The following is a 288,358-nucleotide window of genomic DNA, read 5'->3' on the forward strand; positions in this document are numbered from 1 at the left end:
AAATTAGGACTCAAGATTTTTGAGATCATGTTGCAAAGGAGGATCCCTTCATCACTGACGTTCGCCCTTCTCTCCTGCAGATGACCCAACACAATCAAGAGGAAGACAAACCACAGCTGGGGGAGCAGCTTGCAGATGACCACAAGGAACGTTACTGTTCTGAACTTGGCTGCTTTCTACCCCAGCATAGACCCAGGGCAGACGTCTGCTGGCAACTGCACGCGTCTGTTTTCCTTTGGCCTGATTTTTGCCCAGTAACTTGGATTCCCCATGAGTGATGAGGAAAAGGAAGCATGAGTACAGAGCTAAATGCACCCATCCATCTGGGGCTTGGGTTGGCCTGAAGGGCAGGGAACGGGGGTCTCATCCTTCCTTGGAGGAAATGCCCTGTGTTGAGGAAAGATTAGTCATCAGGAGACCTGTGCTCCAAACCTAGCACTGCCACTTATAAACTTGGTGACATTGGAGAGGGCAGTTAAACTCTTCGTTAAAATTATCTGTAAAATAAATAATTAATAACGACTATGTTATAAATAACATCCATGCCCTCCCTCTCTCCCAGGAATGCTGTATCAAGTGAAAAAAAAATGCAACGTACAAGTGCTAAATATTTCCCTCTTCTCCTAGATCAGCATTTGTAAGAGTCAGGATATGTGATGCTGCACTAACAAACAACCTCAAAACTTCAGCGGCTCAAAAAAACGAAGGCTTATTTTTTTCTCACTCACATCGTGTATCCGTCACAGGTTGGCAGGGGCCTCCGGCCAGCACACTCACTCACTCTGGGACACAGGTCACCGGTGCAGCCTCCCTCTTGAATGTTGCCAATTGCCATGGCGGAGAGGAGAGAGGGAGCTCTGTGAGGTGTCCACTGACAAATATTTGACCTGAAAATGAAATATGAAACTTCTGCTGGCAATTCATTAGCCGAAGCTGTTCATTTAGTCCCACCTGCTCCCAAGGGGCAGGAAATGTAATCCTCCATGTGCCTCAAAGAGTAAGAGCTGGAGATCTTTGGTGAATGGTACTAACGACCGCCACACCACTCTTTTACCGAATTTTGTTCTCCTCCCCTCCCTTTCCTTTTCCCCTTCCCCTCCCCTCTCCTTTCCCTCTCTTCCTCCCTCCCGCCCTCTGTCTCTCTCTCTTTCTTTCTCTTTTTCTGTTTTCAGAGAAATGTAGTACAGTGAAAGCATAATCTTTGAAGCCAAGCAAAATCTCATCTCTATTACTTAAAGCAGTGCGGGTGACGCAGGCGCCTCACTTAGACCTATTCTCAGTCACCTTATCTAAAAAAGGTGTTCGTCATGAAGGTTAAACGAAATAATACATGGAAAATCGCCAGGAATAAAGTAGAAACTTAACAAATGTCCTTTTCCTTCCTTAATTCATCATTTTCTCCTTTCTCTTTCCTCTCCATTTTTCAAAATTCTCCTTGAAGGAAGAGGTGAGGGCTTTGGGGTCAGGTGTGGGGCTGGAGAGAGAAACTGTTTCTGCTTCTACTACACCCTCCACCTTCAGCCATGTCTTCGGATATGCCAGTGGAAGCCAAAGTCAACCTTAATCACTCGAGGTCATCTCAAGGTGTTGAGAGTTGCCAGGAAATGCTTAGCCAAGTGGTTGCTATGAGAGTTCAAGAAAATCATATCTCTAGGAAACTTGTCTGAGTCTCTATTCTCTCCAGGACAGACCCAGCAGGGCCACCGCTTCTCAAACTTCCACTTGCATCTGAATCACCAGAGGACCTCGGAAAATACAGATCCTGACTCTTCAGCTCTAGGGCGGGGCCCAAGATTCTGGACTTCTGAGAAGATTCCAGACAATGCCAAAGCTGTTGGTCCCCGGACTGTACTTTGAGCAGCGAAGTTCCCGGGGAAAGAAATGAAGTTTTAGGGCTGTGGATCTAAGTTAGAATCCCGAAGTACACCTGAAATTTATATAATGTTATAAACCAATGTGACCTCAATAAAATAAATAAATAAAATTTAAAAAAAAAGAATCCTGGATCTGCTACCGGTGAATTTCGAGGCTTGGGCAAAACACTTAGCTATTCCCAAACTCCACTTCCTCAACTGTAAAGCAGGCAACAGTAATCATACCACCTCACAGTGTTGTTGCAAGGCTTTAATGAGAACATACACGTGAAACACTTTGCCAACCAGAAAGCACCGTGAAGTGTAAGCTGTTAGATTCTCTTCAGGCTTAAATACAGCACTGGGCTCTCTCTCAACCTGAAGTGCTTTTGTCCCGTTTCTCGTGCTTTGCATCGCCTTACGCAGCAGATGTTCCAGAATGCCTCTCACCCATATGCTGTGGTAAGCACATCTCAGCTTCCAGAGAGATGTACCTTGTGCAACTGACAAGCGTCAGGAGAATGTGGGAGAGGAGCGCTCAATCTAGACCGCGTACATGTATATGTGGGCAGGTAGCATCACGGGAGGGCTGAGGGTGGCCCCGCAGCTATGGCAAGTTGGTATAAATGGTGGATGCAATGGCATCTTCACGGAATAGAACCTGTTAAACCAGGCCACAAGCAGTGAGACCCTACTGGTTTCTTATGGGATGCGGTGATAAAGAAATTACATAGTTATTTGAGAGGAACATAAATAAAGATTAATAGGTTAATGAGTTATTTTCCTTTCATTACTACACTATTGTACTTTATTATAATTGCTTTGCACTCATTTAATTAAATTTGAACTGGGGCCAACACAAGATAATTTGTTTTCCCTGTACTGAACAATGAGTATGCAGATTGGATGTACTGAAGCAGTAATCAGCCCTCTGTTTGCAACACTTTTCTACTCTGAGTAGACATTATAATTGATAATTTGATTGTTGCAGCACTCTGTGCAATATATTTTAAAGCAACATTAACATAATGGAAATTATGTTGTGAGCTTAATCTCTTTTCACCGAGAGGCTATCTGGCTCCTCTGCAAGCCGTGAGGGTCTGACGGCAGCAGATCTTGCTCTGTCTCGCTCGTTCTCTTTTTCTTTCTCTCTGTCTCTCTTATTCTTTCTTTTTCTCTCTCTGCCTCCCTCCCTTCTTCCTTTCTCCTTTCTGTTCCTTTCCTTCCTGTTCCTCCCTCCTCTTTGCCATAGTTTGTCCACACTTCCCTCCCTCCCTCCCTTTCTTTTGCATCTTCCTTCCCCTCCTTCTCTCTTTCTTTCCTTTCTTCACTCCTTCCATAACCACCTTCACTTTCTTGTATTGCCTAGTTCTCTAGATCCATGGAAGAAGGCAAAAGGATGAAATAGGGGTGTTGACAGCAACCACTCCTCAGTTGCATTTTCTAATTTTGAGACCTGTTCACGTCCGGGACCTTTGGGAAAAGCAAACAAGGGCCTTTCCGGAAAACAACCAAATGAGAAATTATTCAAGGTGGTGAGCACGACAGCCAGCACCACACTTCGTGCCTGTTGATAAACATAAAGGATTGGTGCACAAGGCGGTCGTGGGCTCTTTGAGGGCATGTCTGCAAATTTGGGCAGATGAGGGAAAAGCCTCTGGCATTCCCTTTGTCTCAGGTCCATTCTTCCCTTGGAGCTGCAAACGTTTTCTTAAAAAGATGCAGATTTATCCTTATAAATACATTCTGGGAACTAGTTCTCTTTGGCCCAAGGGTTTCCTGTTCCACAATGGAAACTAGGTGTGACCTTCTGTTTGATAATCCCAGGCCACAGATCTTGAGCACAGGTGGGGAAACCTTGTGCCCAGGTGACTTCTGTTGAATTTTCATAACTCTGTAAATATTTGTTTCTGTGTTTGTTTTGGGAGGAAAACACCTGCAAGTGGTTGGAAATGACCGTGTTTGTTTTGGAAGAGCCTGAGGAGAGGGGAATGAGTGTTCTTTGTCCTCCTTTACACTGTCCAGGCCCTGAATTTGTGGTAAAAATTTAATTTCTTCTAAGAAAAGCCTGCTCTTTAATCTCTGCTCTCTCTGAGGCCTGGGCACCCGCACTCCAGTCTTCTGTTAGGTTTTCAGACTCTCTCTCAGTGTGGAGGGGAGGGTGCCACCACAAAGAGCAACACTCCTCTGGAGCGGGCAAATTCTTAGAGAAGGTAGATTCATCTCTGTAACGTGTCAACTTCTCCACTGACCACTTGAGTGTCAAAGCTGGCTCTGAGTGTCTTTTATTTTCTCTTCTCTTTCTATGTTTTTATTTTTCATAGAAAATTAGCCTAACTTATTCACACACCAATTACCCAGTTCAGAAGCAGCTCTTCTAAGTTTTACTTTTTACCTTACTATCTCCTTACTTGCTTGGGGAACGCATCTTTTAGTCTCTCTCATGTCGTGAGATGGACTTCTCTCAGCCGGGTTTACTGTTCTAATTATTCTTTTTTTTTTTTTACAGGAAAAGGGCCCAGAGGCTTAAGCATTTTTTCATTTTACCACCTGTTAAAATAAGAAAAAAGAAAGAAGAGAAAAATCCAATTTGCTTGGATGGAACACGCCTCCTCTCCTGTCCTTCACAGACGCTGTGTTTAAGTTTAGAAGCCCACAACTGGGATGTGGGCCCAGCCTAGTGACACAATCCCAGCTTCTTACATCAGCCCACCCCTGGCTCTCTGCCTCCAGGGACATTGCTAAGGAAGCCTGCTCCCAAACGAGGACCCGAGGGTGGATTTGTGAGCGTGGGTATCAGGTATTCAGATGTACAGCAGTTTCCCACTGAGGGAAACCACAGCAAAGGGCTCTCTCCAGGTCCCGACTGGGGATTCCTGGCACCTGCAACTTATACACACATCACTGCACTTTGGGATATTCAGCTTGGCTCCTCATCTCTCATAATTTTGTTCCTAAGAAGGATTCAAGTGCAAATAACTTGTTTGGAGACGACTCAGTAAACACCAGGAGGGGAATAAGGGATTGAGACAAGGCAGGAAGACAGCCAATAAATGATGTCATCAAGCCAGTGAGCAACTGGAGCTCAATCTGGTCAGGAATTCCAGGCGCCAACGTAGAGCGTGCAGGTGGAGTTAGCTCACTGAGGCGCGAGGGAGCTGGGGTAGCTATACTGCTGCTCCCGTCAATCATTGGTTGAGGGCTGCTCGTAAGGGGGTGTTAATTCTCCAAAATTTACGCCCTACCGAACCGGTAGGCAGAGCAGACTCTGAACGCCAGAGAAGGATCTCAGGTGACATACAGACACTGGCAACCGGAAGGTGGGCCACTGCAATGTGCACGAGCCACGAGGCTAAGGCCTGAGAGGAAGTGGTGGGGGCGGGGGGCATTGGCAGCCTCTGTCACAGCTTCGCATGAAATATCTCATGTGCGTCTATTCTGTCTCTTCCTAGATGTAAGCTCCATAATGACAAGGGCTGGGCTCACCCATCCATCCGTGTTCCACAGTGTCTGCCTGGATAACAATATGTGTCATCCATTCAGCACTCATGGTGGGTGTAATGCTAAGCACATCAAAGAGTTGCCTCTATCAACCCTCACAACGGCCCCAGGAGGTGGATACCATTATTGTCTCCAACTTGCAGATGAGGAAATGGAAGCACAGAGAGTTAAGTAACTTGCTGAAGATGTAGGGTCAGGATATTCAAACTCTGGCAACCTGGCACCAGGGCCTCTCTTTGGGGTGCTGTGCTTGCCTGCCTCTCACAGCTTGCTGTTTTGAATCTGAGTCTGGAAGCTCTAGAGACCACTGCTCCTCCAGCTATAAGTGCCATTTGTTGACTGTTTCCCATGTGCCTCATCCTGGGGTAAATGCTTTCCATTCATTATTTTGTTTTAATTTTCTCATTGAATCTGGACAGTGTGTATTGTTATCCCCATTTTAGAGCTAAGGACAATGAGGTTCCCAGAGGTTAAATGACACAGCTGGTGAGTGGAAGAGTGGGGGTTCAGACAGAGGCACCCGCACACCAGACACCGAAGCTGTAACTTCAAGGAGCTGCATTTTCTACCTGGGCCTCTGGAGCAGGGAGCAGACAAGTGATGAGAAAAATCAAGGAAGAAAGTTGTATCCCCTGACTTGCTCCAGAGAAAGCTGGTGGGTCAAGGGTCAGGCAAGAAATGAGGGTAAGTAAGGACATCACAGACCCCCCACTTCCTATCATGAACATGGCACAATCAGGTGAGGTGGTTGCTGTTTTTTAATAACCTTTGATAATATCTAGAGTGCTTTACAATCTACTTCCCCTTCACCTGGCGCAGTGGTGGGGCTGCCGGAATGGAGCCAACCCTGCCAGGCTTTCAGAAGCCATCCTCCAACACTTTTTTGAGAAGTCTTCCCTCAGTACCTGAGACTAACAACATAGCACCACAACGTCCCACAGGTTGCAGTTTGGGGGTTGCGTGCATTCTGCTCCACACGTGGGGGCAACAGCCAAACCCTGCTCAGGGTGCACGGTCTTTTTGGGGGTGCTGGATCAGGCAAGAGGAATGGGTACCCACCTATGTTCCTCTGACAGGCATGCTGGGCACTCATTAGGTGGTGCTAGTCAGGGATCTTCCTCTCTCTTCTCTTACCTCCACTTCTTCTTTTGTCTCTTGCTTCTTCCATTTCCTTTCTAGAAAAGGAAGCCCAGTGTGATAGAAGAAGCAGTGCCCAGGAATTCGGGAGACCTGGTTGTAGCTAGCAAAGAATGATGCATCCATCATTCTGTACCCGAACTAGGCGGCCCCAGCTCTGTGCTTCAATTGCTGACCAGCCAAGCAGCCTCCTTCTACTCTAGATTTCAGCACCCAATCTGTAAAATGGGGCAGATGCGCTAGATTCTGGTTTTCAGCTCTTGTGAGAAGATGATAGAATTTTTCCAACACTGTTTACAGTTATTTTTGAGCATGTATTTTTAAAATGTTAGACTTTGCATTTTAAAAAATTCAAGATTGTTGGCATTCCTTGAAAAATCAGATCTGGCCACACTGGACCTACACTCCCTCATGCCGACTGTTGCTGCTTCTACTGGGTGGGGTGTGCCTCCCCTACCCGGAACCCACACTCACTTAGTCTTCCACCCACTCTGCTTCTGGGTCTGTAAGAGGCTGGGGAAAGTTATAACCCCAGAGGGACCTCAGACACTCCTAAAAATGCAAACGGATATGGAATTTACGTATGGGTGCTTTTACCATGTGAGAGAGACTGCAAACAAATCGGAACAAAAGGCCAGCAATAACCTGGGCCTGACCTCAGACAGAGGCAGAAGTGACGTGTCCCACACGCACAATTTTCCACGTGCCTTTACTCGTTGGAGCTCATGGATCCTCCAGCCCAGAGAGGCACAGCCACCAGGTCCTGCTTTGCTCATTGCAAGAAGAGGAACCTGAGGCACAGGAGGTGAAGTGACTTTGCCCAAAGTCACAAAGCTGCTGATTGCCAACGCCAGGATTCAAACTCAGGTTTGCTCACTCCTGGCCCAGCGCTGCTTCTCCTCTACCAGGACATCTCTCTGCCTCAATTTGAACACTGCCTTCTGTTTCCCCATTGCCCTATCCATTTGGCTCCTTGACAACTTGGCAGGTGTGCAGGGCAGCTGTTACTGAACACAAGTCAACAGATGAGGAGACTGAGGCGGCAAGGTCAATTGACATAAAAGCAGAGTAAGCAATTTTCTCTGCGGCAGAATGTGAGGGATAAGGGGATGGGTGTGTCTCATTCTCTCTCTCTGGATGGGGGAGACTCTAATTCACTCCCCACCCCACCCCCCTTCATTTAAGAGAGATCAAAGAGTACCAAACACCAACCTCACTCACTTTGCAAATCTGGAAACATCAGTCCTGGATGCTTTTCTCCCCTCCCTTCCTTCTTCCTTTCTTTTTACTATGAAAACAAAAACTTATCTAACAGTAGTTCAGATTTTCAAAATGCTACATGGGCTTCTCAGTTATTCTAATCAAAATACATAAAAGGCAGTGGGATGATGAGTTCTACTTCCCAAGTTAGGACACTGACTCAGCAATGGAACTAACAAGTCCAGTTTCACTCAGTGGCTTAGAAACGAGGCTGAGAGCAGACCCTAGATCACTTGGGATTTCAGTGTGAGCCAGGCTAAGTCTCCCAGAACTGTTGCTTCGGTTTCAGGAACATCTATATGTTCCAGGTATCTACAAAGATACCCCAGTATCTGCTGGGTACTTTACAGACAGAATCTCATAAATCTGCAAAATATTCCTATGAGGGCATATTGTTACCTCTATTTCACCACTGAGGAAGCCAAGGAAGGCCAAAAATGCCCAGAATGCAGCCCAAGGTCATCCCACAAGCCGGGGTCTGACTCCAAAACCCACATTCCCTCTACCACACTGATTTTGCAATAAAAAAAAAATTGTCCATGATGTCCTTCCACCAATAATCTTGTGAGTCAGAACCTTTCCTTAATCCATTTAACCCCAGTGACCCCTCCTGGGTGTTTGGGGGTTTCCTACGGGTCCTCTGGGGTTGTCTGAAGATTAAGTAATGTTTGGGCCATTTTGCCATCAAAGAAGCTTCAGGAATAGAAAAGGAAAGACAAAATCCTACATAGTAGCCAGTCGTGCACTGGAGTCAGCTCTTGGTTCTCCGTTCATTGTAGGGTTGTCACTTTTAATGTCCCTTTGGAAGAGAGTAAAGCTGGTTTAAACTGAGTAACGAACATTCAGGAAGCGAAAAGCTCATGCCACACCCTTGACATGGTGTACTAAGAAAGGAGTAAACATTAACCAGAAGGCAAACACGGAAACATCAGAGAGGAGATGCGTGGAGCAGAAAGTCAGTAAAGCTGGGTAACAGTAGCTGAGCTCACGGATTTGGAAACCAGCCAAAGTCTGGGTTCAAATCCCTCCTTTGATACTCACTAGCTACATGGTATTAGGCAAATTACTTAACCGTTGTTAGCTTTAATTTTCTCCGTAAATCTGGGACAATAATAATATATTCCTCTGAGTCTTATTATATGGAGTAAATGACACAATGTATAGAACACGTTTAGGAGAGTGCCTAGCAGTGTTATGCGCTCAATCAATGATAGCTCTTATTATATACAATTAAACTGCAATTAACCTATTTTCAGGCTCTCTCCTCTCAAATTTCCTTGCAATGCTCATATTTCAAGAAAAAGGTCACATTGGGGGTTTTTATTACATTATTCTTTTTAAACTTCTACAGCATGTTCTGTGGCCACTACAGATGCAGGGTGAATCATCTGCAGCGTGCCTCTCTCTGCTCTAGCAATAAGAAGGGCTCCTTTATAATGAGCAGGTGAGACCATGCAAGCAGGAGGAAAGAGAGTGACGTGTCCACTGGACTCTACTTATGGAGGAAAGAAGGTAGACAGGAAACCAGCAGGTTTTAGAAATCTATGCAGAACAGACTTTGGGGAGAATGCCAACTGTCCCAGTCCCGAGTCCTAGTCCTGGGTAGGGGCATCCTGGTCAAGCAATGTCATGCAGAAATGGAAACTGGCAGAGATCGGAAGACAGCAGCCATATGACTTAGAGAAAATAAGCTCCTGGCTCATAAGGGGCAGCATGGAAGCTGACACCGGACCTTCCTGAAAAGAAAAAATGGGGGTATCCCATAGAACGGTGCGCGGTATCCACAATGAATGCGGCGATTCTGGCTGGGCACAAAAGTCTACTGTGCCATTTCGGATACCTTATTATGAAAAGGATATTGTGCCATTAGTGAGGCCCAGTGCAACACAGCCGGAGTGATCGGGGGCACAAAGACCCGTGGATATTTTAAAAGGGAAGTGAAACCAGGCTGGTATTCTCCAGGAAAGGGGAGATTGAGGGAAGGGGATTCGTGGAGTGACACAGCATTCTGAAGTGAAAACAGAGAAGAAAAGCTAAAAAGACTATATGAGTTTGTCGGTCTTTCTTTCTTTTTGCCTCTTTTCTGTTTGCCCCCAACCCCAGCAAGGCAGGACAGTGCAAAGAATTGTATATTTACAGAGGCATTTAATGTATGGGCATTTAAAAAATATGAAACATTTACCTGGGAACCAAATAGAGGAAAGAGAAGAAGAGAACGATGCATTACAGAATTAAAGCAAGGAGTGCCTACAGCAACCATTCTGATGATTTTGCAATAGCGTCAAATAATTGGAGAAAAGAAAAAAGGAAACCAAGAAATACTGAGCAACTGATATGCTCCAGAACTGGATTTGAAGTCAGACACCTGGGTTCAACCCTCACCATTAGCCGTGTGACTTTGGGCAAGTCCCTTAACTTCTCTGAGCCTCAGGAACAATGCAAGCCCCTACTTCATTGTGTTTTTTCGAAGATTGAAAATAGTAACGTGTATAAAATACCTAGAATAAGGCCAGCCATGGAATGGGCACTCTTGAAGTGGTGATTATTATTATTGTAGCTGTTATCAGTGTTGATCCACATAGCATTCCTGGCAGAAGTTTTACGTGTGAAGAAACCAAGGCTCAGAGAAGTTAAATATTTTGGCCAAGGTCATACAGGCAGCAAATGTTGGAGCTTGTATTTGATCCCTGGTTTGTCTGACACATTCACTCCCCATCCTGCCTCGTGGCAGGTGATTAAAGGAAAGACAAAAATCTTACAACTAGCTTGCTTAATCGTGCTTCCTTCTTAGATAATTTTTCTAGGAATCTAAATCATTACCCCATATTTATATGATTTGTACACCTGTGAGGGCTCTGCAAGCCTCAGTAAAAACCTGACTTATATTTGGAAATCCTGGGGAAATGAACATCCTCAGAAATCAAAATAAGTGGGGAATGGGGACTGTGTGCATTGCAATCAGATAAAAATAGCATTTAAGACAATGGCTTGGGAAAAGAGAGTTAAGCTAATTAGCAAGGGGCTATGGAGCATCTCTGAAGAGTAATAAAGCTTCCGTGTGCATGGTCATGTTCCTGCCCTCAGCAAGCTTACTGTCTCACAAGGGCATCTATGTAGACAAGCTGCTCTTCTTAGTCACCATAACCACTTCTTTCTTGTTTACAGCTCAGAGCCTGGATTTTGTTCAGGACAGTCTAGCCCCAACAGTGGATCATGCTTGGCCTAAAGCAATCTGGACAACACATTCTCCTTTGCCAGTGATAGGTCAGGGATGGGTGTGTGGCCCAGTCTAGCCAATGAGATGTAAGGAAACGTGTGCAGGAAATGGCTGGTCTCTCTTTCTCTGGCAAGAGAGACGTGTGAGAAGAACTCTTCTCCCATGACTGTTTTGTTTCTGCTTGGTATGCTGGTTTGAGGATGTGATGCTCAGAGCCATAGCATCCGTGTTGCAACCATGAGGAGAGATATTGCTGATGCATTGGTAATGGTAGATCAGAGAGAAATAAAGAGCCTAGGTTCTTGATAACCTCATTAAACTGCCCGTCTTGGAACCACTTGCTTCCGTATACCTTGCTATGTCAGTTTACTAGATGTTTTTATTGCTTGAACCTCTATGATTTGGAGTTTCTGTTACCAGATCAATAATATGAGACTATATTGGGATGGGACCTGCGAATATGTGTTTTAAGTATTCCCAAATCATCCTAATAGGGTTAGGGTTGAGAACCACTTTTTTGCCCCATGAAAATCCTAAGCTCCATGAGAAGTGCTAGGGCTATTCAGAAGAGGAAGAGACTTCTTTTGGGTGGAGTATCAGTGGAGACATCTTGGAGAAGGTAGCATTTGGTTTTCCTGGGTGGGAGGGTAGGATCTGGGCCCATGAGGATAAGAGAGAATGGTATTTGAGTGAGCAAAGCCCTGAGAAGCAGAGGCTGAATATGGGGCAGGGCAAGTAGCTCAATTTGGCTGGACCACAGAGTGTGTAAAAGTAGGAGCTGAGGCTGGAGAGATGTTTTGGGGGCTGGACTGGGTGTTGGGTGGTGGTTTAATGCCATCCTAAGGACTTGCTGCCTGACGCTGAGCTAATGACCGTAGATGATGAAAGAGAAGTTTAAGACCCAGCCCGTATCAGTGAAATGCTTCCAGAACAGTTGGGAAGACAAGAAATACTCATGGGAAACTCCCAAGGCCACAAATAAGCCATATATAATGAAGCTTCCTAGGGGATGGCACAGGGAGAAATAGCCTCAGGATGTCAGAGTTGGGAGAGAAGGATATGAGGTAGAACAGGATCATGGAATTGAAGGATGTTAGAGGGGGGAAGACACCAAATGGCTCAGTGTCTGCTTTCCTAAATGATACTGGAATTCCATTATGGCGCTCTTGGGAAATGAGCCACTGGATTCTGTCTAACCTCTTCTGGGACAAGGATTTCACTCGTGTGCATCTATTATTAGACAGTTTCAATGATCGTTCAGTTTTTTATTACATTATACCAGAATCAATCATCTTATAACTTCAGCCCACTGACCTTAGTTTTGCCCTATTAGTCTGGGGTGGGATAAATTGAATTATTGGTTCTATTTCTCTATAACGCTTATACATCTAGGTCCCTTCCCATAGCCTCATAGTGGATGAAGTATACTTCCCGGACCCTTGACTTTGGGATGGCTTGATTTGGGCAATAGGGGTATTGGTGGATGTGATGTCAGAGACTTTTAATGTGTGTGCCCATTTGGGAATACCCTCTTGTGCTTCTTCCATCACTATGAGAAAAATATTCCCAGGGGCACCTACTGGTTCCCAAAGAAAAAGAAACATATGGAACAAAACTGAACCCAAACCAAGACCTGGAGCCAAGCCCAGCCAAGCCTACATCAGATCAGACAAACTCCAGCTCACCTGCAGATACTAAAGAGGTAAACAGATGTGGTTATAAGCCAACCTAGCATTAATGTGACAATAGCTGACTAAAACATACAGCAACAAGGAATAGGTTTAGTCCCTTTTCCACCTGAATGCTCATCAAATAGATGGAGGTCACTATTATTCCCTGAAAATATTATCATTTTATTCTCATTTATCCCCAGTGCTGATAATGTGACATGCATTCAAAATCCTTCCTGCATATAATTGCTCACCCCTTCATCCAGAACTGAGCACATGATACTCCAGATGTAATATGCCCCTCACAGAAGCTGTTAGGATCATCCCTGCCCTTCAACGGGAAATAATACTTTATTACTGTGGCCTAAAATTGCTGTAAATAAGAAACGGAGTTCCGTTGTTGGATCATATTGAGCTTTGGGTTAATTAAAACTCTCTGATCTTTTCTGAGTCAATTGCTGTCCATCCAGCTCCTCAACTCTGTACTTACACAGTTGACTTTTTTTGATGTTAAATACAGATTCTGTTACTCTTAAATTGTGTAGAGTTGGTTTGACCTAACAACCTGGCCTGTCAATAAAATTTGAATCCTGATTCTGCCATCAAACATACCAGCAACTGCTCCTTCTCTATTTATGCCACCCACAAATTTGGTGAGTATGCCTGCCATGTCTCCATTCAAATGACTGAAGAAAGAATATCGAACACGTAATAGGGGTAAAGAGAAGAACCTTATGGCACATCTCTAGAGACTTCCAGGTTGAATATGAGTATGATTGGCTGAATCAGCAACAAATCCCTTTATAATGGTACGGTCATCCTATCTGTGCTTTGGTATGTTGTCCACAAGAATATTATGAGTGACGTGTCCAGGAGCCTTGCTTAGGTCAATGCTTACCAGTGAAGTAACTTTATCAACAACGGAAATTGGTTGGTACAGTATGAGAACCAGTACTAGGTCTTAGTCATTACTTCTTTTTTTTTATGTGCTTATCAATATTGTTTAATGATCTCTACCATATAACTGTCAGGAAGCAATATTGAAATAATGTCTCTAGTCTTGAGAATCGGTCTTTAAACATTTTTAGGCACTTTCTTATTGATGAAGTAGCGTGATTTGGTACCATGTGCTCTAAGATGATGTGTCTTATCAGGACATCGCCCTGGACTTGGCCCAGTCTCCCTCACTGCTACCTGGACTAGATTCCATCTAGCGCGCCACCCCAGGTGCAGCCTGGCCTTGCTACAGTCGGGCGGCCCCAGCATGGGCATGCACTGCCCCCACAGTTATGACGCCAGGTTACTACAGCCCCTGCCGGGGGTTACCGATGGAGGGACTCACTGCGGCAGCAGCTCCGGACTCCCAGGATTAGCAGGCGACTCCCTTCCTCATTCCTGCATTATGCATGACTCATCTCCTGTCCCAAGACTTCTCTGTTGCCACTGAGGTGCAAGACACCATGACACCCACCTTCACATGTACAACCCAGAAGTGTAGAGGAGCTAAGTCCCTTGGAAATCCTCTTCCTTCCTCTTCACAGAAGGATAATGTGGAGATGAGGCAGTTTCCTATAGTCTCCAAGAAGACATCCAGTGAGACTAAGCAATCAGCGGGTCATAAGTCATGCACATCCCTGTGTGGCTCTCCTTCCCTGAGTCGTGACACATACGCTTTTGCCACGAGCCGTGCTTTCTAAGTGAGCTGATGCTAACAGTGTCCTGCATGTATAGACATTCGCTTCCTCTACTCTTTGACGACTTCCCACCACCAGCACTTTCTCTGACGTCTCAGCCTGCGCTGGGGAGGGTTGGAAGTGCTGGACAATTGATGATCTCAGGAGCAGAGGATAAATACCTCAGATTCCTCTCTCTTTGGGTGGGATGACCCTGAAGCAAGTTCTGCCCTGCCTCTGAGGTCCTCAGTGGGACCGAGCCCCAGATGCCCACAGTGCCAACCATCGACACACCCTTTATGGATCCCTTTCCTTTCTTGTCTCACTTTCCCACTCCTGTTTTGGTGCCTTTGGGGATCACCTCCCAAGTAAGTTACTTCCACCAAAATCCTTGACTCTGGACCTGCTTCTCGGAAAACAGAACTTAAGGCACTAGGGAACCTGAGACCTTATCATGACTTTATCATCTCTTTTCATGAGACCTCGCCCATGATGAGAACCATCCCCACCAATATCTCCCATTCGGATGGAATGAGTGACAAGTGTGTTCATTAGCCAGATGGGTTTTTAATTCTTTCCTCTATTCTTGTACACTATTTCTGAGTAAAATTTAGTCAAAGACCTAAATCATAAAGGTTAATATAACAGTGTGTTAACATAGTGTTGCAGATTGTTATCCGCAACGTTCTGTTAGTAGAGCTCACTTTTTTGTTTTGTTTTTGTCAAAATGTTATTTCTATGATTTGAATAGGTAATAAATGGGAACATAGTAAAAAAAATATGTGCAAAAGAATAGATGGTGAAAGTAAGTTCCTTCCATCCCAAGTCCACCATTCTGTTATTAGTTTCTCAAATATCTTTCCAGAAATATTCTGTGTATTAACGGTCACACACATGCGCACACACACACAGACCATGCTCACACATAGGCACACACGCTTATCTTCCTATAGTACAGGTAGAATCCTGTACGATACTCTAGACTCTTCTGAATGTTGCTTTCTCACATGAGAGTAAATCTTGGTCATCATTTCACATCAGTAAACCTAGACTTGCCTTACTCTTTTAACAGCTGGGCAGTTCTCCATTATATGGATCAATTTTGTATTGATGGCTATTTAGATAATCTCACTTCTTTAACATAATTTAAACTGTAACATAATCTAATTCCTTAAAACAACAACTGTTCTGTTTGCTCACAATTCTGCAATTTGAACTGGGCTGGGCTGGGCAATTCTGCTGGTCTCGCCTATGGTCATTCCTGTAGATGCATTCAGCTGGAAGGCTGCTTTGGGGCTGGGCTCTCTGGGCACATTGGGATGGCTGGATCTCTTGCTCTCATTCCGTGTAGTCTCAGGGCCTCTCTATTGGCCTCCCCAGTGGGGTAACCGGACTTCTCAAGCAGTAGCTCAGGGTTCTGGAAGCCACCAGACCTTCTTAGAGCTTAGTCCAGAAACTAGCTTGTCTTCACTGTCTTCACTTCTGCTGTATTTTATTGGTTGGACCAGGTCATGGGCTCAGCCCAGATACCAGGGGAAGGGACTTCACAAGGGTGCTGATATAGGGAGATGTGGTTCAGTAGGGGTCACCAATCTGATAGACTTCTGCAAAGGACTTCGGGGGAAATTAACTAGTTAGGGGATCAGGGCTCCCAGCAGATGTGCATCCCCTTTTATCAGATTTATGATATTTTGTTTGAAAAGATAATTACAATTTTTAATAATGGCTGAAAATCACTAATTTACACCATGGAGTTATAAGAGGATTTAGAGGGATCATCCAACCCTTTCCCTTCATTTGACCAACAAGAGATCTGAAAATCTGTAAAGTTAATGGTTGAAAGAATTATGGCATTCCCCTGACTCATGGTCATGGGGTCAGCACCCCAATTCTTTATCCCCCTTCTTAGCTTTTCCTGCTTCCCACTGATTTCCCATCTGTGAGCTTCCACCCATTCAGTTCCTGGTTTAACAAACACTTATTGAGCACCTGCTATGCTCTAGGCACTGTTCCAGAAGGTCATAATTTCAGTAACATAGTAAATCTAGCCTCACATACATGAGTGCTGTGCTGGAGAGGCTAATTCCACACTCAGTGATGTCCGTCATGTTGGTAACTTGAAATCGGCCATGGTGGGAATATTTACAGCACAAAATTGGCAAGCACTACAAATCAGGACTTTTTTTCTCCCCAGAGAGTTTGTTGTTAAACATTTACCAGCACACCCTAGATTTAATCTTAAATCACACTCTCTTTCAGGCTGAGAGGGGTTCCTTACACAATCCACACTGACCTATAGGTCTCTGTATTTTCCTTCATTTATTCACTCATTCAGTAAATATTTATTGATCAACTTCCATGTTATAGGCCATGTCTAAAGGAGACAGCCTCTACTCTTTACCAGATAATTGTTTTCAGGCAAGAATGTGGGCCTGGTGTTACTAGATCTAATTTTTTAAGAGAAGCTAACAATCCAGATTTTTGTGTAGAATTGCCCAATTTTTAAATGTGAGCAACAAATTCAAAAATTTCAATTTGGAATTTTCAAATTCAAAAAACTAAACACATCTTTAAGTTATATTTGTCATGGGGGCCACCAGTGTGCAACCTCTGTTCTAATCCTAACAAAACTGTATGGCAGCAAGGCCCTAGCCTCTCCACTTCCCCATTCCCTCCAGTCTTGCTGCAAGTAAGCCACCTGGAAATCCAGGCACACACACAGTACTCCACCCTCTACCCTGTGTCTATCGTGGTAAGTTTTAGATGCATGTTTAAAATAATGTCCTTTGCTTAAAGACCTTTCGGGGCTCCCCAGTAATGCCCACGTCACCAGCTTCACATTCTGTTCTCCACATAGCTGCACTGGGCCTTCTTTTAGTTTCTTGAACAGCCCATGCTGCCTTCTGCCACAGGGCCTTTGTACTTGCTGTTCCCTCTTCCTGGAGCACTGAACTTTCCCCTCATTAACTTAACACAAAGATGATTTGCTCAGGGAATCTCCATTCTTCCAGACCAGATCAAGTTCCTCTAATTTATCCTATGTTTACTGTATTTTGTTCCTTTGTATCATTGTGGTGGTCACGAAAATATACTTCTTAGATATCTTACTGAGGGGAGTATAAATGACTGACACCCTGAGCTGCTATACCCTGAATCCACCATCACCTCTCTGCGGAGGGCACACTTCCCCCGTGACTGAGCACAGCAGGAATACCAAGGCAGGTCCATTCTTGAGAACGTGAGACTCTTCTGATGGGCAACTTCACCTTGCCAGGACTTCCCTAGAACCACACTGCAGTCTAAGACTACCCATCTCAATCCTTCACAGAACCACCTCCCCCTCTGATGGCTCTCCCAGTTTTCTCCAGCCCCCTGCCTATTTTCACTCAGAAACAAATCTCTTGCATGTTTAGTCCTGTCTTAGCATCTGCTTCTTGGAGGCCCTGAACTAACACAAGCGTCTATTACCGTGGTAAATTTATATTTATATGTGTGATTATTTGACAAATGCTTACCTCCCAGACTAGACTATGAGGGCAGGATCGGGTCAGGGATATGTTTATCTTTGGCTTACCATTAGATCCCACACCTCCTGGGGCCTGGCACACAGTGGGAACTCAGTGAACTGCTGATTTAACAGATGAATGAAATGACTGAAAATACAATGTGTTATGAAAATGGAAGGTGTGGTTGAATGTAACATATGCTTGTCCTAACCATAGGCTGCACTAATTGGGAAACTGAAATTGGGGAGTTCCCCTGGAGAAAAGGTAAATAAACGTGAGACAAATTCAGCCAGTCCAAGTAGCCCATGTGGTAATTTCGAGACTCAGAATTGGATTACATTTCGGTGTCCTTGGAGGGACCTCTGGTTTCTCCTTTCCCTAAGCCATGATCGTTTGGTAACGGGGAACACTCTGAACTGGCAAGAAGAGTCAATTCAAATACTGTCTGAGACTGACAACCTCGGAAGTAGCAGGCCAGGAAAGCAGCTGACGCAGGAGTTTGAGAACTGACGAACTTGAGATCTTCAAGGACCCAGCTCAGCATCTTGGGCAACTCACTTTCTCTCTTCATACTTTCATGCTCCCATCTGCACCATGGGAGGGGTGGCCTGGGGACTCTGAGGCACTTTGAGCTTGGACAACCCTGGATTCTACGTGGAGTGGACTGAGGTCAAGGAGGAGCATCCTCTTTCTAGTTCCTTACCGTATTCCCAGTATCTCCCACAGTGCCTGGTGCTAGGCGCTCTCAATAAATCTTGCTTGAATGAATTAATGAAAACATGAATGGAGGAACCTCCTCTTTCCCCTGGGTACACAATGTTTCAGGGCCCCAATCTGTGCAGGCAGGGAAGGCAGCAAGCAGCTGTTTACCTTTGAGGGAGCGGCTGGGTGATGTGCCTGTGTAAACAGCCATTTACCCAGGTGTCAAGAGGAGCAACTGAGAGAAAACACACATATATTCCTTTCCTCATGGTAATGATCCAGAAATCCCGGCTTGTCTCTGCATGTTTCCAGGCACTGCTGGAGGGGAGCCTGGTTTTTTCTGACCTGGCCTGGAGCCAAGCAAGGCTCCCCCCTAACTCCCCAACTCATACCCCAAGTCACTCCCTCTCTAGTGACCCTTCCAGGTAAATATCAGCATCCGAAGTTGTCTTATTATTAATGTTTTTGCCTGCTTGCTGTCTGTATCCTTCCACTAGAATGGAAACGCCTTGAGAGTAGATCATTTGTCTTGTTCACTGCCCTATTCCCACACCTGGAGGAGTGTCTAATAAATTGGGGTTGACTGACTGATGGACGAGTGAGGTTTGCTCCAAGCCTGGTCTAGTGCAATCACCAGCCCAAAGTGGTGCCTGAAATTTCTACCATCAAACTCACCTCTTTTGGGTAAGTCAGCCTTCTTCACTCAATCATGACATAACCACTTTCATAGATTTCTCACATCTCCTACTCTTATTTACTTAATGTATTTCTCTGATTCATCTCTTCTCTTTAATTTAAATACATTTATTTAAAATACACATTGTATGTTATGATTGTAAACGGAAATCAATATCACTTTCCATACATAGAAAGTAACTATAAAAATAAATATAATGGTCACAAACCTTAGTGCCAAGGGGATGGTAGATGGAATCCCATTTTGACAGATTTTTTCCCTTGTAATACTAGGCATTTTATTGTATGTATTAATAAACATTATTTTGATACAGGATCCATAGGCCTCACCAGACTTCCAAAGGAGCTCGTGGCATCTTCCTTAAGAACCCCAGAGAAGAGATACCAAGATACACTCTGCCAACGGTCCAAGCTTGAAGTCTGTTCTTTCTTTATTAAAAAAGAAAATCAAATAGCGTTAGGAAGGTGTGAAAGACGTGTTAGCACCACCCTGAGACCCTCCATGACATAATCAGAAGGACTAAAAGGGAATAGAAAATGTAATTTATTGTCTGTGGGCCACATTAAGTCATCTCAGGGACCTTGGGTTAAGATAGGGTCTTCAGAAATCCCAAATAAATTGCACAAAACATAGTTAGGGTTAAATTAAATTGTACATAAATTATTTAGGGTGAAATTGTAAATCCATTATTTTGGATTAACTTATTAGTTCATATCACTAAACATTCATTGCATGACTATTATGTACAAAGCTCATGTGCTAAGTCCGTGTACTAAATGTCTCTTGAGTAATGGGGGAAGAATGGCTATATAACCAGGATATCAATATATATATGATAAAACCTACTATCTATCATGTTAGGTGAATCCCATACGCTATGAAGGTGGTGAGGAGGTCACTCAGTCTGGGGTTGGAAGGCAGGGCCAGGAAAGGATTCCTGAGGCAGTAATCTTTGAGATAAATCCCAAAGGAGAAGCTTACCTTTTATTTTTCAAAATTGTCTGGTCATGAGAAGTGCCTGTAGGACTCATTAAAATACAGATTCCTGGGCTCTAATTCAGACCCTCTGCACCAGAATCTCCAGTAAAAAGGCCTGGAAATCTTTAAAAAAAAAAGTGCCCCAGGTGATTCTTATGATCAGACAAGTTTGGGTGCCACTGTGTCGCCTAAGGTAGTGGCTTTCAAATGTGGCTGTGCATTGGAATCCCTTAGATAGCTTCTTAATATATAGATATTGGGGCTATCTAATCAGATTCTCCAATTAAAATGGCACGACCCTTTTAAGATACTCTCAAGACAATTTTTGTACTTGCCTTATCTTAAAAATCACAGAGCTAGATTGGAGGTGAGTCGTGTGGAGGTTAGGGTGTGGATAATGAACATTTCAGGCAGAGAGAAGAGAATAAATAAGTACTACATGGTGTGATGTTTGGGAATCCATAGGTACCAGAGCGCTAAGAGGGACCCCAGTAGGAAAAGCCCTGAAGGTGGTGGTAAGGAGCCTGGAATTTCTTCTGCAAGTCAGTGCTTCTTACTGACAAAAGTGTGTATGTCATTAGAGAAGCGGCCAGCAGAACCACCTTTAGAAATTGATGGGATCAAGTGTTAGAAGTGGGAAGTACACAAACTGGGAAGAACACCAGAATATTTTTTCTGGTAACTCCTCCAGCTTTAGAGTTCATTTAAAAAATTATTGAAGTACAGCATACTCATAGAAAAATGCACAAATCTAAGTACAGAAATTGATGTATTAACACAAAGTCAGTAGACCCACCCACCCACCACTCTGATGAAGAAATAAAATACTACCATCATCCCAGAAACTCCCCGCGTCTGCCCTACCGGTCACTTCCCTTGCTTAACCCCAAAGCTAACCACTATCCTGACTTCTAATGCCATGTCTTAGTTTTCGCTATGTTTGGAACTTAATAAAAATGGAATTTTTGTACAGTATATACTCCTTTGAGTCTGGATTCTTTCATTCAACGTTTGTGGAACTCATTTGTGATGTTGCATGTAGAAGTAGTTAATATTTTCATTTTTGTGTAGTATTTCATTCTATGAATATATAATACTTTGTCTATTCTATTATTGTTTCCAAATGTTGGCCATTAAAAATTATAGTACTATAGACATTCTTAGATATATTTTTTGGTGCACATATGTATGCGTTTATGTTGGGCATAGATCTCTGAGTGGAATTTCTGGATCATAGGGCATGTGCATGTTCAATTTTATATATACTGACAAAGAGATTTTAAAGTGGTTTTTACCAGTTTATAATCCCATCAGAAGTATGAGAATTCCAGTTGCTCTCTATCCTCACCTCACTTACTATTAACAGTCTTTTTTATTGCAGCTATGCTGGTGGGCATGCAGTGGTAAATCCTTGTAGTTTTATGTTGCATTTTCCCAGTGACCAATAAGGTTAAACACCTTTCCATGTATTCACTGGCCATTTGGATACCCTTTTGTGGATGCCTGTTTAAATCTTTTGCCCATTTTTCTTATCTATTTATAGAAATTTATATATATTCTAGTTAAGACTCTTTTAGTTTTAATATTTCAAATTTTTTTCTCACTCTGTAATTTTCTTTTCCACTCTCTTCATGATGTCTTTTAAAGAAGAGAAGTTCTTAATTTTAATGAAGCCCAAATTATCAGTCTTTTCCTTTATAGTGTTCATTATGTTCTGCTAAGAAATCTTAGCCTATCCCAAGATCATGAAGATATTCTCCTAGACTGTATTCCGGAAACTCTATTCTTTCACCTTTCACATGTACATCTACAATCCACTTTGGGTATATGAGGTGAGGTGTGAATGAAGATTTTTTTGCTATATGGATTTTTAGAGGCCCAAAATAATTTTCTGAAAAGACTATTCTTTCTCACTGCTTTACAGTGTCATCTTTTTCACAAAACTAGTGTCCATATGTGTGTGAATGTCCTTCTAGACCCTCTATTATTTCCTTTAGTCATTTTTCCTATCCTTCCACCAATACCAATACCACACTGTCTTAATTACTGTAGCTTTATAACAAATCTTGTTCTCTGGTAGTATAACTCCTTCAACTTGTTCTTTTTCAAGATGGTCTTGCTACTTTTGGACATTTTCAGTTTAATATACATTTTGAATCCACTTATCAGTGTTCCAAAAATATCTGCTGAGATTTTGATTGGTATTGCATTTATTCAGCACAGAAATTTGGAGAGAGTTGATGCCTTTACAATACTTATGCCTTTGTTTTTGAAGCTTTCTTTTTTTTTTTTTGTGAGGAAGATCAGCCCTGAGCTAACATCAGTGCTAATCCTCCTCTTTTTGCTTAGGAAGCCCGGCTCTGAGCTAACATCTATTGTCAATCCTCCTCCTTTCTTTTCCCCAAAGCCCCAGTAGATAGTTGTATGTCATAGTTGCACATCCTTCTAGTTGCTGTATGTGGGACGCTGCCTCAGCATGGCCAGAGAAGTGGTGCGTTGGTGCGTGCCCGGGATCCGAACCTAGGCCGCCAGTAGCAGAGCGTGTGCACTTAACCACTAAGCTACGGGCCGGCCCTTGAAGCTTTCTTTTTAAAAGTTTAGGTTGGCAGTTATTTTCTTTCTATGCTTTGAAAATATTATTCCATTGTCTTATGACATCCATCATTTTGTTTAGAAGTCACCTGAAAGTCTAACTGCTACTTCTTTAAAGGAAAGATTTCCCTTGCTTTAAGATTCACCTGTTTGTCCTTGGTTTTTAGTAGTTTTACTATAATGTGCTAAGTATTAATTTCTTTGTATTTATCTTGTTTGAGGTTCAAAGTCCTTCTTTAATTCTTGAAGTCCTTTATTCGTTTTGAAAAATTTTTAGCCATTATTTCTTCATGTATCATTTCTGTCCCATGTGCTCTTTCCTCATCTTTTGAAACTCTAATTAAATATATTTTGAGAAAAATTATGTCCATGTGTCTGCTAGTTTCTCAACTGCATTCATCTTTTTTCCCTCCCTGTCCCTTTGTTTTAGCTCCACTATTTTCTTCTCACATAGCACCCAGTTCACTAATCTTCCCTTCATCTGTGGCTAATCTACCATTGAATTCATCTGATTTATTAATTTCAGTTATTTTATTTTTCAATTATAGAATTTTGATTTCATTTTTTATAGTTTCCAGTTTTCTGCTAAAATTCTCCATACTATAATTTCTTTAAGGTATTAATCATGGCTATTTTAAAATCCATGTCTAATAACTCCAATATCTAGACACTCTATCATTTATTTCTTCAGTCATGTGGTTTCATCTCCTGAAATGACTGGTAGTTTCAAATTAGATGTCAGATGTTGTATATTAAAAAAAATTAAGATAATTTGAGACTCTGGTTAACTTTATTTTCTTACAAAGGAAATGGATTTGCTTTTACTTCTAGCAAACAGAGTAGAGGCAGATCACCTAATCCAATCAGGGACTGAGTTTATTAAAACTGATCTTCACTCTGTGAGAGCTGGTTTATTTCTGGTTAACCCCTACTTCCAGGGTGTATCCTTTTGTGGATGCCAATTGAAAATCTGGGGTGCTTTTCATGGCCACTTTTCCTTATTGGGTTCTGAACTCCCATTTTCCCCCTCAGTATGGTAAGGCTGCCAGAAGCATTGCTCTGCTTCTCTGCTCTCAGCCACTGTTTTAAATCAGATAAAGGTGTTGTGGCAGGGGTGGGGGGGCGGGAGCAGGCTGAGTATTGAGCTCACCTCTTCACACTTAAGGATCCATCCCCTTAAGTCCTTGCAGCCTTGGTAGCTCTCTGATGCCTTCAAACCCAATCAATTAAATATTTTGTCTGGCTTTTCTAGTTGTCCTTGGCTGATGGATTGGTGTGCAGCAAACAAGTCCACCATTACAGGCTCTAGGATATATTGTTACATAGTAAAAGGAAGTTAAAGAGAATATGTGTGTGATCCTATACTCATTAAAATAAAAATATTGATAATTTTTTAGAATATGCATAGAAATATAATCTGAAAAAGGAGTCACCTAACCATTTATGTTGGTTACATATTATTCAGTATTTCGTTTTCTACACTATATGTTTTTGTAATGTTTGGACTTCAGTTTTCAATGAGGATATATTCGTATTGAAGGGGAAAGTAATAAGAATATTTCAAAAAATTAAAGAAGTAAAAATGGCATAATGGACAAAGCAGCTGGAAAGTGAGCTTGTCTTTATCTCTGTTTCCTAATTTGGGAAAGCCAAGTTTACAGAATATCCAGCTATATAGGGAGAGATATGGTACCATGTTTAGACTTATACTGTATATTACAGTAGCTTCCTCTCATTAAGCTGAAATTCTCCATATTATAATCTGTATTCAGGGGCATCTTAGTTCAGGGATTTTCCAGGTTGGTGAGTTACCTATGGGGACCCAAAATTACTTATTGGGTCTTATTATCTACTTGATCTGCAAATAAAAGAGAAACTAAAATTATAGGAATCTTCCAACTCTAAGAAAACATTTACATAGCGAAACTAACGTTAGCATGCAACTAATTAAAAACGACTTCTTTCTTGGAAAGAGAAAATACAGCTCCATAGAGCTCAATTTGAAAACTCCATTCCATCATTTTACAAGTGAATACTAAAATCCAAATTTGGAAGTTAATATTTATCTGAGCTAATTTTCATCTTATTTATTCTACCCAGGTTTCTCATCTTTTATGATCATTTTGCATCTGAATTTTGTCTCCAACTATATAAACTAATGTTTCCATCATTTTGTCGACTGAAAATTCAGTAAGCATGTCTTCTATGTCCTAATCTAAGTTATTTATTAAAATGTTGGGGAAAAAATTCTGAATCAAGGGAAGAATAAAGTGAGACTTCACTAGAGGCTTCTCTGCAGGTTGTCAATAATAAATCAACACACTTTGTGTATGATCATTCAATCTACTTCAAATCTGCCTGACTACAGTATAAACTTATCCACATTTCCCTCATTCCTCTAGAGTTGCTAAATGTTTTATTCTCATTCAAATCTTCTCCTTGGGGACCCAGCCATTAGGTACCTGGCCACAGTAGATTGGACCAAGGGTGAACAAATTGGGCCAATCAGATTTTCTATCTCAAGAGTTTGGTAAAGAGTTGATAAGAGGGCCGGCCCCATGGCTTAGTGGTCAAGTGCGTGCGCTCCGCTACTGGCGGCCCAGGTTCGGATCCCGGGCGCGCACTAACACACCGTTTCTCTGGCCATGCTGAGGCCACGTCCCACATACAGCAACTAGAAGGATGTGCAACTATGACATACAGCTATCTACATAGCTGTATAGCTTCAATAGATGTTAGCTCAGAGCAGGTCTTCCTCAGCAAAAAGACGAGGATTAGCATGGATGTTAGCTCAGGGCTGATCTTCCTCACAAAAAACAAAAAGAAAAAGTTGATAAGAGAGTAGATGTTAAAAGTTCTCATCACAAGAAAAAAATTGTAACTATAAGTGGTGATGGATGTTAACTAAACTTGTGATAATCATTTTGCAGTATATACCTATACCAAATCACTATGTTGTACACCTGAAACCTATTCAATGTTATTTGTCAATTATATCTCAATAAAATTGGACAAAACTTTTTCAAAAAGAGGCACGGAGCCTGAGTCTGTTAGCTGTACAGAGCCAAAGAGGAGGGTCATGTGGCTTAGGGCTGAGGCCACCATTGTGGTACACCCATGGTGGGCCTGGTACAAGCAGAAGAGTGGGGGCTGATCTGTAGGGATAAAGAAAGAACCAGCGCATTCATGCTGAGACAAATAGAAATTTGAGACCAGAAAGAGGGAAAAAGATGAAGAGATTAGCTGCCTTTTGGCTTCCTAGTTCCCAAGAGGTCTAACTTTATAACCTGCACTTTGATTCTGTGAGTTTTTCTGTAGTTTTAAAATAAATTCCTTTTTCAGCTTGAGCAAATGTTATAACTGTGATCCCCCCTAAATTCATACCTTGAAGCCCTAACCCTCAGTACCTCAGAATTTGACTGTACTTGGAGATAGGGCCTTTAAAAAGGTGATTAAGTTAAAATGAGGTCATTAGGGTGGGCTCTAACCCAATGTGAGTGGTGTCCTTATAAGAACAGGAGATGAGAACATACAGAGAGATACCAGGGATGCGTGAGCAAAGAGGGACGAACATGAGAAGAGGCAGCAAGAGAGCAGCCATCTGAAGCCAAGGAGAGAGGCCTTAGGAGAAACCAAACCTGCTAATATCTTGATCTGGGGCTTCCAGCCTCCAGAACTGTGAGAGAATACATTTCTGTTGCTTAAGCACCCAGTCTGCGTATTTTGTATGGCAGCCTTGGCAAACTAACATAACAAGGTTTAAGTGGGTTCAGTGCTTTCAGTTTAAGTCTAACAGAAGACTTAGACTTAATTGGATCAATGGATAAGAAAATGTATTATTTCATATAACTGGAAATCAGGAGGAAAAGAACTCCAGGGCAGGTTAATCCAGTGACTCATGACATCGTCAGGGATCTATGTTCTTTGCATATTTCTGCTTCCCCATTGTCATCTCAGTATGTCAGCTCTGACCTCAGGCTAGATTCCTTCACGTTGACAAGATGGTTGCAACATTTCCAGACATGACATTGTCCAGAAGAAGAAATTATTATATCTTCTTGAGTTTTCCTTTTAAGAGCAAGGAAACTCTTCTTAGAAACCCTCCTGCACTCTTTTGCACATGTCTTATCTATCAGAAATGCATCACACACAATCCATGACTAAACTAGTCACTGGCAGTAAAAATGGGGCCATCATGACAGGATTTACCCTGTATGAGTACGGCCCCATGGAGGAGGGTGAGGCCTACATACAATGGAGGTAGAGTTAAGGAAAAAGAAGGGGGAATGAATTTGGAATAGGTAACCGTGTCTTCCTGGTTCCTTTTACCAATGGTCTCTAGATAGCAATTATATGTACAAGACTATCATGGAAAATTTTGACAGATGTGTTGATGAAATAGAGATATCTTCTTTAACATTACCCTTCTAATCTATTAATCTAGTTAATATATACACACACAAAAAAATACAAAGTAAGTTTGGATTTTTGTATTTTTATAATCCTGCATAATTTAAGAATTTGTATGCATTCTCTCATTTGCTACAGATACATTTTACAAGAATGAGAAACTGCGGCTCACAGTCTTGAAATGACTTGCTCCAGAACACAAGATATTTACTCCTGGAAGAGTGGAAAAGTGACTAGGGGGCACACATGGTGAGTAGGGATAGATTAGATTAGAGAGTCAAGGTAGTAAAATCAAAGGAATCTAGGTCAGATTATGAGGACCTTGAATGTCAGAGGAGGAGTACAAGATTGATTAAATAGATAGTAAGATCTTAATCTGAGGAGTGACATGATGCAATGATATCTCAGGAAGACTGGTCAACCACTGGTTCCCCAAAACAGTTCATAGGCGGCTTAACTAAATAGCATATAGAGACCCGACTCAGTTTTGGATTCATTAATTTTCTTTCAACCAATATTTATTGAGTATATACCACATGGGAAGTCCTGTATTCAGCAGCAAGGATCAGGGAATGAGCAAGACAAATATGGTGACTTTCCTTGTCAGTTAAAGCCAGGGGGATCCATATTGATCAGGATAGGCGACACTATGCTGCAGTAACAAGTAAACTGATATTCATGGCTCAACACCATAAAGATATGTTTTTGCTCATGTAAATTCTGAGGCTTGAATGGACCTCTTTCGTCTCCTACCTGTGGCATCTGGAACACCTGGCCTCCCAGGACACCACAGCAGGGCAAGAGAGACGTGGAGGATGCATCCAGCTCTTAAGTGTCCCAGGCTGGAAGTAACACATGTCTGCTCACAGTCCATTGGCCAGAACTGGTCACGTGACCCCTCTCCTACTGGCAAGAAAGGCTGGGAAATACATGGTGTGGGTTGGGGAGGGGCAGCACATGAACACTGGTAAATAATAACTGTCTCTACAACCAGATTTTATAATAAATACCTTGGGTAAAAACTTGTTTCTTTTTTGTTCACTTACAAAGTTGTACTATGCAAGGAGTGGTTATAGAAACACCATTCTAATGACAACTTGTGCTTGAGGAGAAAAAGTATCATATATATTAACCTTGCATTCAGACTGTGAGTGTAAGAAGAAGACAAAGAATAACAAGTCAATACTAAAGAAAGGTGACATTTTTATTTCTTTGCCCTGCAGTGATGCATTAGAAATACCTCAATTTGCATCACAGCTCTCCTATGTGCTACTTGTGTGTCCTTAAGCAAGTCACTTAACCTCTGTGAGCCCACTTCTTCAACTGAAAAAAAGAGAATAATACTGTCTACCTCATAGAGATGTCACGAGGATTAAAATTAAATAAATATACACATGCAAATGCCTACATTGCACCGCAACTGGCACACAGTATAAACTCATTAAATGTTAAACGAGTCTGCTATACGTGAGTCAAAGCAAATTTTAGATCAGAGCACCCAGCCATGTTTTTCATGTCATCCTCCATGTAGCCTCTTACATCGAATCTAATTCAGCTGCCTAGCCTTCAAAACTCCATTATGTTTCACTTTTTGCCCTGTCTCTTCCCCTCACAACTTTACAGCATCATATCTCACCAAGCTCTTCCTTCAACACTCACTCACTGCTCCACCTCAGCAATTTTACTTGCCGTCTGAGACTTTTGATAAGTCTCTAAAAAAACTCTTCCCGTGTCACTGATTGCATTATTGCGAAATATTGGAGCCCCTCCCTACAGGCCGTTCCCTACAGGAGGATCATACTTTCCGCTCCATTGGCATCAGGCGTGGCCATCTGACTTGCTTTGACCAGTGAAAAGTGAGTGGAAGTGATGTGAGCAGAAGCTTCGAGAGCCATGGCATGCTTCCATTATCTCTTTCCTCTGCCACAGGACCCAGTAGAGGCTTCTGTTTCATCTTTGGTCCTGAAATGAAAATGGGGAGGAGAGAAGCTGCTGGCTGGTGGCAGACAGAAATGTGGGTAAGAAATAGTCCTTGGTGGTGGTAACCCACTAAGATATCAGGGGTTATTTGTTACTGTGGCATAATCGATCCAAGAAATGGCTGATATCACCCCACATCCTCACCATATGTAGGACCTCTTCTCATTAGTAACTGTGTTCAGAACCTTCCTCCCCTAGGACACTTTATTTTTTGTGTGTGTGAGGAAGATCGGCCCTGAGCTAACATCCGTTGCCAATCTTCCTCTCTTTGCTGAGGAAGATTGTCCCTGAGCTGACATCTGTGCCCGTCCTCCTCCACTCTGTATGTGGGACGCCACCACAGCGTGGCTTGATGAGTGGTGAGCAGGTCTGCACCCGGGATCTGAACCTATGAACCCAGGGCCCGGAAGCAGAGCACATGAACTTAATCACTACGCCACAGGGCTGGCCCCCTGGGACACTTTTTTATCCTTCTTGCCTTCCCCAAATGCTTTCTACTTTCAAATGCATTCTCCGTGAAGCTTCCCTTGATTATCCCGATCATAAACAATCTTTCTCTTTTCTAGGCAACACCCTAATATGTTACCTGTAAGAATATCTGTGGGCCAGCCCCATGGCTTAGCGATTGGGTGCCCATGCTCCGCTACTGGTGGCGCGGGTTCGGATCCCAGGCACGCACAGATGCACTGCTTGTCCGGCCATGCTGAGGCCGCGTCCCACATACAGCAACTAGAAGGATATGCAACTATGACATACAACTATCTACTGGGGCTTTGGGGAAAAAAAAAAAAAGGAGGAGGATTGGCAATAGATGTTAGCTCAGAGCCGGTCTTCCTCAGCAAAAAGAGGAAGATTAGCATGGATGTTAGCTCAGGGCTGATCTTCCTCACAAAAAAAAAAAAAAAAGAATATCTGCAAATGAATGTTTGTTGACTACTTCAGGGAGAGAATGCTTCTCCTATGACACTGATGACAGTATTTCATTATTATGCTTTCCTCACATCTTATAATCTTCAGTAGGGACAAAGATCATGCTTTTTTCCATTTCTGGAACCTTGGACCACATACCTAGAAAGGCACAGTAAAAATCCGTTGAACACTTGGCACTTCAAGCCCACAGTAGGAACTCATTTAGTGATGTTTCTAGATTAAGAGAGCTTAGTTTTTCAGTAAAACAACAGGGGACATGTGGCTTTGGACTGCAGAATGGGTTTCTTTAGACCAGTTAAATGCAAAGCTTCCTGAAGTTCCTTTCCCTGGGCCTAAGAATTGGCCAGTCCCACAGACGTTAGCCAGAAAGTTGGACATTCAATGGCTATAATTTTGTTGTTGTTGTCATCGTTGGCACATGAGGGACTAACAAGGTCTGTAGTGATCTCTCCAGAATTATGACTGCTGCACCCCCAGTGAAAGGTGGGGAGAGGCATGTGAAGTACCCCTTGGGATCAGAAGGAAAAGAAAAGCTGAGGAGAGACGGTCTGTAATGCTTGGGGTAGTGTTTGCATGGCAATCTGCATACTTGTGAAACTGACCTCATCTTACAGCGAAAAATATATTTTGAGGAACAGTAGAGCATCCTTCTTAAAAAAAAAAAAAAGTTATTTATTGCTGGGGAAAAATAACACAGTTAAAGACATAGTAGCACGGGACAGATAGGACAATAAATAACTTGAGAAAAAAATCATTTGGACTTTAATTTAAGATCTAGAAGAATCCAAGATACTCATGGAATGTGTCGTGGGTGAATGAGGGAGGGGAACCAAAAGGGGGGAAAGAAGGAAGTGGGTGGTATGGGAGGCCAGCCACACAAGTTAGGAGGGTGTCACTTTTTACTAATGATTTCACCTCAAGGTGTCTCAACCAGGCACCGATTCTGAAGAGCCTTCCACCACGGTGATCTTCATTTCGTGCCTGCCCTGGGTTTCTGGGGTGTGTGGGTTGGGTAAGTGGAGGAAGGGAACAGCTGTGCTATTTCATTGCACAACTCTAGGGGGCACCATCCACAGTGCATTTATATAGCAAAGGAAGTTGTATTCTCCTTTTCCACCAGTAGCCTCCACAAGGAGGGAACATGATGTTTTCCCTGAACCACTTGCCAAGACTACCTTTCTATTTGATTTCTATGACATATTTCACCATCTTTCAATTCCCAGAGCCTTTGTTCGAAATTTTTAATATTTTCCTTTCCTTCGGCATGTTGTTGACACAGGACACACTGAGTAGATAAAACTAAATGATTTTACCTGCTTGCCTTAGAAAGAAAACTCCTTTGCTAACTATCCTCACTTCCCTAAACATGCTTTTAAAAAAGGGCAAATCCTCTAATCTAACTTGTAAAACATTTAATATTTTGGATATACGGCTTTAACGACCATTCAGAAGCCAGGCCGGCTGGACAATGGTTGCTGCCAGACTATTGTTCATTGGCCACAAAGCCACGAGGTGGCTCTTTCTCCCAGGTCAAGAGGTCAAGCTCCACAGCATTAATTTTGCTAAGTTTCTTTGTTATAAATAACAAACAAGGTCATTTATTTTCATTCTCTTGTTTCTCATTGCACGCATCTACTCCCGAGGATGAACTCCACAAACAGGTGGCTGGAATGCTGGGGAGAAAGCTTGAAACTGTTCCAGAAAAGAGGGCATGTCCCACTCTGGTGAAACAGTTCCATGAGTTAGAGATTTTGTCACTGCAGGAGACGCACCTGCGGTATTACTCAAAAAGCAAACACTCACTGCCTGTGTGACACGCACAGATCTATGTAAATTAGGGGAGATTCTTTTGCTGCTAGTCTGGCTGCTCTGTGATCAAATGTAGTTGTTTTGCATTTCTTAAGAAACAGCATCTTTATTAGACTCAGTTCTTTTCTTGGTTATTTTTACAATTTTATTGTTCTACGGTTATTAAAAATAAGATGCCATATAAATTAAGCCTAGAATCACGGTGCTTATGAAAGAAAGGATGTCATCAGAGGCTCCAACCATGAGACGGTTACATGCAATGGTATATAGATCTATCATGAAGGGTTTAATTAATATCTGTCTAATGATTTTCTCTCCTTAATGCCCCTATAGCTGTCCCTTGGTGAAGAATAAAAAATGGACTGACTCCCACTCATCGCTAAGAGAGTACTGGATCCTCAACTTTCATTGTTCAGCCAGTGGTCTTTGTGGGCCACACTGCAGGGACTCCTCAGGCTGGAAACCTTCTGAGCTTCCTGATTTTCACTTCTGTATAAACCTCCTCCCCCAACACTACCTTTGTCTCTTCGGCAAAAAAAAAAAAATCTTTTTCACTTGAGCAAAGTAAAAACTACCCAGTATTTGTTTCTGGAGCGTAATTATAAACTTCATTGTACATTCTTCCTGGCTTTGATGCTTATCTTGAAGAGTTCAGTGAAAATAAATTGTTTTTATGAAAGCAGAGAAACCATTTGATAAACACGCTGTCTCTGAAAATTGTTCCTGCAAAAGAGGTCATCCTTTCACTTTAAAAGAAATAGAATATATTTCAGAAAACGGGCAGGACGACAGTTTAGGATTTCTGTGAATACAGGATTTTTTTTAAGGCAAGGTGTAAACACACTGAAAATTGCACACCTTTTGATTGTGTTGAATGTATTGGTTTTTAAAACAGCTTTATTGAAGAGCTACTAGGTCACAAGCAAATACTTGCTGCATTTCATATTTCTGGGAATGAATTCTCAGCTCAGTACTTTTTTGCTAGCAGGGTTTTGGGGGTTACTGTTCCATGATTACTGTATATCCGTCAGAACACATGGGTGTATCTACTCTTAGTAATGGTCAACTGGAAAAATGATTAGTTTTCTAGAGCTCTTCTTTTCCCTGGTAGTACAGAGATCAATATGGCCAAAACTGGTTGTAGTAATATGAGAAGCAACTTCATGCACATAACTGAATATATATTTATTATCTTGTATGAAAAACTTGCTGATTATTTCCCCATTTGCTCATGCTTCTGTATTTTTTGACCTAAGTAAAAACATCAGAATAGTTCCTATTTCCAGACCTGAAAAGTTTGGATTCAATGAAAACTGAAACTAACAATGACAATACTTGGGTTTTTTTTTCACATTCTAATTCCTGTGTGGAAATCTCTTCTGGTGATTAGTTTTCGAGCCTGTGCTGGAGATGTGTAATGATGGCCCCAAGATCAGGATGCTTCCTTTATACCATGTGTATATCCACTATTGTGAGAGCCTTGGGAGGTCCTGACTGGATCTTATCTGCATGTGATTCAGACTATGAATGTGAAGTGTTGATTCTCTGACATGAAACTCTCTTAAATTTCATAGAGATGAGTTATATACATGCTAAGAATCCATGCTGGATAGAAATGCTATGCTTTATGACATGAAGCCAAATTCAGATATAAAACCAAACATAAGACGTTTTACCAATATAATACACTAGCTGTTACTATGGGAATAGATGAGAAGAAACTTGAGTAGAGCCGGCCTTGTTAATTTCCATTCCGAGCTGCTGTTAATTTGGCTACATTACATATTGCAAACAAGGATCATAATATTTGGATAGGGCTTTTCATCACCAAAACTCAAGAAAATTAAACTGTATATGATGTTTAATAGTATCCTCATCTTATATGGGCAAGCAGAAGACAGAGAGGTCCCTAAAAGAAGGGGTCCCAGTGAGATCTTTGGTTATAAAACTCGGCAGGTTTAATGTAGTCCTCATAGGGACTTTCTTGCTTACTCTAGAGTCAGATAAAGTAAAGAAATAAAGTTTTTGAGTTCTGTCAAGATGTAAAATAGTTTTCCCATTATGAAAAGTTTGTGTATTTTTTCCCCGTTTTTTAGAGATTCTTGGATGATAACTATTCAATTAGACACAGAGTTTTGACTTAAATCAAATAAAAACCCTACAGTTTTCTTATGCCCAGAAGTTGTATTTTGGCTTACCTGATTCTTGTGCTGCCCTTCTAAATCAATAACTGTTGGCACTGTTCAGCATAAATTCAAAGCATGTTTAAGATATGTTCTTGGAGAAGTTTCTTCAAATTCAAGGCTAACCTAGTACAAAGGAAATCTTTGTGGCATTTCAGAAACAAAACTGCTGACAGCCTGAAAACAGTGACATGCTTAAGATGACAAATAGCATGACAGTTACAATTGCATTAAATTTTTAAAAGTATCATTCTAAAGTTTTTAATAGATGGGCTTCAGATCCACTGGAACCCTTAAAATGAAATGGTATTCTGAATGCAATGGAGAGTTTAATCAGATCAGCTCTAAATGAAACAACATACAATTCTAGTTTTAATGTATACAAAGGATCTAAAACAGTGGGGTGCAAAGGTCCCCTCCTCCACTTAGGTAGTTTGTTCTTATCTAGATCAGAGGTCTTGGGTTCACTCTTCTCAAATCTCACCTGAATCAGGTTCCCTGGGAATGAAATTCCACTATGAAAACATCTGTCTTTCTTCCCTCCTCCTCTTTCCTTTTCTCCCTCCCTCCCTTCTTTCCTTTCTTTCTTCCCGAATTCCTTTCTTAAATTAATATTTATTTATTGCAAACCGCCTAAGCATGGTCCAAGGTTCCTGGGATCCAGCAGTGATTCAATTCGGGCTCTTGAGCAGCATGTCTGGCCCCCTCGAGTTTTCTTGTACAAATACCAGGGAGGCGCAGAGCCAGGCATCCCCGAAATACATGTGTGTGAATTTATCAGATTACTTCTCTCAATAGCAGCAGTAGCTGTGGCATGACAGGATCTCCAGGTGACTGGATGGGACAGCACATGTGTACACGTGTGCACGCAAATGTATGTGTGTGTGTATGTGCATGTGTGTGGAGTGTGACGAGTCTAGTTTATAGTTTCCTTTGAGAACTTCTATGTGTGTCACTTTGGGATCCTCTTTCTCATTCACAAGTGCCTAAACCAGTGTCTGGCACAGAGAAGGCATGCAAAAAATAGCTGTTGAGTGCATGGGGACTGACTGTAGGCAAAATCATGAGGTCGGCAGCTTTCCCAAATGACCCCTTTCTGTTCTAGTGATTTTTTCATTCAAGTGCTTCAACATATCTATCTTCAGACGCATCACATGGTTTCCTTTTTCCCCTCTCCTAAATAAAGGTCTACACTCAGAACTTTTGCTTACCTTACCTCCTAAATCATCATCATAATAAAATATTGACCGATGAATACAGTTTCCTTCTCAGAGGCATTTGCATTGTAACAGGGTGCGGGGCTTGAAGAGAGAGGTTTTTCCAAAACAATGGCCAAGAGGTGGTATCGGATATGACCCAGCATTCCTAACTCCTGGGAGAAGGTTCTCACTTGTTTCTAGGCTCCATAGCCCAAAGTTCAGTGCAGCACTTGGGCCCACATGCAATTCCCCTTCTTGCAGCTAGTGGGGTTTCCCCTGCAAATGTGTGTCTTCCTGATCCTCGAGGTCTGATTACGACTTCAGGTTTAGCGTCTCTGTAACTTTGATTATACTTCCCTTCATCCTCTGTAATCAAGCTCAGATTGCTCCAGACACACCACAGACTGAGCAGAAGGTGAGGAATGTGAGCGTGCAAAGTAAAACTCTGCTTCCCAGGCTTTTGGGCTCCTTTTACAACAATCTGGGAAAAAATGATTTCTTTTTTGGTACCTCAGATCAGCAGGCTGCTCCTCTCGTGTGGCCAGATGCTGCACTATACACCATTGTTAAACACTAATAGTGAAACTTAAAAGATGTTCTCTTGCGAGACAACAGGTGGCCACTGCAACCTCCAGCTCTGATTGGTGGAAAGGCCACCGGCGCCCAGTGGCCCAGAGAAAGGGCTTCCACTTCTGCGTTTCAAGAACCTGCTCGATGGGGGTGTTGTCCTGATAATATCTCAGCTCACTGCCAATTTGTGCAACCCGCTGGGCCATTAGGGAGCGCCGCTGGGTTGTCAACGTTAAATGGAGACTCGGGAGAGGCGACCAAAGCTTTTTCGGGAGGGGGGATTGGAGTCAACCCAGGGACAATGTGAACAGTTGTTTCTTTCCTGAATACACACGGCTCTCTCATGCAGTCTCCAACCACACGTTTCTGCTAAGAGAAGAGTAAATACACAAACTTGCACCTAATTGAAGTTTATTTTTCCTGCTTCGTTCCAGAATGATAATATTGGGCGAAGGTACATACACAGATGTCACCAAGTCCGAGTGCCTACTTTGGAGAACAGAAGAAACTCAAAGAAACCCCTGTGACGCTCGTCCGAAAAAGTTCAGGCCCTGGGCCAGCAAAGCGTTAGTCAGTGTCCGATAAAATAGTCTTTGTAAATTTCTCCCTTCGGGTTCCAGTAGCTCCTAGATCAGCAAACTGGGGAGGGGGACAAATCTCACAGCCTCTTCCTAACGTCCTAAACTAGCATAAAGTCCCTTCCTTTCGGCCAAACTCTCAAATTAACTCAAAGCAATAAAGAGGAGAGGAAAAAAAATGATGTAGCTTACAGAAAGAGAAAGAAATAAAGAGGGCGTGGGTGAGGGCAGTGTGAGGAAGTTAATCACCCAGAACCTTTTAGGAAAATAGGGACATTTTCTCTCGGAGAGCAGTGAATGATCCGCCTAGATCCAGTTACTCAAATGCCTTTCGAATACAAACAAGAGCAAGGAAAATACGAAGAGAACGGACACGAGGCTTAACCCGGGAAGCTTCAAGTCTGCCTACCTGTGAAAGGTCAGGCCCCAACACCCCTTCTGGAAAATACCACAGGTGTACAAGGGGTCCCAGCTCCCGGCTAACTCGTGCAGGTTAGCTGCTGGGTTAGGTGCCTCCAAGCAGGGCACACTGGTGGGGGAAGGCGAAGTAGGGTAGAGGGACGGGGCACCGGCACCCACGAGCGAGGCATGGGGGCGCGGGGAGGAAACCGATGGACAGAGGCACGGGAAGGGAGCGGCCGGCGTGGGGATGCGGCGGCAGAAGCTGGGGCCGAGGGAAGCGGCGGTCGGAAACGGGCGGGAGGGCCACACGGGGCGCGGGGCCGGCCGAAGCGGCCGAGACAAGGAAGGGAGCGAGGAGCGCTCCGAGGCAGCGGGGACAAAGAGGACCGGAGCGGGAAGGGGGGCGAGGTGGGAAGAAGAGGGGCCCCGGCGAGGGGGAGGCCGAGGCGCGGGCGACGGGGAAGGCGAGGGCTGCGCGGGGCGCGGGCGAGCGGCGAGGGGCGGCGCGGGGCAGGGGCCGGGGCGGGGCGGGGTCGGCGCGCCCGGAGGCGGTCCGGGCCGAGGAGCGCACCGGCGGGGCGGGCGGCGCGCCAGCTGCCCGCGGTGGGAGGGGCCGAGCGGCGGCGGCGGCGCGGGAGGGGACCGGCGGCGGAGGCAGGAGGGGAGAGAGGAGGGGCCGGGCCCCTTCCCTCCCCGGCCCCTCTCCCCAGCCCGCCCGGGGAGGAGGAGGAGGAGCGGGGCCACCCGCCGCCCCCCCCGCCGCCGCCGTCGTCCCAGCCTCGCCCCGCGCACCTGAACTCGCCGCGCCGCCCCGGCCCCCGCGCCGCGCCCCGCGCCCCGGGCGCCCGGCCCGCGCGCAGCGCTGCCTCGGTGCCCCGGCGGGGCGCGTCGCCCGGGCCGCCTCCCGCTCTCCCGCGGCTCGCGTGGCCGCGCCTTTGTGTGCGGCGGCCGCGGCTCGCGGGCTCCTCCGGCTCCGGCCGCGGCGCCCCTCCGGCCCCGACTCCCGCGCGCCGCCCCCGGGCAACCCCGGCCGGGCGCCCCCGACGGTGGATCTAGCGGCTTCGAGGAGGCGGGCACCGGCCCCGGCGAGCCCCAGTCTCGGCCCCCGGCCCCGGGCCCGGCTCCGGCATGGATGTGAGGTTCTACCCCGCGGCGGCCGGGGACCCCGCCGGCCTGGACTTCGCGCAGTGCCTGGGGTACTACGGCTACAGCAAGGTGACCGGGCCGGGCCGGGGCCGGGGGGCGGCGGGGCGCGGGCCACCTCCCCATCCCGGGCGCGCCCCGCGCCCTGCTCACCGCCTGCTGCACTTTTCTTTTCCGTCTTTCCGCCCCTCTCCACTCCTTTCCCTTTGCGCCTTCGTCTCTGTCCAACTCTCTCCCTCCAATCTTTCTGCCCCCTTCCCACCTCCCCCCCTTTTTGTCCATCTGCCGGCGCTCCCCTCTGCCCCCACCTCTCCTCCCCCTGTCTCCTCCCGCCCCCCCCGCCGCAACCCCGCAGACTCTCCTTTGCTGCCCCAAAGAAGCGAAGAGCAGCCCGAGACTGAAAGGGGGGACTTGCGTGTGATTCTTTGTTGTTGTTAGTAAACACGGTCGCAGTCCCTTGAGTTTGGGGAGGGGGCGACGCCGGAGTCCCTGAGCTCGTGGTCCGATGACCTCGCCGCCCCCCTCCCAGTCCATCTTACATCCCCCACGCACTCGAGAGCTGGTCCCGGGGCCGCTTAGGGAAGGAAAGGAACAAACTTTTGAGCGTGCCCTGGATGGGGGGCGGGGGGAGAAGTGGTGGGAGCCCCGCAGGTGGCCTTTGCTGCCCTCTCGCCAGGGCGCTTTGGACCACAGAACGGAGGTGCCCGCCCCTCCCTGGTTAGCGCAAGTGGCTTCTCATCTTTTCATTTTTGGGGGTGGGGTACGTTTTGCATTTCGGGGAGATCAGAATTGGAGACCTCCACACCACGCCCTGGGTCACCTCACCTCCTCTACCTTCCCCTGCGCCAACTTCGAGGACCGAGCGTTTCAGGTGGCCGAAGGCGGATCTCCGAAGGGCGGCTGGCGCAGCTCCGAGCTGCGAGTCGGTGCCGGAGCCGCAGCCCCTGGGCCGGGGCGGCGCGGGCTCGCGTGCTCCATCCTTCCCGAAGCCCCCGGGGCCGGGCTTTGGAGGAAACATCACCCCGAGGGCGAGATGCAGAGAAAGCGCTGTGCTCTGGACGTGCCTTTTGAATGTGGTTTTTCTTTCTCCTTCCCCCTGCTGCTCCCCCCCCCCTTTTTCTTTCAAATCGTAGTTTGTTTATGATTGCTTGGATAACAGAGGAGGAACTAGGGAGCCTGCTGAAAGAAAGGTGCTATACAAAACTAATGAATAGATAACAGGAAGAGGAGGAATTGTATCTGTAGTGAGGAACAGTTGGCTATGCCCCGTGCGTGATGGAAGCTTGCGTTCCTGTTTGTTGATACTCGGTTCCCAACTCCAGTGCTGGAGTTTGTGAAAGACCATTAGGGTTTCTCTTTCTCACTGGTGTCAGCATCGCCCAGCCCCGCGCCTGGCACGGAGGGGCCTCCCAACAAGTGTAGAACGAAGGGACATTATTCAGTGTGTTTTAACTCTTGGGTGGTGGGGGGCGTCCATGCTCTCAAAATTCCAAGAGTGATACGTTAAGCGTTGAAAGAGAAGCCAGAAAAGGCCTATCCTTGTAGCTGGAGTTAGGGGTTAGTTTCTGTCCTCTGATTTTGGATTTATTTAGGTTATTAAATGCTTTAAAAAGTCCCCCATGTATGCTCAGTGAGGGACTTAGCCTAATTAAGTATGTAGTGTTTCTGAGAGTTCATCTGATTGTTCCAGTGGGGTATTATTTATCTCCTTACAACTTAGCCTGTGTATGCAAGCCTTGTATAACTGGGCATGCTCTTATTTTTGGAAGCCATTACCTTGCCTAATGTAACTACTTCTTTCTCTGAGTTAAGATCAGCAACACTCGAATGACACCAAAATAGAAACCTTTTGTACTAATCCAGTCACTGCAATGCGTGGCAAATCTCTCTGTTCACTAAAATCCCAAGGGTACTTCAAGGGACCAGAGGAAATTGTGGGTGTTTTGTATGTGTCTCTTTTTATTTTTTGAGAAAGGCTATTTTGAGTCAATTTAAACTCAGAACATTTATTTCAGGGAGGGTATAGAAAGCTTGAAAACAGACATTATTTATTGAGGCGCTTGTTCAACTCCAGGAGGGAGGATGCAGTATTACTGTCATATTTCCTTAATGCGGCTATTTGCCTGAAATAACTTGGTTTCTTAGTAAGTCAGCAATTTGGTCGTCATAAGGGCTGTGTGTACCCAACTTATGAAAGTTAGACACAGCACTTAATATTGATAGAAATCAAATTGTACTTATTTTAAGGAATGTTTGCATCCTTAATTCCTTGCAGATAAAAATATAATAATCTTTAAATTGAGCCAAAATACTGTATTTTCCTACTCTTAATTTCAGAAGTGAAACACCCAATTTTATTCCCCGTAATTTTTCTTTATAGGGAGAATATAGTAGAAGAGGAAGTATTAACTTTACGGGTATAAAACAGCAAGTGCTAATTAAAGGTTTATAGCATTTTGTTTCACAGCTAACTTGTGTGTGTGAAGTAGTGCTATTCAGTGCAGATTTATATTGAAAATGTAAAAGCTAGCATACAAAGACATGCATTTATTTTATTTGAAAACACCTGTAATTATTAATCTCTGAAGACTTAACTTTTGATTATATGTATTATCTTTCTGGATGAGAAATGATGGATTTCAAAGAAAGTATGTTTCTGCCCTTTCTTGTTTTAATGACCATCTGGGAAACTTTAGAAGAAATATAGAACCTTCCACTCCAGGCTTAACAAGTGAAAAGTTAGCGCTCATCTTTAAATTTATTTACAAACCGTGGATAATAGGGTTTCATTCATTTCTCTCTTTAACAAATGACCAGGGTCCTTTGTATAAATTATATGCATGTGTATTATCTTTACATTCTGTGAGTATATGGATCCTTTTTAAATGTCAGCGCTCATGAAAGTGTACTCTGTCTATGGAGAATGGATGAAAGAGTTTTGAGGGTTCAAAAGTCATTGCAAGTAGGAGAATAACTTCAAATAAAATATAGCCAGGATCATTAAAATCAGTTAATAATTCATGAACCAGCCACTGATGTATAAACTTAAAGTCATCTCTCTTTTCTAAGGGCTAATTTCCATTTTAATTTCAAGTGGAAAATCTACTGTTTGAACATTTCTTTTTCTGATGTGACTAAAAAATTAAACACCTATATTAAAAAAAAAAAAAGCCTTATGTTATTAAAGTGAATTAGTGACCCATTGTCTGTATACCTTGAATTTTTCTTTCCCTGGGTTCAATTTGTCTTTTCACTGGTAAGAAGATAATATGCGACATATCAATTGGCTTGTAGTGGTTGGAAGTCTTCCCACCCCAAATTAAAGTATTGTATTTCACGTCGGTGTAAGTGAAATGAAATCACACAGTGGGTTAATAATGAACTTGGACTACACTCTAGTTACTAGCTTTTTCTGCATATTCTTAGGGGGTCTTTCCCCCACTTTGAAAATATGGCTATTGACTTCTTTTCCCATGTAGAATAGTCATATGTTGTTTTTACTCCATCAGTTCCAAACCTTGCTTTCTAATTATAATAATATTATAGTGTTATTGATCACTCTGCTTAATTAAGATGTTCTGATGTGACTGCTCTCACACCACCTCATTGGGCCTCGACATTGGTTAGCTTGAAGAGTAAGGGGACCTGGAGGGTAATTTGTCACTTGTCTATCTTATTGGAGACCCTGGTTCAAATTGAGAACAAATTGAGAGGGGGCTTTGATTGAGACTCTTCTTAAATTGATACCTTGCATTAGCTTGAGAACTAGTAGTTTCATTTGTAGGGTCTGGAGTATGGGGGTGTTGAATTTTGAGAGCAGATTGAGAGATTTCCATGTCAGATCTTCAAACTAGATATTGAAGCCACGTTGTGAAAGAGAAATAAGGTTTTTCTAAGGACCTTAGACCAGAGATCATATTCTCAAAATGTCTGTAGGGACAGCCAGTTAACCTACATGAAGATAGAGTTTGTGGTCGAGTGGAGAATACGCCCCATTTAAAGGGAGCATTAGTTCAGCATTAGTAGATTGTTGCCAGGACAACATTAGGGTCCAGCATCTCCACATTTTGCGATTATTTTTTTAAGAGAATGATAAATTGGGTTTTGATGTGAAATATTCTAAATTTTAAATATTGGCAGCAAATTAGTTAATTGAAATCATTATGTGGGACCCTCAAAACATGCTTATATACTGCTTCTTTGCAACTTTTGTCTTAGACAAACTCATATGCAGATGAGGATTCAAAAATCATTTTTAATAAGTCATTTATGGTTTATGTTCAATTATGTGGACTGTTCCACTCTCATGTCCAACTGTATGGTTTGTTAGTTGAGTGAGTGGAGGAAGTAGAATCTAACCACTTTCAATGTAGTTCTAATCTGCTAATTTGGTTTCTGTCATTCACTAATTTTATGGTCTCAAGTCAGTGGAATAGTTCTAGATGAGAGGTTGGCAAACTGCAGCCCACGGGTCACATCTGGCTCGCTGCCTGTTCTTGTATGGTCTGTGAGTTAAGAATGGTTTCTATATTTTTAAATGGTTGAAAGAAATCAAAAGAATAATAATATTTCATGACTGTGAAAGTTACGTGAAATTCACATTTGTGTCCATAAATAAAGTTTTATTGGAACATGGCCCCCCTCATTTGTTTCCGCATTGTCTGTGGCTGTTTTCATCCTACAGTGGCAGAGTTGAGTAGTTGCAAAGCCTAACCATTTACAATTTGCCCCTTTACAGAAAGTTTGCTAACCTTTATTCTAGATAATCAGACCACTTGATGGTACCATGATCTTGCTTTGTTCCAAGCCTCGGCAGTAGAAAGAAAATCTAGTTAACAAGATGGAATAACTGGAAAGATTACTGTCTCAGAGAATGTTTTTCAGAATGCTTCTAGAACAGTGGGTTCTCGGTCCTGGCTATACATTAGCCGTTAGCCATGGTTGGGTGGGAGAAGGCTTGTAAAAGATGAGCCTTAACCCAGACCAGTTCAATAAGAACCTTTGGGGATGACTTCAGGCAGCAATGTTTTTAAAAGCTCCCCTGGTGATTCCAATGTGCAGCTATGGTTGAAAACTCTTTTAGGCTGAGGATCCTGCTTTGGAGTGAGCAACCTCAAGGGGCAGTAAAACTGGACAAAGAAGTTTGTGATTGCTGGAAAGAAGACAAGACTTAGGGCAGAATTATTGGTTCCAGGTTGACACTCAAGGCCTTTTTAGGACCTTGGCAGGTCCTAAGCACCATTGGTCTGGGCTCCCCTCCACATAGTATCAGACATTAAAATGTATCTATATCCTGCATTTAATGTAATATGATATGACACCATATCTGAGTTGATTATCAATCTGATATTGATTAGTTGACTAATATTTGCATTTTGTTGGCATTTAGTTAAGCATCTATTAGTTTTAATTTGTAGTTTCTGTTTTATAGCCAATTAATTTTTTTCTCACATTTTAAACTTTTTTGTAGGCCCTTGAGAAGCTTGTAGTTCTAGGTGTCCAGTCTATAGTGATTAGTGGATAAAATCATCCTGGTGACACTAACTAGAGGTCCATAAACTCCCCATTTTGCCACCCCAAACAGTGGGATCTTGATGAAAACCCTGTGTTCGGTAGAGACTAACATACAGTTAGCCAAAGAAAATTAATTTTAGTCGTTTTAGATGAAGTCAGTGACTATGTGGCAACAACATTCAAAGTATGTGTAGACATTTCAAGAACTATCTGTTTCAGGTCACAAACTGTCAGGGGGATGCTGAATCCACTTCAGGACTTGTTTTGTTTAATTTGCATCAGTATTTAAAAAAATTCAATTAGTTGTCTGTATCTAAAAATCTTTGCATATAAATCAGGGTTTCCAGCTTTTCTGTAGACATAATGATAAATTTGGCAGTACTGGACCTGTACTCTCACATGGCAACATCTGCTCATTGCCCTTCAGATGGCCATGAACTCCACAGGTCATCACGGTCCTCTCTGCTCCCTGTTTCTCATCCTTAGCCCTCTGTGTTCCTCGCAGGTCCTGGGAGGCTTTGAGTTTAAAAATTTTGGTTAAGAAGAGATGAAATTGAGTGACAAATGATGCTCAAACCTAGTGAAATGAGGTCACTGTCATTGGAGAAATACAGACCCAGTGTTCCTTATGGCATCTAGTATCATACCATACTACATATAGAATGGAAATGGAAAAAAGTAGTTTGTGATCATATCATAGAGCGATGTGTCTCAAACTTCAGCATGCACAAGAATCACCTGGAGAGCTTTTTATAACACAGGCTGTTGGACCTTACTCCTAGAGATTCTGATTAGGGCTGGAGTGGGACTTCCAGGTGATGCTGATGTTGTGCTGTGAGTAGCATGGCGCAGAGGGCCTTCAGTGGTTAGGTAGAGTTTGTTCTTTGTATGTTTATCAGTTAGAATGCTTTGGGCTGCAGGTAACAGAACACTCAACAAACAGTGGCATAAACCAGAAGGGCGTTTGTTTACTTACAAAGAAATCTTTAGGTAGGCAGTCTCAGGCGTTTTTGGATGGTTCAATCATGTCTTTAAGGATCCTCTTTCCCTTTTCTTCTGCTCTCCTTGGAGCTTTAGCAGTCTCCTCATGGTCACAAGTTGGTTGCTGTAGCTCTAGGCATCACGTCCTCACATGAAAGCATGGAAAATGGGAAGCAAAGTAGTGGTGGGGGTGGGAGTGATAGCAAGGAGCACCATCTCCTTCTGTACATCTCTTATTAAGAAGGAATAACTTTCTTGGAAACAGCTCCAGGAGACTCTTTTATCTCATTGATTAGAGATGGATCACATGCCCACCCTAGGCCAGTCATTGATAAAGAAGAAGGAGATTGCTATGATCAGTTTAGACTAATCCCATGTCATCCCCTGGGGCTGGACACACTGTCACGTGAGCATAATTGATGTTACACTCTGGTAGCAAGGAAGTAGGCTGTTGGAAAGACAACCATGACTACTACTGAGCACATTTGAAGAATTTTGAGTGGGCCAGTGGTGTGGTTGGAGTTGTACTTTGTGAAGATGGAGCTGACTTTTGATTAGATTAGCATAGGGCCCGACAAGAGATGGGGGGACCGGGGAGGATGCCACTACCCAGTCGAGATAAAGGTGAGAGAAGGAAGGAGGTGTGAAGGATTTGAACTTCCAGTCTGTGAAGGAGAGGAGGGCACTGAACAGAGCATCTCTGTACCTTAGGAAGGGAGAAAGAGGAGCCAGAGACAACTTAGGGTGTTTGAACTTGGGGCCTGGACGAACGGTAGGACCTTGAACAGAAGCAGATAGGTCAGAGGAGAAGCTGGTATTGAAGGAAAGATAAAGCTGATTTTGGATATTTTGGTGGAGTATTCCCAGGGAGATATCAAGTTGGCACCTGCACCAGTGCACTGAAACTCGAGAGAGTGCTCAGGGCTGAAGAACCAAAGGCAGTCTTCCTGTATAAGGTACAGTGATGAAAATGGACGTGACTCCCCCAAGAGTGAGGAGACAGGAGTTGCAAGGACACGTTCTCAGTCTTGATGGTTGGTTGGTGTTTGCTAATTCAGCTTCTCAGTTAATGAGGCAATAATTTAGGAGGTAATGAGTGGAACCGAGAAAATTTGGAAATCTACTGTACCATTACAACAATAGTATAAAAAAGGAGTGTGTACATGTGTGTACATGTGTGTGTGTCTGCATGATGATATATCCTATCTTAATAGTTATTTGGAAAGAAATGTATAATTGTTATTAAGTGGGAATGATGCAAAATTTGCAATAACAATTTCAAACCATATCAGCCATTTATGAATTAAAACACTTCATGTTTTTTTCTTTATATAAGAGGGGCAATTTCAAATTGGGTTTTGTGACATGTTAATGATGTCACAAGTATCTTGGAGAATCTGTTTTGAGTGTGGTTAAATATGGAAGGACAGGATTTTTGCTCAGTATGCTTATAAATTCAATGTATTTTGAAGGTGGATTCAGCTCTTTAAGAAAAAAACCCTGTTTAAAATATAAGGAATAGAGGCTTTTATTCAAGGTCTGCATGAGCTTCTGACAAGTTTTATCTTCTCCCTTTGTAGTAGATCATTTTATTTTCTTTGTTTCCTAGGTTTGTATCCTTAATCCCTTCCTCAGGGAGGCCATGTTCTCTTAAATATGTTCCATGCTTGTGTGAAACACATCAGCCATTGGAAAATGGCTCTTCTTGTAAGACTAGCATTCTGTCTTTAATCTGAATTTAATTTTACTTTGTTTATAAAAGAATAATTTGCATGTCTTGATAATTCAAAAGTTAGACAAATTGGCCAACATCAAGAAGACTTTGGATTTCACTCTAAATACGTATTTGAGTTATGTTGATTCATTCTTTTGGAGGACATGGATTTTAAGCTGGGTCTTTCTATACCAAATGTTCCAAGTTTTGTGGCCTTTTCTACATTGACTAAATTGTTTACATAGAAGAATTATATGAAATATAGTGGTGGGCGTCAGTTTTCTAATATTTTAAATTGATGTAGTGTAAGTAACTATACCATATTGTGAGGTTTTCCAGCAATTTCTGCAGCTAATTTGTAATGAGCAAGGGATTTTTATGTACTGTAGAATAATAAAAGTTTTACACTTTCTTTTAAAAATCTTCTAGGTACAGGAAGTAGAAGTTCCCAAAGCTGACCTGAGTAGAAAACTTATGAAATATGTGTCATTGGTTGGAAGTTGATTTTCTTGAAAAAAAGGATGAGTGAAGTCTAGAAATACTGAGCATTTAAAAAGCATACTAATAGATCTGTTTTGTTACTCCTTTACGCGTATGTCTTTAATGAGAAACTCAACTCTCGTTATTTGGCTTACTTAAAAAATTCTAACAAAAATGTTTAATGGAGAAGTGGTTAAAACTGTTATATTAGTGAAAATTCTTTTTACTAGTGGGAAGAAGTCCTCAAACTGAATTAAATAGAAAAGGGATTGTAAGTTAGGTTTCAGGCATAGCTGGATCCAGAGGTTCAAGGGATGTTATAAAGACTTTCTGTTAGCTCTCCTTTCATTTATTTGGCTTCTTTGTCAGTCAGGTTATACTCAGGTTGGGAAGATGTCCAGCAGATGCTCCACGTCACACCCACAGCTCAGCCTCTCCAAGAGGGAGAGAGTCTCTTTCTCACTTGTTTCAGTATCTTCTCTAGATCAAATCTCATTGGACAGACTTGGGTCACATGCCATGGCCCGAAGTCACATACCCATCTTAGGAGCAGGGGCAGGTACTGTCATCTCCATGGAAACCACCTAGGCTAAGAGTCAGGAGCAGTGGTTCCTCAGAGGAAGAGCAAAATGCTGACGTCACAATGAAGGAAGGTGGGTGTGGGGTAGGAAAAAAAGTCCATTTGAAATGCTAAATGAAGTGAAGCTTGCCGAGTTTGGAGATTTCTGAGGATTTGAGTTGTCTGTGCTTCTTATTTGTGGAAAATAGAAATAACTTGTGCTTATTTAATGCAAATATCATAATTAATATTTATTAAGTACTTATTAGGAATGCTTCTTGTTAGGGGCTGAGATTAGAGGTGTTCTGCCTTCAAGAAACCTCTAGATTGGTAGGGGAGCAGGTGTGTATTTGTGAGTGTTCACGATATACGTGTGTGTGTGTTTGTGTCAATTTGTTTATGTAAGGGAGATGTTCTAGGCTGAAGCCAATGAGTGGTGTAGGTGAAAGTGCTCAAGGAGCAGATTGAATGAGGGAGAAGGTCCCTGAGGGGTGGTGTGGTCAGATAAAAAGCTCAGGGAGGCTGTCAGGCTTGGAGTGGACAAGGAGGAAAAGTGGGATTTTAGAGGAGAAGAGAGAACAGGGCAGAGGATTCCAGGAGAGCGAGGGAGAGGGAATTCCAGGAGGGGCTTTCTGCATGAGCATAACACCCCAGCAAAGGTCCCGTTAGAGGCTTGTGCAGGATGGTCCTATGGGACAGTCTATGGAGATGAGTTTGCGTCTCTGTAGAAGTTTCCTCTGGTGGGAGATGTGGTTGGTTGTGACCAAATTGTGGAGGCACTAGAATGTCTGGTGGAAGATCTGAGGTTTTATTTCGTAGGTCCTAGTAAAGTATGTGTGTATGTATGTGTGTGTAGGTACATTTGTGTGTGTGTGTGTTTACATACATGTATGTGTGTGTGCAAGTTTGTGGGGGTGTGTGTGCGTGTACGTAGAGGATGGCAGTTTGAGTGGGGAGGCTAATGAGAAGATATTTTCAAGATAGTACCTGAGAATGTTTGAGGGAGAGATTAAAGAGGCACAAAGAGAGAGTGATTGAATGATGGATGGGGTGGTTAGTTGGCGTTGCAATGAAGGCTGTAGATAAAGGGGAGTTAGCCTTGAAATGAAAGCTTGGGCATTCTTTCTTTGAGACAATAGGGCAGAAAAAGAAGATGGCTAAAGATTCAGATATACATTGCAGTGGAAAAGATGGTGGAGGAAAGGAGAGGGAGAGAGAGAGAGGGATAGAGAGAGGGGGAAGGAGATAGGGAGGGAGGGAGAGAGAGAGATGAGAATGAGAATGAGAATATGATTGGGTGTGGGCGTTGATTGACAAGTCCAAGATCTACCCTCTCCTACTTCTACCTTTTTTCTTTTCTTTTCTTTTCTTTTTTGTGAGGAAGATTAGCCCTGAGCTCACATCTGATGCCAATCCTTCTCTTTTTGCTGAAGAAGATTGGCCCTGGGCTAACATCTGTGCCCATCTTCCTCTACTTTATATGGGACGCTGCCACAGCATGGCTTGACAAGTGGTGCCTCGGTGCGCGCCCGGGATCCAAACTGGCGAACCCTGGGCCGCTGCTGCGGAGCGCGAGCACTTAACCACTGTACCAGCAGGCCGACCCCTCTACCTTATTTATCACTACTTCCCTCCCCCCTTGCTGTGTGTGTTTTACACACCAGTGTTCATCCCATCTGTTTACACTTGCTGTTCCCTCTCTCTGGAACCTTCTCTCCAAAGATCTTTTCAGCATTCAGGTTGCAGCCCAAATATCACCTTCAAGTGTGTCCTGACCATTAAAAAATATCTAAATATCTGAAATATCCTTTCCCCTATCCCTCCAGTTACTATTTCCGTACCCTCATTATTTTATTTGGAGCACATGTCCCTGTTTGAATTTGTGTTTTCTCCAGTCGTATATTTCTTGTGTTATCTCTTTCCACTAGAATGCAAACTCCACAAGGGTAGGGACTCTGTCTGCTTTGATGATCCCTGTGTGTCTAGCATCTAGAACAGTGCTTGGCACATAAAGGGAAATGTGATAAGGAGTGAACTAGAGATGAATAAAAATACTGTTTAGTAGAAGATCTGGTTGCAGTTTAATCTTTGAATAAACACATTGGCCCTACTGTGTGCAAGACACTTCTAGGCGACGGGAATGCAGTAGTGAAGAGTCGGTTGTCCTGTTCTCAGGGAGCTAGCCTACAGTTGTAATGATGCCTGTTAGAAGCTGTTACGTGTAAATTTTATTTTAAATGTCCTCTCTCAGTATTTCGTGTGTTGGTGGGTGGCAGGATGGAGCAACGGGTGATGAGGATGAGTCGGTGGTGGATCTTGCCCGAGCAGGAACGAGAGAAGGACAGGGGTTGAAAAGAACAAGTGAAGGAGATATTGAAGGGACTGTCCTTAATCCAGCTGTTCAGGCTGGTGAAGAAATGGTCAGGGGAGGCAGGACTTCAATGCAGGCAAAGAGTGTGTTCATTAAGGTTCACGTACAAGTAACAGAAAAAAAATAACTTGAATAGCAATTGCTGAAATGAGGTAGATGTTCATCTCTCTTGTCCCTAAAGAAGTCTAGAGGTAAGTAGTCCAGGGCTGGTATGGGGGCTTTGTAGACATCTGGGGGCCAAGCTACCTCCAGGTTTCATGTGACCCCTGTCCTCATAGTTCAGGGTAGAGTGCCAGTCATCCTCCATGGGCCAACCAGCAGGAAGGAGGAAATGTAGTGAAGGGTAAAGGGAAGTTTCCAGAAGCTGCCACATGACACTTGTTTGTTTCGCATTGGCCAGAACTGAGACACGTGGCCACACCTATGCCTACAAGTTACCCAGGAAATGTCATCTATGTGGTGGCTGACCATGTGCCCAGAGAAACAGTTCCTGTGGAAGACGAGGTGAGTGGTAGACAGGGACACCAAGTAGCTTAGCAGGTGCCTGTGAGTGAGTGATGGGTGAGGCCCAAGAAACCCTTCTTGGGTATCTCCAAGTTTGGGATTTTGTGTGCAAACTATAGTGTTATATTTTGCTAAGCTTCATTCAATATTTCAGTTTTTATTTGCTACTTGGAGGGTCCTCTTTTAGTGAAAGAGACACAGACAGGGTGATAAGCTATCTTTTCAAGTCCTTTCTTCGGTTTGGGGGTTTATTTTGGGCATGCTTAAAATACCCAATGATTTATGTTCTTCTTTGCAGGAACTCCAAATCCTTATGTCCTAACTTTAATTGATTACCTGTATTTTAGGCCCAAATATCTCTTCTTTTCAGAATACCTCTTGAATTTTTATACCACCATTTCTCAAGTTCTAACTGTTGGTAACAAAGTTTGGAGCACTCAATCTTCAGTCACATTTTTAAAACTGGATTGTTTTTCAGTTGATGCTTTTCCTTTTTGATCAAACTCAGCTTACCTCTCACTCCTCACATCCTTACATCCAACAGTGTTTATCCCTTTGTGATTGTTGACTATTCTTGGTTCTTCAGACAGCTCCCATCTTTCCTGTTTAGTTTCTTTATACTTTCAAACGTGCCAACATGTCTCCTGACCTCCACTATGTTCCAGTCTTTCAATCTAGGCTTTCCAATCTTCGGTGTGTTGAGTGCTACCTCGCTTGTCACAACTTTTTTTAGCTCCTCATTCCATCCACATTGTAATACACATCGTATTTTTATTTAACTCACTTTTTTCCCTTAAATAAATTGATGTGAAATTAAGACTACTACACATGGAAAATCCTATCACTTTCCATACATAGAAGAAAATCCTAAAAATAAACACAAGGGAAGTAAACAGTGTTTTTGAAAGCTCACTGGAAACCTTGCTTGCCTAAGGCTCTGCTCTGTGTTTGTTGAAAAGAGAGATTTGCAAATGTTAGGGAGGTGTTGAAGATGTGTTAGCACCAAACTGAGACTTTGTCTTTGATTTTATCTGGGGGCCTGGAAGGGAATTCAAAACAGAATGGCTTTCTCAAGATGTAGTTAAATTCTCTTTTGTCCCTTGTCTCTGTACCTCATAGAGCAGTGCTGGTCAAACTTGAACCGTGCATATCAGTCAGCCAGGGATCTGGATAAAACGCAGATCAGCAGGTCTGGGGTGGGCGTGAGAGTCATCATTGCTGACATCTTCCCAGTGGTGCCAATGCTGCAGTTTCGTGACCATACCTGCAGTTGTTGAGTCCTCGAGAAAGGACCATCCACATTTATACTATATTTTTTTTTGGTGAGAGAGACTGTGCCTGAGCTAACATCTGTGCCCACCTTCCTCTATTTTGTATGTGGGACGCCACCACAGCATGGCTTGATGAGTGGTGCATCGGTCTGTGCCCGGGATTCAAACCTGCGAACCCTGGGCTGATGAAGCAGAGTGTGCGAATTTAACCACTACACCACCAGGCTGGCCCCTCTGTGGACTTTCTTTTTACCGTCACTGAACAATTCCTCAAACAAGAAGTCTTTACCTAGGGTTCCATGTCTTTCCCATCCAGGCCCTCCTAACACCCTGCAGTCTACTGCTATTCCTTGTGACATTACCCAAACTGTCTTCTCCCTCTTCTCCAGTGAGCTCTGCCTTGCCAGATCAGACTTCATTCATTCATGCAGAAATATGGAGTGCCTCCCGTAGGCCAGATACTGCTCTAAGCCTGGGGTTATGCTTTTCTGATGATGCCCTGAAATTTCTTCTCTCTACCCCTATCTCTCTGTCTCCCCGATATCCCTAATGGTGTATGTTTGGACGATGCTGATTGCTTTTGCTCTGTCATCCTGTCTGCTGCTTTCCCTCCTCTTCCCAGGCAGTGGGAATGTCCTCCCGAAGCCTGGCTTCTGGCTCTTTTGCCTCCGTATTTTTTTTCACTCTGAATGTGGATCTTGTTTTCTGCCTTTGGCCGTCCCCTCTCTGATGTTTGTAGCAGTTATGTATTGCTGTGTAACAAATTAAACTTTGTGGCTTAAAGCAAAAAGCATATATTTTGCTCATGACTCTGCAAGTCAGCAATTTAGGCTGGGCTCAGTGGGGCAGTTAGTCTCCTCTTGGCTGGGTTCCCTTGTGTGTTTGCGTTCAACTGCAGGTTGGCTGGGAGGCTTTGCTTCTGGAGGTTGGCTGGCTTCAGCTGGGGCCCCACATTTCTCCTGTGTGTAGTCTCTGCCCTCTAGTGTGCCAGCCTCATGGGGGCAGCATTCTGACAAGTACACAAGAGCCCTTGGGCCCAGGCTCAGAAATGTCGCACTGTTCCTTCTGCCACATTCTACTGCCCAAAGCAAGTCATGAGGCCAGCCCAGATTCAAGGGGAGAGGAAATAGGTTCCATTTCTTGAGAGGAGGAGATGCAAAATCATATTACAAAGGGGCATGAATCCAAGGAGGTAAAAAGAATTGTGGCCATTTTTGAAATCTACCCCAAAGCCTCAAATCTTCATCTCTAGCTTGATCTATGTCCCTCACCTCTTATATGGCAGCTCTCTACAGGATATCACCACTTTGCTGTCTGCCATCAGTTCAAATCCAACATAAGCTGTATGGCAACCTGCATCCCCTTGACCGCCAAAGCCCCTTCTTGAGTTTTCACCATTTCTCTTAGTGCCCCCATCATTTCTAAATACAAAAAATTAATTTTGAGTACTTGGCCTCCTTCATTCCCTTAGGGAATGAGTCTTCACGTCATCTTCATTTTCCCTTCTGGTGATCTCATTCGCTCTGTCTTCTTGCTTTCCACTGCTGATCTCCTAGCCTAGGGCTCTGCTGTAGCCACAGGTTCCTCACTGACTCTCTGTGCTCTGCTTTTCTCGCACCTCCAGTCCAATCTGTGCTGCACTTCTGGTTAAGTCCTCAAAAGGATATCAGTCTAAGCAATCATTCTCCTTCTAAAAACACCTCCAATGGCTTGTCTTTGTCTATAGCAGTGCTTTTTCAGACTTGCTCCATTCATTTTGGTCATATCTACCTACCTCTGGTATTATTTATTTCAATTTTTTTACATTGACACACTTTTTAATTTATATCATTGTTGCACAAGGCAACCTTGTATTGCTTGCAATATATAAAAATTACCCATACAATCAGTGCATAACTTAAAATTTTAAACATGTATTTATATACCACTTAAGTTAATTCAGTATGCATAATAGATATTGAGAGCACTGGCCTACAGCCTAAATTGCTACGTCCTCAACTTAACATTGAAGACCCTCTATATCTAGTATCACAGATACCACGTTAAGCAGAAACAAAATTCCTTAGAAAAACACTGGTGAATTTTCTTAACCATTAGAGTTCTGCTCAGGGTCATTGCCAGGGTTATAGATCAGTCTGCAAAGCAGGATTGCCTATCTTAATATTTTTGCACATTGCCTAGGCATATTAGTTGTTTTGAAAATATTAAATTGAGATAGCTATTTTCCCTGTCTCTCAAAGCCCCGTTGTTCATAATAAATAACTTTCTTGGTGGCATAATAGCCTTGCTCTGTCCGCATTAATAATTTTTCATATGTCCTCTCAGATTCTGGCTTTGGCTTAACAGGTTTCTAATTGCCAGTGGGGTAAATTCATACACGAGGTATTCCCTTTTTTCTTTTTTTTGGTGAGGAAGATTGGCCCTGAGCTAACACCTGCTGCTGATCTTCTTTTTGCTTGAGGAAGAGTGGTCCTGAGCTAACATCTGTGCCTATCTTCCTCTACGTTTTGTGGGACACAGCCATAGCATGGCTTGACAAACGGTACGTCGGTGTGTGCCCGGGATCCGAACGTATGAACCCCGTGCACCGAAGCGGAGCGCGCACACCTAACCGCTATGCCACTGGGCTGGCCCCTCATCTTCCTCTATTTTTGTATGTGGGTCGCTGCCACAGCATGGCTGACGAGTGGTATATGTCCGCACCTGGGATCTGAACCTGCAAACCCGGGCCACCGAAGCGGAGTGCGCCAAACTTAACCACTGCACCACAGGGCCAGCCCCTAGGTATTCCCTTTTTTATGGCTTGTCTCAATCCTAGGTTCCTAGAAAACACTGTAGTTATGATATGTACCCCATTGATCATCTGAGCGTCTCTTCCTAGTAAGACACTGAAAATCCTGGCACTCAAGCGGGTGCGAGATGGCGGGTTGCAGTTAGCATTCCCCTTCCTCCACATGTCTTGAGCTGGCGTGCTTATCATGGTGAAACTTGTAAAAAGTTCAAGGCAGAAAACAAGTGAAGGAAAACCAAACCAGTTAAAGGAATTCTGATAGACTAATAAAAAGAGTAAGAACAGTGATAACAGAAAACGAGAAGAGTGACAGTGGGTGAGAGTGATCTAGAAGATTCTTACATCAGGGAGGGAAACAAAAAACAGCTCTATCCAGTTGCGGAGAGGAAAAAGAGAACGGTATATTTTTAAGGGCCGGCCCCGTGGCTTGGTGGTTAAGTGAGCGCGCTCCAGTGCTGGCGACCCGGGTTCGGATCCCGGGCTCGCACCGACGTGCTGCTTCTCCGGCCATGCTGAGACTGCGTCCCACATACAGCAACTAGAAGGATGTGCAGCTATGACAGACAACTATCTACTGGGGCTTTGGGGGAACAAATAAATAAATAAAATCTTTAAAAAAAAAAAAAAAAAAAAAAAATAAGGCCAATTTAACCCTAAGTTAACAGATACTTTAGACAACAGACAACACCTCATTGCTAACTGAAATTTCTTATTGTAACATAACCATATATTAGAATTCAACTTCCTGGGAAATTTTTTCTGATGATAAATTTTGCTGTCATACTTAATTGTTGACAGTATTTTTGTCCTATAGTTTCTTATCAGAAATTATGGTTTTGAAGTCTCGGCTGCTCAGTCCATGTTAAAAACTCTGTTGTGAGAAATAATATATTTATGGAGAATGGCCTGAAAAAGATGCAGTGCTTCCGTTCATCCAGGTGACCTAATTTCATGCGCGGCTCCTGCCGGACAGAGAGCTGTAAAGCTTAGGACGACACAGTGTTGTGCACCCCACTCCACAGTTGCTTCACTGGGTCTCTCTCATTGAACTGCATACTCTTAGGGTTCACTTTGCATTGAGGGGAATCGTGAATAATAGTTTCGTGGATGTTCTTTTTTCAGGTTCTGTTTGGAATGTAGCCCATTATATAGCATCGTGTCCTTTTTTATGATGATTTACCAGAGAATCTTCTTAGGTTACTGTTATCAGGAAGAGCTGAAAAAAAAAAAATCAGTTAGTTTTATCTTATGAGTACTATTAATCTTGTGATTCTTGTTTCTTTCTTGACATTGGCTGTCGAGAAGCGTGGAGTCCAACTTGAAACCCATGTAGTAACTGTTCAAGACAGTGGGATATTCATTCCTGTGTGCTGGTCATCTTGGCTTTATTATTTTCTTAATTGTATTTTTTCTTTGCCTTGATTCTTGTAAGTAGTACCCCTCTTTTTAGAATCAAATATGTTTTTAAAAGTCACCCCTGATTCTTTTGTGGAGAAAAAGCAGGTTATGAATAAATACTTAAAGTACTTATAAGTACAATGAAGATGTTTGTATAGTGTCAAGGATACTTCGCATGTCTTTCTACAAGAGAAATTTCCCCTTAAAAAATTGAAGTCTACTTGTGTCAATATTGTAAAACTGGAAAACAAACCTATCCCTTCCCCTTTTGGTCTTTTTTTTTAAGGATGAATATAATTTTTAATTTATAGCACTTGCTAGAATTTGTTGTTTGTAGGATATCGCCCCTAGAATTATAGAATTAATTGAAATGATGAAAATAGAGAAATTGGCAGACTCCCTGAGCCTTGAAATTAATGTTTGAACTCTCTTATCATTCAAAAAGTGCTAATTCCTGAAAGTTCACATCATACCATAATCTGCATCTATCTTAAATGAGAAAGATGTGGTTTTAATTTTACCTGAAGACTGTGCTAAGATAACCTGGCATTGGGGGTCCACTGGACCAGTTGTCAAGTGTTGACTGGTCCACACATGGGTCCCCCTGATCCATGAGTTGGCTCCCTGGTGGTTGGAAAGAGTTTCTGCACTCACCCAGGGACTTGGTCCTTTGTGAAAGCACCACTGTCTTGGCTTGGGGAAGCCTGCCTAGTGCCCCATGAGCCCTGCTCAAATTCAGAGAAGCAGTTCAACTCTTGTAAAACCAGCCACCCTCTTAGATTGCTTTAAGTGACTCATGACAGTGCAAATGTACTTGACCATTGTCTTGGGGTCATTGTTTTGTTTAATCAGCTTCCTGAAAAGTGGAGAACTTTATTTTGGTAACTTTGGAAATCAGCCTGATTTATTCCTCCGTAGGTGGTTGTTGGTTCTGTTTATCGAAGGTTAGACCCAAGAGGTCTAATGAGTTTTGATGACTCCAAATACTGAGCATTTGGCAGCCTGGCAGGGTGTGTGGGCAGAGGCCCGATTTGAACCAGTTTCCACCACGTATTGGCTCTGTGATCTCTAGCACATTCCTGAGCCTCCAAGTGTCCTCATCTCTACAACAGGGATTCTACTCTACTGTGTGCTGGTAGACAGTAGTGAAGGAAATAGAAAGTCCTGCCCCATAGCACTTACATTCTAGGGGCTTATAAACCCACCCACTACATAGGATTATTGTGTGTAATAAATAAACTTGCCATGTAGAGAATAATAATAGTATTTACAGTGTAGGGTTGTTGTAAATATTGACTGTAACTCTCTCTATACTAAGCGCTTCATTAATGTTAGCTATTGTCATTGTTATTATTCTAAGATATTATTATTATCTAAGATTGAGTAAATTTCTTAACATGGATAGATTGCTGAACATAGACTTTGGGAGAAGAATCTCGCCTCAGAATACCCTGATATTTTAACAGAACTGTCTGGAGGACTTTACGCCTTGAGCGTTGAGGGATGGCCTCTCTGTTCTTTGCTTAATGTGTAACTTGAGCAGAGTTTCTCAGCCACGACACTATTGATGTATTGGGCTGGATAATTCTTTGTTGTGGGGGGCTGTCCTGTGCATTGTAGGATGTTTAGCAGCATCCCTGGTCTCTACCCACTGGATGCCAGTAGCACCCCCAGTTATGACAACCAAAAATGTCTCTAGACATCGCCAAATATTCCCTGGGGAGCAAAATCACCCCGGTTGAGAACCACTGAACTAGAAGAATATTTTGGAAAACTTTCTGGTTTGTCATTTAGAAAGTGCTGACTGGGATGAGTTACTTCTTTGTTACAAAGGGCATCTATCTAAATATAGGACAGTTATTTCTCTGGGGCCTGATGGAGCTAAAAGGAGCCTCCACCACTGTGTGTTCCTCAGAATAGCTAAGAAGGCCAGCGTCCATTCTGAGGAGTGGATGGTCTCCAGGGGAGGAGGCTCCTGGACCAGGTAAAAGAATCTACACCTGTCTTGGCACCTGCCAACTGTTTTCTTCCTTTTTCCTTTTCCCTCTTTCTGTTTGGGAATCTCTCTGGGTTAGTAAAAATATCTTTAGAATTTGCAACGCTGTATAATATAGGGGACTGAGAAGGGAAGGTCTGTGTTCATTAGAAGGAATAATTGTCCATGAACTGGGGAATTGGCTCAATTAGGGCTTACTATGTTTCTAGGTGCTTGAACTAAGTCAGTCACAAAGCTATTGGGGATGAATTGTTAAAACACCAGCAATGACTGGTTCTGTGCAATGATTGTATTAGAATAACAGATAGGATCTAGATGTGAAGGATTTTGATTTCTCATTCCATTTCTTCTAATTTGGGGGGCACACTCAAGTTGATTATTTCATGTGTTTGGTCATTCCCAGTGTATCTGCTAGTTCTTATTTTTTTTTCAATCTTGAGTCACATGAACCCTAGGCTCAGAAGTCTTTTCTTCATTCATTTCTCAAATATTTATGGAATGGCTACTGTGTAGGGTATGACATGCATACAAGTTTAAGAAGTAGTTTTGGTCATCTAAACTCTGACTTTCAGAGAAAAGTGGCCATGTCTGTTTTGTTCAATGCTCTATCCTCAGTACACAGCACTGTGTCTGGTGTGTAGGAAAATCTCAATACATAACTAGTTAGTTGTAAGATTTTATGCTAATATTCAGTGTCCCTTGCTTAAAGATTTCATAGGCTGATTACTTTACAAGCATTTTGACCAGCTGACACTATGTCTTAACGAACCTGTAGCAATGTGTTTAAAAGAACAAATTCCAAGAACAGGTATTGTGGTGGTGCAGCATTTCCCAAGCAGTAAATCTCAAAGCCTACCTGGTTGATCCTTCCCAAAGCAGTTGTCACTGGGACCCTCCTGTGAGGGTCCCATGCCTGGAATTCCCAAAGGAAAGGGGGTGTGCTGCAGACAACAATGTGCCCTCTCTGGCTCTGATCAGGGTTTTACTGTCAGGAAATCCCCCTTTTCAGGGACTTCATTGTCCGCAGCATCCTCTAACCAGCCCTCACTCACCCCCCCATCCCCTGCCAGTGATTTCAAGGCTTTATGGAAATGAAAAGTTGCTCTTCTTCACAAAAAAGATTGGGGGAGATAAAGTGATTACCACTTATTTTGTTCGAGAATCCATCCGAGCTACCATCCTTGAACACTCATTTGGCTTGTTGGAAGGGTAATCTCTTTCAGAAACATTGGACAGAATTGACCAATTCATTATGCATGTAAGTCTGCTTAAGAATGTTTAATTCAGTGAGCCCTCATCTCCTGGCTTCGTAATCTCCTGCCTTGGCTATTCTGTTCTCTTTGAGTTTCTGCAACTCATTTCTCCCCTGATTATTGAATCTTTCCCTGGACATTCCAGTCTTGGTAAATCTCAATGAATAGATTTATGGGAGAAAAAATTCCATACTCTTTTAGTTGATTGTTGATGACTGCATTGTTCTGAGGTAATTAAACTTGGGGAACTACAAATTCAGGCAGAAGAGTATGAGAATACTTAAGCCAGTGGGAATGTTGGAGAATGTTTTAGAGGCAGTGGGAAATTCTTATAAAAAGTAGCTACTTTGGACAACACGGGCAGTTCCTATAGTCGCAATTCTGGAAGATCTAAATGAAAACATTTAGTTCTTTATAAGCAGAGCAATATTTTTACTATTTAAAAATAGGAAACAATAATTCAATTGTGGGTATCTTTTAATCAGATGTATTGTACACTCTTTCAGTTTCTTTTCCTTTTGGATTTACCTGGCAGGTTTGAATTATAGTATTATTGCCATTACCTGTAACAGGGAAGGGAGGCAGTGGGCAAAATATAAAAATATTGGGAAATGTTGGAAGGGCGTTTGTGTGTGTGTGTGTGTATGTGTGTGTGTGTGTGCATACACACTTGTGTACCTGCTCTCTGTGGGACTCAGATAGACCTCCCAGGATTGGTAAGGAGCAGAGACATAAGAAGAGGCCTCCCTTCAGTTACTGCCTTTGTAGTTCATGCCCCTACCATCTCTGATAGCAAAGAAGCAATGACATAAATTCATAAATGCTTAACGGTAGCTACTGATTTGAAATTAGCGTTTGCTCCTACAGGTATAGCTGGTAAAGTTACTGATGGCAGATGCGTGCTTGCTTCTTAGCAAGTGGCCAGATGCCTGCAGTAGAATTTGATTTATTATTTTGTTTGTATGTGCTATATGGTCTTAGTAATTTAGGTGGGTGCTCTGGACTCCAGATAAGTTTTTTTTCTATTTCCTTTCCAGTAGGAGGGGTTCAGGGAAAAGGACAAAAGAAAAAGAAAAAGAAAAAACAACCCCACACACTTACTCAGGTGGATCATTACATCGTAACAGATACATGGATAGCCCCCCGCCCCAGTCATCGACCTTTGCATTCATCAGAAAGATTCTGCAGTGGTTTATTCAGTGAATCTGACTAGGTGCCGTGGGATCAGCACATACAGTTGCAGTCAGGTCCTGCAATTTTATTTTTAAAAAACCAACCACAAAAACCTCTCTTTTTTCTCAAATATCTTGTCGTTTCAATTTTTGAAACCAGAATAGAACAAAGCAGAAATTTTCTTTTATAATTATCACTCCAGCTGAAGAAACTTTTTTTGGGATTTTACCTTAACAGAAGAACATCAGGGTGGGTGTGCCAGGGGGAGGAAACAGCATCCTGCAAGGCGTGGAGTCAGGAAAAGGCAGAAAATGGGGGTTCTCAGAGAGGAGATCCAGAGAGGAGGGTTGAGGCCAGACTTTGAAAAGTCTTCAGCTTGGGCTTTGTCTTGTAGGCACTTTTAAGCTCACGGTGCTCGGATGTCTGTTTTGGAAGGTGGCTGGCACTGGTGTGAGGGGTGGATGGGAGAGAGGAGGAGGAAGAGGGGTGGCCGCGTACTTGTCACAAGAGTTGGGTCTCGTTTAGCCCTCTGCGGGCAGAGGAAGGGCATGGAAGTGTCCAATTCCTTTATGTCTAGTTCAGTGAACGCCAGAGTCTTCTGAAATCTCGTTAAGAGACTTTGTCATCATGTACACGTACCCGTGGTGATTTGAAATCATTTGCATTTACTGCTCCATACGTGTAAATCATAGTAATTTTAGGAAGAAAGAATTGCAAACATCTAAAAAATTCATTTGAATTCATTTCTCAAATACCACCTTTAACATATCCTCTTCTTTCAGGCAATCTAATGTCTTACCCGAATTTTTTTAAAAAAACTCATATAGACCACTTTTAGGCTCTGTTGGATTCAGTGAGTTATTAAATTTCACGTCTTCCAGGGTTTATTTTTTCTGATGCCATAGTTCAGTATAATGTTTTTTTAATGCTACATGCAGAATTCCAGAGATTCATAATAGCTTATGACATCTTTTGTGTGTGTGTGTGTGTGTGTGTGTGTGTGTGTGTGTGTGAGGAAGATCAGCCCTGAGCTAACATCCGTGCTAATCCTCCTCTTTTTGCTGAGGAAGACCGGCTCTGAGCTAACATCTATTGCCAATCCTCCTCCTTTTTTTCTCTTTTTCTCCCCAAAGCCCCAGTAGATAGTTGCATATCATAGTTGCACATCCTTCTAGTTGCTGTGTGTGGGACGCTGCCTCAGCATGGCCGGACAAGCGGTGCGTCGATGCGCGCCCAGGATCCAAACTCGGGCCGCTAGTAGTGGAGCGCGCGCACTTAACCGCTAAGCCACGGGGCCGGCCCCAGCTTATGACATCTTAATGTCCATAGTGACATCCACTGGTCATATCCAATTGTGATAAACAGCTCTGTACTCTAGAAGGAAGACAGTCACTAAGTAAAATGCAGGAAGATGTGAACAGTCCCTCAATCTTATGAATAATGTTACAGATCCTGAATGTTAATTTTGAAGCAAACACATGCTTAAATTTAAAGTTTATGCCTTCAATTCATAGTCCTTTTATTCTTCCAGGAAAAAAAAAATCAAGCAGCTATACTTTAAATGAATTTAATGAACTGCAAAGACTGACATTTTCACTATAAAAGTCACACTTCATTTAATGAGTAGTTAAATATTGATGCTATATTAAAATACAGGCAGAATAAAAATGGCACAATGGATTTCAAAATAGAAATTGAGGGTTCTTTTATGTTGAAAATTTCATGAACGGAAAAAATGTATCGTTCATCAGAATGTCTTCATAAACACCAATATTCCAGTGAAATAGCACATTAGCCTGCAGTACATAAATCCCAGTAGACGAACTGAGGTAAGTCTTTCTTTTCCCTGTTGGATTCTACGTCAATCTTTGTTGCCAAAGGACCCAATGATGTTAAATGTGGCTCCTGTCTTCAGTGGGAAGGGTGCTAGATTTATAGGAGTAGAATCTAGTTTCCTTGAACTGACTGACTTGGATACGAAGAATAAAAACCGTATGTTGATGACTATTCTAGAAAAATAATTGAACTAGGTCCTATTACTACTATTACTTCTCTGCTCAGACCTCTCCAGTGGCTCTCTGAGTCATTGACAGTAGAAGCCAAAGTCCACATAAAGGCCTGCATAGCCTTAACTTGGCGGTCGCCATGATCTCCTTGACCTCATCTCCTAGGCTTGGCTCCCTCAGCTCCCGCCACATACCTGCTTCCTTGTTACTACTTGGAAGATTCGGGCACACTCCCTCCAGAGCCTTTGGTTTCCTTCTCTCTGCCCAAACCCTGTTTCTTCACATATTTTCATGGCTCGCTTCTTGATCTTCTCAAGGTCTTTTCTCAAATGCCCTTTCTCAGGGAGGCCTTTTATGAGCACCCTATCTAAAATTGAACCCTCATCCCTTTCCCTGACTTTCTCCACCCCCCCTTCCCTGCTTCATTATTCTCCAAGCACTTGGTCTTAAAACATACTCTGTATTTATTTTATTGATTGCCTGTCTCCGCCATTGCCCAGACTGTGCCTGCTATAGAGGAGGCATTCTAGAAGTATTTGCGGAATGCACAAATGAATGGAGTGTTTTTGAGGCAAAAGTGGGATTTGCGAGGGACACGTTCCCCATGATAGTTGGAAATTGGAACCAGCATATCAGGGAGAGACACCTGGGATGTAGATTTGGGAGCCGTCTGCACGGACAGGATGACTAACTCATTCTGGGTTTCCTAGGATTCTCCCAATTTTAGCATAAAAGACCCATGTCCTGGGAGCCCCCTCAGTCTCAGGCACACTGGGATGATTTGACAGAGAACATACCAGAAGCTGTGAGTTTGCAGGAGGACAGGGCTCACAAACCCATGGGTCGTAGACACCAGGAAGATGGTACATAGCTGCAACTACCTGCCTGTGTGAGTGGCTGGGGGCTGTGATGAACAGGAGAACACAGGCCCCTCTGAAGGCAGTGGTTGCAGCTGCACTCTGGCCAACAGTAGCTCTAGAGACTTGTAGGCCAGTGTTGTCTGAGCTCCTGATTTTTCAGAGGGAACCAGAAATTTTGATTCTGTCATATTTTTCAATTTTTAAATGTTGGCAAGTAATTTGAAACTGTCTAAGGATCATATATGGCCTGTGGACTGTCATTTGGCTACCTCTGCTGAAGCAGACGCGGGCTTCCAATTCATTGGGAGACAAGGCCTATGAACCTTAATTTTAAGCGCTGGATGAGAAACACGGTTATTAAATGTTTTTATTGTTTGGAGAAAAGAAATGTCATTGTTAGCTGTAGGTAAAGGTTATAGGTAGCTTACATGGAATAGTACTAATATTTGTGGAATATTTCCAGGAACTATTCTAAGCACTTTACATGTATTAATAAATTTAATCCTCAACAACTGTATAAGGTAAGTACTATTCATGTCACAATTTACAGGTGAGGAAATAGAGGCATGGCTAGATTAAATAACTCATTCAGGGTCGTAGGCTAGGAGGTGATGGATCTGGGGTTAACCTAACAGGCTGGTTTCGGGTCCTGTGCTCCTTCCCCCATGCTTCTCAATTTTTAATGAGCATCAGAATCACCTGGAGAGCTTGTTAAAATCGAGATTGCTGGGTCCCACACCCAGAGTTTCTGATTCAGTTGGTCTGAAGTGGGACCAAAGAATGGGCATTTCTAACAGGTTTCCAGGTGATGCTGCTGTCTTGATATCTCAATTTGAGCACCGCTGCTCTGAACCATCCCAAGGCCTCTGAAGGGACCAGGGACCAACGGAGAGAATGTACTTGCATCCACTGGAGGTGTGTACACACAGTTGATCTCTGTTGTCCTACTTGCATACTCTGTTGCTTACAGCATCTTCCACACAGGCAGCCATTGACAAAGTCAGAACATACTTCACAGGCATAAAATGGGTTTTATGGAAAATTAAGCACTTTGTGGACCCCTGTGGTCTTACAGTAACCAGTTTCTTTTCAGCTCAATACTGCAGACCTCCATGTGTTTTCAAACATCTGGCAGAGAAGGTAGGGCTGGCTAGGGACTTGAGCAAACACAAGGATGAGTTGGTGTAGGATGAGAGGAAGTTAGGTGGTGGTGAGCTTCTACCATTGGTAGGATGTGATTGGATTTTTAGCCACAAGGATGTGTCATTAAACCATACTGAATTACATAGAAAGCATTTCCTTTCTGTTTCCCTCTTTGGTCTCTTATTACATCAATGAGAAATATCTCAGTTTGGTGCCAATATGTCTTTAACAGCTAATGCTTGCTAATCTCTTTTTTCAACAGAGAGATTGAGAGACAGGGAGAGGCAAAGGCAGAGGGAAGGAGGGAGAAAAGAGAAAGAGAGAGAGAGAAAGAGAAGGAGAGAAACAGGACTTTGTTACAAACCCTTCTGCAGCCAGTTGTTTGCTAGAACGAAATAGATTATTTTGCTTTTATTGTATTTCTTTTGATGGTTATGTTGTATTTATGGCAGAGAATACTGGTTTTCTACTTATGATATAAAGTTTCCTTTTGTTAATAAAAAAGCACAATTGTTTGTTCTTGAATTCAGACGGCTGAATTCAAGAGAAATAAAGGCTCACAATACCTTATCCATAACTCCAAAATTCTAAAAGCTGTGAAAAACAAAATAAAAAAGAAATGTTTGTGGCACATTTGCAGCAAAACCTGAACTGAACTCATGCGAGACTGTTTTTGTTCTATATTTATCTCCCCTTGTGTGAATATTCAGACGTTTTGCTGCAGAAATATTTGTGTGCTTGCTTATGGGGTGCTGCCCCAGAGTGCTGGAAGTATTATGTAGTAGATGGAATGTGCACTGTGTTACTTTTCTAAATCTTAAAACCTCTCAACTGTAAAACACATCTGGCCCCAAGATTTTGGATAAGGAAGAATGTGGACCTGCTTTAAATGGCAAAATCCATAAAGGTGGTATAGAAATAACTGAAATTTGACAGACACTGATCTAGGGTGAAGAGCTGTAATCTGAGGTGAGTATATTAAAATGAATAGAACAAAAATAACATCTAATGGAGTTTCTCAGCTTTTGCTTGCTATAAATAATTGAAAGTGGTTGCATCTCTATTTGTTATAACTGTATTTTGCACAAGGTAAGGTGCTAGTCCTGCCGACAGGCCTGATCTTTTAAAATAAAAGCTTCTCGTGAAAGTGATAGCATAATAAAAGACACAACTTTCATTGGAAAACTGAAGGCATTCAACCAAGAGCCGGTTTTTATATGGATTTAGAGATACCATCTCAGGATTTTTTTCATGCACTAATTACTCTTATGAATCTGCTTTTTATGTTTGGATTTTATATATCCCCACTTTGTAAAATTGGGCCCATCTCTCATGCGATAACTGCATCCGTATGCCAGCTTCTGTTGGCCATTGAGGCATTGTATTTGTAGGTCATTTTGCTACTTCTTCCTTGCTAAGAAGTGATGTCTGATATGTAAGCCTGTCTTCTCAGTGTGAAAAATGGCTGATTGCCAACCATCACATCCCTTTCTTATTTTGCTCAGCTAGGATGCACTCCTTTCACCCAACCCAATCCAGCAGAGGGACAGAAGAGACAAATGGTAGAGAAGAAAGACTGATGCTCGCAGAAGATATAGCGAAGGGGCAGCTGGGGGCAGCGTAGCTCCGGGAGCTGGGCACGTTGACGTGAGCTTACTTGATAACCACCTATCTGATAATAAGACCTAATCTTCTGGTGGTGTTGGCTAATGGATCTTGGTTGGCTAATGCCAACTGACAGTGTACTTTATCAGTTTGTGTGATGAATGAACTAGCCCTTACATTTCTGGTTTAAATAAGATGAAAGTGGTTGGAAGTAAGGAGGTGTAGATTTCAACATAACATGCACGAGCTAATGTAGATTTCATGGGCTTTAATTTGTAGCCTCCAAAATATTCGTAGATAATTTAAGATGGTTTAGCCCATCCATCTGCCAAGGACATTTAGTGCTAGACAAGGTTGGTTTTACATGCCTTGAGTGATCCTGTTTCCTTTTGATCTTCTTGCCAATAGTTGTCCCATAAGTCGTCTTCACTGGGAGGAAGGGTTTCCTGATAATTGACATTTTGCCCTCTGTACCTTCTTCCAGCTTCTAAATCCGGGCTCGTTAGTCCTTGTCTTTCGTGTTTACACTCCAGTGTAAATTTTGGTGGAAAAAAATTGAAATGATTTACTCAACCACAGAATATTAATGATCATTGAAATATGATTCAAATCAGAAACATCCTACCATGGAAGACAATGTTTGGAAAAGCAGTTCATTGTCCATCATGCTTGAAATCTCTGAGAAATATATCAAGTAAAGTAGTTCTTTTTATTTACATTATTCAGATGAACATTAAGCTGCCAATTCTAAATTGCTATAAGGTACTCTTCATCTCTGTGCCATGTAGTATTGCTAGAATTGCATTTTATCAACGTAAATGTAGATATTTAAGAAATATGTTGCTGACAATTCTTGTAAATATTAGAATTCTGTGTAGGAATATTGATATTAAAGCTGTATTAGGACTGATACCATTAGCAGCAGTATAGAGAAGATGTTTTATTAAATACTAATTTCATATGTTATTTAACAAGTAGCTGGCTTTGAACACATTAATCTCTCTTTTTAATTCAAGGTTGATGGTCTAGGTCTTACATATTGTATCCCTGAATAGGCCATTCAATAACTATGCAAAATATCTATTTCTCCCATGGGTATTTGTGCTTTGATATATTCTGATCCTTATTAAATTTAAACAGGATCAAATTTATACAGCTCTGGCAGAGATTTATTAAAATACACTGAATGGACAGCTTGTGGGAGCGCAGTGTACTGTAATAACATATGCCTTTTACCAGAGAATAGTAATTATTGAGAATCAAATAAATCTGTGGGAGGTTAAGTATATATGGAAAAGATATCAATTGCAGTTCTTCAAAACTAGCCTGAAATATTTGAAGATGTGTTACTATGCAGAATAATGAACCTCATCCTTTTAGGCTCTAAATATTTAGCAATATTTGAAATAAGGGTTTTTAGAGATGTTTTAAATTCCAAAAGGTGGAGGGGAATTCAGCATTATCAGAGATGTTATGTGTGTTTAGCATACTCCATCTGTAGAGACACCTGTTTTTTACTTTGCCCTACTTTTTATTAAATAAAATGGAAAGCATGTATTATGCAGTTTGCAAAAAATCATTTTTTGGAAGCAGAAGTCTGTGTCTCCTTTGCTTGGGGATTTGTGAAAGGGATCCCAGATGGACTAAATAGAAACTTTTTCCTTACTCTTAATAGTTTATATTTTTTAAATACTGTTATGTTCTTAATTTTGTGTTTTCCTATATATTTTCAAAGTGGTCTTGGTGTATTTAATCTGATTGGAAAGAATGCAGTACTCCCAACTTACTGGTTTTCTTGATGTGATGGTACTGTCAGGACAGTTAGGATTTTAAATAGGACTTGTGGGTAAGACACATGTAGCCTTTCTGTTCTTTTAGAGCTCCTTGGCTCTAATATTTTATCCTTCGTAAATTATTTAATTATGTTACATTTGTCATTATTAGTGCTTTTCTCTTCTCTGTATATATAGACACTCTTGGGGGCTGGCCTGGGTCCCACCAAGGAGAAGGGAGCTATCAGTGTGGCAGGAGGAGGTTTTGCCACAACAAACCATCCTAACTTGCCACTACATTCTTCTCTTTCCAGTACTTGAATTTCTTTCTTCGCCTGATTCTTTCTGGTATAGAAGTGGAGGTGGAGGTGGAGGTGGGCCACTCTTCTTTCCTAGTCAAAATAATTATAAATGTTAAATGAGACTCGACTGAAGTGTCCGGGAACCAAGGGAATCTTTGAGTGGTGGTATCTAGAGGAAGTGAGTTAAGATAACCCCGGGAATTCTCCCAATTCTGCCCTAAATTAGACTCAGCATCGGTAAGGGGTAGTCAGGGCAGGGGATAAGAAGTCCATTTTCTGTTCTGTATTATGGTGTCTAACCTAATTTTGCACGTATTATTTCTTCCCATATAGTGTGTGTGTAGTTTTACAGGAGAACACTATTTAGTTTATGCATTCTTTGTTGTATTATGTTGGGTCATAATTAATATTTGTGTGTACATGATGTCATAGGTAGATACTCCAAAGAAGTTATTCTTAGATGTCATGGTACATCAAGGTTTGGGGTGGGTTTTTTTTTGGTCGGATTTATTGAGGTATAATTTACATACAATAAAATTTGCCAATTTTGAGTGTACAGTTTGATAAGTTTTGATAAATATGATAGTGGTGAACAACCACCACCATGATAATAGAACATTTCCATCACTTCAGAAAGTTTCCTTGTGCCCCTTTGCACATCTTACCCCCAACCACTGATCTGCTCTCTGTCTACGTGATGTTTATGATATGCGTATATGTTTAAGGCAACTAAGTTAAACCAGAAAGTATGTAAATGTTTAGATATATCCATATTGGTAAACCTTTATGGCTAGCATATGTGTTTTATTTTTTTCAATCTTGTGCCAAATTTTGGTAATGTTGAGTCATTATCAGAAAGAGGAAATGTCAGAAATTTGAGTAAAAAGTTATCAATTATAGTGAAAGATTATTAAATGTCCCAAATTATTTGTTAGTCATGCATTGCTTAACCATATTTCGGTCCGTGGTGGACTGCATATATGATGGGATCCCATAAGATTAGTACCATATAGCCTAGGTGTATAGTGGGCTATACTGTCTAGGTTTGTGTAAGTACACGCTGTGATGTTTGCACAATGACAAAACTGCCTAAGGACACATTTCTTCGAACATATCCCTGTTGTTAAGCGACTCATGACTACTTAGAAAGTAAGTTTAATTAGCTCTATTGCCAACTTTTCTCCTTCCTTGTTGCTGATGAATGAGATAGATTTTTCTAAAAGCGTCTAAGTGATACATCCAGATCCCTTTCTCCTGCAATTAATTTTCATTTATATATCTATTTCTATATGGAGAAAGTATTGTAATTTTTCTTTTACAGTGTTAGGTCTATGGGGCTGTATAGACCTAACTTGTGAAATTTGAAAATTGATAAAAAATATTAAATGAGATGATTTTTTAATCTAAATATGTTAATGTTAATCTTTGTTTGGTTGATTTTGTTAAGTATTATATGCATGACCATGTTGGATAGCTGTTTGAAATTTGTAAATTCTTTTCATTTGAGATCATCTGCAGTGTCAGGACTTTGGGCCAGAAGAGCTCAAATTCATTTCTGTTCTGAAATGCATAGTTCTTTGAGTTTTCTTTGTTTGTTTTATTTACAAATATATATGTGTGTGTATTTGATTTATATGTGTGTGTGTACAGATTCACACACATACACACATGATTATAAATGAGAAAGAAAAGAAAATTTAAAGTGATTGTGCTGTTGATATTTTAGAGTTATTGGTCCACAGGATTGATTGTAAAGATAATTAAAATAAAAAAAAACATTCTAGATGTTGATTATACCAATGAGAACAGTGAAGAAAATGGAAAGCTAAGTAACATATTTTCGTATAGGTATCCTTAATACCAAGAAAAATGGCAAAAAGAAAAAAAAAATCAGCTTATACTGTTCTTCTGTTTTACCTTCTTCAAATTTAGAGAGTAACATGATCTCTAGCTTCATAAATGCCAAGCTCTTAAATCCTCTGCAGTAACAAGGGCATGTTTTAGTGTTGTCAGAACTTTTGTTTGCACCTGGTGTTACACTTGATCACTGAATAATTGAGTGATAATGACTGTTATTTTTAAACCAAAGTATAACATCACAGGAGGATGAGAAACACATAACGCCCAACTTCCCAAAGGGAGTAGGGAAAATATTTATAAGTGTCAAGCATGATAGAACTGTTGAAAGTACATGCAGTCAGCTATACAAACTCAGAACAGAATCGCAGAACGATTTGTCCTGCAGCCCAAAAAATCAGACTCTCTTTTTTATTTCATAAAGATGAAAATTCCAACAAAGAAGAAAGAACTAGTAGAATTTGGACACCAGTGAACTCGACTTAGGAAACCATATCTAGCCAAACACAATTATTCAGGACCAAGGACAGGGGCACAGGCATGCCTCTCCCCACTTAAAACATTTTTGGTAAACCCTTCATAGCTATGCTTTTAAGTTATCCATGTGCTTCATTTATTCATTCAGCAATTACCTGTTGAGTATCTACAAAACAAGACAGACCAGAGCTCTGCTCTCATGGGACTTGTATTCTCTTGGGTCCTTTTATGAAGTTAGCTCTTTTATAAAGTTACATGCTCTTTCTCTTCTTCTAGGGCTTGGCTCTTCCTCCAAGGTGATTTCTGTCTCCCATATAAACACCTCTTCTTAGATTCTCAGCCTACTGATCTTCTTCCAATATACTCATCCTCCCACAGTCTTCGCAAGCCTTCTGTCTATTTCTGGTTCTTGCTAGACCTGTTCTTATCTCAGCTTTTACAACCATACCAAGAAAACAAGACCTATTTTCCTTGTTTTTAAATGGCTGTTCCAAAGATGGATGAAGTGTGCTAGGAGTAGTTTAGTGGTGAAGTACCAGTTGGGACCTTGCTCAAAACCAGTCACATGGAGTTAAATTCTAAGCATTGGCTCTTGATTTATGGCTGAAATGACATCCAGAAACACAAGAGAAGGCATACAATGTTTAATAAGCAAGATATCTATTTAGGTCCCAGTAATTTGGAATTTGTTAAACTTGTATAATTGAGGGGCAGTCTGATATAGTGGAAAAACATGGATTTGGAGCCTAATAACTGTCTGTTTGACTGCCTCATTGCCATTTATTAGCTCTGTGCCTTTGTTTACATTATTTAATATTTCTAAACCATGATTTCTTCAGAAAATTATTAGGTCCATTGTAAGGTTTAATGTGTGTAAGGCATGTAGAAAAATATATGTAAATTCCCTGCCCTCCTTTTAAGTGTTTTAATGAGCCAAATAAGTAGTAAACTTCCCCTTATTTTAAAAATTCTCCATTTTAGATTGGCCTTTCCTTCCCAATTCTAGGTCACTCTGCTTTTACTCAGTAGAGTTTTAGTTTTAGAACTAGAGTAGAAGCAACAAGGAAAAATCATGTCAGTTTTATTTTGGAAAGGAGCTAACATTTACTGAGCACTCACAGGGTCCTAGGCACTCGGCTGGGAGCTTTGCATTTACTATCCCATTTTAACTATGAAAGAAACAGTTTTGGGTGTATTTTCAGTTTCTGCCTCATCTAGGCTTCTCTAATTTTTGCTCATGCCTTTACCCTGCAATTGCAGTTCTAGTTGTATGAGCGTTTGGGAAGCATGGGCTTTGGTCCTAGACATTTCTATATATTGAATATACAAGGAGGACATGGTTATTTTATCGTCTTTGTGATGAATAAACCATACATCTCCTGTTATAACACAAAATGTGTCTAGAACACAGGCAACATTGTATTTCTGATTGGAAGATGGTGCCACTGTTGGTGATGGCTCTCAGTGGCCGTGAGTGACAGTGGAGAACCTTTTCTCCAGCCTATGTCCTCACTAGTGTCCTTTAGGAAAGGCTGTGATTTATTCAGCCTTTTGTGTCGGTATCTCCTCCTCTTTTTTCTCAAGCCCCCAGAAGAATCAGTTGCTGCCAGTGTGCATTATAGCCATTCTTTCCTTGTGATCCACTGCTGTAGTACACAATGTGATACTACGTATAGACATAGTTTTTGGAATTGCGGAAAGAAAATTGATCAATTTTTGGATGTTAAGAGTGGTATTATTTATTCTTTTTGCTTACCTTGCTCACTTCATGTTCTCTAGTCCCTTCCTTCCCGTCCAAACTCAAGTCATAATACTCCCAGGCGTTCATTTTGCGTAAGCTATCTTAGCTTTCTTTTTTCCTTTTTCTTTCTTTTCTTTTCTTTTTTTTTTAACATGCCAGGCACATTCCTAACTCAGGGCTTTTCCACGTGTTCTTTCTTCTGCAAAGAATGCTGTCCCCAGCTCATGGTAACGCTGGCTCCTTCTCATCGTTTATGTCTCAGCTCAAAATGTCACCTCCTCCGAGAAGCCTTTCCTGTTCCGCCTCTCAAAAAGTATCCTTCTTCCAAGTCTTTTTAAGCAACATAATATTTTATTTTCTTTATGTGAAGTTCTTATTTATTGTCATCTGTCTCTATCCCCACTTGTCAGGGGCAGGGACTGTGGTCTCTTTTGTTGCTAGCTGCATCTTAAGCACATAGAATAGTACCTGGGATGTAATAATAAAAATGATGTTTGTTGCATAACTGGATGTATTGAGCAGTAACTATCCTCTGGGTAAATAGAAAACAGAGCCTCAAGAAGGTTGGAATATTCCTGGAATAAAGTGCTGGGTTATAGAGCCTTTTGGGTTGGAATCATTTTGAGAGGATTGAACACAGTCCCCTAGCTTTGTGGTTTTCCCTTTAAAAACCTTCTTGCCATTTTGGTAACTATTTCTGAGGCAAATTTTTATCCCTTTGATTCAGTTGAAAGAAAATCAATTGGAGCCAATATTTCTGTGTCTTTTCCAGAATGTGTCCTGATTTCTGGGGTGTGGTAATAAAAAATACCTTATTCTTTTCATGGCCAAACCATCTTAAAGATGAACCAGCAAATACAATCAAATACAAGCCACAGGGATTGTCACTTTACATATATTATCTCGCATTTGATCCTCTTGATTACTCTGGGAGGGAGGTATGAGGGGTAGTAACATTTCTAAAATTGAGAAATAGTTAAAATGTTGCTTGAACCTGGAATATCTAATTCCAAGTTCACTTCTCCACTGTGTCATGCTTCTTCCCTCAGGAGTTCTGAATTTTTCCCGTTAGACATTCGCTATATTGCTTGGGTTTAAGCATTCTTTGAAACTATAAAGTCAAACATGATTTTACACTGAAGAATTTTTTTTTTAAGTACACTGAATTTTCAGGTCATTAGAGCGTGGACTAATAGTTCTCAAACTTCTTGAGACCTTAAGAGTCACGTTGCCAATGGTTGCTGCTATCCTTCATGTTTTCTCGGAATAGTTCTTACTTTTCTGGAACTATTTGGGTTACTCAGAGTTCCCGTATTCGTTCTTTCCTACAAACACACATAATGAAAAATGCAGAGCTGTGCTTTATAAAGAAGCACATGCTTAATAGGAGAAACAGAACATCCAAATCGGTGAATACTTCACCACCTCTTAAAATTTATTTTAAGATATCTTCTCATACTCACTCTTCTTTTGTATTACAAATACCTTTTTTGGTATACTTTACACTAACTTTTCTATTTTAGCGTCCTGAACTCAGGGCTCTTTATTGGATGCACTTGTTCTGATTAATTATGATTCTTATTCTCATGTTGATGCTCGGATGGTCACAGCTTGACCTATAGGAATTTCTTTAAGGTTCTTCCTTGGTCCTCAATGTTACCCCTAGACAATCCTAAAAGCATTTTTCTTTTCTGAGAACCACAAGAAGTCCCACTTGATCTTGATTTTCTCTTGTCCCAATACTTGGAATCAGCTATCCTCAAAGGAGCTCTGATTCCTTTTAGTAGAGAATAATATTAGAGTCTAGAATTTGGATGCTGTTCCATTCAAGTGCCTTTGGAAGAAAGGAATGACTCTACCATTAGGTCATTTTAGGGAGAGAGCTGAAAAGATAATTTTTTGTTAAGGTCATGTGTTCAAGTAGCTACTTCCAATTTAAATCCAGCATTTTTTTGTTAAGGTCATGTGTTCAAGTAGCTACTTCCAATTTAAATCCAGCATTACTGAAAATCCATTTTTATTTTGTTCTGTTCTAAATTTGGGGGGTATATTTCTGCTCAACATACCTACTCTAGATTTTTAAGGCCCGCATCCTAACTTTTATTCCTTTCTCTTCTTTAATCTTTATGTCTTGTCCATCACTTTGTGGTAATCGCTTTATTGACACAAATATTTTGAGATTATCCATGCTTGTCATAAGAGAAAGGGGAAAGATAGGTAATAAAGAACCTTGCATTTTATCTTGTAAATGGCATCATTTTTACTAAGGCTTATATCTTTGTTCTTAAAAATGCAACAGATATTTTTTGAGGTATATGGAGAGGGGGTAGGTTTCCAGGATTGGAGGATTATAGCTGATTTTGTACTTAGAAGCTCCTGCCTTGCCGTTACTGGCAGCAGATATCTCTGGTTTCTGGAAGGGGTGGGACTGGGGGTCCGTTTACATTCATCTTACAAATACCATGACTCTGCATTATAGCTTGAGAGCAACTGCTGTGGATCTTAGACTTTGGACTTGCCAATTCAAATTTAAATGTTAATTATATTAGTAGAACTGCTAATATCAATCATTATGTTCAATGTATAATAAGATGGTATGCTAAAAGTCTGTTTGTTTTAACCAATACCTAGCAGTTAATGTGTTTATATGTATTTAAGCATTATATGTACATACACGTACACATTAGGCCACATTGTATCATCTGGAGGAATTGTGAGTGGGTGTGTGTGATTGGCAAGTGTGAAATTGAATTTAATATGAGATTCTCTGTCTTAGGTAAAATATTTGAAAGAATGTTGATAGTGAAAAGCTGTCTAGCTTAGAAAAAATGGCTTATGTGTTTTGGGAGTAAGAGGTCTGAGTGTTAAAATTTCATTTAAATAGCAAAACACTTTTAGAACTACACTGAAGAATTTGGCTTTAGTGGGAAAACTTTAATTTGCCTATAACATGAGGTACAAGTTTTTAATTGCACCAAAGATAACATACTAATTAAAAGGTTCATGTATAGTTGTGAGAGGTTAACAGTGCACACTGGCAGACTTGGAATAGAAACTAATTATATTATGTTCTCTAAAAGGAGTATTTTTACCCACTAATGTAAAATACCTTATTATAGTACTGGTTTTTCTTAGCTTGGAAAGAAATCTTTTAGACGTTCTTTGTAATAAAACTGCAGTGATAAGCGTTCAAACCAATGATGAGGCTATATAAATAGCTTTATTTGCAAGATTAGCTTCAAGCATAGTTAGAGAGACAATTCCAAGTGAACATTTATTCATATTTGCAGCTTAAAAGAAAGATACACAAAGTGGAACTTTCCTAAACTTTATTATCCTGGGTTGAAAGAACATTGCAACAACCAGGATTTCTGGAACTATTTTAACGCTTCTTTTTGAATTACTTTATCAATAACAATCATCTTTTGATTGTTAATTTGCCAGAGATTTGAGCTTATTTACTCTTTTATTGCATTTTAAACCTCTTGTTATATGTATAATATATACGTATGTATAACTGTACATGTGAATTTAAATTACAAAATATATTTTACATACAAGAGTATAACTAATGAGCATGTTTAAAGAAGAATAATAAAATGATCATCTATGTACCCAACACCCAACTTAAAGTTATCAGTAATTTTGAGGCCCCCTGTGTGTCCTTCTCACTTGCAACTCCCTCCATCTCCAGCCCCAGAGGTAGTGACTTTCCTGAATTTTACATTTATCATTCCCTTGTTTTTCTTTATAGTTTTTCCATACATCTAATCATCCCTCAACAATATATTTAGTTTTGCATATTTATGATCTCTTTAATAAATGGAATTATACTGTACATTTTCTTTTCTGACTTGCTTTTTCCCCTCATTATTTTTGTGATATTCATCTACGTTGATGCATATGGCTGTCCTTTTGTCTTCACTGCTGTATACTATTCCATGGCATGACTATCCCATTTCTGTCACTGGACGTTTGAATTTGTTACCAACGTTCTGCTATTATGAACAGTATCCCTGCGGACATCCTTGCATCTGTACCCCAGTGCGACATGCAAGAGTTCCTCTCCTGTGTTTGCTTAGGAGTGAAACTCATGGGTTTTAGGGTAGGGTATGTGCTTGACTAGGTAATGTTGAACTGTTTTCCAGATTCACACTCCCACCCAGAATGTGTCTATGTTAGACATCTCCTCCAAATCAGTCTTCATAATGTCTCTAGATATTTGTATGATTAATTAATTCCCCAATTAAATCAAAGGGAAACTTCTTATGTAATGGAAACTTATAGGAGTTCTGCTGTGATAGCACATTTCTTTGCTTACAGTGCTTAGTCAAAAGTGCTCAGTATTTTTGATCAAATATTAAACAGATTCAGTAACAAACTTGAAATTCTTTCATAATGTTGTTATAGTTCTGCAAACTCCATAGCTTAGTTGTAATAAAGCCGAGTCATCTGAATTAGTTTTACTCCCTCCTGGGCTTTCTTCTGCCACCCAACATGATTGGAAGTCATTATTTTCAAATAATGTAATTTAGGTCCCAAAAAGGAAAAAAAAAGGATAGTTTTGACCCTAGTAAAATATAATTAAGATCATAGATAAACTGTAAAAATTATCTAATGTATTTCATAATGCATGACTTCTGGACTTTAGTACCAGTTCTGGACTAACTGATATCTTGGGTTATCTATGGCATTCTTTTGCTCCATTAATATGGAAATAATTGAGTATTTTTATATCATTTTCCTTAAAAAATGTTTTTGACATAATATTTTACTAAATATTTCACTAAATATTTCTTCCCTTGTTTGTGGCTTACTTTGCTTTCTAAAATATGTGCAGGCAGTTAAGCATAAATGTTGAAGTGAAGACTCCAGTGGTTCCTTTTGGGTTCACTTTCCTAAACTATCACAGAAGCACCCCTGGTGGCAAAGAAGGTGGAGAACTCATATTCTTCAGAGTCGCTTAGCTTGCAGCAATTATTTAAAGTCTCTTGTTGTATTTTTTTAATGCAGATTTTGCATTCTTTTACGTAGTATCTCCATGTTTGCTGTAATACAAAAGTCACGACTCCCTCTCTCCTCCCATTCTTTGAGTAAAATTGATTATCTGGGAAACTTATCAACTTCATTCTGTAACTTTGAAAAATTTTTATATATATCCTAAGTGTCTGTGTACCCCAGTTAAAAAAGTGGGGTGCCACACATTTTAACATTAAATATGAGCTATATGGGTCTCATCACCTTGAGAATCAACGACCACTTTGTTGGAAGCTTTGAACAGTTCAAGCAGAATTCAGATCTCTGTGGTGACTCTAATCACGGTTTCCAGCTACTTAAATCCATTAGCCTCCATGATAACCTCCTTTGAGAATTTGGCACAAACAATACTGCATTATAAATGATGTGTTTCTTAGAGGAGGTAGATTTAGAGGGACATTCTAAGGAAAGTCAGAGTTCTAAGGAGGAGAACTTTAATATGTGATTAATCTTGTTTTTGAATCTTTAAAATGATTATGAGTGGTGTATCACTGTTGGAGGCCTCCCCAACAATTCCCTCCCCCCACAAAAAAGACTCTTCTTACCTGTACCTTGCCTGAAGCTCTTAAAGGGTCCTAATTACTGTATGAACCTGACCAGTATACTTGTGGTGATGAACATCTTATGGTAGGGGGCTGGCCGCCATGCCCCTGTGGTTATACCACTGTCCAGAAACCCCCCTTCTGTAAAAGAAGGGCCAAGAATCCAGAGGCCCTTGAGTTGTGCACTGCAGCCCTTTTATAAGCAGTCTCTAATCTGTCTACAGTCCAATCGGATACATTGCTTGGTGGGTTGGGTTGAGATGAAGGCACTGGTGACTGTGTTTTGAATTCTTACCTATGAGAGGTTGTTGACCTTTTTGTTTATCCTCTTTCTTCACCTTGGACTTGGCTTCTACCAATTGGGGAAAGGGCTCCTCTTTATCTGTTCTATTTGTCCTTGTCTTTTGGTAGCTAGACTTTGGGTGTATGGGTAATGGACCTTGAGCATTTGTGTGTTTCAGGCATGTGCCTAGTGAGACTTGAAACCAAGAGCTCTTTGTGCATTGTTTTTAGCTTGAGAAGAGTTTTAGTTGCACCACTCCCAAAATTGTTGGATGGAGATAAAATACCCTTAGAGTTTAATATTGAGACCCTTCTACAATGATTGTAACTTTGACTAGGAGTGTCAATTCAGGGCTAAGTTAATAAAACTCATCATGGAGGTTTCAGATAGGTTTAGTTGAAAACTGAGACTTTCCTGGAGATCCTTAATTCTTATGGTGATATAAAATTATTAGCTAGTTAAGTGTGATTTTGACTATTTTGCGTTCTCCAGGAGGAACTTAGGGCTTATCCCTGAGGCCATTCTCTGGACCCCAAAGCTGTGAATGATTTTTGTGGCAAAATCCAGCCATCAGCTTCATGAAAACCCAATCTAGTTATATTGTCTAGCATAATCTGCAGTTATTCCTGTGCTTCCAAATTGTTAATCCATTTCTTTAATGCTTAGTTTGGAGACCCTGGCATTCCAAGTTTATTATAGCTAAAGAAACAAGCAAGCAAAGAATCCCTCTGAAGAAATGGATTAGCCAGATGATTATGATTGTTCAAATGAGAGGTTAATAAAATCAGAATTATTGGTGGCATAAATTTATCCTTATATCTTAACTGCATGAATAACTTAAAGTAGTGGAATGGGAACATTCAGGGATTCCTAGCCAGGCTTTTTCTTTCCCATGTGTTCCTCTCCTTACCTGATCATCACTATCTCGCTTCTTTAAGAGTTTCTCTCCTTGTAATACATCACCAGGCACTGCTGTTCTATTGGATTCTTTCATCTCCATTCTCCATTTCCCTAGATCCAGTCCCTCGTCCTGTCTTTCTGTCTCTCATGTTTGATCCTTTACTTGTCCATCCCAGTAGGTCTTTAAGAGCCTGCTTTAACCCATCAGTGAAACAAACCACATTCTTTGAATCTCACCTGTGCTTTGAAATGTCATGTGAGCAGGAGAGAATGTAGCCATGGCCATGCTCTCCAACTAATGTGTTTATGTGGGGCCCTCACACGCAGACATTTCTTATTCACTTCATTTGAGAACGTGAGTTTCTTCAGGGAATATACTGGGCCTTTTCATCCTTCCCAACAACAAAAATTGTTGCACAACTAGGAATGGTTGGCATATGCTGCCCTCATGTTCAATTTTGCTAAAAGAAACTACTTAACCCCTGGATTTTCATGACCTATTATTTATTAAATATCTCATCTCATGCTGTAGTGAATATGAAAGTAGTGATTCTGTTGGAGAACAAATACCAGAATGTGACTACTTGATTTTAAAAACAACAGTAATGCAGGCTTTGGAGTGATGTGTAATTATCTGACACACTTGTTCTTCGAGTATGGTTTTATCGCATTGAAACTGGTTAATTTACAGTATGTGTGTTGTTCCCATAAACGCATCCTTTGGTTCAAGTAATATTTAAAATAACAGCTCTTTTTACTTCTTATTCTTTGGGAGTTGGAGAAAAACAAATTATATAGAATTTTCTCTAGAAAACCTATCAAGATAGTTTAAATATTAACTATTACTTTCTGTTGCCTTTCTCTTATGTAAAACCTTAGAAGATTCAGGTTATACTTTAATTTGGAAACTAAGGTAAAATTTTGCCGTCTCCCTCCCTCTTTTCATCTCTTTCATTTGCTCATTCATTCAGTATGAGTACCTCCTGATGTGGGCATGGTCCTGGGTGATGAGGCCAGCTAGAAGTAAGTTATAGTGGTGGTTGTGATGGAGTGGGTAGTAGGGTTATGCTTTGTGCATATTCACTTTTTTAAAGATTCACATGAATCTTTAAAAAAACTAAAGTAGATACAAATATTAATTTAAACCAGGGGTCAGCAAACTATGGCCCATGGGCCCATGTTTTTGTAAATAAAGTTTTATTGACACACAGCCACGCTCATTCATTTAGGTACTGCCTATATTCTATGGTTGCAACTTCTATAGCAGAGCTGAGTAATTGCAACAGAGACCGGATGCACACCGAGCCTAAAATATTTACTATCTGGTCCTTTAAGAAAAAGTTTGCTGACCCCTGATTTAAAGTAACATGTGAAAATGCATTGTTATTGTTATTGTTAGTATTATGCCAGCAAGCCAATGTAATACTTAATGCAAGAAGCAGTCTTGTTTGACAATGTTTAAAATTCTCACAAACTGAGTTACTGAAGTTCAGCTTTCATTAGGATATTATGGAATTCTTAGGTTAGTCCCTCAAAAAATATTTTGTAATAATTGTAAAATACTTCCTCTGCTCTTAGTTTTGTTCAAAGTTATATTTGAGGTTTGACCTGCATAACGTTTATTGCTGGAAACTGGCTTTCTGGCTAATATACAGAGGAGATATTTTAGAAATGAGAATTCAACTTGAAGCATGGAAGAAGGTGGCGTTTTCCACCCATGTTAGATTTTCCTCCAGCTTTTTACTTTGGAATCTTGTTCTTGAATGGCTGCAGCTTTGACTTTTTTGTTCCTGGTACTGTACCAGGGCTGGCAAACAGTAGGGACTCAGGAAATGCTTAGCTGTTTGTCTTATTGTAGGGTTGGAAGGAACTTGCAGGAAAAAATGGAGTTGCAGTGTTCCAGAAAACCACACATTGTTAAGCCACTTGGGAAGGTCTGGCCACTTTCTCCCTTATTGACACTGCACAGGTTTTGTTTGGTAGGGGCTCAAATGACGGGAAACTGTGATATATCCTTCTTCCCTTTTCTGTTACTCCCTTCCCTCAAGTAATTACAGCATGATGAGGAGAGTCCTTGCTACTCCAGGAAGGAACTAGAGGGAGCCTTAGTTGGGGGCATGGTTATCACTTAGAGATCACTCTAGATAGGGAGGGTTATCAAAAGGAATGTGTCTAGATTAGTGGCTTAGGGCAGTATTGTCCCCAGTATGGCCCACATGGCTCAGGAAGTGACCTTTAGGATTGGAGAATAAAATATTAGTAAATATGTTTATGTTTTCTATTATTCTTTTTTATCACAATTTTTGACATGTTTTGAAATATGCATAATAAATCAGAATGGTAGTAATAGTGTATATAATTTATAAATAAATAAACCTACATGTATCGGGGGTGGGGATGCCCATGTTTTTAGAGAGATAATACAGTGGCCTAAGAGTGTGGACTCAGGAGCCTGATTGTCTGTATCATCATGTGGCCTTGGCCAAGGTCCTCAATTTGTTTCTCTGTAGAATGGGTATAGTGATAGTACCTGTCTCATAGATTGTTGTGAGGAATTAATGAGTTATTAACATATGGAAAGAGCTTTGAACTATGCTTAGCACCATGGTAAGTAATATGAAAGTATTAACTGTTATTATTTATATGAACACTTTTAGTAGAGGTGTGTAATAAAAAATAATTGAAAACTACTTATTCAGAATTTAAGATTTCAGAATCAAATCATTCTTTGTTTGAGTCCAGGCTTTCTTGCTGTGTGATTGTGGCCAAGTTACTTAACCTCTTTGAGCTGTTTCCTTTGCTATAATGAGGATAGCAATAATAATAATACCATATTTTATTGACTAAGACACATTTTTTCACATGTAACTACAAACATGTTAAATGTGAAAAATGAATGAAATGAAATATGAATGAATACTACCAATGAAATATGGTATTATTATTATTATTATTAACTGTGTCTTACAATCAGTGATGTCTTAGATTTTGTGACAATTTCTACTTTATAAGGTTGTTGTGAAGGATAAGTTAGATAATTAATGGGAAGTGATTTGCATAACGCCAGGCTTACAGAAGGTGCTCAGTAATATTAACTGTTATTATTAAGACACATCGGCATAAGCATTATTCTAAAAAGGAAGTGAGAAAGCAAAATGCAGTGACAGTGGTTGGAGGGTTTTGGAGATCAGCCATTGATATCATCTGGGAGTATAGGTATCAGCCCTCACAGCTCTTGGAAATGCTCCTTTGGTACCTAGCTTGAGAAGCATGGTAGCATTCTAGTGTTCTCCAAAAATATGTGTGAAACATCCCTGTGTGATGTTATTGGTTCATATGATCAATGCTGATGAGGTACTACCAATACTGGTCAATTAGCAGGGATTTGTTGATTATAAGGCCGTGCCAGGAGGTGATGTGCGTGGGATATGCCTGTTTTATTTACAAACTCCTTAGTTTTTGTTAAAGTCACAGTGCCATTTCCTCCAACAACTGAGATGCTTAAACACAAAAAGGAAACGTGCAGATATAGACTAAAATTTGATACAGTCTGGCTTCCTTTGCCAATTAAACATTAGTAAGTTGTTTTTTTTTTTTTAAATCTCTTAAATATAGCATAATCTCTTTCGATTGGAGACGAAAACCACGATCACCAAACCCTTCTCCAGTTCTAGAATGCCGTGTCTTTGCAGAGGTGGAGAAATTCTGGCCTACATAGAAGTATCCCTTCTTACATTGGGTCGGAAGCAGAAATTCGCAGTTGTCACTTTGGAGCCAGTGGCTTTTGTGTTGAGGCCGAAGATTGATGCTTGCCATGGTTTTCTGCTTGTCTCAGACATCTTGTACGCTCTCAGAACCCGACAGAGAACTGGCTTGGGAACAGCTCTTGTGAAGGGTCTTGAATGCCTACCTCGTACTTGGGGTGATGCTGGAGTTGTAGTTCAACACCTTCTCTGCTCACCTTCTACCTGTCCAGGCAGGGGTATGTTTGAAGCCATAGGGAAAGCATATTTTCAGCTCGGTAGACCCACAAGTCCAGGTGTGTACTCTCTGCCAGCTGAGAGAATCCTCAGGTGGGTCTTAGATCCTTCCAGACTGCTAGGGAGGAGATTGGTCTAGAAATAATCACAATGAGGTTTACATCCTTTTATTTGGGGTGGGGGACCAGGATAACAGAGACCCTTGAGGTTTACATCCTTTTATTTGGGGTGGGGGACCAGGATAACAGAGACCCTTTGACCAAAACTCTCAGGCGATTTTAGTTCATCGTTTTGTTTTTGTGGATTTTTAGAATCAGTCTGTTCTTAAAAATCTGATTCCAGAAGTGAAGGATCTTCATACTTTCCCTAGCATTCTCTCATTTCTGTTTTTTTTTTTTTTTTTAAAATCAGAAAGCCTTGCATTAACACTGCACTCGAACACAGCTTTAAGTTAACATTTTGAGTATTTGGAACACATGCCATGAAGAAAAACTAAAGGAATACCTCTCAGGTAATTCACAAGGACTGGGTTTTGTGTGTCGTTTGGAAGTAAATGCCGCCTGGCTTCCTTCAAGCAGCTGTCTGCATCGCTAACACCGGGATGGGAGCACCTAATTCCATTCTTGCCTACTGGCTTTCTAATTTTTCCCCTGTGATCATAGTTATAAAACCTAATTTCCAGGGGGTCTCGTGAATCATATTAGTAGCTTTGTGTTATAATAGCAATTTTATATTGCATTGGTATTCATTTTCATTATTAGAGAATAATCAAATCAGCACCTCTCTTATTATGCTGTTGAAATAGAAAATAATGGGTCTGTGATGTAAAACTGCTAATGTGATGAGACTCGCTCACTGTGTTCGAGTAAGAATGGCCTCCTTTCTTGTTCCAGCTCACTTGAAACTGTGATTGAGGAAGGAAATGGAAAGCATTTCTACATCTGTGATAAGGCCCCGCGTATATCCTTCATTTGAATATGTAATGGTCTTTTTATGGCTCGCCGAGTGCTTGTTCGCACACTCGGAGGCCTTCCCTGCCCCCCCGGGCGAGGCGCTGGCAAGCAGGAGGCTGCATGGACCAGTTTTACACTGAGGTTTCCCTTTTAATCATGAGTAACAGTTGATGTCTCTTTTCTTCCAGAGGAATTGTTTGTACCCTCTTTCATGCACATTGAGGCCTTCTTCTGGCTTTAAAAAAAAAAAAAAAAACACACGAAGAGCACATTTAGACTACATTGTTAGAAAGTACAACAAGCCCCCCAAAGATTCTGAGTTGACAGGGATGTTGGGAGGCAGGTCAGGTGACTGCCTAATGAAGATGAATGAAGAAAATTGCTGGGATCAGGATCATGCAGGGCCTCCCAGCCCAGGTTGTTGAAAGTGTGGTGGAATCTCATCGCTTCATTTATCAATGTCATATTTGGGCTAAAAGTGAGCAGTATTGTTCTCATTTCTCCCAGATGGATAGGTCAACTTTAATATTTATTGCTCTTGTAGAACATTTGTTTGATGTATTTCCATTAGCTAGGCAATAATAGAAATGCAGTGGAGAGAAACATAAAACAGTTCCCTTCCTATTCAGTTGAAATACAGCATACACTAATGTATAACTACGGCTTGAAGTGCCATTGATTCCCCCCTTTTGGTTGATGACATGATTGTATATATTAAAGATTCCCATGAAAATAATGGGGAGGCAGCATGAATATAATATATGTTGAGAGCAGCTGGCGGGGTATAAATTGTGTTGTCTTTTGATTTTCATGATTTGGTCATATAATTGGTGAATTTCTCCAGGCTGTATATTAAATTCTTAGCCCAATATCATATTTTAGAATTGGGAATAATGTGCAATAGATCGCATCATCCTCTGGGTTCTACGGCAAATCTCAATAAAGCTAGAATTTTCTTCATGGTATAGAGCAAATTGTTTTCAGTCGCTGAATAATGTTGATTTTTTCTTTGTATCTTTGCGGGAGAAAAATACCTTGTAATAAAAAAGTATTTTCCCATATGTTTTGAATATATTAAAGGTAAGACCCTAAACATTCGAGAGATTGGCTCTGCAAGGACATCTAGCTCCCAATTTATTAGCTGATGTTCACATTTTGCAAGAATCTGAACCTGGGGATATTATTTTATACTGTGAAACAAACCTAGCTCTTTGTGAGGTAGGTGTTGTCTTAAGTGCAAAGCAAATATCCTAGCCATATGTTTCTATAATTTAAATTAATTTGGTACAGTCATACTGTTAATCTTTAGTGACTTGTTGATTGGCATTTTGCAGACATATTTCTGGAATGCTCCCAATACCATTTTCTGCAGCCTTTCTGGCAGTAGCAAAGAGCAACATTTCCACAAATTGGAATCTTGTACAGCACTGGGAAGCGAGCCAAGATTTAAATTAGACAATAACCTCTGCTCTGTATATAGCTTCTATTCTTCAGTTGTAGGCAGAGTGATTTGTTTAATACAGTCAGCCCTGTAGCATATAATAGACTGATATATGAGTCACTCCTTGGCAATGTGTGTTTCTTAAATTTATATAGATTGAACAACTGGTTGGTAATGTACTTAGTTACAGTTGTACAAACAATAACTATTAGCAGGGCTGAAACAGGCCTGGAAAAGCAGCACTGGGCTTGTATTTGTGAGGATCCTGAAGCATTGCCGAATTTCAGAATAATTCCCCTTTTGAGGCTAAGGGAGACTCTATTTCATAAACATGAGTGTGCTTTTTTAGCAAAGTAGCAATAAAAGTTTTATGTTATAGTTTTCTGTTTCTCATTTTCTATTTGTTTAAAATTGAATTGGGGAACCTAATTTGCTTCAAAAATTAAACTCAACATCAATCTGCATTGGGGGCAGGATAATTTGGTTGCAGGCTTTGTGTGTGTATTTTTTAACATTTGCTATTTCTTTTAAAAAGAATTGGTATAAATACGCATTTTCCATTTTTTTCCTGGTTAGCCTGTCGCCGGCATTAACTGTTCATGGGTTGAAAGAGATCTTTCTGAACAACAAAGATCTTTTCTTAAGGGAAAAGCTTGTGCTCCAAGTTCAGTTCATGTTTATTTAAAAGATTAAAATCATTAGACCAGATCTCCCTTTTTTGTCCAAAAGAAAATTGATTTTGCTCCCCATAAAGGTGGGGTCTGAAAGAGGATATTCAGGAATACGCAAATAGAGGCGATGTAGAAATCTATTTGTGCAGCTGAACAGAGCAATTGTGTTTTTACCGCTGAACATTGACTTCGCCTTGGTGTGAAAATTTCTCAACAGAATTGTCACCTGTCTTTGAAAGTGCTTGTTTTGTAAGGCAAAGGAGATCGTTTTGATCTGAAATGTTTTAATGCCTTTTTTTTTTTACTCATGCCAACTCAAGCATTTATAAAATAACGCACCCTGTAAATATTGAACAATACAAAGACATCTTTCATAACAGTTTATAGTATGTTGCATGTGCTCGGTGAAAGCGAAGTGGTAGTTAGTGGCAAATGATATGCCAATCAAAAATTATTATTGCGAGTATAACCTGGTATAACACAGTATCTTATCTGGAAGTGTCAACTTGATATAAGCCAACTCTTTGTCTTTTAAAGTTAAGCTCTTGTTTGCCCTCAGTTAATTCTGTCTCCCAGAGGCTCATTTGAATTGCATAAAGGATAATCTACTTGACAGTTTTATACATTTAAACAATCTTGATTATATGGTATTTTACATGTTTTTTTAAGCTCCCAGTTACTATTTTATGTAGGCTTTTAAGTCTTCGGTTAGAAAAGAATGAGAGAAACTTATAGGTGGAATTCCATACTCTTTTATGAACAGCGTCTAGTAAGACTGGATATTGTGCCTCCTTGCACTGGCCTGTGGTTCATATTAACATTTGATAATTGTTGATGATGGGGTAGAGGTTGTTTTCAGAATTTCTCTTTCCAAAATTCTAGTGAGAATAAATGGAAGAAAATACAATACTCAAGTTTCACTATAGTGAAGTAGAGATTTATAGATAATCTTTTGCCTTTCCGCCATGATAATTTGGAGAATTTCTAGATGAACTTTGGGGGGAATTCCAGAATCAAGTGCCTTGCTGCAAGAATTTGAAGATCGTCTTTGTGCCAGCTGTGCTCTGGAAGGGCAGGAGTGTGTATAAACACTGCATTGGTCGTTAAGAGCACGCCATCTGCCATCAGACAGATTGGCTTCAAATCCTGTGTCTACCACGTGTGCAGGTACTGTGTGACTTTTGAACAAGATACTGACCTCCTCTGAGAATCAGCTGCATCTGCAACCAGGAGAGACAATAATACTTCCCTCGTAGGGCTATGATCAAGGTGAAATGTACTGACATGCCAATAAATGTTACTATTAACATGGTCTATCTGTTGGATGTTTTAGAGCTGGTAAGATTTGGAAAAGCTGGTCCAGAGTGGTAACTTGAGTACTTACTTTCCTTTCGCTGGCAAATTATTTGATATTTATTAGTGGATAGTCATACGGCTATTCTCCATATCTTCTGAAGAAACGGATTTTGAAGAGAAGTAAGGCGTCTGGCAGTTGCATTTTGAGGAGACAGGAAGATCTTCTTCGTTTCCAAAAGCACCATCTGAACTCTTGACTCCTTTGAAGGCCATATTGTGATGTCTTAAAAGTGGAAGGGGTTTCTTCACGTCTCTTATCAGCTGAGGGACAAGAATCCTGCAAGATCAGCATCAGTATTACCTCCGTCCTGTAGATCAGCAAGTGGCAGCTTAGAGGATTTAAGGAACCTACTTAATCCCAGCTGGTGGGTAGGATTTGAACCCATGTCCCCCAGACTGCAAACCCATGCCCTTTTCAACCACAGCAGGCAGTATGCCTATTTTTAGGAGAATAACTTCTCCGTGGGTGATCTGTTCACCACCCCTCCCTGTATGGTGCTGATGAGGGTGTTGTCACAAATAAGCTAATTAAACCCTATTGGCCATTTGACATAAACTCTTGTACCCACTGGCATATGACACAGGTGGATCGTTTGTCACAGGAAAGCAAGCAAACTGAAAAAAACTCCTTTCTCCTCCAGTATCATATAATCAGGTTGGGAAACTAACTTTACATCTGACATAAGAGTATTGAATAAATATTTATTGATGGAGGGAGTGAAAGATTGATGTAACCAGAGGCAAGTGAATGTAATACAAACAGTAAGTGTTGAGAGGATGATTTTTGGTGGAAGTTTTTATTAGCGAGATGGAATTGATCAGAGATTTGAAGGACACAGAATGATCTAAGTAACGTAGAACCATTGAGATGGCCTCAAAAGATACGAGAAGTAGAAATGAGTAGATAGGAGATGGTGGCCCAGTCAGAATGGCCTAACAGCTGTAACAAATAGACCCAAATGCAGAATGAGGTAAATGTAGAGGTGAGTTTCTCGTTCACCTACAGTTCAAGGCTGGTGGTGAACCTAGGCTGGTGGAGGCTCTGCCATCTTCTTTTTAAGTGCCAACATCCAGCTGGGATAGAAGAGGAAGTAGAAGGTAGAGAAGCCACACTTGCTTCTCAACTGCTTTGGCCCCAAAGTGAGGCACATCGTTTCCGCTCCTGTTGCATTGGCGAGAGCAATGGTGAGGGATGGTTGCATGGCCCCACCAAAATGCAAGGGGTTTAGAGACTGACTGTAGTTCTGTATTATGCAAGAGGAGCCTGGCTTGTAGAGAATAATTAGCTGTAACTGCCACAAATGACAAGCAGATTCCTTCGCCAGTATTAGAGGATTCTTTTGGGAGTTGGAAGAAGCGATTATAAAATTATCCTGAAAATTGTGGGTGGAAGGGTTGTTGGGGAGTTTTGGATTATCAGCAAGCAAATATCTGCTCTCCTAAGATATAAAATTCAAGCCTTTCAATATTGGTGAAGATAAATGTTTAAAGAGCATGTGCCCACAGGGAAAAGCATCTGAAGGATTGACATTGAATGTAAAGAGTGAATGAATGACTGAAGAGCTGTCTGGGTAATTATGTGCTTAGATGGATAGGAGTTTGGGAAATAATTACCACACTTTCTTCCAAATAAAAGGGGGAGGCTTTGTGGGAAAGGTGGAGTTTCAAGAGGTGGGAGCAAAGGTGCTGGGTGTTTGGATGAGAAGACATTCTCTAAACAAGGCACAGTTTTCAAGAAGATTCTGGGATGGACTGGGATGAAAATAAAGACGACACTGAGGGAATTTTCTTGTGAGAAAAAGAGGGGTTGGGAAGGACAAAAGAGAGTATTTAGGGTTGTCAAATATTTATAACCAATGGTCTCTCTTTATTCTCGCCAGTGAGTAATTCTCTTTAGATGATATTCAGTATAAAGGGTGCTTTATTGCTTTTCATCACCCTGTAGTTTATTTATACATTTATTTTTTAACGTCTCCTGGGAACTCACCATTACTACTTTCATTTTATGGTCCAATTTATGGACATGCTGCACTTGAATAAAAATTGTAGGTCTCACTTTTGAAGAGCTGGTTTCTGAGAGGAAGAGGGTGGCTGTGCATGTGGGCGTGTGAGTGTGCCCAAGGTTAAATATTTCTTAACATTACCTTCCATTTTTTCTCCCTTGCACATTATTCTGCATAAGTTGTTTGAAATATTGCTACTGAGATCCTGTTCCCTTTGCCGCAATTAGAAGTCACTGGTTTCAGACTCCCATTCCTTTTGCAGGACAGAAGTCGTCCTTTGCAGGTGTGAGTATCACAGAAGCGGAGGGAAGCTTGGTTTCTGTCCACTTGTTCTGTGTTCAATGAAAGTACAAAGTACGTGTTTGTTTCACTTGTAAGTATAAAGGGGAAAAACCCACCTGCTTTGCCTTCAGAAAAATTCTTTTGATCTGACTGTTCTCAGAACGAAAGCTGGGGTGAACTTTTTTTTTTACAGTTGGGTTGTCTGATCTACCTTGTGCCTCTCATGAAAACAAAATTGGGAGTTGAAATTTCGAGTCTACTCTTGAGGAAAAAATATGAAGATGTTTTTCATCATTCTGCACCTCAGAAGCAAAAATATGGCCTCTTATTTTTCTTGTCATATCCATTAACACCTGGTGACATCTGGACCCTGACTCAGTTGGGAAGGGGAAGGGTGACGTAGTTTTGGTTGGCCATCTGTTTTAGGTCCCAGATACAGTATATGAAAATTCAGTTGCTCACGAATGGTCTACATAAAAGGAAAATTAAGGAATATTTTTTGTAGTTTTAAAAATTACTAACACAAGAGCTCCATTAAAAAGTTTTCAAGGTATTGCCCAAGTAATTTGATACCAAAATTCATTGTACAGATCCATTTTGAGAAATAGGTCTAATTTATAAAACCAGGAACAACTGAAGGAGTAATATTTCAAAGTCAACCTTTGTGGTGTTAAGGGGCCCTATCAGAGCTGTTCAGATTGGAGTCCTTCAAAAGCCAAACTTCCTGTTGCTCCTGGCAACATGGCATATGGCCCTGAGCACAGCATGGCATGTGGCCGTGGGTGCCTTCTTTCATGAGAGACAAGAAACCTTCAGAAAAATTATTATGGGACGTTGAAACATACTGACATGTTATCTTCTGAGTTTTGATGTGAAACCCCAACCAAAGATCTCTAAGGATGGAAATCACACTATTAATGACCTCACAGGGTCATTGATTCATTTATGCAGGAAATATTCATTTAGCACCTACCACATTCTACCCAGTGTGTCCAATACTCAGAACAAAAAGGGATGCAATTCCATTGTGACATTTACGGTCAATGGGCGGGGCAAGTATGTCAGTCACATAATTATCCAAATACGTGTAAAATTGCAACTCTGAAGCTCCAACAACCTCATACATGTTGGCATTCAATAAATTTGAACTCTTATTGTGAGTATTACATAGGAAGTCCTACACTGGTGACACCCAAATGAAAAACCATTGCCCCACTTACTTAATACAAATTTGAGGGGCTGCTATGAGTCTTTAGCTGTGCAGTAAGATGATGTGTCTTCCGGAGGGGCTCACAGCCTGATTAGGGAGAAGGATGAAGAAATAAATCATACTCAGTGTGCAAGTCAGTCTGGGAATCTTGGCAGCAAGGCCCGTCATCATTGGATGGTAAGAGGAAAGGGCCCTTCTAGGACATGGACTGGCAGGAAAAAGAAGTGAGAGATCATGGGAGTAGAGGAGGAAGGTTGACAGCAGGGTGAAGGAAGGGAAGGGAAGGGATGGATAAGATGGTGTCAATTTTTGAATGGCCTTTCTCCCCTACTGAGGAAAGGAGCTTGTAATCTCAGTAAGCTGTGGGCAGCCTCTGATGTATTTTAAGTCCCACAGGGACATGCATGATAAGATTTCCGTTTTGGAAGGCTAACCCTACTGAGAATTGATGAAGTAAATTATGCTGTATCCATGCCTTGGCATACCGTGTAGCTATTAAAAACCACATCTTAGAAAGTAATGGTGAGGAAAATGGTTGCAGAATATCTTTAAATTTGAAAAGTGTATTAAATATACACTTTCATCCCAATTTTGTTTTAAAGATTATATAGGTTGCACAGAGGAAAAACAAAAAAGATGGGAAAGTCTTATGCCAAAACACTGAATGGTCATGCTGGGGTGGAGTGAGAGATGATTTTTCTGTTAGTCATGCTTTTCAGTATTTTCCATTTTTTACGATGTAGTAAAAATGTTATTTAGGAGGTAAATTGAAAGGGAGGTAAGTCCAGACACAGTGTGGAGGATGGATTAGAAGGAGAGAAACTGGAATCTGAGGGTTGGTTAGCATTGGCAGCACTGTTAGAAGAAGCGATGTAAAAGGTGTGTGTGTAGATGGCAGAGCTGAATGCCCTTATGTGGAAGATGAGAGAGGATCAAAGGCGATGTTTTTGGATGTGAAATTTAACAGATGGTGATGGGTTATTTGAGGGGAACATGTCTGAGGACTGGTAAAGATAATCTCTGCCTTGGATTTGTTGAATTTGAGTTGTTAAGACATCCATGGTGATATTCAGAAAGGTGGAAATTGCAACTCAGTGCAATGACAGATACATAGACTGGAGAGTGTTGGCGGTTGATGCATTGGACATGATGAATTACCAGAGCGCGTGTTAAGAAGAAACTGAAAAGTCTTCAGGGGGATAAGAAAACTGGCTGAGAGTAACTGTTTCCAAATGAAAACACTCTTGAAAAGGGGATGGTTGGAAGTGTCAGAGGAGGATAAGTGATCATTTGAGACAGAGATACTACAGGGAAGTGTCCATGGGCTTTGGTAATTAGAAGCCCATGCTAGACTTAACGACAGCAGTTTGTTTAATAGAGGAGGACAGATAGCAGGAGGGTTAGGAGTGGGTGAAAGATCAAGATGTGGAGATGGAAACTGGGTTAGTGGGGACGGGGGAGGGAGGTGAGATTAATTTGAGAGAGACTCAATGGTCTCAGTGGTCTTTACCCTCTGTGCTCCCCACCCCCACTCCTCCCGCCCAAGGATGGACAGGATTTGAACATTCTTATAAGTCGAGGGAGGAAGCGGTGGCATGAGACAAGTTGAGGAATCAAATGAGAGGTAAATTTTGATAGAGGCAAGTCTAGATGGGAGTGGGATTTAGAGTAGAGGTGGAAGGACACGTTTTCGTTGGCTAGAGGAAGGAAAGAGGATTTAAGGTGCTGGTTTTAGGGTGACAGTTGAAGAATTCAACTGATGGCCTCTGTGATTCCTCGGTAAGGAACAAAATTCTTTAGTGGAGGAGTGGGTGAGGATTGGGCAGAGACATTGAGGGGATGGGGAGAGGTTCTGCAGAGCTGCTCTGGGAAATGGGTAGGAAGAGTTACAAGGGATTGCTGAAGGCTCCCAGGGGCTTTGCTGAGATCAGAAACCCAATAATAAAGAGAGCCTGCCTATTGGGAGATGCATATTTTTGGTGCTCATGTCTCCAAGGCTTATTAATCCTGTGTGTATATATATGTGTTTGTATATATCCATAATGAAGGCTCAGTACACATTTGTTGAGTAAACGAGCCAGTCGTTGTAGATTTGCAGACCATTTTCAGGGGGCGTCTATTTCCTGGAACCCAAGTAATGTCAAGATTTGAATCCCTTTTCCTTGTTATGCCTTACTTTTGTGACCTTTGTTTCTTTTCTCTACAGTTGGTATTTCCTCTTCCACTAAAAAAAAGTTAAATCCAAATACTTATTGTGTCCCTTCTATGGATAAAGCACTGTGTGTAGCTAGTCCTACGAAAGAGTCATAGGGGACAAGATGGTTCTTGACTTTAAGGAGCTTCCAATGTGGTGGGGGATGTGGGTAGTGAGATCAAACATGGGAAGAACTCATTATTATCAGCACACGCTGATAATGCCCATAAAAGACATGGGAAGGAAAGGCTTTGAAAATTCTCAAGAAGGAGACAGCAACTCTGGTGGCCTGAGTTGAGAAGAATTCTTGCAGGAGAGGAGGTATTTCAACCCGAGGCCACTAGCTGGGGGCAGGGGTGTGTTGGAATCGGGGTGGGAAGAAGCAGCATTTCAGATGGAGGCGATGGCCTGAAGTTGGGAAAATGTGGGATGAGTTCAAGAAAGAAAATATATACCAGAAGACTACATGTAGAGAAAACAGTCAGTTACTCATTTTCAGGTTTGGGGACCTAGAAGTTTATCTTTTGCTTACTTAATAGAGCTGACAGGACCTCAGATGAAAGGGGAAAGATTCAATGTGGGTGAATTTCATTCTTTACACATACCAGAATGAAGGGGAAAAATTCACTTTTCCCGATTAGTCATTATGTTTTTTATTCCAAAAGTTGCAGACTTGTAGTAATTCACATTGCTCCGTAGAGAAATCTGTCAGTTTAAAAGTGCCCCAACATCAACAATTATCAAAACCAAATTGCTTTGTGAGAAATAGTTTCAAATTTTATTAGAAATTTCCAGTTAAAATTTCATGCATTAACTACAAAATCTAGTCTGATTCTCTTGTTTTTATGTCGATATTGACATAAAGCCGTTTTTATGACAATGGCCGTTTCAGGCTTACAAATTTATTGTCCCAGAGACAGAGGCAATCCTTTTAATCCTGTTTCTTCTAGTAGATGTCATTTTCTTCTAAACACATCTGGATAATTCCTCATACTTAAACGGTGTGGGTGAATAAAATTGGAGACAGGTGATATTTCTTGCTCGATACGTGTATGTTTAATTTTGAACTATCCCTATTTTAGAATTAAGTCTTGAGGTGAAATCAATCTATAATACCTTTTAATAAATGACATTTCCCAGCAGTGAAAGGGTATTGGGAAGGCTCATTTTTCTCCCTTTTGCCACCACTCACAATGAAGAGGATTTCTTTTTCTTCTTCCTTTTTTGTCATCTATGACTCAGCTGCTCCGGTGGCCCCTGAACTAATGGTGATTGGGAGGGACATGTGGTAGAGGAGCAGGCGTGGAACTGCTGCGTGCTTCTCACCACCAGAAACCAATGGTTCCTGGGACACAGAACTCTTACAGTTTATTGGCAAATGAGACCTTTTCACTAATCCCAAAAGATGCATCTTCTGCTTTATTGTAAGAAAATCTTTTTTGTCCATTTGTTCTAAGGAGTTTTCCTTTACAGACATTTTTGGACTCTGTTTATCTATTGAGGGATAATTTATATGCTAAGGATATAACGCTTATTATTTTTTCCTCCTATAATAAATCAAGATCATGTGATGGGTATTCTCCACACTTTATTTGTATATGTAATTCTTCATTGGCCACAGCATTGCCTCTTGCTCATCGACTTTTCTGTTCTCCCACCAAAAGTGGAGTTGAGTATTTGAGTTTCTTCTGGATGTGGTTCTGTGTTGTTGCATGTCTGTCTTGTCTTCATAACTCCTTGAGGGCAGCTGGTACTGTCTCTCCCTCAAATTTCTTTTCTCAATGGCAAAGTGACTTGGTGTCACTAAATCCAACAGATATATTTCAGCTTCATTGTACGTCAAGTTTTTGCAGTATGTAACATGACTGATCCCTCTCTTCTTACTGAAGTCTTCTCTTGACGTCAGGAATGCCACTCTCTCTAGGCTGTCCTTCTACAGCTCTTGCCACTCTTTCTCAGGCTGAACCGACGTCCCCATCATCAAATATTGGAGTTGCTCAAGGTTCTGCTCTAGGCCACTCTCTTCCCAGTCTCATTCATGTTCACTGAACATCTCCACCTATGAGTCTTAAAAAGATTCTCACAAAAAAAGGCTCTCTATTCCAGATCTTTCCCATAAAAGGCATCTCTTGGTGCCTCAATCCCAATACATTTAAAATACATCCATGATTCAGCCACTCCCCATCCCAAGACTGGTCCTGTTCAGCCTCACCTATTTCCATGAATGGCATTGCCACGCATCCAATTATGCAGTCCCCAAACCTAGCCCTCTTCCTTGACAGCCCCTTCTTACTGCTGTACAGTCATCATCAAGTCCAGGGGAAAATTCCTATAATCTGTCCACTTCTCAACGTTTCCCATCTTCACACAGCCATCCCCACCCCCGGCCCCTTACAACTTTTGTTATGGCTGTTGTCATCTCTCATCTGGTCTGTTGCATTATTTTCCTTCTGGTCTACCAGCACCTATTCTAATCCATTCTGCATTCTATAGCCTTCTGCATGGCATACTTGAAGTTTCACCATATATTTCTGTAATCACTTGATTGCTATCTTATTTCCTTGCTCTGGGCTATATGCTCCATGAAGGCAGGAACCATCTTTTTTGGCTTATGTTGTATTCTCAGTACTTTAGCAAACTGCCTGGCACATAGGGATGTAATCAGAATATATTTGTTGTAAGAATAAGTAAATGAATGAACAGTAAAAATGGATTATTGCTGTTTTTTATTTTCAGGATTTTTATTTACTTATGAGCTTTATGCTGATAGAGATTAAGGAAATCCTTCTTAAGCAATTCCATTGTAAATATATTTTTTTCTGATTACAGAACTATTAGGTGCTAATTCTAGAAAGCATAGAAAAATAAAAGAAGAAAAATTGTACCACACTGTATATGGTTTTAAATTATGGTTTTCTATTGTACTATGACCATTTTCCTGTTTCGTTAAAACCACTTCAGAACTGTTTAAAATAAAATCAACCAATTTGAAACCTTCAACCTTCTAGAGTGTTTATATTTGATACAATAAAACTCTTGGAAAGACTTTAGTTAATTAAGTTTCTCTAAACTAATTGGAGTCTATCAGGTTTGATGAACTTTAGGCTCCATTTAAAATCTATTACCTTGTATTTAGTGTCAAAGGTATGTTTTCTGTTTCAGTATTACTGCTGCTTTGTAAAACTCCATGTTATCGTCTGGACCGTCCATCATTCAGATTTCTCAAGACCAGGGTGAGGACTCCTTGGTCAATATTTGCCACAAAGCAACACTTTATATAGTTCCAGATGACCACACGAAGCGTCTTTCAGGTTCTGCCGTTAGAAATTAAATCTTGGGCCCGGCCCAGTGGCGCAAGCGGTTAAGTGCGCGTGCTATGCTGCGGCGGCCCAGGGTTCGCCGGTTCGCATCCCGGGCGCGCACCAACGCACTGCTTGTCAGGCCATGCTGTGGTGGCGTCCCATATAAAGTAGAGGAAGATGGGCACGGATGTTAGCCCAGAGCCAGTCTTCCTCAGCAAAAAAAAGAGAGGATTGGCAGATGTTAGCACAGGGCTCATCGTCCTCACACACACACACACACACACACAAAAAAAAACTGTAAAAAAAGAAATTAAATCTTGTCTCTTTGGTAAAGTGACTTTTCTTGTATTAAAAACTGCCCTGACTGGTGGAGGAAGCAACTTGGAAAAATTTGGGGCAACAGTGGATGGGTGGGCACGTGGGCATGTGAGGGTTTCTTTGTGGCTCTTGTTTTCAAAAGTCACGTGAGAGGTGTTTATAATTGTTCAGTGCTGGAGTGAGGCGAACACTTGGGTGTTTTCTCAGTTCTTCCCTTCTCGTCAACACAAGCGTCAAGAACTTTGACTTGTTATAGCGTATTTCCTGTTATCTCTGGAGGGTTTATTTTCCCACGGAGAAATCTGATCTTTTTTTTTTTTTTTCAGTTGTACATTAGGATAGTCAGCTTCACCTCTTTATAATCTTATTAAAGAAAGAGAAGTGTGGGCGAGAGGCATAGTTTTTGAGGGCGTGGTCTTTCTGTGAGCGCTCACTTTGCATCTGGTGTGTTTAGACAGCACAGTGGAGAAGGGAGCAGCTTATGGCCGGTGCCAGATGGACATCCCTTGTGGAATCTGGTACTTATCCCAGGGGCCCTATTATACGCGGTTTATTTGCAATATTAATCTTGATAGGAAGGCAGCTGCACTTCTTAAAAAAAAAAAATCATACCTCTAACTTATTTTTATTATGGCCAAAGAAATTTATAGATAGGCTTTATGATGGATCTTGCTTTTTCCCTAGTTATTAACCAGCACTGTGGAATGTGCAGTGATTTTTCCTTTGTGCCATATATATTCTTCCACTAGTAGCAATGAGAAAAAAATTCTCTTTCTAGGAATAAATGGAGTCAGTATAGGTTGGTAATATGTGCAGTTTGTTTAAGAGTCACTGTAAATAAGGTGCTAACGGTTTACTTTAAAGCCAAGTAATTTGCGTTTTTTTTTTTTAAGTTTCTAAACAAGTATTTCTTCCCCAAATAGGTTGCATTTTAACCGTGGCATATCAAGAGGGTTAGTAAGTTTTTAGATAGTATTCACATCCTGTCGTGAGCTTAAAATGCAGCCTCACTAATATCCCTTCATGATTGTTTTAAGATTTTTACATCTGTTTTATCTCCTTTTTGGTCACTTTTGCATTTTACAACTTGATATAATTCGCCTTAAATAGTTGTCACTCCCCTAAAATAGAATTTGATTTTTGCTGAAGTGAGTAAAGTTTGATATATGATTTAAGAAGAGCTGCTTACAAATTGCTGTATAATCACATCTTTTTAAATTCATGCAAGGAAATGTTTAAGGTAATCTTGAATGTATTAGTATACAACGACTGTTTGGGATTCCAAGAATAAAATACCCTCCCTTATTTAGGAGTACTTAAATTCATGGTTATTTTATGTAAAATGCTAAAATAAGTTTGAGCTGTACACCAGATTAACATTGACATCTTGACTGAATTCCATTATTTGTCTTCAAGGTGAAAGCCAACAGCCCCTACTTTGAAGAGATCTCATTTTATGGTTGTGTTTAAGAAACCATTAGCCTCATACTCAAACTAATTAAAATATAGGTCTAGGGGGAAAAAAAAACCCTCCTTTTAAAATAAATGTAAGATATAAAATCTTAAGTTCTGGATTTCAGAATAGTTGGTTGGAAAGAATGTAATTTCCCTCCCTCCTGTCCAAGGCCTTATCAGATGTGGGATACAGACTCTCGTGTGAGCCCTTTCATAGTAAAGATTTTAGGTAAATAAACAAACCTAACTGGTAAGATACAGAGAACTAATGAAAGCTATATGATCGCCCATCTGGTAAAACGTTGTCCCTACAGATTTCAAGCAATCATAAAATCACAGAAATATGTATGTAATCAAGATATTCTTGCAATGTGAGCAAAAGCTCCCTCCCACTACCCACTAAAACACTAGCCCTGACATGGTTCGATAGCCAGACCAGTACCAGTGGTTTCGTATAATCTTAGAATTTCTTATCTATCTGAGATGTGGTCTTAAACTTTTGGAAATGATAGATGTGAATTAATAGATCTCATATGTAATCCTCTTTGATTTAAATGATTATATATTATATATGCTTGTGAACTTCTTATCATTGATGACTTTTGAGTTAAGTAGGCTTACAGTATTTGGTTTATCAAATATGATTGAAACTGGAAAACAAACACATTGAGTCACTTATAATTGTTCAGGAAGAATTTATAGGTTTATTGATCTTTTTTAAATGTTAGCCTTAGAATATCATGTTAAACTATTTTTATTTCTTGACGTATTTGCAGCAGGGAAAAAAAAGCAACTGAGTATTTATATAAATGGAAAGCATCATAGCTGACAACCAAATAGCTGATACACATTTGAAACCCATTTTAAATAATCTTTGATTGCAGTCAATAATCTTATAAGTAGATATATCCAAAGTCAGCATAATGCCCACTTGAAGAAAAAACACTGATTATGTTTGGACAGTGTAGAAGCAATGATCCTATAATATTTATTTTAAAATACTTTAAATATTTTTTGTTTACGCTTAATATATAGATTGATCTATATTAGGGTTTCTCAGTCTTGGCACATTTTGGACAGGATAATTCTTTGTTGTGGCAGCTGCTCTGTGCATTGTAGGATATTTAGCAACATCCCTGGCCTTTATCCACCAGATGAGAGAAGCACCCGCTAGTCATGACCATAAAAATTCTCTCTAGACATTATCAAATGTCCTGGGGATAGGGGACCAAAATTGCCCCTGGTTGAGAATCATCAATCTATATACCTAAATATTTATATCTGTATATCTATATCTACAGCTTTATCTGCATCTATATATTAGCATATTTGTTTCAGACACCTGAACATGATATGGTTTAAAAGCATTAAGTTTTAGATTTTAGAGATGAAAGAATAGAAGACAGTCTAGGGAGTCATTGATGTTTTGGTGGAATTCATACTAAATTGTAATTAGAGGGATTGATTGAAATTAGAGAACGTGTGCTGTACCGTTGGTTAGTAGAATTTGGTTACTGAACTAAAGAAATGTTGTAATTAGTTAAAATGTTTTCATTTAAAAATACTGAGGAACATTTTACTTAATTTGTTGTCCCTTTTTTACATTTGAAATTTCATATGGTTATGGAAGAAGTAAGGCCCAGGAGACTTACTAAGGGTATTCAGTGTGAATATGGCACGTCATTGGAGACCTTAAAGTTTGTTTTCAGCAGAAAGTCTCTAAGGTCCTTAGTCATTTGATTGTAGCATGAACTGCAAAGTCTGGCAGTACGAGGAAAATAACCCAGATTTTATCTTATATGACTTTGCATATCTATTTTAGTTTAAGGTTTGGCAAACCATAACAATGGTTCACCTGAATTTGATGTGCATGGAGTCATGTGCACAGGAAAATACGTGGCTTAGTTACACGTCTTTAACCACACTGAAGCTGCCAATTGCAAGTACCCCTGAGGTTGATCCTTAGGCTGTTGCATTATCAGTTGAGTGCCTACTGTGTGCCAGGCCGTGGTGCTGCAATGGCCAATGAGGGACATACAGCCCTTGCCCTCCGGGGAGGCAGACACAGAAATAGATTTTTTTAACATGGTGCACAGGTTGCCTTGGAGCGTGGAGGAGGAGAAGCCAGTCCAGCCAGGGGTGGGCAAGGTGGTGCCAAGGAAGGCTTTTCCAAGGAATTGTTTTTTGAGCATCGTTGAAGATGATACCTACTGTGTGCACTAGTGAATCTACTGACTATAAACGAATTCACATGAAGTACCCATGACAGAGGAGAGCTGAGTTGTTATTTCTTCCAGGGATATTAGAATTTATCACCAGATACAGCCCTTTCTAAATGCAAGTGATGTGCTTGGAATGTACTAGTAATGGAAATTTGCATGTGGGTGTCACATCTTTGGGGGCCAGGGGAAGGGGTCTTTCTGATTCTTATAGTGACTTCAAAGAAAGTAGCCACCTTTTCCATCCAGACTAATGGCTACTCTTGGCTATCATTTCAATGGTTTTTAAGAAACCAAAATTCTTGGCTGTCATTTCAGTGATTTTCAAGAAACCAAAACAGACCAAGCACATCTGTTTTACAAGTTGCCGTCATTATATAAAAGAGGCCCACCATTTGCCAAATACAATAGAAGACACACAGAATAGACATTATTCTTACCTTCTGGAAGTTATACTCCAAATCTTATCTTCTGCTTATTGTTGGCTTATCTTCCTTCTCCTTTGTGCTTAGTTTTGCCTCCACCTACAAACATGTGCAAGTCTCCTTTTATCCATACAGCATTTTTACAGACTAAACCTCTTCAAAGTATAGGCATTACTTGCTGGCTCCCATTTCAACCCTCTCTCTGTCCTCTCCACCGAGAATGTGTGCATCCCCATTTCTTGGTCTGCCAGGCCCACTTTTATGACTTTAGGCCTTAGCCCAAGTGCTCGTTTCTCACAGGCAAGCTCTTAAACATCCTTCAAGACTCCACTCAAATGGATCCTCTTATTTGAAACCTTCTGCTGACTTTGGGGGAGTACTTTGCATATATCCTTAGTGTAGCACCTAGGGATCATACTTAGGGGTCATGTGGGGTCATATCTATCTTTTCCATTAGAGCTCTTCTTGGGTAGAAACTGATTCTTATTCACATATTTTTACTCAATATTAACTGTTGTGTCTTTTGCATTGTCTTTTATGTTGTAGACACTTAACAAATATTACATAAAATGTTTTAACAACCTGTTTATTTTTCCAGATTATCGAATTCCTACTTTTCCAGTCTCCTGGCTCTCAACTTTCTGACATTTATCGAGTGCGCCTTCCGTATGAGATGTTTTGCTGCAGGCTTTGTGTTGTCTTACTTCTTCTTACTCAGCCCAGTCCCACGAAGTTCTATCCTTTCCTCCTTAGGAATGAGGAAACAGAAGGTCAGAGAGGTAACATGAAGCAACTTACCTGACGATACCCAGCCTTTAAGTGGTAGTGCTGGGATTTGAACTTAGATCTCTCTGGCTTATTCATTCACTCATGCATTCAACAGATATATGCTGAGCACCTACTGCCATGGGCCAGCCACTATCCTAGGGCCAGAGGAAACTACATGGAACAGGATGAATTCCTTGTCATCGTGGCCTCTCCACTCTAGTGAGCTGAGAGACAGTAAAGAGACAGACAACTAAATGCAGTGAAGTCAGGTAGTGACAAGTCCCCTGAGGGCTTATAGAGTGGGGGAATAGACAAAACAAAAGACTGAGGATGGGGTGTGCAGGTCATGTTAGCCAAGCTGATCTGGGGAGGCCTCTCTGAGGAGGGGATGTTAAGCAGAAACCTGCATAAAGTAAGGATAGGAGAGAGAGTGGTCCTGGCCAGGCCAGCAGGTGTAACAGCCCAGAGAAGGGACTGAGAACAGCCAGGGCAGTGTGCCTGGAGTTCAGTGGTGAGAGTTGCCCTCTTTGGACGGAGTTGGAGAAGGAACCAGCAGTCAGATCACATGAGAACTTGTAGCCCATGGACAGGAGTTTGGATTTTACTGTAAATATCATTGGGAAGCCATTGGAGTTCTTTAAGTAGCACAACTCTGCTGTGCTGTCATATAACCTACAGCAGTTTGTAAAGCGGATATGCTTGGTCTGTTGTGGTTTCTACGAGGCTCATTGAAATGGTACCTTGGTCATTAGTACAGACAGAAAAGGTGGCTTTATATGTACTAACCCATTTAGTCTTCAAAACCCCCAGGATGAGGCAAATGCTATTCTTATCCCCGTATTATGGATGGGGCAACTGAGCCTCTGTGTGGCTTGTGCACAATTACATGGCTAGCAAGTAGCTCAGGTGGGATTTGAACTTGTCCGTAAGACGAGTTAGGTGACTTGCCTACCATCCCAGAACAGTTTGGCGGGACTGGAGTTCAAAGCCAGTTAGCCTGACTCGTGGGGAAGTGCTCTCTGTAGTTCATGCTTCTTATTGCCTTTGCTGAGTCTAGACACCTGCAACCTCATGCCAACCTTGAAGTGTTCTTGACTGGTCTCCATGCTTCCAGGCTTTCTCAGTACTAATTTTGTACGTCTCAGACTATCGATGTGCTCAAGTGCGGGTTTTACATCACTCTCTACCTCCTCCCTCCAACAAAATCCTTCATAGACCTTCCTCTTTAGTACACTTCAAAATATTTAGATTGGCTTTCGGGGCCCTCTTGAGCCTGGCTGTCTACCATCTCTCCCACTTACCTCCCCTTCTCTCCATACCTGGCACCCCGCCTGCAGCCAAATTGATCTCTGCTTTGTTCCTTGAACAAAGCCCGTACACGTTTAGGTCTGCAGCATCGCCCCCTCCATTCTCTCTGCCTGCGAAGTCCGCTCATCCTGCCTTCTTCCTTGGTTCGAGACTTGTTCCTCTGAAGAGCCATTCCCTTTTGATTCCTTTTCCTAGCCTTGCAGACTATTTGTCAGTGTCCCTTACTGACGTGGCCCTTATGTTGATAAATGTTTATGTCCCTAACTGAGATGTCATCCCTTAAAAGCAACAATCGTATCCTCCACTTCTGGAGAAAGTAGATCTACAGAAAGGTAGATATATTCCCCAAATAATATCCTATTAATTAACGTCTAATAGTTACTCAGTTAAGTGTTGGTATAGCTTTTGGGAGGAAGGAGATAAATCAGAATTACGCACAAGTTGTGGTCTCTTAACAGCATACGAGTTGCCTTTTTTTTTTTTTTTTTTTTGGGGGGGGTGTGTGTTTAAGGAAAATCAGGGCATTTTTTTCCCATTCTCTGAATATTGGTGATGCTTGGTTGCTAGGCCAATCCCAAAGACTGTTCCATTTTTGCCAAAAAGAAAATGTGATTTGGGAAGCTTAGTATCTTCTCTTTTACATATTAGTTTTCCTGATATTAAACAAGTGCAGTTGGGTTTGAGAGGGTTTTTTTTTTTTTTTTTCTTGCCACTTCAAACTAGTCCAGATGGTTATGCAATTCACAGACTCAAATGTGTCCAGATCATGAAAATCCAAAGGCCTCCGTGTTTGGGTAGAGTCCATATGTTTAGGCATTGTTGTTCCTTGTGTGGGTCCACAGAACTTGTGGAAAATCTGACAGCGGAACTTGCATTCCCTAGCTGGTCCAACTTAGGATATTCCTTTTCCTCCTCCTGGTGATGAGGGTGGAACAGGGGGCGGACGGTCACCTCACAAATGATTGCGTTTTCCTGTAAGCGAGGAAGGTGAGAAGAGATTGTAAATACTTGAGCTAAGGCTTCATTGCTCTAAACGACACAGCCTGTGTTACATCAGCATTTCAGTGAGATCATCCTCAGGTGTACGGAAAGGTTTATACACAAAAAGAAATTTCCAGAGGCCTGCCCGGTGGTGTAGTGGTTAGGTTCACATGCTCTGCTTCATCGGCCTGGGGTTCTCAGGTTTGGATCCCGGGCACGGCCCTACACACCACTTGTCAGGCCATGCTGTGGCAGGCATCCCACATATAAAGTGGAGGAAGACGGGCACGGATGTTAGCCCAGGGCCAGTCTTCCTCAGCAAAAAGAGGAGGATTGGTAACAGATGTTAACTCAGGGCTGATCTTCCTCACCACCGCTCCCCGCCAAAAAAAAAGAAATTTCCACCACATTAGTCTAAAATGAACAAGGCTAGTAGTTTTCAAATATTAGTGTATTTTAGAGTTCCTGAGAAGCTGATTAAAAATACTCTTAAGGGCCGCCCAGTGGCGTAGTGGTTAAGTTCAGCGCTCTCTGCCTCAGTGGCCCAGCGGCTTGGGTTCGCGGGTTTGGAACCCCCGGCGCGGACCTACGCTACTCATCAAGCCATGCAGTGGAGGCATCCCACATATAAAGTAGAGGAAGATGGGCATGGATGTTACCTCAGGGCCACTCTTCCTCAAGCAAAAAGAGGAAGATTGGGAACAGGTGTTAGCTCAGGGTCAATCTTCCTCACCAAAAAAAAAAAAAATACAGACTTGTAGGGCCTCACTGCCTAGACGTTCTGAGACAGTAAATCCAGGGTGGGATCAGCAAGCAGCATTTCTAACAGGCATGTGGTTATTCTGTGGTCCCTAGCAACCCACTTTGAGAAACTCTGACCTAGACTATAAAGCAAAAAATATTTAAAAACACAGTATTATAAATTAGAAAAAAAAATCATCTGTCAAATTTAATACTCAGATTCTTGCCCCATTGAAGTTAGACTGGCTTTCTCTTCTCTCAGCTTTTTGCCTGCAGGTCAGAAGCTGTGTTGTTCGTTGCAGCTTGTTTCCGGTCACGTAAGACACCCGTCCTTACACTCCAACCCCGCTCTCCTAGGCCTCTGTAGCTTTTCTATAAAAGGGTTCGTGCATTTTCTAGAACAAAGCTTTTTATTTCAAGCTAATTAGCTCTAGCATTTAAAACATTAATTTTTTTAGACTATATAATTCTTCCTATTTTGCTATTACCACTTTTTTCCCATGAGTGTGGTTTGTGGAGGGTCCCGTGGTGATAGATGCTTGGTTTCTCCTTTATACTTGAACTTCAAGTGCTTATACTATGCCCTGCTTGGCTTGGAGAACAATTCTGCATCCCATCACTTCACATCTAGGAATTAATTCACTTGTTCATTCATTCATTAGAAATTTATTGAACACCTACTGTTTATCAAACACTCTTCTTGGCACTGGGACATCAGTGTAAATAATAGACAACACATTCTTATCCTCATTAAATTTACATTTTAGTGGGGGGAGAAAGACAAAAACTATATTATGTCATATAGTTGAAAAGTGTTATGGAAAAAACTGAGTAGGGGAAGGGGGATAGAGAGTGCTGGATATGGAGGAGGGCTGCAAAGAAATTTTATAGGGTAGACAGAGAGAAGGTGACATTTGAGAAAAGACTCAAAGGAGAGTGAGCAAGCTATGGGGACATTTGGAGGGACGACAGTCTGGGCAGAGGAAACAGCCAGTGCAAAGGCCCTGAGAGGGGACTGTGTGGGGGGTATTGAAGGAACCTCAAGAAAGCCAGCAGGGCTAAGTTGGATGAGCCAGGAGGAGAAGGTTGGTCAAGGGACCGAGAAGAAACGAGGGCCGTTGTAAGGACTTGGGCTTCTTCTCTGAGTGAATAGGAAGCCATTGGAAAGTTCTGAGGAGTGATGTGGTCTGACTTAGATTTTCAAAGGATCTTTTGGCTCTGTGCTGAGAACAGACTGGTGGGGAGCATGGGGGAGCCAGCGGGACCTGCCAGGAGGCCACGGCAGCGATCCAGGAGGGACTGGGTGGCTTGAGCCTGAGTGAAGCCAGTGAAGGTGGTAACAAGTGGTCAGCTTTGGGGATAATTGGGAAGAGGAGCCAACACAATCTGTCGATGATCTGATGGGGGAAGGGAGAGAGAAAGAGTGGATTCAAGGATGATTTTTGGCTTAAGTCACCAGAACTGAGTCACTTTCCCATCAAAGGAGATGAGGAAGGCTGTGGGTGGAGCAGGCTTGGGGGAGAAGATGAGGAATTCCGTTTTGCTTGTATGATTGAGATGCCTACTGACATCCAAGTGGAGGTGCTGTGGGCGTTGTGTATATGAGTCTAGTGCTCAGGAGATAATTATCTAGGAGTTTTTAGCATATGGAAAGCAAATAATATTTTTGAAAGTTTATTTTCTTAAAGAAAATCTTGCTTTGTATTTGAACCTGTTAATGTATGTGTGCATATATGTATGTCTATGCATAATTATACATATGTGTGTGCATAATTCTCTCTCTATAATTGTACTATATACATAGTGAACAGAGTTGTGTGTCTATATGTTTGTGTGTGTGAGTATATATATATATATTCTGCTAATTATACCTCGTAGTCCATTGTTTGCAGTTTTTTGTCTCCAGACTGTTTTTGAACCCCTAACCTTTGGTATAGACTGTATTTATTCTCTTAAGTCATTCTTTGTTTCCTAATATGGCACTCCAGATCCACCCCTGATAAACATCAGTATTGTTATCATTTGCCATATTGGGCTTGTGTTCACTCTTTTGGGCTTTATATCTTGGAATGGATTACCACTGCTGAAAATGGTTAAAACTTGATTATCTCTGGGAAGTTCTTTTCCGCGGACTAGTTAACAGAGCCTCCGAGAGTGTGTGAACTTTGCAGTGCAGCCTTTTCTATCATGTGACCATGCTTGGCACACTTGATCCGTGATGGCACAGTTCATTTGTGTAAGCAACTTGACAGATGTCCTTACTGAGGCATCAAATTGGATGGTGTCTGCTAACAAATCTAATGGGAAAAAAGAAAAGAGAATTCGAAGGATTATCTTTTTTTTTTTAGGATTAAATTTGTGCCATTTAGCTGTTTGATACCTTGTAGTTAATGCTGCTTTATTAGGAGCCTATACAATTCTTCACATGGGTGTCAAAATAATTTCAGTGAAAAGGATGTGTGTGGACTCATCAAGCTGAAGCATTCGTCTTGTGATTACAGATGGGTTATTGTCTCTGCTGTTCCACTTTCTCCCAAGCCTTTCGCCAGACAAGCTAGACTTAACAATCTCCATTAATTTACTTTGCCACTTCACACGGTTCGACGGGCCACGAACACGATGGTCTTTAATAAATTTTTTTTTAAATCCTGCAATGCTCCTTTTTAATTGATGTCCTTCATAAATTGTGTTTGCCGAAGCTATAATTACTCATCAAGCAGCAAAAGCAAATCTACCTCCAAGTACAATGAAGATGTTCTTTTGTGAAATTATTAAGATACAGAAGTTCGACACGCAGAGTAATTTAGTTCTGCTTTATAATTATATCTTTGGGGATTATATCTTTGGAGATCACATCTATTAGAGTCTATCAAAGTGGAAAGGACCGATCAGCAGCAGCGCACCTCCTAAATGCCCCTGCCTCGTGGTGGCCATTTCCCCACATAGATAAGCTCTTGAAAACAGTTGGAATTGGCCTGTGTCTTTCATCATGTTTTTATATGCTCTTCAGAGTAGTTAACGCTCTGTTTCACCTGATGTTCATTTAGTTTATTTGAAGTGCTTTTTTGTTTTGCCTCTTGAAATCGCATAGAAGAACCTTCTGTGGTTGAGGAGGGGACCTTCGAAGGAACATTAATGGAGAGTTACCATCTAGAAAGTTTGGAAATAGGACAAATTAAGGCGATTTAGGATGTATAGTTTAGAAATGCTTATTTAGTTGATTCACAAATGCAGAGACTTTACTATGGTGCAAAATTAGGATATTAACTTTTAGAAGAAGGATTCAGGGAGAATAAAAGAATATGGTCAATAAGAAGTTTGGAACAAGGTTTCCAAAAGTGTGTTCCTGCAGGGTGTTGTGGGGGAAACAAAAGGAAGTGTTCCATAGCAATTTTGGGGCGGGGGAGGTTACTGGCTCCCATTTACAGAAAAATGTACGCTCCATTCAAGTAGGAACCTTGTCATCTTGTTCCCCATTTTGTCTCCAGTGTGTAGCACAGTGCCTTGCATGTAGGCACATAAAAATCTGCTGAATGAATGAACTGCAGGGCTTCTCAGAGCCTTTAAGTTTATAGTGAGCACTGTGACTCCTCAAAGAGAGGGCAGTGGTCTGCAGCCTTTCCCAAACGTACTGGGCCATGGAACCCTTTTCTTGAGGAGCATTTTATTAGAGTTAGGTACCTTGAAATATCCTCTGGGAAATTCTAGTTTTGAGTAAGATCAACAATATTCGAGTTTCTGTGGATATTAGAATGTAAGTGATAACAGATCATGAGGCCGGAAGGATGCCAGACTTCCATGTTTGAATCGGTGATCTTGGGCCAGTGCTTGACCCCTGGAAACCTCAGTCTGTTAATCTATAAAATAGGGCTAGTACTTACATTTATCTAACTGGTTGTTGAGCAAATAAATTACATTAAGTCTCACTTAGGAAAGTTAGATGAAATACTGTTTGTAGAGGGCTTCACTGGGTAAATACTTATTGTTATTATTGTCAATAGCATCATTAAAAAAAGTGAGAAAATTACTCCAGTTAGGATGGGTGATTATGAGACACTGAAGTTAAAATGAGATCAGCCTTTCTCCCTCCCTCCCTCTCTTCAATGCTTATAACATGTCAGGCATTGTTGTTTGTTCTGGGGGAGACAGTGGTGAATATAGTTAAGGCCGCTTCCTTCGTGGACCTGGGGAGTTTACCCATAATGTGTTTACCAATGTCACTGTCTCTTAGAACGTAAATTTAATTTTACACAATTTGGTTCAAGTTAATTGTTCTGAGGTCATTATATCAGAGGTCTGCCCCAAAGGATCACTTTTTCTTGCAGAATTGGATCTGTTCTTACACAAAACAAGTAAAGCAGGATTCCTAGGTCACATTTTAAAATAAAATAAAGCTAGCATTACTATGTAAGGTTAATCAAATGGAAAGTGATAGTCTTGCTTCCTGATCAGGTTAACTACCCACAGCAGGTGGCCAGATTTAGCAAATAAAAATACACAACACCCAGTTAAATTTGAATTGGAGATAAATAAAGAATACTTTTTTTAGTATAAGTATATCCCAAAAAGTGCATAAGACATACTTATACTAAAAAAAAAAAATGTTGTTTATTTGAAAGTCAAATTTAACTGGGCGTCCTGTATTTTATCTAACTATTATTCCACACTAAACCAGGGGCCCAGCCACCTGTGCAGGAGAAAGACAGTTGCCTGCAACAAGTCCACGTTTGATGCCATCTTTGTAGAGGAGCTATTTTGCCCAAAACAGAATAGAAACCTTTGCTTCTATTTGAAATGATTTATAACTGTTCCCACCTGATAGCCGAGTGTTTCCAAATTAAAAGCCATTAATTAAGGCCTTATGTAGACACAAAAGATAGGCAAGGAGTGCTTTGTAATTCTAGCTCAGTCCTTCAGGTGAGAGCTTTTCAAATTACGTGGACCACTGGAGCCCCCTGCTTGACTAAACGCAGGGCGGCCGGCGCCTGGGTCCTTAGCGCTCCGCAGGGCCAGCGTCCTTTCTGATTTTTCTCATTTCTCCAGGGCAAATACTAATTAATGGATACAATTCACAGCTGATTAGCTGTAGTTTCTTCAGTAATTACATTCGCATACTAACTGTTCAGAAGAGGATTTCTAACCCAGTTCTTATTTCACTCTAAGCTTAATTTGTTTTTTGAATTGTTTAGGCCCTCGGTTTAATAGCCATTTTCTTTTTCTTTGTTGTTTTAGGTGCTATTAGATAATAGGTGAGTTTAATCTTAAAAAAATACTCTCTGATAATGAGCTGTTTGCCTTAAATGGATTTCTAATTCCCCAACAAAACCTACATTTAAATAACGGTACAGCGATGCAGGCTTGGGGGAGCCAGGATTGGTGCCTGGAATACACATGGTGACCCAAGTTCTCATAAATACCTGACAAGAACATGCGGAATGGAGGCTTGAGATTTTAATTCTAGGATCATTAATTCATGACGAATTCCAAGACAAAAACCCATACTTTTTCTTGCATATGTTTAACATTGTAGAAAAATGGGGAAAATAAGTTTGTGTGTGTGTGTGTGTGCACCTGCTCACATGTGTGTTTTTTAAGGTTTAAATTATTTTTAAACCACTTTATTGAGGTATGATGGACATACAAAAAACTGTGCATCTTTAACATACACAACTTGATGAGTTTGGAGATAAGTATACATTTGTGAAACCATCACCGCGTGTTTTCGGTATCGCATGCCTTCAGAGAAACCAGATAGAGGTCTTTCTTAAGCGCTAACAAATACGTCTTTCAGAAATCCTTATAAAGATATTTATCCAAATGAATCTGAGGGCTCATTGTGTCAGTATGTATTTCGGTGTTGCTTTACAGGGTGGGATTTTGCTTCTGTAGACCTTAACAGCACTCTGGAACCATGAGAGCATTTCATATAAATCCTGCTTAGTTCCTGGATCCCTGACATGATAAAGTGTAGCATGTCAATCCTGCTTCTGTGCATGAATCCTACAGGTTGAGAGTCAGGCCTTGAGAGCTCCCCAGAAATAAGTGTTCGTGGGTTTATTGAGAGGAGGATTATGTGGGTCTTCCATATCTATGTGTTTATATCTAGATTTATTCTGTATATTTATCTGTGTATCTGTATCTATTTTTTCTCTCTCCCCTTTGGAAAATTGTGCCTTTTACTTTAGATAATTACAAGCTCTATTTATGTTAGAGAATGGATATATACATTTCACCCTTTGGAGACCAAACCTATGTGTTATTTGATGCATTAAAGGAAGAAAATAATACACTTTATAGAAGGAGAGCATTCTTTTACCTTTTAAAAATCATGAAAATAATATAGCTCCAGATACTTATGCTCACAGAGCCTTTCCATATTGCCGGACTGATAACAGAATGTTTAAAGCAACAAAACGTGCCTACTTATACCATCTGAACCTGAAAATACATTTCTGCCAAAATCCAAGTTTTACATTTTGATAACAGGTCTCTAGAAGTAAAGAGCTTATGTCTGAAATGCTGATACAGTCTTATTTGTGGTGGTATGAATGGGCTATTGTGTTAGGGAATTAAATAAAAATTGCTGTGTTCATAGGATCCTGCTTATTTTTTAAACCTCTTTGCACTTAATGTTACATTGAGAGATTAAATATCACTGTTTTCAACAGCTATGATGGATATAGATATCGTTTGAAACTCTGTTTGGGGATTTTGAAAATATTCTTTAGTCTTATTATTTATTTAATTTCACGCCACACCCCATTCACTAGAAAATAGAATCTGAGTCTTGGGAATTGAATTCTATTCCCTTTAATTCACATTTTAACCAACCCACACTTGTGACATCTGTTCTTGAAAAGTAAGCTATGAAATCCCAATATGCTTTAAAAATGTGTCAAGGTGATTTTCTTGGAAACTCTTTTCCTTCTAACCTGACAAATGCCAGTTCAATAAAAACTAGTGACCAGTTGGCCAAATGTTTGTAATTGTCTGCCTTCTCTATGAGTCTTGATGAGAAACAACACCTATTTTCTAGAATTATCGAGTTAGCGTAACTCCGTGCTTTATTTTCTGAGGGAAACTGCCTACGGTATATAGTATAGTGCTTTGAAAACTCTGTCACAGTTCGCATTTGGTCTGAGTCAAATCATCCTTTTATCTCATAACACCAGCATTCTTTCCAAATCCCATCTGAGTATTAAGTAAACCACCAGAATTCTTTATTATGCGGCATATTAACATAAAACAATCTGCTTTCTTTCAGTTTGGAAATAACAATAACTACATGAATATGGCTGAGGCAAACAACGCTTTCTTTGCAGCCAGTGAGGTAGGTGTCTGTCATGTGTCTGTTCATGTTTTGTGTGTTACTTAGATCATTTAAAAGGCTTGAAGGGAAAAGCAAAGTATCGAATTTATCTCTCTCTTATGTGGCACAAGGTAACGACTTTGGAGGAGAAATAGGAAAAACCTATTGGAAAAGAAAATAACCTGAAAAGCCTTTCTCACTTGTCCATAGGCTGTTATGAATGTTAGTAATTCACACACATCTCTTGATGAAAAGAAATAACGTATGCAAATGAAAGTAAATGTATAAGAAAGTATATAAAATCTATCTATCTATCTTAACTGTGTTGGTGTCTAAGCAGATATGTAGTTATTTTGGAAACTAGGATGGAGGTGACTTTTAATAGAAAGTATTTTAACTTCACATAGCTCTGGGGATGATTTTATTAAGTTGCCATGGTTTGGGAAACAATGTGGCAGAACAGTATTACAGTTTCGTGGGTCGTCAGTGGGAGTGATATGAAATGAGTATTTTGTTGTTCACTGGATTCCCCACAGCCTAGTACAGTGCCTGGCACATAGTGAGTGCTCAATAAATATTGAATGAATGAATGAATGGGCATGCTCCATCCCTACTTATTGACTTAGGGCTGTTGTGTGGTCTCGTTGGCCTGCCCTCCAGAAAAACCTCAATCTTGATTAGATCAAGAAAATAGTTTCCTAAAAATGATAGACTGTGTGAGATTTAAGATTTTAAAACAAGAACAAACAGAAGTGAAATTGGTCCAAATGGAACATTTCCTCTTGTGGTTCCTGTGATAGAAAGTCTTCATTTTCCAAATACATTCAAATATAGGAAACTGAACTAGCTTGACCCTAGAGAATGAACATCATAATGGCTTCGTAAATGATCTTGGTACAGGGAAGCAAGTGGTATGAAAGAAATTAACTTTGAGAAATTGCTAGAAAAAATGAGGAATCAAGAATTACGGGTGTTCGTAGATTAATCATTTTTACAGTGACCATCATCTCTCTAACCAAGAAGACAGCCTAGATAAGGGAATATTGTTTGGCGCTGGCTGCTGTGTTATTTGTGATAATGAACACAAACCCCATCTGTAAGGACAACATGATGTTTCATTCTGTAGGATTTTTTTCCCTACATTTGAATCAAACATTGATGAAAGCTCTACTGCCAGCAGCTGTTCAGAGACAATTTAATTCCAGCTGTGATAATTCACCGTGTCAGACATTGGCTGTTATATGTTGATACAACAGTTCTCCAGATTTGCATTTTTATCAAAAGGAACAAATGTTTTGAGCATTTCAGTACAGATGGTATTTAACTATGTACATACTACTTTAACGTGTTCAAGGTAAACACTGAAAAGTCAATATCTGTAAAAAGTAATCATATAAACTCTAAATGATTAATCTGATATTGGTCATATGGCATAGTTGTAAAAATCAATGTCTTTTTTTTGGTGATATCTTATATGGTTATTTTTATAATCTCAGATAACCAGTGTTTTGGTTACTCTTTAAGGAATCATTAACTTTATATTTAATATATTACCTCTCTTTAAAAGTGGTTTAAGGTTTTAGTATTTTCTTAGTTATATATTATAATATAATTTTATTGTATTTTATTAGATTTTATTAGGTTATGATATAGTATTATACTAAATTCTAACTTAAAATTAATTTATCTTTTAAAAAATTATACTGTAGGGACATATCATATATAAGACATCTCTTTCCATTCCTTAGCAAAAATAAAAATGAAAACCTCCCTAATTTTCACTGCCTAGCATAAGACAGGCTTTATGTTAGAGTTTAAGACGTAATCTTGTATAATGATTTCACTGTACACCTTTTCTTGAACAAAAAATAAAGCCCAAGTAAATGTTAATGCACTACATTATAGCATGTACCTAATTTCCCAATCACTGCATTAAAAGTAAATTTATTTGGTTTTTTAACATTTTAATGAGTGCAAACTAATTCAGGAAGTCTTGAGGTTTGATGCTGTGGAGTTGAAATTGTGCCTGAAACCAGTTCCCTTCACGTGGATATTGCCTTGTGGATAACGCTGTAGGGACTAGGATACTCTGAGTTTGAAATTCACACATTTGCTTTATGTTTTCTGTCTGTGTCATGATTACCCTGACCATTTTTAAAGTACTTTAAATATTTATTGAAATAATATTTCAAGTGTTAATTACAGTGGTAATGAAAACAGCCAAATGCCACATATCAAGAATGAGTGTTTATCCGTATTGTTAATGTGATATGTTAGATTTCATTAAGCAGTAATGGGGTAGCAAATGAGTCACAAATTACAGTTGCATCTGTTACTAGACCACATTAGTGCCAAAGTAACGGCAAATGCAGCCATAGGGTTACGTTCATTAGCCAACCACGTTCGTGGCCAATTCCTCCCTTTGTGTTTGAGAACTCGGGGTACCAGAGTAAGAAATTGACATCTTTTTGGAGGGATCATTATTAGAATAAATGTCAGAAACTCTAATATTTCATTCTAGCTTTCAAATTTCTTATTATGCTATAATGTTTTGCATATATTGAATCTGCTAAGAAACTTAACATGTTTAATTGTCCCATTATAGACTCCCATATCTTGTGACCTCTTTATTTCTGGTGAGATGCAAATAATAGTTGACAGGTTCTAGGTGCAAGAAATGGTTTTTTTTTTACCTTGAGTTTGTTTCCATTTTCTCTCAAGTGGTTATTAAGTTATATCATCATTGATAGTTTGAAGAATGATGATTTTTCAGCTCTTAATTAATTCTCTTAACCAATTATAGCAGATTCAAATTATCTTGCACCAACTCGTTCTTCAAAAAATACTATTAATAATAAATCAACTATAACTTTGACCCTCTGAGCTAGGAATAAAAAATATCTGAGTGGCCACCCAACCCCTTCACCCTACCAACCATAATATCCTAGACCTTGACCCCCCCATCCCACAAAATCCAAGTTCTATTTTAAGAAAGATGGTTAGTGTAGTTGAGCAAGGCGGCCCTGATTTACATCAAAAGGCTCTATTTAAAACACTATCTTTAAGAATCTACGTAGCAGGGAAGAAGCAGTGCATTATTTACTTAGGTCTTGAGAAATAACACTTGTCTAGGTAACTAAGTAAGCAACATCAATAGAGTTAGTACATCTGTATCAATATATCTCTATGCTCATTCTATAGATCCTCTTTAAAAGTTAAAGACTGGTAGAAAATGATCGGATAAATACATATCAAAATCTTCGTATAAAAGAAAATAACTCTCCTTATAGTTTAAATAAAAGCACTGGAACCTTTTAATATATGCTCTGATAATCCTTATCTAAAATGTTATATTACAAACAGTAACAATTTCCATAGAAGCGTTCATTGCTCTTGGGAATATACGAATAAGGAAATTAAAAAAGCAAACCACAAATTTAATATTACTTGTATTATATGTTGTGGCAGAAAGTAAATACGTGTACTCTTCACTTCTGGATTAATGTTGTGTGTGCACCACAAAATCGTCAGCATTTTATGAAGCATGTGGATAATGTAAGCGGTTTGAGCTGTTTCACTAACATATCAATAAAGTGGCAATTTGTTATATAGCCAAATCTAATGTTGCTGATGCTCCAACTAACAACAAAGACAGATGTTGCTAATTAAGTACGCATTAAAAAACTGTTAATACTGATACTCCCTTAAAACCATATGATAATGAGACTTAAATCTTTAATCAGAATGATCAGCAAAACTTTATATATGGAAATCTGTGTTTAAGATGTTTTATTTGAGAAATAAATATTTGGCCTAGCTATGTAGTGTTTTCACGCAAAATCTTTTTTTTTCCTTCCAAGGAGAAATAAGATATAGGAACAGAATGTGAAGATATCTATATTTTGTTTCCTTTTAGCAGACATTTCATACGCCAAGTCTTGGGGATGAGGAGTTTGAAATTCCCCCGATCACGCCTCCTCCAGAGTCAGACCCCGCCCTGGGCATGCCCGATGTGCTTCTACCCTTTCAAGGCCTCAGCGACCCGTTGCCTTCCCAGGGAAGTGAATTCACACCCCAGTTTCCCCCTCAAAGCCTGGATCTTCCTTCCATTACAATCTCAAGAAATCTCGTGGAACAAGATGGCGTGCTTCATAGCAGTGGGTTGCATATGGTAGGCACCAAATTTATTGCTTGAAAGTGTTTTTTTTTTTATCATTTGCACTTCGCATGGTAAAGATCTGAGAGTCCACATTCTGAAACATGCTCTTGCCTGTCCTCTGGTGGATGTGTGGTTTATTCTTCCTAGTGCCATTTAAACACAGGTACTGGATCAATCCCTGGTCTGGACAAGAGGGTGTTGGGTTGGTTGACAGTCACATGAAAGAGGATGACCCAACAAAATCCTTCTGATCTGAAATGGTTTTTAAGAAATCATTGGTTTGGAAGCAGCCAAGCTTCCCTTGCCTTTGGTTTAACAAAGAGGTGTGCTTGAGTTAAAAGTTTGCCCAGGAGAGATTTTAGACATGGAAGCCCTTATCAGGTGTCTAGGTCTTTTGCATTTGTTGGATTATAACATAATGTGTACGATACATGATTTGCTCCTGCCTCAAATGAAACATCAAACTGTGATACAGAGAAAGGGAAAAAGAATAATTGCTTATAACCAGCAGAGGAAAATATAGAGCGCGTTATTGTGTGAAATATACCTAATTGTGTTATTTATTGTTGTAAACATCGAATAAGGCACTCCAGAGAGCCAAGATTACTAATGCAATAATTTTGGTTCTATTTTTCTTAGTGTGCAATTATAGTCAGCAATCACTAGAGTAAATCTGCTTAAGCATTTTAAACTCTTCTGCTGGGATTGTTTTTTTCCACCATCGTATATAATGCATTTGTGTCTATCTAGGTGAGATACTAAACAGACATTTTAAAACAAGATTAATAGTTTATAGGGCTTTTTTTTTTTTTTAACCCTGATAAAATGAAACAGATGTGTTGGTATAACAAAAAACAAATCCTATTGCTTGTTTACATGTTTCTCTGCACATTAGGACCATGCCAGTGATGTTTATTGGTTTCATTGTTAATTCCCCAGGTAACAACAGATGATTGCAAAATAGGTAGTGGATTAGTGGTGCAAAGATTCTGTGTACTCTCTGAAATACAAGATTACTTCCCCAAATAGGATTGTGGCACCGTAATTTTCTTTGCCTGTGATCTTTTGTGTTTGAGCTGAACATCAGGGTTTTTATTTTTACTTTTTTGTCAGAAAAGAATGCAGTGAACAGTCGGGAAATGGTCATTAAGTATTCATAAACGTTCCTCGCCATCACAAATAATTGTTTCCTATGGACTTTCTTACATTTTTGTCCCTTTGACACCAGAATGGAGGGTTCTGTCCTCTGTTCTTCTACAATCAGGCTTGCAATGTTGTGTCTGGAAAATAATAAAAATAAAAAGTGTGTTTAGCCACCAAGGGAGTTTACCAGGGTTCACCATTACTCGTAGATGCTCAGCGAGGCTCATTTAAGTTGTGGAAATAGTTAAAAGACCATATAATGTGTGCTAAAATGTGTACTTTATTAAATTGGTAAATATTTATTAATAATATAAGAATCTGCCTTTAAATTAAACATCTGATGAATTACCTTGTCTTAAAGCTATAAAACTGTTATTGCTGCTATAAAAAAGTGTAAAGGAGGCATTTTGACTATGAAATTTCATTTCATGGTCAATTGAATTTACTATATTGGAAAGAACTAAAGATGGAATCATAAAATAATTATGATATTCACATACACTTAAAGAACAATGCTTTCACCGACTGGCGTTGGGAGAGAGGACTCAATTTTTAATGCTTCTTTTGTAATGTATTGCTAATCACTAAAGCAGTTGAATTATTTCATTGATTTTTAAAAGTATAAGTACTCCAGCTAAGTGCCGGCTGTTGTCATGGTGTTTACATGGACGTCATCACATTTATTGGTGCCTTTCTGATGTTTTGCTGAACCGGAATGATATTTATTTTGGCTTGAAACAAACTAATCTTGTTGAAAATTCTAGTAGAATTTCACCTTGAAGAAATGTCATGGGATTTTAAATCACAAATGTTGGAAAAAATAAAATGTACTAGGACAGAATTATGACGAATACAATGTGTCGTTGGCTTTGTTCTATGTATTACCTGACATGTTCGCCTATAAACTTGAATTCGGAATCGCCAGAGGCATGGTTAGAAATAGGTTGTGTCAAGGTTCTTCTATATCTCCCTCCGGGTGCCGAGTTGGCTGGCTACATCATAATGCTCCATAGCAGCTCCTCGGAGATTTCCCTTAGGAAGGTCACCAGAAAAATAGTAAATAATACTTTATACATCATGCATTTGGCTTCCCAGTGTGCACTGGATATTTCATACCTTATGCAAGTGAGAACTTGTATTATCCAAATGAATGTGGCTGTCTGTTAAGAATTGCTGTGGTGAATTAAGACGATCATCTAAGAAGAAAAGCCAGCTTGTTTATGTTGTATCGAGCCAGCTTTTCTTCAGAGCTCCATTGGTTTTCCTTTAGAAAGAGTGACAGTTTGTCACATTCCTGATCAGCTGCATTTTTTGTTGGCAACAAACACAGCAAGTTTATCTTCCTTAAATTTATGCCATTATATCTAAAAACAGAAAGCGGGAACAAAATGGGGGGATTAAAAAGAGTCCAATGATTAGCATTCACATTTCAAAATATGCAAATAATGCCCTGGTATTCAAAAGCGAATTGTTGAAAAATTGAAAGTCGATGCATTTGTGCCTTCAAAGAACAACCTTGATTTGCTTGCTCTGGATGCGTATATTTTAAAACAGGATGTGGTTGACAAGAAGAAATCAACAGTGTATTTTGTTTTGGTTAAAAATTCTTTACCTCTAAGCATCGTTGTCAATTCAGATGATCATCTGGAAATTATTTTAATCTACAAAAGATTGCAATTCTAAAAATCTACAACGTGCGCTCTGAAAGGTTTTTTTTTTTTAACACCTCTCTGTAATCTGCCCAGCCTGCTGAGTAGCATTGACATCAGTAGTACATCAATTTCAGAAAGTGGATTATTTTTACTAGACAGCTATTGTGACATATTGGGTCAGTCATAAATGAAAGATATTCATGCAAGCATGCAATACTTGTAATGAAGTCTCACTCTGACCTTCTGTATGATTGATTCTGTAATTTAGTTTTCTCAGGCACTGCCTGAAATGAAATGAAATCATGTTGAACAAGTTTTGAATACCCACAGTGCACCAGGAGAAGAAAAATCTGCAGCCCTAGAGGCTTGAGAGAGAGCAGCTGAACGATTTATCTCTATGCTATTATAGCCTTTGCCAGCATTCAACATTTCTTTTTTTTTTTTCTTATTTGGCTTAAGTACTTAATTCTGCAGGTAGCTGTAAATGGGAAAATAAAATGCTGTTCAGATTTAAAATGACAGGACAGGAGTATGTGCAGGGGACTGATAAAATATCTTGAATAGAGCTGACCTTTGATGTAGCTGAAAGTTACTGGGGGATTCATCCTCATAATTACCATATAGATTATTTTTATTTCTTTCCTGCAATGAAACATTTCAGAGAGCAGTAGTGCTGATTGAATGAAAATTGAACTTGTTAACATTCTTTTCAGCTTAGCCTGTTGTACATAACAGAAGGTTAGCTTTGATGAATTTCAAAATTCTCTTTGATATCCAGGAAACACAGTAAAATAATTGTCTCTAGTCTGATATTTTGTATGCCCCCCACAAGAGACTTTATAAAACACACTGATAATTCACTTACTTTTTCTTCATACGTTATATTTCAAGTTTAGAGGACCGACATTTTCTGTCTTGATAATGCTTTGGATTTAATTGTGATAGCACACATTTATAGAAAATGCTACACTGGCACTCTAGGAATATCAAACATAGCATTAGGAAATTGAACAAGCTGTAAGTAAGGGAGGTGTATTTGAGTATGGTAGTCTCTATACCTGTTCAGGAAAGAGAAAAATGTCCTATAGAAGATAGGCACATAGAGAAGACAATTATAAGCTTTTAAAATATTTGTAAGACTCAAGTCATAATCCAGACAGATATCATTTTTGATCAGAAAAATGGGAATAGATCAAAATAACACATCTAAAATTACCAGGTTTATTTTAGAAGTTTTTATTTTTCATACAGTCATTTAGTGTGGCTCTCATTTTGAAGCTGAATTATTTTTGTTTTTTACAAAATGATTTTCATGCTATTTTTATACTTTTAAAAATCTTACATGAAGAGAAATAGCAGACTTTCAATTAATACATTGTTTTAGCAATGTTGCTTAATGTGTTACAGATAAAACAGTTATTTCATGGGTCATTAATGTGTTTAATGCGTGGAACGTTCTATTAAAACAAGCCCTTATTATTGTTATGAACATGTTCATTGCCATTGTCAACAGAGGCTGCAGAGCTGAATTCCACGGGATGATTATCCTTTAGCTATTGGGGGGACCAACAATTTCTCAAATTAAATGATTACTTCAGTGATGTTTATTTTTGGTCAAAAAATATTTTGATTGTAAGTTAACAATAGAAAAGGCACAACTTGCATAAGCAAAAAACTCACTTTGAGTGGAATAGGACCTCTCTGTTCAAAGTCCAAATTATAAAATTGAAACTATATTAACCTTCAGCAAATGTTTACTGAGAACCTAGCAAGTGCTGTAGATTGTTCTTAATAATTAGAGACTGATTATTATACTATAAAATTGTTTTCTTGATTGCCAGTGTCTCTTCCATGTAATAAAAAAATTCAGTCTGATTACTGCTTTAAAGATGCTTATCATCGAAAGTCAACTTTAATTTAGCTGTTACTATATACCTGACGCTTGGGTGCCCAAATGCCCAGGCCACAGACATTTTTACGAGCTGCCTTTTTTTGTAGAGCAAATAGCCTTTTACCATACATAGCTTAAAATAAATATTCTTTATTCTTGGCCTGTAAATACCTACCGACCCTGAACAGATGAGTGTTGTCTTTGAGGTTAACTTTAGAGCCATCTATTGAAGTGGGAGTGTGTTCCAAACTTCTGCTAAACCCAGTTAGCTCTTGTGAAGTGTGACACATGATTACTTGCTTGATTTACAACATTCAAGGAAAAGTGTTATTAGAAAGTTACGCTGTGATTTATTTCCCTCTGTCTTGTTTCTAACGTATATAATCTGTTGTCATCTACTCTACTGTTGTAACGCCAGATCTTCCCAGTGGTTCAGGGACAGTAGAGACACTATTTTACATCACTCAGCTTCCCAAATAAAACTGGCATGGTGGCTCAGATGTTTTTTAGAGGGATGAGAGTCACTCTCCATGCCATTGCCCCATTTTCTTTTATTCACAGCTCTTGTCTCCCTTTGAAATGATCTTTGCGTGTTTACAGCCTGTCCTCTCCCCTCACCTGTCTGATTTGCTGCCTGGAACAGTGTCTGGGCTGGAATACACTGGGATCTCAATAAATATTTTATCTGTTGAATATATGAATGAATGAAATGACAATGAAAGAATATTTGTTATTAAGAGTCTACCTTGACTACTAATTTAAAATGGAGGGGAAGGGGTTTAAAGTATAAACAGCTCTAAAAATGGAATGCCTCTTTACAGTTTTAATTTAGGACTGAATAAAATAAGCATGGAGCTGACTCCTTGGTAAAACAAAGGAGTTACAGGGTTTATGAGTAAAATACCATTAAGTGTTTTATGATAAACTCTTAATTTTATTTTGCTAAGAAACTATTAATTAACTTTTGGGAAGACTGTTTTTCGCAAAACGTTCATATGTAGGTATGTTTGATTATAACTCTGAGAGTAGTTATTAAGTAAAAATTATCTATTTCAGTGTAGATATTTTGATGAAGTTAAAGTTTGTGGTATGTAGGTCTGTAATTATCATTGGTATGCATTTGGCATAACTATTTGTTTCAGGTTCTATTGGGGTTACAAATATACTAGCTATGCATAACTATTGATTGATTGTTACTAATTTGGAAATCAAGTTTTAACATTGCTATAGGACATAACTAAATAATTGAGCATAAAATTACTGGCTTGAATTTCGTATTTGCAATTGTCTCATATTTATTAATACAAAGCAATTTTTATTAGTGATAATTGTTTAATTACTCCATTTCTCAAGAAATATTGATTAAAAAACTGGCACAGTTTTTTAGTCACACTCTCTAATATATTTGGGTTATTTGCTTCTTAATTAAGATGTTATCCTCTATTATGAAAACCTAACATTGGATCGTTACGGAGAATATTTATTTGTAAACGTGGATGAAAGGTGCATTAAACACATTCGCATATGAGATTTTTTAAAATCCTTTATAATAAAATCAACCCAGATGGACGTAAGCATCACTGTAATGAATAAAAATAGATAAAAGAATAATAATGTATGATATTTAAAATAAAAAATCAATTGGAAAGCTTATATCTTACATTTGCAAAAGAAACCAAAACAGGTTACAGGAGGGTGTGTAATTATGTACCATGAAGTGTGCAGTGCAGAGATGAATGCCCGGGGCGGGAGGGAAGGGGGCTCACACTTCCATGACGTCATGGAGGAGCTGGTTCTAGCTCCAGGCCTGAAAGAACGGGTGAAAAAGATTTGAACATGTAGGGGAGGTAGAGTTTTCTTGGCTAAGGAAGTAAGATCAAGCTGTATCCACGCCCCTCGCCAACCCCCCAAAGCCCTACATATCTTATATGAAGTCTGGATATGGTAGCATAACATAGTGATTTACACAGTCAAGATGTTTGTCATCTTTCAGTTCTCTTTTGGGCTTAAGTCAAGGAGAAAGTCTCAGTTTGGGCTAATAAGTCTTTTACAGCTCTCTTTCATCCTTTTTAAATAAGAAAGCAGAGCTTCAGCCCAGAGCCTTAGGCCCCCGTATTTAGAGTGACTATAACGGTGTTATTGTCTTTTCTCAGTATTTATTTGGCATTCCACTGATGACGGGTGATCCCGGTTTTTAATATATGCTAGTGATCTAAAATTTCCTTTTTAATATAAGATTATTTGGATTTTAACAGTTCATTCAAATGATTAATGTTTAATAATAGACTGGGTTTCAGGCGAGGGGCTGCTACCAGAAATATCCATTCCTTGGTTTCCTGTTTAAAAAAAAAAAGACAAAGAGCCTCTTTCATCAGGTGGAGAGAGAAGCAAGCCTCAGCTGAGCATTCCCCCTCCCAAGACACGCACAAACCATTGAGGCTTCGCTGAGCAAGGCTTTGTCGAATTGTACTTATAGGCAAATAGAAGGCGATGCACTTCCTCTTAGAGCATTTCGTGAAGTCCATGGCCTGCCCATTCTGCTTGCCCTTCCCTGAGTGCAAAAATTAATCCTTGAGTACTCTTCAAAACATAGGTCGTGGTATTCGACTGTATGTTTTTTATTTATATGTAAACTAAATCCAGTTGTCCACAGTTGATTTAGATGGGTTACCCATGAGGTATGAACACTTCATATTTATTGAAATGAATACACCCGCTAGGTAGATACCAGGCCTTTAAACTCTCAGTGGCATCCTTCTACACTGTGAATAAAATCCAGACGTCCTGTGACAGACTACAAGACCTGTCACTTTATGGCTGTTACTGGCCTCTCCAGCTTCATAGCCAGCCTTGCTCTTCCTGGCTCAGGAACACTGGCCTCTCCTTTACTTATCCGTGATGTGCTTCCTCATGCCCCGGTCCTTTGCACATGTTTTTCTCTGTCTGGGAGCCTCTTCCCTCTTTTCTGGCTCAGGTAGTTTCTACTCTCCCTTTATACTTCAGCTCAATGGGTCACCTCTTCAGGGAAGCATCCCCTGGTGTCCCTACTGTGCATGACCTGGCCCATTCCCATCTCTCTGATCCCACTGCATTTCACTCTTCACCTCCCCTGCCCTGCTGCCATCTGTACTGGCCTCTTTTCCATTTCTCAAGCATGCCAGGCCCTCTCCCACCTCAGACTTGGCACATGCCGTTCCCTCTGCCTGGAACATGCTGTCTCCTGCTTTCCTGTTTGGCCCCTCTTCATTCTTTGCTTATCAGCTCAAATGTCGTCTCTGAGAGGCCTTTCCTACTGACCTGATCAAACGTAGCCACCCTCCCCACAATAACCTGGTTTTTTTTTTGGTATAACCTACTTATTTTTCTCACAGTATTTATCACAGTTTGAATCTTGTTTATGCACATTTTCTGTTTTTACGGACAGAATATAGGATTTGCACACTCCCTTCCCCTCCCCCTCAAGAAGATGATTTCCATTATATTTGTCTAATAAAGTAGTTCTCAAATGAGAGGGACTTTGTCCCCCGGGGAACATACACCGATGTCTGGAGACATTTTGGTTGTCACATCCTGGTGGGGGAAGGGAGGCTCCTGGCATCTAGTGGGTAGAGACCAGAGATGCTGCTAAGCATTCTACAGAGCACAGGATGCCCCTCCCCCAGTAAAGAATTATCCAGACCAAGATGTCAAGCTTCCCTAGGTTGAGAACTCTTATCTAATATCATCAGAGGACAGAGTGAGACCAGGAAGAGAGAACGAGTTGTTGCCAAATGATGAACAACTTAGGAAATGATACAAATGAACTCTACGTATAAAATATAATTATGAAAGGAGTTGAAGAAGCTCCCAGCGTTCAGCTCTTATTGTTGGATATGATAGTGGCAATCTCTGATAACCCACTAGTTGCTTTACCTTTCACTGATCATTGGTAAATCTTTCAAGACTTAAATGTAATAAGTGAGAGGCAATAATTTACAAAAACGCATTAAATTTCTTAGGGCTATATCATCCAGAGTTACACATTTCCTTATCATGCCATTACTTCTAGGAAAAATTGTGAGCTATTTTGAAGGAGTATATATAAATTATTCTTGCCTACACTTTGTCACAGTAAATTTATTAGTCCATTCTAAATTATGTTTAATTAGAGTAATGTTTAAAAAAAAATCACATGATAATTTTCTAGTTTTCTAAGTTATAAGCGCTGGTGTATTGGCTTCTCTGGCCTGACCCATAGGAGGTGCTCAATAAGTACTTTTAAACTGAGCTGACATGGTTCTCTTTTTAAGTGGGAATCCTAAAATCAAAGGAAGCGTCTTTTGTTTTATTTTATTTTATTTTTTTTAAAGATTTTATTTATTTTATTTTTTCCCCCCAAAGCCCCAGTGGATAGTTGTATGTCGTAGCTGCACATCCTTCTAGTTGCTGTATGTGGGACTCGGCCTCAGGATGAACGGAGAAGCGGTGCCTTGATGCGCACCCGAGATCCGAACCCGGGCCACCAGCATCGCAGCGCGCGCACTTAACCACCAAGCCACAGGGCCGGCCCAGGAAGCGTCTTTTAAAGGTTACTTTTCTCCTGGAAAATGACTGGAGCTGTTCAGGATCGCCAAGTTCCTCGAGGCAGTTGTTAATAATTGGTGGCCCTAAAGGAACTTGAATCTCTAAAGAGACATTTTCACCGTTAATCTTCTTATGCTGTAATCCTCACGCATAGGAAGTTGTTATCAGATAACTGTGGACCATGGTAAATGCTAGCACATTTTGATGCATTGATTATGTGGTTCAGAGGTTACTTGGAAATATTTTAGAGGTCCTTGGTGTATTGTCTTGTGGGAGATAAGAAAGATGGGGCCAGCATTCTTTTGGATCTGAAAACTGTGTGGATGGCTCTAAGTTTGGGGAAGGCCCTGGCCCCACCACCAGTACTCTTCAGGAGTGGTTTTCACTCTGTCCCCACTGCAGAAGAACACCCCCTTCCTTTTTTTTAAATAAAATGTTATGAGGAATCTTGATTTCTAAAACAAATGAAAAGGAGTTGCTTTCGTTAAAAATGACGGTGGTAGAGAGCCCAGAGCCCCATTCATCTCTCTCTCTGTCAATACTTGCCTCCACCATTGAGGCCCATTGCTCCCTGGAGCACAGTTTTTCCCTCAGATAATCACTAGCCAGCTCCGTGGCCTGGGGAATCACTCTTACCTAAGAGTGGGTATAATAGTATCTAATTCAGGAAGCTGTTTAGAGGATTGAATTGGAAAATGCGTGTTAAGTTTAGCACAAATCCTGGCACATAGTAAACATACAGTAAATGATCCTTTTTCGTACACTGAACCCTGGCCGTTTGTCAACAGGCGCTCTCAAGCAACCAGGTGCATCATATAGGCATAAATTGCAGGTGGAATTCAGGAAGAGCTGAGGAAGCCAAGGAAACTTACTTCTTGGCCTTCTGTTTGACCACGAGACCCATATGAAGTGCTATAGGTGTGGGTTGGGTCAATCAAGCGTCTATACATGCTGATTTTCTACAGGCATTGGAGTCAGGAGAGCAAAGTAACTCCTGTGTTAATGAGACAGCTGCGTAAATCAGATCATCGTATTTCATGGCCATGCCAGCTACCTAATTATACAGTCAGAATTAAAATACTTAAATTAGTGTACTCTGGAAGTTGCTTGTAGATACTTTAAAACATCTGGATTTAAATGACTAAAAGGACTTTAAAAAGCATTCTGAAGGATGTATATGGGGAGCAAAATTAAGAATAGGATAGCTTAATTGACAGTTATTGGGGGTGGAAGTGACGTAAGCAAGCAATGGTGAAACTTCAAAAGAACATTGAAGAGTGGACAGAAAGCTCAAATTTTTGAGGAGAAATGGCCAAATGTGTGGCAGAATGCTAAGCAAAGAAAATTAGGACAAACTGATAACGTAAAATCCACTTTTGTGATACAAATCTGCAGAAGCACGCGTGCCAATTGAATATAATATTTGAGAACAGTGGAAGAGAATATAATCAGTGAGACAAGGAAGAATGGGATTGTTCTGATACATGTGACCCATTTCTCCAAGGATTCCGCAGAAATTTAATAACTCAGAAGTTATTAAGAAGTGGGAAGTTTATATATTTAATGTCAAAGCCTAGCAATTTGCTACAGACTATTTTAACTGCTTGTATATCTTCATTGTAGTTTTTCCTGACTCGAGTGTTTTAGATTTTATTAATTTTGTTTTGTTTTTGTAAGTGGAAAAAGTTAAGATTCTCCCCTCCTCACCCTTCCAATCCTACCCCTTATAATGTAACCATTGTTAAGGGTTTAAATCCTTTTTTTTTTACCAAAAAGGGGGTGTACTCGGTAATTATTTTCCAGCTTGCTTTTTCACGCACTATAGATATCACTCTAGGTTAGTGGTTCTCAACTGGGAACAGTTTTGCTCCCCAGGGGGCAATGTCTGGAGACATTCTTGATTGTCATGACTGGTGGGGCATCCAGTAGGTAGACGGTTGCTGTAAATATCCTACAATGCAAAAGACAGCCCCCACAACAAAGAATTATCTGGTTGAAAATGTCAATAGAACCAAGATTGAGAAACCCTCCTCTAGGTCAATACATATAAATCTAATTCATCATTTTGAAATGCTTCATAATACTTTATAGTGTGGATAGACGGTAATTTATTAACTAGTTAACTACTGATGGCTATAGCTTCTTATTTAGTGGCATTTATATATTTAATATTAAGAGACCAAATGCTCCAATTTAGTTATATACAATTCATTTGTTTCTTTAAAGAGCAAAAATAAGCCTTATCAGAAAGACTCAAAAGAGGAACAGTTAAGCATTCATAGGCTTGTGTGTAAAATTAGATTCTGGGTCACCCTGAGTCAAGAGAATTTGGTTTCAATAAAAATCACAGACTCACTCCAAATGACAAGTCTTAAAGTAAGTCGTTTGAAAGCATGTCTTCATTCTTTTGGAATTAAAAAAAAAAAGAAGAAGCAACAACTCTAAAGCCTTTTAGATGACTGCCAGAAATAGAGAAGACTACTTTTGAAGTGACTGCAATAACGTTCAGAGAAGCTAATTCTGATGATCTCTACCTCTTCCTTATACATATTTTTAAAAACCCATTAGTCCATTAAATCATGGTGGGTTGAACAAAAGAAAACAAAGCAGAGTTAAGATGAAAAAAGTGATACCCAATCCTAAAGACGTTTGAATGACTTCCAGATGCTGTTGACAATGTAATTCAGAATCGGAATGACTCTGGTTAACCACAGGGTTTTACAGAAAAGGTGCCCTGAAGCAAACAGATGTTTGCTCTGTGCTTCTCTAGCCCATTCTTTGTACATGTCATGTGCATTCCTGGAAGGATAAAATAGAGAACTGATTCTCCTCTCTCGCAGAGCTGGGTAAAGGGGAATAGAACCCGAACTCTATGTGTGAGAAGGATGGCAAACCAGTTGGTGAGCCTCAAAGGACTGGACCTCTGCCTCAACCCTTCCCTTGTCATCAGTGTCCTCAAGAAGAAATGGGGGTGGGAAGTTTATCTTTCCTTTGCTAATAGTCTTTTATTATTATTTTTTTAAGTCATCCAATGACAGTTCTATAGTGAAATAGAGTAGACTGGATAATTTGGGCTTTGTGCTTTTGATCTTTCAATTTTTTGGCGTGAGTTCTTATAATTAATAAATTAATAGAGATCATCATCTTGGTATAGGTCAGACCTATCAAAATTGCAACTGATCAAACATATCTAAGGGACTGCTAACATTATAAGTTCATTGATTTTTTCTTTTTTTATTGAAATATAATTGACACATAATATATTAGTTTCAGGTGTACAACATAATGATTCGATACTCATATATATTGCAAAATGATCACCACAGTAACTCTAGTTAACATTCGCCACCATACATAGTTAAAAAAATTTTTTTTCCTGTGATGAGGACTTGTAAGATCTACTCGCTTAGCAACTTTCAAATATGCAATGCAGTGTTGTTAACTATAGTCATCTTGCTGTACGTTATATCCCTATGACTTACTTATTTTGTAACTGGAAGTTGGTACCTTCTGACCCCCTTTACCCATTTCCCCCACCCACAGTCCACCCCCATGAGTTCACTGATTTGTGGGAAAACTAAGAGTTTCCTCCCTCGATTTTTAGGATCAGAGCCACACACAAGTTTCACAGTACCGGCAGGATCCTTCCTTGATCATGAGGTCCATTGTGCACATGACAGATGCTGCTCGCTCTGGGATCATGCCTCCTGCCCAGCTCACCACCATCAACCAGTCTCAGCTCAGCACCCAGTTGGGGTTGAATTTGGGAGGTGCCAGTGTGCCCCACACATCTCCTTCACCTCCAGCAAGCAAATCGGCAACCCCCTCTCCTTCCAGCTCCATCAATGAAGAGGATGCTGATGAATCCAACAGGGTAAGTTAGCTGCCTCAGTATGTAACCTACTAGAGAGTTTGGGATCACCCCATGCTCGTGTCTTTGAATTTCATTCATGGTATTCCCTTCGTTTTCTTCATGGATTTGGAGTAGCATTTAAATTTATGATGGTTTAATTTTTTTTCTTCACTCTTTTACTTATTTATTTTCTGTGGAAAGTGTATTCAACTGGAAATTGGGAGATCTGGCTTCTCCTACTAGTTGTAAGGTGTTGAGCAAGTCATTTAATTCTTGAAGGCTTAATTTTCCTAGTTTGCTAAAGAGAAGGCTTGCACTAGACTCGCCAGGAATTCTGAACTGCTCTGGTTCTGAGTTAATGTCCATGTGGGTAAGTTTCATCCAGTTATTTGGCTGAACTGCTGCCACATTTGACAGCCTTGCACCTTCAATAGTGTTTATCACTTAGTAAGTTTAATCATTTTATGTCTCTGGTTTTGTCATGGAAAATGTATATTATTCAAATATACATAGTTTGAAATGAAAACTTAGTTACAGGTGTGACTTCTCTGAATGCCTAGGAAAGTAGTCTGTTTCATTAAAGTTATTTATTCTAGGTACACAGTTACCCATTCGTTATTCATTATGTGTTGTACACCTACTCTGTGCTTGGCGTTTTACTTGGTTCTGATATAAAGATTTATAAGAGAATTACTACCCATGGGACTCCCCACTGGGGATGAATAGCAATGTTTAAAATGGACACCAGATGTGATTAGTGGTAAAATTGATGTGATGTGTGCTGAAATTGTTATCAATTCTGCTTGGGAGAGTGATTTGAGGAAGACTTTATTGAGAAGGTGATATTTGAATTAGGTCTAAGAGGATACATAAAAGTTTGTGAGGCAGAAGACAGAGGCTGGCAGTCTGGTGGAGGGAGCAGTGAAAGTACATGTCAATTTATGGGTATCATGAACAGTTTGATATGGGGGAGGAAAGAAACAGGAGTTGAAGAAAGAAATGGCTGAAATGTGGTAGCCTTTCTCCTGTTGGTAATTGAGAGCTGATTAATTATTTGCATAGAGGAATGGCATAAGCAAGTTTATGCTTTTAGAAAGATAACTTTGGCTGTATATAGAATGCATTACAAAGGGAGGGACCCGAGAAAAGGAAACCAATTAGAAGGCTCTTTTTATGAAGTGTTTCTTTTTAGCAAAGGAAAGAATGGACAGGAGGTACCAGATTAGTGAGACATTTAAGAGGAAGAATCAGTAAGGTTTGGTGATCCACTGGAATTTGAAGGAGTAAAAGATAAATTGGGGTTTAGTTTGAGAGCCAGCATCGATATAAATAAATGAAAGGATCAACCCAGATAGAAAGGAGTGGTATATTTTCTTCCATGGGAAAATGAGTTTGGCATGGTATGGGTTAAATTTGGGGCACTTATATTTGAGCCTAGAACTCAGTTCACTGGAGGTGGAGCTGTAGATTTGGGGACCATCAGCACATAGTCCTAAAGACATAGAAGTAATCAGGATTTCTCAGAGTGTGTAAGGAGCAAGTCAAGGCCAGAACCCTGAGCATCATTTATTTTTTTTATTTATTTATTTTTTTTGTGAGGAAGATCAGCCCTGAGCTAATCCGTGCTAATCTTCCTCTTTTTGCTGAGGAAGACCGGCTCTGAGCTAACATCTATTGCCAATCCTCCTCCTTTCCCCCCCACCGCGCCCCGAAGCCCCAGTAGATAGTTGTATGTCATAGTTGTACATCCTTCTAGTTGCTGTATGTGGGACGCGGCCTCAGCATGGCCAGAGAAGCGGTGCGTCAGTGCGCGCCCGGGATCTGAACCCTGGCCGCCAGTAGCGGAGCGCGCGCACTTAACCGCTAAGCCACAGGGCCGGCCCCTAGCGTTGTTTATTTTTAAGTAGCAAATGGAAAAAAGAAGCCAGAGAAGATTGTGAGTGAAGAAAAGAGAAAGGAGGTTAGAGTAATGTTGCAAGGATTTCAAGGAGGAGGGTTTGGTGTTAACGCCCCATTGGACGCAGACTGGGCAAATGCACTAACGGTCTCTGTTCACACTCACAAGGACTTCAGTGAGATGAAGTGAGAAGTAATGATTAAAGAAACTCAAGGTGGGGCCGGCCCGGTGACGCAAGCAGTTAAGCGCGCACCCTCCGCTGCGGCGGCCCGGGGTTCGCCAGTTCGGATCCTGGGCGCGCACCGACGCACTGCTTGGCAGGCCATGCTGTGGCGGCGTCCCATATAAAGTGGAGGAAAATGGGCACAGATGTTAGCCCAGGGCCAGTCTTCCTCAGCAAAAAGAGGAGGATTGGCAGGTGTTAGCACAGGGCTGATCAAAAAAAAGAAACTCAAGGGATGTGACTAAGGCACAGCTAAGTTATAACTGCCCATTACACAGTTCAGACGGAGTCCTTTCATTTCACTCCCATTTCCACTGATCTTAGTACTTCTGTGCCAATCTGAAATTGTCATGCCTAAAAAGAACCTTTTGTGCAACTCCTAGCTTCATCCATCTTAAGCGAGCGTCTAGTTTTGTGTAAAGACAAGGAATCCAGTTTATCTTTTAAGCAACTTAGCAGAGAAAGGAAGATTAAAATTATTGTTGATTTTGTCTCTTTTGGGTAAAACTGTTTCTCCATCTTTCCCAACCTTCTTGAGTCAACTGCACAAAGGTTTCTTTTGGAGAATTAATTCTGAGCTTTTATTTAAACTGTGAGATTTTTCATTACAGGTTTTATTCTTAAAAGGTAATGATGATGGGGGCAAGTCATGGTTATCCAAGATAGACGTCAAATGTTGTTAACATCTGAATGTTGTTTAACAGAGAATGAAGTTGAACAACTCTTATTTGGAAAAAGCTGCCCTGGAAATTACTTTCGTCTTCATTGGTCAGGGCATTTTTGGTGCAAGCAGTGCCAAATTTTCTTCCAAGAAAAGAGTATAGTTGTTTGACTCAGAAGAATCTCTGTGTATATATATACTTTTTTCTTGTGGCTAAAGTAATATTTTTTCATTGAAGGAAAACTTGGCTCCTTCTGAAGCTCTAACTGAAAGGCATCTGACTCCCTTGATTCAGATTCATTAACTAGAATTAAGTCTCACTTATTCTGAGAATTTAGAAAAAAGATTGTGAGGTCTACAGAATTTTATTAAATTCATTGTGTGAATTATGAAAGATGACATTCTGAAGGAGAGGTGAGATATGGCTTAACACTGTCTGAAGGATGTAAACTACTTGTGTATGGATGTTGTTATCACTCAAATAGCACAGACAATAAGCCCACCTAGAAGTAGGCTCGTGGTTTCCTAACACCTTGAGGGTTCAGACCTCTCAGAGAAAAGTTACTTGGCGGTTTCCTCCCTAAGAATTTTAGTAATTGGATTAAGTTCCAAATGACCCTCATTCGGAGAGTAATGATTCTCTTGGAAAATTTGAATTAGGATTCAAGGCTCCAGGCCATTAAAAGCCAATCTGTTAGTAACTTGAATCTGTCTTTGTTGATCTTACCCAAGGCTGGCTTTTAAAACAGATTTTGTCAAACATTTCAGCATTCTTGACGAAGTTAACTGCAAAATTATCTTCAATATAGTCATATTATAATTTAAGGGGTAAAACGAGGTTGATAAGTCATTTCCTCTGCTTTTCTGATAAGTACATTGTATGATCATTGAAATGAGAGGATAGCAGCAGGCAAATCTGAAGCTCGGTGGTATATAAATTTGGGGAGCTGTACCCATGTCATGTCTAGTCTATGTTTTTCATCTCACAGAGTTCATTGTGAATATGTGGGAGCGTCTCTATGGCAGTATTCTTGTGGGCAGGGTTACTTACTTACCATATATAATAAATATCTTCTTAATATCCTTTTAGCCTTGGTGATTTTCAGTATGTACTATTTGCTCTTTTACAGGTTTTTAATTTTATGGAGTGTCTCGATTTCCTTTCTATCTCCAGTTAAAGGAGTTTTGACATTTTTACATTTCTTATTCTTTTATTACTGTTTTAGAAAATAAAGATAACCTTACCCTTACTGTGCAAGCTTTGGGGTTGTAGCTAATTTCCATTTGAGTTTCCGGAGACCCATTAGCAAAGTAACATTCTGGTAAAATAAAAAAATCAAGCCTCAAATAATCAATTCAGATTCATCATACGTATGGTATGTGTCTATGGCAAGGGACCTCATTTAAAATATCTGAGTATGATCAACATCCTGATAATTATTTAGGTTTCCTTCTAAAACCTCTGAAAATGTAAAATATCTTGTTTATGTGTACATGTGTAGCATAGCATATATATATATATATATATAGCATCACCTGGTACAGAGTGTTCTGTTTTTCATTACTCATAATTGCTATTTAGAGCATATGTTGTGAATGTATTGAAGATACTTCTGGGTCTCATTAATCAATGTTCTAAATGCTAATCTCTGCTGTCCAGTTAACTCTAAGCAAATTTACCCCTCCCCCACTTTGCTGGTGATTCATCTGTTGATGATGCTTAACAAAACCTTGAAAGAACAATTGCAGACCTGAGTGAGCCTTGCTGCATTCTCTGCAACTATATTCTAGGCAGTGAATTTTCTTCCTGCTTTGCAGGCCATTGGAGAGAAAAGAGCTGCTCCAGATTCTGGCAAGAAGCCCAAGACTCCAAAGAAAAAGAAAAAGAAAGATCCCAATGAGCCACAGAAGCCAGTGTCAGCATATGCCCTGTTTTTCAGAGACACACAGGCTGCGATTAAAGGTCAAAACCCCAATGCAACCTTTGGAGAGGTCTCAAAAATCGTAGCATCTATGTGGGACAGCCTTGGAGAAGAACAAAAGCAGGTGAGGCGAAGATCCTTCACGGCCATATATTAAAAAGTTGCCAGAATATTCCTCAGCCAGCCCTGTTGGTCTAGTGGTTAAGGTTTGGTGAGGCAAACCTTAACCACAACACCCGTCTGTCGGTTGTCACACTCTGGCAGCTGCGTGTTGCTGTGATGCTGAAACCTGTGCCACTGGTGTTTCAAATACCAGCAGGGTCACCCAGGGTGGACAGGGTTCAGCAGAGCTTCCAGACTAAGACAGACTAGGAAGAAGGACCTGGCCACCCACTTCCAAAAAAATTGGCCATGAAAATCCTATGAATAGCAGTGGAGCATTGTCTGATACAGCACCCGAAGGTGAGAGGATGGCACAAAAAGACCAGGCTCGGTTCTGCTCTGCCGTCCACAGGGTCTCTGGGAGTCAGAATTGACTCGACAGCACTAACAACAAAAGAATATTCTTTACACCTTTTCTGAGTGAATACATTCACTTAATATGATTGCTTCTTATAAAAGCCTTTCTAAGCAATGGAATTAAAAAACACAAACATACAAATCCAAACCGCTCTCCAGTTGTATGGATTTCTCATTCCCCTTTAGGGTGCATGTTCAGAACCCATTCAGAGGAGAGTTGGAGGAAATCCAGGCAATATCCTGCAAGCATAAACTTTTGATGATGATCTTTTCATTTTAAATAGTGTGGAATTTTTTTCCACATTATTTCAAAAAGGGCCCTACAAAGGGATTAGGTCCATCCTGCTTGCCTTTTCTTTGATCATCTTTCTGAACCCTTGTGCTCTCCTGGTGGGTTTCCAAACTTTGAAGCCACCTTTGCGTTGTTTCCTTATTGTCACCAGGCGTTTGAAATTTTATTCCAAGTTCATTTGAAAGCTCGGCAGTATGAGAGGTATTGAGAGATTAGCCGTGCTGGTGGGAGAGCCTTCCTTAGGGCCTCATCTCCTACCCTTCCCCTTGCAACTCCTCCAGCAAATGGAGAGGAGAGTGCCTTCCTTGCAGGTTAGTCCTTCCCCTGCTCCTTACAGGAAACTCCAATGACCATTAATAGGAGCTAACTCAGCGTATCCTCAGAAGACTACACCCCTATTAGTAATAAAATAGAATGATTGTTTCAGGAATGAAGAATGGAAAACACTTGATTTTTCGTTATAAATCATCAACTTATTCCTAGCAGCTAGTTTCTGTGGGATGGTGCAACTATAGAATTTGCCTGTTTCTTTGCAGTGAGCCTGTTGCTGTATATAGCAGACTGATTTTCTGTCCCAGAAATGTAATCCTAAAAGACTGGCAAACCGCTGCACCTAATTTAAATTCTGGAGAAAGAGATAGTTGTGCTCCGGTCTAACACCCAGACATCAGACCACTGTTAATAAAAGGAAGCCTAAATCTTGTCTGATATACTGGGATTTATTTATGCAACTCGTTGGTCTCACTAATGGAAATCGCCCATCTTTTACTATTTCTGATTTTTTTTTTTCTCCCAAAGAAAACCAAGGTCAAGAAGCCTCCACCTTTTCTCTTTTGTCTTCACAGTTTCTACCTGATGGTGTTGGTTTTTTTTTTTGGCTTGAGGAAGACTCAGCCTGAGCTAACATCTGTGCCAATCTTCCTCTATTTTGTATGTGGGTCGCCACCACAGCATGGCTGCCGACGAGTGGTGTAGATCCGCACCCAGGAACTGAACCCCGGGCCACCAAAGTGGAGGGCTCCGAACTTAAGCACTAGACCACAGGGCCAGCCCCTCTTGTTGGTTTTTTAACCGTCTGATTTGGTACAGTTTAGAAATGTGTGTGAAGGAAAGAAGACGTTGATGGAGAAACTCGTTACTTTCCATAATTTAAACCATTTGCAGCAAATTTTACTCTCCTTGCTTCCTTATTTACCGCCCTAGCATGAGGCCCTCAGCGGTTCCTCTTGAGGCATCTGTGCTGCCACCGGAAATCGTTTTCTCGTTGACAATAGTAAACATCAAAATGGTGCTCTCTTGAGGGGGGCAGGGTTTTGTTTTGATATATGTGTGTGCTCATGTTTAAAAATCAAAGCCACGGAGACCAATTTTTAGTGTGAATTATGTTGTGACCTAATTTGTACAGCCATTATTTTATGGCTGAGAATTTCTATGCTAAAGGTGGTGCTAATTGTGGTCTTTTAATAGGTATATAAAAGGAAAACGGAAGCTGCCAAAAAAGAATACTTGAAGGCCCTGGCTGCATACAGGGCCAGCCTCGTTTCTAAGGTAAACCTTCCGGGGCGGGCAGTCTCCCCGAGTTACCACGTTGAAAACAGCCATGGAGCACTGACAACGTCCATGCAACTCCTCTCAGAGTTGACAAAAAAAGCATCTTGAACAACTCTTGAATGTATTTGTCTCCGTTAGAGATTACCACCATGATGGCGTGAAAAAGGAGTTAATTTAAACTGCTGAATCTAAATTGTTTCCACAAGATTCCCTGATCTCTCTCTATGTGTGTCGAAGCTATTAGACAGTTTTAAATAGCCACTGATTCTTTCTTTTTGTCAGAGGCTGAGATCTGTGTTAATGTCGTCTATTTAATCTGGGAGGTAGGTTTGTCAGGTATTTTTTGGGCAGCATATCCTAAATTCTCCAGTGGTTACATTATTGTCATAGAGGATGTTGCATTTTTGACCAGCCTGTTTCACATCATATAAATAAATAAACCTCGTGATTATTTAAAATAAAATTATGCTCCAAGTACTTAAAAAAACAGACATGTATATGTATTATACATAGCGTATACAGCGGACCCTGATGTATTATAAAATGCACAGTATCCCAAAGCGAATGTCGCTCGAAGTTATTATTACCTTGATCCAAAAGGAGGGTGAGCTATTACATTATTATTGTAATGTTTAATTAACTTTGTCTTTAGCCTTCTTAGAATTCAGAGAGGGTTGGGGAGGATAATTTGAACTCATGTTTTTGCTTTTGATGTATTTCCTCCGGCAAGCCCAGATTCCATTTCATTGTCTTGGTTTTTGCCTCAGGGGCCGTATAGTGCCTCAGGACATGGTAGGTGTGCTGGCAAAGCCATTTTAAAAGGGTTGATCCCTCTTGTCTCTTCTTCACCTGAGTTCTTTCTTCTTTGTATTAAGATCTACCATTGGCAGCTGCTCAGAATCAGGTTAAGAGAGGTGCTCCTATCTCTGTTGACAGACAAGACACTTCCTACTTTATTAGAAAGAGAAAACAGTCATCAGGTCAATATCAAAACCTTTTTCTGAGACTCTGGAAGACAGACCTTAAAGGATATAGCGATTCTGTACTCAGATTTGCACAGTGGCAGAAAACAACTGAACGTGTGGGCTGCAGATGTTGAGAATTGAGGTATAGTTGATGGCTAATTAGAGAGAGTGAAGTGAATAGAGTAACAGTGTGCATGTTCTTCTGAAGTGGATCATTTATTCATTCGTTTACCCAGGAGCAGGTATAGGTGATCTTTATGCATTAGAGCATGAATAATTGACCACACGTGGATTTAAGCCAAGAGCCGGTAACTCAAAAGGTGTTCAGGAAATAGCGCTCACGGAGTCTGTGACTGATTGAGAAGGAAAAACTTAAAAGTTGTACATTGGATACTAGAATCAGGATTCAGTAGTATTTCTGAATGAAATTCCATGACTCAAAAAACCCAAAAGGATGGAATTTAAAAAGAATAAATCTAAAATATTGTTTGTTTGGTTTTTTTGTTTTTTGTTTTTTGTTTTTTTCATTAAGTAAGTACAGTTTGAGAGCATCCTAAATTTATATTCAGAGACCTGGCAGGCAACTAAAACAGTCCTCGAGGTATAAGTTTAGAATAATTTCAACCTGAACCGAAAGTGTGAAATAGCTGCTAATGTGGTGAGCTCACAGGAGGGGGCGTCTAATTGTATAGTGTGACGATTAGACCACATTTGAAGAATTGGTTCTGTTTTGGACTCCACAGTGTAAAGAGGATGGTGACCAATTGAAGGCTGTCTAGAGGGTTGCCTCCATGATGGTGAGGACTGAAAATCAAATATATGAAAAAATCAGGGAAGTGAGGATTTGGGGGCATATGATCTTGGTCCTCAAACACCAGGGCCATTATGTAAGGGAAGCCTAAGTTGGACCTCTGTGCCCTGGACAAGAGGATTCGTCTAAGGAGTGAGGTTACAGGGAGCAAGATTTCAGCCTCAACTTGAGAACTAATAAATAGGATTGCATCATATGTGCATTTCACTTATGCCTCTACGTTCAGAGCCAGGACTCCCTCTCCTAAGATGGGACTCTACTATCACTTTTAATCTTCGCAACAATCAACAAAATTAATAGAAGCTCTATATTAAACCATAAGGGAGAAAAAACTGTGTGTATTCTACTTTATGGGTGATTTAATGGCTTTTTAAAGATAATTATGAGTATTTGCAGGCGTCTTCTTCCCCCAAGATTTTAGAATGTGACCCTCCAGTAGCATGCAGCCCCTCTGAGCTTTCGTACAGAACCAGAGAGTTGTCCACTGACAGACGGTGCTTTCAGTGATAACGTGTTCATACAGAAGCCATCAACTATGGCTTTTCCTACATTGAGTGACTCTCCATATAAGATCACTTCTCGAGTTCCTTCTAATAGTAGATTTTATAAATATGTGTAGTAAAAATCTAGAAGTAAACATTCAAGATCATTAAAGAGAGTGGATGATGGCTTGATGCCTCCAAGGTGCCTCCATTACCCCCTCCAAAAACCCTTATTTGGTGAGAAATAAGAGGAAAAAATAATCCTTAAGAGAAATCATTCCCATCACTGTTGGCATTAGTAAAAGAATTTAGTTTTGTGGAGATAATTATATGTTTTTAGCACAAAATGTAATAGGTAGTTTCTCTCCATGTTGAACCCCACCCAGATCAGTTGTTTATCATATAACATGTTGTTCAGTCACGTGAATACTGAACATTCTCCCCTTGTCTGTGATTCCTGCAATAAATTCTGGAAATATTTGAAAATATTTGGTAAACTAAAACATTTTGAAAATTATAAAGTTCTTCAATTTATTTTTTGTTTTTTGGGGTTTTTTTTGTGAGGATGATTAACCCTGAGCTAACATCCGTCGCCTAATCCTCCTCTTTTTGCTGAGGAAGACTGGCCCTGGGCTAACATCTGTGCCAATTCGCCTCTACTTTATACAGGATGCTGCCACAGCATGGCTTGACAAGCGGTGCATTGGTATGCGCCCAGGATCTGAACCTGCGAACCCTGGGCCCCCGAAGTGTAGCACACGCACTTAACTGCTATGCCACCAGGCTGGCCCCTTCAATTTATTCAATTTATTAATTTATTTTTAAGGCATTCAGTTATGCTTTTCTTATATTCAAGTGAGCACTGTTATAAATAATCATGCAAAGAGAGGGCTTTGAAGTTTTTAATAGCACTGGTTTTCTGGTAGTAATTGTTGTTAATTAATAAAAGTAGCTAACATTTACTAAGTGCTTCTCGTGGGCCAGGCACTGTTCTAAACGCTTAACAAATATGAGTTAATTTAATTCTCACAACCTTTACACAAGGTAAATACCATAAACCCCATTTTATAGGTAAGGAAACTGAGGAACAAATGGGTGAATTAACTTGCCCAAAGTCACAAAGCTGTTAAGCAGTAGAGCTAGATTTGAACTCAGGCAGTCTGTACTCTTGTCAATATATGATCCTCGATGGTGAGGTTAGTTCAGATCTACATGCTGAAGAATTAATGTGTATCAGTTATCTTTTGTTGTGGTAGTGCTGTGTAACAACCAACCACAAAGCCCAGTGACTTAAAAAGGAAGCAGTTATCTCTGAGAATGCCAGGTGGCTGGCTGGTCCTTCAGATCTAGGCCAGGATCGGTGGGATCAGCTAGTCCTGCTCATCTGTCTGCAGTCCTGTGGAGGTCAGAGGGGGCTGGACTCCTTCACATACATGGCAGTTGGCTGGCGGGCAGTGAGCTGGTTCTTGAGTGGGGTAACTCGTGTCTGTCATCACGCACATGGTGGTGGCAGGTTCCGAGAGAGAGAGAGAAAGGGTGCGGGGCCTCTTGAGACCTCACTTCATCACATTCTGCCGACCAGAGCAAGGGCAGAAGGCCAGCCCAGAACCAAGGGGTAGGGAATTGGATTCCACCTCTGGGAGGAGCTAAAAAGTCCCATGGCAAAGGGCTTGGGTACAGGGAAGCAGGGCTAATGGGAGCCATTTTTGTAATCAATTTACAAGACTTAAAAATACTTTATCTTAAATACTTGTGTATTTTAATATTTTGGAATTTTCTCCCCCAACACGCAGGCTGCTGCTGAATCAGCAGAAGCCCAGACCATTCGTTCTGTTCAGCAGACCCTGGCGTCCACCAATCTGACATCCTCCCTCCTTCTCAGCCCTCCGCTGTCTCAACATGGAACAGTCTCAGCGTCACCTCAGACTCTCCAGCAATCACTCCCTAGGTCAATTGCTCCCAAACCCTTAACCATGAGACTCCCCATGAACCAGATTGTCACATCAGTCACCATCGCGGCCAACATGCCATCGAACCTTGGGGCTCCGCTCATCAGCTCCCTGGGAACCACCTTGGTTGGCTCAGCATCCTCGACCCAAGTGAGCCCTTCAGTGCAAACCCAGCAGCATCAGATGCAGCTGCAGCAGCAGCAGCAGCAGCAGCAGCAGCAGCAGCAGATGCAACAGATGCAGCAGCAGCAACTCCAGCAGCACCAAATGCATCAGCAGATCCAGCAGCAGATGCAGCAGCAGCATTTCCAACACCACATGCAGCAGCACCTGCAGCAGCAGCAGCATCTCCAGCAGCAAATCAGCCAACAGCAGCTGCAGCAGCAGCTGCAGCAGCACATCCAGCTGCAGCAGCTGCAACATATGCAGCATCAGTCCCAGCCTTCCCCTCGGCAGCACTCCCCCGTCACCTCGCAGATCACGTCCCCCATCCCCGCCATTGGCAGCCCCCAGCCAGCCTCTCAGCAGCACCAGTCGCAAATACAGTCTCAGACACAGACTCAAGTATTATCACAGGTCAGTATTTTCTGAAGACGCACGTGGCCGACGGATTCGCGTGTCTCGAGGAGAGAGGCATAGGAGGGTCAACTCTGCGTGGCTGATGCCTGTAAGTTGGTGGTGGTTATGCAGAAATATGTAACAGATCCCACGGTCCTCTCAAGTGTCTATTAGATAGGCAATAAGAACTACAGTATAGCTGAGTATCATCTTTTAGCGACTAAATCACTTTGTTTTTAAACAAGAAAAGCTGTGCTCTTTTGTGATGCCTTGTTTATTTATTCAGGCTATACCTACAATATGTGAATCAAACCGTTTCCCGAATCCTGGGACATACCGGTGACTATAAACTGGCCTCTCTGAGTCCTTGAAAATGGCCTTATTTCTCCAGAAGTGAATAAACCACACTTCAAGGCTATTTGAACTTCCGAAGCCCTCAAAATAAAAAGCACAGTTGTAACTACCTGAAATATGAAGATCCAGTTTCATACAAACATTTGTATGATGTGAATTGTTGATGGCATTTTTTTGTCATAAAAAAATAATGTAAATCACAGACTTTTGCCAAAGCTCTTATTTTTTTTCTCCTAAATCTCTCCAGAAAAAAAAAATGCAAGTGATTAGATTCAATTATTGACTCATTTCCACTTTTTACCCATGACTTCTCCAAATCGAACCACAGTGTGTGTTGTAACAATATCTATGACCACTGTTAGCCCATTATATTCATTCCAATTAGAAGAAAAGAATGTGAATATTATATTCTGTGTTTTGAGTGACAAGTTTCGAAAAATAAAAACACTGTATTTTTAAAAGGGAAATGCACTTAAATGAAAACAGTTATTACAAAAGTTAAGATTTAAAAAAAAAAAGCAAGAGTTTTTATTATGATGTTAATGCCGGTGGAATATTTAAAAGGCGCACCACATCGGAATAATCAATGTAAATATTTTCTTTCAAAGTTGTAAGTTTTCATATCATGTGTTGTAAAGTTTTCATAAACGAGGCTTTAACGTAAACACTGGTGACATAAACCATTCATTGCTACGTTGCTTATTGTGTTTTTATGCTGTTTTATACTTTTTTATGAGTTATGATAGCAGCAATTAAGTTGTTTGTATTTTGCTTAACTAAAACAAAAATGCTTTTATCTTGCTATAGAATAAACACATTTCAGTAAAAACTGTGGACTGTATTTTGATGCAACAATCAGGAAACTGTTCACTTTTCAAATAAAATGATATGTCAAATTTCACTTTCGGTTCCTTGAATACGTAAATGATGGGGACATATGCCCAAGCATCATCTTCCATTTTCAACTGGAGATATGATATTCATAGCTAAGAACCTGTATTGCATGGCTCCCAACTAGGGGCCTTAAAAAAAAATTGGAACTATTTTTGTAATTATCTTTTTGTTAAGATGCAAGTGGCCAGGTAAGTAAAAGCAACCATCTTCTATTTGGGGCTAGAATTAGCCGGCGTTGTGTTGTTATCGCTATTAAAGCGGATGGCGAATGCTAATTCTTAAGCCAAAATAATTATTTCGGTGCCCACGTCTTCCCCCCTTTCTTGCTCTGTAGTGCCTCCTCTTTGAGAACAGTGTGACTACTATCCCCAGTTGTCTTGCATGATTAATTACAGCATCTGTCCTGTCAGAAGCTATAATGAAGAGGTCTTGATAAAAATTGCAAATTACCACTGGCAACAGTCTTAAACTGCTTATGATAAAATGAAAATTAAAAACAGCAAGTGTCAACCCTGACCAGAATCCTAATCTGGAAAAAACGAGGGTCTGAGTAGTGGTGTCCATATCTACTGTGTGCAAGACATTTGAAAATATGGATTCCTCCAAGTTGTTGTTGTATTTCAAAGAATATTTACTGTATGTTGTGGGCTATGAATAATGAATTCAGCTTTCAATATTTCATAATCCCCTCGTACTCTCTATTATGTACAAATATTGAACAGCAAGAGATTCTAATTATAAATTTATAGATTTCTTGCTGTGGAAAAATTTAGGTCTAAATTGAAGCTTTTCATAAGATATATTAGTTGACAGGTATCAGTGTTCAAACAGTCTTAGAATGATGCCTCATCATATCTACAAGGGGGCAGTTGTATTCCACAAAGAAATGATCTGCTTGCATCAGACCCATCAGAAGCAGAGCTGATGCTAAAAGATTTTCTGTGAATTGAAACTAACATTACATAACAATAAGAACCATTTTATATTCTGTTGTGAAACCTTTAGACAAATGTCTTCAAAATTAATTGCTAAACTACATGTGACAGTAATTGTGTATTAGTTCTGTAATTGTCATTTTGAAAACCCATGAAGTATTGCTTGGAAAAAAATGTCACTAGTGATAAGACTTAATTGCAAGTGAAGTCTGTTTTCAACTGTTTGCAGTTAGAAGCAGGTGTTGTAACATCTATTAAATGATTTTATAAATCTTGGGTTTTATCACATTTGATTAAATGCCGTTAAGCCACTGACGGTCAATTTCAAGAAAAAAATAGTTTAATTACTATAGATTAAAAAATTAGTCATCGGGCGAAACTATATATTTAAAAATGTCAAAAGGCTTGAATCATGAAAAGAATTCCCCAACCTTGATACCAAATTATTTTTCTCAGGATTCACTAAAACGTATTACGACTCAACTTGTATTTCAGTTTATACAAGTGACTGGTTCTTATTCCAGAGACATAGTAAATACGCGGTGGACTTTGTGTTACAGGTCAGAAAAATAAATCAGGGTAATGAAAAAGAGGCATGAGAAATGTGGTGTCTGATTAGTGAGATGTCTAAATGGCCTTAATGCCTTTCCTCCTAAGTGGTGGACGGACATAAACGGGGCTCTCCTGGCCCCCCACCTCCATCACACACACCTTCTCTCTCCCGCTGCCGTTGTGCATGTTATTTTATTACTCTGGCTAAACGTGATCTCCTTTTTGCAGTAACCTGTACTGCCGTTTGATGAAAGAACATAAGGAGTTTTCATTTTTAGCTGACATGGGGTCATTAGTTCCCTACTTAAAGAACAAAAGCTTAAATGCCTTCGTGCAGCATAATTTCTGCAATATATTACCACCTGACGGAGGACTGAAGGCTTTCTGGACAGATGGATTAATATCTCAAGTTTAAGTAGAAGTCCTCTGCTGTGTCCATTCAGTGGGCTGCAGACGTCTGAATGGTTTCTTTCCCCGGGTCTCACTTCATGGACCATTTTTCAGCGCTGGACTTCAATCTAACCTTTCCTTTCCCCCACCCGCTTTGTTTGGCTTTTGTTTTGCAACAGCTGTTATTATCGTTTTTGGTCAGCTGTGATTGCTGGAGGCAAAATAGGACCAGATGGTGTTTTGCTATGCATGAATGGCGAGTTAGAGGAGTTGGGATTGAATAGGCCAAGTTTGAATGGTGTCTACGCACCACCTGCCTGCCTGGGCTGTGGCATACACATCACAGTAGCATGATCTGCCTCGGACCTACTAGCATTGGATGGGAAAGTGGGGAGCTGGGGTGGATTTTCCCCATATTTATTGATCTTCCATGCACTAACAGAATAATGCAGTGTACAGTCAATTTGAGTTAATTGGATATGACACAGCATGGGCATGTCATCTATCACACTAGAGTTCTGGTTTGCTTTAGGATTTCGTTGCTCCTCCAAATACACACACACAGTAATAGCAAAAATTAATGGGCTAAGTAGGCACAGTTTTTAAAAAAAAAGATCTGTCTGAAATAGTAGCCTTAAGAGGCTGAGGTTTTGGGAAGGGGAGGACATTTCATTATATTTGTATCAGTTAACACGCAAGGTAAAGAAAAGCTATGATTCTGATATGGGTAGAGAGCCCTCATATTTGTAGGTTATTCATCAAATATTGCACATTTATAACAAATGTGCCTCGTTAGGAAAACCACACAGATATACAACCAGATTAGAATTCTCTTAGAAAATATTTTTACTATTTTATATAAATTTTTCTCCTAGTGTCCTCAAATACAGTTAGCTTTGCTGACTATCTGAACTAACCTGAAGGATAAATACTTTCCCTGCATTTTGAAGCTGGTGGCCGGGGTTAGCCCGTGTTGATGGTGGGCCTACAGGTGTGTGGCTTGTGTGTATCAGTGTGTGTTACCGAGGAAAAGCTTAACCATCCAGGAAACATGGAGTTGGATACACAGACAGACAGCTCTATTTGCCTAAGGCCGTAATTACTTAAATTTACTTCTGCTACATGCAAAACACTGCAATAGTTCCCAAAGGAGACGCAAAAATAAGCAGGGCCTTCTGTTTACTTTGTATATGCTTAAAACTTTCCATAATAAAAGTTTTAAAAATATAATAATAAGGGCCGGCCCCGTGGCTTAGCGGTTAAGTGCGTGAGCTCCGCTACTGGTGGCCCGGGTTCGGATCCCGGGAGCGCACCGATGCATCGCTTGTCCGGCCATGCTGAGGCCGCATCCCACATACAGCAACTAGAAGGATGTGCAGCTATGACATACAACTATCTACTGGGGATTTGGGGGGAAAGAAAAAAAAAATATATATATATATAAAATAATAATAAGCCATCCTTAACTTCAGGAGCTTTAATTTTTCGCTGGGGTGGGGGAAGTTACCCACCAAGACAGAATGATTACTGTGCCAACAAGACGTAAAACAAATGTAGGTTGTTATTGTGTGGTGGTGTTTTTTTGGTAACTTGAGAAAATTAAAACTTAGAAAGGGGAGAGATTGCAATTGGTTAGGGGTATTAGGGAAAGCCGCGTGGAATTATTGGCATTTAGGATGTGCCTTGAAGTTTGGGTAGGATTTCAGGAGGCCAAGCTGGAAGTCGTATTCTGGCAGAAGGAGGAGACATCGCCACACAAGGGGGAGCAAGAGAAAAGCCATTCATGTTGAAAGCACAGACACCATCAAAACAGTAGTGGAGAATATAGCAAATTGGATACACAATGCTTCTGGGGAGGGGAGCAAAAGAAAGCACTAGAAAGGAAGTTTGGGGGTATATTTGCAGAAGATCCTGTATGCCCAGCTGGGGACTTGTGCTTAACTCTAAAAGCCCTGGTGTCTGCGTAAGGAAGGTATGACCAGGGTGGGTGGAACGCACGAAGGATTTTATCTTAACTTACTCTTGAGACAGGAGTGTCCAGTTGGCAGTAAACTGAAATAAAAAATGGGACGAGATTCCCACTTGAGAATGTATCTCAATACTTTAATTATTCACATTCATATATAAAGCTATCGCTTCATGCTCTCTCATACCACTCCCACCTTCCTAGTGCAAGAACGCACCATCGACAGAGCCAAATCAAGGCATTTTTGGTGGCAGCTGTAGAATAAGCCTTATCCTTACATTAGCATCAAGAAGGAGATCATTTTCTGTGTTTCTGCTGTGAAAAGAAAGCTATTTTCACCACTGGTAAAAAGTACCTCTTGGTGCTTGAACTCAAATGCGATGAATGATGAAAAGAAGCCCTTGCTTTGTTGCTGAGTAAAACCTCAGGCAGCACTGGGAGGGATGTTGGTTATGGTCTCAATTTAATTTCAAAGAAGAACCTTCACAGATAGAAAACGTGAATGCGGATGCACACTTCTTAGCAAAGGAATAATGCTCTTTTGTAAAACATCTCATTATCCCTAGCATTTGTATAGTGCTCTGTACTTTTCAAAGCAGTTTTCTGTGGATTACCTCAATGGGTTCACTCTCTAGATGGGGCAGGAGTTAACTTCATGTAACGAAGTAGGAAACTGAGGCACAGAGAGGGTTGTGACTTGTTCCAAATCTCTTTGCTTATAAGAGGCACAGTCAGATCCAGCATGGAAATTTTCTCATTCTAGGTCTCCTGTTATTTCATTTGCCTTCTCATCTTTGTACACGTATGGCATACATATTTGACACATTTATGTCTGTAATATAATTGTAAGATGTGCAAATATGTGTGAATAAATAGATGATAGAGATAGATAGGTAAATGGCAGATAGATAGTTGACAGAAATCCATCACAATACCAAAGAGAATAATTAATCCATGTTTTCCTCATGGCTAGTCAGGCAGTAAACCAGAGCAAATGCCACCTAGCCCATGTTCTCAGTGGGGCGTAACGCCACGTGGCACTTTTTTCGGTGTGAATACTTTCCAGTATGATTGTTTTCTCTACCAAGGTCTCTCTGTAATTATTTTGTATTCAGGCAAACAGGCAAAACACAAACATTTGACTTGTGGTGTTCGAGTGTTAGGGCTGGAGGTGCCACAAAAGTGCGAAAGCATAATATCACTTGATATGTTTAGAAAGGAAAATAAAAATAGGTTTGAAGGCAGATTGAGATGGGTGAACATCAGGTAGGTGTGAATTGTTATGCATTATTTAAGGAATCCAGTGAATCAATATTGAGCATCTCCTAGGGATTATGCAGAAGCAACCCTGCCCACTGCTTCGTGAGTTACCACTCCATTTCCAAGACCACATCCCCCTTGCTAAGTGGGGTGTGTTCTATCACAGGCCACCACTTATTAAAGGAAATACAGAGATGAGGACTTTTAATCCTTCATCACCTGTCCACAAGATTTTATTATTGTCTTAATTTTAAATGAGCAGAGCTCTAAAGCTAGCTTGCAAAGTCACTTGCTGAGACTGGATAAAAATGAATGAACATCCTAACATATTCATCCAGAACACCAGGCATGAGCATTCTGATGAACAAATATTTTGGGGCTTTCATTTGGAAGGTGTCTGAGTGACTTATACAGAGTCAACAGAGTCATGGTTATTTTAAGATCCAGGTCTTATGTTTATTTTCAGATTTTTGGCCTACTTTCTCTTTCTGGTCAGTTTGCCTTGCACTCAGAGATATATTGTTACCAAGTAAGATTCTTTTGATAACATTCCTTGTTATATGTCATCCCTGTGACATACAGGGAGAGCCTAAATTTTCAGTTTGTCACAATGAGTGAAAATGATACCATGTTCTACACCTGCCTTAACTGGTAATTTGCAAATTTGATACAAGATCTTAGCCCAAATCATTCAGGCCTGCTGTTTCACCCTCACCCTTTCTGCCCATTCTCAATCCTCTCCTCTGTAATTGGTATTGAGTATGTGGAATTCCAGGGGACGAATAATAGCATCGGAGGAGATTACCTACTATCGTCTGACCTCTTGTGTGCTTCTTTTGGATGCCAAATTAAGACATCCATCTTTGAATGTTTGGACAGTTACCTGGAAGGACTGGCACCATTTTCTCCATAATAACATTTTTATAAATTGTCTCCAGTTCCTGGCATACCTACCATGGAACTTTTTAATGATGTTCAGAGTATTTTGGCTAATGAATATGAGTACCACTGTAGTTCTTTCCAAAGTAGAGCCTAATTCCATGGGGGAAATGCACTTTCTTTTTGCATGTAGAAAATAAAATCATTGCTTATACTATTTGGAGGTAGAAATTTCTTACCGAAAAAAAAATATATATTATTTTCTCACAGCTTAAATCCTAAAATCTTGGTTAGCGAGGAGATTGGGACTATTATCAGGCAAAATTTTCAAGATTAAAATATGCTAAAAAGGTGGCAATGATATTGCTTGCTTCTAGATCACCAAGAGCCCAGAAAAGTGATGCTCGGGCTCAGTTAACTACTAGACACAAGCAACCAGGCAAAGCAGAATGACTTTCTAGAATGGGGCAAAGTATCTTTCTTGGATTGGGTTTCCTTCCTATGAAGAAATTTCTATTTCTTTGTAGGTTGTGCCTGAAGTTTGTTTAATTGCTGAAGAACAACTTATTTATCTTTGGGTACAAAATGTATATTTTGTTCCTATTTTGAACAAAATATGAAGAAGATCAGACTCTTGAGAATGTTAGGTAATTGTCTATAGAGGTTTAAATTCTTGAACCCAAAATTGTTCAGAGATCAGAGTCATTTTTTTTTATTGAGGTCATATTGGCTTATAACATTGTGTAAATTTCAGCTGTACGTTATTATATTTCAGCTTCTGTATAGACCACACCGTGTTTACCACCAATAGTCTAGTTTTTATCCATCACCATACATATGTGCCCCTTTATCCCTTTCATCCTCCCCATGACCCCCTCATTCTCTGGTAACCACCAATCTGTTCTCCTTATCTTCTACATACAAGTGAAATCATATGGTGTTTGTCTTTCTTTGTCTGACTTATTTCACTTAGCATAATACCCTCAAGTTCCATCCATATTGTCACAAATGACATGATTTTTCCTTTTTTATGGCTGAGTAGTATTCCATTGTATATATATACCACATCTTCTTTATCCGTTCATCCATTGATGAGCATTGGGTTGCTTCAAGGTCTTGGCTATTGTGAATAATGCTGCAGTGAACACAGAGGTGCACAAACCTCTGTGAATTGTTGATTTCATGTTCATTGGATAAATAACCAGTAGAAGGATAGCTGGATCATATGGTATTTCTATTTTTAATTTTTTGAGGAATCTCCATACTGTTTTCCATGGTGGCTGCACCAGTTTGCACTCCCACCAGCAGTGTTTGAGGGTTCCCCTTTCTCCACATCCTCTCCAACACTTGTTATTTCTTGTCTGAATTATAGCCATTCTGACGGATGTGAAGTGATATCTCATTGTAGTTTTGATTTGCATTTCCCTAATAATTAGTGATGTTGAACATCTTTTCATGTGCCTGTTGGCCATCTGTATATCTTCTTTGGAAAAAAATGTCTCTTCATATCCTCTGCCCATTTTTTGATCAGGTTGTTCATTTTTTTGTTGTTGAGTTGAATGAGTTCTTTACATATTTTGGAAGTTAACCCCTTTTCAGATATGTGATTGGCAAATATTTTCTCCCAGTTGGTGGGTTGTCTTTTCATTTTGTTGATGGTTTCCTTTGCTGTACAGAAGCTTTTTAATCTGATGTAATCCCGTTTGTTTATTTTTACTTTTGTTTCCCTTGCCTGGGTAGACAAGGTATTTGAAAATATACCACTAAGGCCGATGTCAAAGAGTGTACTGCCTATATTTTCTTCTAAGAGTTCTATGGTTTCAGGTCTTACATTCAAATCTTTAATCCATTTTAGAGTCATTTTTTTTTAAGTTGCCCTTCTCTTTAATTGTTAAAACCTTTTACATAGTGAGGAGCATCTTCGGGGGGGGGAGGAGCTTCATTTGGGGATTTCTAGAGAAGCAGCCTGGCACCCAGTGACCTCAATAGCATTTCACCAAAGGAAATTCAGGAAGCACTGCTCTTGGCTGACTTCAAGTGCTTAAATCACCACTGCACATATAGGAAATGAACAGAACTCTGCAGAGCAAATGAAGCATACTCAGTGCTAAACAAAAACTCTGCAGAAGCATATCAGGGGCCTGGGCACATGGGCCATGATTCCTGCAATGATCCTGAGCATACAGGTAGTAACTAGGCTCTAAGTCCAAGAAACAGAGCACAGCCTGAGAAGGAGATCATTGGATTCATGTGGTTTGTGGGATCTGGGGCAACAGCTATGAAACTGCTTGGCCCCAGAACTAATAAGCTACATTTTGTAAGCCTGTGTTCTTAGAACAACTAAGAGTTTTATGTTTGGTACAGATGGTGTTTATACAGAGTATACGAGCTCAGCGTGAGAAGTAAAACATAGAACAGACCGGGGTTTGGTATAATTATTCACAATTACTATTGTATAATTGGATGCCGTAACTATTATATAAAAAATATTTTAAGAAGTAGACTCTGCTCATACTTTCACAATAGTTCTTAACAATAAGAGACATATGCTGTAAACATCGTAACATATTTTATGGTGTTTACAAACTTATGCAAGTTTTGGCAAAGTTGCAAATATAGAAGTCCAGGTTCTCTTTCTTGCATCCCTAGGAGAACCACTTGCCCTTGCTCACCGCCAGTAGCAAGCTCACTTTCTAGTCACCATGGGACTTCAGGAGCCAATTGCTTAGGCCACCCAAATGAATGGATGGATGTGAATAACAATATTTTAGTGGTTAAAAAAAGAGAAAGAAATGGGTCTATTCTGTGGAAAGTATCCATTTCTTCAGCTTTCTCCAAGCCAGCAAAGGAAAGTTCTGTTGCGCCAAATTGTGGCAATTGGCACATCAACACAATGCTTATTTTAATGTTTCTGGATGGAATTAGTGAATCTACAGACATCCAATCATTATATACATCAACTCTTATGTCTTCTAATAGGAAGAAAAGATGAGCCTATGTTCCTATCGCCCCCCAAGCTACAAAACAACCAAAAAGAAAATTCATTAGAGTTTTAAGCGAAACTTCATTTTCTTTTAATTGCATTTACAACTCAGGTCTGTGTTCATGAGCTCCTCTTGCAAGGAACATGGAGCATAGGAAGTAAATTTCAGAACAAGTGACTTTAGGGAGAGTCTTGTTTTCTAACACACACATAATAGGCGTGGAAATAATGCAGCTCTCCCATAGCCCCTCGCTCCGATTCATGGGTGGCATCCTTTGCTAACTTTTGCCTGTGACTCTTGAGGGTAATTGCTACGTTTCGATGACTGGAGTCTTTATTGCAGTAGTATCAGGGAGGTTTCCAACATGCACTGTGTTATCATTGAGAAGTGAGAAGAAGCATCTTTACTGTCTGGACACCTCTCTAATTTCCATGATTCCTAATGCGGAGAAGTGGGTGCCAGGCTGGAGACAATTACTCATGCAAGCCCACCCCCTGCCACCATAATGATGGTGCCCTTGAATATTTATCTGCCAGGTAACAACAAGCATGACATCTTGTGCCTTAGCAGCCACGAGGAGGGAGAGTTAGCTCCCTTGTTACGTCAGAGGCCAATACTTAATGTTCCAAGCCTGGATTGAAACAACCTGTTTTAGGTATGGTTTCCAAAGGGACTGTTTCCAATTGTCCTCCTTGGCCCTAGAGGAGGAAGGCAGAGAAGTACGGCTTTAGTACCCTACTGTATTACGCCTGAGTGTGCAGCAGCCTTTCAGAGATTCTCAACTGTCCTGCTGTTTCCTACGCCTGGAAGACGGCCAAGAATGCTCCTGACTCAATGAGAGCAGCAGCCCATACAGTGAACTCCAGGATCAGGTTCTTCTGCAAAAGAGAATACGAACGCTGGGCGAGCAAGAATGCTTGGGGTTTTGCCTACTTGGACCCTGACTTGCATGCTCCTGTTTTTTCCCTGTGTAGAACACATATGCATGTGTATTTATGTGCTGCTAAGTTTGACCAATATATCGCTACTGTTCCTTTATGACTGTACATACCCCTTTTTACCAACCTGACTTAATTCTAAGGCACAAGCAGCCCAAGGGACTACTAACAAAAGAGAACAGTTGTCTTTTTGGATGGTAACTTCAGAGCTTAGGATTTTATTTCCAACACCCTAGCTTCCATTAATAGCTCACTGAGTGCATTACCTATTAATCATCCTCACCTTTTCATGTTTACAAATTTTATGGTTTTTCTCTAAGCTTTCTGAAACAGAGTATCTATTTATTTGACTTCTTACCCTTTATCCCATCATTGCACTGGCTCACATACAGCCATAATATTACCCAAGGAGTCATTCACTCATGCATTTATTTAGCAAATATTTACATGGTACCTTCTCTCATGGACTTATATTCTGATAGGGAGATATGGTTTTATTAATTCAAAAAGTATTTGGGTACCTACTAAATTGCAATGGATAAAAAGAAGCAGGGAAGGGAAATAGGGAGGGTATGGAGGGGTGGGTAGAGGATGGGCTACAAGTTTGAATAGAGGAGTCAAGGAAAGCCCCAGAGAGTGACAGTGGGCGAGGGAAGGAGCTGTGTGTCTATCTGGGGGAAGAGTATCCAGGCAGAGAGAGCAGCGAATACAAAGACTCAAGGTGGCAGTGTGTTTGAGATGTGAGGCAGCCAGTGTGGCTCGAAGAGAATGAGCGTGGGAGGAAGCAGATGTGGTCCAAGTGGGAAGCCGGGAGGCAGGCTGTGTAGGGTAGTGTTTTTCAATCCTTATGATGTATCACATTAGCTGTTCATTTCTTTCCTTAGATATGGTAATAACATTGTGGTTATGTTGGAAAAAAAAAAAAGGAGTCCTTAACTTTTCAAGCTACATACTAAAATATTTATGGGTAGAATGAGATGATGTCTGGAATTTGCTCCATAATAGTGCAAGAGGAGGGAAGTGGATGGGGATGCGGAGGGAGCAGCATTGGCCATGAGTTGAGAGATGTGCGGGCCAGGTTAGGGGTACGTGGAGGTCAGCGTACTATTTTGTTCAAAATTCTCCATAATAATAATATTAAAAAGAATCACTTGAAGAACCTTTAAAATAACAGCTCCAGTGACTAGTGTAATTGGATTTGGGTGCAGCATAGACATTGTTTTTTGTTTGTTTCAAGCATCCCTAGATTATGTTTATTTCCTGTTCCTGTGACCACCGTTGGTATAGAACCATTATTAGGGTTTGGGCTTTTACTCAGTGAGAAAGGGAGCAAGAATTTTGAGCAGTAGAATGACACAGTCTGACTTACATTTGAAACAGATCATTCTGGCTGCTGGGTTGAGAATAAACTATCACATGGCAAGGGCAGAAGCAAGGAGATCCAGGCAATTACAGACAAAAGTTATTATAAAACACTTTGGTGAGGGCTGTGATGGACTGTCAGGTATATAGAAAGGTAAGCTGAGCATACATATTCCCACTCCAACCACTTCTGGGTGAAGAAGGACATTCCAAAATATACCAGGATGGTGTACTCTGAAAGGGTAATGATATTTCAGGTCTTGGATGGGATATAGTGTGTGAGAGAGACAGAGGACCCAGAGAAATTCCCACAGCAGGGGAAAGTCGCTTGCCCTTTAAGACTTTTGACTTCCTTTACCTGAAGCAATTACATTGCAATTGCTTGTCCAATCTTTGCCCTGATTTCTGGTTTTTAATGGGCAAGGCAAGGCCAGGAAGGAGGAAGGAAGGAAGGTTTTCAGAGTCCAACATGCAGGAACTTGGCATCTCATAAACGATCTTTCGCTCACTTGTGAATGTACAGAAGGCTTTGGAAGTCCAGCCAAACCAATCAAACCAGTCTTTCGATGACAGTTTCCAGCATGTTTTCCCATAGGATGGAATCTTACAAGTAGAAGTGGAGGATTCCCCATCCTCCTGGCCTATATCTTTCGAATATTACTGTCAGACACCGTCTTCAGTAAACCTTGTTTGATCCACAATTATATATTGAGTGTGCCTTCCGTAAGGCCCTGTATTGGACTTAGTGGGAAAAAATTGCCCAGGATGCAAACCCTGCCTTTAGAATTGCCTTCCATTCTGATCTCCCTCTTCTTGAACCAACCATTGTACTTTAGTTAACACACAAATAAGCACCTAATGATTATCTAATTTGTTGTGTATGTCACTGCTGACTTTAATGCTCAGAATACAGAGTCCATGTCTTACATATGAACATTTGTATTCCCTCACCAGCAAGGAAAGTACTGAGTCCACAATAGATGCTTAAAGATGTTGGGACTGATTTCTAGATAATTTTCATGTGATAGCAATAATAAGACATTTAATTTAAGAATGGTGCATTTCCTAACAGTTATTGCAGGGGGATGGCAAGATGACTTCAGCTGGTCTGACCTAGCCTCTGCAGCATGGGAATTCAACCTACCAAAGAGCACGTGAGAAGGGGAAGCCGAATTGGTTTGATTTCCCCATGGCACCTAAGGGGATCGCAAAGTTGACCAAGAGTCCTAGTGATGTTTCAAGCTTAAACCATTTGACCCAGGCCCATTTGGCTAAGGGGGAAGTAATGTTAAACTTGACATTAACCCAGGTCATCTCACCTCCAAGAAAACCCAACCTCTGCCTTTCACATTGATCTTTCTCTTTGCATCACCTCAACCCTTTTGCATATCATTTGATATACAAAACTTAACCTTTATTGCTTTAAGTAGAAGCGATTCTGTATGTTGTGCATGTATGAACGTTGTCTCTTCCTCTAGCAACTAAGCAACTTTTGGTGGAAGGACAATGCCTTTTACTTCTTTACAAGCCCACAGCAGGTGCTCCATAGATAGTTTTTAAAGAAATAGAATTAACAAAATGCCTTATTGTGTTCATTCCTGTTTTAATTAGGACTCTCAATTGTAGGAGCTAAAAACCCAAATCAAATTGGCTTAGGGAAAATAAGGGAATTTATTTGCTTGTATAACTGAAAAGTCCAGGGACAGGACTGGCTTCAGGCAATGCTGGTGCCAAGAGCACAGACAAATCATCAGGGCTCATTTGCTGTCTTTGGTCTGCCATCTACTGTGTTCTCTTCATCCCCAGGTTCCACTCATTGACTCTTGGAAGTACCAGCTCATAACATCCTTACTGCTGGCATTCCCAGTGGAAAAGAGAATATACTCCGTTCTCACCATTCCAGTAAAATATCATTGTGTTAAGTTGGTTCTGATTGGGTCTTGTGCCCAAGCACAAACCAATCACTGTGGACTAGTGTAAAGTACTGCTCTGATTGGCTAGGCTCAAGTCACCTGTTCATCCCTGGAGAGGATGGATTCAGCTCTACCAGAAGTACATGGATTGAGAACAGGGAGAGGTGGTTCTCTATGGAAAACCAGAGTACTGTTGCCAGAAGAAGAGTGAATGGATGCTATGTGGCATTAACAGTGCCCGTGACATATTTTCTGCAAAGGAAATTCTTCTGAGAGAGTTGGCTGATATCAAGCATCTAGCAGGAGTCTGGGAAAAGGATAAACTTGCTTTTGGTGTGTGCCAAAATAATTAGTTTCATGGCTTTGGGAACGTGTTCTCTCTTGCTCTCAGCCTGCCTTTAAGTGAAGGCATTGCCTAGTGTCAGCTCCAGTAGTCTATCCCTCAGTGAGGCCAGACGACCTGCCAATTGTTCAGATTCCCTGTTATTGGTTTTAGGTATAAAGAAAGGAGAGAAACTCTCCTCTGCAACACTCACCAAAACACCCAGACCTCACTTGACTCCTCTTGTTAAGTTCCCTGTGTGGCTGTTGAATAAATGATTGAACGTGGGGTAGCGCTTAATCTTCCTAACAATAGCTCTCCGAACATCCGACACTGTCAGATGCTTTTCTGGCATTTGCAAGTATGCCTGCAGCAAAACCATCTATTGAACGTTCGCTGTGACTAAGACCTTGTGGACAAAGAAGATCGTCAAGCTGCCATCAATGGCAAAATCAGTCGCTGTGGGGCCTCCGGGGGAAAGAGCAGAAGGCATGGAAGGTAACCCTCCTCCAAAGCCAGCCCGCAGTGCGGCGCTGGGGCTTTCCCAAACTTGTCCTCTGACTTCACACAGAGCACAACAGGGATGGACTCCAATTTGGGGACATTTCAGGGTGTGGGCCTGGGGTTAGGAAGAGGGGTTGGCTCTCCACAGCATAAGTGATGTCCCAGATTTTGCATTTGTCACTGTAAGGCTCTGTGTCTTGACTTCTTTCCACTTGTTCTGTAAAAACTCCTGATCCTAATTGGGTTTGCCAATGGGACGTTTCCTCCAATTTTCCAACACAGCTATGTTTTATAATTTTAAAAACTTGTTGATATCATATTTCAGAACTTTAAATTAATTGTAAAGACCTGATAATGAATCTTGTACAGCTTTGGCTTATTTTATTAGTAATAGGCATGACTTAGCGGTGGTTTCCCTGCTCTCCATGATCTCTCCTTCTCTGGCACTGCCTCTTGATGGATAGGACAGGGTCCTCTGACACAGCCCTTCTGGCCATAGCTGATGGACCGGGGACACCTGTTTCTGGGTGAGCCAGTCAGATTATCCTTTCTTGGGATTTGCCAATTGGAACCGAGCCTGAGGGCCAATGGAATGGAATTAATATTAGCACTTTGCAGTGTTTCTCAGTCTTTTCTGTTAAGTATGCAGATTCCAGGCTACTCCTTGAAAAATTCTGATTCAGTAGGTCTGGATTGGACCCAGGAATCAGAGTTTTAACAGGCATCCTTAGGTGATTCCTATCATCAAGTTGATTTGGAAAACACTTGTTAGAGAAAGTCTAGGAACTTCCACTGTGAAATCTCCGTAGTATGCTTGGTTCTTCCTTCCCAAGTTCTTGTGAATGTTTAACTCTTCATTCCATAAATAAACCTAATACATTCTCTTTTGTCTTTAAATTGACCAGAGTTGGCTTTTATTGCTTATGATGAAAGACTACTAATTTGGAAATATACCATATCTTGAGGGACTAGCCAAAGAGTATTAGATGTTGAAATCAGAAGAAGGAAGGAGATATAGATGAATATGGAAGCAGCTGAGCTAATGGAATAAACCCGCTAGCTGATTGAAGAAGATTCCATACCATAGTACTCCCTACATTCATTTGCCCTGGAAAGGAAAGAAACATAATAAATGAGGGACTCTGACCCTTGAAGCAAATGAACAAACTGTAGCTATTGCTTTTGCAGACCCCTGTGGCCTATGATTATATGTCTGATGCCTTATTTTGCTTTCTATCATTTTATTTTCAGAAAGTAGCTGATGCCGCAGGCTTTCTTGGTCAATATCCCTTTTGTGTGAGAATAAGTGTTTATCTTTGAATGTAACCATGATATATGACATAAATATGTGGCTAAATTGGAAAAGCACCATGATCCCCTGTTTGACAGCTGGGTCAAGGAAGGCCAGCAGGTCAAATGCTTTTTCCTTGAGCACATAGTCAGTGAGTTGTTCTGTTTTCATTCAAAGTCTCTTAATTCCCAGGCACTGGTAGGTAGCTTCTGCCTACTTAAGTGAGATGTGTCTGCTAAATGCATACGGATGTTGCTGCCACGGAGCCAAACTCTAGTGGTCATGTTACTTGGCTAGTTTTTCACTTAATCAGAAATCTCTAGCTAAACTTCAGTCTTAAGCTCTAGAAGATTTGCAACTCAGTACTGTCCAAATTAATAGCAATGCAACAAGTAAATGTTTCCAAAATTGACGTTCTTTGTAAGAAGGAGTCTCTTTACATGAGGCATGTATGTATGCATATTTTAGGATTCCAGAGTAAGGGATATCCGCAAAAAGTCATCTGTTTCTTGAGTTGAGTTCTACAGCGCTAGTATACTTTCTCTTTTCTCTGTTCCTGAGAGCCAAACCAAACCTTGCAAATAGCTTTCACCACCCTCTCTCCAATATATGGTATGTGGTTGGAAGTCTAAGTGACTCTAGATTTTCCTAAAATCACCAGTTTGGACTTGCCTGACAATGTGACTCTAGGCAGCCCAAGATAATTTGATATAGAGTCACAGTGTCCACTGTAATATATCAAATCTTTCTTCTTATTTCTCAACCCTGAACTGCCTCTTTGTCCCCTCTCACACTGACAGCCTGCTATCAATTCCAGCCAGGAGAACACGGCCTGGCTATCTGGCAGGTAATTAGTTGGCTATCTATCAGCAAGAGTTGGTCATTTGATTAAGCATGTCCGCATCTAGTTAGCGGTTCCTCACCAGGGCCCATCAGCGTCGGGGCAGCTTTGGTTTGTTAATCTAACATTAAGTCTCCTGGGTAATGAGGAATTGAGAAAGAACATTCCGTGGGGCAATCCTTGGTGTCTTATTTTTGCATTGCACCTCAGTGTCTAGTATCAGTTGTGTGAACCCACTGTCAGGAAGCAGTGCCATCTTGTCCTACGTTTATTCCCTTTGCTCCTCCTCATAAAAGTGGAATTAACCCCATGAATTCTGAAAAGCTTCAAATCTTGATGTCTCCTCTGCTGTCGTGAAACTGCCTTTAGATCTATGCTTATGGATCTCCCCCCAGTTTTGTTGATTGTTTGGAAAGGTTGATGTGTGCCTTAGAGTTAATTAAGAGTTTCCTATTTTTCATGTGTTAAATAATGATTTCATGATGGACAAGACTAGCCTGCATTTTTGAGTCATCAGCCTCAGTATCAAGTTTAGCATCATTTCATCTTTTTCTCCTTACCATATTTGTAGAAGTAGAACCTGTAGGGTTTTTTTCTTGCCTAGTAGCCATTCCTCTTCTTTGGTAGCTGAATCCTGGTTCTCCCTGGTCTGTGTGGTATGGGTGTTGCTAACTCTGTTTTTGGCCCAAAGATGGACATGTGAACCAGGCCTGACCAATCAGAGCATCACATCTTACTGGCCACAGGAATAGATTTAGAGATGAGCATGTGACAATCCCAGCCTAGATCTCTAGGGAAGGGAAATCTCTCTTGTTACTTAGGTAGCTCAGGAACAAACATAAGTGTATCACAGCTAACTCTAGGAGAGACACTCCATGGGTGAAAATGGTGTCCAACCAAGGAAAGTGAAACCAAGAGATGAAAAAGTAAACTTGAGTCTGGTGACATGATTTAGGCCTCTGGATCTGGTTGTGCCTGCAGCATAAATTGGACTTCTCAATTATTCATGCCAATAAAGTCCCTTTTCTACTTAAGCCATTGAGTTGGGTTTTTGTCACTTGTAGCATTTGAGTCCTCACTAATACTCAGACCTCTTTTCATGCTATTTCATCTGCCTGCTTTTCCTTCCCTTTCCCACTCCATTTTATGCATCTCTCATAAATCTGCTCATCCTTTAAGATTGAATTCACATGTCCCTGCTACCAAAAATGTTTTTCTGATACTTCTCCTTGTCAAAATGAATTGCTCAGTCCTCTCTTTTTCCACCTAAAATTCCCTATGGCATTTTTCACATTCACGATTCACATACACATTTCCATTTATCGTAAGGTTTCTGGTGGTACTGTGTCTTGAGCACTTTAGATATTCAATAATGTATTGAATTGACATTAGTGCCTTTGGAGGCTGTGAGCACTTTCTCTTTCTCAGGAAACATTAATTAGATTAGAGACAAGTCTGCAAAGCAGCATTTCCCAAACTGATCTGTGAAATACTGGTGCACTTTAAGGTACTTCAGTAACAGGTACTCGAGTAACAGGTACTCAGCTATAAAAAGGTCTCATGGTCAAAGAAACCTAGGAAACTTTCTTAAACAAAATTGAATTGGTATTCTTAGAGCCTTTATTACACTAGTGAACAATATGAGACTCCAGGCAGGATATGGGGGACGCGGCTATAAAATGGTATGGGTATCATTTAGGGTCCAGTCAGGAGACGGAGCCATATAGTAATTTGAACTGAGAAGGTTTAATGTAAAAATAATTATTAACTAGTTTCAGAGGACTGGCTACCAAAGGATAAACAGAACTGTAAAGACAACAGGAGGGAATAAATTTGGGAGAGGGCTCTGCCAAGACTGAGATTCATATCTCACTGCAGAGGGTGTGGCTCATCCCACTGGATGGCAGAGAAGTTCACTGAGATGCCACAGCTCAAGACTGTAGGCAGGGAACCACCCACAAGATGCTCACAAACTTTTCCCGGCAACTTCTCAGTGAGTACTCTTGAACTTGATCCTCAGATCTCATGTCTGAGGGAACCCTTTATAGTCTTACTTTGAAAACTGACATGTTCTAATCTTTCTTGTTTCAGATATACTAGTGTTGACAACCACCAGTAAAGAATTTAAGTTGCCTGAAGACAGTGAACATGTCTTATTTTTTTCTCTCTGTGTCCCACAGTGCCTTGAAGAGTGCCAAGTATCGTTTTTCCTTTTCCAACTTTACACTGTGTTAATTATACTTTTTTAAGGCACTTATTACATTTTACCTTGCATGAATTATGTTAGAGATGCAACAAGAATTCTAGCTTAAATGCTATTTATTCTACTAAGACTTCCAAGACTTCTCCAACTGGACATTTTATTTCTTACCTATGATTCACTTTTAAAATCTTTGTTTAAATGGTATTGCTATTTGTGTACATTCCTTAGCCTCCTGTTACATGGGCGTGTCTGACTGACCTGACATCGTGGTAGTCTTGATGGTGTCTGAATGATCGCAGCTGAAACTCAGAGAAAATTCTACTCATACTGGATTAAAAAATGAAGACATTAGGGCTGGCCCCGTGGCTTAGTGGTTGAGTGCGCTCACTCCGCTACTGGCGGCCCGGTTTCGGATCCCAGGCGTGCACCGATGCACCACTGCTCCGGCCATGCTGAGGCTGCGTCCCACATACAGCGACTAGAAGGATGTGCAACTATGACATACAACTATCTACCGGGGCTTTGGGGAAAAAAAAAGGAGGAGGATTGGCAATAGATGTTAGCTCAGAACCGGTCTTCCTCAGCAAAAAGAGGAGGATTAGCACAGGTGTTAGCTCAGGGCTGATCTTCCTCATACACACACACACAAAAATGAAGACATTAACTTCTCTCACGTAATAGAGGGCTGGAGGTCAGTGGTTCCACAGTTAGCTTAGTTGCTTAGCAATACATATAGAATCCTAGATCTTTCTGTTCATCCATTCCCCCATCTATAGCTTCTTGGTTTTCATACTGAGATTTGTTACCTCAAATTCATGAGACGGCTATTGTACCCTATGTGCCAAGTCTTCACTTGAGAATATCCAAAGAAGGAAAAATTAATGTTAATCACATGATCATACCCAGGTGCCAGGGAACCTGGGAGAATAGAGATCCGGCATTTGTTGCTTCTTCATGGGAATGGATGAGGCGGATCACAGTGCCTGTTGAAAGGCATCCTGTAGGGTAAGCTAGAGTAGATGCTCATTACACATGTACTGATCGAATGAATGAATGACAGTTTTTAGTGTGCGGTTCTTACATTCCATGTTATTTGCAGGGTCCCTGCTCTAAGTAAGACATTGTGCCGGATGAGCAGGATACGGCTCCTGCTCTCCAGCTGCTTGTTCCTTAGCAAGTGTTTTCTTTGCTTGTTTTCTCACTTTCCTGTCATTGAAACATCGTGTCAGTAATATTTAACTGGTATGAGTAATAGGGTCAGAGGCAACAAACTGATCTAGTTAAAAATGTTTAATATCCTCTCTCATTTATGTGCTACACCAATCTCTTCTTTTGTATGCATGTGGGATTCTTTATTTTCTCACTATTTGAAGCATTCCACAAGCCTCTTTATTCTCCAGTTACTACCCAGTTATTATTTGCATTATTGCCTTTCACAAATATTCATTGGGTTCTTTCTCTATGCTGGTATGATACTATGCACTAAGCATGCATTATCACGTTTAATCCTTGTTTTAACCTCATTAAAGAGGATTAATAATCAATAAATTCCTCCAAGGTCATCACGATGAAGACCTAGCATTTGAACCAAGATCTGTCAGACATCAAAGATTATTTTAATAACCAGAATATTACACTGTTTCCCATGAGAGATCCTCTTATGCATTTTTTTCTCCATCAAAACTTATCTGCCCTATGTTCCAAACTGTTCTCTCATATCGATGGTGCTGGATTTGCACTTCTGACAGTGACAGAGTAATTGCTACCTAACTTCCCCTTCAGCATGGTTTCAGATATTGGACAACAGATAACACAGGATTGTGATCTCTGAAAGAAGGGAGACAAATGAGCTGAGACCAATGGTCACCCAAACTTTCTGCCTGAGGCTTTTTATGGTTTATAGCACAGTGTGGGGAAAGCCAGTGAAGGCAAAGCAGTCTCACTGAGTTGAGGAGACAGAGATTGGAGACTGGGGGGGCCTAGGCAGCTGGAATTTGTCAGGCAGAGTACAGTAGAGTGAGGAGTATGCTTAGAAAGAGGTCCCAAAATTTGCATTGGAGTTCCCTTGAGTCTTTGGCTAAATACCAAGCTGCATGTGCATAGGAAGAAACTCCATGAAATTGGGTACAGAAAAACCACCGGAGACCCGTAAGCTGAGCAATTTCATCTCACACAGGGCTAGGAGATGTTCAATTTCTGACAAGGCAGAATGGGGAGAACTCGTTGAACATCCAATAGCTCAGGAGAAACCCCAGAAGGGTCATATCTTAATAGTAGGAAATAGCTCTAGAGTAAAGTGTACTCTACACCTTCCATAACAAAACTTAGAAAATAAAATCTTGAAAGGAACAAACTAATCTGTAAGAAACTTAAGTGCCTATCAACACAAAATTCAATACTCTTTAAATGAAGAAAATAAAAATCTAGAAAATTAACATTGTAATATCCATAATGTCCAGAATCCAATGCAAAAAAATAGACATAAAAGAAACAGGAAAGACATAAAAAGAAGCAGGAAAGTATGACCCATAACCAGGAGAAATCAGTCAATAGAAACAGACTCAGATGTGACAGAAATGATGGAAATAGCAGACAAGTCTTTAAAACAGCTAATGAATACATATTTAAGGTAATATAGATATCAAGAATTTAAAGGATAATATGCACACAATAAGGAGAAAAATGTAAGATATAAAAAAATGAAATTTTAGAGATTAAAAAATACAATACTGAAAATAAAAAATTCAATGGATTGGCTTAATATCAAGTTAGACACTGAAGAAAAACAGGTCAATGAACTTGAAGACAGAGCAACAGAAACAAAGCAAACTGAAACACACAGAGATAAGCCTGAAAATTCAATGAACAGAGCCTGAGTGACTTGTGGGGCAATATAAAACACTTCAATATATGTGTCGTTAGAGTCTCAGAAAAGGGAGAGTCATAGAGAAAAATATTTTTAAAAATAATGCTGAAAGATTTTTATATTTCGTAAAAGACTTGAAACTGACAGTTCTATGAAACTCAAGAAACTTTGAGTAGGCTAAATACAAAGAAAACGACACCAAGGCTCTTAAAAATGAAATTGTTGAAAACCAATGCAAAGAGAAAATCCTGAAAGCAGCCAGAGGAAAAGGAACGTGTTATATATAGGAGAATCAAGATAGAAATGAATTTCTCATCAGCAATATTGCTAGCCAGAAGACAATAGAATGACATCTTTCAATCTTTGAAATGCTGAAAGAAGCAGTCAATCTACATTTCTGTATCCAAAGAAAATATCCTTCAAAAATGAAGGCTCAAAAAAATGCTTTTAGACTAAACAAAAGCTAAGAGAATCCCTATTGATGGTGCTCATAGGAGATAATTTAAGACCACATCTCTCTACCTTACCTGACTCCTGTTTCCTTTAATTAGCTTACTTTTTTTTATGCCACCAAACCCAGGTAGTACTCTCTGTATTTGACTATGCCATCCAGTGAGATTTAAATGTGGCTCCTCTATAAAATAACACCAATATTCTGATTTGGAATCTTGTCTCTGGCCACTCCCATATTCACCTCATCCTTGATCTTTTACTACTTCTCTGCTTTTGTTCTTTTTTTCCAATCTTTGGTAGATTTCTAAGCTCATAGATGGCAGGAGCTATATGTTATTCACCTTTGTAGCTTCCTCTGCTACAAAGGTCCATGCTGAAAGGTCCTTGATATTTGGTCATATTTGGTCTTGTCCAAAATGACCATGGAGACACTTGGTCCATGCCAAAATGTCCCTAATATTTGGTACTGTCCAGAACCGTTTAGCCTAGACCAAACATGTTCATGAACGTTTTGGACAGAACCAAATGTCAAGGACCTTTTGGCATGGACCAACTGTCTTATAAACCAAATGTCTTATGGACCCAATATCTTATGGACATTTTGGACAGGACCAAATGTCTGATAATCTTCTTTTGTAGCACTTTTGACCATAGTACATGCTTTAAAAATGTTAATTTATAATTGATGTTGAAAAACTGATATATCTGTCTTGCTATGTACTATAAATATTCTGCCTCTACCAGGTAAGGATTTTTGGTTTTGTGTTCTATTTTAATTTATTCGTGTTTTTTAAAATTTTCATTATTACTATCATTTTGCCTGGGATATTTATAAGATATATTTGTTTTCAGAGAAATGGTAACAAGGGAGGATCACTAGCACTGTGGAAAGCTGAGTGGAGAAGTAACTTTGGTTTTATTATGACACATACATAAAACCTCCATGAGACTATAAGCTTCACGTGGAGAGGGATTTTTGCTGTTTTATTCACTATTGTATCCCTAGTATCTACAACCATAGTGGCCATTCAATAAATCTTTGAATGAATGAATGAGTGAGTAGCTGTTTGATGATGACTGCCCATCAGAGGCTTCCACTCGGGTCATCTAGGAGAGCTATTCCCCAGGGAGAATTAGTAAGAGGTAGCCTCGAACAATTATCAAGCAAAAAAAAAAAAAAGGATTAAAAATGCACTCAAACATTTGACATAGACCTTATGAATTACCCCACTATCCACTATTGATAAACATTCTTATGTATTTATTGAAGGCAACAATATGGTATATGTGTGTGTATTTGTTCCTTTAATATTTCTGGGAAAATAGGAAAATACAGATGATAGGAATCAGTGTAGGGTAGTGGGCAGTTTTTGATTTGGAACTAGATGGACTGGAGTTTGAATCTAAATCTTGTCTTTATTACTTACTAGATCTGTGGTATTGCTCAGAGCTTGTTATTTCCTTGTCTTTAAAAGGCAATGATAATCCTTTCTTTGCAAGAAGGTTGTACAATAATGGAAATGTAGTATATCAGGCACAATGCCAGTCTCATAATGGTCCAAGGAGTTATAGATGTTATTTTAATGAGATTGAGTGTTCGTTTTGCTTTATTAAAACCTCATATAGCCTAAGACCCCATTTCCTTATAATGACCTAGGAGGCTTTATATAATCTGAGCCCTGTCTATTTCCCTGTCGTGACTTACTACCACTCTCTTCCTACTCATTAAAGAGGCAGTGTTGACCTCCTTTCTATTCTTCCCTTGTGTTAAGCTTGTCCCTGCCTCAGGGCCTTTGCACTTGCTACTCCCTCTGCATAACATGCTCTTTGAAAAACTGGCTCATTCAGTTAAAATATCATCTCCTTAGAGAGGCCTTTCTTGATTTCTCAAATGAAATTCCCATCCCACATCACTTTCTATTAAATCACTCTATTTTATTTTCTTTATGCAACTTAGCACCCTCTGAAATAATCTCATTTGTTTGTTTACTTGGATATTGCCTGTCTCTCTCCACTAAAATGTGGCTCCCAAAGAATTAAAACTATATCAGTCTTAGTTTCTGCTGAGCTCTAGTACGTAGAATAGCACCCGGCACACAATAGGCCCAGGAAATGTTTGTTGAGCTGATGAATTTTTATTAGTCATTATTATCTTCTCTTCCTGACTATTTGAACAAATGTAACTAAATCAGTCTCAGTTTTTCATTGAGATTTGAGTTGTAATGTGGAGAATTTGGCAATGCTCAAATGATTAAACTGAATATTAAAGAGAGAGAGATGCTAAGAAACAGGAAAAGTCTTGAAGAAGACATTCCCCAAACTTGTTTTTCCCTAGTGTGACTGATTTTCAGTGTTTACTTCAGGGTCCCTTTTCAGCATTCATTTTTTTCATCCGTCATCCATCATTGTCAATTTGAAAAAGTACAATACTTAGGGTCATTTATCTAGACCTATTGGAGTCTAAAACTATGCAGCTTCAGTCAAATATATGTGAATAAAGACTGTCATTTCTGATTAATGACATGTGACTTAAATGTCTCAAAAAATCATTTGCGCCATCCAAGCTTTACAGAAAGGTTATTATGTAAGGTCTTCCCCTAATGTTTCTGCTTTTCCTTCAAAGAATCCTAGAGGATTCAATTTCTCCATAGGAGAAAAAGTGAATGTTTAATGATTTCAGTTGTAATTGTGACTCTGGTCCTTGGTTTGCTGGACCAAGAGTGTTTTTCAAGTTGAAAATTCTCTTCCACTGGATGGTTAGGCAAGCTTATGATGTTGCTGTTTTGCAATTTTTGTTGCCAACATAGCCTTCACTATTATTGAAAAAATAATCCATGTAAGACACTAATCTTGTTCAGTTGATGCAGAAAAAAGAAGAGTGAAAAACATGCCAATTCTTTGTCAATTACACTTTCCATGATTCATCAACTCTCTTCTTGAAGCATAAAATTCCACTTCAGCATAGTCCCAAAAACATGGAAAAAATTTAGAAAGCAAACTTTGAAGGAGAAAAAGCCAGGACTGAAATAGTGAAAGCAAAGAAATTTTTCTTAGGACGTGACACTGTCTCTGCTTCTTCTCAATGGTATCACCCAGTCTCTTAGACCATTTCCACAAAATCTCTTTGGAAATTCTTTTTCATCACTACGAATATAAGAGACGACCATTAACACTAGCATCACATGCTCCTAAGGTTTGACCAAGGTAAGTGGCTAGAAGCACGTGCTGAAGGATGGGAACGTTCTTTTCTGCCCTTGATATTTCCTTCAAGGTGGAGGGAGTTCCTCAAATGTGGCCCTTCTGGTCTTCTCCTCTTCAGCACTTCCTTGAGGAGGTAGAGTGACATATTTGATCGGAAATATGAGGGGAATAACTGGGCATGACTGGCTCAAATCTGACTTTATTCCTCTTGGGAGTGAGCTGTCCACAGGGAGACTAATTTCTCTCCTTCTCCTTTCATTCTGGGGGAAGCTTCTCTGGTCCGGTGCCGCCAAGATGAGGTAGTTAACTCCTCCTGATGTGGGCTTCAGTGTTAGTAAACTCACGTGACTATCATTCCTGATGGCTCATCTCTCACCTCCATCTCTATTAATTTAATAAGAGTGATGTTTTGGCTTCCATTTTTTTCTTTGTGTTTTCAACTTACGTAGAAGCCAGCTGTGGTTGCGGGGCTGTATTTTCGAGGACCTCCTTCAGAGACTGAAAAAAGTGTGTCCTCTTGGGTCATATCAGGAAAGTGACAGAAACATATCATTATATCTGAAAAGTCCAATAGCATCTTGGTCCCTTCCATAATACCTTACGCATGACAAACATCTCTACCTAATTTTTTTTGAGAAATGTCATACAATAAATTAGGGAATCATATTATGTGCTAAGCTCTGTTTCAGGTCTTGATATGAGTACAAAAAATCCATGAAATATGATCTTTGCCGGCAACATTGTACTTAGGCTTAAAACTCATTTTAAAAATGGCACAATTGGCCATAAACATATGAAAGTATTTATGGATTAGGTGTTATGTGTTGAGAAAAGAAAGAGAAAAGTGAAGACTAGGGTACATGGGGAAGACTTCTTGGAAGAGATGACATTGCACGTGAACTGAGTCTTTAAGAGTGAACAGAATTAGAATAATGAAGGAGAAGCCATGTTAGCCATGGTTCTCTTGGTTGCAAGTGATAGAATCAAATTCAAACTGGCTTAAATCAAAAAGGGAATGCCTTGGTTCACGTCTGAAAAGCCCAGAGGTAGCATTTAGGCATAGCTGGATCCAGGGTGTCCAGTGGTGTTCTATAAGTTTGGTCTCATCTTCTCCATCTCTTAATTTATATCTGCTTTACCTCATGTTGGCTTCATTCCCAGGCAAACTGTCTCTTTGATAGCAAGATGACTGCCAGGATATCGAGATTTAAATCTTAGCAGCAACCTTAACAAAAAGTAAATTGCAAACATTTCTAAAAGTCTTGGAATTGAGCCCAATGGACTCTGATTGGGTCATGTGTCCATCCCTGAAGTAGTCATTGTGGCTGCCTGGTCCTTATTCTCTACTGAGCAGAGAGTAGAATCATGTGCATTGAAAGTAGGGGAGGGGTGTTTCACCATGAAAATATGGAGTGCCATCAGCAAGACATGGGGGAGGAGATGTTGGATAGACAAATGCAAGACGTGGCTGTAGGAGGCAAATCAACTAACACGTGGGGGAAATGCTGTTTAACCAAGAGGTGTTCTAGAATATAAGAAAGTACAGGGGATTGCTTATGGAGTGGGAGCTGAACTAAAACTTGATTAGAAGGACATCATAGGGGAAGAAAACTCTGTGTTCATGGACAAAGGGAGAATAAAGACTGATTAGAATGTAAAATTATCTTGGAAATGGTGAGTCAATAAAGATAGGGAAACAGAGTGGACCAAAACACAGAAGGACTAGAAGTTATCTAGAGGCTAGTTAGATTTTATGCACTATGTGAAAGCAATTAGCCATCGAGAGATGTTAACTATCTCCTTCAAACATTACACCACACTATTTGCTATGTCAATATACTAGAGAGACCTCCCTATCTGTTTTCCTTTTTTGGAGGGAAAGGCAGGTGACTCACCAACATGCATTCCTCCCGTGGAACTTGGTGGGAGCCAACCTGGGTAAGCCCTTTTTCTTGACCAGTGACAGGAACAACAGTGAGCATGAGATCCAACTCCATCTCACGAGAGGTGAGAAGTCTGTAGGAAGAATTTCTGCAGAAAGTTCTCTCTTTCCTAAGAAAGGTCTAAAGGAAGAGACTATTTTCTTCCTCCACGGGAAGCTGCCATTGACACCTAGAACTGTTGACCCCTTTTACCACCAGTCTGAGGATGCAGCCCACACCAGGAAGATGTAAGAATCTGGATCCCTGATGTCATCTTCAAGCTGGTCAAATTGCTGCAATCTACTTTACTTTGGGCTTTCTGTTACACGACATGCTAAATATCTTTACTGTCTTAGCCAATTTGAGTGGAGTTTTCTGTTATTTGCAGCCAAAAGCAACCTAAGAGATATACCTTTTATACTGAAAACATGGGAATAGAAACCCTTATTATAAAGTCATTTACTTATTCTTTTATTATTCACACAATAAAATCCTTGTTAAAATATAAAAGAAAAAGTTATATTATCATGCACAGAATTGTATATGTATTGGTGCCACAATCTCATGGAGAAAAAAAGACTGGAAGGAAATTGACCAAAATCTTAATAGTCCCTTTTAGGAACCTAGGGATGGATGATGAGACAGTTTTCTTCTTTCTGGTTTTCTTTTTCAAATTGGAAAGTCTGTTGCTTTTATAAAAATTAGAAAATATGTTTTTTTTTTCAAGACCAACCCAAATTCAATTAATCTGAATTTTGAGTAATGGGCTATTGTTGATATTTTAATTTTCTGGGTAATTCAGAACTCTTTTGATTTCAAATGTTGTGATTACAAATCGTTCCAAAATGTATGAGTCACTTTTCTATCTTAGTAAATTGTGTAGTAAGCAGAATGGAATTTTTCTTTACCGATGGCGAATGTCTCAGGCTTCAGGTCATCATTCTGAAGGTCAAGGCCTCGAGAAACAGCTGAGCTGGTGTTGGAAATTAGGCTTAATCTGCGCTGACCGAGTACTGCCCTGCAAATTGCCTTCCCTCCCTCTCCTGTGATTTCCTGAGAGTCATTTATACCCTAGTATTTGAATAATTTACTTAGCATCTCTTTTTAAATTGGTTTACTCTCCTTTCAGAAAAATTTAATTAAAAGGAAAATTTATATCATTATCATACAATGAAAAATGGTATCATTTGAAATAAATAGAAAACAACCCATTAGAACAACCCCAATAAAATTTAATGATATTAATCATATCCTATCTTGATACTGTTGAATGCTAAATGTCCTGAGCCTGGGCCCTGATTTGTCTTTATTTGAAAAGGAGATTATCAAGTGTTAGAGAGACGTTAGAGAGCCTATTAGTACTAAACTGAATCTTCTTGAATAGTGGGAAGGGTTGAAAAGGATTAACTTTCTTAGTAAGAGATTCAATATTATTTAAAATTGCATTCCAGTGTCATTTAAAATCACATCCTCCAGACCACCCAAAGTGATTTATCTATCACTTAATATTTGTGTGTCACCAGTGGTGTCTGCTGCATTCCACATTTTTTTTTAAATTGAGGTAGCATTGGTTTATAACATTATATACATTTCGATGTACATCATTCTATATCAAATTCTGTATAGACTACATCATGTTCGCCACCAAAAGTCTAGTTGCCACCCATTGCTCTACTAAAGTCCCCCTTTACCCCTTTCACTCTCCCCCTACCTCCATACCCCCATTCCACATTTTAGAAAGCAATGAACTATGTCAGTGGCTACACATTAAAAGCACCTGGAGGATTAAAACACACACACACACACACACACACACACACACGGTTCTCAAACATTAGTGTGCCTCAGAATCACCTGGAAGGCTTGTTGAATTAGAGTCTCTGACTCAGTAGGTTTGGCATAGGCTCTCAAAATTTGCATTTCTAATAAGATCCCAGATGAGACTAACACTGCTGAAGACCACACTTGGAGAACCACTGCACTGACTGTTAGAGGGGCTGATGTATTACTAACTTCAAAACAGTTTCTCCTGCTCAGTTTGTTGAAGCCAATACATGTTGGTCTACAGAGTAAGCAGAAGGCTAGAGCAGAGTTGAAATCCAGAGGAATTAAGATGCACATATTTCTTAACCTTTACTCCAGCTAGAAGTACATCAGTTCCTACAAGTCGAACAGCGCATAAGGTAAATAGATCTGCTCTGAGAAAAGGTCAGTACACATGTTCTGCTACAATCTAATTTCAGTCTATTGCCCTATGCCCTATTACTCACTCTGGTGCAAGAGATACAATGGTGAAAAGCTTGAATTTAATTGTCTCTTCTTTACTAAAAGTGTCTCGGTCCACAGAATATTCATGAGAGCTAAAGAGAAGAGCTAAAGAAGACAGGCTTGTCCAGCCACAGTACCACACACATCACTTCTTCTCTAAGACTGTTGCTTCTCTAGTTTCCATCCATGTTGGGAGAAGGCTCCTTTTAAATCCTAAAGCAGTCCTCAGCTGTATGTTTTCCTGCCTCTTCACTCACTGCGTGTCATTACCAAGACCTGATACTAGGAATTATTTCAGAAAGAAGCTTTGAACACTTCTTACTGTGGCGTGCTATTTGCCAGCTCTTCTACCAATTGTGGAATTGCATTTAGTTTCTATGACTTAATAATTACTTTAATTTCACTTCATACTGTTCTGAAGAACTCTTTTTGAATGAAGGGCACTTACCATGCTCCTGGTGCTTGCCTGGAACAGACACAGCTAATCAGGATGTGTAGAATTAAATAAAAGAGTAATTATGGGAGGCTGTGATGTATTATAACAGATGTACCAAACAAGGCTGGATCAGCTCATTGCTCGAAAGAGAAATAATTTATTAAGACAGTTTCAGCACAGATCTTACAAGCACAAGTGGAAGCATTGAACGGGGCTGAGGAGGAGAAAAAAACTAAAGTTTTTGAAGCATGAAATTTAATAAAAAGATTCCAAATATTTTATTTATACTGCATGTTAATTCCCATTCAGGTACATCTTGCCATATTCCTTGGTGTTCAATTTTGTTTTGAATTGCCCGTCCATGGGAAATAGGTCCCTTCTTGGTTCAAATGACCATGTAGGTCAAATGACCATGAAGGTCACTAAGGGTAGAGTGGAGGCCACTGAGAGAGATTAGGGATATCTCCAACCTTAAGAGTCTGGGATAAGCCTCTCCTCAACCAAGCGACTCATCTCTCCCTTTCTTTCAAGACAATCCATGGTGTGCCAGGTGGGAAACTCCCCCAAACCAGAGTCTGCTACTGGCAGTAGCCTGGATTTGTGGTGTCTTGTTTCCACCATTGCTCTAATGTCCCCATCTACTTCTAAGTTATCCCAGCCTCTCAGGCAATGTTTTCCCTAAACACTGCATGGTTAAAGCAGCCGTGTACTTTGAGCTCATTAGCTAAATTAGATTTATTTCAATACCAATGTTACAGGATTTAGCTTTTGCTGTAGAGACAGACTCTTGCTAGGCATGGTGAGGAGGGGAAGAAAAGGTAGAAAACAAGGTTTATGTCTTCCGGAGGCTTATGATTAATTAATAAAGAACAAGACAAGCTCATGCATTTCCAAATTTGAGAACAGTTCCAGTACATCATTAATGAATTGCTAAAAAAAAGTAACATCTAGTTGTTCATAAATGGCCTAAGGGGTAGGATTTGCGATGCTTTCAGGAGGACCCAAGTCTTGACCTGGTCTTGAGAAAAACCCTGAGCTTCAAGGGATTTGCTGTCATTTAACAGGTGTGATTTGGCAAGGAGGTCTTTTAAACGGTGGCTTTTTAAGACACCGTCTTTTCTTTGAACTTCTCTCCATTGGTCCTTTGTACAACTTGTGTGGAATTTTATCATAGATTGTATAGGACCACCTTTTCATTTATTTTTTTTTCAAGCTCTTTTTTTCTGTCTATCTATCTAAACTTTTATGAAATTGACAAATCGTATATAATTTTTTTCTCAAGTTTGTCTTGTGTCCACTAGTAGGCATCAAGCTTTTTGAGGATGAGTAATATACCTTATTCGTCTCTGTATCTTACCAGAGTGTTTATGATAGTGTTTTTTCCATAGAAGCAATAAATCTGCTGATTGATTATAATGGAATATAATGACCTTGGTTGTCTAGGTCAGAAGTAGCGCAAATCCCAAGTGTGGATGATAAGCAAATGCTTCTCTCATTTATTCCTTCTTTTTAATATTATGCTGGTGATGAATGAGACCAGAGGGTATGTAAGTGGTGTTACAGTGGTAAGCTGAGTCAAGTCCCAACAGGCTACACCAGAATGAAGATGGTTTTCAATCTGAAGACCTGGGCTCCAAACCCCACATGCCTGACACCAAGTTGAGTTCTGGAAACCCTCAATCACCTAGGTGGCCAGTGTCCCCCTCCATAAAGCAGGCACGACAATAGTACTTACCCTTGTTCCACACATGGATTTGGTGGAGATCAAATGAAATAACATGTGAAAAACATAACGAGAAGTTCTGGTCCTGTATAAATAAATAGAAATTGTTGTTTATGATAATAAAATGGAGAGAATGGAGCACACATTTAAACCAGCATAAACCAGTCTGATCAAGTCCAGACAGCCCGGCAGTTTCAATAAATCTCATGGCTTTATAAAGTTTCTACTGTTTACTTGAAAAATCATAACATTTTCCAAAAAAACAAATACAAGCCTCTTTAATTTGGGCTGCCTTGTGGAATGAGGAGTGCAGATGGTTACCAAATGGATTACTGAGAGGCAGCTGGATTAATCGTCCTTTTCATCAGTCTGGGAGATCTTGGCTGGAGGAAAACAGGGTTGTCCTGCGCTTGCCCCGTACCTGCATGTGCCTGTCGAATGCCACAGGCAGGAGGAGATCTAGGATCTGCCCTCAGATCTTCTCCCTGTTCCAAACCAAGTCCTAATGAAAGCTTGGAAAAGGTGAAGCATTGTTGTTGGTGCCTACAGAGCCATCTGCTGATTTTTGATTTTATGCCATCCCTTTCCAGTAAGGGCACTCTTATTTTCCTTGAGAAACCATCCTTCTCTCGGCCCCAGGAAAGGTTATGTGACCCAGCCTGGCCAATCAGAATATTGTATTGTCCTGGCTCTTATGGGCACCTGACCCAAGCCAAGCCATCCAGGGCCAAAGAGACTTGATTCTAGAACTTGTATTTAAACTATCGGAAAAGAGAAGCCTTCTTTCTCTTGATGCTAGAAGGATGCAAGACTGGAACTCTTGAAGAGTATGCCTGAGAAGGGAGCTGGTGCTAAGGAAAGAAACGCTGAGAGATAAGGATAGCTAACTGGTCGTATTGTTTGAACATCTGGATGTAGTGACCATCTGCAAGTCCTTCCTTGGAGTTTCTAATGGGAGTACACCCAACACACATTGCTTAGAGACAAGTGAGACAAAAGTAAAATAAAAGAGATTGTTGTCAATAACAAGGTCTTATATATTGGAGAGTGCTTTGTCCTCCTCTGAGAAGACACCCTCCCCCACTCCACATTGTCCATCCATCCTAACCGGAACCACAGTTATATATTGTTTGCTGTTTGCTCTTGAGGGCTTCATGTCCGAGTTTTGACTCCCTAGTGGATTGACTTATCCTTGAGGGCAGGGTCTATTTGGGACTTGTTTTGTCTCTCGCCTGGCATACAGAGCTGCTTAGAGCGTGCAGGCTCAAAATTTATCTCAGTTGGGATGATTGGGAAAATGCGGGTGTTTATTCAACTCTCAGAGGAGAGTGGCTTCTCCATCAGGCCTATGTGTAGCCAGAGTGGACACATTGCTTGGCCTTAGCTGAAATTTGTCTCCCTTACCATAATAAGGGAACTCTGCCTGAGCTTCTGAGGGAATTCCCAGATTTGAGGGTGGGGGGCAGGGAAGGTTATGTGTACTGAAAAGCATGTCTCCTTATTTCCTTCTGCCTTTGCCATCTTGTCGAGACTTGTATCACTGCTTGTGTCTCATGAAGTGTAACCACATCAGACTGCAGAGGCTGCACTGTGTATGGGGAGAAGTGAGTGAGAGAGGACAGTCCCCTCAACAACCTTGTCATCCAGGCCCTGGATCAGGATGTTCACCCAAGTCTCATGGAGTCATGGCTTTTTAGTTTCTCCTTATTCCCCTTTCCATGGGGCTGTCAATCAGATCATTCAGGCTGACAAGGTGCCAGGAGTTCTGTCATCACTCCATTGCCAAAGCCTTCTTTGTCCCTCTCCCTCTACCTGCTACACCTGAATAGCTTCCTCTTTCTCTAGCCAAAAAGCAAAAGCTCCATTCATAGTCAATGATCCTCTACTAGAAGCAACCAAGTCCCAGGTCCACCCAAGCCAAGGCATTGCTATCTTAACAACCATTGTAAATTATGTTTTGATTATTACTTTACAAAATACTTTCACATATTTAGCCTTGCTAACACATTATAATGCCACGGTGAGTCAGGACACTCAGTCTGTGAATGGTGCCCATGATCATATAGTTTGTAAGGGGCAGGGCCAAGTTTGGAAAACATGTCTCCTAACATCTTGTTTTTATTAAATCATTTCTCTTTCCATAGTCTCAGCTTCTGGGCCGAAAGATTGAGACCAAGCCCACGCTTTCCCAATCCTCTGCATAGCTTTCTTCTTTAGCTTCTCTGAGTGGAAATAGAGCCCGTTCCATCTGTGGAACTTTGAGCTGGTTGGGCTGGAAATTCAACCTAATCTCTACTAGATTTGTGAACAGGGCCCCTGGCACCTCTCTCAGTGCTTACCAACCCCCAGGGGTCCAAGGGCTTGAGGAGAGGATTGTGGTGGGATGGTACTCCAGACTCTTGGAGCAGAATTCCTCCCTCCCCAGATGAATTGTGATTATTACGAATGATAAGGGGGTTCAGTGCTTTATTATTCTCACTTTTAAAAATTCTGAAGCAAATGTTTCTCTCTGCACCATAACTGATCATTTTAATTTCCTTGCTTTTGCTATAATAAAAATTGATGTTAAAGGATGCCTGAGGCAGTGTAATGAGAAAATGAAATTAGTTTTTCAGTTGACTGATCAAAAGCATTTTATATGTGATAATAAACAGTTTATTTTACTCTTTTGCTTATGACATAATTAATGGCAAAAATATTTTCCTGAAATTCATATTGTCTGCTGAACACTTCTTCCAAGTTCCAGGAAAATAATATTTTTGGAATTCTCCAGACTGGACAAAAAATAGACTTTACCATCCACTGCTGAAGAGAGTTCGTAATCTTTGTTTAACCCTTCATGATTTGTGGCTACTATTGGACCAATCAGGTCAGGAAAAATATTTCTCTATTGATGGAGCCAGCCTTCCCAGCGGTCTTTCTTGTCAGAATGCTCTTTCTAAAAGCCTAACAAGCTCTGGGTTGTTGTCAGGATTAAAGGGCACAGGTTAAAAAAAAAAGTAGACTGGTTGTAACCCAGCACACTGAATTTGAACTTCTTTGATTTTTGACTTTGAAAAATGTGTCGCTTTTTCTCCAAGAGCAAGATAAGACAATGATGGATTTGAAGGAATGTTGAATTGGGATTTGAAGACTGGCTGCTAACACCAAATATCTCCTTCCCCGTGTGTAAGTTTGGTATTTCAGTTTAATTTAACTGGATCTCAGTTTCCGCATCTGGGCAACTTCCTAATGTATCTTAATAACAATAATAGTACCAATTACTAGGGGCTTGCTATGCGCCAGGTGTACCAGGAAGTACAAGCAAAGACATTTCCCAAAGCACTGCTTGTAAGACTAGAAAGCTACAGGCAACCTGCATCAGTTAGCTTTTGCTGCCTAACAACTAGTCCAAAATCTTGTGGCTTAAAATAACAGCCATTTTATTTAGCTCCTGATTCTATGAGTTAGCTGGGTGGTTATTCTGGTCTCAGCTGACTTGGCTGATCTGTTTTTGGCTTTCTTATGTTTGAGGTCTGCTGGCATCTTGGCTTGCAGCTAGATGGTATGGGATGGCTTCCCTCATACATCTGATGGTTGGCAGGCTGGATGGTCAGCTGGGACAGCTGTTCTCTGCTCCATGTGGTCTCTCAACCTTCAGTAGTCTAGCCTGAGCTTATTCACATGGTGATCCCAGGGTTTTAAGTGCAGCAAGAGAGAGAAAGCCCCAATGTACAATGTTTTTTAGGTCTCTGCTTGCATCAACATTTGCTTTCTTCCCATCGGCCAAAGAAAGTCACATGGCCTAGCCCAGAGTCCATATAATAGGATACTACCCAAGGGAAGGGAATCTTTGCAGCCTTTTTGGTAGACAATCTACCACATGACCTAAATAACCATCAATACCAGGAATGGTTGATTCATTATGGTTCATATTTGCTCTTTGCACGGTCTTTGCGTATGCTGTTCCTTTTGTTTGGAATGTTCTTTTCTCTTCATTTATTTAACTCATTTCCTTCCTTTTGAGCTCAGCTTGAGGACATTTCCCTGGTTCTTTGATTAGGTCAAATTCTCCCTTTACAGCTCTCACAAACACTGCTTGCCTTCCCCTGTAACCCTTCCCACATTTGCAATATTACATTAATTTGCATGGTTATCTAACGAATATTGGTTATTCCACCAGACTACAAGCTCAAGAGCATAGAGACTGTGTCTTGTTTTCACGTACCTCTGTATCCTCAGCCTGCCAGAGTGTCTGCCATGCAACATAAACATGCTTGTTAAGTAATTGTTTACAGGTTATCTTTAATTTCTCTCAATGCCATGTAGTTGTCACCAGAGAAGTCTTACATATCTTTCATTAGATTTATTCCTAAGTACTTGACGTTTTCAATAGATTTTTTAGAATTCATTTTCTTTTTCTGTGTTGCTGGTAGAGAGTAATACAATTGAGTTTTGTGTATCAACCTTGTAACCAGAGACCTTGCTAAGTTCACTAATTAATTCTAATACTTCGTAGTTTCTTTTGGGGATTTTCTTTATATGAAGTTATGTCATCTATGAATAATGACTATTTTATTTCTCCCTTGTTAATTCTTATCCCTTTTAGTTTTTTGCCTTATTATAGTGCCCAAGACCTTCATTACAATGTTGACTAGAACTAGTGGTATCAAGCATCTGTATTTTGATTATGATCTCAGAGGAAAGCATTCAGTAATTCACAATTAGCATGGGGTTTGCTAAGTATTTCTTGTCAAATTTATGGAAACTAACAAATATATATAAAAGTAGAAAGAATAGCATTATAAGCTCCATGTACCATCACCAGGCTGTAACAATTACTAATATTTTGCCATTCTTATTTATCTATAATCCCACAGTTTTATTTCTTTACTCATAAAATAAACTATGTTTTAAATAAATTAATGAATGAATGCAGTGGAATTCTACGTAACCATTAAATATATAATAGATCACTCTGTACGGACGTAGAAAAATGCCTACCATACGGTAAGTGAAATACATTTGTGTACATACACACATGTATATCCTATTTTTGCCTTAAAGCTACATGTGTATAAGAGTATTTCTCTCCACATATGTATATTCATGGAAAAAAGAAGGATATTCATCAAGCTGTTAACAGAGGTTACATCTGGAGTGAGAATAGGAGGAGAAAATAGATATCTTTTTCTTTTTTCTTTATACACTTTTGTATTATTAGGATTTCTTTCAATGAACATGCATTGCTTTTGTAATTTAAGAAAACCATTAAAGGAAAAATATATTATTAAACAGCTAGTTTGTGAGCACTGAGTAAAGAATGCAATGATCCAGGAGCTAACAAGCTATGCAGAACTAATTTCATTTCTTTCTTCCTCTTTTTTTAAAATTTTAATATGGTTATTAGACTGATAGTTCTAGGGAATGCGACAGACTAGGGTATCTTAACATCCTTTGACCTGGTTTCTTGTGATACCCTTGTGGACAAGGTGGGGACCTGCAGGCTGAGGAGTGTTCTATCATCCATCAATATTTACTGTATTGAGACTCTGCTATATGGCAGGCATTCTTCCAGGATCTGGAGTATAACACTAAACAAGTCAGAGAAGGTCCCTGTCCCCAAAGAATTAAAGCAGGATGAGATAGATAGCAATGAACTGGGTACTGGATGATCAAGGAAACTTTCTCTGCAAAAAAGACTTTTAGGTTGAGATCTGAAAGCTAAGAAGAGCCACCCAGATGAAGAACAGAGAAAAAAATCTACAAAGAAGGCCTGGCTGATGTAAAGGCCATAGGGAAGGAATGACTGAGTGGGCTTGAGGAACAACATGGAAATCAAGGAAGTTGCAGGGTAACGGGCAGAGGGAGAGTGGAAGGAGACGAGGGCAGAAAGGGAGGCAGGGTTCAGGTTAGGTTGGGCTGTGAAGCCAAGGTGAATATTTGCATTTGAATCTAATTGCAAATGAAAAACCATTGAAGGATTTTAGGCAAGAAAGTGATGTAATCCTATGTTTTTTGTTTGTCTGTCTTGTTTTGTTTTAATCATACTGGTATCTGTGTTGAGAATGGATTGGGGTGGGTCAAAAGGAAGAGAGATGGGAGGGTGCTTTCCAAGTGAAAGAAGATGCCATCTTGGACCAGAGTGGTGGTAGAGGACAGGAATTTGTGATATGTTCTTGGGGGCAGAATCCCCCAGGTCTTATTAATGGATTGAATTGGATTAGGAAATCAGAGAAATCAAGGGCGACTTCTAGCTTTGGGCTTGAGAAAATGGTGGAAATACCTTTTATTGAGATGAAGATGACTGGGGGGTCTGTTGACATGTTAAGTATGAGATCCCTTCCAAATATCCATGTGGAAGTATCAGGTAAACAGCTTGATAAACAAATCTGGAATCTCTAGGAGAGGCCAAGATTTGAGATGTAGATTTGGGACTCTGGCAAATGGATAGTATTTAAAGTTGGTGATTTTATCATCCATTGAAAAATCTGTCTCTGAAGAGTGTGGATTAGCTCTTGGCAATGGCACCCCGGCATTCTGCCATTGTTCTACCCTGTTCCACATATTTAATGATCTGGCAGAAAGAGGAGAACTTGTTATCATCATATTTATGGCTGATACTCCACTTGAAGGAAGGCGTGGTACACTGGATGAAAGAACAAAGATGTAAAAGCAGCAAGAGGAAGGCCTGAATCAGGATGACATTATGCATTAACTTTATTTCCAGCTCCCCAAATCAGAGTGGAGGACTGTTAACTGACTAGGTAAGTCCTTCCTAGGAAAAAAGACCCTGGAATGCTGGTTGTCCATAGGTTAATGTGAATTAACCATTATCTCCAATAGTGTGTTAGAGAAATTTAGACCCATGACTAGGACCAGACTAAGACATATGGGTCCTTAGGCAAGCTAACAGGGAGGATCTCTCTGAGAATATGACATTTGGGTGGAGACCTAAAGGAGGCAAAAGGGAACCATGTGGGTATCTGAGAGAAGCGATTTCCAGATATCAGGAACAGTAAGTGCAAAAAGGTGGAAGCTTGTCATTCTTAATTAGTGCCATATGCCCAATGCCTAGACATTGCCAGGTACATAATAAATTCCAGGTGTTTAATAAGTGTTATTTGAATGAAAAAAAAGCACACTTATTAACATCCACATGGATCATGATAAAAAGAGAGGGCAACTCCCCTTTGCTCCAGTCTTTTCTTTATCCCTTCCAACTCTGAGATTCTCTGTGCCTGCCACATAACCGACATCGTTCAAAAGACATTCTTGGGTTCTTAGCTGTGAATGAGGTAGTGCTGAACAATGTGCAGAAAGAACCATGTAGACCTTTCTAACTGTTTAATCTAAAATCTATTGTTTTAGTTTTGTTGGAGAACACAAGTAAAATTGTCTAGCACAGCACTTGGAATATAACAGCTGCTCAAAAAGTATGTGCTGGATCTGAGTCTATTGTAGAAAAAAATGGATGGTTAATATTAGATACCATCCAGGTAAAGGGTAAATGTATTGAACAGCAAATTCTATCTCATTCTATACATATTTCTAGAGGGCTTATTATATATATGGAGTTTGACTTAAGGAAGTGAAAAGAAGTAAGATCTATTGAGTGCTTAGTATGTGCCAGGAATTATGCCAGATGTCTTAGGTCTCACTTAATCTTAAAAACAATCATAGGAGGTGTGTTATAGTCCCAATCATCAATAGTGAAAATATGGTTCAGAGAATCTGGGTAATTTGCTCATGGACACAATTTTTTCCTCTTTGGCAGTATCACGAGTTGGCTAATTCTGCCAACTTAATTTCTGAATTAAGTATTATTTGGAAAATCCTTTTATATTTGGAAAATTTTCTAAAAAGTGTGTGTTATTTCCTCACTTTAGCAAGTCCAGGGAAATACCCTAACTTACGTCTTCTTTAGAAAACTGAGGGTCTTATAGGGTTGGTGGTCTACATTCTACACATCATTTTTTTTTTTCAATTGAGTAATATATATATTCAAGGCTATAGAAAGCTTTTAAACCCACTATTTTAACCTGATAAAGTAGTATATTTATTAGAAACAAATAATAGGAAACGGATTTAATAGTAAAACACTAGATAATACCAGTGAAATCAAGAGTCAGATAAAGATGTTGGCAATCACCACTATTATTCCACATTTGGATGTCTTAGCCAATGAAACAAGACATGAAAAAAAAATGGGGAACAAATATTGGAAAGAACATAGTCATTATTTTTATATGCTTGTATACAAAATCTCAAAAATAATCAAATGAAAAACCATCAAGACCAATAACAGAGTTCAGCAAGAATATTAGACTAGTACAAAAATAGTGCTTTCTTAAATTCTAGAAAGAATTAGTTAAAATAATAGTAATAACCCATGTTAACAAGAATAATAAGCACCAAGAAATAAATATAAGAAATTATTTTAGTCAAAATGTGACCTTCAAGAAACTTTTGACAACCACAGAAAAGAATTTTATCTAAATTACTTTACTGTCTGTCAACTGTTTTTAGAAGAAAAAAAATCATCCCAGAAATCACTTCTTGGAATGTCTTGATTTTTCAGCAATTTAAACTCTATCTAATGTAGTTCTGTGTAGAGGATGTAACTATAGTTTTGACTGTATATGTGTGTGGGTGCTGATAATCTTGTATTTTCTTTGGAGGTGAAAAAGAAAAACAATTCAAGCTGAGAAAATTATTCTTAAATATTCACTTTTACAAATTTTATTAAAGAATTTTGTTAAACCATTGTCAAAAACATGAAAGATTTCTAGAAGAAAACCATAAAATTTCATAGGATAGCAACTTTATAGTTTAGGAAAGATGTGAATAAATGGAATGTCATACCTAACTCCCTAAGGAGAAGAATTGCTATTGTTCAATTTCTCCCACATCAATCCATATATTGCATACAATTTCCATGAAAATATCAATAAGAACTTTTTGGGGGTATCTCTTTGGGAAGGGAGATTCAAGCTGATATTAAACATTACTGGGAAAAGTGAACATACAAGGACAGCCATTTAAATTTTTGAAAAGGAAATCGAATTAAGGGGAGGACATACTCCAGCAGATATCAACATGATTTAAAGGTAGCAGAATAAATAATGGACAAGTATTGACTAAGGTCCTACTCTGTGATCATCACTGAGCCAATATGATACAATTGTGATGTCCCATAGTGAACCCCTCTTCAAGGGTAGGGCAATTAGATAGATGCTCCTTCCTCTTAGCTCTCTTAGCACCCTGGTTCAGTTTTTAAATCTCTTGTTTGGGAATCAATAATTTATCTGCTTTTCCTTCTAACTTGTCTCCTTAGGGGCAGAAATTTTGTCTTGTTCATGTTTTATCCCCAGGATACAGCATAACTTTTTCTATTCTAGTTTGTTGTACCTTGGGATAAGGAACAAGTTGAATAGCCATTGGATTGCCTTGTCTTCTCTTCTGTTATTAATCCAGGAAGGCTTCCTGGAAGAGGTTAGATTCTAAGAGCTCTTTAAAAGATAATTTAGATTCAGAGAAGGGAAGGTGTCCAATTATACTATGCTCTTCTAGACAAGCTCAAAGAGGGCTGGGTGCAGATGCAGTTTCTGGAGAAATGGCCACAGCACAATAAACACTAAAAAATGGTGACCAGTTGATGCTGTTCTAGCTCCTGCATACTGATGTGTCCAAGAATGATAAAAATCATCATACACATGAGGGTGAAGAGAGGAGCCCCACTGATGCATGGGAGAATTTGTGGCTCTGGCCACATCCTCCTGAAGGTTTACCAGTGGATTGGGCTCCTTCTACTCATCATTCCTCACTGGTACCTGACTTGGTGGAAGGTACACTGGTCACAATTTGTGGGGCAGCTAGCACACTTATCCATTTCTTCCAATCCCCTGTCATGGTCACAGATAGAAGTCTAGTCGACGTATTGTCAGATAGGCCCTCTCTGTATTGTTTTACTATTATGTTGTAGGGATTGGGAAGGAGATCTGGGAAGCTGGGAAAATGACTCTTACATTTTGTTTATTTTCATAACTACAAAGACCAAAAAGGGACAGGTCATCACATTGGACCTGGATTTGTTCTCGATGCCAAATGAGTGGTATTAACTTGTCTTTATGCCTCTTGGGAGGTTATTTGGTATAATATACTGAAATAATAACAGTATGAGTGGAAGTTGCAGATAGGCAAATTTCAGGCAGAATTCTCTAGCATTAGAACTCCTAATGGAGAAATCTGAACAAGCTGGTCCCACACCAACAAGGGATATAATAGAAGGAGAGGACTGAGTCGTTTCACTCTCAAGGCCACTGCCAGTCAGCGTGTCTGGAGGCAATGGGAAAGTAGATAGGAACATCCAGGAAACTTGGGTCAGAATCTTGCTGTGTGATCTTAAGTTGGTCACTTTACCTCTCTGAGCATCAGTGTCCTTGTCAATGGAATGAGAGGTGTGATCCAGGTAAATCCAGGCTCAGGTTTTTGTCCAGAAACTTAGGTTTTTAAAGGAAACTGATTAGAGCTCTATGGCTCACCACCCCCACCAGTGTTTACCAGGGTATTTCTGTTTCAATCTGCTTTATATTAATGAGATCTCTATCAAGATTTTGTCTGGAAAAAGAAAGTTCCTGTGTATTTTTAAAAAAAAATCTAAACCAGACTAAACTGAGTTCCTTACCTAAGTAATGACTTAACATGTACTGAGATCTGGCCACCCTTCTCAGTGCATAACATGTATTATAGCTTCTAACTCTCATAATAACCCTATAATGTATAATGTATAAAGGGGCATTATTATCGCCCCTTCGCAGATGACGAAACTGAGTCCTAGAGAAGTTTAGTCTCTCACTCAGAGTTGTACTTTTCGCATGTGGTTATTTGATTCCAGAGGCTAGTTTTTATTTTAATTTAATTTAATTTTATTTTATTTTGGTGAGGAAGATTGGCCCTGAGCTAACATCTGTGCCAGTCTTCCTCTATTTTTGTATGTTAGACGCCACCACAGCATGTCTTGATGAGTAGTGTGTAGGTTGGTGCCTGGGATCCGAACCCTCAATCCCTGGGCCGCCAAAGCAAAGCGTGCGAACTTAACCACCATGCCACTGGCTGGCCCCTCAGAGGCTAGTTTTGCTGCTGTTTTTGTCTCCAAAAGGAAGACGTGAGCCTAGATGATTTCTAAGTCTCTTCAGATTTGAAAGTTTGTATCTATGTTTGCCATTCCAAATATGTTAAATTAGTGCCACTCAAGATTCATTAATTCAGTCATTCAATGAATAATTTTTTTTTTTTCTGAGTAAGATTCACTCTGAGCTAACATCTCTGCCAATTTTCCTTTATTTTGCTTAGTATGTGGGCTGCCAGCACAGCATGGCTGCTCGCAGAGCAGTGTAGGTCCATGCCCAGGAACTGAACCAGGGCCGCCAAAGTGGAGTGCGCCGAACTTAACCACTAGGCAACCAGGGCTAACCCATCAATGAATGATTTTTCAGCACTCACTATGGCCCAGGGTCTGAAACAGAGTGGGCCCCTATCCTCGTGGAACATCCACCTGCTAAGTCAGCCATGGGCACTGCCCAGGAAGCTTGGGCAGCTGTGGACAGAGCCAGTGGGGGTCTCATAGGCTCTTCCTTTTATGGGGCCTGCTCCTCATCCTTCAGTGACCACATGGCACAGTTCCTGAAACCACAATTAATTTTTACTCACTTCCTGACTGCAGTTAGTGTCATCTGTCATTGAGACCACCATACCACTTTGATGGGCTGCAGAAGCTCTGGTGAAGCTCTGTTGCAGCTCTGGGTAGGTCAAAGGTCCTGTCAGGTCATAGTTTCTGCTTGGGGGAAAAGATAAAGCGATTTGAAACTCCCACAGAAACAAGTAAAATGGATGGGGGCTAGTGGTCAGGGAAGAGGAACTGGAATTTGAAATCCTTTGGAAATGTCAATAGATCATTAAAGTCTCCTCAGCCCAGGGGTCTCTGAGACTCACCTGGAGGGAGATAATCAATTCCAGATACATCAGGGATCATCGGGTACTCAACATAGATAAATATAGGTTAATGAGGCACATTTAGTTAGCTGATTTTATAAGCACGGCTATGCAAATCTATGGATGGGAAAAAAAATGCAGAGTTAAGCTCCTGTTGGAGAGAGTTCCCCCCCAGTGTGTATGCCCAAGCTTTATTCAGTCTTTTGGAAAAAATAATCTGACGAAATATAAAATTACTCTATTTAATCTGAATTTCTCATGCAATGTGTGTTAATATTTGTCTTCTTTTTTTCTTGCTTAAGTGGCTCAATCGTTTTCAATCATATAACCACTGAATATGCAAGATATAAACCACAGGCAATTAAATGATAGCTAAGGTAGTAGGCTGACTTGATTAAGCTGGTGTATTATTAAGATTATAAACACAGCCCAGCCCAGCCACTGAGTAAAATAGTATGTCTGGCTGAGGGTCCCTTTTCCAAGAGACAGCTAGTGCCCTGGGTGCTGGTAGACAGGAGCGCTCCTGGGCTTTGAGAGGTATCTCCTGAATTTCTCCCCGCCGTGGGCTTCTTTGGCTCTCAACATTATGTTTCTTGGAGACACCAATTAAAATATAAATTTGTTATGGGGGAAAGAGGAAGAACCACAGGAACAACAGAACGGAGTTTCCTGTTTTTCTTCCTGCCTCGTTGGTGGCTCCTTTTCCATTTCCTTCCAAGTCTCCTTTTCTTCTCTCTATGTTGGGGCTCCCCAGTTTGCATTCTTAATTCTTCCCTTCTTGCTCAGCAGTGAGAGGTTGACCCTCAATCTCCACTCAGAAAACAGAAGCAACACCAGATAGTCCAACAGAAGAAGTTAATAAGGGCAACTAGTTATATAAAGGGTTGGGAGAGCTGCCAAGCCAAATGGGGGAAGTTGAGGCCATCCAGAGAGTAGCAACAACAGAAAACCTCCACCACTCCTAGGGCAGGAGGAACAGGAGCAGGTTGCAGTGCCTGAGCCCCAGAGCCAGGGCTGCCCGTGGAAGCTGGAGCCGGGGCAGAGGCTGCCCAGCCAGGAGCTGGAAGTGCAGAGGGAGATGCAGCAAATACCCTGACTTTTCCCTTCCCTGCCCTCCTGTCTCCACCAGGGTCTCTCACTAGATGAAGCCAGGCAGAAGACAGCAGTCACTGACACCTGGGAAATGTACTACAACTAGCAGGTAAAGGGCAGAGGATGGACCTACGAGTGAACAGGAAATAGCCAGGCAACAGTCTGCCCACTTAGGCGGCTCTCACCCACTCACCTCTGTGGGCTGTTGAGCCCCTATCTCCGGCCTGGATCTATTTTCTGGGCTTATGTCCACAAGTTTACCAGAGCCACATGTCCACTCTTTACTGGACATCTCCACCTGGCTCTCCTCCAAGTATTTCCAAGTCAATACATCCAGGACTAACTCATTACTTCCCACTTGGCATTTCTTATTTTATGTAATCCTATCCTCCCCATCCCCTCCACCCCCTGGGCCTTTTTGTTGTGATCAGATTATCTAGTAGTTTGTCTATCAGTTGATTCTTTTTTTTTCTTTGGTGAGGAAGACTGTCCCCGAGCTAACATCTGTGCCAATCTTCTTCTATTTTGCATGTGGGATGCTGCCACAGCATGGCTTGATGAGCAGTGTGTAGGTTTGTGCCCAGGATCCAAACCCGTGAACCCTGGGCCGCCAAAGCAGAGCGCGTGAACTTAACCACTACACCACTGGGCCAACCCCTATCTGTTGATTTTTAAAAAGGGAGATAATATTTTGATTTACTTATTAATTTAACTGTGTTTCTAGATTTTATCCCATTAAATATGCTTTTAACTTTATTATTTCTATTCTTCTGCTTTCTCTTCACTTAGTTTTTTTCTTCTTTTTGAGGTGGGAATTTGTTTCCATGGCATCATTTTTATTGATATAAATACTTAAGGCTATGAATTTTCCTCTGATCACAACTTTAATTATACCCCCAGAGGTTCTGATAGGTAGCATTTTCCATAATTTTTTTTTTTAGTATTCTACAATGTTAGTTTACATTTCACTTTTCACTCGAGAATGTTAAGAGGAGTGATCTTAAATTTCAGAGAGGAGAACTTATTTTTTATTTTATTGTTAATTCCTTGTTTTATTGCAAGAAGATCTGAGAATGTTATTTGTATCTTTTTATTTTTGGAAGCTATTATGTTTTTTTCTGTGAAGTAGTGTATCTTCAATTTTCATGAATGATTCATTGTGTGCTGGAGAGGAAAGAAAATTCTTTCTTATTGGGGTATACATTTCAATGTTTATCCTCAGGATCTCATATTCCTTATGCTTATGCTGTTCAAATCTTTTATATTGTTACTTATTTTAGGTCCACTTGACCACTGAGAGTGGTCTGTTAAAGTCAAATTTTATTATTGGTTTCTAGCTATTTCTACTTGTGTTTCCAACATGGAAAACTTGAAAATAAATACTCACTTAGAGTTGGGCATTTAGATTATGTAAAAATGACATCCATTCAATGGGACATGGTACAGCCATTAAACATGATAATGAGGAAAACTACGTACTATACAAGATATACTGTTGAGAGGGACAAACATGTATTATGTGGTCTACATTTTGTTAGAAAGCATCCTCCTGCCAATCTAAAAAATTCTATATTGCCTAAATTTTCTGTAAGAAACATGTGTTATCTATTTAATTAAAGGAAAATAAAAACTTGAAACAAAGGCAATCATAGCTGAGTTCAATTCCACAGTATTTATTAATTGTCTAGAAAATATGGGCCAGGTGTTATGCTGCAAGGGTGAATGAGACACAATCCCTTCCCTTAAGAAAGTCATATCAGATACCAGAGACAAGCATGGTTTTTAAAAATGATTGTAACGTACAACAATAGAATAAATAAAACAAATTGTTTTCCAGAAGAGAGAGTTATTAATTCTTAATGGTAGTTAGGGGGCCCTTCATAGAGAAGATACTTGATTAGGGAAACCAGAGGAGGGTCAATAAGCATGTTTCTAATGTGTATTCAAATACAAAGCAAGCTAACTATGGGGTGATCCTTTAATTTCCCAGTGAGGATATTTAAAAAGTTTTATAGCTAACTTAAATTTATAAACTTTTAGAATTATTTAGAAATGGTCAAATATCTTATATTCATTTTATTTAGTTTAGTTATACATATTAAAAATGTATAGTTTAGTTACACATATTAAATTACTTTAGTTACATATATTAAAAATCATGAGTTCATAAAATGATATAACTACTTAGAAATATTGGTTTTTGTACTCATACTTCAAGAAATATTTATTCTAACTTTTCACTTCATCTTCAACCTCAACATTTTATCCTCTCCAGAACCACAATCTGAGACATCTAAAATAATTTTTAGACCATCATATTCACTTATGTCTAAGTTATTTGAGATAATAGCACTGTTAGGGATTGGATTGTGTCCCCCCAAAATTCATATGTTGAAGTCCTAACCTCCAGTCCTTCAGAATGTGACCTTATTTGGAGATGGGGTCTTTATAGAGGTACTCAAGTTAAAAATTAGGTCATTGGGGTAGCCCCTAATCGAATATGACTGGTGCCCTTATAAAAAGGGGAAGTTTGGAGATAGACAGGAGTACCAGGAGAAAGCATGTGAACATGAAGATGGCTACCTACAAGCCAAGGAGAGAGGCCTGGAATAGATCATTCCCTCATAGCCCTCAGAAGGAACCAAACTTACCTAGACTTTGATTTCAGACTTTTGGCTTCCATAACTGTTAGACAATAAATTTCTGTTGTTTAAACCACCCTGTTTGTGGTACTTTGTTATGGCAGCCCTAGGAAAAATAATACGAACGCTTTTCTTTCCTCCCTAAAAAAAATTAGTATTTATACAACAAGTACAGAGATGAGGTAATTCTTACTCCTCAGGTCATAACATACTATCCTCTATACATTTTGAAAAACATTTTTATTTTTGATTATTTTCCACATCACCTTGCATCTCTAATCCCATGCCTCTTTTCTCTATTGGTGTCCATGCTAATGTCTTAAATACACATACTTCTATCCACCTTTCATACGTTCACACATAATTAGAGAGTGCATCCTTGAAATATAATAGAGTTGTCTTCCGTGTGTTTGTTTTGAATTTGATTATGATGTTGTTTGATAAATCTTATTCCACTTCTAACTTGGTTTGCTCAACACTATGATTCTCAAGTCTCTCCATGTTGCTATGTCACTAGAGTTCATTATTCCAGAGTGCTGCATAGTATTCCATCATCCTATACCACACTTTACCCATCTCCCTACCAAATTATGGACACCCAGGGGACATCCAGCTCCTTGCTACCACTAGCAATGTGATGTGGAGCTTTTGAACCTGTGCATGACCTTGTTGCTGAAAATGCTCTCTGTTTAGGAATTCTCCCAAAGGATTTTAAGTAAAATAACTCCTTTCACTCAGATAGATATTATTTCTGTCCAAATGTCCTCATATGCATCACTTCATTGGACACACTGATCACTCTGGTGGATAAGGATGAAATTGTTGACACTGTTCCACAGATGAATAAGCAGAGTCTTAGAGATCTGGAGATGTTCTATGCTTACTAAGTGGTCCGTGGTAGATTCAATATGGAATCCATATCTTCTATCTTCTAAATGGAGGTGATGGTAAAGGGAGTCTCTAGGGAGGGTGGAGATGAAAACTGGAGTGTGTGTGTGTGTGTGTGTGTGTGTGTACGTATTCCCACCATTTGGCCACATTTTTATAAGAATGGGGGAAAATAATTTTTAAAAATAAGTAGATAAAGAAGAATGTTTATTCAAAGCATTCTTTTTGCATATGTCTCTTAAAACAGTTCCCGTTTTGATCCCCTCACAATCTTGTCATGGAAATTTGTCCGTGTAGCCCCTGACATTATTGGATATCAGGTCTAGAGTGAGGACCCTTACAGAAGGAAATGCTGACATTCAGGACTGACCCTCCTGTCTTCTGAAGGTGGAGACAGTGCCCTGGCTGCAGATCATGTTATACTATCAGGGTTGGCTGGTACCTGTTGTGGAGGTCATTACCTGTTACCTGTTTGGTTTTTTCAACAAATGTCTATTATGCATTTTCCACACACATGGCTGCGTACTGAGTTCTAGAGATATTCTAGTGAAAAGAAAGAGTTCCTCCCCTCAATGTGCTCCCTGTCCAGAAGCCCTTCAGATAGGGTGGTGACTACCAGGATTGGGAGAGCAAAGGATGCAACGGCTACACAAAGGTAGGGACAAAGGTTTAGAGAGATCCCTGTCTTCAAGACTCTTTCCCCCATTCCCACATAATCACACTTTCTTCTTCCCCCGAATTTCTTGGAGTTTGAGGTAGTGTATGAAAATTAAGCCCTCCCTGCCCTTAGGAACAGCGGAATCTATTTTAGTGTTTTGAAAAACCTATTTCGGTCTTTAGTTTTAATGAACTAACAAAGTCTATCATGAAAAGGACAAAAGGAAGGGATGTTTTGGCAAAGAGGTAGAAAGCCTTGGGGACACAAGAGGAAAGGAGTGGAAATTCCCCTGGCTTTGGACAGGAGGAGAGACCTGTGGATGTACGGAGAAGTGTGACCCAAGGGAAGCTTGGGCCAGCTCTCTCTAGGGATGACCAGGCCTCAGAGAGTAGATTCCTACAGTCTAAGCAGGGAGGAAGGGGGTCTCAGGCACTGTACAGCTTTCACAGACCTCTGGTGGCATGAAAATGGGTAGCAACGAGGCTCCAAGGGACCAATGGAAAAGCAGACAAAGAGATTATCAGTAGAAAACATGGTGGGCTGGGGTCTAGAGGTTTTCTTGTCTTTTTGTTCTGCATTCTGAATTTTAGTACAACTCTAAACAAAGACTGAGAAAGGATTTCCCATCAACCTCTCGCAATGGAGGCTAAAGGAAAAAATTAAGTTGCATAATGAAAAATAAAGAATTGTGATAGTCATTGCCTGTCTGAGTCTTATGACTGAGATTCAAGCCTGTGATGGGTGTATCTAGTTGGCGCACTATTGAGGAAGAGCCCCGGCCTCTGGCCACATGCTCAACTATGGTGTTTCCTCAGCTCAACCTTTTTGAAAGATGCTTACAATTTCTTAATTCACAAGATAATTCCTGGCCCCTCTGCCACCTCTCCCCACAGTCTGTCCGGAATTCCAGGTGCTCCTGTCGGTGGTTTCCAAGGAGAAAGGCAAATTTTGGGGTCTTCAGCTCTTCACCCAGGGAGCCTGTGCAGCAGTCTGACTCTGGCAGGAGTTACAATGTTACCATCCCATTAATGGGTAATATGTACGGGATAGGTTAGATTGCCTCTATTATTCAAGGAGCTCCATGTGCCTGGTAGCAACAATTACCAAGACGCATAAATACAACAAAGTTAATTAAAATGTTAGCTGATATAAATAACCTAAGGTTATTGAACATTGTTCCATTTTAAATTAATAAATACGCAAAGGTAATGTTTATAATTAAAGCTATAATTTATCTTCATGCTCTGTTTGTTTAATAGCAGTGGTAATATAATGCTACATGCAGAAATGTAGTAATAGATTTGTTTAGCACTGACATTATAAACAAATGTCTCAGTCTATTTATTCTAAGTTATGATACAGATTCTTTTCACATGCATCTGATGGCCTTTAAACCATTTAAAATGAACTGCATTAACGTAATCTAATCTTGATACTGAACATAACATTTCAGTTTGAATTATCCTGAATCCATGATCCATTTTATTACTCACAAAGCACTTTATACATTTATGATAATGGCAAACCTTGCTCTGTTATTTAAATCCCATTTCAAAAGGGATGTTATTTTTTTTTTTTTAAATAAATAAACCCCACACATTTGGGGTAGTAAAGTACAAATAAGGAAAAGTCAATGCCCAGCCAGCCCTTTAACAAAGCAAACAATTCAGATTTTTATGACATTAGCAAATAATAAAGGGAAGAACTGACATTTACAGTTGATGAAATTTTATGTTATAACAGATGATGAAAATGGAATGAAAATCACATGGAAAAATTTGTCCATGAGGTTCAGCCGTTCTGAGGAGCTCTCTACCTGTGGACTGTCTTTGGGGACACTTTTTTACCTTCAACCTTTATTCATCCCTTGAGAAGGTGGGTCTACCCTAAACGTAAGGATTGCTCAGACAGTGGAGCGTGGACCACACCTTCACAGTGTCCTTCTGATTCCTCCTCAATTCAGCTTCAGTCTCTGCTCTCCCCGCTCTCTCCTCTCTCCTTTTCATTGTCCCTCTCCTGGACTCAAGGGAACACTTGTTCTCCACCCTCTCATTTAAATTATAATAAGCAACCAACCTGCTCTCTCCTATGGGTGCTTGAGGTATAGAGGAAAATTAGAAGAGAGTTTTGTATTTCTTTCTTGTGTACTTCTAGTTTCTTTTTCTTAACATAGCTTCTTGTTTCTCTCCCTCCTTAATCCTTTTTAAAATAAATGTTTCTTCTGCGTTTATCTACAGTCACTGAAAGAAGTTTCACTTTATTTTAGTAGGAATATTTCATTGGATGTCTTAGAAACGGTTGCCCCTTAAGTCAAATAAACAACAAAAATAATTTTTTTAAAGGCATTTCTTTCTTTTAAAGGAAGTTAAAAATGTGGCAAGCCTATTTTTGGAGAAAGAATGGGCCAGAGTTTTTAAAAAAAATTCTAAACAGATTACACACTTTGAAATCCTAAAAGGATTTTGATACTGGAACATCTGAAATTCAAGAAGGATTTAAATTTAGGATTATAAACTATCCCACCGCAAAATCCTCCCGCGATCAAATATCACATTTTAGGAGAAGAGTGTCTTTGTAGCTGCCACTCAGGCTGGTTCTTCTTGTTATGTGCAGTATTAATAAAACAGGAGGCCTGCAGGGCTCAGGGCGAACTTTGCGGAGCTGAGGCCGCTGGGCTGGCCTGCTGTGAAAGGCTCAGGCTTCAGAAATAAGTCAGAGGGCTCCAGTGCTCCTCAGAGGCTCCGAGGGGCTGGAGGAGGCTGAAATGGTTGCCTGCACTGGTAGATCTAGGCTGCAAGCAAGCTCTGAGCAAAGAGGCATGGGGTTGGGCCAGAAGAGGTGATGGTTGTGGATAGACGATATGGTAGAAACCCCAACCTCCCCTCTCCCGCTCTGCCTTCTTACATATCCTTTAAATTCAGGCCTTCCTAGATGTATCCGATTTTTGGCCCTCTCCCATGGGAGGTTATGCGGCTATAACTAAAGCAAAGGAAGAATGAGTTGACAGGGTTCAGAACGTGCCACTCCAAGATATGGCACCAGGGCACATTAAGTATTTTAAGCTGAAGGAATTTGAGAGATGGCAGGTGCAGGAAGGACTTTCTGACCTTCCCCTGAAGCAGATCATAAGAGCTTCACGTGAGAGGTGCCCTCCGTATACCCGGAAGAAAGGAGCATCCTTATCTCTGAAGATGGAGGGACGCCGAGAGGGATCTGAGTGAACAGGCCTTGCTAAGTGTCCCCGGTTTACTATTCTCAGCTCGGCAAACCCCTTTTTGTCCCATCGCATTTTCCCACGACTCTCCAGTCTTCATCAAACCCAGTACAAAGACCGTCAAGTTTAACTGTTTCCTCAGGTCTTCATTTCTTTATGAAAGCTCCTGAGCCGCATAAAACTTATATTTAATACATTTGTATGCTTGCCTCTTGTTAATTTGTCTTTTGCTACCGGGGGCCCAGATGAGAACTTAGAAGGGTCGAGCAAAATGATATTTTTCCTCCTCTACAGGGTCAAATTCTTGCCGTCTTTAAGCCTGGCTTCTAGTGGCCATTAAGGTATTTTTGTACATAAAATTATTTCTATGTTAGGGGCTTTTCTAGAATATTGGAACTAGAAGTCTTCATTGATGTTATCTAGTCTAGAGATTCTAAAACTTTAATAACAATTATACTTACTGACAATGATTCTTTGCTTGACCAAACTTAAGTCAGGCTCCTGAATCGTCACCTAGGCCCATCTGTTCATTGCCTTGTAAAATCCAGTTTTAGCAAGAATCCTGCTAAGTCAGTCTAACAAAGACCCCCCCCCCCCATATCAGATCACTCTGGATATGTGATCAAGTTCCTCATCCTCCACCACCCCCAGGTGACGTCTGATCACCCTGGCTTATTTTCAGTAAGAATCCTGTTAGGTTGGTTTAGCCAGAACCGTCCTCTTACCCCTGATATTTGCTTTTAGTAATTTTCCATCCACTGACCCCACCTGCTCCTTGGCTGTGAATTCCCACTTGCCCATGCTGTAGTCAGAGCTGAGCCCAGTCTCTCTCCGCTGCAAAATCCCACGGCTGCGGTTACACCTAAGGGGATAGCTCCTCCTCACATATGAAGTCTTCCTTACTGTGCTTTAACAAGTGTCACTGAAGAGTTTTTTTCTTTACCGACATACAGATGTGCACGCACACACATTTGATGTGGAAACATTCTCCTGGGTGGGGAGGAATGTAACCCAGAAGCCCAGTATGGAGAACAGGCAAGAGGAAGGTCGATCTTAGTGATTTAGCATCTGAGCAGCAGTCCATCATCTCACATTTTTTCTTGTCTCCCAAGGGGGTTCCTGCAATACCTTTATTAAACTCTAGAAATCCACATAACAGTTTGAAGATCCTTAATTGGCTCTATCCCCTTCTTTTTCTGCTCTCCTACTGAAAGAAAGTCAAACAAGGAAGCCTCACCCACGGTGGGCAGGGGAGTTGCCCAATGCCACCCAGCTGTGGGCAGATCTGGGCCCAAAATCCACTTGCCCTGACCTTAGGCTTAGATCCATTTCCTTAATGTGGTCATCAGGCATTGCTCAGTTTCGCTCTATATCCACTCTAATAAACAGAGAGCCTTCAGTTGGACCTAACAAATTCAGAGAACAAATTTAGAGCCAGGAGGTTTGATGGGTCAATAGAAATGTGCAGTCTTATCTCGACCCTCAGAAGACAGTTAAATGATTTTGACAGGGTAGGTCAAATTCTTTGGTAGGGGGTGCCATGGAGACGAGAGGTAGGAAAAGGCATGGTGAGTCAGTGATCCTAAATTTAAAATTCTATGGCTCACTTTGCCCTAAGGTACCAAATCCTCATAAACTTGTGTTAGTTTAGTCTCATAACCCTACGATGCCCCAGGGCAGTGGTTCCCAACTGGGGTGATTTTGCCCCCCAGGGGCTAAAGAGATTTTTGATGCTGCTGAAGAGATTTTTGACGCTGCTAAACATCCTACAATGCATAAGACATTCTCTCCAAATAAAGGATTATCTGGCCCAAAATGTCAATAGTGCCCAGGTTGAGATAATCTGCTTGAGAATTTAGCAATCACTCTCAACTGCATGCTCTCACAATTATCCAAATAAATCTTTACCCTCACCCTAATTCTTAATATAACTCAGCACTAAATTGGACAGCAAGCCATAAGTAGGTACAGCAAATGTGTTGAAGCTCCTGCCTTTTGGTGGTCCCATTCTCTTGGGAGAGGTGGGCATACTGGGTGGTACACGTGACTGTGGTACACGTGACTGTGTCACTATAGGCAGAGAGAGAGAAGAGAGGACAGGGTGTCTGGACCTCTGGCTTCTTGCCTGAGTGGGAGGGGTAGCAACAAGTGGTGTTTGCACCAAATTTCTTTGTTGACTTTTGCTGGGGATCAGATGAGTCAGATAATTGCTTAGCTGTGATGTGGGAGAAAGAGAGAGGCAGAGAGGTAAACAGAGGGAGGAAACCCATTTAGTTACTTAGGATTAGCATGGAAGAATGAGAGAGCACCCTGGAAAACAGGTGGGGATAAAGGTTCAGGGGTAACCTAGCCAGAGGAAGGAAGCTAAAGGCACAGCCCACGTAGGTGCAGCCTTTCCTGTGGAACCATCACCACATTAATGTGGGAGCTAAAGGGACTCCCAGAATCAACCCACACCTTGGATCCTATTTTCTAAAAGCACTGCCCATTGCCTTGAAAAAAGAGCTTTCTTCTCTGCCAGCCCAGGAGACAAAGAGCAATGCTTTGCAAAATCCATAAAACAAAAGACTCCAACAGTGTCAAGCCTCTTTAAACAATCACTTGTGCTATGAGGCAAAACAACTGAGACTCCGGATAAGCACTGTGGTGGTATTTTTCATGTTGATTGCAATAACACCATCAAAGCCATGCACATTCTGTGTAAAATCAATGTCTGCTTGTTGGAGGAGGAGGGGGCGGGGAGAGGCCTGGGGATTTTATCTTGTAAGTCAGCTTTGCAGATAATCGCATGCCTCGGGCTTGGAAAAAATTGATGGTGGATCAATGGTCAGGAACGTGAACTGGGCTCATTGGTGACTGTGTAGTGCCCAGTGTTAGCTGGGAGTCTTGAGGTGTGGAAGAGAGATGGGAGGACTGGGACACTACTTTTGAGTGGGCTGGTAAGGTCTTGGCATTATCTGCAAGGTATCTGGAAGGGTCACCATGGGAGGGTTCAAATACTAGAAAAGATGAGCTGTAGTAGGAGAAAGTTTCCAGGGGCTGGAGGATGCTCCTGTCCAATAAGGAGAACCAGTGTGTGTGTGTGTGTGTCTGTATACACACAAGCTGCCCTTATACAAATGAGGATGGCAAACTTGATTTTGTCTCAAGGGAGGTTTTACAAGGTGTTTATGTCTGATCAAGGGTATTTGTTGGTTCCTTTGCGTCATAGAACAGGGAAATACTTAAACCGGCTCGAGGTGGAGCAGGGGTTTGAATTGTGAGTCTAACGTGGTTCTAGGCTCCTTATTTTTGGCCCATGGGGTTTCTACAGCCCTTGTCTATTGGTGGGAATGTCTAGGGGAGGGGATAAGGAAGGAAGGAAAACAAGGCAATCTCCTTACTGTTTCTTCACATCCAGATGAGGTTCCTATGGGAGTGAATGCTTCCCCCAGATTTCCTACTGCAGTGGTCGCAATCCCCTCTCACTGATGGAGGGCGAGGGGGTGATTTGCCTCCTCCCTTTGTTGATCGCTCTGAGGATTAAAGGAGTTCTTTCACATAAAGTACTTATTCTATACAGTAAAATTTCAGCTATTGTGTTTTCATTGTTTTTGCTGCATACACCTCACGGTTACCAAAACCAATGGAGGTTCAGACAGCTCTTCACTCGATATTTCTGGGGATAAAAATCTAAATCATACACAGTCAAGATGGGATGGCAGAGGGGAGCGGAGAGAGGTGAGAAACTGCCCATGGTAGTGCACCCATCTATATTCCTTGAGGTCACAGTGGCCTCTCCACCAAGACCTGAGGCCAGCACATCCCCTTTTGGAGTCCTCCCACTACCCCTTCTCTTCCCTCCTTAATTTCTCTGTCCTGTTATCTCTTTCTCTTCTAGAATTCTCCACTTTCTCCAAGGTCTCCTCTTTCCTGGTTCACTGCCTTACCCCCAGATGTCATAAGCCCCCACCCTCCTCTGGTGTCTATAACTCTTCCAGCCTCTTGTTCACACATTTCTACATTTTGGGGAGGGGAGGTGCATTTTAAGCCCAATCATAGAAGTGGCAGGAAGGATGTTGGGGACAATTCTCTGCTCTAGATGTACAGTTGACATTCTATTTTCCTTTATCAACTCAAAGATTCTGGAAAAGAAATTCAACGTATTTCCGATGGCTTAATGCCCTGTTTGAGTCTATATGCAGCCTCACCTAGTAGGAGGTTCTTAGCCTTCTAACGTATTTGTCCCTTTCCTGTCCTTTTGGGTATACAACAAAGTCATCTTGAATTAACCTGATGCTAGAAGACACCTTCTGATCGTACTAGAATGCTGATATGCAGGTGCCAGAAGAGAGGTGGTAAATATCTTCCTACCAGATTATAGCAGGTGCTCACTTATTTGGAGGCCTTACCCTCCATGGCTATTTCAACTCACACCGGTAGCTCTCTCCTCTAAAATAATGGCACTGTCTTTACATCCTCTCTTGCATTGCTCATTGCTTGGTTGCTGTGTTTTGTTCTTAGCTCTCCAACTGGATTGTAAACTCCTCAAGGACAGTGGCTATTTCTCATCTCTCTCTGTGTCCCACAGGGTGCCCAGCACAGTTTCTGGCTTTCCCTGAGCTTGAACACACAGCAGGCTACTATGTAAGGGACCTTCACCACTTTAAAATTCTTGGTGGGAATTTATTAGTGATTTAGTTTGACATCTTTTTTCTACCTTGTTAAATCTTTTTTCTTTCTTGAGGGCTGAGACCCCATTAAAGCTTATCTATCCAGCCCTGCCATCCTCAGCACCATTTCTCTTTGCTTCCCCTAATTTAATTATTGGAAAACCATGCTATACAGCCATTTTATTTCCAAATGAGATCATTTACCATCTCTGAGACCATGTCTCACATGCCCTCTCTGAAGCCAGATTCTCTTTATTTTTAAAGAATAATTACCACTGAATATGTTTGTCTTCAGAGAGAAATTCTTTAGAAATTAGTCCCTGAGAGAGAGGTCATAAGATTCTGGGGAATGGAGCCAGTTACACGGTAGTTAATTCCGAATCCCAGACTAGAGGAGTCCTTGATTTAGTACAGAAGGTCGCCACCAAAGGGTCTCTTTTGTTCATGATTGAAAGTAGATTCAAAGAAGTTGGGATTTAGGGTTTGAGTCCTGGATGACTTGAAGCCAAGTTACATAAAGCATTAGCATCTGTGTACCACGGACTTGGTCAGCCAGGCGATGGTCCTGGATGTGCTCACCTATCAGAAGCTGGTGGCTCGATGGAGAAGAAGGCTCAGGAGTCAAGCTTTGGCCTTAACCTCAGCCCTGTGGCGATCCCACCATGGGACAGAGGACAGGTCACATACTTTCTCTGAGCCTCCCTTTTGTCAGTATATAAATAAAATGGGGTTAAGCTCGGGATTTGGGACTAGGTGACTTGTAAAGTTCCTTCATTGGGGATTGTTATAAAATTACACCCAACCAAGCTTCCAGAGAAGGACAATGTGATGTAAGGCTTCTGTTGAAACTTCGGTTCCAATAACTGCCTGTTATTTTCATGGAGACTCCTTCATTGTGATAAAGCTATGATTAATAGATCGCTTATGGATCATTTACTGTAAGACTTTACATTAAAAGTTACCCAGGCTCTTATAAGGCAGTGTTTCTAAATTTGGTGAATCAAGGGTCCTTTGCGAATTGATAGTACCAATCTGTTGATAATAGATCCTCTGTCCAGAACACACACACACACACACAACTTTTCACATAATTTTGCAGCAGGTTGTGGACCCTGTAAAGTCAGCTGACCCCTTGCAGACACTTTGTTAAGAGTTCCTGCTCTAAAGTGAATAAGAAAGTGGGCTGACCTGGGCCTGTCTCCTTTCTGTTATGGTAAATTGTTACTCTGAGTCTCTACCTTGGACAGGAACTCAATCTAATTCAACACCTTTATTCACCAATATTGTGTAGGAGAAGAGTAAAGGAGATAAAAGAAGTGTGTAACTTGTTCTTCCTCTCAGTGAGCTTTCAGAACTGTCTAGAAGGTGGTGTGGCCAAGTTACTGAGCCTCTGCATTTTCATGCCTAATGTGAAGATAATTATACCTACCTCATAGGATTCTTGAGAAAATTACATGGAGTGGGACTAGGATGAGGAGCTGAGGCATTCTCCTAGGATGCAAAATTTAAGTGAGCACCAAAAAACTCAGTAATAAAGATAAATAATATTTTAATGCAATATTCAAAAAAATTAAAATGAATGCAAACAATCCATGATGCATAAAACATCAACATTTTACATAAAGACAGGATTGGTATCACTGGTTTTTCCTTTTGCCCCTGGTTCCAATATGGCCCGCATGGCATTGTTACCGATCCTAAGAATTTGGTGGCTGAAAAACATTTGAACATGGCTTATCTAATCCAACTTTTATCTGGAGCCTTAATCTTGTCCAAAGCACATGTCTGTTTAGCCTCCACTGGCACATGACTAGGGACAGAGCTAGACTCCTCTGGAGGCAGCATAGTTCTGGAACAATCCTCCCAATATTTCATTCTTGTGGGTCTTATTTCCTCCAGGAAAAGCATTCCAAGTTTCTTTAGCTGTTTTTCATAGGACTTGGTGTTAAGCAAAGAGGTGGATCCTAAAGGTGGACCCTGGAACTTAGCCCACATTTGGTGTGATCTAAGGAGACCCAGGGCAGATACTGTTGGGGGAGAAATAAAAAGACTTGCCTTCTCCTTCCTTGCAAAGCTTAAAAGCTTGCTTAGAGAAACCAAGTCTTTAAGACAGTGCAGTTTATGATTTTTTTCCTCCTGTGCTACCTTCATGACATACCTAGACAGTCATATATAGGTAATTATGATCTGAAGTGAGTGTGAATTATGATTCTCAATGATACTGCCTTGTGATTTGTTGCAATATAAATAATGGTGATTTATTGTGGCTTCACCAACTGCTCTGTTGGTGATGGATCATAACAGTAGATCATGATAATTATGAAATCAGCACAGAGCTGTTTTCCCCTTGTAATTCAATTGTAACACGGCCACCGAGGCTGCCGAACATCATAGCCTGTCTGCTGGATGCTGGATTGTGTTCAAGAGCGGTGCTTTGGTCTTTCCTGTAATTCACAGCAGTTCATCTCTCATAATTGTCCAGGTAGTTGTAGTATTATAGGTTGATGGAATTTTACTTGTAGATTTTTATTCTAGGTGCAAAATAAAATTCCAGAGTTTGTCATTCCTAGACCAGAAGAATTAACAGGGAGATGCTGGAGGTGCAGGGAGGCCCAAGCAGGTGACAGAACCCAGATCCCTCTCCCTCCCTCTCTGCTGGAGCCCACTCCCTGACTCAGGCCTGGGCTGTGTCATGCAGACTGTGTCACAGTGTTTATTAATTTTTCTGATTTACACGGAAGAACTATTTCTCCAAAGAACATACGATACCTATCATTTGGTCTCTGCTTTAAGCAACTCTAATCTATAAAAAACTACTTCATGCAGAACAGTCATTTCCCAAACTGAGTACAAAAATGTTAGATCCAGAGGTTCTGTGGAAAAAGAGTACTTGTGGTCAACTAACTTTAGAAAACACTGGGTTAATATAAATGAAAAATATGTACAGTCATAAATAAATAAAAGATTCATTTTTCAAAAGATAAGTGAAGTATTGTTCTTTACTGCAGGACTTCTTAGAGACTTTGGTAATGGGCACAGTGAATATTTATGAAAAAGACACAGTACACCACAGTTTCTTATCTACAGTCAGTCTCTACCTCTGTATGGTGAACTAAAGATGGCTGTCAATTCTTTATCAATCCTCCCATCAAGAAGAAGAGTCTAATTGCCCTACCCTTAAGTCCCAGATGGCCCCATGACTTGTTTTAACCAACATAATGAGGCAGAAGTGATATTGTAATTTCGGGACTGGGCCTTAAGAGATCTGAAGCTTCCATATTTTCTACTTGCAACACTCCTTCTTGGAACCTGGCCACCATGCTGATCAAGTTCAAGCAGCCTCATGGAAGGGTCTATGTGGATGAGAACTTAGCCTCCAGCTAACAGCCCCAGCTGAGCTCCCAGCCAGCAGCCAGCACCAACTGCCAGCCATGTGAGTGAGGCCACTTTGGACCGTCCATCTATTTCAGCACCCCAACCAACACCACAGGAAGCAGAAGAACCTTCTGGTCAATCAACAGAATTGTGAGAATAATAAGTTGTTGCAATTATAAGACCCTGAATTTTGGGCTGGTTTATCCTGCACAACAGATAATTGAAATACTCTGCCTCTTCTTCCTTATTTTTTATCATAACACACTGTTCATTTCTTTTACAGAATTTAGCACAATTTATTTACTGTTTAGTTTTCTTGCCTCCTGTAAGTTCTCAGAGTATGGGATCCATTTGTATTTCCTTTACATCTGTACATCCCCACCTAGCACAGTGACTGGCACAGACTTGGCCTTCACTAAATATATGTTGAATGAATGTGCATCTTTTGGAAAACAGTTTTAAAGTCCTAGTCTAGTATATAGACAGAATTAGGGGTTAACTAATTACATACCAGAAGGATTCTTGGTTAAAGCAGAGATTATCAAATGTTCCCTTAAATATTGAGCCTACATGGTACATCTAAAATAGGATTTAACGTGAAAAAGCCCAAATTACTGAAACTTTACTAGAAACATGAACTGTACCTAAAGGCCGTCATGTAGTACTCATATCACTAACACCAAAATTCCTACCCACATGCCTTCCCTTTCATCCGTCTGCAGAGGAAACAATAGTCTGAGGTTGTTGAATATCACTCCCAAGAATGTTTTCACTCTTTTAGTAGATAGGCATGTACACATAAAAATATGGAATAAACACCATTATTGTATTACACACCTCCTATCCATTTGCATTTTATTTTATTCACTCTTAGTTTTTGAAATTTATCCACCTTGATATATGTATTTCTAGTCTGTTCATTTTAACTGTGGTAGAGTATTCCATTTTGTGACTAAATATCAATCTATCTGCTTACTCTCCTAGTGATAGATAATTAAAGTCTTTCCCATATTTATTATGGTAAACCAGGCTGTAATGAACATCTTTGTCTATGTCTCCCTGTGCCTAGTAAGAGTTATTGGTGCCCATTTCCAGTTGAGGAAATTGAGGCTCACAGCACTTAAAGGACTTATCTGATGTCACACGGTTAATCAAGTTAGGGCCAGAATTCAAATTCATCCCATGTGCTTCTCTTTGCTGCATTTAGTCTCCCAAAAGGCCGAAATGTCTGCTGGACAGGAGATATACTGCTTGGAGAGGTATCTGAGACAGGAAGCTTCTTGGATGCCTCATCAGACTGAGCTGAGACTCACTTCTCAGTTTCCTGCTGTCGATCCCTGAGCAAAGACACGTCGGGGATTCCAAGGATGTGAAGACTGTACAGGACGGATGATCATAAGTCATGGGGTCAAGATGCAGCTTTGCCACTTCTGAGCCATGGAACTTGGGGCCTGTTGCTTAACTTTTCTGAACGTCATCTCTAAAATGGGGATTATAACATTTGCACCTGATAGGCTGGTTGTGAGCCTTAAGGAAGATAACGTGCAAGGAACAACCTTGTGAATAAAGTGTGCCACATTTGTGGACATTTTATTGGTTAAATCTGTTGGTGGAAATTCAGAAAATGTCACTTAGTTTTTGGCTGTCGATAATTTGTTACCTCTAAGCTAGAGAAAATAAATTTAAGGTCAGACTTGCTCTGGTTGCCTTGAGAATGTGGTGTCTGAGAGCAGGAAGGGTGTTGTCTCAGGGACTGGCAGTCTTGAGTTCTGTGAGCTCTGAGGGGATAGCGCATGCTGCAGACACCTCTGGTCTGGTGTGGCAGAACTCCAGTCCAGCCAGCATGGGTGTGTCTAACCGTGGGGACAAGTAGCTAAAGTTTTGGGCTTTTCTGACGAGGTGAGTGTGGGTCCCTGTTTCTTTAGCTTTAAGAGAGGCGCCTAATGAAAGTGAATGCATTTGCCAAAAATGGGCTAGGCCTTGAGTTCTGGAATGCGTGAGAGATGGGCTGGTGAGTTGAGAGAAGAGAAAATGCGGTTCTAAGGATGCTGAAGTGGTGAGAGGAGCTTGTGGGGCTGAATGTCTCCAGAGCCACAGGTGGTTTTGGTTCCTTTGAACTTAGGGGTAAATGCTGGTTGGTGTGTGCCAGCCATCAAATGCCAACATGGTGACTTTCACACTTATTTTTCTCCTATTATTCTCTTCTTCATTCTTCAACTTGATTCTGAAGCCCAGCTCTATCCTCCTTTAGCTGGGGGCAGGGACGGTTTATGAATCCCTCAGCATCTTCATTTTCTAATGGGAATAGACCTGGCCTTGGGTGGCTCCATGTGCATGCAACCCCCGCAGCAGTGTTGGAACACTAGACAGTCAGAGCTGGAAGGGTCTCAGACCCTGAGTGCACTTCCCTCATTTGGCAGATGAAAATCTAAGGACCGGAGAGAGAAAGAGACTCACTCAGGATCTCACAGCCACTGAACGGCATACAAAGAATCCAGCTAGCAGTGTTCTTTTCACTTTTTGTGGTGGACTCCTTGCCCCTGTCCAGCATGGCTCTCCACCCAGAGCTGGCTCTTGATGTCTTTGCTGGCAGCCCGTTCTTTGGCGATTCCTTGAGCAGCTTGAGGTCGGTTAGAGTCAGACTGTATCCCGAGGTGCCCCTCCGAGGGCTTACCAAGAGAGAAAGAAGTTCCTGATCCACCGCTTCCTCCATCCCATTGGCCAGTCGCACAGCCTGGTTAGGAATGGGGAGCTCTTTACGTGAGTGGGAATATCAAACACTCACTTTGGCCAGCCCTTTCCTCCTACCAGACGTAGCAACAGTTGGTAATGCCTACCTGGAAGACTGTTGAGAACGGTTCAGGGGCGGAAGTAGATCTGTGATCCATTACTGCTGTCTGCCATGAGCACAGGCATGGGGAGTGGTAGTATATGAGGCAGGTGTTTACATTCCAGCCTTCCTCCTTGTCAGCATTGTCTCCAGGGCTCTCCTCAGGGCCCGGGAGATGCAAAAGTGGGTGTGTGAAGCCTTGTGGTGGTTGTCACAGGAACCACCACTCGCATAAGGAATTTCTTTATCAACCGCAGCGTGATGCACCCCTCCTGCCTTTCTCCTCCCCCCAATGGAGCAGCTGACCCAGTTCCTGGCCACTGAGATCCTGACCAATTGTCCTCGCCTCCAAGAAGAACTTCCCTGAACCTTAAAAGCAGAAAAATTCAGAAACAAAAGCAAGAAATAAAAGAGCTATCAGAAAGAATCTAGGGCCGGCCCTGTGGCTTGGTGGTTAAGTGCGCGCGCTGCAATGCTGGTGGCCCGGGTTCGGATCCCGGGTGTGCATCGAGGCACCACTTCTCCGTCCATCCTGGGGCCGAGTCCCACATACAGCAACTAGAAGGATGTGCAGCTATGACATACAACTATCTACTGGGGCTTTGGGGGGGGGAAAAAAAAAAAAAAAGCAAGAATCTACATAGAACCCTGAAGTTGTGCTTTCATGACTGAATAAATAACTCCTTGAGCAATAATTTGTTTGCAAGCTGTTAATTAGCAGCATAATTAATTTCTGCAGATTATAAATAACAGAGCGTAAAGTGGCATTCCCAATAGAGCCCATGAAAAATTACCTAAGCCATTTTAAGAACCAAAAATAGTTCACAATGTAACAGATTTAAATGGGCTCTGGGATTTGGATGATGCCACTTTCCCTTTCCTATGGGTTAAAAAAAAAAAAAAAGAAAGCACAAAAAAATCTCCAGAAAACTCAACAACAATGAGCTTGTATCTGAAGTCAGAAATTTATTGGTGAAAAGCAGAGTTTCATTAATCACCCTGTTCTCTCTTATGCCTGACATGTCAAGAAGGGAAAAAAAAAAGAAAACTCTGTTTATCTCTGCTTCAAACAAACAGCCGCATAAGTAGATTATTCCCTACAGAAAGATTTTCCCTATACTCTAATCTCAGAGCAATCATTCACTACTCTAAATGAGCAGTTACTTAAAATGTTAAGAAGGGATGCTAATTAGCTCAAGGAAAACCCTGCCAAGTATTTAATTTTCAGAAAATAAAATGAAGATAAGGAAGACCTCTCAACCTTTTGCAACCTGAAGCCATTGTTTCATGTCTCATCTCTTGCCATGGTGCCTCCCTAGTCTTAGGATCTGGACTGTGGGATGCTGGCTGGGTGGTATGAATTGATCTCCAGGGTTAGAAACTTGAGTGTAAGAGTATTCTTGAAGTTCAAGGAGAAAGATCCTTAAGTTTATTTATAACCTGGAATCTTTTCCAAAAGGATTTAAGTGACCTACCAAAAGGTTAGGGAAAAAAAAAAGTAATAAAATGAGTCTAAGAAAGACCAAAGTGGATGGATCCTGGAAAGAAATTGACCTAAGAATAATGAAGTAGATATTCCAATTATAACGGTTAGCAGATGCTGTGATTTCACATCACTTGGCTCTGAGCTTCCTAGTAGCCAGTGCAAAGAGGACCACATGTTGCTAAAGAGCTTGTGTTACCTGAAAGGAAAACAGGTAAAGAGCCAGGGAACATGGCTTGTAAGTAGTGTAATTGGTGGTTAAGGCCTGGGCTTTGAACCAGGCGAACACGGATTCAAACTGATCTCTTCATATACAAATTTTGTGATCTTGGCAAGCTATTTAACCTCACTGCATCCAGGATTCTTCTTTACTAAAAAAAAAAAAAAAGACAAAACAAACCCTTTTTACTTTGAAGTAATTTTAGACCCACAAGAAGTTGTAAGAATAGTACAGAGAGTTCTCTTGCACTCTTTACCCAGCTTCCCCCAGTGATACATCTTGGATTCTAAAAAACATTATCAATACCAGGAAATTGACACTGATACAATACTATCACCCAAACTACAGGCCATATTCAGACTTCAGCAGTCCCAGGTTTGGCTTTTAAAAAAATATATAAGTAAAATAATAATAATAATAGTAATAATAATAATAATAATACTTAGCCACAGGGTTTTTGTAGGGACTATATGGCCTAACACATGTGACTCACTTAACATATAATTGGCCACGTAACATGCACTCAATAAATGGTAGCCACTACCTTCCTTTTCATTAATATGTGAGTTAATGAGAAGAAGGTCATTATCCATAGCAGCTACATGATGTTTCCTAGACGCTAAATGTGTCTAATCTTTTGTTATCAGCCCAGACTTCCAGTGGGAAGAGATATATTTGGTCAAGTATGACAGGGGTTAAACTAGAAAGAGGGTTCATTGAAGAATGAGGAAATGCAGACTGGCACATTTAATCAGGGTTTTGGTGATAAAACAAAGAATCGAAGCATCTTCATTTCTGTTTCAGATAGTGGTTTTCTTTTTGCTTCCCCAGCCACCCAGAAAGTAAGAGCTCCTTTCTCATCCCTCTGATATAAAAAGAACAAAATGCCTAATTATAGATATGCTTTTCTAAAATCCGAGCCAGTGCTGCAGAGAAACCGGGCATGAGTTTGCAGTTTTATTGTTGCTTCTTGTGTGTGTTCGAACATTTCTGCAGACGTTTGTACTATTCTATTCAATTCCATTTGCCATAGCTAAGCTCTTATTATATATGTGCATTTCATGGTGCTTGCTAGGTGCTACAGGACCACAAGATGAAAAAGAGATGATTTTACCCCCAAGGAGCTTATCATCTAGTGAGGATATGACAAAGACACACACTCTAATATTATTTCCCATCGAATTTATGTATTGCCAGCTATTTTATTCAGCTCTTGAATAATACAGACTCAGGCACAGTAACGTGACTATAAAAGGAATATCTGCCATAGGAGGTGTTGCCCCCAAACTTCTAACGTTATTGGAGGAAAAGGAAAAATTGTTTATTCAACTAGTAATGTCGAGTACATCCTATGTGCTAGTAATTTTCTACGTGCTGAAGGTTCAGCAATGAACAAGATAGACACTATTCCTGTTCTAATGGAGTTTGTCTTCCAGTAGAGAAGGAATATGGAAGATTGTGTAAACAAATGAAGAAAACAAATTGAAAAGTAACTTGTGGGGGGTAGGATGCGAGTGGGAGATGAAGGCAAAGGAAGACTGGCCTCTGCAGGTGGGGAGGGTCCATGTGAAGCTGCGGAGGGGGTGGGAAAACACAGCAGACAGAGGGGCCAGCAAATGCGGGGACACCAGTGCAGTCCCACGTAATATGAGATGGTGTGATTATGACGCTTTGTACAGTGAAGACACATAATACTTCTGTGTTGACTGAAAGAAGTGTGAAAGCGCGTGGCTCAGAAGATTAGAGACAAAAGATGGTTCTTAGGTGGTAAGAGTGAGCTTCCCAGGAGAAGGAGACGTTTAACTTGGCTCTGAAGACAACATCTTCTGGATAGATGGAGAGGGGCTGGCCTTTTTCTGAGAAACAGAATGAATAAAAGCCCTTCTGTGAGGGGTCTCATTTGGGAGAGTGTGAGAATGGGATAGAAGAGTGATGAGAACAATTATGGGGGCTGAAAAGATGAATGAATGTCTATTATTATTATCATCATTATTATTATTGCTTAAATAGGAATTATGCCTACTCATTGCTTATTGTTCTTAACATTAAAATATTTAATAATATTAATACATTTATTAAAAGTTTACCATGTGCCAAGGACTGTGATAAGCATTTTACCTTCATTATCTCATTCTTTTCCACATTTTATTTTACAGTTGAAGAAACCGAGGCTCAGAGAAGTTAAGTAACTTGCCCAAGGTCACATAATTCAGTGGCAGAGCCAGGATGTGAGCCCACATCTGTCTGATTTCAAAGTCCATGCAGCAATATATAAAAATATGTTTTTTGAATATGTACTGTTGAATTTGTTTCCCCAAATCTTTCTCTCTGAGATCCCAGAGGATTTGGCAAATGCTGACTAAATTCTATGGAATAGTGAAAGAGTACAGTGTGTAAAAGTTAGATAACTTTAATGTCATTATCAGTGGCAATGACAGCATCCTGTATCTTTGCCGTAATCTTGCCCAGTGCCAGTGGTGGGGATCGTGGTAATGGGTGAGTCCGGGAGGGTTAGATGGTGTCCGGTAGAGGCGTAGGTTGTACTGAGCTGCTCCATCTCTTACTTGGCTCCTTTTGTGATAAGGGGTAGCACTTGGCTTTGGGTGAAAGCATAGTACTTCCCACTGATAGAGCATGTGGTTCTGGAGCAAGTTTTTTCTGTGCCAAGCAAACTGGTTCTTGTACATATTAAGTACGTGGCTGAGACTGTCACCTGATAAGACATGGCAGCTGCCTTTAAGAGCGCTATTCTTTCTGGGCATAGGTCCAAAGTCATGATGCTAAAGCGAAAGTGTCTGATTAGAGCATAGGAGTAATGATAGCAAGGTTGTGACTTTCATCACTCGGCACCCATGACCTAGCTAACATCACTCAGCCCACGGCCACAGTTGGAACTATGATCTTAGCACTTTGTTTTGTATTCTTGTACTGTTGTCCATAAAGGACACTGATGAAAAGAGTAACTGATACAGCACACTCACAAGAACTGGGTTCTGTCCCAAGATAACATGTGCAAAGTAGCAAGCACAGTGCCTCAATTAACATGGCACAAATGCACTCAATATGTTGAATCTCTTTTCCTTTTCATATCCTCTCCCTGCCCCATCCTCCCTGGCTCTGATGCTTCTTTTGTGCTATTGGACAACTCATTTCCCCCCCTGAACCTCATCTTTATCTTCTCTAGATAAAGGTTGGTCAGGGATGGCAAATTGTGTTAATCTGACATGCCAACTTCGATCTGTTTTTAAGGAGAACTGAATGAAGGAGAATTTTGGAGCTATGTCCAGGCTCAAAAGGAAAGAGTTCTGTGATTGATTGGTAATGTCTGCCATGGATGTAGGAAGAAAGTGTGTGTGCATGCACATGCTATGTATTGACCTGGTTGGGTTTAAGTTTCTGCCAATTTAATGTTCTCTGATTATGTCTCTACATCTCATCATACTTACAGGAAACTGATCTAAACTGCCCTATTCGGGTTGGATCAGTAGGGTCATTTTTATATTTAAGAGTAGCATGTTGTTATGGCAACTTGAACAATGCAATAACAATGCAAGTCTTGGCAGCTGTAGGAGGGAGTTGGCCAGGCTCTCACAATCGCTGCAAACCATTTTCTCCTGTGACTCTGGGTCTTCTGGCCAGCTGTGTGGACCAGAAAGGCACTCTCCCTTTTAGGTCTGCTGTGGAAGAACAAATGAGTGGAGATCTGGACCTCTGCGTGGTGTGGGTGATGAGACGCCCCCAGCATGGTTAAAAGTGGTGAACAGCATGGGAGGCCCAGAAAAGGCAGGTGGAGGGTGACCTTTATCAGGGTCTGATTCACTGCTGCTCTTGACTCTAAGCCTGGCCGGCATAGTCCTGCCTTGGATCATTATTATTTAACACTGTGGCTTCTTTTCTCTTGATCATTTTCAGTTCACATTTTCCATTACATTCTCTCGTTTGGAAAGAACAAAACTTCCTCTTCTCCGCTGGGCTTTTTTGGGGTTGCAGATTCTTCTCAGGTATGCTGTGGGGGGAGTTATAGATTTCTGAGCAAATCAACCAGCTTTTTCGTTCTTCTCCATGCCATGTTCCATTGTCTGAGGGTAAAAGTTTGGAATCGTAAAGACCTTTTTAATATATTAGAGATATATACCTTTGTCATATATATATATATATATACACACACATATATATGTTACATATATGTTGCAGATTTTCCTGAAAGTGTATTTATCTTGTGATTTCGTAGATTGACTCTTGTGCATTATCAAATTAATAGTAAAAAAGACAAATAATTGAGTTATTTAGAGAGGAGGGAATCCAAATGGATAATAAGCATATGAAAATATGCTTAACCTCACTACTAATGAGCAACGTTTCTAATTAAAGATATAGTGCAAAAATTTTAAGTACGTTATTACCCAGTGCTGGCGATGCGCCAAGGAAAAGGAAGCCCTCAAACACTGCTGATGGAGATGGAAATTGTTGCAGCCCGTTGGAAAGCAATCTGGCAATATCCCCTTAAAGTGGAACAAGTAGATATTTTGACCCTGCAATCTCATCCCTGGGAATCTGGCTGCTGAAGGAAAAAGACACCTGTACATAATGTTGTCTTTATTCTAGCATGGTTTGTAGGGGAGGGAGACAGAAAAGAAAAATAAAATAAAAGAAACCAAATACCAGGTAATGAGGGAATGGCTGAATGAAATGTGGCACACCCACAAGATGGAATATATTTCAACGAATAATAATAATGAGTTAAATTTGTATCAATTAACTTGAAGGGATTCCACAATCTATTGTTAAATGAGAGAAGCTAGATGCAGAGGTAGGGATAGAGTATGATACCATTTTTATAGTTGTAAAAAATAACAATATAATTCTAAATACATATATTGATGTGTATACATATTTGTTTGATCATGAAGAAATATATGGAAACAAAAACATGAGGCTTTTAACATTAGTTGCTGGGAGGTGGGTGGAGGAATAAAAAGTAAGGAGAGGAGAAGCTAGGAAAGGAGGATGTGAACAAAATTAAATTATAGAATAAAAGGAAAAATGTTTACAATAAAACAATATATGTAATGTGATCCCACTTATGAAAAATTATATGTGTATGTTCTTACTTAGAGATATATGAAATCATGGTCATTAAAAAATATTAACTGAGATTATCTCCAAATGGTGGGATTTCAGATGCTGTTTATATTTTTTTTGTATTTGACTTTTTTTTCATGATGTGGTCAAATAATTTCATTAGAATTGTCTCTCGTTCTCCCTCTCTGGATTCTGCTTTCCATTGGTCTTATTCTCAGTTTCTCTCCAAGTGATAACTAATATGGCAAGATAGACCAGGTTATATCTGTCACCCTTAGGGAGCCCAGTGCAAGAACATCTTGTTTGTAATGGTTCCAACAAAATGTCCATACTCTCATTGGCCTGACTTTGCATTGCAATTCACTGTGGAACCAATCACTATCGCCAAGGACACAGAGTATGCTGATGGGTCAGGTTTGGGTCACATGCTCAAACCACTTGGACTGAGAGTGGGAGAGGGCAATTTCCCATGGGAAATTCTATGTGCTTTTACCAGAATATGTGTAAATTATAGGAGGTTATCATCAGAATGTGTCCATTCTAGAGGTGGATGGGAGAGAGAGCTGAGCAACAACACAAGATACTATGATGAGGGAATTGAACAACTATGAGAGAATATAACAGGAACATCTAAAATTTGACTGAGTGTAAAGATGAGGAAGTAAGGCTTTCCAGAAAAAAAGACAGTTAAGCTGCAAGTTTCTATTTGAATATTTAATGTTCTGCATATATTGATCAGAGATTTAGTTGCACACAACAGATCCACTCTAATATATTGTAGGGTAGTTTATTTAAGTTCTAGGAGAGCTGGGGAACCAAGCTTGGATGCTACATACTGGGAGAAATGCTCTACCCTGCCAAATATTCATTCCAGCTGGAACCCTGCTTCTGCCACTTTCCTTGGCTCAGCACCCATGAAGCTAGGGAGTGAACATGAGAAACATTGACACAACTACCACAGAAGAAAGAAGTGCCTACACCGTGCTTGTCAGAAGAACCACGTGGCCTCAGCCTTGCGATATTTGCCTCGGCCTTCTAATTTCGTACAGATAGGTCTACTTGATGGAGCAAGGCTACTTGCAGAACCATAGCTGCAAGAGAGTCTGGGAAATGCTGTCTTTAGCATTGTAACTTCTACCGTGAAGAAGAAATGCTAGAAGGAGTTTGGAGTAGTGGTGAGCCATTCTGCATTTTCTGTCATGTTTCACTCCACTAGTTACTCAACACCATACCTACCTTCCTGTTCCACTTGAACTTCCAGAAAATGAGAAGGGCATCAATAATATGCTCTTGCTTAAAATAATGAAAGCTACCTCTTGAACAAGCAAAAAAACCTCACCCTTAATTCCAAAAGGGAAGATCCAAATTCTTATAAGTCATTGCATTAATCTTTGAGTGATGGTACATTCTTTTTCCGGTCATAATCCTATCTTGATACTTGCAAGCTATAGTGTAAAGTGTAAAGGTAATCACTATGAATACATGCCATGTGAGATAATAGAGAAAAATAAAATTAGTTAACATAAATTAATAGATACTGACATAATAGATACTAGACATTAACATAAATGTCTAGATACTGGAGCAAGGAAAAACTATGAGTGGCTTCTTCAGTCTTTGTTTCTGCAATGTGTCATGAGGTAGTAGTTGGTATTTAAAACATCTTTCCTCCACATCCCAGTCCATATTCCCTTTGCCTCTGTCAGCATCCAATTTGTTGGGGTTCATCTGGTGGATCATTCATTTCTAAGGGTCTGAGCCTTGGTAGTGTTACCAATTCAGTGTTTCTGCCATCTTTCATTAATTTTTATCACTGGAAATGGCAGTGCTAGGAGCCTTTGGTTCCCCTCTTACTTTTTCTCACTCCCATTATGTGGCCAAAGACCTTCTTTCTCCTTAACAGGTTTGATCATCTTAGCCAACATTTTCTTTTGAGGAACATAAAGAGGCCAATAGGAAGCTCAACCTCATATTCAAAGGAACAATTGTGTCCTTTGTGGAAGAAAGTATTCCTCCCTGGAGTATCAAGAGCCCTAAGTCAACAAAGTCCCGAATTGTGGAAATATAAAGGAAATATTTTAGGTGATTAGTTGTGATAGAGAGAGGAGCCACTCACCCTTTCATCTCTGTTTCATGCTCCCTTGTATTCTGGCTATGAGAGAAATGGTACCAGAATATTGGGCTCTGGTTGTTCAGAGCATATAAGACTATATGCTATAAGGCAGTTATCCAATCTCTTAAGATATTGTCTCCAACAGCTGATAATTCAGTAGGCCACTCCATCAGTCTGTAAGACCAACTACATATGGGCAAGGGAGTACCTGGAAAGACAAATAAATCCCATGAACATTAGATACTGCCTTACGACTTTTACTGTAAAATGAAGAGACTGTTGTGTGTGATACCAGGATCATGAACAAAGCATTTAGTGATTCTATGCCTGGTGGGACTGCAGGAGACATAGTAAACAAGGAACACAAACCCAGAAAGAGAATACATTTCTGTCCAGTAAGGACAAATTTCTGTCCCTTCATGAAGGAAGGGGTTAAATATAATCAGTTGCCACCAGATAGCAGTCTGATCCTCAGACAATGATGCAGTATTCAGGACTCTGGTGCACTGAGCAAGGGTGATAGCCAGGATTAACTTTGTTATTGAACTTGTGTGTTATCTCTGTCTTTGCCACCATGACACACTGTCTATGAACTCATTCACTGGAGTATCTGGAAAGGGGTTGACAGACATCCACAGGGGTGTGATTTGCAGCATGATCAGTAAGAACTTCCTGCAAAATGGGACCCTTTTCTGAGCACTCACATGGGACACAAGTACTCATATTCTGAGCCCATTTAGAGTTGCCCATCCTTCATTAAAACTTCTTGTTACCAGTCCTCTGATCTTATTCTTCCTAAATGCCTGGACCTTGCATCATAAACCTGACTGCATCAAATCCTACCTACTCGAAAACTCTCCATTTCTCCATTGTCCTTCAAGGCCTTTTTTTTTTTTTTTTTTTTTTTTGTGAGGAGATCAGCCCTGTGCTAACATCTGCCAATCCTCCTCCTTTTTTGCTGAGGAAGACTGGCCCTGGGCTAACATCCGTGCCCATCTTCCTCTACTTTATATGGGACGCTGCCACAGCATGGCTTGACAAGCAGTGCGTCAGTGCGTGCCCGGGATCCGAACCGGTGAACCCCGGGCCGCCGCAGCGGAATGCACGCACTTAACCGCTTGCGCCACGGGGCCGGCCCCCTCTAGGCCATTTTTGAATGGAGCTGAAATGGCACAGCAATCCATTTCTCACTGGCCCCATAAATCAGGCTTGATTTTTCTCCTCAGTCAACTGATCGTAAGGATTCCTCATGAATTCTGGGACTGCAGTGTGGCAGGAGGCTATGCCGGGCATGTGAGCCTCCTGCAAATAACTTACACCTTAAAGGTCTGCTCAAGCCCAATTCTAAAGAGACTACATCTTCTTGATGAGGGACTGCTGCAGAGCCTGCCTGACTTTATGGCTTGGTGGATCAGACAACTGCCCCTTTGTGATGGATATCTCAGTTTTCATGGTTTCTTGGCGTTCAGGTGCTTTGAGAAAGAGCTGTTTCTTAAAAGTAGAAAAGACTGTGGCTTTGCTACCAATCCCTAAGGGCTCCAACTATGATTCTGCTAACAATTCTTGCCTCCAGCCTCATACAACATCTGGATCAATCACACATGAAACATCATTGGATCAGCGGGATCATGAAGGCCAACTGGCTGAGCTGGACCAGCTGGAGAGCCTTCTCTTGCTCTGGATCTCCCTCTAAATTGGCAGCCTTATGAGTTACTTAATAATTCCTTCTGGTATTTTATGCTAATTGCAATAGAGAAAAATGCATTAGACAGATCAATATCTGCACACTAGGTGCCGGAGGCTGTGTTGATTTGCTCCACTAAGGAGACTACATCTGGAGTAGTAGCTGCAATTGAAGTCAACAACTAATTAAGCTTAGAATAATCCACTGTAGTTCTCCAAGATCTATCCATCTTCTGCACGGATTAAATAGGCAAACTAAGTGGGATTGTGATGGGGTTGATCTTCCAAGACTTGGTTGGTGGCATTAATCTTTGCATTCCTATAGGGATTATTATTGTTTCTGGTTTACTATTTTTGTATGGAAGAGAGCTCTAGGAGCTTCCCTTTGAGCCTTCTCCCATAAACTTTTCACTCCAGAGGCATTCTGAGAATATCTATTCCTACTATGAACTCACAAACTGGGAAAATATCCAAGACGGGTTCATGTGTCCACTGAAACCACTGTTAGATGGCTCAGGCCTAAACTCTGCTATCAGCCCCACTCTGACCTTCAGTCCACAACTGTGTTGTGAGGTCCCAGAAATTAGTGATAATTTAGAATAGTGCAGTCCAATGATGCCAGAAGGTTCTGTATATCTCCCTTCCCCACTGCAGAGGCAATAGCAAAGGGTCATTATATTCCTATGGGGAAGATTAGGAGCATTTGCAACACATTTTTTTTTTTTTTTTTTAAAGATTTTATTTATTTATTTTTCCCCCAAAGCCCCAGTACATAGTTGTCTGTCATAGCTGCACATCCTTCTAGTTGCTGTATGTGGGACGCGGCCTCAGCATGGCTGGAGGAGTGGTGCGTCGGTGCGCGCCCGGGATCCGAACCCGGGCCGCCGGCAGCGGAGCGCACGCACTTAACCGCTAAGCCACGGGGCCGGCCCTGCAACACATTTTTAAAAATTTTTTTTTTATTGTTGCAGGCTTCTTCCTCAGGGGTACTGTTTCTCTCTCTCTTTTTAAGGGATTCTGGATCAATTCTGAGATTCAGGTCTTGGAATTGGGTCAACACCATGATTTTCTGTTATGCTGACAGAGGTGAAGCTTCTATTTACGGGATTTAGAGTTTTTTAACGAAACAGATCAAGTTGGAACTTAGTGAGCTGACTTAAGGACCCCGTGATAGACTTTCCTGTGTCTCATACCATTCTGATCATTTCCCAGCCGTGCTGCCTTTTATGGCAATGCTGCTCACTTTGTCTCTGGTGGTTGTGCCACCTAACAACCCTACTGAAAACAGAAAGCCCTTTTCAATGGCAGCATCTTGCATCTTCACTTCTAGCTTAGAGTATTGCCACTATAGCACTTTTCAAAGATTCTGCCACTCCTCTCATCAATGTATTTCTCAATGCTTCAGTAAGGGAGTGTTTCTGAACCCTCTCGAAGGTGAGTGAGTGAATAGAATATAACAAATTTACTCCAACATTCCCTTCTTCCTACATCTTTGGTGTCTTCCTTCTACATTATGCTAAGGAATTACTGGAATATCAACTTTATTTACAGTAGGCCATCGCTGAGTCAAGATTTCTATCAACCATTTGGAACCAATCCCAGCTGCTTGAGTGAGTCCATTGATTTTAGAATCTCTGGTAAATAAACTCATACCACTAAATTCAGCCTCATTCAGAATTATGTTACTCCCTCTTTAATCTGTGATCTTCTCACATATGTTTCCCAAGTTTTGCTGACATAATTTAGCAAAAATCTTTCAGTTCTTTTAGTGTACCCCATCTTTTCTGGTTTATTCTGTAAATGATGCCCTAAGGCATGTTGAGATCTGACTCTAGTTTTAGGCCTGGAGACTGTGAGAGTTAGTACATTGAGTCAAGGGAATGATTGGTATTCCTGTGATGGTAACTACCTTAGATGATGCCTTTATTGGTTGTTCTAGCAGGCGAGGCCAGCTTCATCAGACAGAGAAAGAGAGGCTGTTTCTGTGGGCAATAGAAGGTCAGATTTGGAAGGTTAGAGGTCCTCACAATCGTTCAATTCATCTCAAATGTCACCATTCTTATTCTCAACATCCTATTCTTTCCAAATCCGTTCTCTAATTTGTACACAAGAGATCCAATGAGGCTGTTTATTCAATCTAAGTTGAATTTTGAGCAACCTACAAGATTAGACTTGGCATCTTATTTTTGTAGCTACTTCTTTTAGCCTAGACATAGAAACTCTGACTTTCTGATGATGCCTTGAATAGAGAATTTAAATCTTGAACTTGTCATTTTAGTTTCTAAGCTTGCCAGTACAATTAGAAGTAGCCAATCATTTTGGTTACCCATTGCTGTGTAACAAACCACTCCAAAACCTAGTATCTTAAAACAGTAACCAGTTATTATCTCTCACAATTTTGTGGATTGACTAGATTTAGTGGTGACTGCTGGGACAACAATCAGAGGGTCAACAGGGGCTGGGACATTCAAAATAGATGACAAAAATGGCTAATAGTCAGCTGGGATTGTCAGCTAAGAATATCTTGGTTCTACTCCCTGTGGCCTGTCTTCTTGGTTGCTTGGGCTTCCTCACAGCATGGTGGCTAGATTCCAAATGGGAGTGTTCCAAAAGGCTAAGGGGGACACTGCAGATCTAAGGCCCAACCTCTGAAGTTACACAGGATTAATTTTGTCACATTTCTATTCCCTGAATCAAATAACAGGGACAGCCTACGTTCAAGGGAAGGGGAGGACACATAGATGAGTGACCACATTTATGACCACCTTTAATCCACCATACCAATTGACTTTCCATCTTTTCATTCCTTGTGCCTTGTAATAGTCTATAGCAGCAGGCACTTAGTTCTCCAAGACCTTATGAGTTCCGTCCTCTAATGCTAACTGGATCTGTATTGATTTCAAACTCAACCAGGCCCTAATCAATCTCATACTCCCATTTTCTTGAGGATTGATTGCCTATAATCATTTACTATAATACTTAAGGTCCTTACTTGCAGACAAAATAATGCATTCGAACTAGTTTAAGCAGAAAAAGATTTATTACATGTCATTAAGCCACTTACAAGAATTTCTAGGAGGGCCAGAGAAACAAAATCGAATGCTACTCAGCTGGGAACAAAATTTAAGAGAAACCAAGAGAAAAATCCAATCACACGTGTGATACTTCCAGTGAAAACCTTTATGCTGCTATCTAACACTTGACACTCAGAAGCTAGGATCAAACACTAGAACTAGAGTCATAGTTTTGGCAAAATAGCTAAACACCTCTTTCAATGAGTTCACAGGAGGACTTTCCAACTGTGGTCTCATAGATCTCACTTCTGCTTTCCAACTGAGCACCTGTGGAACTCTAGCTGCAAGGGTATCTTGGAAATATAGTCTTGTTTTCTAGCCTCTAGGGCAGGGTTTGCAACTTTGACACTATTACATTTTAGACCAAATAGTTTTTTTGGGGGCACGGGGAATGTCTTGTACATTGTAGGATGTTTAGCAACGTCCCTGGTCGTTGGTATCACTAGATACCAGTAGCACTGGCCTGCACCCCCATTCCTTCCAGGTTGTGACAATCAAAAATGTTTCCAGTCATTGCAAAGTGTCTCTGGGGTGAGGGGGGCAAAATTGCCTCATGTTGAGAAGCACTACTCTGGGGTAATAAAGGCATGGTAGAATGGAGTAAGAGTGGGACTAAGCAAGCTGCCACACTCCACAAAATAGGTTAATGGCAGGTTTGTGTAGGAGAAAAAGAAATTCCATGATATCTCAAGGATCAGTGATAGAAAGAAAAATGTCATTTTAGATATGCTAATACCTATTACCAAAGTGGAATGAAAAGGTCTAATTAGCTGATGGTGAATGACATAGCAGTGAATGCTAGGCCATTTTGTCGATGATGTTGACAATTAGAGTTTAGAATAAGAAAAGTCCTTTCAACATGGTTGTTCTAAGATAAACTCACTTCAGAACCCCCTCTTTACTTGAGGTTCTGTCAACTTGTCAGGGATGGTTCTTATTGTATATCTGAGTGCAGAATACCATTAATCTGTCTTCATTTCTCTCCATTTAACTATCTTGAAAAACCTAATACGAGTCCATAAATGCAATATTGATATCGGTGTCATCTGACAATTCTCTACCTTCCATCTCTCGTAACTTTTATTCCTTGAATCCAGATTCTACTGGGGTATTTTTAAAAAGTGGCTATAGGAAACTAATTGACTAGAGGAGGAAGGAAAAAGTCTCCCTACATCACTGTGGATAAAAAGTCTTTTATTCTGTGCAGCTATAAGGATGTCAGTCCCATGGGAAATTGCTTTTGATACAGGAGTCCCTAGAGAGACAGACGTGAAAGAGACAGCAATGTTGTGTGACAGCAGATGGTAAGAAAGCAATTGGTCAGCCAGCTCTAATCTTTACATTAAACCAAGTATTGTGGTGAGATAGGAAATTGAGTTAGCAGGCTTTAATCTCCTCTTTCCTGATACATCGGTTGGTGCTGGTATATTTATCAGGCACTTACCATGAGCTCAGTCCTATGAAAGATAAAAGAAAAGTAGAAGACATTGGCCTGCCGTTAACAATCATTATGAATTACTTACTATTACCTCCATTTATCGAGAACTCACGACATGGCCAAGCATTGGTTGAACTGCTTTACTTACATTACTTCATTAAATGCTCGCAGCAACCCTATAAGGGATATACTTTCATTATTTCCATTTTACTTAGAAACATGACCAGTCTCATAATTGAGCTAGGCTTTGAAGTCAGGTCTATGTACCTAATCACTATGTTTACTACATGGGGAAGCCAAAAAAGTCTAAACTCTCTTTAATCTTTAGGTGGTAGTCTCCATAGGTTCTAGGCCTACTCCCGCCAGCTTCAAGTCCAGCAGAAAGAGAGAGGCTCTTAATAACCCTATATTTCCCAATTGTTCCTATAAAATCCCAAGAATGAGTTTCATGGATTGATCTCGGTTCATTTTTGAACCACTGGGAGGTCAAATTACAGTTTTTGTCCAGGTCCGGTGGTGACGTGAGTCTCCACCCCCATCTAACATCCCTGAGATGGAACAAGGCAGTGTGAGTTGGAGCTACTCAGCACACCACCTTCCCCAACTCCCGGTGTCAGGGGGGTTCTGTGGAGAGCTGAACTTCCACATCCACCTGCAGCGAGGAGACTGAATAAGGCAATGTGAAGCAGGGCTGGTCAACACTCTGGTTTCTGTACCTTTCTTCTGAATTTCCAGCCCCAACTGGCATCACAAGGTTAAATGAGGCGGTGAGAGGTGGAGCCAGTTGACACGTCGTTCCCAACCCTTCCCCAGTAGGGAGCATCAGGGAGCTGAACTTCCTTCCACCTTTACCCTGCAGCAGCAAAATGGTGTGTCGGTCCCCTGCCTTACACCCTTCACCCTCCACCACATCAGTAGGCAGCTGAGCTTATACCTCAGCATAGAGGTAATGAGTTAGTTCAAGTGCCCCACTTTCACTGGGAAGATGTCAGTGGACTGAGGGTGGAGCTGAACCTCTCCCCCATCCATCTGCAACAGGGCAGTATGAGTCATTGCTCCACTTTCTTGGGGGGTGATGTCAGTGAGGTCCAGCAGGGAGTTGAACAAACACACCACTCAGCCCTCACACTACAATGCAACAGGAGGACTTCCTGATTGAAAAGGAATATTAAATGGAATCTAGAGCCTTATAGTATAATATCCAAAATGTCCAGACTACAATAAAAAAAACCACCATCCTACCAAGAACCAGGAAAAACACAACCTGAGTGAGAAAAGATAATCAATAGATGCCAATATTACAGAGAACCAGAATTATCTGACAAGGATTTTAAAGCTGCCATCTTAAAAATACTTCAGTAGCAATTATGAATTCTCTTGGCACAAAGGAAAAAATAGAAAATCTCAGCAATAAAAGTTATAAAAAAGAACTTTTACAAAATAGAAGTTATTAAAAAATGGAAATTATAGCACTGAAAAATAAAATAACTGAATTAAAATTTCACTGGATGGGCTCAATAGTAGAGCAGAGATGACAGAGGATACAGTCAGTAAACTTGAGGACAGATAGAGTTTACCCAGTTTAAACAACAGAGAGAAAACAGGCTGAAAGAAAAATGAATGAGTCCTGGGAACCTGTGGGCCAATAACAAAAGAGCTGACATTTGTGTCCCTGGAGTCCCAGAAGGAGAAGAAAGAGAAAGTATTAAAGTGTTTGAAAAAGTAATGGCCGAAAATTTTCTAAATTTGGCAAAAATTATAAGCCTACATATTCAAGAAACGGAGCTAACCCTAAATAGGATAAATACAAAGAAGTCCATGCCGAGACACATCATAATTAAATTTCTGAAAACTAAAGACAAAGAAAACGTCTTGAAAGCAGCCACAGAGATGCAAGGCATTACTTACAGGGAAACATCAATTCAAATGACAGTGGATTTCTCATTTGAGACCACGGACACAAGATTTTTCACAACATTTTTCAAGTGTTGAAATAAAAACACTGTCAATAATAAACTCTAAATCCAGTAAACTACATGGACTTAGAGAGGGGGAGGGCAAGTTACACACAAAAGGCTCTGTTACCAATAGAAGGGAATATGGCTACTGGGGAGACTAAAAGAACATGTATTGCCCCGAAATGAAATGGATAATTAAAACCATTTTCCGTGTCAACTACAACATTTTTACTTTTGTGATTATGATTGTTTCTGTATTCTTTTAGAAAGATTATTGGATATCTTCCACCACTGACAAATCTCAAAACATTCACCACTATGTGTTTCTCTTCCCGTGTGTGAAATTATCTCCTTTGCTACTACTAGGGAGTAGTGTTTGACCCAGGCTGAGTAGACAAAACTGAATTAGGAATGAATGTCTCTTTGGGGCACCATATAAGGCATTTTTTTGGATGAAATCCTTGACCATTATTTGCTTTGGCCACCAGGGATTGCCATAGCAAAGCAAGTTTCTTTGAAAAAGAGAATGGCTTGAATTAGGTCAGATATTCACAACGATGATGCCAAATTCTTACCAAGATTATATCTTTGCCATTCAGTGGGATTAGCTACCTGATTATTGAAGACACACAAAAAAGTTGGCCCTGCTGATGCCCACAACGCAAGCATCTCAACAGAAGGATATAAAGGGAGGAAGGAAGACCCTCAGACAACAGACATGAGGAAGAAGGATAGAAGCATTAATAGGCAGGAGACAGGAAGCTCTGCCATTTGAGCTTAGATTAAGGCTTCATCAATACCTGGAATCTGTTCCTGGAAGTTTCTAAACACCTTTAACCATTCCAAGTTTTATTTAGTGACCTTTATCTCATTTAATATTCCTCATATTCCTTAAATAGATTGGAAATGTATGCTTGTACCCATTCCTCAGATGAGAAAATCATTGCACACATTTTACACGGTACAGCTAACTGGCGCCTAGGACTTGAAGCTATTTTTGTATCCTACGTATTGTACCATAGACCTTTGCTATAGATTTAAATCTCTTTATAGATAATAATCTCCCCTAGTCTGGTACCTCACTGGCAAGTCAACTCTAAATAGACTTTGCCACTCAGTGGTGAGGAGGTAATTCTGTCATGACTAAATGGATCTTGCAAAGAATCATTGAAGAGAGGCCCTTTTCACTTGGGAAACCACAGCTTGAAGGCTCAAAGCTGTGAAAGATAAATTAACCTTCCCTCGGACTTCTTCCAACCTGCCAAGCAAGCTGGAAGTAATTATTTTATGTGGAATGCTTATTGCCATTACAGTGGCAGGGACTTGATTTCACCATTTAGCAGACCCATCTGTTCCTTCCTTGGCAGGCACTCTGAGCACATGTCACCTGGGGCCCTGGGACTCTTGGGCCTTGATTGCAGGGCATGTCCGAGGCTAAGATGCGGGGTATGTAGAGAGTGAGAAGACCTGGCTTCCACCTCCAGACTAGCTGGGGAGATGGGAATAACTGTGAAATGATAAATACCCTTAGAAGCATGTTTGTACCAAAAGAGTTGATCCGATAGTACATAATCCAAAGCTTAGCAATAATGCACTGCTGTCACAGCCCAGGCCCTGGTTCTACCACTTGCTAATTCTGTGATTTTGGGCAAGTTACACAACCTCTATGTGCCTCACTTTTCTCAGTTACAAAATGGGCATAATGATGCTTACCTGATTGAGTGTTAAATGAAAATGGTGTAAAATGCTTAGCACATAATAAGTATTTGATAAATGTTAGCTTTTATGATGAAGAATTGAGAGGAGGGAGAGAGCCCTGGGGGTGGTCAAAAAGGGCTTTCTTTGCATTGGAAATACTGCTTTGTCTTTTCCGCTCCACTCTTACCCCATTACACAGCTGTATCTGCCTCACTGGTCAGTTGGTTGGTCTAAGCATGGTCATCTGAGCAAGGGGGAGCAAGAATAGTTCTTCCCCAGTAACGTAAAACTGAGAAAGCCATCATCCCCCTGGTGGCTGAGACTGTAAGAAGTAAAACTGGGGGAGATGGGGACTGAGGTTCCTGCTACGTGGATCAGAGAAGGCAGGATTGGGAAGGCTTTGTTTGGGGCTAAGCTAAGGTTGTTTGTTCTTCATTTGGTAAGCAAACAGGCACTGGTGGGAGTTTCTGAGCAATGGCAGGAAATCTGAAAATCAGCATTTTAGGGAGGCCTAGAATTTTCCTTCAGGCCTGGGAAGTCTGTTTCCGAGAAAATACCTGGTTTTTAATGATGCTGAAAGTTAGCACTCACTGTAGATGCTGTACAAAATTTGTATTCAGGGTTTAGTAACATTAGTAGTCTCCAGCTTCTAGCCTGTTGACGATATTTTTGCTTTATAGGGAAGTTTCTCCAGTCCTGGCTGTGCCTTAACTACCTTTCTGATTGATTCAATCTAATCGTTCAGACGAGACAATTACCTCTCATTTCCTTATGGGGAGCAGTTGCCAATGATTTCTACTTAGATCAGCAGCCGTTTGGCGTTGGGTACCACACGGCAGCAAGAAATGATGAGCACGTATGAACCATCACTTAAGTTCTTACAGAGACAGTTTTGTTGTCATGATGAGGAATACACATTAAAAAAAAAACACCCTTACATCTTCATAAGCAACAAACCAGTTGTGACAAATGGCATGCCACTGTGTTCCTGGAACTCTGATTTCTCACTCTAAAGAGACTCGAAAGAGAAGGAAACAGTTCTATCATTCTTCCATCTTTTATGTGCTAGGTAGCCTGGCTGTGGGAATCAGTCTTGGCTTTAACACTATTTTTCTATCTACCTTGCAATATTGGGAGGATTAGATGATGGAAGGCATCAGTAAGGGGCCTGGTGTGGGGTAAATGCTTGACAAGTGACAGGAACCAGTATTATTTTTAGTGATAGCTCTCCAGAATTTGCTAATTTTGTCTTTTTAGCTAGATCACAGATCTCCTTAAGAAGGGATGATAACATGTTGGCATCTTCCGAAGTCTTGGATTATTGATCCTGTACCATTTAATTTATTTCTTCCTTTGTTGTGTGCTTTTGTGCGTGTGTGTGTGTGTGTATGTGTATGTGTAGTTTGATGAGTTTTTAAAATAATCGTAGATTCACATAATGATCACCACAATCAGGATTTCATCACCCTCCCAAAAACTCCCTGGAGATGTCCTTTTGTAGTCAAATTCTTCCTCCAACCTTGGCAATCACTGATCTGTTCTTCATCCCTGTGTTTTTGTGTTTTTCAGAATGTCATATCAAAGGAAACGTAAATGTAATGTTTTGAGATTTGTTTTTCACTCAGCATTAAGGTCTTTGTGATTAATGCATGTTGTCATATTTGTCAAGAAAGTATTCTCTTTTTATGGCTGTAAAGTATTCCATTGTATGAATGTACCATAGTTTACTCATTTGCCCACTGAAGGACATTTGTGTTGTTTTCAGCTTTCAGCTATTGTAAATAAATTGGCCATGAACATTCACAGGATCAATCCTTACTTGGACATATGCTTTCATTTTTCTTCGGTAAACACTTGGAGTAGAATGGCTGGATCATATGATAAGTGTCTAACTATATAGCAAACAATAAAAGTGTTTTCCAGAGTGACTGTACCATGTTGCATTCTCATCGGTGATGTACGAGAGTTCCAGTTGCTTCACAACCTCACCAGTACTTGGTATTGTCAGTTATATTTTAGTTTTCGCCATTCTAATAGGTGTGTTTTTAACTTGCGTTTCTTTAGCGATTAATGACATTGAGCACGTTTTTGTCATTGTTTACCATTGGGAACAAAACGCAAATTTACATCCTTTGTGGGTCTGGTTGATTGGCTTTTCATTTGTTATGCCCATAATGTCTTCAATAATTTTTCATCTGTATATCGTCTTTAGTAAAATATCTGTTCACATATTCCCATTTTTTAAAAATTGAGAAATAATTCACATACCATAAAACTCACCCTCTTAAAGTGTGTAATTCCATGTTTTTTGCTATATTCATAAAGTTTTGCAACCATTACCACTAATTTCAGAACCCTTTCATCACCCCAAAAAGAAACTCCATAACCTTCCCTCCATCCCCTAGAAACCAATAGTTTAATTTCTGTGTCTATGGATTTGCCTGTTTAGGACAATTCACATAAATGGAATCATACAATATGTGGCCTTTTATGACTGGCTTCTTTCATTTAACATTATGTTTTCAATGTTCATCTATGTTGTAGCATGTATCGGTACTTTGTTCCTTTTTCCAGTCAAATATTCCATTGCATGAATACAACACATTTTGTTTATCTGATCATCAGTTGATAGACATTTGGTTTGTTTCCACTTTTTGGCTATTACGAATAATGCTGCTGTGAACATTCACATAAATTTTTGTGTGGACATGTTTTCAACTCTCTTGGATGGAATTCTCTAAGAGTGAAACTGCTAGGTCATATGAAAATGTTACGTTGAATTTTTTGAAGAAAAGACAAACTGTTTTCCACCATTTTGCATTCCCGCCAGCAATGTATGAGGTTCAAAGTTCTCCACATCCTTGCCAATATCCATCTTTTTAATTATGGCAATCATAATGTGTGTGAAGCGGTATCTCACAGTGGTCTTAATTTGTATTTCCCTAATGGCTAATGATATTGAACATTTTTTCATGTGTGTATTGGCCATTTGCACATCTTCTTTGAAGAAATGTCTACTCAAATTCTTAGTCCAATTTATAATTGGGTTATTTGCATTTTTATTGTTGAGTTGTAAGGGTTCTCTATGTATTCTGGATACTAATTCCTTATCAGATATGTGATTTGCAAAAATTTCCCCCCATTCTGTGAGTTGTCTTTTCACTTTCTTTTCAGAGGAAATTGTTCCATATATAGCTGTAGATTTGGTGGGAGGAGGTGAGTTCAGGATCATCCTACATTGCCATCTTGAACCAGACCCATGATTCTTCTTCACTTTCTTGATCCTATCCTTTGAAGCTCAAAAGTTTTAAATTTTGACAGTGGCCAATTTATCTATTTTTTCTTTTATTGTTTGTGCCTTTGGTGTCATATCTAAGAAATCATTGCCTAATCCAAAGTCACAAATATTATCTATATTTTCTTCTAAATGTTTTATAGTTTTTGCCCCTACATTTCGGTCTATGATCCATTTTGACTTATTTTTTGTATATGGTGTGAGGAAAACATACATATATTTTTGTATATGGTTTTTTGCATGTGGATATCCAGTTGTCCCAGCACCATTTGTTGAAAAGATTATTCTTTCCTCATTGAATTATCTTTGCACCTTGTCAAAAATCAATTTCCCATAAATGTATAGGTTTATTTCTGGACTCTCAAATCTATTCCATTCATCATAGCCTATGATTGTGGCACTACCACAGAGTCATGATACAGTGACTTTGTGGTGAGTTTTGAAATCAGGAAGTGAGTCCTTCAACTTTGTTCTTCCGCTTTAATATTGTATTAGCTCTTCTGAGTCTCTTGCATTTCCATATGAGTTTTAGAATCAGCTTATCAATTTCTGCAAAGAAGTGATCTGAGATTTTGACAGGGAATGCACTGAATGTGTAGACCAATTTGGGGAATATTGACATCTTAAAAATATTGGCTCTTCCGATCCATTGTCACGGAATGTCTTTCCCTTTCTTTAGGTCTTCTTTAATTCCTTTCAACAATATTTTGTAGTTTTCAATGTATGAGTCTTACACTTCTTTCGTTAAATTTATTTCTAAGTATTTTATTCTTTTTGATACTGTTATAAATGGAATTATCTTCTTAATTTTATTTTTGTATTGTTCATAATTTGTGAACAGAAATATACTTGATTTTTTAATATTTATCTGATATCCTGTAACTTGCTGAATTCATGTGTTAGTGCTAATGATTTTTTTTGGTGTGGATTCCTTATATAAAAGATCATGCCATTTGTACATAGAGACTTTTACTTCTTCCTTTTCAATCTGGATGCTGTTTATTTCTCTTTTTTGCCTAATTGTTCTGGTTAGACCCTTCAGTACAACGTCAAACAGAAGTGATAAGAATAGACATCCTTGCCCTGTTCTTGATCTTAGAGGAAAAGTTTTCAATCTTTCTCCACTGAGTATGATGTTAGCTGGGTTTTTTTTCCTCATAAAATGCCATTTATCACGTTGAGGAAGTTCCCTTGTATTCCTAGTTTTCTGAGAGTTTTTATCGTGAAAGGGTATTAGACTTGGTAAACAAAATGCCATTATGCTTTTTAACCTAAATTTAGCTGCCTCTTTCTTCATTAAGCACATCCCTGTCTCCTGTAATTTTTTATTAGATTTCAAAATTCTGAAAAAACTTATTTTGTCAGCTGTTGGTAGGTTACTTGTTGCTTAGTGGGAGAACTGATTCTTCAAGCTCCCTACTCCATTTCTGTGACATCACTCAACAGTGTCTTTTGCAGAGGAAAAGTTTTTAATTTTGAAGAAATCCAATATATCAATATTTTCTTTTATAGATGTGTTTTTGGTGTTATGTATAAGAACATTTTACCAAAACCCTGGTTATGAAGATTTTCTCATATGCTTTCTTCTAAAAGTTTTATAGTTATATATGTTAAATTTAAATCTCTGATCCATATTTAGTTAATTTTTGCATAAAGTGTGAGTTTTAGGATAACATTCATTTTTTGGTATTTGGACATCCACTTGTTCCAACAACATTTGTTGAAAAGCCTATCCTACCTCCGTTGAATTGCCTTTTCACCTTTGTTTAAAATCAATTGGACATATTTGTGTGGGTTTGTTTATGGGCTCTGTATTGCCATTTACCTATTTGTCTATCCCTTTACCAATACCACACTGCATTGCTTACTGTAGCTTTACAGTAGTCTTAAAATTGGATAGTGTGAAGTTTCTCACCTTAATTATTTTTCAAAAATATTTTTTTCTATTCTAATTGCTTTGCCTTTCCATATAACTTTTATAATCAGCTTATATATAGCTACCAAAAAATCCTGACGAGTGTTTGATTGGAATGCATCAAACCCGTAGATAAGTTTGGTGACAATTCACATCTCTACAATATTGAGTGTTCTGATACACGGATTTGGTCTGTCTCTGCGTTTAATTAGAACTTCTTTGATTTATTTCACAAGTATTTTGTAGTTCTCAGCATACAGAGTTTGCACATGCTTTCTTAGATGTATACTTGAATATTTCATATTTTGAAGCTATTTTTTTAAATTTTATTTATTTTTTCCCCCAAAGCCCCAGTAGATAGTTGTATATCATAGCTGCACATCCTTCTAGTTGCTGTATGTGGGACGCGGCCTCAGCATGGCCGGAGAAGCAGTGCGTTGGTGAGCACCAGGGATCCGAACCCGGGCCGCCAGCGGTGGAGTGCCGCACTTAACCGCTAAGCCATGGGGCCGGCCCTGGAGCTATTTTAAATGGCATTGTTTTTCAAATTTTAGTTTCCAATTTTTCATTGATATTTTATAAAAATTTGATTTTTTTTTTGTAAATGAAGCTTTTATCCTTACTAAAATTTCTCGTTATTTTTAAGGCCCTTTCTCCTAGATTCATTGCTATTTTTTTTTTTTTTGCATAGACAAACATGTCAGTGAATGGCGACAGTTTAATTTCTTCTTTTCCAACCTCTATGCCTTTTATTAATTTTGCTTGACTTATTGCACTGGTTAGGACTTCCAGTATAATAATGAACAGGAGTGGTGAGGATGGACATCCTTGCCTTGCTCCTCGTCTTAGGAAATAAAGCATTGTCTTGCTCCTTGTTGTTGTTTGCAGTGTGTTTTTATGGAATCCTTTATCAGATTAAAGATGTTTATTTCTGTTCCTAGTTTGATGAGACTTTTTATTTTAAATGAATATTGATCTTTCCGATTTTATGCATAATTTGTTTATATGTTTTTCTTCTTTTGTCTATTAATATCATGGAATTCATTGTATTATTTTCGTATGTTAAAACAGCTTTACATTCCTGGGATTCACCCCGTCGTGGTGTATTATTCTTTCCATGTATTTGCTAATATTTTGTTAAGGATTTTTCCTATGTTCATGAGGTATATTGGTTTGTAGTTTTCTTTTCTTTTACTGTCTGTGTGGTTTTGATGTGAAGGTAATGCTAGCCACATAAACGAGTGGAAGTATCCCCTCCTTTCCACTTTTAATGTCCATGGTTCTATAGTGACAGTCCATTTTTCATTCCTGATATTGGTAATTTATATCTTCTCTCTTTTTTATTTGCCAATCTTATTAAAGATTTATCAATTTTAAAGATATTTTCAAATAACTAGCTTTTGTTTTCATTGATTCTTTCTACTGGTTTTTCATTTTAAATTTCATTGATTTTTTTTTTTTTTTGAGGAAGATCAGCCCTGAGCTAACATTCATGCCGATCCTCCTTTTTTTGCTGAGAAAGACCAGCCCTGAGCTAACACCTATTGCTAATCCTTCCCCTTTTTTTCCCTTTTTCTCCCCAAGGCCCCAGTAGATAGTTGTATGTCATAGTTGCACATCCTTCTAGTTGCTGCATGTGGGACGCCACCTCAGCATGGCCAGAAAAGCGGTGGGTCGGTGCGCGCCTGGGATCCAAACCTGGGCTGCCAGTAGCAGTGTGCATGCACTTAAATGCTAAGCCATGGGGCCAGCCCCCAAAATATCATTGATTGTTATTTTTATCTTTATTATTTCCTTCCTTCTGCTTGCTTTGGGTTAATTATGCTCTTCTTTTTTGAATTTCATATGATGGAAGCTTAGACTGTTGATCTGAGATTTTTCTTGTTTCCTAATATCAGCACTTAATGTCTGAATTTTTCTCTAAGCCTTACATTATCTGCTTCCTACAAATTTTGATGTTATGTTTTCATTTTTTAACTTCAAAATATTTTCCAATTTCTCTTGATATTTACCCATATATTATTTAGAAGTCTGCTGTTTAACTTTCATTTGTTGGAAGATTTCCAGTTATCATTCTGTTATTTATTTATAATTCTATTATGAACAGAGAATAGACTTTAAATAATTTCAAATCTTTTAAATGTGTTAAAGTTTGTTTTATGACCCAGGATATGGTCTATATTAGTGATTATTCCATAGGTGCTTTAAAAGAAGGTGTATGTGCTGTTTGGGGTAGTATTCTTTAAATATTGATTAGTTCCAGTTTGTTGACACTGTTGCTTGGCTCTTCTATTTACTAGCTGACATTTCTGTCTACTTGTTTGATTGATTACTAATAGAGGAATGCTGAAATTTCTAACCATAGTTGTGGGTTTGTTTGTTTCTTTTTACAGTTATGTAAGTTTTGCTTCACATATTTTGAGTCTCTATTGTTAGATTTATTCTTATTTAAGATGATCATGTCTTCTTGCTGAATTAATGATTTTATCTTTTATAACGTCCCTCTTTATCCCTGGTAATTTTTGTTGCAATGAAGTCTTTTTTGTCTGATATTAATTAGCCTCTCTAGATTTATTTTAATTAGTGTTTGCAAGACATTTCTTTTTCCATTATTTTACTTTTAATGTAGCTATATAATTATATTTAAAGTGAGTTTCTTGCAGACAGAATATAGTTGGGCTTTACTTTTCTTCTGTCCTTTCTGACAATCCATGCCTTTTACTTTGTGCATTTAGACCACTTACATTTAATGTAATTATTGATATGTTTGGTTCTATCATTTTATTATTTGTGTTTTCTCTTTGTTTCCTCTATTTTTGTCTCTATTTTTCCTTTCCTTCCTTCTTTGGATTATTTAAATATTTTTATTATTCCACTTAAATTTATTTATTGAGCTTTTAAGAACCTCTTTGTATAGTTTCTTTGTGGTTGTTTAAAGGGCTAAAATGTACATACTCACTTCACTTCTTATAGACTACTCAGAATAATATTTTCCTACTTCAAGTGGAACATGTATGCCTTACCACTATATAGATCACTTTATCATCCACTATTTATGTTGTAGTTTTCATATGTGTTACATCTATGAACATTGAAAATCCTGTCAGAAAATGTTACATTTTTTGCTTTCAACAAATATATCTATTTTAAAAAACTTAAGAGGAGAAAAATAATACATTACATTTACCCAGATATTTACCATTTCTGTGGCTCTTTCTTCATTTCTGGTGTTTCATGTTTCCCTCTGGGATTAATTTCTTTCAGTCTGAAGAACTTCCTTTACTATTTTTTTGAAAGCTGATCTTCTAAACATGATTTTTTTTTTAGGTTTCATTCATTTCAGAATGTCATTATTTCATCTTTAATTCTAAAGAATATCACTGGATATCAAACTCTTTTCTTGCCTTTCAGCACTTTTAAATATGTTATTCAATTGTATTCTGGATTCTAGGTGTTGGATGAGAAATCTGCAGTCATTCTAACCATTCTAACCATTCTAACCATTCTTCTATATGCAATGACTTGTTTTTCTCCAGCTGCTTTCAGAACATTTTCATTGTCATTAATTTTCAGCATTTTGATTATGATGCACCCAAGAACAGATTTATTTAATTTTATTCTATTTGAAGTTTATTGAGCTTCTTGAGTCTGTTCATTTATGTTTCTCACCAAATTTGGTGAGTTTTCAGCCATTATTTCTTTAAAATTTTTACCACATTTTTTATCATCTCATTCTGGATTCTGATGACATGAATGTTCGACCTTTTAACATTGTCCCACAGGTCTCTGTCACTCTGTTCATCCTTTTTTCCCCAATCTTTTTTCTCTCTATTATTTAGATTTAATATTTCTATTGATCTATCTATAAGTTCACCGATTCTTTCTTCTGTCATCTCCATTCTGCTATCAAGCCCATCAAGTAAATGTTTTATTTCAGTTAATGTGTTTTTCAATTCTAATATTTATGTTTTGTTCTTTTTTTTCCTTTTATATCTTCTATTTATCTGCTGAAACTTTCTATCTTTTCATTTTTAAAAAAGATTATTCACTCTTACTTTTTGGAGCATGGTTAAAACAGATGATTTAAAGTCTATATCTGATAATTCCAGCATCCATGTTATCTTCAGGTTGGTGTCTGTTTATTGTCTTTTCCTTTTCCAAATGTTGATATTTTTCTGGTTATTTGTATGTAGATTAATTTTGAATTGTTTCCCGGACTTTTTGAATATTACGTTAGGACTTTCTTTCTTTTATTAAATAATAGGGAATATGCTATTTATTTGTTTGTTTGTTTTAGCAGGCAGTCAACCAGATTTTGTTCAGGCTGCAAGTTCCCACCTGTCTCCTCTGAGCTATTGTTCCAATGTCAGTCTAGTTTTCAAAGCCTTTGCAGAGCTATTTTGGTCTATCTCATGTGAGTGCCATCTAGGTGCTTGTTTGGGAATGGGATGGTGGTCTACCATATAGTTCAGTTCTTAAAGTTTTTGGCATGTTTTTGGGGATCAGATGCACATATGCATAGCTCGGGGTGAGAACAGGAGATCATACAAGATGTTTTGGCATCATTTTCTCAAGCTCTGTACTCTCTGTGACATCCCAGATGATAACTGGCTTACAGGAATTTCCTTTCCTGGTCTTTTGACTAGAAAGCTATGACTTAATTTCTCCTCTCTGTTATGCCCTTCCCACAATATCTTTGCTTCTGAGGCTAAGTGGCAAAAAGATATACAGAGAAAAAAAGCAATGGGCATTACCCCCTGCTCTTGGGACCAGTCTCTCTGGTCAGAAAGAAGGATTCCTTTCCTGCAAGTTTTAGGCAACTGCTCAAATTCTGGTGCCATTCCTACCACCATCATTGTGTGATTGGCTGGGAGCTGAGGTGAGAGAAAGTGGGAAAAAATGAGAGTTTTCCAACTCTCTTTTATCCAGAGGCCCCCCCCTTCCCACTCCTTGGACTAGAAATAGAGCTCTTTTGGAGCTCTTCCTGTCTGCTCCCCATACTCATTCTGTGTTTCAAGATGCCTTTGAATCTGAGTCAGGAGATACTAGAAAGGGGAAAGTGAGGAGCTTACTACTAGTGTAGTAGTTCTCAGAGTCCTGGTTTCCTTCCCTAGTCTGCCTGCTGCCATTTACTTTTCAGGGTCCTCAACCAGCTGCTTCATGCATTTTGTTGGGGGTTTTAGTTTCATTGAGTGCCTACTCCATTTTGAACAGAACCTGAGCTTTCCCTCAATTTTGGCAGAAGAAAAAGATGTTTTGATGCTGTAGCTAAACTCTGGCCACTTTTTAATTGTGAAAATTATGTAGAGTGGTAGTTAAGCACAGGGACTCTGGAACCTCTGTTTGGGTTCAAATCTTGATTCTGTCACTTTCTAGATGTGCAGCATTCAGCAAGTTACTTGATCCCTGTGACTCAAAGTGACATCTTTGATAATAATAGAAGCTATTTCATAGAGTTAATATTATACGAGTTGATATTTGTAAAGCATTAGAACCTTTCCTGACACATAGTAAGTGATATTTAAGTGTTTTTTAATATAAACTAATATCTATTGGCTCCATAGATTATAAGGAAGGAGCTTCCCTTTTGTATTTTCTAATTTCCTTGGTGTCTAACATAATTTTGTTTGTAGAAGGCTACAGAGTAGAGTAAAAAGACTATGGGCATTAAAATCAGGATAATCTGAATTATCAAGTGTAAAATATCTAGCCCAATAAACATCACATGTGGAGAGCATTGTAATGTTTCCTCCTCCTTAATTTAAAAGAAAATGTACAATGCCCAAAGCCCACCATTCTTGATTATTGCCCTAGTCCTACTTCCTCATGCATTCATCCATTAATTCATTTCTTCATTTGTTTATTGATTAATTCACTTGTTCATTTACTTTTTAAAAAATGTGTTAAGTACCTACTTTGTGCCAGGATATGTGCTAGGTGCCAGGGAAATAATGAGGAGCAAAATAGACATGATTCCTGCCATCATGGAGTTTACATTAATCAAAGAATCATCTACATATACAATTACAAATTATGATGGGTATATTGAAGAAAAAGTACGTAGTGCTTTCTGAACATATAACAAAGGGATCTAACCTAGTTAGGGGAGGTGAGGGAGGAAGGTGGTCAATAATGGCTTGGGCTGAGATCTGAATAATGAATGGGAGCTAAATTGGCCAACTGGTGGGGAAGGACAGGGTAGAGGAAGGGGGAAGAGTGTCTCTGATAGAGAGGACATCACTTTCAATGGCCCTGTGGTGGGATGAGAGTGACATGATCAGGAACTAATACAGTTGATGAGGTGGTTAGTGAGGGAGTTCAGAGGAGAACAGCACCAGAAGAGAGTGAAGCAAGCTGGAGATTTAGGTTGGGCAGGCCTCTTCAGCTTTGTGAAGGACTGTATTGTAAGAACCTGGTAAAGGAATCGAATATTTTTAAATGGGGAGGGGACAATGATGTGATCAGATTTCTCTGGAAAATGATACCCATGACTGCCTCAATGAGGGGAATAGGAGACTTATAGTCATTGCTCCAAGTCTCGGTTTGCTTAGAATCAATGTCCTCCACAATTACTTCCTCTGGGCTCTTAAGGGGCACCACCAATCTCTCCACGATGAAAGCCAAAAAGGTTGGCATCAGCATCTAGAAATATGGCTGGTGATGTCACCCACTGTCTAATATTCTCCCCACATCTTCTGGATGTATTTTGTTGGTTTAGGCAAATCATCTTCCTCTGGAAGCTAACATCAAAAATTGCAGGACTGAGTTTTCCTTGTGCTGGAAAATAATGAAACAGACCCACCAAGAGAGGTACAAACTGGGGATGAGAGTCCTCATGATATTTGAATTTCTGGACCCAGTCAATCCTGAAACTGCTTCCACTCTTTTTTTCCCCCATGGTTTGGGTTTCCTGGGCCAACAAATTTCTTTTTGTACTTAAGCCAAATTGCAACTGAAAGATTCCTGTCTAATACACTCTTTTGGGAAGTTCTCAGGGAGCGAGTTTTACTTTGTGTGCTAATTAACTTAACTCAAGGATGAGCTGGGGTCATCCTGTCCTTTGGATTTAAATAAAATTGGCACATACTCCCATCTCACATGCAGAGGAAAAGGCAATATTTTCCCCTTGGGACTCATGTTTGTGTGTGGGGGGACAGGAGATGGGGAGGGGGAAGGAGGGAGGGTGTGAAAGTTCTCTGGCACCTGGTTCTGCCCTCAGTGAACTCTCAGCCATATTCAGTTCTCACGTCTGGCTACTGTTCTCTTCCTCTGTGGATCGGCAACTCAGCCCCGTTACCTTGATTACCCCAGATCATTCTCACCAGGCATCCGTGTGTTGGGTAAATCTTGCTCCAAGTCTGGGTGGTAGAGATGTTGACATTTTGAAATTGCAAACAACTTTAAAGTACACATGAGACATTGAATCTTCTTAAAATATGCCAGAATTTCTTTTTTTTTTTTTAAAGATTTTATTTATTTTATTTTTCCCCCCAAAGTTGTATGTCGTAGCTGCACATCCTTCTAGTTGCTGTATGTGGGACTCGGCCTCAGGATGAACGGAGAAGTGGTGCCTCGATGCGCACCCGGGATCCGAACCCGGGCCACCAGCATCGCAGCGCGCGCACTTAACCACCAAGCCACAGGGCCGGCCTATGCCAGAATTTCTTAAGATCACTCTTTGTTTTACGCTTCTGCCTCCATCATGCTGTTCTCACCTTACCCCTTGCTGCCTTGTCCAGTCCTAAATCCTTTGAACTTCCTATGCAGACAAGTTTCCTATCTTCTGATTTCACTGTCTCCTTATAGAACCTCCCACCCAGAGAGGTTCTATACAGTCCCCTCCTTGAGCAAAACTCCCTACTAGCCGTTACATAAAGGGTTTTTTCCACCCCACTACATTATCTATCTATATTCTCTGTTTTTACTTCTTTGACATCTCCTTCTCTTTCTATCATTTATTTTTAACCTCTCCCCCCAAATTCAGCAAAAAACAAACAAAAATCTCCTGGCATTGATTCCTAATGGTGTGCTTTGCTCTCATTGAGCAAATGGCTTTGAAAGGATTATTTTCACTCATCTACTGGGATCTAGGGAGAGGACCCCTCCTCCCCACTCCTGCAACTCAGTAATTCTAAGGTACCAAGGTGGCATCAGCTCTGAACAGTCTCTTTTGCGTCCTGCAAACCTCCCCCTTTCCCCCCTCCCCCCATGCCTAATAGGAGATTTGGCAAAAGAAAGAAAAAAAACCTGACTGGGTTCCAGCTCTTCTCTTGCCTTTTACTCCCAGGTCTCATGTTACTTGAATGAGGGGGCTCTCTGCGATTGAACCTCCGTGTTCAGCTGTTTAAGCTGACAGCTTCCCTTTCTTCTCCTGCCATGAGAAAACTTTCGGGGGCTCAGGCATGCTAGCTCTTCCCTGGCACAGAGATAGAAGAATGCTCCAGCTCAGATCGGCCTCAGAGGTATAAGATTTATCAGCCCCTGACCCCGCAGTAGCTGGCCCTGGCTCTGCTGTCCCTCTGCTGTCTGCTCATGCACCTTGTTCCAGGAAACACCAATATTGGTGGTTGATCTTTCATCCCAGGCATAGCTTTCTTCTCCTCAGACACATGAGAAGGAAATGCAGGGAGGGCAGAGCCGTGAGGTATACCTTTTGTGGCACAAACACAAGGCCTTACTAATGTCAGTGGTTGAGTAGATTTTCCTAACAACTACAGCCAGGAAGAATGCCTGTAGGAGACAGAATAAGCTTGTAAACACTCTTTTCACGTTTCCTTCTTCCCTTTAAGCTGTAGAATGCAAGTGTTATGCATTATTTTTGCATGCCATAAAATTCCTAGCCCATACATTCCCCATGCCAGATCCTAAAAAATGTTCAATTCAATATAAAAGGTGAAAAGATGTCAGGTGTCACTAATAATGTTAATCACAACAATTAATACTTGTTGACACTATAACTATTTATTGAGCACTTAGTTATACACTAGGTACTGTGCTAAGTCAGAGGTCCTGGGAGGTATCTTTGAAGTAAAATTGGAAGTTTAGAGATTCCTTCTCTCATCCCTAACACTGTATAAGTGTTTTAAGGAACAAGAAAGCCAGAGTTTTGGTGTGCAACGTAGAAACGCAAAGCAGAGAGCTATAGAAAGGTCCAGAGTTTGGATTTTTGCAGGAAACTGAAAGGCGTGGTGACTCCTCACTGTAGAGGGAATTTGTAACTCTCTCATTTAGTCAACATCATGCAACCATGGGCCAAGCTCTGTCTGTGAGCTAAGTATTGCGAGTGTAGTGTGATAGCCTGGCCCTTGTCCTCTGGGGCTTACATTTTAGTGCAGATAGACAGACAGAAACAAGCAAATGTGGTGGTTTCAGGTAGTGGTAAATCTGCCACGTGGAGAGTAAAGTAACAGGATAGATAGAGACTGGCTAGACCAAGTCAACTGGGAAGACCTCTTGGGGTGGTGGGGGCAGTTGAGCTGAGGCCCCTTGACAAAAAGAGTCAGCCGTGTGAGGTGTGGAAAGAACCCTTCAGAGAGGGAGAGCAGAAATCACAAAGACGATGAGCCAGGGATGAGCTTGACATGTTTGAGAAACAGAAGGAACGCCAGTGTGACTGGAGAACAGCTGATGAGGAGGAGGGTGTTGTGAGAAGAGGCCAGGGCTGGATGAAGCCGGGCTTTGTAGGGCACTGAGGGCAGTTTGGGGAAGCCACTAAAGATTTTATAGCAAGGGATTGACATGATCCACTTTCCATTTTTAAATGAATGTGCTGGCTGCTGTTTGGAGAATAGATTGTTGTGGGGCAATCTCAGAGAGGAGCAGGGAGACCATTAGGATGCGACTAGACCTAGACAGGTGAGAGATGATGGGGACTCAGAATAGGGAAATAGTAGTGGAGATACAGAGGAGAGGACAGATGCAAGATCTTTTGCCCATTTTTTAATTGGGTTGTTCTTGTCTTATTGAATTTTGAGAATTCTTTATTTATTTTGAATACTAGTCCTTTGTCACATACATGGTTGCAAATATTTTCTCCCAGTCTTTAGCTTTCCTTCCATTCTAACAGTGTCCTTTGAAGAACAGAGGTTTCTGATTTTGAGGAAGTCCAACTTATCAACTTTTCCTTTTATGATTCATGCTTTTAGTGTCACATCTAAGAAATCTTTGCCTAACTCAGAGTTGCAAAGATTTTTCTCTTATGTTTTGTTCCAGAAGTTCTATAATTTTGTGTTTTAAATTTCAGTCTATGACTTATTTTGAGTTAATTTTTATGTATAGTGTGAGGTATGAATTGAATTATTTTTTGTTGCATATGAATATCAAATTGTGAAAGCACCATTTATTGATGTCTAACTTTATCCACTGATTTTCTTTTGCACCCTTCTCGAAAATCAGTTGCCCATACATGTGTGGATCTACTTCTGTACACTTTATTTTGTTCAATGGTTTGTTTGTCTACCTTAATGCCAATACCACACTGTCTTCATAACCGTAGCTTTATAAAAAAAATCTTAAAGACAGGTAGTGTTAGTCTCTTAACACGGTTCTTTGTTTTCAAATAAATTTTAGAATTAGCTTGTCAATTTCTACAAGAAAGTCTTTTAGATTTTTTTGAGATTGCATTGAATTATTCATCAATTTGGGGAGATTTACGTCTTAACGTAATGAATCTTTCAATCCATGAACATGGACTATCTCTCTCCATTTATTTAGATCTTCTTTAATTTCTCTCAACAATGTTTTGTAGTATTTAATATACAGGTGTTGCATATCTTTTATCAGATTTATTGGCAAGTATTTCGTATTTTTTCTTTTTTAATAAAAATTGTTATATTTAAGGTGTATAATATGATGATTTGATATACAGAGTGAAATGATTACTACAATCAAATTAACATCACCTCCTCACAGAATTTAAGGAACCTCCACACTGTTTTCCATAATGTCTGTACTAATTTAGATTCCCACCAGCAGTGCTCTAGGGTTCCCTTTTCTTTACATCCTCACCAACACTTGTTATCCTTTATCATTTTGATAATAACCATCCTAACAAGGGTGAGGTGATATCTCATTGTGGTTTTGATTTTCATTTCCCTGATGATTAATAATGTTGAGCACATTTTCATATACCTGCTGGCCATGTCTTCTCAGGAAAAATGTCTATTCGGGTCCTTTGCCCATTTTTAAAATTGGGTTGTTTGTTTTTTTTGCTTTTGAGTTTTATAAGTTCCTTATATATTATGGATATTAACCTCTTATCAAATATCTTCTCCCAGTCTGCAGGTTGCCTCTTCATTTTGTGGATGGTTTCCTTTGCTGAGCAGAAGCTTTTTAGTTTGATGTAGTCCCACTTGTTTATTTTTGCTTTCGTTGCCTTTGCTTTTGGTGTCAAATCAAAAGGTCATTACCAAAGCCAACGTCGAGGAGATTTTCCCAAATGTTTTCTTCTAAGAGTTTTACAGTTTCAGGTCTTACATTTAAGTCTTTAATCCATTTGAGCTGATTTTTCTGGAAAGAGTAAGATAAGGGTCTAATTTCATTCTTTTCCATGTGGATATTCAGTTTTCCCAACACCATTTATTGAAGAGACTATCATTTCTCCATTTTGTATTTTTTGGTACCCTTGTCAAAAATTAATTGACTGTGTTTGCTTAGGTTTATTTATGGGCTTTCTATTCTGTTCCATTGGTCTATATGTCTGTTTTTATGCCAGTACCATATTGTTTTGATTACTATAGCTTTATAACATAGTTTGAAATCAGGGAGTGTAATGCCTCCAACTCTGTTCTTCTTTCTCAAGACTGCTTTGACTATTCAGGGTCTTTTGTGGTTTCATACAAATTTTAGAATTGTTTTTTCCACTTCTGTGGAAAACACCATTGGAATTTTGACAGGGATTGTATTGAAACCGTGTGTTGCTTTGGATAGTAAGGACATTTTAACAATATTAATTCTTCTAGTTCATTCCATTTATTTGTGTTTTCTTCAATTTCCTTTGTCAATGTTTTATAGTTTTCAGTGCACAGATATTTCATCTCTTAGGTTAAATTTATTCCTCAGTATTTCCTTCTTTTTGGTGCTACTATAAAGGGGATTGTTTTCTTGATTTAATTTTGGATAGATCTAGTTAGTATAAAGAAATACAATTGATTGTTGTATGTTGATTTTGTATGCTGCAACTTTAATGAATTTGTTTACTAGTTCTAACAGTGTTTTTGTGGAGTCTTTAGGGTTTTCTACATGTAGGATCATGACATCCACAAGCAGAGATAATTTTACTTCTTCCTTTATGATTTGAATGTCTTTTATTTATTTTTCTTGCCTTATTGCTCTGGCTAGGACTTCTAGTACTATGTTGAATAGGAGTGGTGAGAGTGGGCACTCTTGTCTTGTTCCTCATCTTAGAGGAAAAGCTTTCAACCTTTCACCATTCAGTGTGATGTTAGCTGTGGGTTTATCATATATGGCCTTTATTATATTGAAGTATGTTCCTTCTATACCCAATTTGTTGAGTCTTTTTTGTCATGAAAGGATGTTGTATTTTGTCAAATGCTTTTTCTGCATCTCTTGAGATGATATGTGGTTTTCATCTTTCATTCCGTTAACATAGTGTATCACAATGATTGATTTGCTAAACGACAATGTGATTGATATGTTAAACCAAACTTGCATCCCAGGGATAAATTCCACTTGGTCATGGTGTATAATCTTTTTGACGTGTTAAATTTGATTTGATAGTATTTCCTTGAGGATTTTTGCATTTATGTTCATCAGAGATATTGACCTGTAGTTTTCTTTTCTTGTAGTGTCTTTGTCTGGCTTTGACATCAGGGCAATGCTGGCCTCATAAAATGAATTTGTAAACATTCTCTCTACTTCTATATTTTGGAAGAGTTTAAGAAGGGTTGGTATTAATTTTTCTTTGAATGTTGGGTTGAATTGAGCCAGAAAGCCATCTTGTCCTTTTTTTTTTTTTTTTTTGGGGGGGGGGAGTTTTTGATTACTATGTCAATGTCCTTGTTTGTTATTAGTCTGTTTAAGCTTTCTCTTTCTTCTTGATTCAGTCTTGGCAGGTTGTTTGTTTCTAGGAATTTGTAAACGGTATTGTTTGTAAATTTTAATTTCTGATTGCTTTTTGCTAGTAAAGAGAAATAAAATTGGATTTTTTATATTAATCTTATAACCCTCAACCTTGCTAAACTCACTTATTTTTTCTAGTAGTTTTTTAGTAGATTCCATGATATTTTCTATATGGACTATCATATCATCTGTGGATAAAGACCATTTTACTTCTTCCTTTCCAACATGGATGCTTTTTATTTCCTTTTCTTGCCTTATTGACCAGCTTGAACCTCCAATATAATATTGACTAGAAGTGGTAAGAGTGGACATTTTTGCTTTGTGCCTAATATTAGGGAGAAAGTATTCAGTCTTTCACCATTAAGTATTATGTTTTCTATAAATTTTTCATGGAATCTCTTTATCAGGTTGAGGAAATTCCCTCCTAGCTTTAGTTTGCTGAGAATTTTTATCAGGAATGAATGTGTGATTTTGTCAAATGCTTTTTTAGAGTGTCCATTAAGATGATTTTAGATGGTTATTTTTTTGTTAACATGGTGAATAACATTAATTGATTTTCATGTGGTAAACCAATCTTATATTCCTGGAATAAATCCCACATGGTCATGATGTATTATCACTTTTATATGTTATTTGACTCCATTTGCTAAGATTTAATAAGAATTTTTACATCCACGTTCATGACAGATGTAGGTCTATAGTTTTCTTTTTCATAATATCTTTGTCTGGATTTGGTATCAGGGTAATGCCAACATTATAGAATAAGTTGGGGAAAATTCTCTCCTCTTCCAATTTCTGGAAGAATTTGTAAAGAATTGGTATTTTTTCTTTATTAAATGTTTTAGTTGAATTGTCCAGTGAAGTCATCTGGGCCTGGAGTTTCCTTTGAGTGAGGACTTTATCTATAAATTCAAGTTCTTTAATAGATATAGGCTTATTCACGATATCTATTATTTCTTCTTGAGTGAGCTTTGTTATTTTGTCTTTCAAGGAATTTGTCCATTTCATCTAAGTTGTTGTAATTATTGCTATAAAATTGCTTGTAATATTCCCTTATCATTCTCTTAATATCTGTAGACTGTATAGTGGTGTCACCTCACTTATTCCTGATACTTGTAATTTGTGCCTTATCTCTTTTCCCTGATGGGTCTTACTGGAGATTTATCAATTTTATTGATCTTCCTAAAGAACCAGCTTTTGGTTTCATTGATTTTAAAATTTTTTCTAATGTCTTTATTTTTTCTACTTCATTGATTTCCACTCTGACCTTTATTATTTTTTCTCTTTTCTTTGGGTTTTCTTTGTAATTCTTCTCCTCGTTTCTTAAGGTGGAATGTAAGGTCATTGATTTGAGACCTTTCTTCTTTTCTAATATAGCCATGTGGGGCTATAAATTTGCTTCTAAATATTACTTTAGTGGCATCCCACAAAAATGTTAATATGTTGTGCTTCTATTTTCATTAATTTCAAAATAATTTCTAATATACTTTTTAATTTCTTCCTTGACCCATGGATTATTTAGAAATTTATTAGTTTTCAGAAATTTGGGGCTTTTCTACATATTTTTGAGTTATTAATTTCTTATTTAATTCCACTGGGTTGTGAGAACATACTCTGTATTACTTGAATCCTTTAAAATTTATTAACTTGTTTTATGACCTTCAATATGGTCTATCTTGGTAAATGTTTTATGTGAAATTAAAAAGCATATATATTCTGCTGTTGTTTGGTGCGGTATTCTATTACTGTAAATTGAGCTAAGTTGGTTGATAGCTGGTTGACTTCTATATACCCTTACTGATTTTCTGTTTACTTTTTCTATTAACTATTGAGAGAGAGGTATAAAAATTTATGACTATAATTGTGAATTTGTCTCAAATGTTAAGGATCGTTATGCCCTCTTAATAAATTGATCTTTTTTTCATTATGAAATGACCTTCTCTATCCCTGGTAATATTCTTTGCTCTGAAATCTACTTTGTTGGATATTAATAGTTCCACTCCAGATTTCTTTTGACTTATGTTAGCATGCTAAATATTATTCCATTCTTCTACTTTTTAACTTATTTGTCTTCCTGTATTTAATTTTGATACCTTATGGACTGCATGTAGTTGGTTCTTGATTTTTTAAAAATCTGGGTTGACAATCTTTGCCTTTTATTTGGAGTGTTAGGACTACTTATATTTAATGTGATTATCAATATGGTTGGTTTAAATCTATCACTTTGCTATTTATTTTTTATTTGTCTCATCTATACTTTGTCCCCTTTCTCCTCTTTTCTGCCTTCTTTTGGATCGAGTGTTATTTATGATTTCATTTTATCTCCTTTGTTGGCTTATTAGCTGTAAATCTTTGTTTTATATTTAAGTGATTGCTTTAAAACTTATAGTATACATTTTTAACATATTTCAATCTATATTCAAATAATATTATATCACTTCATATGTACTATAAAAATCTTAAAACAGAATACTTTCATTTCTCACCTGCCAATCTTTTTGCTATTTTTGTCATACATTTTACTTCTACACGTTATAACCCTCCCATTACATTCCTATTATTTTTGTTTAAACAGTTTATCTTTTAGATAAATTTAAGTAATAAAAAAAATATATTTATCAATGTAGTTACCGTTTCCAATATTTGTTATTTCTTTGCGTATATCTATATTTCCATCTGGTATCTCATTTTCCTTCTGCCTGCAGGACTTTCTTTAACATGTCTGGTAGTGCAGATCTGAGTATTAAATTTAACTTTCAGGTTTTTTTTTTAATGTCTGAAAAAGTCTTCATTTTCCCTTTGCTTTTGAAAAGATTTTTCACTTTGGTATAGAATTCTAGGTTGGTAGTTTCGTCTTTCAGTACTTTAAAGATGTTGCTTTATTGTCTTGTCACTTGTATTGTTTCTGGTGAGAAGTATACCATCATCCTTATCTTTCTTCTTTTGTACATATTGTATCTGTTTAATTTAGCTTAAGATTTTCACTTTTCTCTAGATTTAAGCAATTTGATCTCTAGTTTTAAGCAATTTGATTATGATGTGCCTTGGTGTAATTTTTTTTCACGTTTCTTGTTCTTGGAGTTACTAGAACTTCTTAAACTCTTGGGCTTGTAGTTTTTGTTAAATTGGAAAAGAATTTCAGCCATTATTTCTTCAAATATTTTTTTCTGTCCATGTCTTCCTTCAAGCACTCCAAACACACATATATTACATTTCTTGACATTGTGCCACAGTTCGCTGAACCTCTGTTCATTTTTCTTCTATTCTTTTCTCTTTTTCTTCTTCATTTTGGATAGGTTCTAATTTTGTATCTTTAAATTCACTAATCTTTTCTTGTACAATGTCTAATCTGTCATTAACATCATCTAGTACTTTTCCTCTTACACATTGTAGTTCTTATTTCTCCAAATTCAATTTGACTGTTTTTTATATTGTCTATGTTTCTACTTAACTTGTGCAATCTTTCCTCTAGATTTTTTTTTAATATCTAGAATGCAGTTAGAATAATTTTAATGTCCCTTTTTGTTAATTCTAACATCTAGGTCAATTTGGGGTCAGTTTCAGTGCATTGATTTTTCTCCTCATTTTGGATTCTATTTTACCATTTCTTTGCATGCCTGATAACTTTTCATTGGATGCCAGATATTTGCCAGTCATATGCTGAATTCTCCAGGGGGACTCTCTGCAGATCTACAGAGTCTTTTTCTGTGTAACTCCTTCCTCTCTGGTACTCTGCTTGTGAACTCTAGCTGTCATGCTCTCCTTCGACCTTCACATTCATGTCCTCGATCAGGGAATTTGCCTGGCTCCACTTGAGTTTCTCCTCCCTGTGCTATGGACTAGAAAGTTTCCCAGCAGAGTAAGCTGGGGCAACTGTGGGGCTCCTCTCATTTGTTTCCTGCCTCTCAGGGACCACTGTCCTTTGTTGACTGATGCCCTATGTCTTGAAAACCATTGTTTCATGTATTTTGTCTGCATTTTAGTGATTTCAGGAGCAAGGGTCCCTGTTACTATATCTTGGCTGGAAATAGAAGCCCTGAAGGCTTTTTTTAATGAATGACTTATAATAACAGAAAGGGTTACTAATACTATGTGATCCCTTTGGCTTTCAGATATCTCATGAGCTGACTTAGCACAGTAGGTGAGGGCATATATTTACATTACATATTTATTACAAAAGATAAAGAACATTTCACTTTTAAAAAGTAATATTAAAGTGCAAGGTGTATGAGTATAGCAGTAAAGTGTTTAAATATTGATTGACTAATCTTTCAGAACTCTGGGAGTTCAACTTGACACAATATCAGTGAAAGTATTCACAGGACACAGGACAATTACTTATGACAGCTCATTTATGGTGCTAATGAAACAAATAATGATTCAGTAAAGTTTTAGAACAGATGGGCAGTTATTTCTGTTTCTACAAAGTTGATGCTCAAGACAAGAGTAAATTCATTTTCTTCTAACCAGGGGATTTTGTTTATGATATGGGAAAACTCATTCTTCGTAAAGAAGAGGAGTTAGCTTGTCATTATCTTAGAGGGCCTAGAAAATCCTCAGGCAAATGGTAGTCACTTTCATAGATATTTATTGAATAAAAAATAGTATTATTTATCAATTATAGAAATAGCAAACTGTTGGCTTGTATGTAGTATTCTTCCTGTCCACAAAGTGTTTTAAAAAATCAGGAGATTTCACATAAAAATCCAGATTTTCAGTTTCTCTTTGAGAGGGAAGCTCCCCAATAATAACCTTGGCCTCTTTCATACATTTCCATTAACTGCATGGCCTGTGTATTCATTAAAGTTTGCATTGCCTTCCTCAATACTTCATCTTTCCTAATGTTTTCATTGAAATATATTCCTAATAAAGATAATGTCTAGAATATTGTGAGTAGTAAAAATACATAATTGAAGCAGGATTGCTCTAAGATGCACTTTGAACTTATTACTTCTATCTTGTGATAGTTTAAAATAATGGCCACAAAATCTCTGACACTACTCTTATTGAAAGAAGAAATTATGTCCTTTCTCTTTTTTTCCTTCTCTCAAATCTAGGTAGACTTATGACACAATTGGAACCAAAAGAGTGAGACAGAAGTAACACTGTGCAGCTTCCTAGTATAGGTAATAAAGAAAAGTGCACCTTCTCTCTTATTTGCTGAGATACCCACTTTTGGAGCCTACAGTTGCCATTTGGCGGTTCACTCATCCTGAGGCTGCCATACTGTGGGGAAGCCCTGGCCACATGGAGTAGGGGCTGTAGCCAACAGGTCCACCTGAGGACCCAGCCAATAGCCATCATGAACTGCTAGACACAAGTGAAGATGCCTTCAGGTGATTTCAGACTCCAGCCCTCAAGTCATCCTCAGCCATCAGGAACTCTCAGCTGAGGCCTCAGACATTGTGGAGCAGAGATGAACTATTCCCTCTGGGCCCTGCCTGGATTTTGATTCACAGAATGTATAAACATGAAAAAAATGGTTGTTTTAAGCTGCTAAGATATGGGGTAGTTTTTCACACAGCAGTAGTAACTGGGACATAGCTATTTCAAAATTCATTTGAAGTAATTCTACACCAAAGAACACATACACTGATCTGAACTTCTCTATCTGTAAAATGGGGATGATAGTTTCTATAAGATTAAAGGAGTGAGAGCGTGTAATGTGCCAACCCCAGTGCCTGCACGTGGTAGGTTGTTGCTTTCAAAAATAATTAAACCAAGAACAATGTATCTCTATGTAATAGTGGTTCTGCAATAGAAATTTAGAAGGGATACTTGTACTAAAATGATTTCATCTTGTCCTGTTGGTATTTTTCCCTGCAAATCCAACCCATCATTACCAAATAGTGCTGGAGAAATTATTTGGATTCTAGGTGACAAATCTGATTAAAAGGAAGGCACACTACATAAAGGCAGCATTCTAAGCACGTTAGGAAAAGAACAAAAACATGATTTTTTCACCCTTTAATAAGCTGTACCTGTAGGTTTTTCAGATACTTGAAAAAGTCAGTTAATTCCAGGAATCATAAAACATTTGGTACTTAGATATCTCAAACTCTTTGTTGTAACTAAACTCAGCCACCCCACCTGCCACAAAGAGGTAAACTACCTTTATAGTCTTTTTCTCTAGGGCCAAGGCATTTTCTTTAGGTATGGGTTCCCTAATTGGAGTTTCAAATGCCTCTCTTGCATTAAAAGTATACAAGTAGTCCATTGGTTATGATTTTTACTTCAGTTTCTTCAAGGAGGAGTGAGAACTTAATGGAACTCAAGAAGCAATTGAGAAAAGACCCCTTTTATATTTTTGCAGCCTAATTAGATAGACATTTTTAAAGTCACTCATCACTTACTGATTCTTTTTGAAGCGTTTATTTTAGTTTTGAACACCTATTTTTTTGCAGTCATATTACATAGGTAGCTACACCTGTGAATTTTTCATGGCAGCTCCCTCAAGTTCCTTATATCTTTGTATGTGTATTATAGTTAAATTCCATAAAAGATATAGATAGTTTTCAGTGAGAGGGAGAAGGGAGTTCTAACTTTCCACCCTGGCATTGGAAAGGTGTCATTAAAGACTTCTTGAATCAGGTTGTCCTTTGTTGGATCTGGAAGGATGGCAGCGTGGGAAAAGGTAGCAACATGGTAGAGAATACTCTCTGCAGATGGGAAGTCACGTGCAAAGATGGAGGCAGTCAGTTTCAGGGCATATTTAGTGGATGGTGAACACTCAAGTTTCCTGGGGGTAAGATGTATCTACAGGGAGGGTGATTCTTACACATCAGTTTTCCTGGAACATTCTTGACGTATGCCGATTGTTCAAGAATCCTATACAACTTAGCATTTGTCACAGATGAAAGTGTCCTGGTTTGGACAATAAATTATGCAGTAACCCTACCTAAAGGAGAGGAAGAGGAAATAAGTTTGAAATGCCAGCTAAAGTTTTTCCACTTTAGTAGGCACTTGAGAGTCATGGAAGATTTGGGGAGTTGAGAGAATCAGGACTGAATTTTAGAAGGATCAATTCAGTAACACTGCAGATTATACAACAGGGAAAAGAGAAGGGGAAAGAGGAGAAGAAATCGAAGTTTCTGGTAATAAGTAGTTTAGGAAAGCAGCCAGGAGAAGAGCAGGGCTTGAGGAAATGCAGGTGAAGACGAGGACAGGAGCAATGAGTAGAATCTAATATTGAAGCGTCAACACTGGGCAAGAGATAGACAGGGGACAGGATTTCCTGCTCTTTCCCTTGGGTCCCTTGGTGGCATGGTTTAATTGGTGAATCCAGATCCTTCTGGAATGGAAGGAATAAGAAACCAATCCTTAGGTCTTGCAGCTCTACCGATTTGGGGAAGGGCTTTTTTGGTGTGCACCACATTGCCATTGGGAATAAATGTTCATGATTCTGTATCACACCTACATTTTTGAAAATGAACAGAAGTGAATTCATCTTGAGGGCTCACCTCCATTCTGGACTCACTTCTCACCTCTAGTTTCTCATTGGAAATCTGAGAAAAGGTAAATCTCTTTATGTGTGTTGGGACCTTCCTTTGAAGAGGAAGTGACTAGAAAAAATAAAAATTTTGTGGCCCAGTCCTCCCAGAGGTAATTTCTTTTCTCTTTTCCAAGCCAGAAAAATCACCTTTTGCCCCAACTCCCCTGTGGAAAAGCCTTTGATGCTGTGTTTTTATCTTGGTGCCTGGAAAACATTTGGATAATACTAAGTTCTGTACACAGATGTGGAACACTTTATATAAAAGACACATGTTCAAAACCCTGCTTTAAATCCATCTGCCCCTCTTTCAGCACACATTTCTGCTGGCGCTTTTCTTCCTATTAGAAAGACTCTGAAATCCAATGGAAACTTCCTGGGGAGTTTACACAGAGGAAGCTCTTTCTCTTTTTCTCTCTAAGATGTGGGGCTTACGGAGGCTGTGTCAGCACGTGTCTGGGTCCTGAGCTGGAGCTCGGTGACAGAGCTGTGCACTTCCCCTTTCTCTTCCTGCCGGGTCACCACCAGCTGTCCTCGGGCTCTGCTACGGCCAGTGTCTGCCTCTTCTCCGCCAGGTAACCATTTTCAGGTGCATGGAGAAATCTGTTTGGATGCGTGAGAGCGTGTGTTTGGGTGCCGTGTAGAAGGTTAACTAACTTGCTGGAAGTCTGGTTCCTCACTGTAGGGATCAAAATGACTCTGGGTGTTCATCAATGAGAACAGCATCATTAACCACCACAGAAACACGGCCACGGAGGTGTTTGTTCTCTCAACAAGTGTTTGACCCCCTCCTCTACGGCAAGGACTGCTCCAAGTCCTGGAGATACAGCAGTGAGCAAAACAGACAAAAATTCCTACCCCCACCCCCACCCCCCGCCCCGGAGCCTACATTCTAGTGAGGTGGAGAGAGATGATAAACAATACAGTAAATAAAATATATAACATATTAGAGGATGAAAAGTGCTAATGACGAAAAAAAAATCAGAAGGTAAAGGAAATGACGAGGATGAGGGAGTTTGAGATAATGGATAAGGAAGCCAGCGAAGACTTCACAATAAGGTGACAGTCTAGGAAATAGCCAAAGGAAGCAAGAGACCAGGCCATGTCTAGTGAGGGGATGTCGCAGGCAAAGGGCACAGAAAATGCAAAAACCCTGATATGGCATGTTCAAGGAAGAACCAACAGGCAAGTGTGCTGGGATGGGCTGTTTGTCTGTAGTTGCTTTTCATGTTCTCTCTCCATAGTGGAGAAGACATAGGGTCTGACCTAACAGAGGGCATATTAGCAGTTCCATATACTAGCAAGATTATCACTAACCTTAGGGAGAATTTGGAAAATATAGGTGCTTGAATTCCTGCCCAAGCTATTCCGTTTGAGTGATGGCCAGGCATGTGTCTTTGTAGACAGCTTCCCAGGTAGTTTAGATGATCTGTAGATCTGAGGATCAGCTATCAAAATCCAATCCATTATGATCTTCAGCATCATCCTGGCTACAGCATGTATGGATCCCCTTTGCAGGGCAATGAAACATTGAGGCCAACATGATTAGTGTTGGATTCAGTGGTTTTAGCAGCATGGTGATGACAGGCTAATGTTTTTGTGTCTTATGCTCAAGAATTGCAACACAATGTGGGGTTTACAATCATTTGCAATTGTGCTATAGATTTGTGCTGTGCTTTGCTCTCCTTCCATGAGACCTGGCCTCTGTCTCTAGCAGGTTCTAGTTGCTTGATTCCACATCTTCCTGTATCCAAGGAAGGATTAAATAAGCTAACTGTAGATAGGGATAGGGATAGGGATATAAGTAGGATTCACCAGGAAGTTGAATACAACTTGGAATATTCTGTTCTTGTCTTTGTTGGTCTCTGCCTTGTGGCTTGTGCTCCCCCATTCCCACAAAGTAGAAAACATAATCACCCCCAACTCTTGAGTTTTACACCTGAGAGCTTCTGCCATGGTAAAGGGTCTGATTTCTGTTTTCTGAGTCTCAAGTCTAACAGATTCCCAAGGAGGAGACTTGGTGGACTGTTCCTGATCAGCTGCATTCTATTGAGTGGATTGAACATGGCCAGTGTCATGTGAGAACATGGCAGCTCCCGTCGTGGCTGTAAATGAGGACAGATGACAACTCCCGAGAGAAGGAAGGGGTGGGGTGTGTATGAACACTTCCTTAGATGTTCACTCCAGAGCTGAAGCTTGCCTTGAAACTTTTCTTGTGAAATTGATTTAGAGCCAGGGTAATCCAAAACCAGAGTCCTTGAAATTGGATAAATGGCTCTGCTAGATCTAATTCCCTATTACTGCTCTATAACTTCATCACTGAACGTCCTTTCTGTGCTCATGCCACTCTAGCCACACTGGTCACCCCAAGCAAGGCCTTTGAACTTGCTGTTACCTTTGCCTGGAAAAGTCCTGCCCCACAAATCTGCATGGCTCACTCCCCTCACCTCCTTCTGATCTTTGCCAGATTCTAGTGAAAGATTCCATTGAATCTTTCCCTGTCCATCTTATTTAAAATTGTACTTATACCCCAGAGCTCCCAGTACTCCACAGTAATTTTACCCATATCACTCATTACCATGTGACTTACTATGTCTTACTTGCGTATTTGTTGTCTCTTTCGTTCACTGCAGCATCAGCTCCATAAAGCCAGGGATTTTTGTCTGTCCTATTCACTGCTGTATCCCCAGAGCCTGGAACAGTGCCTGGCACATAGTAGACACTCAATAAATAGTGAATGACTAGTAAAATTCATGTATATTTTCTTAAACACTCATAGTTATTCCACAGCTATACTTTTCTATGACATTCCATGATTAGGAACCCCTAGATAGAGAGCCTCACCTGAGACTCCTTTGGATTGAATCCAACAATTATTCCAGAAAATAAACAGAAGAGCAGGGAGGCTGGTGTTGGTATAGCAGCAGCTGAGTTGGGAAGGGGGCAGCATCTATATTACTCAAACACAACAGCATCCCTGGAGAGAGGGTAACCCTGAGGCTCTGCAGGTCTTTTCAATATCTTGGATTAAAAGAACTGTGAAATATTTGTTTTATTAGAAGAGCTTGGTTTGTTTCTGAGGCCTTAAATTGTGTCTGTTCTGGTCAGCTGATATGTAGCAGAGTGGAGTGTGCACAATGTTTAGAAGGCTCATAGGAACCTTCTCCATCATTTGGGGCCTGTTTTCAGGGTCCCTTCTCATTTCTCTTCCAAGACCAGCAATCCCCTCATTGGTACAAAGCACTGGGGAAAGAGGTTACTGTCGGTAAAGGAATGTGGAGAGGAGCAGCCTCATGTAGCCCTGTGTGCAGAGGCACTCAGGAAATTTTTTGCCTGAATGTCTGCAATCTATAGAATTTCAGGCCCGGGCAAGTGCATTAAATGATGACAGGACTAGGGGTGCAGGAAGAGTCGGTTCCTAAAGCTGATACAAATTAGAGAACTTTTATAGGACTTGAAAGAATAGCCCTTCATGTGTACAGATGTGCCGAACACAGCTCCACAGCATCTCCCGCCAAGTGTGTCACTCTTAAATTACATTTTCCACCTGTGTCTAGGAAAGCTGAGGGCCTCTGAGGTTCATGAGGGAAGTCCTACTTTCTGAGTGGGGAATGATAATGTCTAAATCTCACAGTGAGTTCCCATGGTGAATGGAGTGGGAGCCTCCACATTCTTAGCTATGAATATGGAGCTTCTTTCTGCCTGCTAGAGATGTCATAAATTTATGTATATATATGTGTGAATAGATGTGTGTACCTGTATGCATATGCATATTTGGGCAGGTGCGTATGAATGTATGAGTATAGATGTAAGTATATATAAATGCATGAGAGAAGTTTTGGAGTATATCCTTTCCCAATGGTTAAATGTTTAACTCTGGAAAGGGAAGAAAAAATGAGACAAGGTGAAATAAGAGGGTGGAGGGTGGTTTCATTTTTAGTCTTATAAAATCTAAAGTTTTTGCCTCTCTTTTGCTACCAAAATGTATCCATGCATTATTTGTGTAGTTTTAAAAAATTATTCAAAAATTGTAATTGACAAATGAAGTCCTTAACCAAAGACAAATTGACTGGTGTTTCCTTTTCTGCTCTACTCCATTTCCTGCCCATTCTGAATGACCACAATGGCAGTGGATTGGGCAGGGAAATCTAATCACAACATGTGGGAATCATCGTTTCTCTAATGCCACCGACCTTCTTTCCTACATTACACACGTGTCATTTTTTTCATGCTGTCCAATATACTTAGAATGTATCCTTCCTCAGCCCTTCCTGTCTTCAATTACCAAATTTGGCTCATCCTTTAAGACCTATCTTAATTAAGTCACCACCATGAAGCTTCTCATTTGTACATTATCCTTATCCATCCATCCATCCATCCGTCCGTCCTTTAGTGTGTGCCTACTGAATGCCAAACACTATGTGAAACTTTAGGTAATACAGATATCATTCTTGCCCTCCTGAAGATAACATTATAAAAAGAAGACAGAAAATATATAATCAGGGAACCAAATGAATATAAAATTTAAAATTGTAATGAATTCTGGGAAAAAAATAAACATGGTATCCTGATGGAGAGTAATGAAACAATATCCAAATTAAATAGGGTGGTTGGAGATGGCATTTATTTTAAGACATAACAATGGAAAAAATGAGACACATACTGAAGGATGAGAGAGGGGAAGGATAGGGATGTTTTCACAGGTGGAACCATATATAGATCTCTTCTGCTTCTGAAATCCTTCTATATTTGCTTATTACATTGTTCATGGTATTTATTATGTCTACGTTCATATTCTTGATATTCAAACTTCTTTTTGTTTTTGCAGCTTTCAGTTTCCTATCATGTAGTAGAAGCTCAATAAACTGAGTCAAGCCTCTGTGGACTCTAAAGTCAGAAGAAGAAATTCTCTTATACTGTCTCAAAGACATCTTAAATTTCATTGATAGCCTCTCTGGAAAGTCTCTAAAGACACAGAGATTATTTCCAAAGTGATCTTTAGGACTGAGCATTAAAATTGTTCTACTTTTCCACGTTGCCTCTCTTCTTGATCTTTACTCTGAACCAGGAAAGAAAGATCACCGTTATCTACAAATCCAATTCTGGTTGGGTAGAATCGATCCTTATGCAAAATTTTATTTAAAATCATTTAAAGTCTTGTTAAAGAGGAAACGCTTTCTTCTTTTTGTGTTCCCTTGGACCTGTGGTCTTTTTTTTTTTTTTTTTTTTTTTAGGGTAAAGAGAAAGTACACTTTTGGTAGACTGTAAATTGTTTTCTTTAGTGTAATATATGGACTACCGAATATATCCAGGCTATAATCACTTCTCCATGCGTCTAAATTGAGTTGGTGCTATTTTACCAATTTAATGAGTTGTTAGTCACCTCGATTTTTCCCTAAGATCTGGCCTTGAGGCACGGAAAGGTTTTTATTTTCTGAACCAGAAGCCATCTTTGCTTTCTCCCTCAGGGATAGTGTCTTCAAGACTAAGGCTTTAGAAAGAACAACTCCAATTTTAGAAAAATATGGTGGTCAGAATAAAGTGGAAAAGACCTTGCCATCTCTGGGAAGTCATAGGATCTTAGAGGTAGAAGGAATCTTAGAAATTATTTAGGTCTCTCCTCTACCCAATGCTGGAATTTGTTTACAACAGCTCTAAAAAATGTTCGTATGTCTCACACATGAATATTCTCCTTGATGAAGAATGTAGTACATTCTAAGAAAGACTTCTATTTTTCAATTATCTCTGGTTATTAGATATTACTTATTCATACCAGTGTATTCATACCATTCATACCATTACTTATTTTCATCTCATAACCTTCAATGAGGAAAAACCTACATTTCTATCTTCTATCTGGTAATCCTAAGAACAGGTCTTCTCTATGGCCTAATTAAAACTAAGTTGGGCTTTGAACTGGGAGACTTAAATTATGGCTCCGCAAATTAGTTGATCTTGCGTAAATTTTTAATTTCTATGACTCAATTTACTTTAGGCTATAGAATGTTTATAGTCACCTAGCTCACTGAATAATTGTGAAGATCAAATAGGGAAATATGTGTGAAAACACCTAACATATGCCCAACACATATTGAGGTCCTCAATAAATTTTCTGTTCTGTCCTGTTGCCTTTTCTCATGATCACTTAAAGAGCTTGGGGACAGCTATATGGGTAAGGAATGCACTTCACTAGAAGTAATAGAAAACCCAAATAACATTGGCTTTATCGTAAGGACGTTTATTATCTGTTTAATAAGGAGTTCAAAGATAGATGGCCTTAGGCTAGGTCTGGTAGCTCATTGATCTCATCAAGGACCAAGGCTCTACCTCTCTGCTCCACCATTCTTAGCATTATTGGCTTTTTTCTTCATACTGTCTGCACTCGGGCTGTAAGATGGCTGCCATAGCTCCAGGCATCATGGATGAATTCAAGGCAGCAAGAAAGAGAGAGGAGTGGCATCTATAACTCTCCTCTCACTCCCTTTCCTTTTCTTAGGAAGCAAAATAGTGTTCCCTGAAGTCTCCCCATAGATTTTTGCTTGTCTTTCATTGACCAGACTGGATGAAATGGCCATACTCACTGTAAGGTGAGCTGGGAAAGCGATATAGGCAAGGGGGAAAGAGGGTGGGGATGGCTATGCACTAGCCAACTAACCACAGCTGCTGCTGTAGCAGCTTTCATATCTCCCCCAAGTTGTCACTTCTCTAGGCTTATCACTCTCTGTGGCCTCAGTAGCTCTGAAAATGACTTTATTTACATACTCCTCTGCCTTTTGTTTCTCCTTGGTTGGGGTAATCATGGTCGGAACCAGGTAATGGCTGTCCTCCTGGGGGTTCAACCAAGGAGCAGGACCACTATGAGTATTATGGACTACAGAATTTATTATGGGATTAGATCTCACAGAATGTGGGAGGAGCTGGAGAAGTAAGGTCCAGAAAGGGAAGTTGTAAGATCAGAGAAACTAACCAGCTCTCCCACGGCGTGGTCACATGGGAACAAGTCATAACTTGTAGAGAAATCTGGGAAGCCAGGCATCTCCAGCTGCCAGAGCAAAGCTGCAAAAGTGATCTGGTACAGAAGTTTCTCGAAGGTGGTTGTCTCTGTGTCTAGTGGTGAACCAGGGTCACTTTTGGTCAGTTGGGCCTGTGATCAGGAAGAAGAGCTGTGTGCAGGGCAAAGCTAGGCTGAGCTAGAACCCATTGGCACCTCTTTGTCTGTCTCTCACTTAATCTAACCACAATTAATCTTAAAGTTTAAGTTCAGAATGATTTGAATGGGCTCAGTGTAGCTTCTCCAAACCCAGGATGTGTCAAGCACAGGGAAAGAGAATGGGGCTGTGCACCCAAATGGACTTTGGTCATCACGAGGTTTTACACATTTTCATTGCAGCGAGATGCAATCTTAGGGAGAGAAGATTCTGTGAGGGTGTATAAAATGATGGAAATAGGGCCTATGCCAAAGGTAAAAATAGGATTAGCATGGAGTATGAATGTAGGTTGCTTATATGAATCCACTAGGGGAAGGAAAAGCAGGAACTTAGATTGGGAAGATAAATAAGAAGGAAAATGAAATATTGACACAGAAACTGTGCCCCTAATCATGTTTCTATAGAAGCCTTTCACATCTCCACTATTAATTTTTGTTTCTTTAACTTCTGTTTCAAAACTCTATGACAACAGTGTCTCCTTAAGTGTATTTTTCCTTTGGAAATAAATCCTTTATCTTTGTCTTGACTTGTATATCAGTAAATGTTTAGCAGCATGTTAACTGTTATCTTTTGCGTACTAAAGCCCAGATTGTTTAGAATAATTAAATCACAGGGTGTCTCTTGTACCCATCTTAGCTCTGATATTCTTTTCATCTAGGTGATAAAAGCCAGACAAACATTAATCCACATCAAATTGTCTCATGATAACTTGAAAAATTATGAGAGAATGTTATCTAATCGTGAAAATAAGTTAAATTCTTCCTTTCCTATAAATAAGAGGTTTTTTTTTTTTGGTTTTTTTTTTTTTTCTATTTACTAAGCAGACAGAAGATCAGCAAGTAGGGCCATTTTTCTATTCCTTATGGAACACATATGACGTATTTACTGCTTCTAAGATTTGTTCTTTAGGGGCAATTTGTCAAAAGGACAGCCTGACCTATGTCTTCTCTACATGGCAAGATGAACGCCAAACAAATGTCTCCTTCATTCCAAAGACACCATTCTATTCTATTTGGGTAGAAGATGATACTGACTTAACTCAGCAGCAGGAAATTGCTTGACTGGAGTACCTTCTGATGGCAAACTTATTTCACAGACCTTTGTAGAGAAGGTAAGTTTTGATGTCGGTGCTAGTTAAAGCAATAGTTCCAACCTGATTTCCAATTATTATTGTCCAAATGGGAACATTCAAGTGCTGGAATTTCCTTATAAAACTTGTAACCCTAGAAAAGTCACATTTTAAAAAACAACACAACTTAAGAGTATATACAAAAGCCAGCACTGTAAATTCTGTATTGCTGTGGACTTGGGGAAATAAGCAGATGGAATATATTGGAAGGGCTGAGGGCACAGATGTCTTCTTGGCTTGGGTTCAGAGTGTAGGAAGAAGCCCATTTTGTAGCTGAGTCTGGGACAGGAAAGATCCAGATACACGGAGGACTGAAAAATTAAGTACACAAGGTTTAACGAACTGTTTTTTAACACAATTATTACAATATTTAAGCAACAAGTTATTGTTTGGGACCATGCTCTTCTAACTGATTCAAACATGTATTTTGAGTGGGAAAAGCTTTTCAGTGGTGGTTGAGTTATGTAAAGTGTCCTTAGATTTTCCACTTCCAGTAGCATTGCCATTGCTCTGGCCAAAAGAAAGCTTACCTTGTTGAAGCTCTAAGTCCTTTGTTCTTTACAAACATTGTCTCCACAATGTTTAGTAAACTGGGAACGGATGTTTACTTTGTCGACCTTTCCTTTAAAAGTTAGAAAATAGAATTAGCTGCTATACTCGGTTAAGGAACCATATTGTTATAGGAGAAGCCAAGAAAAAATAATTAACTTCTATTGTTTAGTTCTTGTTACAAAATTTATGCGTACTTTTTGGAGAGCATATAAGAAAATACAGACAAAAAGAAAAAGTTCAAATCACCAGAAATCTGTCTATCAGAAAACAAGTTAACATTTTATAATAAAACTTTCCAGTTATATATGCAATTGCTCTGTATTCTTCTTTATATTTCTGCTGTTTTCTTTCAGCAATATGTTATAGAGGTTGTTCCTTGTCAATAAATACAGATATACATTGCCAATTTTAATGGATGCCTATATTTTATCTAATCTATAATTTATCTAACCTATTCACCATTCGTAGACACTGATTGTCTTTATCTATTTATCTATCTGTCTGTCTATCTACCTATCTATTCTTCTTTTCAATAACATTGCAATGACTATCCATGTACTTCTCTGTGTGCTTGTCTGAATTATTTCCTTGAGTTGAATTCCCAGAAGCAGAATTGCTGGATCAACGGATCTGCACAAAGTTTAACTTTTGATAGGTATTGCCAAATTGCTTGCCAAAATTTCATACCCATTATACTCCCTTCAACAGGGTATGAGAGTGTCTTTTCTCCATATGCTCCCTAACACTGGGTAATATCAATCCAATTAATCTTTGCCAAGTTGAAAGGCTAAAACAACCACAGCATCAACATTTGTTGTTCTTATTTGTATATTTAAGATTATTATTGAGTTTGCACATCTTGTTACATATTAATTAGCCCTTTGCACAGAACATTATGAATCCATACTATGAGCTTCCATATACTGTGTTCGCACTTTCATTGTATTTTAAAGAGATCATATGATACGGCCTGGAATTTAGCAGGCCTGGCATTTAGTCCTGCCTGACAGCAGCTAAAGTGATTAGTTGCTACTTCTTCCTAGATGCATCTGTAAAATGGGAGCAATTATAACTCACACATAGCCACGAGGACTATTTTATTCTGTATGTAATTGGAAAGAGGAGGTTTAGTGTTTGTTTTGGGTCTAGGTTTTTTGTTTGTTTTTAAAATTTCTGTTCACTCCTATGGTATGCAGCCTATAAAATGGCCCCCAATGATCCCAACTTCCTAGTATTCACATCCTATTTAATCTCCTCTTGAGTGTGAGCTGGACCTAGTGACTTACTTCCAACTAACAGTATACAGCAGAAGTGATGGGATGCCACTTCCAAGATTAGATTACAAAGACTCTGGCTCCCATCATGCTCACGTTCTCTCGCTCTTTCTCACTGTCTATTACTCTCTCTCGGAGCCTGAGCTCTGGGGGAAGCAAGCTGCCATGTTGTGAAGAGCTCTATGGAGAAGTCCGCGGAGCAAGAAACTGAGGTCTCTGGCCTACAACCAGCAAGGACCTGGGGCCTGCCTACAGCCACATGAGCGAGCTTGGAAGCAGACCCTGCCCCAGTCCGGCCTGGAGATGACAGCAGCCCCAGCCGTAACACCTCAATGCAGCCTGTGAGAGCCTCCAAGTCAGAGGAACCCAACCAAGTTGTGCCCAAATTCATGACCCTCAGAGACTATGAGAAAATAAATATTTGTTGTTTGAAGCCACTAGGCTGTGGGATAATTTCTTATGTAGGAATAGATAACTGACAGGACTCCTGAGTTATCCTCTCGGCAGTTACTACTAAGTGCTGTGTGCCCTACCTCCTGCTCCTGGCTCGGCCCTGCACCACCCCTCTGTCATCAGTCGTCACCACCTGGAACTTGGAGACCCTTGTCTCCTTGGCCTATCCTAGGAGAGGGTCAGGGAAAGCTACACTCCTGTAGTCACCATGTCTTTTATTTTCTCTATTCTGATGCTTTGACATCTGGGGCCTTGCTGACCCTGGTGGGACTGCCCATTCCAGGGTTACTGAATTTCTAGAGATAGTAAACAGCCCTCCTGGGAGTGTGCTTTTCAAATGCAAACCAACCCACTCAGAGCCCAAACCCTTAACCAGCTCCTTTATTGGGCTTTGTCAGGCTCTCACACTCTAGGTGATTATGCTCCTGCCCTAATCACCCCAGGGCCAGGTACCAGACAACTAGGACAGTCCCTATACCCCAGAGCCCACTGAAATTATTCAAACTAGCCAATCCTAAGCTGCTTACCTGGCCTGGCCCATTCCTTCCCACAGACACCACAATAAAGGCTCTTGTCCACAGCGTCCCCCTCTCCCTCTGCCTCCTGACTGACCCTGGTGCTTCCCCCTGTGACCCCCCCCCCTTTCTCCTCCTCTCGGAATCTGTGAGTATAGCAAATTGTCTTCTGATCTGTTGGCCTTGCCATACCTGAAAAATAACAAAACCTATATTAAAACACTCTCCTTACTTATTCCTTTCCTTATTCCTTATGCTACTTCCTCTCAATACTTTTAAATAAAAGGCTATGACTACACATAACCAAAAGCAAATACTATTTCTCAGAGACCCACATTAGCTAAAAACACAATAAGAAAGCGAAACATGGGGCTGGCCTGGTAGCATAGTGGTTAAGTTCACACGCTCTGCTTTGGAGGCCCAAGGTTCATAGGTTCAGATCCCGGACACAGACATACGCATTGCTTATCAAGCCATGCTGTGGCAGGCATCCCACATATAAAATAGAGGAAGATGGGTATGGATGTTAGCCCAGGGCCTATCATCCTCAGCAAAAAGAGGAGGATTGGCAACAGATGTTAGATCAGGGCTAATCTTCCTCACCAAAAAAAATAAATAAATAAGAGAAACACTTTTGTAAGTGCACTTGATCTCTGCAGATTCCCTTGTCTATTAATACACAAATAAGCATCAGTTCTCCTTTGTTTATGACAGCTTTCAGATTCTGCGTTAGGTTCACCAGTATTTAAGAAATGGGGCTTATTGGAGAACAGCTACCCCACGGTGGTTACCCTGAGTTACACAAAGATGCCTCTAAAGATCTGAAAGTGCTACTTTAAAAAATCAGATTATTTGCTGTCCACACTCCTCTTGCCCACTCCCCTTGCAAGTAGGAGGAGGGAAATAAAGAGGTTAGTTTTCCTGTTGTTTTGGTCAAAGGGCTAGACCAGATGATATTTCAAGGTCCCATTGAGCCCCTAAAGTTTCTTGCTTGTTTGTGGGTTGGGTCTGCAAGTTGTGGAATGAAGATCACGGATGCTATTGTTTACTCACTTATCATTATGATGTTTGTGTCCTTGTTTTGTTTCTTTTTGGAGAAATAACACTCCAGCTTGCATGACCCACAATCTTCTCTCAAGTCCTTATTTTCAAATGAGGTGGGGAATACATTCGAGCATAATTCACGTAGACTGTCTTCTGGATTTCCCATACGCTTGTTTCCTTGAGCAGGATGTCATCTTTTGTCTTTAAAGGGATGTACTTTGAAATTATTCCAGGAGAGAAAAAGTGAAAGCCTGTGCTTTCCTAAGGCACAATCAAATTTTGTCGCAATTTGCGTTCACTGAGCCTGTTTGTCGACATTGCATTGGATCTAAAGATGGTTTTATCCACTCTTATTTGTCTTAGGTTGAACTAAACAGTATGTAATTTACTAAATCACTAAAACACAAGAAAGAAAAGAAAAATATTTCTTATTCTTTGTTCTACAACTCAGCTGTGAGGTGCAATGAATCTTGGGCTTCATCTGTCAATTATCCTTGATTTTTAGAACTCCTTAGTAAAAATTAAGATATTCTGATAGGTTATATTCTGATTCTATTTTTTTTTTTTTTTGAGATTCGTCTCTGTGTTTAATGAACTGCTTCTTAAAAATAATGCTCTCAATCTGCTGAGGAAGAGAACTACTGAATTGTCATGTGTGTTGACTAGCAAACACACATAAATGGAATAGTAGCAGGGCTTCCGTAACCAGGAGAAGTTTATGAAACATTTAATTGTTCAGGGAGTCACCGTATTTCAGAGACTGACCTTGAAGTTTTAAAAAAGTGAATTGATCCACTGGAACAAGTACAAAGCCAGCTTTGGTGCTAAATGTAAATTGTTAAAAGTGGTACGGAGTAACATCTGCCTTGTAGTATGCCTTAATCAGCACTGTGAAAAATGAAAGTTTAACGATCTACTATAGTGGCTTCTAAGTGAAGGATAAACAAAGGATGAAAGAGTTTCTTGCATGGTTTGTAACTGATGCCATGAAAAATGTCAAGAACCATCTGCCTCAGACTTATCCAAACTGTCATCAAGTATTCTAATCCAGTCAAACGAGATACAACTAGAACAACCTATGCAACTTGCTGAAGGCTTATCAAAAGAGATGTAAATAAAGAAGAAAAAAACCCATCAACTGTTAGCCGCAGATTGCAGCCAGCTTGCCTGTGGCTTTGAAATTCAATCCCATTTCTCTAGTCTGACAAACTGTACTAAATAGCAAAATGGATTTTTATTGCTCTCAGCCATTTTCACTTTAGTTGCTATCAGGAGATGAATACACAGTTTCCTAATAGAATCAGAATCATGATTTATTTTTTAAAATGTACAGGCTGGTTTGGACCTTACCACTCAATCCATGAGTATGTGCAGAGGAGCTAAGCATTGCATTTCCACCTGTAAGAGATCACTCACCCAGGTATGGCTGGATTTCCAAGGCCTAAGACTCCATACATTTTTTTAAATTGGAGCCTCTCTTCATGCTACTTACTATATCAAATTTTCATAATCCACTCATTAAAAGTACAGAGTTCAGAATCACACTGATGGGGTTTAAATCCCAACTCTACCACTTACTGGCTGAATGATCTTAGGCAAGTTGTTTAACTTCCCTGGACTTATTGTGGTCATCTGCAACACTGAGATAATTATAATTACTCAGATCATAGACAGACATGAGTTTATGCTTCTGAAATTCCTGAAACATTGAAGCCAATTATGGCAGAGACAGGTAATGCTCTCTGAATAACCCTCTGCTCCCCTTGGTTTCCCAGTCTCCTTTGCAATTGGGTTGGAGCCATGTCACTACTTCTGGCCAATGAACTGTTAATAGAAAGGTGCATGTCATTTCTGAGCCAAGATATTTAACTGCTTGTGTGCCCCCTCCATCTTTCTCCTTCCCTTCCAAGGCAACCATGGAATCGATGTGTTCCAGACAGAATAGCTACAAGATAAAGAAGGGCCACTGATCCCATGCTAGACTTCCCATGAGGAAGAAATATATCTGTTGGATTTAGCTGCTGACATTCAGTGTTAGTTTGCTACCGCACATGGTACAGCTCAGCCTAATACGTAAATAAATGTGATGGTGTTTAAAATGATATATACCTACTTTGCTACCAATAGATACACAATAAATATGTATTTAAATGGCATATAGTCTTCTGACTATTCTAATCTCTTCTTCAGTATTTCTGACTGACTAGGAAAAGAAAATGGGGGGAAGAAAGATGATCATACAAATAACTGTAGAACAAGGCAAAATATTGTTAAAGCCACAAGATAGTTTTACAAAAGGACCTCTGAGAAGTAAGAAGAGATTACTTATGGCTGAGGAGAAAATTCTGGAAAAATTCCATGAATGTGGAATCCCTTGAGCTAGCCTTAAAGGACAGGCAATAGTGAAACAGGTAGGTAAGTGTAGGGGGTGTGCAGGGCGTTTCTTGTCCTACATCCCCAGATGGAGAACAATGCATAAGTCTTTAGAAAAAAGAAGAAATAAGAATGACTAATACACATATGAAAAGCTATTCGCTCCCAGTAGTAATCAAAATAATCAAACCAAAAGGAATCAAAATTGAAACAAGAAGCAGATTTTATTTTTCCACCCATCAAGTTGGCCAAAATAAGAAGACTGAGACTGTCTTGTGTAGGTCAGAGAGTGGGGAAATGGCACTCTCATTGACCTCCAGTGGAGGGTAACTTGCTACATTTCTGAGGATTTTAGCAATAAATATCAAAAGCCTTAAAAATGTGCCTACCTTTCACCCAGCGATTTCACAAAGATGATATCCACCACACAAAAAGTTCAGGTAGTAAAAACAAACAAAACAATCCATGACAACGGGAAACAATCTAAATGTCCACCAGTAGGGGATTGATAAAAAAATATAGTATTTATGAGAATATGATACTAATTTAAAATGATGTATATATAAACCTACTGATGTAGAAAGATCCATAATATATAGTTAAATAAAAAGATGTTTTAAATCATTATGGACTATATGATCCTGTTTATATGTTTAATAATGAGATTATATATTGTTTATGTTACATTTTTAGAATTTAGGACTATAATATATAGAATTATATAATATCTAATTAAATTTGCATACATATATTTTATATATATATATTTTGGACTTTAGATTTAGATTGAAATACATATGCATATCTTTTCTAAATTTTTATATATCAAAATTTTAACAGATTATAATTAGGATTATAAATAAAATTTACTTTTACCCTTAGTTTCTGAATTCCCTCCCATGTTTTTGTGTTACTTTTACAATAAGAAGAAAGGTATTTCAAAAACCAAAAAAAAAGAGGGAGAAACTGAGAAAGGCCTTCATGTTTGGAGGTGGCTAAGAGGTCTTCTAATGGCCTCATCCCCTGTGTGATGGATATGATTTCTTTCTTTCTTTCTTTCTTTTTGGTGAGGAAGACTGGCTTTGAGCTAACATCTGTTGCCAATCTTCTTCTTTTTGCTCAGGAAGATCGGCACTGAGCTAACAACCATGCCCATCTTCCTCTATTTTTGTATATGGGATGCTGCCACAGCATGGCTTGATGTGTGGTGCATAGGTCCGCGCCTGGGATCCAAACTTGTGAACCCCCGGCCGCTGAAGCAGAGCACATGAACTTAACCACTATGCCATCACAGCCTGGTTGTATCTACTCTTTGTATAAGGAGATGAGCTGCACCATGAAAGGGCCATTTCCTGCTTATATAAATCATTTTGCATTGAAAACTACTGCTTACCAACATAGTTTTTATCTTAGTATTATCTGCCATTTCTCTAAAAGTAATCGTACTTCTAATTTTATAATAAGTCTGAAGAGGTTTGACAGGCCACAAAAGAAAAGAGAAAAAGACGGATTGATACTTTAAGAGAGAAAAGACCATAAATCTCCTCCCTTGTCCAGTCAGGGCAGAGAATTCTTAGGTTTTTTATATGGAAAATAACAACATCTACCATTTACTGAGTGCTTTCTAATTGATGCATTGTGCTGAGCACTTTCAGTGCAATATCTCATTTCATCCTCACCACAATCCTATAAGATCAGTTCAATTATTACTTCAATTTTACAGATGAGGAAACTGAGTTTAAGTAACTTATTGATTAAGTAACTTATCGAGGTTCCATAGCTAAAAAAGTGGCAGAGTCATTATTTTGCCTGATAATTGAGAGATGGTCCGATTCCAGATGGTGGAACAGCTTGATGAATAGAAACGGATCAAATTAGGGATTAGATGATCTAGATCATATTGCTGCTAATTTTTGGTAAATTTCTTTCCCTTGGGTCAGAGTAAATACGGTAAATACAACACATATGTATTTACACACTTATTCATATGAGAGTAAAGGAATAAAAACTGTATATCTATATCTACATCCAGATTTATACCAAGAAAGAGAATGGGAGAGGAGAGGCCACAGATGAGAGATGTCAAGGCATTTTTGAAAGATTGAAAGCAGAGCAAAGCGTAGTAATTAAGTTAGAAGAGCAGAGAGAGCTGAAACCTCAATGCTTGCAGTAGAAGGAGATGATGCAAGGATATTTGTTCTGGAGAGTCATGTAAAAGTTCAGAGACTGAAGACATCCCAAAGAATATGTATTTATTTATCTATTTAGTTGTTTTCCTCAGAATATTTTAATCCATTTTGTAGAATTCTTGCTTTCCAGTTCTTACTTTATGATTGTTTCCTTTTTCTTGCTTTTTAATTTTTGCTTCAAATTTAAAATGTCTGAGGTTTTTAAATTATGAAAGTATCATATTCATATTGCAAGAATTTCAAATAATGTAGAAATGTAGAAAGTAATAAAAAGAAAGTCTTTCACACCTCCATATGATTCTCTAGCTGTGCTACCCAATATAGTATCCACCAGCTACATGTTGGTATTCAAATTTAAGTTAATTAAAATGAACTAAAATTGAAAATCCAGTTCTTCAGTTGCACTAGCCACATTTCAAGCGTTCAACAGCCACGTGTGGCTAGTAGCCACTGTTTCAAACAGTGCAGAAACAGATCATTTCTATTATCACAGAAAGGACGATGGACACCATTGCTCTAGCGGTATTCACTGTTAACAGTTTATTGTATAATTTTTTGAAATTTTTTCAGTTGCACATAGAAATACTAATGCATGGTTTTACACAAATAGTCCAGCTGCTTCAAAGGAAAAGTGACATTGCCTCCTCCATCCCTCCCTATACCCAGCTCAGCTTCCCAGAAACACCTGTTTATAATTTTTAAAATCAAATTATAGTGTATGCATTGTAGCAAACTGAATAACGTAGAAACACAAGAAAAGCACCCCGATCACTCCAGTCCTATAATAAAGAGACAAAATCTATTTAATGTTTCTGGTTTTTGTTCTTTTGGTGACTACTTCCACAACTCCATTTCTTGATTTATCACCCAGTCAATATCTATTAACTCCTCAATAAGGAAGATGAGGATTAAGCTCGCCCATATCGACCTCTCCCCTTTCTACCTTCCTCCTAGTATTTGAAATTTATATTATTACATCCTATTAGTTGCCTCTGTAACTCTAAATAACATTGTTTAACCTCTATTTCCTATTTCACCAACTTTCCCTTGAGTGGTAAAATTGCGATTCAACTCTTCAACCCTCCCCTCTCTCTTCCTCCTGTTTCTAAGCCCCAGCCCCTGCTGCCACTCTTATACCCACACATTATATACTCTGTCTACCCGCCAAAGCTGCATTGTCTGTTTGCTCCATAGGTTGGCTCTAAAAGTCTCAAGCCAATTAGCAACATTCACTTGAAACAAAATATGTGGCTTGAACTAAATACACTTTAAGGTCCCTAAGTTTGGATATTCTACAATTTATTTAGCTAGATTTGATGTTAGATCCTCTGAGATAAACCCAACTCACACCAGTGAGGGAGTCTTCCTGTGAGTGTGTGTGTGCATGCGTGCTCGCGCGTGCGCTAGTGTTTGCACGGGCAGGTGTTCTTCTTCCTCTAATCAAGTCAGGTGGGAGGTGCGTGTTTAGGGGCTCTGGAGGTCCCTGAGAGACAAGATACAGCAATGTGATTCTGATCCCTCTGATTAAACACAGGCTTCACATTCTAGACCTTTGTTCAGACACTGTCTCTCCGGCATGGCCTGGGGGATGTGGATACTACTTAGCTTTCTGATCTTCCAGAGTGTAAAAGATTCCCTTGACTGAGGCAGAAGCCCACGGACTAAAAGGTACAGAGAGCAGAATTTCAATCCCAGAGATCTATGCAAATGCATGGAGACAACTATATTACGTAGTCCATGAAAGCTGATGCAAGTTATTCATAATTTCAACGACAATATTGAATTGCCTTTAATATACACTAGTTGAAAGGGGGAACTAACCAAAAGCTAATGTTGGAGCTTGCTCTCAGGCTGCTGGGAGGCCCCCCAGAATCTCATTGGCAGTCTCTTTTGAAGATCAGTTCCCTATGTCCATTAAACCAAGATTAAATTAGTTTGTGGGAGCTGCTTTTAGCATTTGCACTATTACATTATGCATGATTTCTGACTGCACATTGCATGAACAAACTACATGGAGCTCCATTAGTGATTTTTAGGGCCGTGCTTAACTTGGAAATGGATTGATTTTGTGTAGGTTAATGTATAGCAATGATGCTGTCTTGTCCTTAAAAATACCCTCTTACATTTGATATCAATAGGGAAGCACTCTTTGGGGATTATGGCTCATTTTAAAAGGATAAATTATGTAGATGGCATGATTAGAGAGCAGTAAACCCTAGAACAGGATATTGTAATATCAGGAAAAGTAGCACTCCCTCCTCCATGACTTGGAGACATCAGGGTACCTTGTTCAGTGTGTTTCCCACCAAGAACTTCCCCACATGAGTAAAACGATACTCCCAGGATCAGTCAGCAATCAAGGCAGAGACCAAAATTGAACTATCTTTTAAATTCTGGTTGTGAGAATGAGAAGACTGGGTTTTTAGTGACCTTAGCTCATCCTTCCCACTACAGGGCCGCACCCATTTTTCTGTTCTTTCTAGAGCCAAGCAAGGTGTCTGAGATAGTGTAGGTGTTGGCATAGACATGCTGAATTGAACTGAATATGGTTCAGCTTCCTCATTTTATAGAGAAAGTGGCTGGGACACGGTATAAATATTTAGTTAAAAAGTACTTTTACTAAAGTGTACCTGAGGCCAGGCACAAAGATAAATCACCCATAGTCGCTGCCCTCTGGAAGCTGAGTTCAGTGGCGGAGCAGACCCTGCACAGGCAATGCCCCCGGAAGGGAGTAGCACGCAGCAGGTGCGCTGGGAACACAGATGCTGCTTCGGGGCAATGATATTGGTGGTTAGTCAGGCAAATGAGTTGGTGGAGGGCATCTACGCAAGGGGACAGGCACAAAAAGAGGAAACGATGTGGAAAGGACAAGCGTCAATAAACCACGGTGGGAGGTGGGGAGAGATCAGGAGCGGCAGGTAACAGACGGATCAGGAAGGAACTTTCCTGCCAGGCGACGTAATTTGCCCGGGAACATCTGATAATTCAATGGCGGAAGCAGGACTCAAATTCACTTCTCTTGATTCTCAAAACTGCACCATCCACCTGTATCACTCTGCAGTGCTTTGTCTCCCGCCTCTGTCTTGTAGTCTCTCTTTTGCTGCCCTTACTGGGAGAACTTCTGCTGGAGACCTTGCGTTTTATTAGTATTTTTTAATTAGAAAAGTAATACATTCTAATTTATTTTTAAGGACCAAAGGATATAAAGAGAAAAATAAAATCTCCTCTCTTGTCTAATTTCGTGATCCCAAACTGCTAATGGTTTCTGATGTATCTTTCTAGACATATTCCATGTGTGTAAGAAGTGTGGCATCCAAATGACATCAGGCAACTCGTACCGTTCCGTCCCTTGCTTTGGTTCTTGATAGTAAATCTCATACAACTTTCCGTGACTGTACAGTTCTGCCTCAGTTTTTAAAAAATTGCTGCATAGTATTTCATGGATCTAATTTATTTAACCAGTACTCTATTGCTCAAGCATTTGAGTATTTGAGTTTTTCTCATTCATATAAATATATATACTTATACATACACATACACACATACACATACATATATATAGTATATATAGTGTATATATGTACTATGCACATACTATTATAAATATGCTATACACCCACTATATATGTTTATATATAGTATATTACATAATGGTAGGAAAAATATAGACTCAGAAGTCATGAGAACAGTTGTCTCAAAAGAAGGAATGGGGAGGAAAAAAACCTATTTCATGTTTATCTGTAATGCTTTATTTCTTTAAAAAATATAGAGAGCAGGGGCCGGCCTGGTGGCGCAAGCAGTTAAGTGCGTGTGCTCCACTGCGGTGGCCCGGGGTTCGCAGGTTTGGATCCCGGGTGCGCACTGATGCACTGCTTGTCAAGCCATGCTGTGGCAGCGTCCCATATAAAGTGGAGGAAGATGGGCATGGATGTTAGCTCAGGGCCAATCTTCCTCAGCAAAAAAGAAAAAAAGGAGGAGGATTGGCATCAGATGTTAGTTCAGAGCTGATCTCCCTCACAAAAAAAAAAAAATATATATAGAGAGAGAGCAAATAAGGTAGATACATTGATAGTTATTACATGGTACTTTGTGATTTTCTGTATCTTTCAATTCTACAATTTCATTTAAAAAATACACACACATACAAAGCAGGTTGACATTTTCATCTTATAATATGCGTCATTTTATTTCCTGGAGGCATACACTTGTAGAAGCTCCATGAGATCATAGGAGAAGCTCCTCTGATATTCTTCTCAGATTCAATCCCAGGATTAATGGAGAGCTCTTAAGTTTCTAGCTTATTTTACACCATGAGACCAATGGGAAGCAACAGATGGGGAGAAATCAGACAGGTGATTTTTTCCTCATTTCACCCTTCTGTGGTTCTTTCTTGGAACCCTTCTGGAAAAGTCCAGTGTGCCAAGCAAATTTACTCACTGAGGGACCTACGGTGTTACACTGTGGCTCATTGAGAAGTGGTGGCCAGTCCAGGAACCCATCTCCTCAAATGCTCGCATCATTTCCCGTGTCCTCACCTTCACCACTGTGGGCTTGCACCTCCCAAATCCAATCTCAGCACTGAAGTCCTTGCCTTGCCTCTGCGTTCCGGAGTACTCAGCACATTTCCGCGACCCACATAGTGGCTATGATGTGGAATTCACGTGGAGCCTTGGACATGTTGTTCTGAAGTGTTTCCAGAGTCAGACACCGTGGAGCCAGGTGTCCTAGATTCAACCTTGGCTCTAGTTCTTATTAACTGTGTGACTTTTAATCTCTGTCATCGGTCTAATGGAAATAATATTACTTGCCTTCCTTATCTTGAAATGCCATCATCAGGATCAGGAGAGATAAGATTTGAGAAAGTAATGTGTAAGCCATAAAGTAGCATACGAATGATAATTACTGCTGTCAAACGTGAATTTGGTCCAATGAATTGTTGCCGTTTTCAGCCGATTCAAGATCAGTGTTAAAAATTTATAAAATTGTGAAAAGTTCAGGTAGTTCATTGTACTGGTTTCCTAGGGCTGGCGTAACAAAGCACCACAAACTGAGAGGCTTAAAACAACATAAATTTATTCTCAGACAGTTCTGTAGGCTAGAAGTCCGAAATCAAGGTGCCAGCAGGGCCATGCTCCCTCCAAAGGCTGGGATCCCTCTGTGCTTATTCCAGATTCTGGTGACCTCAGGCGTTTCTTGGTGGTGGCAGCATAACTCCAATCTCTGCCTCTGCCTTTACACGGCCACCTCCTCTCTGTCTCCAAATCTCTCTCTCCTTATAAAGAAATTTGTCATTGGATTTAGGGTCTACCCTAATCCTGTATGACCTCATCTTAGCTTGATTACATCTGCAAAAACCCTGTTTCTAAATAAAGTCACGTTCACAAGTACCTGGGGTTAGGAATTCAACATATCTTTTTGGAGGATACAATTCAACCTACAATAGTCATGTAAGCTCTTAAAAGTATATATGTATATTTATTTGCATATGCATATCTGTATACAATATTATGAATTTATGAAGTAAACAACATAAAGAGAAGTACAATTCTTATTAATAAGCAAAATAATCTAGCTCTTAGAAATCTCTCCCCAAGATCCAGGTTCAAATTGCCACTCTTTCCATTCAAAGTTCCCTGACCCAAATATATCATAACTTAGCTATACAACAGTCATTTAAGTCTGTGCCATAAAACCATCCTATAAAGAGGTCCCTTCAGCCTTCCAATAACTGACTCATCTTGGCTTAGAGAAAGGAAGGAAAAATGGAGAAAGGAATTCACATTTACTGTACGCTTATCATTACCCAAGGTTAAAATAATTGTTTCACTTAATCATTATAACCAACCTGTAAGGGAAATGCTGTGTCTTGTTTGTTTTATAGATAAGCAAACCAAAGTTCAAAAGAGTAAAGTGTCACGTCTAAAGACACATAGTTTTGGGGCCGGCCCCGTGGCTTAGTGGTTAAATGCGCGCGCTCAGCTACTGGTGGCCTAGGGTTCGGATCCTGGGCACGCACCGACGTACCGCTTCTCCGGCCATTCTGAGGCCACGTCCCACATACAGCAACTAGAAGGATGTGCAGCTATGACATATAACTATCTACTGGGGCTTTGGGGGAAAAATAAATAAATAAAAATTAAAAAAAATAGACACAGTTTTTATGGGGGAATATGAGACTCAAATTCTGGTGTTCGAAATAAAATCTCAAGATGACCTTTCTTATTCTCAGCTTAATTCTAGAGTAAATACTATGGGCAATAAATGTCCCATCTCTTTAGCAACTAAACAACATCGAAGATATAATCTGAACAGTGAAGCATGGTCTCCCAATCTATCTACACTTTAGTGCCCAAGTTTTATGGTTAAGGAATCTCTCACTTAGGACTCTTCTCATATGTAATGAGTGAATGGCCCAGCTGCTGGCTTATGGCTACCTCCCACCTCAGTGCTTGGTTTGTTCACCCATTCATCCATTCAATGAATGGTATTGGGCATCTACTATATTCTAGGTGCGGGGTTCCAGCGGTGGCTGAAATACTCCTTTACTAAGCTCAGAGTTTCATGGTAGCTAAAGCATTGGCCCTGTAAGTCAAACTAGTGTTTCACTTTTAGTACCAAGGATGAAAATGATTTTGGTCAAATCAACCTAAAACTCAAACAAAAGGCAAGGAGAAAGAAGCAACATGCATACACCTGATGTGCATCAGTTCCCACGGGCCATAGCCCAGTAAATGAGGTTACAAGGCTCATAGCCCAGTAAATGACATTAAGAGAGAGAGAGAGAGAGAGTGCTAGAGAAGGAGAAAGAGGGAGGGAAAAAGGGGGAGGGAGGGAGAGAAAAGCTAACAAATGGAGAAACTGCCAACAATAACAACAAAAATAGAGGGGATAGAAAAACTATCCATGCAGGTAACTGATGGTTGAAAAACTTCCTCTTCCATATCACAGGGATGATTGAAAAAAAGAATCTTGCTTCTAAATGCACAAATAGTGATCTGCTTTAATAATTCAAATCAGAGTACAGGTTCACAGAGCTTCCAGAATCCTGCATAAAATCAAAGATACACGAGACAGAAAAAGCTGCAGTCTAATTAGAGAGCTTAGAAGTCAGCTAGCTTGGGGGGAGGGGGAAAGGTGGGGTCGCCGTCCAAGGAGCCAGGGAGGAGCCCTGACCAATGTCAGTCAACAGTGGAGACAGGTGAGAAGTAGGGGAGTCTGAGGCCCCTCAGATTAGTTTCTTTCTTTCTATAGATTCCTAGGTTAGTGGAGTCTGTGAGACCTTTCTTTCCCTTTTGTCTTCTGAAACTCATGAAAATTTTCAGTGTAATCCATTTGTTATCCACCAGATAGAGCACATGTGCAGTCAGCCAAGGATAATGCAGCGATGGCCCAACTGTGTTGGGCTCCGGATTTTACTCGCCCTATGGCGTTCCCAAACCCGGACAAGGCCAGAATAAGTTCTTATCGCCAGGCTTTACCAAGTAAGGATGGATCTGGGAGAAAGCACGTCGTGCATGTTTACTGCCTCATCTTTTGTAGCAGTAAAAACTGAGAGCAGCCCAAATATTAATCAAGGGGGAATGGATACATATACTGTGAAATACTCAGATAATGTAACACCATACAAGAGTTCAGGCAAAATAACTAGGTCTATATGTAGCAACATGGCTGAATCTCAGAGACTTGTTTTTATAAACACTTTTAACTATACCTCAAATATAATTATTTATGTGTGTATTTATATGTAAATTATGTACATGTTCAATCATACTAATAAAATTTCTAAATTTCTAAAATTTCTACTTTCTAAAATATACACTAAAATGGAAATGAGAAAAAATGAGACAAAAAATAAAAATGATAATATTATCTTCTGGACCCTGATATATCATCCTGCATATATATAAAATTTGAAGAGCACAGCTCTAATATACAATGTTAACTGAAGAGGACTAGGCACCTAGCATTTCCTCCAGTACAGGCATTGGCAGTGAAGGGCCAAATAGTAAATATTTTAGGCTTTGTGGGCTAAACAGTCTCTGTTACAACCGCAAATACTCAGCTCTGCCCCTGGAGTATGAAAGCAGCTATAGATAGTATGTAAAGGAATGGGCGTGGTAAGTTCCAATAAAACTTTATTTACAAAAAAAAAGGCTGCCCTCAGAATCTGGCCTGTGGCAGGTCATAGTTTAGTGACCCCTGCTTTAGTAAGATGTTATTTCTCTAAAAGCCAAAAAACACACATAACCTACCTGAGGTTTTCATAATTTTATAAATTTTAACACTATCTTATTTTGACAGAAAAATGTGACAGTGTTCATTGAACCAAATTCATGTTCAGTTGCGATAATTATCATTCGTATGCTACTTTATGGCTTACACATTACTTTCTCAAACCTTATCTCTCCTGATCCTGATGATGGCATTTCAAGATAAGGAAGGCAGGTAATATTATTTCCATCAGACCGATGACAGAGATTAAAGGTCACACAGTTAATAAGAACTAGAGCCAAAGTTGAATCTAGGACACCTGGATCCACGGTGTCTGACTCTAGAAACACTTCAGAACAACACGTCCAAGGCTCCACGTGAACTCCACATCATAGCCACTATGTGGGTCGCGGGAATGTGCTGAGTACTCCGGAACGCAGAGGCAAGGCAAGGACTTCAGTGCTGAGATTGGATTTGGGAGGTGCAAGCCCACAGTGGTGAAGGTGAGGACATGGGAAATGATGCAAGCATTTGAGGAGATGGGTTCCTGAACTGGCCACCACTTCTCAATGAGCCACAGTGTAACACCGTAGGTCCCTCAGTGAGTAAATTTGCTTGGCACACTGGACTTTTCCAGAAGGGCTCCAAGAAAGAACCACAGAATGGTGAAATGAGAGGGAAATTATCTGTCTGATTTCCCCCTATCTCTTGCTTCCCATTAGTTAATATTCATCCCATGATAAGCTGACTTACCTTCCACCCTCTTCCGGGTGACCTCATCTGGCCCCCTGTGGTTGTAATTTCGTATTCCAGAGCAATTAGAGAAGGTTGCACTGTTCATGTGTGCTCAACTTAATGATACGTTTTTATTAGTGAATTTTTCTCATCTTTGGCCACTAAAATGCTCTTGTAGAAATGGTAAAAAAAAAACCAACCACAGTTCTCGCAGAGCCTCCTGCCCCTAAGGAAAAAGGGAAAGGACAGGATGTTGTGTGGCCTCTGCCCAAGCAGGTCAAGATCAAGAGCTGTTCGCATATTAAACACGTGCGTGCTCTCTGCTAAGTGTCTTCCATGTGTTGTCTCATTTAGTCATCGCTGTTATGAAACAGGCACCTGCATTTTCTAGACGGGCTATCGAGGTTTCAAGAAGATGAGAAATTTGAGGAAATCAACCAAAGGAATACGTTGTCAAGCTCAAGTTATCTGCTGTCAAAACCAGAGTTTATAAGCATTGTGTTATACTACTTGATCATTACCATATTTCACTGAATCTAAACCACCAACGATTGAAGTCAAACCATTATTTTATGTGTGATTAATACAGTAGAGAAAACCAGTACCAATTAAACTGGTCCCCTGCTTTCTTATTGCTCAGAACATTCACTTTTTACCTATTGAAAGATTTCTTTAAAACTCGTTTAGGCACATCTTTATTATGTATAGAAAGGAAAACAGAGTTGAAACAAATTTGTTAGGATATTCCTAGAACATCTGCACTTTTGATGTCTTGAAGATATTTTGAGGAATGTTTCATCTAGGTTGTTGATGCCTGCCTATTCTAGTCTAAGAATCTTGGTGATGAATATTTTTGCTTAAGAGAATCTACTGTTGTCTCCAGGATTTTCTTGCAAGCCATTGACACCCATTCTACACATGTTGACACCCATAAGCAGGCAATGACAACGACATCATGGTTGTGACCTGGGCAGCAGCGATTATGATATGTACCCAATTTCAGAGATGCAAAAAGGTGAAAAATACACATTTTAGAATCTATGAAGTATAGAAATTTTATTCCTGGTCAAATCTAGTGGTTCTTTTTCATTTAGAATAAAATGTTTTCCTCCCATGACCTAGGGGATTTCTGCTGGCTGTATAGGCTTATTTGGGGGAAAAAAATGTAGAAAACCTCCCTGCTGCTGGGTTTCAGTAGTCCCAGCAACAACATTAATGAATTGTTTTATTTTATAGGTAAAACCAACCCCCTCCATTCTTTGCAAGTTATGAGATTTAACTGTGTTTGAGAAAGTGTTCCACTAAAACTGCTGGGCTTTTAACTTATGTGGAGTCTTAAGTACAATTCATCATCTTATCTAATCTGATATCCAAGGATAGCTTTGTCAAAGCAGCGTCAAGTATTGGCAATCCCTCAGAAACCTCAGAAGAATGAACAAAAGAAAAATGATGTAAAGCTGGAAGATTTAAGCAGAAGTTTGAAATCTTTTTAAAAACTGAACAATGGACCCCTTCCTGAATCTGCTAATGCTGGCTTTGGAATATGAATAGAAAAGCAGACTCTGGGAGCAGAGACGGATCTTGGGATATCATCTTGTCTATTGCAAGAGGTGTATCTAGCATCCTGGCCAGATGATAATACACTGTGGTGATCCCAGAAGATTTCCACGAAGAATAGATTCCCTAACCTGCAGTAATTGTTCAGTGCCTCTCTTCCCCCTGGAGAAATGCTGCAGAATTTTGTTGATACTATTTATCCTTGCCCTTAGAAGCTATGCAGAAAGATGACCCTGTGCCTTATACACCAAAGGGGCTACATAGTATAGGGGTTAAAAGTCTAGTTCCAGACTCAGGTTTGAATCCCAGCTCTGGCATTTATTAGCTGTGTGACCTTGGGCTAATTTTGTAACCTCTCTGTGCCTTTACTTTCTTGTCTATAAAATGAAGAAAATAATTGCATCTATTTAATGGTATAGTTATAAAGATTAAATGTGAATGTTTGTTAAGCTTTAATGCAAATAAGTGCCTGGCACCTAGCAGGTGCTTTGTAAGTGCTTTCTAAATAGAACAAAAGTAACAACTATTCTTACCAAGTTCTTATAAATAGTATAAACTAAATTGGAGTCCTTTATTATGTCATATATCTATTACAAAATCAGCATAGTCGTCTGGACTGTTTTTCCATCAGCATACCTACCTCAGAAGATATACTTCCATGTTTTTCCTAAATTCTGGAAATGGAGATGAGAATTCTCTGGATTGATGTACAGCCTGCTCTGTGTGTAAATGCAATATGCATATTTTGATTGTTCTTTTTTTGGTTGAGTTTAAGTGTGTGCTTCTTGCTACATCAGAACAGATGGAACTTAACAGGGTCTTCTGGCCAAGGCAACTTGGACATTGCATGTTAAAGAAATCTTGCCTGGCACCAACGGTGGAGCTCTTAACTGCAAGATTTAAGCTCTTCACTCCGGGCTCTGCTCTGTGACTCAGCCCCACTCCAGGGAGGGCTTCTGTCTATTGTGTTACCTTGTGGTAAAGATTTTTTGGATTTTGATTGTTAATGGAAGGAATCTGAATGTCCAGTATACTTTTCTTTCAGTCAGGCTATGTCTTAGGCCACCCACTAACCCCACTCCAACCCACAGCCACCCTCATGTACCAGCATAGTGCTACCTCCATGGTTAGAGCGTGAACAGAGGCCATGGATACATTGATCAGAGCATTAAAGGCAAAATTTACTCCAGCAGCAAATAAATTGACATGTCTGATGCAGACATCTGAGGCCTACTTTTTCCATTCATGGACGCAAAATTCAGCAAATGATGATAAGCACATCTTTTTGTTCTAGAAATTTCCTATTTCAAACTCAGAATTTTCAACCTAGATTTGCTAGTAGGATATGATCTCCATCAGAGCAGGACACATCACTGGGTCAGCCTTGTTTGCCTGTGTGTGCCCAGAGCCTTTCATGTTGTCTAGCCCATGATGGGCCCTCACTCAATATTAAATGAGTGGATTTGTTTCCTTTGATGTGACTTATGTTTTAAATTAACATATCAGTCAGCCAACTGGACCGGTCACTGTAATTGTACTGAATTATTTTAAGGAAAGTTTCAGTTACGCTTGATGAATACGTCTAGAAATCCGCTGTACAACACAGCGCCTTCAGTTAACAATACGGTATTGTGGACCTCAAAAAGGTTAAAATCTCATGTTGAGCGTCCTTGCCACAAAATAACAACGGCGAAAACAATAAAAACCAAAGGGACACAAGGAAACTCTGGGACATGTTGGATATGTATTATTATCTTGATAGTGGTGATGGTATCATGGGTGATTGCATATGTTCAAACTCATCAGATTGTACACATTAAATACATACAGTTCTATGTATATCACTTATACCTCAACAAAGCTGTAAAAAAATATAATGGAAGGGAGGAGGGAGGGAGAAAAAAGTGAGAGGAGGAAAGAAGGAACGAGGCCTCAGTTTCTCTAAGTAGTCGAGTTGAGAATGACTTCTTGCTTGTTCTCATTGCTGGCTGTGGTTTGGGACCACACTTACTTCTCAAGACGTCCACCACTTTGTCCTAGTAACTGCCAAGAAATTCAAGCAGGTTGGAAAACCCATCAGATTAAAAATGAAAATGAGTATTTGAAATGTGCTTGGGTCTTTTTCTCTTTTAAAAATTATAATAGTAATGATTTAATAAATTTAATAAATTTAATAAATTTTTTAATAAGAAGTCAAAAAATGAGAAATGCAACAAAATGAAAATCTCCTTTCCTCTTCTTACCCTTGCATTCTTATGTCCATCCTCGAAAGTAGCCTCAACAGTTTGGTGTCTATAGTTCTGGGACACTCTTCTGTGATATAACACAAATATAGGTAGGGGTGTGTGTGTGTGTATGTGTGCACATTATATACATTTACAGAGAAACTGACATGTATGTTAGGCATGGATCTTAGGACCCAAACTCAAAAGATACATTTCTTTATTTTCAATAAATCAACATAACTTGCTTCTGAATTTCTATGCTTGCAAGCCAGCAGGAAACTCTGCCTCAAATTAAGGTCCTGTAGCTCCCAAGGCTTGTGTCAAGATCCTAGGATCTTATGAGGCACTACATAATCACGAAGGGTCCTTGGGTCTTCCGTCCATATTGGTTACTGCTGAGATGTCCATTGTTTCCTTTAACATGGTCCTTTCCAGAAATCCTTGGCAAAACATCTGCTGGTGGCAAGGATACTTGAATGGGCAAAAGGAATGGTGGAAAAAACCAGGAGAAAATATTGTTTATTATCTAACAAGACATTCTACCTACGTGCGTTTATATTATTTCAGAAGAGCCGGAAATGAAGATATCATGGCACATATCTGTGTAAAAAATAACTACAGTTAACCAAAAAAACTATCTTTATAATAGCTGTGAAATTACATTGGTGGTTCTACCCTTTCTTCCTGCCTGTAAATTAACAGATTTCACAAGCACAAGGCGAAAGCTGAATAGGCCTCCTATCCGGTTCGCGGGTGCATGAAGTTCTTCCCTAATGAATCCTGTCTGGTGGTGCTCAGAGCTAAGCCTCATAATTCAATATAAGCACAATAATATGAAAAGTGGAGTGAATTATTACTTGAATTGTGAGAGAGGCCCTGGGTGCTCTGTGAAACTACCCTTGGTATCTCTCATTCTGCTTTTCTCTCCCTTTCCTCGTTACTTCGTGGGTGTATTGATTAGTTTTTTTATCTCTACTTTCTTTTCCTTCTGTTTGTTCTCCTCTTTGTCCTTATTTTCCTGGCTGCGGCAGATTCTCAGCCCACTCCGCTGTGAGAGACGAAGTCCCTTAATGAAACAACTGGTGATAAGGACCCGACTCCTCACAGGCTGTCAATAACTGTCTTTGAAGTTTAAAGGGGAAACATGAACCTTGTGAGCTTGGAGGAGCCACCTTGCTTTGCAATTTAAGCTGATCCGTTTGACAAGGTATTCGAGGTGCTGAGGGAGGGGGAGGCTTGACTCATTTCACATTACAGACCCAACTTGTGTTCCAACTGATTTCTCAGGCTTCAGCTAAGTCAAAGAACTTTCAGAGCTCCAGGATTCACAAAGTACATGCGCAGTCTGAGGACATTCATCATGTTATCTTGTCTGGTAGTGCCGTTCCCACCTTCTGTCCACCAAAATAGAAAAGTCAGTGCATCTGGGTGATGTGCCCTTGGCACTGCAGTATAAGGCATCTTGGAGAAGTTCACTTGGCCAAGTTGACATGTGCTGTTGGGGTGTGAGAAGTCAGTTTTATCTTTCCATTCCTAAAATCTCTATCAGTTGGAAGTGCAGCTGCTATCTGAGATCTCAAGGTCCATTTAGATAACATGTCAACCTCTAAAATTTATATTAGAGTGGCTAAAAAAACTGGATATCAATTAAGTGCTGTGCTTAAGGGTAAGGAGGAAAATGTAAGAAATTGGAATGCTTCATCTTTTTAGCAAACTGTCTACGTGGCTCTTTATTATTATCAATTTTAATCTTTTCCATTATCATGAAATTGTAGGTTATGAAATTCTAACAGATTTGTAAGTCTTAATGACCCCAAATGGTATATAGGACTCAGTAAACTCCAAATTTGTTTTGATTTCCCACCACTTCTTCACCCCCTAAACCTTTCTACCTGTGTCACATGAGACTCATGATCATCAACAACATCTCCTGTACCTTGTTCTTTGAACATTCTCTTTAGCATTGTGCTCTGAGACCTGGCTACCCTTTGAGGACATGGCTTCCCGTAATCTTGGACCAGAGCTGGAGATAGACCATTTCTTTCTTTCCCTCATTGCTCTTTGTGGATCATTTCCCAACTCCTGATCCCTAAACACTGGTTCCTTTGAGATGCATGCTGTCAGACTATTTACTATTATCCCTTTTTGATACGGTCATTTGTTAATGTCTGAGCCACTCCACATCCCATTCATTGACAATTTAAACAGCTCAATTGGTCTCTCCCATAGTCACATCTTTATCATTTCTGGTGACTTCAACATCTCCAAGGATGATCCATCCAACCCGTTGGCATCTCACGCTCTTGCCTTCCTCCCTTCTAAAGGTCTTTTTTCTCTACCCTGCCTGTTTTAGTTATCCGTTTCCATGATACCACACTAGATCTCTAAGCTCATTCTCAGTCCAAGACTAGGGCATTTTCTCCAGATCTCTAATAGCTTATCCTCTCAATTACTCAGGTCTTTGTTAAAAAGAAACTTCCTTGGAGAGGCCTTTTGGATTACTCTATCTAAAATAACCATCCCACCCTAACGCTCACCCCTCTCTATCTTCTTCTCCTACTCTATTTTTCTTCATACTTCTTATTACCAACTTGACAATATAAAAGTATTTCCTGTCTCTCTCTAGAATGTATGCCCCTGGGGATAGGATTTTGTCTGCTTGTTCACCACTGTGTTCCTTGAACCTAAACTCTGTCAACTCATATTAGACCCTAAATAGGTATTTGAGAATTAAATAATGAACAGATTATATGTGTTTATAGCTATGTACCAATTTACTATGAACAGTTTCAGGCCATTTAGTAAATTATCACACTTTCTCAATACTCATATGGTAACTCTGATATGTTAAGAGCATTCCTGGGAATAATTTCCATCAGAATTTTTATACCTCCCCACTTTAAATTTTTCTCATGTGTTCTAATTAATCCAATCACATTCATAGCCTATCCTGAACTGCTGTGTAGATTCCTCGTGGGAGCAATTTTGAAACAGGCAGGCCAGCTCTTAATAATATTCCTAGCATAAGTTTTGATAATTCTTTTTAGACTGGATGAGAAAAATTGCATAGATGGCAAGGGTGAGAGAACTTGGGTCATTCTTGTGAATGAGAAGATTTATTGCTTGCTTAATTCTCAAGGAAATACCTTTAACTTCTTCTTAAACTATGGGTCAACAGTTTTTCCTGTGTTTATGTAGTAGCTTTATTCATGGGCCTGATATTCGGCTCCGTCCGAGGAGTTCTGAGATCTTGAATCGGAAAAATGCTCTGCTTTGTGTACAGAGATGATCTGTTGACCTGCCTGCCATGAGGCCTCCTGCTGGACTCTTTCTCCAGAGGTGGGGATTTTTAATTTTTCTAAAGCACTTACTAATTCTTTTCTCATTTTACTTCTGATCAGTGGCCTGAATTTGTAAGACATCTAGAAGTATCCAAAGGCACGGACCAATGCCAAAGAAAAGAGTTTCCCCTTGTGCAAACCCAGCTAAACTTTATATAGACTTTGACCTCATTAGCTCCTTTTTCTAAGCAATTCTGTAGCACACTGTCTACCAAGATTAAGAAGCATGGAAGAAAGCCTTCCCTAAGGTAACCTCCTCTGAAAATTTAATTTTATGTGTGGAGACTAACGATTCTGATTCTGATCACCATTGTGTGAAGATTTTCCTCACACCACCAAGCAATTCTCTGGCACCAGCTGGGTATCCTACAATTCAACTCAATTCTGACACTATCTACCTGGAGAAAACATCAGATCCTACAGGTTAAGAGCTCAATCCTACAAGACTGCACCCAACCCGGACTCCGGATGGTAGTTGCAAGTCTAGGTTGTCACCCGTGCATCTGATCAGCCGGCTATAGATGGGGGGTTCCAATGATCCTCTCCTTGGATTTGATTAATTTGCTGAGTGGCTCACAGAATTCAGAGAAACATCTTACTTACTAGATTACAGGTTTATTATAAAAGGATATAACTCAGGAACAACCAGATGGAAGAGATGCGTAAGGCAAGGTATGGGGAAAGGGCTCAAAACTTCCAACCTCCATGCCCTCTCCAAGAGCTCCACTCTCCCCAAATCTCCACATGTTCACCAACCTGGAAGCTCTCCAAACCCCGTCCTTTTGGGTTTTTATGGAGGCTTCATTACATAGGCACGATTGAGTAAATCATTGCCCATTGGAGATTGAACTCAATCTCCAGCTCCTCTCGCCTCTCCCGAGGTGGGGTGGAAGGCAAGGCTTGGGACTGAAAGTTCCAATCCTCTAATGACATGCTTGGCTCCACTGACAACCAGCTCCCGTGCTTAGGTGACCTAGGGGTTTTCCAAAAGTCACTCATTAACAGAGCAAAAGACACCTTTATAGCTCTCATAACTTAGGAAATTCCAAGGGTTTTAGAGGCTCTGTGCCAGGAACAGGTCAAAGACCAAGTATATATTTCTTATTATAGATCACAATATCACATGGAGAAAACCACAGGGCCTCTGAACTTGAATACAAAGGTCCCTCTCTGTGCTTTGTCACATTCCATATTCATTAAATGGTAAATAATTGATCGAATAATAATGGGAAAAAAATTGGAGGTTAGAAAAGTATATACTTTTTTCACTGGAAGAGAATATTCTTATGTTTTGGAGAAATCTTTGTTGGTAGAAATTTTAAAAATCAGACTGGGAACCTCTCTGCCTTAAACATTAAGCACAGGCCTGGAGAGGAAGATAAGATATTAATAGCACAAGCTCTCATATGCGTGTGATGGGGAAAATGCATACATATTAACACCCCTTTTTCCTTCATCCTCCTCCCACTATTATGCTGGAAAGAAGAGAGAATAAATTACTGAAGCAGAGAAAAGTGACCAGAGATGATAAAGAGCCAAGGTGGATATGTTTTTGGTAGAAAGTGGTAGGTATGAGAAGTAAGTACTGAACATGAGAAATATAAGAAGAGAATTAAAAAAAAAAAAAAAAAGGAATCACTGTGTATCTATGTGGTTCATCTTGTACTTTCCTGAGAGCGTGTACTAATGATGTAAATTATTTTTAGTCATTTTTTCCAGTACTGTTATTTATCGAATGCCCATTTGTGTCTCGTGGGGCCCAGTTTTACGTGGTTTGCGTAAGGTGAACCATCACTGAAGTTGTAATGGAGGGAGGGTCGTTCACTCTGTCTCTGGATATTCAAGTGATTAGAGAGAGAACTAACTTCTTATCTAGGGTGTCAGAGAAGGTTTCTTGAAAGGGATGGTATTTTGTTCAGGCCTTGAAGAATGGGTGGGACATGGATCAGCAGAGACAAGGGGCAGAGCTTCCAGATGGAAGCAATGATTAAACTGACCAATACAGCAAAGATCAGGGAGCAATGAGGAGCTCAGTGTAGCTGGAACCCTTTGCCTGGAATATGTCCTTTACACTCAACCATTCCCAACCCCTTCTCCTTCCCCCCCATACCTTTATCTGGACAACTCTTACTCATCCTCGAGGCCTCAGTAGACCTAATTCCCTCCAATCAAGTTTCCCTTGATTGCTCTCTGCAGAGTGTTCTATGAGAAGCTCTTGGATGAGAAGTCAGTGATACCCAGGGCTGTTATGACAGCATGGAAGGCAGTGGTCTTCTTGGACACCTTACTCACCAGGTAAGCTGATTATTCAATCATAAGCTACAATAGTTGGAGGGGGTCTTTAGAAATATTGAAGTCATCCCCTCATTGTAACAGACATTTTAGAGTTGAGGAAACAGAGATAATGAGAAGAAAGACATCCAAAAGAGGTGCCCAGTTAGTGACAGCTGGACCACTCTTTATTGATTGCCACATTGGTGCACTTTCCCCTGTGCCATGTGGTTACGCAAAAAATGAAGCGTTATTTTTATTTAAGAATCCGAAGTTCGCAATCCAAGATGCAAAACGACTGAAAAAAAAATTCGTGGCTAAAATGTCATGCCCTGAAGCAAAGCTAAGTCTTACAGAAATGGCAGAATTTATTTGCCTGGATATATTAACTATAGAATCCAGTCAGCAAACTGCCCCCCCAGCTCACTTCTTGCTCCAAAGTCTGTTGTCACTGCTGTTGATCACAGCCACTCCATCTCTCACCCACTCACATTTATATTGAATGCATCTGTGTGACTTTAAGGTACAAGAAGCCATAATAATAGGGGATTTGCCGTAAAAATTTTCTCCCATTTAACGTATAAACCCCATAAACTATTGACTTAAAACAACAGACTGAGGATTGATTAATATATTATTTGTATTTGTAAATATGTTAATCATCTCCACAAAAAGATGTGTTTTTTCAATTTTCTTGGGAGTTATAGGAGCAAAGGGATGGTAAAAAATTATGACTTCACTGTGGGTCTTCCATGGTTATACATCCAACGCTGATTTACCATGATAGGTTCTAGGGGTGCAGCAGTGATCCACAGAGCTGGCCCTTCATTTCAGGATGTCACTGTATAAAGGGCAAGATGGATGGTGACCACGTGATCACAGATGTAACCATTCAATCCCATGGATGCTGAGTGCTGGAAGGAAGCATGTGGGTATCCTGAGAACCCTCACCAAGAGGTGTGGTTCTCTCTCTCTCTCTCTCTCTCTCTCCCTCTCTCTCTTGGTCTATCTACCCATCTATATGTATCTATATAGACATCTCTACCTGTCTATATATCTATATCTATCTCTATATGTCTTGATGTAGTTGTCTATGTGTCTATGTATCTATGTATCTATCTATGTATCTATCTATGTATCTATCTATCTATCTATCTATCTATCTATCTATTTAGAAAGATTGTAAAGAATTGGCTCACTTGAATGTAGAAGCTTGGTAAGTCCAAAATCTGCAAATCTGTATTAGTTTGCTAGTGCTGCCATAACAAAATACCACAGACTAGGTGGCTTAAATAACAGAAATTTCTTTTCTTGCAGTTCTGGAGGCTAGAAGTCCAGGATCAAGGTGTCAGCAGCTTTGATGTAGTCTGGGGCCTCTCCTTGGCTTGTAGACAGCTGCTCTCTTGCTGTGTCCTCACATGCTCTGTGTATGCATTCCTGCTGTCTCTTTGTGTGTCCAAATTTCCTCTTCTTATAAGGATACAGTCATATCGGATTAGGGCCCACCCTAATGACCTCATTTTAACGTAATCACCTCTTTAAAGACCCTATCTCCAAACACAGTCATTTTCTGAGGTACTGGGGATTAGAGCCTCAACATACGATATTTGAGGAGACACAATTCAGTGCCTAACAGATAGTAGTTGATGAATAGCTAGGATTTGCCATGTGGGAAGGAGATGGGGAAAGAGACTCCCTTTCTCAGAAAGAATAAAATCTTAAAAGATCCTAAGGCCCTCTGGCTAGGTCATCTCTGGTCTAAGTTATTTTAACTCACATAATCCCGACAACAACCTGAACAATAGGGACCCTTATTGCCCCTGTCTTACTGATGAGGCAAGTGGGGAGGTTAAGTAACTCCCTCAAGATCATGCAGCTAATCAACTGGGGAGCCAGGATTTGGCCCTTGTAAGTCTGGCTGCAGAGTTCATGCTTCTAACCAGGACACTGGAACGTGCGTCTCCAGGCCAGAGCTCAAGGTAGGGAGGGTATAAGAGAGACAGTAAATGGTGAGAGATGAAGCTGGAGAGGGAGACAAACGCAAAAAATGCAGGGCCTTAGAGGCTTCCAGAGGGAAATAGGACTCCATCCTGAGGTGGGTCAGGAGCCTGTGAGGGATTTAGAATGGAAGTGACAGGATTAGAAGATTCCTTTTGCCTCCACTGGAGGACAGGACGCAAAGAGGGAGACCCCGGAAGAGGCTTTCCCAGTTGTCTAATGAAAGAGGACATTGGCAATACAGATGGGGATTCCCAAAAATAAAATTTATTTATTTTTATTTATTCCCTGAATAAAAATTCCGGATGTATTTTGGCGGTAGAAGAAACAGGACTGGATGATTGATTGGATATTGGGAGATGAGCCTTTAAAAAATTATGATGGTGTGACTCATTGTATATAATATTCAATTGTACATTATCATACAAAACATTTTTAGTAGTATTCCATTATGTATATATATGTATACATACCACATCTTCTTTATCTATTCCTCCATTGATGGGCACTTAGTTTGCTTCCACGTCTCGGCTATTGCGAATAACGCTGCAATGAACATAGCGGTGCACGTATCTTTTTGAACTAGTTTTTTCCTGTTCTTTGGATAAATACTCAGAAGTGGAATAGCTGGATGATATAATATTTCCATTTTTAGTTTTTTGAGGAATCTCCGTACTGTACCAATAGCTGCTGCACCAATTTGCATACCCACCAGCAGTATATGAGCGTTCCTTTTTCTCCACTCCAATGCTTGTTATTGCTCTTTCTAACAATAGCCATTCTGATGGCTGTGAGGTGATATCTCATTATAGTGTTTCTGTTTTTTTTTTCCTGAGGAAGATTAGCCCTGAGCTAACATCTGTTGCCAATCTTCCTTGTGTTTTTTTTCTTTTTTGCTCGAGGAAGATTAGCCCTGAGCTAACACGTGTGCCAGTCTTCCTCTACTTTACATGTGGGTCACTGACACAGTGTGGCTGGTGAGTGGCATAAGTCCGCAACCAGGATGCGAACCTGTGAACTCAGGGCCTTCAAAGCTGAACATGCCGAACTTAACAACTACTCCACAGGCTGGCCCCTCATTGTAGTTTTGATTTGCATTTCCTTAATAATTAGTGATGTTGAACATGGATGGACCTTGAAGGTATCACGCTAAGCAAAATATATCAGACAGAGAAAGACAATCACCTTATGGCTTCACTCATATGTGGAAGATAAATAAACACACACGTAGATATGGAGAACAGATTGGTAGTTATCAGAAGGGAAGGGAGTGGGGGGAGGCTGAAAGGGTAAAGGGGCACGTACGTACAGTGATGGATGGCAGCTAGACTTTTGGTGGTGAACATGATGTAGTCTATAAAGAAGTTGAAATATAATGATGTACACCCGAAATTTACATTTATTAAACCAATGTGACCTCAATAAAATACATAAAAAAAACCATTTTTAAATCACAATACATCCAGGTGATGACAAATAACTTAAGATATGCTGAATATATTTCTATTTGTCCAAGTTCAATGCTCTGTTGTTAGCTTTTGTCTCCTTCTGCTTCCCATCTCACCTCACTGAGAAAAAATTAAAGAAAGAAAAAGTGCCACATGCAAGTCTGGTTACCGCAGAGTCTAAGCTAGTGGGCTCATACTCTAGTTCAGTTCCCATAGTTTCTGTACATATGCCTTTTTTTAAACACCTACAGTATGTGGAGTTATAAAATGAGTCCGTTTATAATGACACATTTAGCTCTAAGATGTGTTATCCTAGCCAACATATTCATAGATGAACTGCCTTTTGTAAAGTGTATTATCTTTGTTACTGGTGAAAAGAGGTTTCGCGCCCAGCATGAGGAATTGGGGTGAGATAAGGTAGGATTTATCCCAGTCACATTCTCTGTGGGCATTCCGGATGCATTCTGTCTGGTCAACGAGATCTTTCCACTTGCAGTGTTCGCTATGGTGGTGAGTTCCTTGGTGGATCTATCCCAGGTTCAACTCTAGCCTGTGCTTTGCCGCTAAGCTTCTCACTTGGCTGTCTTTGTCACAGGGGGAGGATGGTGGGACATGAGCTCCATAGTGGGTCCTCAGTGAGAACGGCACCATTAGTGACAAAGATTTGTGCTGAGCAAAAATAATTCTATGAAATGAATGCTAACTGGAGTGAGAAGCAACTGACACAAAAATAACGTGAAATGTGTAAATGCTTGAAGACTGAATGGAACAGAGGCTCCCTGCTCCCCACTATACTGACTGAATGCTCTGACCCTGAGGACACTCAGACAGGACTGGGCATTGGGCAGACCTAATCGTGAGCTTCTCCTGTGCCCACAATCTTACCACATGGCATTTCTACAGCAGACAGGCCAGCACCGTCCCTACCCTGTGAGGCCAAGCTTCCAGGAAGTCTTCACCAATGCCGCTTACCTGGTCCACCCCTCTCCCTAATTCCTG

The 288,358-nt window shown here is 40.0% G+C and overlaps 1 protein-coding gene across 3 annotated transcripts; it reads left to right on the plus strand.

Moving 5' to 3' along the window:
* The first annotated feature begins 37,607 nt into the window (after positions 1–37,607).
* TOX3 (TOX high mobility group box family member 3) lies at positions 37,608–141,782 on the plus strand. 3 transcript variants are annotated; one of them, XM_087420267.1, is made up of 7 exons: positions 37,608–38,062; positions 111,392–111,457; positions 115,353–115,607; positions 128,449–128,718; positions 133,297–133,524; positions 135,679–135,759; positions 139,814–141,782. In XM_087420267.1, the coding sequence occupies exons 1-7, from the start codon at positions 37,976–37,978 to the stop codon at positions 140,558–140,560; spliced, it is 1,734 nt and encodes a 577-aa protein (XP_087276393.1). In that variant the 5' UTR covers positions 37,608–37,975; the 3' UTR covers positions 140,561–141,782. The 3 variants fall into 3 exon arrangements, with proteins under 3 accessions (XP_087276393.1, XP_087276394.1, XP_087276395.1); XM_087420268.1 differs by having other exon boundaries at positions 115,356–115,607; XM_087420269.1 differs by lacking the exon at positions 37,608–38,062 and adding an exon at positions 81,508–89,278.
* Positions 141,783–288,358: the final 146,576 nt, after the last annotated feature.

Source organism: Ceratotherium simum, chromosome 30, assembly GCF_057802395.1.
Source record: "Ceratotherium simum simum isolate JZ-2026a chromosome 30, ASM5780239v1, whole genome shotgun sequence".
NCBI lineage: Eukaryota > Metazoa > Chordata > Mammalia > Perissodactyla > Rhinocerotidae > Ceratotherium > Ceratotherium simum.

What these genes read in the sequence shown, in the direction of transcription:
- TOX3 (XM_087420267.1), top strand. Translation starts at nt 37,976, where the DNA reads ATGGATGTGAGGTTCTACCCCGCGGCGGCCGGGGACCCCGCCGGCCTG. An exon ending in GGTACTACGGCTACAGCAAG is followed by an intron (nt 38,063 to 111,391) that starts GTGACCGGGCCG and finishes GCTTTCTTTCAG; the next exon opens with TTTGGAAATAACAATAACTA. An exon ending in TTGGAGAAGAACAAAAGCAG is followed by an intron (nt 133,525 to 135,678) that starts GTGAGGCGAAGA and finishes GTCTTTTAATAG; the next exon opens with GTATATAAAAGGAAAACGGA.